The 271,406-nt window shown below is 44.5% G+C and overlaps 5 protein-coding genes across 9 annotated transcripts; all 5 read left to right on the forward strand.

Annotated features, from left to right (window-relative positions):
• Positions 1-25,426: 25,426 nt before the first annotated feature.
• Positions 25,427-113,234, forward strand: dph6 (diphthamine biosynthesis 6). Of its 5 annotated transcripts, none has more exons than XM_056296032.1 (15): positions 25,427-25,558; positions 26,058-26,149; positions 27,185-27,369; positions 48,132-48,205; positions 49,455-49,573; positions 65,443-65,504; positions 66,214-66,308; positions 66,451-66,559; positions 69,688-69,838; positions 70,754-70,879; positions 73,711-73,840; positions 74,030-74,204; positions 93,744-93,989; positions 102,027-102,420; positions 111,973-113,234. In XM_056296032.1, exons 1-15 carry the CDS (start codon positions 25,536-25,538, stop codon positions 112,089-112,091), a joined length of 2,100 nt encoding a protein of 699 aa, XP_056152007.1. In that variant the 5' UTR covers positions 25,427-25,535; the 3' UTR covers positions 112,092-113,234. The 5 variants fall into 5 exon arrangements, with proteins under 5 accessions (XP_056152007.1, XP_056152008.1, XP_056152009.1 ...); XM_056296033.1 differs by having other exon boundaries at positions 66,451-66,544; XM_056296034.1 differs by lacking the exons at positions 25,427-25,558; positions 26,058-26,149 and adding an exon at positions 26,239-26,257.
• Positions 113,235-127,841: 14,607 nt separating this feature from the next.
• On the forward strand, positions 127,842-131,910 carry LOC130126030 (zinc finger protein 770-like). Its single transcript, XM_056295404.1, has 2 exons — positions 127,842-127,975; positions 128,268-131,910. The coding sequence occupies exon 2, from the start codon at positions 128,324-128,326 to the stop codon at positions 131,831-131,833; it is 3,510 nt and encodes a 1,169-aa protein (XP_056151379.1). The 5' UTR covers positions 127,842-127,975; positions 128,268-128,323; the 3' UTR covers positions 131,834-131,910.
• Positions 131,911-132,914: 1,004 nt separating this feature from the next.
• aqr (aquarius intron-binding spliceosomal factor) lies at positions 132,915-240,952 on the forward strand. Its single transcript, XM_056295785.1, has 36 exons — positions 132,915-132,938; positions 133,440-133,545; positions 133,801-133,857; positions 134,099-134,139; positions 134,265-134,300; positions 135,026-135,146; positions 135,287-135,427; positions 135,876-135,944; positions 136,122-136,222; positions 136,367-136,443; positions 137,394-137,458; positions 140,401-140,517; positions 140,635-140,748; positions 141,375-141,478; positions 144,830-144,932; positions 151,604-151,724; positions 152,687-152,828; positions 157,345-157,523; positions 158,637-158,804; positions 166,142-166,311; positions 169,944-170,185; positions 170,468-170,617; positions 171,452-171,521; positions 174,638-174,748; positions 175,502-175,611; positions 187,416-187,551; positions 189,968-190,177; positions 196,682-196,819; positions 196,958-197,029; positions 201,988-202,175; positions 209,685-209,856; positions 218,247-218,417; positions 228,991-229,076; positions 233,773-233,947; positions 235,297-235,407; positions 240,400-240,952. The coding sequence occupies exons 2-36, from the start codon at positions 133,471-133,473 to the stop codon at positions 240,688-240,690; spliced, it is 4,434 nt and encodes a 1,477-aa protein (XP_056151760.1). The 5' UTR covers positions 132,915-132,938; positions 133,440-133,470; the 3' UTR covers positions 240,691-240,952.
• Positions 240,953-256,740: 15,788 nt separating this feature from the next.
• On the forward strand, positions 256,741-258,993 carry LOC130126235 (actin, alpha cardiac muscle 1). Its single transcript, XM_056295655.1, has 6 exons — positions 256,741-256,877; positions 257,026-257,350; positions 257,644-257,805; positions 257,950-258,141; positions 258,488-258,669; positions 258,817-258,993. Exons 1-6 carry the CDS (start codon positions 256,749-256,751, stop codon positions 258,958-258,960), a joined length of 1,134 nt encoding a protein of 377 aa, XP_056151630.1. The 5' UTR covers positions 256,741-256,748; the 3' UTR covers positions 258,961-258,993.
• Positions 258,994-260,891: 1,898 nt separating this feature from the next.
• Positions 260,892-262,599, forward strand: LOC130126737 (gap junction delta-2 protein). Its single transcript, XM_056296354.1, has 2 exons — positions 260,892-260,962; positions 261,756-262,599. Exons 1-2 carry the CDS (start codon positions 260,892-260,894, stop codon positions 262,597-262,599), a joined length of 915 nt encoding a protein of 304 aa, XP_056152329.1.
• Positions 262,600-271,406: the final 8,807 nt, after the last annotated feature.

A 271,406-nucleotide genomic window follows, 5' to 3' on the forward strand; every position in this document is an offset into this window, starting at 1 on the left:
TCTGTTGTTTGTAGTTGAGCAACAAGCCATAATGCGTTTGCAACTCATCACTTGCCGACTAATAGTCCAATTTAAGCTTTCTCAAAGTCCCTTTGACATACAGAGAATAGCTTATCACAGAAACCATCACACTAAAAACCACTTAAGGTCCCCCTACAGAGTCTAAGTGTACTTACAGCTTGGACCCCAACGCATCGTGTATTTTTACCATCAGGCTTTTTCATGAGGGAGAATTCAGAGGCCTGTCAAGCCAAAGAGAGGGTCGAACATGGTCATTTATGAGGAGGGACCACTGCACAAAAAGGCACGGGGAACCATTTTGGGAGCTGTCAGAGGGTTTTGTGGCTCTAAAAGGCTGTGGTGATGTGTCCTGACACGTGGGGTCTTGTGTGATGCTTTTAAGAGCTCTGTGTGGCACTCTCCCACATCACACTGCCGAGCAAGACAAAAACAGGTCTGTCACTCGCAAACATGCCCTTGCGTCTTAAAGAGAGTTTTTTCAGCTGCTTTTATGCAGCAGAGGTCCTGAGGTGACCTGATGATATTGATGCTCTGCAACCTATCGCTGGACGTAGTATATGCTGCACTGCCTTATGGGCGGACTTTTTTTTAATTTTATATATGGCATGAGGAAAAAAACAAACTGTATATTTTCACCATGTCTACCTGTATTGCTAATTCTTCACTTGAAAGGTGGCGTAGCGGTCTGTTCTGTTGCCTACCAACACAGGGATCGCCAGTTCGAATCCCCATGTTACCTCCGGCTTGGTCGGGTGTCCCTACAGACACAATTGGCCGTGTCTGCGGGTGGGAAGCCGGATGTGGGTATGTGTCCTGGTCGCTGCACTAGCGCCTCCTCTGGTCAGCCGGGGCGCCTGTTTGGAGTGGGGAGGGAGGGGGAACTGGGGGGTATAGCGTGGTCCTCCCACACACTATGGCCCCCTGGTGAAACTCCTCACTGTCAGGTGAAAAGAAGCGGCTGGTGACTCCACATGTATCGGAGGAGGCATGTGGTAGTCTGCAGCCCTCCCCGGCTCGGGGGGGGGGGGGTGGAGCAGTGATCAGGACAGCTCGGAAGAGTGGGGTAATTGGCCGGATACAACTGGGGAGAAAAAGGGGGAAGGAAATCCAAAAAGAAAATGGTTTGGTTTGTTTCATCGTCCTTGCTTGCAAAAAATGTGAGTATTGTTACAGTGAAAACCTGATAGAATAAAGATCATTTGGATGTTCCCTCAGTTATTCACTTTCCCTCTTCTTTCACTCTTTCATCTTTTTGACTTCCTGTGCTGCAGTAAGCCCACCTTTAGCTTCGTCCACCATCTCCTTGTTCAATCCGTCCTCAACTGAATGTACCCATTGCCTCACAGGAAGGTCACGGGGGGAAAACAAACAAGGCAGAAAGGACAGAGTGGGTACAATCCTCCATTACAACCCCCATCCCCGTCCAACTTCCTTCCTTTCTAGATTTCTCCTTCCCTCCATCCCTCGCTACTTTATTTGCTACCCTATTAACAACTGTTACTGCAGCTTTAATTACGCCCCTGTGATCTCTGAGAGTGGCGGGCACATGTCATCTTCCTCCCAGGGGAGCCTGGGTAATTACCAGCATCCATCCAAGGGCCGCTGCTCCTGTTCCTCGGTCGCCGTGGCGATAATCACACTGCCACCGCCAACATCTGTTCCCTGGGCGAGGAGTCCAAGTGGCCTGAGCCTGTCACACCATGCCTCCCTGTGTCAGGGTTGACCCTTGATCCAACCCAGAGCTCTGCGGGGCTAATTTGTTTACTCTCACAGGCGGCGGGGTTGTGTGTGAAGAAAACTTATATCCCACCAGAATGAGGACGTGTGTTTTAGCCATTTATGGAGAAGCCATGCATACAGCAAATGCTGTATGCATGGCTTCTCCAGCCCATCGATCTCCTTCTTATCTCTTTGTTCTTTCTGACTCCTACACATACAGGCCTTTGGTCGCAGCTCATTACAGTCAACATGTGGTGGTACTGCATGAGAACTCGGGTCATTATGTTCAAATTAATTTCAGAGTGTGCATCCACCTGCTCCCAAACAGCTAAATTTATGTATTTATTACTTACAAACGAACCTCATTTGCAGTGTGGGAATTTTATTAATTTTGCTGAATGATCAGTCCCAATGGATAACGACCCATCCCAAGACTTTTAATTGTTCCACCCAACCCATGTAATATCATATCTATCATAGCCGAAATAACATGGGTGACTACTCTGCTGAAAACTAAACTAGTTTTGCAATGACACGAATGGGATTTTCTTTTTTGTTTCACTTTTAAAGGACAGTAAATATTGGGTTAATGCAGACACTTGGGCCCTCCGTCAGAGCTTGCTTGTCCTTCATGTGCCTGCAGTCAAACCCAGTGACAGCAGCATCTACTGGAAAGACTTTAAAAGGTTTGCAAAGGAAATTGAGACCCTAAGACTCCAAATTCAAATTAAAACAGGACCAGAGGACGGAAAAAAAGTCTTAAGATGAAATCTTTGCTCTCCATTCGGCACTCTCGTGGTCTTTTCTGCCGTTCACAATACAGCTGCAGCAAAGGGCCACAATCAGTGTTGTCAGTCAGATAGAGAATCATAGTTCCTGTCCTTAGGGAAAAAAATAACTTCAGACAGGATTAAATAAGACCAAACTTGGGTTTTAACCCAGTTTAATCTACTAAAACAAGTATGGCCTCCCTCTTTTTTTTTTCATATTCGAGCAATCATATAGAAAATCACGTAAATGTTCTGTCTAAACGAAATTCGAAGTCGCGCTCCAGTGACTGTTTCATCTCTGCCTTCAACCGAGCAGGCTAGATACAGGAGGATGACTTGAAGCAAATTTCTCTCTGATGGAGAGTCCTCGCCCCGAGCCAGGCCCCTTCATCCCACAGAGACGTTACAGCGGAGAAGGAGCTTTGTCTCCTTCCATCCAGTTCCTCTTATGACCCTCTCCCACGTGCAGCTCTCTGCAAGCCCGGGCCAAGTTTTCATGGGAATAGAAAGGCACGACGACAGAGCGGGAGTCCGAATTAAGGAGCAATCAGTGTACAAATCCTCGGAGACTGCAAAGCCCCCTCTCCCCGCCACCGCCAGCCCCTCTCTCAATGATGAGACCCAAGTTCTGCCCCGCCAGCAAACTTTTCCATAATGAGAATGCTCATACATCTCTGACCACAGTGAGGAAGAGGGGGAGAGGGGTGTGTGTGTGGGGGGGGGGTGGATTAAGTGGGGTAGCGCAGATGAAGGGATAGTAGCTCCTCTAAATAAAGACATACTCCGCATTTGCTGGTGGATGAGGTGGCGGAGTATAAAGAAGTACGGAGGCTTAAATAATGAAAAGCTTTCTGATCAAAGGACTGGAAAAGCGATGTATTTAAGCGGGTCAGAATCTTTAAAGCTGTTTTATTTATGCGCTTTTTAAGGGAAAGTCATAGTCAATATTTGGCAGCTGTGACATTAACGAGCAACGTATTAGGAGGGGGGGGCGATTCATAAATATGCATAGAGATATTAGGGGAGTGTTAACGGTAAGCACCTGTCTACTTAACCGTGACAGGAACTCTGTGAGTGACTTACAGAGACCCCCCCCACCAACACACACACACACACACACACACCTCCAATCCCTCCCTCTCCAAGCCACGTGTCCTTCTTTACTCTTTACTTAAACGACGCCTCTCCTCGCCGGTGACAGTGCCGCTGACAACCCGCACTCACGGAAAAAAAGAACATGTTTTCAGAGATGTCAACCACAATGCTGAAAGCTCAAGGTTGAGGTCGCTCGCTCGCTCTCTCGCTCCCTGGCATGCGCGCCAGCCTGCCTTGCCTGTCTCCTCTTCCTTTTGCACTCTGTGAATATTGGCTATTCACACCGTGGTATTAATGATGAATTTTTTCTTTTCTTTTTTTCTCTCCGTCTCGATGCAGAATAGCATACCACATCTGTCAAGTCGTCTCCTAAATCCAAACTGTCTAAAGTCAAAGGGTTATGCATATCTCTCTCTCTCTCTCTCTCTCTCTCTCTCTCTGCTCTCTCTCTCTCTCTCTCTCTCTCTCTCTCTCTCTCTCTCTCTCTCTCTCTCTCTCTCTCTCTCTCTCTCTCTCTCTCTCTCTCTCTCTCTCTCTCTTTTTAATTTTGTCAGACGGAGCTGAGAAGCTGTCAAGGGTATTACTTTGACAGAGAATGTTTTCTGCAGTTGGCATGTGCATAATTATAATGAAAGTTTTATCAGAGAGCGTTAATCATTATCCTTTGTCCTCTCTGATGTGAAATATATAGGCTGTTGGATGTTATTTCTCCCCGTGCGTGAAAATGCAGTACAACAGTTCATTATTGCAGCATGAAGAATGGTAATTGTGCATGCTTCCATAGTAACACAAACTCTGCTATTACATGTGAAGGGATGTGATCGTCATCCAAAAAGGGGTTACGGATGGTCATCTTTGATTACAGATGAGTGTCCAAGAAAAGCGAAGTCTTGAAAAAAATCAATACATTTTGCATTGTATGAACAGAATATTGTGTTGCATGAGCTATCGTCACAGTACATTATACAGTAAGTCTCATTCAAATTCACTTTATTGTTTTTTTGAGGGTTTTTTTTGGATTTTCTTTTTCCACCTTTTTTCTCCCCAATTGTATCCGGCCAATTACCCCATCCCGGTTGCTGCTCCACCCCTCTGCTGAACTGGGGAGGGCTGTAGACTACCACATGCCTCTTCCGATACATGTGGAGTCGCCAGCCGCTTCTTTTCACCAGACAGTGAGGAGTTTCACCAGGGGGACATAGTGTTTGGGAGGATCACGCTATACCCCCCCCCCCCCAGTTCCCGAACAGATGCCCTGGCCGACCAGAGGAGGCACTAGTGCGGCGACCAGGACACACACCCACATCCGGCTTCCCACCCGCAGACACGGCCAATTGTGTCTGTAGGACACCCGACCAAGTCTGAGGTAACACAGGGATTCGAACCAGTGACCCCTGCGTTGGTAGGCAACGGAATAGACGCCATGCTACCTGGATGCCCCCCAGTCACTTTATTGTTAATACAAACTTGAACTCTCAGTCACATTCCCATTCAGTTTACATCGATATCTCACCTAACTCATGTCCAAACTGTGTATATGAATGAACCTGGCGATTCAATAAATCTGATCGCCCTTCAAACTTTCGATCGCGTACCTCTCCAGCATAACAACCACACTGTGACTGAAACACATATTAGGAGTCACGGGCCCAGTGTAGTAATGGCTGAATGGACATGCACACTGCACACTATGATGTCAACTCAGCTGTGTGTACCGGTGCCTCAAAGTCGAGTGGAGTATCTCTGTCCTCCTTTTGAAGCGAATGAAGAGGGTAAAAAAGAGGAGGAGGAGGACAGAGCGAAAGAGAGAGAGAGAGAGAGAGAGAGAGAGAGAGAGAGAGAGAGAGAGAGAGAGAGAGAGAGAGAGAGAGAGAGAGAGAGAGAGAGAGAGAGAGAGACATCTGTGATGACTCAACAGCCGTGTCGAGGAATACTGAATGTCTGGTGCATCTTTTCCTGTCACACCCCAGGAATCCAGCCCAGACAGATGCAGCACCAAACGTGCTGTGTTTACTTCTATGTTCCTTCACTCCTTTCTCCATTTATCCTCCATCCAGGGGACAGACCCCCCTCCTGCGTAAGTCAAGCAGTGTGGTGTGGTTGATCTGTATGGGATGCGGGAAGAGGAGCAGGTGGTTTGGGGAGACTGAGGGATTTGGTGGGTCAGAACCCAACAAGCTTTGCTGGGAGGTCGGCCGCCCCCCCCATCTCCCCATCTCTTCCTCGCCTACCTTTCAGACTGTCTGACCTTCTCTCTCTCTCTCTCTCTCTCTCTCTCTCTCTCTCTCTCTCTCTCTCTCTCTCTCTCTCTCTCTCTCTCCTCTCTCTCTCTCTCTCTCTCTCTCTCTCTCTCTCTTCTCCTTGTGTCTTTCCCCCTCAACACCAGGTGGTGTGTTGCCTGCCCCCACCTGCTCACTTGATAAGCCATACCTCTCCTGGGCAATCGCCACATGTCATGAAGAGTAGTTACCAACACAAGGTGGAGATGCGTGGAGGACACGGGCGGACCGTGGTAAACAGCATTTAAAATGGCACCCACTTTCCTTGCAGTCCACCTCCACTCCCTCCCCCTGTACCTTTAAAATGACTTTGAGGGTGCAAATGAAAATGCAAAAAAAGAAAATAGTTGGCAACATGTTAAATTTGTTTACACAATCCCTTTGTGCTATTATGCTATTTTGTTTTGTTTTATTAATTTGGATTTTGGATTTTAAGCCTGAAATGTTACTGCAACCAAGCCACTGGTTCACTTTCTGCAGCGCTGTCAGCCTCAACGTTATTGGGGTTGTGTTTGCAGTGATTCTTTCTTTCCTCTCTCCCATCCACTGTGTTTGTTATTTCCTGTGCTCTTAAAGACAGAGAGAGGGAGAGAGAGAGAAGAGAGAGAGAGAGAGAGAGAGAGAGAGAGAGAGAGAGAGAGAGAGAGAGAGAGAGAGAGAGAGAGAGAGAGAGAGAGAGAGAGAGAGAGAGAGAGAGAGAGAGAGAGAGAGAGAGAGAGAGAGAGAGAGAGAGAGAGAGAGAGAGAGAGAGAGAGAGAGAGAGAGAGTGAGTGAGTGAGTGAGTGAGTGAGGCGGGGCCTCTCGGAGCCATGTGGGAGTACTGCTGTTGCAGGGCCCTCAGAGCCAACCCTCACAGTACTTCTGGCTAACCTTCATGTTGGATCAATAATTCTCTGCAGAGGCTCCAACTTTGGAGTTTGTTTGTTCATTCTTCCTTACAGTGCACCTTACATCACCGCTTAGATGATGAAATTGATCAAGCTTGATGCTTTTATCCCCTTTATAAACTGGATGGTTTCAGAGGTAGGACGGCAACAGTGTGTGTTGCTCCTGAGCATGTGTTTAGTGGGAATAGAATAGAATAGAATAGAAGTTTTAAAAAAAATCCAGCCAGATTAATAGCTCTGATTTATATCTTAATGTCACATCAAACAGTATGCAAATAAATGAAAGTTCATTTATTGCTTTATATAAAATCATGTATGAGCTCTGTGTCACTATGTACCCGGTAGTTGAAATTAATTATATGCAAAATTAGGGAGGTTTTCCCTTCACAAGCAATCACTTGATACCCCACGCAAATGCCTTTCAGCCCAGAAGATGAATGAACCCCAGCTGCTCCGGCAGAGGTCAATGGTTTCCCTTCCCATGTCAGTGGAGAAGTAAACACCAGACACAGGCGGCCATTTCAGCGTCACGTCTGGAACCATGAACTCTGCTGTGAAGCTCGAGATCCCTATCTCTGAGAAAAGAGAGAGCAACCACCCTCCACCCCCACACCACCCTGTCCTCCGTCCCCTTACCTTCATTACGCATTTTTTGTTTATGCTTGGGCGCAACTGTGGCTGCTCCTGATGGTTTGAGGTCAGGCGTGACTGGCCACGGGTTACTCTAAATAAATACACAGGGACTAGCCAGGAAGGAGCGGGTAGGCTGCGCTTGCCGCCGAATCACCCTTGATTAATCAGCTAGCAGATTCAGGGTGACTTTTTTGTGTACTCTCCCAACCACCACCGACCCCCCCCCCTCAATCCACCCCTGCAGCTCCTTCGGAGGCGGTGGAGTCGGGCCGGCACAGACAGGGCAGAGCAGGCAGCCAAGCCAATGGAGCGTTGCTGCACAGTCCTGCTTTTGCAACAAACATTCACAGTCAATAAAAAGCTCACACACACACACACACACACACACACACACACACACATTAGAATGCAAAATCCATGCACAGACTTCTGGATATAGTAAGTACACAGCTACTTACTCACATTTACTCACACATGCACACACATAAGCACAAACACATACACATACACATACATTACACACATGTACTCTTTATCCTCAAGACCACAATGGAGATATAGTACATAGCCTGTGGTCACATACTGTGGAACAAAGTGCATAAAAAAAAGCATTATATGACTGCTGAATGGTCATATGTGACAGAATGTGAAAACCAAAATACTTCAAAAACAATTCTAACGTTTTACATAAACTGATCAGATCAGTATAGAAGTTGTGTCCATATGTAGCAGACAACACTCTTGACTTATCAGCTCTCATCGTCTCATCCCGCCATAAACCTCCTCACACTGACTGCACATGGCAACATCCCACACCCACCAAGGCCAAGCCAACCATCATGGACCCCCAACCCCCACCCCACCCCCAACCTAGCTGCCATCATTAGGGGTGATGGTGTTCTCTCACCTGTCAGCTCCACTCTGCCATGGATCAGTAGAGCCTCAGACCCGACCATGCCAGCACCTATCACTGACCCTGGACCCTCCCCTGCTCTGCCTGTTTCCTTATTCTTGCCCTTAACCCCAAACCGCAGCTCCTTTCCCTCCGCCCTGGCCCCTAAGCTCAGCTGTTGTCCAGCATCCAGCTCAAAGCCCATCCATGCTCAAGCGCCACAGCCAAAGACCCCAGCCCCAACTAGACCAGACCTAGCCCCCGGCCCTTAGCCCCCCAGCCCCCAAGCCTCAGTTGCCTCCCCCCCCCAGCATGGATGGACCTATCCTCGGGCAAGGTGTGGCCCCATGTGGCATGCCCTGTCCAGAATAGGGGTTATCAGCTGTGATCGCTACAATAGACTTCAACCTGAACCTACTGCCCTGAGGGACGGCGATATAGAAGAAGAGAGAGAGAGAGAGAGAGGAGAGAGAGAGAGAGAGAGAGAGAGAGAGAGAGAGAGAGAGAGAGAGAGAGAGAGAGAGAGAGAGAGAGAGAGAGAGAGAGAAGAGATGAGAGAGAAGAGAGAGAGAGAGTAGAGAGAGAGAGAGAGAGAGAGAGAGAGAGAGAGAGAGAGAGAGAGAGAGAGAGAGTGGCGTGAGTAAAGAAGGGGGTTGATGAGTGAGTGGAGGAAAAGGATAGAGAAAAAGAGAGGAAGTTGGTGGGGATAGGGATGGAGGTTTGCCCGGAGGCAAGGATGAGGCAATGAGTACCCCTCAAAACATGCAGGCAGTTGGAGACCACCACAGGCACTTCTACAGAGGGGAAGCACGGCGGCTTTCAGGTGTGTGTCAAACATTAAGCAGCTCGCCTTCTGTTGTACTGTAGTTCCTCTCCACAGTGATGTGCTTCAGCTGCCCCTTCAGATATCCTCTGAAACACTCAAACCAAACAGACCGAAGGCTTTTTCAACATTTATTTGATACTTTAAGCTCCTTTTTCACCTTTCTTTCTTTCTTTCTTTTCTTCTTTCTTTCTTATTAATCGTGATTGTACGATTGCAACGCATTTCAAGCTTGCATATCCAGCACTTTAGATAAGTCTGAATCGATTTCGGCTCATACGATATCCTTCCCCGTCCAACAGATTTCATATCTGTTGCTGGACGCAGACTGTAACACCGAACCATATGCCGCCAATTGCGCAAATTACCCTGGATACAGATTATCAGCACTAAAAAACCTGAGTCCGAGTTTGAAGCGTCATTAATCTCCAGCCGTTCTGTTTTGCAACAAGATTGCTTGGCACTCACGGAGCGTTGGTTTGTGTTTTGATTTTTTGTTTTTTGGTGCTCTCAGACATTGTAATCAGGGCCCCATAATCACACTTCAGAGGCGGAATGAGCCCTGGGTCCACGCCAGCAGGCTCTAATGTGGTGCGCCGCGGGCCGCAAGCCTACAGACACACAGGACTGGCAGATGGAGGCTGCATTAAACATGGACAATCACAGAACACAATCAGTGAACAATGCATTTGGCATGGGGAGGGCATATTGCATGAAGGGAGAGAGTGAGACGAACGGGGGCAAACTTAACGGTTTGTGATAATTATATTTCAATAAAGGCAATTGAATGGTCTGTAATGGTCACTGAAAACGTGGGTAATATGAATATTATGAGTTTAAAAACATTGCTTCTCTCTAATGGAACTCCCTCTCTCTCTCTCTCTCTCTCTCTCTCTCTCTCTCTCTCTCTCTCTCTCTCTCTCTCTCTCTCTCTCTCTCACTCACTCTCTCTCTCTCTCTCTCTCTCTCTCTCTCTCTCTCTCTCTCTCTCTCTCTCTCTCTCTCTCACACACACACACACACACACACACACACACACACACACACATACACACACACACAGCGTTAGTATCATTCTGTACTCCCCCCACTACGCTCTACGCTGTCTTTGGGTGGAGTACCTTTTCCTCTCTATTGTCTTTGATTAGATATTTCAGAATGAGGGGCCTTTATATCAGCTATTTCTGTTGTTGTTTTGATATGTGCAGGGTAGGGTGATGGAGGGTCTGTCTCAGTATCGCAACTGTTTCAAACAGAAGTCAGAGATAAGTTTTTGTTTTGACCTGAGCCCCGCCCATCCCTGCGTTGGAGCAGCAGATGGCGGGGCTTCACCACACCTGGACAGGCAATGGTGATAGTTCCAGACAAGCTGTCAATCAAAGAACAATGAATAGTCTCACTGTCTGAATGTTGTCATCATGCTAGATTTCACGTATTGGGTGCACAAGTATGCACACAAAAAAGCCTTAAAGGTATTTACAAATACTTTTTTTTTTGCCCATGTCTGCTCAGTAGCACACATCCCAAAAGATAACCCAGAGAGGGCTCTCAGCCCCAACCCTTCCCTTCTTTGGTTTATATTGCAACACTGGATGGAAAGACAAGGGGTTCGATTATGCAACATCTCTTTTTGACAACTTGCAGTCTCTTTTTTTACAAATGCATTCTTGCACGTCAGTGTGGTCAGTGCATCTTTCCTTAAAGCTCCCCTCTTTTTTCATTTTCCCTCCACCAACTGTCAAACAGAACATCTCTTCCATCCCCACTCTCTCTCTCTCTCTCTCTCGCTCTCTCTCTCTCTCTCTCTCTCTCTCTCTCTCTCTCTCTCTCTCTCTCTCTCTCTCTCTCTCTCCTTTGACTCTCTTCTTTCTCTCTCATGCAGTCATATATCCTTTCTCTCTGTTACAGGTTCTTCCTGGATTCTGGAACATGACTACAAGTGTTTCCTGCCTCACTTCCTGAGTGGAGAGATGAACAGAGGTGCGGTCGGATACACACAGAGAAAGAGAGGGAGCCGGGTGCGGGGGGGGGCAGAGAGTGAGAGAGAGAGAGAGACTTTTAGGTACTTGATAGACTGTGCCATCAGCAGGGCCATATCTCACTATGACTCATTTATTACATCTGCCTGTGTTAGTGGTATCAAAAGACAAGGTTGCTCACAGTGAACAAACAGAGAGGACATGTCAGTCACAGGAACAGCACAGAGCATGCCCACACAAACAGGAGAGGCTGTAATGAGGCAATGGTGAAGTGACACCTGAGTAAAGCTGACATTGTGTTTGTGAGTGACTCCTCTCCCGCATCAGGCCATCAGCACTTTCTAATCAGACTTTCAATTTCAAAAATAGCACCTCCGTACGCTGTAAATCTCTCCGCAGAGAGCTCCTGACTTTTGTGTTTCCCTTTCTCTAATTGTCCTGTGTCTCCGGCTCGTAAATCTCTCAGGGAAGAGCCATTAGCTAAAATGGCTGGCAGGGACTTTGCCATGGGGACACGGCTGGCTACACACAGTAAGAGGATGTCCACGGACTGATTCGAGACCCCGGTGTTTTCAGTCCAGTTGCAAGGGTCAGATGACAGAACGTCTGGTTTGGCAGCTCAACGCTTTCATGTCAGCTACCAGCCAGCCAGTATTAGGGATTTCTGTGGTTAGCTTGGTTCCTTCCCTGTCCTCACTATACGCGAAATTATCACATAATATCTTCCCTGCATGGTATTATACTTTGTACTTGCAAGGTAGCATCTGCATATCACAGTGCAATTTATCTATTTGCTCAATTAGTCTGTTGGATGTCTTTCTTTATTTTCAGCAAAGCGCAATGAAATGGCTGCCTCAATACGACAAACAGAAAAACAATGACATCAGACAAAGTCCAGCTAATTCAGGCCTGCAGAACCTTGTCGCCCAAGTCTCAGTATGACCACAGGTCTCAATTTCACCTTGTTACTGAAGCTAAGAGTTGTGTGTTCCATTTGTTAAGGGGCTTAACCTAGGTTGACGTCTCGCTCTGGGAAAGAAAAAGAAAAAAAACATGGAAAACACTTCTCACAATCGAATATCCTGTCTTAAGCGTTTCAGGGGATTTGAGTATAGGAATCAGCCAGTGCAGCCATAAACTGAGTTCCTGTTACAAGAGCGGGGGTTTACTGATGAACATGGAGAGGGATGTGTGCAGGGACGGGCATCACGTTACACACAGATTGGCAACATGCAAGACATGCATTTCTGCTCATGTCACGTATGATGAACATTGGTCTCTTAATTGTTTCGATTAGATTTTGTGGTACTCTTCAGCATGTCATTCTGAAATGAAAATAAGATCTAATCTGAAGAATTCAGTTACCTCCCTGACTCCGAGTTTCCCCTTCCTTTTTTACAGACGGGAATAACTCCCTCTCTGAAATTAGACTGTAATATCGTCTTTTAAATGGTACTCATCTCAAAGGAAAATGCTTTCTGTGCAGGCTAAAACTCTGCAGTACAAGTGTGGCGATTTATGGCTAATCTATATAAACGTACGTTATCATTACTATGAATCATCTGAGAGCCCAGAAACAGAGGTGTAAATGACCTTAACGTTTCATTAAATCTAATTAAATTGAGTGACATAAAAAGTCATCATTTCTGTCTCTCTCTCTTTTCTTTTTTTTTTACGAGTGCAGATGAGACGTAAGCCATGCTGGATCTTTTCAGTCTTAAATACATACTGCGTACAGTGTTACAGAGTTAATGGGACAGATAATTGACAGTGAACCATGGGAGGTTAATAATAGATGCTTAATTGACTCCTATCACTTTGTTACACTGAGCATCAATGCCTGAAAATCTCATTCATGCAAAAGCCAGCAACTGTTCAAGCTTTGTAAAAGGGGAGCCATTATGCATATGACGAATTCAAAATATTTATTTGTATGGGCAACAGTTGAAATATGGAAGCACGATTTTTTTAAACTCTTTTCTGGTAACTTTACTTTTTGTTCTTGCATTATTTTGTTCAATCCAATTGCACGTGCACCGGACAGACTGGCGTTTATCAAGGCCAACAGTTTTGTTTTTGTTTTTCCCACTGCCATGTAAATTTGTCCATCAGCATCCAGGAAGAGGAGTTTATTTTTCTGACGCTGCAAGGCGGAATGTGGCAGATCCGATCCCACCGTATGAACGGAGAATATGTCATGTCAGCCACTGTCCCAGGCCCTCTAGGTCTCTCCCAGGTCCCTGGAAGACCTCTGTTGTTTATACATATCTGTTTCACCTTTTTCCTCCTAAACAATCAGCGAGCACGCTAACCGGAAACCCGCCCTGCCAGTGATCCACACGCGTTGCAGCCAGTGAAGCCAGCCAACGGGCGGACATGACGCAATCGCTACTGTGCCAGCGCACGAAAATGGACGCACATAGACGTAAACACCCCCCTCACTCACTCCGTCATGTGTATTCCCCCTTCTGTTCAAAATGAGGAGAATCTGGAGAAAAAGGACACGCTGCGTGACCTGCGACGTAATGAGTTCAGATGACAGAACCGCGGCGAGGAAGCGCTCCTCTCCGGTCACACGGTGCGGACTGAAACAACAGTCTGACGCTGTGGCCGCGCTCCCTCCGTCCCACGTTAACCCCCGCGGGTCCTCTGCGCGGCAGGCTCGCCTCCGCCTGCTTAGAATGGATGTAAATAGTGCGCGTCGGAACGCGGGGCTGGCAGTGTGCCATACATCACTCAGACGACTTAAACTGGTGCGAGCGGAGTGATGGATGAACTTTGCCAGAGATACGTGGCTGGCTGGAGAAGGGAAGGTGTTGGAAGGTTGGAGATATTCATCATCACAATTATTGAAAGTGTTTTTTCGCTGACATCATCGTCCGGAGCCATATATCAGCGAGGAGCAGCGTGCTTATGACTTAGTGACACGGGCTGAGTAGAGGACGTTGAGCAGTAAAAATTAGCAGGTTACACCGGGTGAAAAATGAAGCCGTCAGACGGCCATAAACAGCCAAAATTTGTCATTCCAAAGTATCCATCTCAGGAAGAGAGCTTTTTTGGATGTTTTTTGTTTCTATGGCCATTGTCCCTGCTGTGAAATACACATTGTAAAAGATTTATGCCTTTCGTGTTTTACTTTCAGTCCACTGTGGAATCGTAGCTGCTTTGGAAACAAGTGGGCTCTTGAAAGCTGATTCAAAAACTGAAGAGTATTTCATATCCTCAGGAAACAAAAGAAGCACATGCATAAATTGTTAATGTCAGAGATTCACACGCAAGTAATCTAAAAATGCTGGCTGAGAGTGCGTGTGTGTGTGTGTGTGTGTGTGTGTGTGTGTGTGTCCACATGTATGTCTGTGTGTGTATGTGTGTGTATATGTTTTAGTGTGTGTGTGTGTGTGTGTGTGTGTGCATTTGTGTCTGTTCATTTTAGTATTTGCGTCTGTGCCTCCTGCACGGTCGCCTGTCTGAGCGCCCCTTTGTCCGACAGCAGGAAGCTGCAGATACCAGGCTCTTGAATCCACGCCCTCGCGGCTTGCAGGCCCTTCCTCAAGCAGGACGAAAGACAGGAAAACGTGATCAGTCCATAGCACATACAACACAGCCTCATACGGCCTTTCGGTCCGTCGGACACATTCACACCCACACGCAACATACTGGTGGGAAAGAAAATACCTACATCAAATGTGCACCAACAAAGAGATGCAGATACTAGACACATATTGCATGCTGTTATCCCAGCAGCATTCTCTGGTTTACCCTGTCCCTCTTTTATGTTCGATACCTCGTTCACCCTCTTAATGCCTCTCGTCTTTTATCGTTTTCTCCAGCTGTGTTTCCTAGGAAAGGTCCTTTAACCAAAATGCCGAGCATGTAATGAAAGATACAAAGGTGATATGTGTGGGAACCTTGTTAATTTTTTATGGACTTTAAACATTGGGGTTTGATCCTCTGCATCATAAAGCAATATGCCGTAGTGCGCACATTATCCCTCTCCTTTCTCAGGGCCTTGCCCTTTGACTGCGATCTCAGGAATTACATATTTCTTTTTATGGAATTCTGCGGCTCGGGTGTACGGGGGTACAGTATCGTCACATGTTTTGCACGGACCTGTGAGGCGCTTCTTCTCTGTTTAACTTTAAGATGCCATAAACACGCTGGGAGCCCTCCCTCTTGGGAAGCTCTCGGGAACATCAGAGAAGTCCTGGGGTCTCTTGCGTCTATCCTGCTGCTGTGTCGGCTCCTTTGGGCAGCTGCCCATTTGGCTGGGAGTGTGCTGCCCTGACCCTGAACCCTGGATATGAGGGGTTAGCCAAGGGCCAGCGCCGAGGCTTAGATGGGTGTGGTAGCGGAGGTCAGGATGGGGGAGGAGGGAGAGAAGTGGCTAATAAACACAACAGAGGAAGGGCCATCAGGATGTGTCTTTTATAGCTGGTTGGTACTTGAAGGCATCAAGTCCCACTCTTGGAGATGACTGGGAGGCAGACCAGCCGGCAGATGAATCCTGTGAGGGTGGAAATGATGGGGGTCATGGCTTTTATATAAGGTCAGAAGGAGGTTAGGGGACGGTCAGGGACTCAGTGATACCTCCCTCCCCAGTCTGGAGCATCGGGGGACCACAAACTGATACATAAACTCTTGTTGCAAGCATACTTATGGCCCCAAAAGGTACCCTGCACCCCAAAACATCTATATAATCCTATACAAACATTACATCTGCATGCTTGTATTATCACCGTCACCTTTCGGATGAACCTGTTCTGTCAAGCACTCTAGAAACCTATACAACCCCCACACCCTCAGACACCGTCTCACTCCTTGTATCATTTTCATTACAACCCTCCTGCTGCGACCTGAACTTGTTGCCCCGCCTGAACTGAGGTGACAGCTCACTAAATCACTGCCTTTTAGTGGTGCTGCCCCGCTTTTTTTTATACACTTTAATCACCGAACTCCAGCAGCCGCGAATATTGGGCCGAGTGTATGGAATTTTCCCCATAAAACCGAAGACAGAGGCCACTGATGTGCTTCCCATGGCAGAATCACCGGGAGAAATTCATCTCGTTCTTGCTGAGGCAGGGGTAAGGAATTGACGGGGGCGGGCGGGGGGTGAGGGCCTCTCTCTTATGGGTGACAATCAATTGCTTAGAATCAACAGGTTTTAGGCCGTAAACCTGAGGTCATCCGCTATCGAGTCGACAGTTTCTCATCTGGCAGTGCTGCTATTACTGCCGGTGGGAGGCCTTGGCTTTTGTTTGTTATTTATGGTTAGTCACAGATTTGGAAATGGTTCTGAATGATCGAAGGCTATCTTTCACGCAGAAGCTGTTAGGGGTCCAAAGTTGTTAACCCCCACTGTGATCGTTGCATTTGAGACATGTAACAAAAGAAAATGGAGATAGATAGATAGATAGATAGATAGATAGATAGATAGATAGATAGATAGATAGATAGATAGATAGATAGATAGATAGATAGATAGATAGATAGATAGATAGATAGATCTGGTGAGAAGGAAACACCTTTTAAAAAAAAATTTTTTCAGGGTGTCCGGGTAGCGTAGTACTCTATTCCATTGCCTACCAACATAGGGATCGCCAGTTCGAGTCCCAGTGTTACTTCCAGCTTGGTCGGGCATCCCTACAGACACAATTGACCGTGTCTTTGGGTGGGAAGTTGGATGTGGGTATGTATCCTGGTCGCCACACTAGCGCCTCCTCTGGTTGGTCGGGGGCGCCTGTTCGGGGGGGAGGGGGACTGGGGGGAATAGAGTGATGCTACGTCCCCCTGGCAAAACTCCTCACTGTCAGGTGAAAAGAAGCAGCTGATGACTCCACATGTATCGAAGGAGGCATGTGGTAGTCTGCAGCCCTCCCTGGATCGGCAGAGGGGGTGGAGCAGCGACCAGGATGGCTCGGAAGAGTGGGGTAATTGGCCGGATACAATTGGGAAGAAAAAGGGGGAAAATTCCAAAGAAAAAAAAACTTTTTTTCCCTAAATCATCATTTGTATTTTGACCCCATCCAGGGTGTCTCCCCGCCTGCTGCCCAGTGACCGCTGGGATAGGCTCCAGCACCCCCGCAACCCCAGTTGGGATAAGTGGTTTGGATAACGGATGGAATGGAACCTTTCTGATGTAGAATTTGTCGTTTTTCCTCAACATGCACAAGGGCAGAATAGAAAACTTCTTTTTTTTTTTTAACTAACATAACTACCTGCACCGGCCCAGTCCCCTATGTTTTTACCTCTCTCTTTTCTTGATTCTCTTCTTTACCTCTGCTTGTCATCTATGCCAGCTTACGCTTTCTGCATCCCTCCCTCTCTCCTTTCATTTCATCTTCCTCCGTCTCTGCCCCTGCATTAATCCTGCTCCTCCCTGAGGAAGCCCACTTTGTGCAGCAGTGAGGGTATTTAGAGCCTGTGTTGACATTGGACAGCCTGCTAGACAAATATCCCTGACTCAGAACCACAAGACAAATGGCAGGCCCCGGCCTCACTGTGTTCTGGCAGCGACTTACTCAGGCGGGCTAAGCTGTGGCCAGCTCCTCAGCCCAGGTGACGTCTTACTGCAAGAAAGGCCCAGACTGTTGCTCGGAGGGAAGGTAGGAAGAGGAGGAAACTGTGGAGGGAGGGGTAAGGAACAGGGGATGGGGGTGGTCGAATGAATGAAGAGGGAGGGGGGGGAAGAAACTGATGCGTGGATTAATGTTAGAAAAATAATGATAGATTGGGAGAGTTTAGAGAGGACGGGGTGAGGATGATATGTGGAAAGGTTTGGTTTTCAAAACTGCAATTTAGAAGAAAAAAAAGAAGAATTAACCGTGTCTTAGCGAGGCCATATACTATTGCACACGACTGCAATATATAATGCCCTGTCTTCACAATGTTACGCATCTCTGCAGGAATTATGACTTCATCTCTGGAAAGACGAAAGCCAAAAAAAAGAAGAGAAAAAAATGACTTCTCTCATCTCAAGATGAAAGGATATGGTTTGTGAGGTAAAATATTTTCTTAGATATTATGTGGCGATCTTTGGAAAATAAACTGGAACGTAAAGATGCATTAGTCACAACTCACTTGGTCTGGTTGCAGTAAAAGGCCACCCCGAAACCTCCGCAAGTCCCTCCACTTCAATAAAATGAAAGCTATATGCAAATGGTTGGGATGGGGGAGGTAACTTTTTTGGGGGTACCCCGGCAGGTGGTGGCTTTGATTAACAATGTTTTCGAGGTACACACACACACATGTGACAAGCTGTTCCTACACACTCCACACACACACACACAGACACACACACACACACACACACACACACACAGACATGTAGGGATGGAGCCCGCAGACGGCGCACCGCACCACACACAGTCCTCAGTGATATGGGGCCTGATCCGGCAACCGCCAAGTTGACTTGGCATTGGTCAGGCTGGAGTGATCCAAGAAAAGCGGAGCAGACCCACGAGAGGGCTGGGGCTTTTGTGTTTGTGGAGTGTCACACTTCATCACGAGGGAAACCCATAACAGGCCCAGGAAGAGCTTTGAAGCTATGGGAGGGGTGTGTGGGAATCGCCTCTGTGGCTACCTCTGATGTCAACTCCAATATTCTGATTGCAAGCTATTTCCTGGATTAGGGCTGTGTTTGTCGGGTGCAAGGAATACCGTCCGAGGATTGTATATCAGAGAAGCAGACATGCTAATTACAGCATCCCACCAGTGCAATTTACAGATTAACAAAAACTGATGAAAAATCTCTTCATTTCACCACCACCGTCTGCTGTAACACTTACTCAAACAAAAGGAAGATCAGAGGTTATCCTCGTATAGTTCGCTAGTGCCATTTACAATATTTATTTGCCAGATGCTGTCAGCAACTGGTAAATAATAACATTTATCTCTACAGGATGCACAGCAATTCATCCGTAAGACAAAGATGGTGCAGAAAAGAAAATTGTCACTCCATTTCCTATTGTCATGAAAGACTGTGGGGAAAAAAAACATTCCCAATTTTGTAACATCAGAGTGTCATCGTAAAGCCCTTTATTTTTCTATTTCCGCTTTTAACATTTAACTTCTAGTAATTATAGATCGCTTGACTAAGTTTCAACAGTGTGTGTGTTAGATTATTGCTTTTAGCTGTGTACTGTAAAACCATTTGTGATCTGCAGAGCCATAAAACACCAAACAGCCACCTGATCCTGCAGTATACGGAAATACCGCATGCATCATCAGGTGTTAACATCTGTTATGTAAGAGTAGGTTTAACATGCAAAAGCAATTTTTTGCAATTTTCTCATCACATTTTAATTCAGGAACATAAAGATTATATTCACACATATATTTCACATACATGCTTGTCAGTCATACACAAACACACACACAGACACACACACATATATATATATATATATATATATATATATATATATATATATATATATACATATGCGTCACACACTCGTCAGCTGCCAGTGTGATAAAAACATATCTATATATATATATATATGCGCATGGTGAAGGCAGGATGTCTGAGGTGTCTGATTACACAGAGGAGAGCGTCTCTGTAAAACATTTCGCTCTCGTATATAGAACTGTGTTTGGCAACTGGGTCAGGTGAGCATAGTCATGTAATGTCTGCAGTTTGCTTTGGCTGCTTTATAATTAGTGAAATGGTGGCATACTCTAATGGACCACATCCTTTTGGCTGGAGCTCACAGGGCCTAACCGCCGAAGCCATAATTTCATTCTAGGATGCTGGAAGCAGGGCAGGACGATTTCAAAATCAAGGAAAAATATTCAGGAAATCACATTTGTACTTGGCTGGTTGGGATGGTTGGCTGGTTTGTATGTTGGAACGTTTCCATTGCTTGTAGTTTGGACGGGTCAGAAACTCACTCAAAACTTTGTGATGTTTCATAAGATTAGTAATGTCAATCCCGATAACATTTCTGCAATACATGCAAAAGCTTCCTTGAGGCTCCCACTGCACTATACATATGTATACCTCACAATCACTAATGACTGGATGGGCGGTTGGGTGAACAGCATCTGTGTGGTAGCAGAAGTTTCAGAGCTAAATTCTTGCAGCCCTGAATCAGCGCTGCTCATTTCTAAACAGGTCTCAAATAATCCAGGGGCCTTTTCCAAGCCGAGTTGTTCGTTGATTTTGCAGACAAAATAATATGCAACGACAGCATTTTTTGAGAGCTTTCAGAGCAAGTGAATAACAAGGGCTCATAAAAGAAAACAATTTTCATCAATCTCTCCACTTACGCAGTTTAGACGCTGAATGGAATGAAGGTAGAGAGCCTGATTGCCTTTGGGGGAAATCAGAAAAAAATAAATAAATAAAGCTCCATCACTGTTTGCAGACGGAGGCTGTTGTTAAGGATTGTGCCATGATCAAACACAATTTGGATCAAACTCTGACTTTATTTCACATTTTCTCACATTTCCAATCAAGGGCCCATTAGCATGAGACATTAATGAGCCAACTAATCCATTTGGGCCTCTCATGATAACAGTTAATTGTCTGTAAAAATGTGTACAGATCCCCGTTTGGGTTGTTTACTAACTGATTTGGATGTGGTTAGGCCCTAAAGAGGTGTCATTATGTTGATAGCTCTTTGGAAAATGAGCCCCTGATGGAGGCAACACCGGAGTGGAGCTGAGTTAAGAATACACTGGACTGCTTTCAGCCAGCGCTCACTCCAGCTCAAATTCATCACTATGTTGCATTAACAGTCGACTCGTTATCAACCCTCTATGAACCTCATCTATAATTAGCATACATTCTCTGTACTGCTAAATCCAATGGTGGAAGAAATCAATCACTTTGGGGAAATTCAGGTATTCTAATAGGTTTGATTTCCAGAGTTTAGCCAGGTCCCTGGAATAACTTTGTCCATGAGGATCAACAGCAGTTTGGTGCTGAATCTTACATGGCTTCTGCTTCACATTTGCAGCTCGGTGGGGAATTAAAGTCCGAACTGAGTTCTGCATAAGTCACAATTGGAATTTGAACTGGTTTGAGTTTTAGCAGAGACTTGGTTTTTGGGAAAGTAACTAATGACCCCTTATATGAGAGGAAATGGTCATTACAATGACAAAGTATGGTGTTCATATTCTACTTTTTACTTTTCCCTCATACAGTCTTTTTTTATGTGATGTGTGCATTGGACCTTCTGCTTTTAACTGGTACTACAAAGATCAGTATCATGTAGTGGCCCAGACCACTTATATACAGTATTTCTTTCAGGGAAAACAGACCTTGAAAGACTTTCCAATTGATTCATCCTGGATGGTTGACTCAGGTCATGTGTCAAAGTCACATTTGATGCATCGATACTACCAGCACCGCCAGTGCAAAATAAAACTCAAGCCGAGATTGCACATCATGACTACACAAAGCCAGTCTTTCAGCCACTGTCGATAAAGCCACTATGGAAACTGCCACGAGGCAATATCATTTTTTTGGGCTCCTTGAGCAAGATTTGTTAAAGGTACAATCTGTAAAGGCCATGGTTATGTGCAGTACTGACAACAAGACATGTCTTTCCATCAGGTCTACACTGTGGATTAGTTTGAGAAATGGAGAAAACTGAAAACCTAAATAGGAAGCGAAGGTGATGCAGAGTTGACTAATCTCCTCATTCGCAAGTAATAGAGTGAACAACGTTTACCAAGAAGTGGGGCTGACTGCTGTTGTGAGCATTTTTGCAGATTGAGCCTTTAAATTCTACAAAATTTGGATAAATAATCCTATATAAGCATAGGTGGATGCTAGAGTTGGTTTACCAAGTAGTGCCTTTATGACATGAAAATTATCTGTGAAATCTAAAAAGATGGGAGTAGAAATCAGAACTAAGTATTCTCTTAATAGGAAGAAAGAATAGGAAGAAAACCATGCTGACTTGTGTAAAAGCTGGAGACAAACTCAGGGTGACACAAATACAGCAGATGAACTGGAACTGGTGCGTCCAAAAAGGCCTTGTGACTTTTCCAGAATGTCGAAACCACAGAGACAAAGTTTTTTGTTTGTTTTTTAGATTTTGTTTTCATTTTTTCAAACCACACTGTAGCCAGCTTTTTTTTATTATTTTTTTTTATTTAACAAATATTCTGAGGCTTTTGCTATTTTCTTCCTCCTTTGGGACTGAGCTGGTCACCGCAAACCAAGTCATCAGTTAAAAAATATGCTGTTGCTTTGGACAGGACTCACCAGGCTTAGGGACTATTTCTTTTTCTTTCTTTTTTTGTGGATTTTTCCCCCCTTTTCCTTCCCTGTTGTACCTGGCCAATTACCCCACTCTTCCAAGCTGTCCCGGTCACTGCTCCACCCCCTTTGCCAATCCAGGGAGGGCTGCAGACTACCACATGCCTCCTCCGATACACATGGAGTCACCAGCCACTTCTTTTCACCTGACAGTGAGGAGTTTTGCCAGGGGGACATAGTGCGTGGGAGGATCACACTTGTCCTTCCAGTTTGTCCTCCCCCCTGAACAGGTACCCCAACTGACCAGATGAGGCACTAGTGCGGCGACCAGGACCCCAACCCACATCAGGCTTCCCACCTGCAGACACTGCCAGTTGTGTCTGTAGGGACGCCCGACCAAGCCGGCGGTAACACGGGGATTCAAACCGGAGATCCCCGTGCTGGTAGGCAATAGAATAGACCACTACCGTACCCAGATGCCAGGCTTAGGGACTATTTTGATGCAAAACAGATACATTTTTCTTTATTAATGGGTTGAATCTAAATGATCCAGAAGACGATCAGGGGTTCTGGTGATATGTTGAATTAATGTCAACATTTTAGAAAAATTATATCCCACCTCAGGCTATGATATTGCTGCTTGCACTGTGATCATTGCTCAAGTACCATGGCCTGTCTTGGCTTAATGTTTAAATGACCAAATAATACAGCGCCCTGTTGCATTCGCAGTGCCTGTTGCAATACTTTTTGGAATATGAAATATATTGACTTCAGGGGGAGAAATCTATTTGAGAGTGTTGGTTTAGATTAGGTGGCATGGTGGCACAGTGGTTAGCGCGTTTGCCTCACAGCAAGAAGGACTTGAGTTCGAAGCCCGGGGTTGTCCAACCTTGAGGGTCATCCTCTGTGTGGAGTTTGCATGTTCTCCCCGTGTCAGCATGGGTTTCCTCCGTGTGCTCTGGTTTCCTCCCACAGTCCAAAGACATGTAGGTCAGGTGAATCGGCCATACTAAATTGTCCATAGGTGTGAATGTGTTGGTCCTGTGATGGCTTGGCGGTCTGTCCAGGGTATCTCCCTACCTGCCGCCCAATGACTGCTGGGCTAGGCTTCAGCATCCCGCAACCCCAATTGGGATAAGTGGCTTGGATAATGGATGGATGGATGGATGGAAATTATATTTTACTGTTACTTTTCCTTATGAATGTCATCTTTGGTATGAAAAAGTTCACCTTGAATTTCCAATATGTATCGCAAGTGCTGATGGAGATCTATTGATCCACAATTTGTAATCTGATAATTGGGCATTTTTTTTAGTGGAACCGTAGGATAATTCATTGTAAATTAATGAATGATTTTCCACTAATCAGATCTGTTCCCTATTGAATGGCAATTTAACATGAATCTTCTCACCTTAACAAGGAAATTTCACTCAATGCTCATCCTACTCATCTCATTTTCCAAAAAGGAGGACTGTAAAGGATCTGTACATGTTTGTCATGTTATCTAAAGAAAACGTGGAGAGGTGTTTGTATTCTGGCCACTCCACGTGCAACCTTGGCTGGCCTGTCCTGACACTCAATTTATTGTTGTGTGATTTGAGGCCTTAGTTTTTCATTATACCCAAAGTTTTTGTGTCCTTGTGCAACAAAATTTAGTTTGTGTATCTGTGTAAATCACCTGTCATACAGTATGCACATAGTCCTTTAAGAAAAGGCCAAGGGTGTCATTTCATTCCCGCTGCCTTGCTCTCATATTTATGCGTCTCATATTCACGTCATTGCCTGTGTCTCGGTTGTGCTATCCATCAACACTTTTTATCCCCATCACACCAACATTAAGGACATAAAATGCTATTTTACGTCAGCAAAATGCTGCTACAAATAAAACACCAACACACCTCTTTATTTGTCTGGATAATAAACAACATAAATTAAAACTCATAAGTGAAGTAATTTGCATTGGCTTAAACCTATGAGCTAGGTTTTTAATGAATGTTAGTAGAGGCAATGAAGCTGTTTCATGAGGCATTACCAACAAAATTTGAAAATATAGATGATATATTTAAAAGTTACAAATCTGAAGGATAAACAGTCTCAGAGTTAAGCGTCCTATTCTTTCCAAGACAAGGCAGTTTCTCAGGTAAACATGTCAAGAAAAGGCAAACATTTGAAATCTAAATCATCAGTTCTGTCAGATACACATATTTCCACCAATAGTTCCTGTATAAGATTAACTTTTGTGCACTCAGTGTATTATTCAGCCATCATTTCATAAAATGCCAAATTAGTGAAATGCAATAAATGGCAAAAACTGTCTGTGTTACTGTATTTGTTGAGTAATATGTATCGCACTTGGTGATGCAATTTTGTACATGCTCAGAAACAAACAATTGCTTCCACCGGGTCTATCCCATTCTGCTAAGCCACAACCACCGCATGAACTGTGCTCATCTTCAGGTTCAAGTTTTTACCCCCCATTTTCAAAAAGAAATAAAAAATAGAAAGAAAAACAAAAAAGAAAGAAACATTGTGCAAAGCATCAGATTGAAGAGATGTCTTTCTCAATTTCGTACACTCACACAAAACCGGTTGCCTTTGGCCTGCTTAGGGGCATAAGGTGAGGGAAGCTCACAAAGGCAATGCAATTATTCTGCTCTGGCACAACAACAGAGAGCAAAAAGAGCATCAAAGGCTTTCCTCTGAGCAATATGGGGTTCCCTCAGAGGAAAGGCACTAGCTGTGTGTGCGAATACCAGAGCTTGGACTGTTGGTCTTTCTCTAAAGTAACACTGAGCAAAATATTTTTTGCGTGTGTCTTGCCCACTATCATTATTAGCATAATTATCAATACATATACATGTACAATAAACATTTCATGAGAGCCTTTTGCATGACTTGTGAATATGCCTTGTTACTACTCGGAGTGTACTCATCCACTGACAGGCATGCTCGCGTGTCTGGGTGAATGCGAGAGAAACGGGGAGAAAAAAAGAGATTGGCATGGAGATATTTTCTTTCAGGCATATAAAAAGGCACCTTGTCATTCCTAAGGGTCCTTTCTCAACCCGGAAGTGTAGTCCCAGCGTGTTTTTTGTGTGTGTACACGCTGTGTGGCTGATTGATGCTTTACATGGTTACTTACCCTTATGACTTGTTGTCATATTGTCACGAATTATCGTAATATTAGGGACTATACATTTATTGTCGTTCGACTGTTGTAAAACGAAAATGAACGTTGTCGCGCTAATAAGGTAACCCTTTTGCTATATTGCTGTTCTACACTGGTTCACTGTGATGTGTGTCACTGATGTGCTTGCTAACTTAATTTTCCAAAACACGCGTGGACTTCTGTACGTCTGTGGTTGACGAGCTGTTTATAAATGTATATCCCAATCGTTCGCCCGTAATATTATGCCAAAACAGGATATATAGCCGGTTGTTGAAGCCATAAAGACCGGCTGCTGGAGTATTGGACTATAGTAAACAAGGAGACTGCAGTTGTGGGATGTAATTGGCATGCTAGACTAGAATAGATTACGCCCACGCATATTCTGTAAAGCACAGGCGAGTCAGACTAGCTACAAATAAATGACTTTTTTATTTTATTGATAGAAAATTTGCCGTACGCAGTACAACGTACCCAAGTATGTTAATTGTGCACTCATGAAAATGTGGAGGCCCACAATTTAATGATTCAGAATCACGGTGTCATGACTAAACTGTTTACCTCTGTTTCACGCTGTGTTTCAGTGGAGGCAAAGACAGCTGCTTCAACATGATGCAGTGTGTTGCTGCGGGGCATAGGATCGTCGCACTGGCCAACCTGCGCCCTGCAAACACAGGTGAGATGGGCTGCTGATGTAATGATCTACTAAGACAAGTAAGGCTATATGGGCTAGCCAGCTGCACTGCTGACTGGTGGACCGAGGAATTTTTGCGGATGCACAACGGTAAACAAAGTATTCGTAAAGTCTGAATAAGTCTGTTGGGGATGAAAACCCCTACTTAGAATAAACTGCTTCATATGCTGAAATATACAGTATTCATGTTGTTGGTTTGGGCTCTGTGCTTCTTACACCACTTTATGCATCTTTTATACAAGCCCTGAAATTAATGAATTTTTAAACAACAACCCTACCATAAATGCCTGATTAATGAAAATTATCGTTATACAGTTTTTCTACAGTTTTCAGTGTGAGTTAACAGCACTGTTAATTCACATCAGTGATGTTTTTTGAGGCTGCGGTGTTTGTCCTGTTAGCAGCTATCCTCTGTATCTGAATCAGAGAGGTTAAACCTGTGCCAAGCCTTACATTTTATTCTGATGCACTTTTGCTTGTCTTTGACATTTTCACGACACTTGAGAATAATGTCCCTGTCAAATCAAGTGATCTTGCAGGTTTTATGATCAATATCTGCAATTCAGGCATTTATCAGGCCTTTATCTTCATTTGAGAACCATCAGTCAACCACGTTGGCCTCATCAGTAGCCTCGTTTACTTTAAGAAAATATAGAAGCACACTGATTTTCAACTCTTTTAAAGTAAACACATTATGCTAATTGACATTCAACCAAAAGTGACTTGCCTTTGTAGCTGCTTTTGCAATTGTGATTTTGTTTTGTATATTTTGTTTTGTATTTGTGTTTTGTATAAAGTTAATAATAAGACATTTCTGTAACCCCTGCCTCCCGTTAGAAAAAAGCAGTCTCCTCTGTGGTTAAACAGCTTGTGTTGTGTATTCTAATATTCAATATCAGCAACACAATTCCAGCAGTTATGCACAATCCATATATAAATTGATTTTATTCACATTTGGTGCCCACACCAGTATTCTCTTGGATACTTGACTTAAAGTCCTTCTCTTGCTATCCTCAGATGAGTTGGACAGCTACATGTACCAGACAGTGGGTCATCAGGCCATAGAGCTGTATGCTGATGCCATGGGGCTACCACTATACAGACGCACCATCCAGGGTTCCAGCTTGGACATCAGTGGAGACTACAGTCTGACAGAGGGAGATGAGGTGGAGGACCTCTATCATCTACTTCAGCTAGTCAAGGTATGCCTCCATATTACTCACCAAAAGTGAGCATTTATGATTTTTAATTACAAGTGCATTACACTTTTTTTTATGTCGTGCCTCTGAAATTTTTCATTAATAACAATGTGGTATTTTATTAATCCTCTTGAGGGAAATTTGATTGTTGCTTGCCACCATCCACAGAAGGGCTAGAACACGGGGTCATATTCAGAGTAGTACTCTTGGAGCTTGAAGGGTATCAGTGTCTTGTTCAAGAGCACTTTAGGAAAGGGTATGCTTACCAACTGTGGAGCATAAATGCAGGTCCTCTGGTTGAATGACTGCCTCGCAATTGAAAAACTTCCCCGCCTCATTGTTCTTAATAATTTTCAGTTTTACATGAGTTATTTCTGAGGAAAATTATAAATAAATTATATGTAAACTGCAGCATCATAACAGTATTGGCAAAGGTGTAATCTTTGGTTGAATTTTTCTGCATGATTAATGCTATTTGCACGAGGGGGTAATTTTAATATTAGACCACCTTACTGAGCCATTGGTAAACTTCAATAATAGTAGGATTATTCGACTATTATCTCAAACATTAATGGAACACGGTGTCAATTAATTATTTTTTTGAGGTGTTTAGTAATAAACAGATTGTGTTAAAAATGCTGTAATATGTAAAGCCAGATATCACAATGTTGTCTTTGTGAATACAATGGTGTTCTTCTTTGCCACCACTGTCATATATATATTTGCCTGACTGCTTTTTACAGAACAAGCTCTCCACTAAAGTTCTCATCTTGTCTAAGGCTACACGACACATGTCGCATGTCACAGTGTTACACTGTTTTACAGGCCACTCTCCAAGGATTCAGAATCACTTAGCAGCCCATCAGCAGTGTCTCAATGAGACTCTGCTTGTCTGGCTTCATCTTTCCCTGTTGTACACTAACTATACTGAGCACCTACTGTAAAGTGTAGCTGAGTTGCACGGGAGATTACAAGACCATGTTATTGCTTTTAGTCTGTCGTCTTGAGTCTGTCTATAAAGTATGTCTTATTCTTACTTTGAAAGAGGAATATGTTCTCTTTTTGTTCTGATCTGGGGGAAAAAAGTGTGGCTTTATTTTATCAGCTAATCAAAGTTTTATGTTAAAAGTTGGGGTCAGGCGCTCTTGGCTTCAACTACTGGGTTCGCAGGAAATGTTCCATTCTTTTTCTTTTTTTTTTATCTCACATGACAGAAGATCAGATGCAAAAATTAATCACCAAATGAATATTTCATCAAATATCCCTTTTGCCAGGACGTTCAGAAAATATTCATTTGATGCCAAATTATGCATGAGATTCGCAGCGGTACAGCGCGGTGCAAAGAGAGTACCTGACGGGTTTCATAGGGTTGCATGTGTGTTTAACACACTGCTGGCACGGCCAACCTGACTGCCTGCAGCCACAAGGATGCTACCTGGACATGCATTTCAAGAGCAACAACAGCTCTCCCTGCTGTCAGTGCAAACAGACGCTGGGGTGTTGGTTTGATCCAACACATCCCCCCCACCCCACCCCACCATCCATCCTCACAAAAGCTCCCATGTTAGCTGGCAGCATCAAATTTTAAGACTTTGTTATGCGATGGTGTATAGGAGTTTGTTGTTGAAGTGGGAGTTTGCTTGACATGGTGTAAATAGGAAAGCGGGGAAAGCATTGGTTTTCCCTGTAGGACTGCGCGGAGACATGTTCATCCAGAGCCGGGGGCTGCTCCAGGGGCCCCTGCATGTCCGCACACACACACGGACTGAGTGGCAAGGGCCAGTCAGCCTGCCTCAGGGCATTTCACGCCCTCTCCCTCACTCTCTTTGTCAACTTCTGTGTAAATCTCCAGCTCTGCACATCATACCTGTGCACACACTTTACATGAGAAAGCGCTTGCTCGTGTGAGTCGGTTATACAGTAAGGGTTTTGCTTTCTCAAGAAGCCTTGGCACGCAAAACACACATGAGGCACAAGCATTCACTACCCTGCCTCACATCTTCTGGTACAATAATGCGATACACCCTCTCTCTCTCTCTCTCTCTCTCTCTCTCTCTCTCTCTCTCTCTCTCTCTCGCTCCCTCCGTCTGTGGTCATAGCTGGCGCTGATTGCAAAGAGTTCCTAATTTCCCATTTCCAGGGCACCTCTGGTCTGACCTCTCCCGTCAGAAGGGCCATAGGGCAGGGCAGTCGAAGTCCCATGGGCCCTTCAGGAGCTAGCAGACCTCCACTGCTCTCTGTGTTTACCCCTTTCACCGTCATCAACAGACTTGCGCCATAAACAATTGGCTTCCCCTCTTTCTCGCTCTCTCTCTCTTGCTGAGTGAAGCTGAGTTTTTGAATATAACATAGACATGTACATAGTTTACGCTTCATTATTTTGTCTGACAAATAGATCTTCTCTGTACTTTGGTCTTTTTTGAGTGAACTCCCCTGGGTCATTCTCAGTCACCACCTTTAGAAACTTGCACTGTTCTTTCCAACAATCTCAAATCTCTTGGTCAGTCATGGGGTTCAGTTTGAACCCCTTTATGTTCAAGACAAGGCTTCAGATTTGATTGCAAATTTCTCTTGAATAAAATTGTACTGTTCTGAATTTACCCAAAAGGTTGAATGTTGAATTGATTGAGTTGAAGCAAATAGAGGAAGAAGAGTGCAAACAAAAAAATCTCCTCTTCTAATAAATGAGCTGTTAAATCACCCTTACTGGAAAAGAACAGTTTTAGCATGAAGAATAATTATAATGTGTTCTGTTTGGAAAGTGTGATATTTTGAAGTATTCTTTCTAGCAGTTTTAATTAATTAGAAGTTACAAGATTTTATTTGGCAGATGACACTTGAACACAGATGAAAGATTTTTTTTTCTTCGCAGCTTTAGAGTTGATGAGTTTAAGTAGATAGTTTTCCCTCCACCTCCTCTGCAAGTAAACCAGACTCCTATCATGAGTCAACAGTGCCATCTATGGATCATTCCCCGACCCTGGCAAAGCAGCTCACATCATATGAGTCTCTATTGAGGATGTTTGGAGCCATTCACAGGAGAGTCAGTGGAAGGGATCACTTTCTTCCCCAACAATTGTCAATAGAAAAAATATATCCCAATTATGATAGGGAAAAAAATGAGCCCTCTTTCCAAAAGCAGCCGTGATAATGGCAAAATGACAATGTGGCCCTATCCCTGGCCCCTTGCTCTCATCACTGGCTGTATATGGCAGTGTTTCTTTGAAGTGTGTAACCTGATAGACACGCGAGCCAAAACTTACCCCCGACCATCCTGCCCGGTGCCGATCTTTGAACCTGCCCTTTGAGGGGCAACGGCGGGGATGGGAGGGGGAGATCATGCACTTTTGGAAATCTATGGTTTTAAATGGTATCTTTATAGAATTAGTGGATGCCTCGTGTTCTTTACCAAGCTTCGATATCAAATAGGAAGATGAAGCATAAAACATACAGAAATGAGTCTGTGTGATGCAATGACAAAACTAAAAAAAAGATGTTTATTATCTATCAGGACGTCTTGTTTTAATTTGCACTTAGCAATCAAAACACATTAAGCTTGATAAACGTAAAAGTTTAAAAAGCTGAAATTTTCAGTTTGATGGCCTTCATCCACTGTATGTCTTGTTATTCTATTCTGTTGATGAGTTGGTTCAACGCACTGTATTTTCCCTCAAAGTGTGCAGGTTTCTTTGGACTGGGATGGAAGCTTTCCCCTGTCCTGTACATCAGTTGTGTCTCCGTGCGTGTGTGTGTGTGTGTGTGTGTGTGTGTGTGTGTGTGTGGTTGGTCTGCTCTCTGCTGTGATCTGCTGTGATGTGTGATACAGATCAGCAGTGTCAGTCACCTCTGGCTGTAACGCCAGTCCCCCTGCAGGCCCACAAACCCCTCATATTAGTCATCTCACATCCCTCAAGTCCTTCATCCCCCTTTCTGTGCTCTGTGACCCGACACAGTGGCTCTTTATGCCCGGTGACCCTGCTTGTGTGTCTGTCTGAGTGCACATGTGTGTGCATGTGTGGCATGTGTATGTTTGGGCGTGTACGCGCGTGTCTGTTGAAGGTCAGGTCGAAGAGGGCCTCTGTTACATGATAACAGGTCTATCTCTTTCCTCCTTACACAGAGTGCTACAAGTATAGTCACCTCCTGCCTCCCTTTTCCTGCCTCTCTCCTTTCCTGGCTTGCCTCCTTTCACCACCCTGCAGTAGGAAAGATCTCTGTCTCTCTCTGTCTGTCTGTCTCTGTCTCTCTCTCTATCTGTTTGTCTGTCTCTGTCTTTCTGTCTGTCTGTCTCTCTACCTGTCGGTCTGTCTCGCTCTCTCTGTCTGTCTCTCTATCTGTTTGTCTGTCTCTGTCTGTCTCGTTCCGTCTGTCTGTCTGTCTGTCTGTCTGTCTGTCTGTCTGTCTGTCTGTCTGTCTCGTTCTGTCTGTCTGTCTGTCTCTCTCTATCTCTCGCTGTCTGTCTCTGTCTCTGTCTTTCTGTCTCTCTGTCTGTCTGTCTGTCTGTCTCGCTCTTTCTCTGTCTTTCTGTCTGTCTCTCTGTCTGTCTCTGTCTCTGTTTGTCTGTCTGTAAATTGTCCACCCCAACTGCAAACTACTCAGCGTTGTATGTGTAGCACACTATCTGTACTATACCTACGTAATACCTATATATCATATATCTTGCGAACATGTCCCTTAACACATCCCTTTTTTAAAGATGGTGTCACACACAGTGTTTCAGAATATTAGTTAACCTTGCCTTGAAATTTGTCCTATGCATGCATACATATATACATACATATACATATACATACATACATATATATATATATACACATACATACATACATACATACACACACACACACACACATACACACACACGCATATACGTATATGTATGTGTATATATATATATATGTGTGTATATATGTATGTGTGTATAATGTGGAAGGAACACTTGTGAGTAAGGGATGGATGTAAGGAGAACTATATCTTTTAATCGTGAGGATAGGTCATGCATAAAAGAAAGTGACATGATTGCAGAAACCCTGCAACCTCTGAGCTGATGAATGAAGACAAAGACATTTAAGCTCATTAGAAGGATAAGGAACAATAGATGATATCCACACACACACACACACACACACACACACACACGCTCATTTTTGTGGACTCTAATTATCAACGAAGTGACATCTCTGTCTTGTTGCGAATGGGCTTTGAGAGTGATGGAAATGTTGCATTCAAATCACATTCCCTCTTCTGCGAATCATCAGACTTTGCAGAAAAGTAGTGGGTTTTTTTTCTTGTTTTGTTTTTTTCCCAAGTTCATTATTTTGATAACTGCGACCATGCGTCAGTGGACACCCTCAGCCCCCCCCCCCCCCTCTTTTTATCAAGCCATTTTTCCCCCTTTTTTGTCTCCATGGAGATGTCAGGGAAAAGTACTGGAGAGCTGCACTCAGTCCTTCGGCCTTTGTAGATGAAACATTCCCTTTCCGTTGGTGCGTGTTAAAACACCTCGTTTTAGTGAGATAATCCCTTTTTTAAACACACATTCTCTCCCCACGCTTCCCTGCCTCCCTCTGCTTTTTAACACACACACACACACACACACACACACACACACACACACACACACACACACACACACCTCCTCTTATCCTCAGCCTCTCTCACTGCCCCACTATTGACATCAGCAGACGAGAATGGGGTCCTCAGAGATCAGAGGTCTACCTCAGAGAGGTAGACTGTCCCCAAGTCCAAACATTGTTTTTTCTCTCTCTCTCTCTCTCTCTCTCTCTCTCTCTCTCTCTCTCTCTCTCTCTCTCTCTCTCTCTCTCTCTCTCTCTCTCTCTCTCTCTCTCTCTCTCTCTCTCTCTCTCTCTCTCTCTCTCTCTCTCTCTCCCCTCCTCCCAATATCTTCGCCTGTGTTATGTTGTCGTCACACTTTCATCTGGAACCTGCTGAAGCCCAGGTGCCCGGATGGAGGTGTATCCTGCTGTGAGGGGAAAGGGAAGCGAGGGAGAGGAGAACAGGGAGCCGAGGAGCCGAGATGAGGAGACCAGGCTAGTAGGCTGGCAGGCAGGAGAAGGAGGAGTACGGTTGAACTAGAACCACAGTGGTATTGATTAGGGAGCTGAGGTGTTGGAAGACAAGTCGCTGAGCGGGGGTGTTTGGGAACAGGGGGAGCAGTGAAATCAAACACACAGCCCTGCTCTGATTACCAGCATGGTGCCGCATTAGACGTATGTTTGGGGGGCTGAAAAGGAAAATGGATTTCTTTAAAAAGCTGCTTAATACATAAATCATGACCTCTGGGGTCACAGCGAGGGTTTGCTATTGGATCAATAACCGGTCTAAGCTTCTCGTAGCTGGCTTATGGTGCAAAAAGACCTCTAAATGATATTGTAAAAAGTAGGTTATAGGTAGTATACAAAACAATAGACGGTTCTGCCGAAATTGCTGTGAGGCAGCGTCATTACATTTTCAGCCCAGGTTTACGCTACTTGCAGATTATGGGCTGTTCCTGCAGGTTGAATCCTATGAGTTTGCATGGATTTCTCCAAACAGCTGCCTTTCAGTGTGTATGTTTAGTTGTCTCCTGTCTGTGTGATAGCCATTGTTATCTTTTCCTTTGGTCTGAGACGGCTTGTATTTATGTTGGTCGACATAGTGGCAGTGGGGTTGAGATTGTGAGCTTGTTTTGCACATGAGGAAGGATAGCATTAGTGCTGAGATAATGGCGCTCTGTATTGTTCTCTGGCTGTGTGGAAGTGGCAGGACAGGATCTATTAGATGCAGGCCCATTTCCCTCCAACTGACGCTAACAGTACCCACAAACATTAGATAAAGAGCCTAGCCTCAAGCCTTTGTAATTTGTTTGTATTTTTCTGCTTAATGTACTTTGCTCAATCTTGTTTAGCGATGATGGAAGCAGATAGCCTTATCTCGCCTTGCCAAGGGCATGAGCCACTAACACTGCTTGGTTGAACATTGTTTCAGTGAAGAAAGTGTGTGTGTGTGTGTGTGTCTGTGTTTTTTTTTTATGCCAGACGAATTGTACATCTAGCCGAAAGTTATTTGCATATAATTAGTTTGAGCTGCTGGCTGAAATGTCCTTGATGTAAATGCAGCATTTGCCTTCATAGAAGGTAGATAGATGGTTTATTTTATCAATATCTATATCTCAACAAGTTTGATTTTTGTATATAATTTTCGAGATCAGTTTTTGACTGAACAAAGTTCATTCGATGTGAAATGGACTCCTGGTATCCCACTGACACACAGCGCCCCGAGTTTCTGTCAGCACTTGCCCTGTCATTCAGAAAGCATTTAAAAGTTCATAATTGGTCTCAGAACAGCAGATTTTGGTCCTAAATGGTCTGTTGTTACATCTTCGCTGTCACTTTTGCTGAAAATAATCTTTGTTTTTCCCTCAGCTCACTCCCTCCATTTTTCTGAAAGGAAAATCCTTTAAAAGGCATTTGGCTTCTAGCCTAATTTTCTTTCTCTTTAGTTTAGTGCTGGGTAGTATATTGATATTACATGGATATCGTGATTTAAGACTAGATATCTTCTGGGATTTTGGATATTGTAATATTGTGATATGGTGCAAGTGTTATCTTTTAATGGTTTAAAAGGCTGCATTACAGTAAAGGGATTAACATTTTCTGAACTTGTTAGACTGTTTTAGCTGTTTGACTATTTACTTCTACCTGCTTGGTCATCATATCCACCTTACTAATGACTATTTATCAAAAATATCTTGTATCGGGGGGGGGGGGGGCGTCTGGGTAGCGTGGCGGTCTGTTCCATTGCTTACCAACATGGGGATCACCAGTTCAAATCCCTGTGTTACCTCCGGCTTGGTTGGGCGTCCCTACAGACACAATTGGCCGTGTCTGCGGGTGGGAAGCCGGATGTGGGTACATGTCCTGGTCGCTGCACTAGCACCCCCTCTGGTCGGTCGGGGCGCCTGTCTGGGGGGGGCGGGGTACTGGGGGCAATAGCGTGATCCTCCTACGTGATACATCCCCCTGGCAAAACTTCTCACTGTCAGGTGAAATGAAGCGGCTGGCGACTCCACACGTATTGGAGGAGGCATGTGGTAGTCTGCAGCCCTCCCCGGATTGGCAGAGGGGGTGGAGCAACGACCCAGATGGTTCAGAGAGCGGGGTAATTGGCCGGACACAATTTGGGAGAAAAGGGGGGGAAATCCAGGGGGGGATCTCTTGTATGTAAATATCTGATGAAAGCATCACTAGTCATCCCTACAATATCGTGATAATATCGATATCAAGGTATTGGATCAAAGATATCGTGATATTTGATTTTCGCCATATCATCCAGTCCTACTTCTGTTTCAGCTTTAGTTAGTCGCCAGCAGAAAGTGTAAATGATAATGTAGCCAAGTTAAAAATGGATGGGTATGTGATGAAAAAAGAAACCATTTGAACCCCTAGTGCACAGCCATATCATGTAGATTCAAGAACCGTCTTGGCTCTCTTGGTCCAGTACACCCAGAGAACACCATGCTTTGGAAAATCTGGCCATTCCCAATACTTGTTGTTTGTCTCCACCAGACAATAAGGGGTATCTCTGAGTCTGTGAACTCCCTCCAGCCATCGACTGAAAAAAAAGAAGAGTGCTTTTATGTGTTGTTTTTTAAACCATCCTCTTCGAAAAATATTTGAGGAAGGCCCCATCGCCTCCCGCAGCTTAAGTCATAACCAGCCATAGAAAAACACTGGAGTCTGGAGAGTGTGTAAAACCAGCATTACCGCTGTATTTTCCTTCAGTCTCTCTTTGGGTGATGGGGAGGGGGGGGGGTGCTGTCTATTATGTCGGTTGGAGAATATAGGACAGGAGAGACGTGGGTCTGCAACCTGACCTCACCAGGAAAACATTTTCTCTTCGGGGAGGTGGTGGTGGTGGTGTACAGTTGTGTACGTTTGTGTATGGTGTGTGGCTCAGTGTGCGTGTGGGTATGCATCTGCGTGTGTGTGTGTGTGTGTGTGTGTGTGTGTGTGTGTGTGTGTGTGTGTGTGTGTGTGTGTGTGTGTGTGTGTGTGTGTGTGTGTGTGTGTGTGTGCCCCGTGTGGATTAAGTTGTTGTGGACTCTGAAAAGCAACACTTACATAGTTTACTCTCTCTGGTAGAGGACTTCCTGCCTGAGCACCTCAGATGCGTTTCCATGTTCCTGTGGAGGAGCCAGGTCCATGGCTTTGTTTTATGTCCAGCGAGAAACTACGTCTGTTGACATTCATTTCTGAAAACACCTTGCCTTTTTTTGAGGTGAGATGTGAAGCATAGCAAGTTTGGACAAAGTTCCTTCATTTCCTTTCATCTCCAAGTCTTTATGCAATAGGTCCTTTGGGACTACAGAAGTGAGTGATTGTAAGATTAATGTAGAAACAACCATAAAAATCTTACCTATTTTAAGAGCAAACAGTAAATGATCTCTTTTGCATGAATTGCCAGTATTCATGAACATGCAGTGATAGACCTCCATACGTCTTCCTGCTGCTCCCCAACATTTAGTTTTCCATGTGTGTCGATATGGAAAGCCTCCTTGTCCTTGGCCAGCTGAAATCGGGGCTTTGTGCTAGCTTTGGCCCGGGCCCTCTCCCTCCCTGTCTGACGACGGGGCCTGTGTTTACGTAACCATATATAACTGGGAGGAAACCCATGAAACGTTAATCACTCTACTTTTTAGCCCTGATGAATTTCTACGTTTTCCAGCTGTGCAGCATGGCATATTTATGCTCAGGCCCTATCGCTGAAAACAGCTCTGTCATTGTAAATGAATCACCGTGCATAACCAAAGCTTTTGTGTGTGTGTGTGTGTGTGTGTGTGTGTGTGTGTGTGTGTGTGTGTGTGTGTGTGTGTGTGTGTGTGTGTGTGTGTGTGTGTGTGTGTGTGTGTGTGTGTGTGTTTAAACTTCAGGCTAGGGAGAGAGAATAAAAATGAGCTGAAAGAGTCCCAAAAAAGCTCTCTTCCCCATCCGCAGTAAAAGCATCTCCGTGGATAGATACCGAAACTTCCATCTCTTTCTTCTCTCTCCATCCGGAGGTGGGCCAAGATCAGTCTGGGTTTGCTCATCACTCTTCATGTTTCTGAGAGCTGATAGGTGTCGCTCACTCATCATGCTGATGAGGCAGCGGCTAGTGTCATATCCTGTGCGATCTGGCCGCACCCGCATGCTAGTCCCCCCAGAGAGATTGTACGTTCCTCTTACTTCTTCCTTTTTCTCTCCTTACTTTTGAATCCCTCTGACGTGCATCATTTCAGGAACCGGTCTGGGCATTTAGGTTTATGGGCAGGTGGGTCTGTGAACAAGTTTTTTTCTGTCTTTTGTTTTTCTCTCTCTCCTCCACTCTGAAGAGTTGAGGAGTGACACATGGTGAGTCATCTTGCCAGCCTGTCCACAAAGGAAAAGCCAGTCTGTCAACAGCTGCTTCAGACAGACAGCCTCGCCAGTTTACTAAAGGGAATGTTTCTGAAAAACCTCCAAGAACAGGTTTTTGTGGTCGGTATTTGCTTGATAGGTATTCACTGTGCACATTTGCAGTGTTAGGTTAGGTCCTCGTCTGTCAGTAAGAATTAGGTCTGACTAGCTTTTTTCTTTCTTTTTTTTAATACTTTTTTCCTCCTTTTTCTCAATTGTATGCGGCCAATTACCCTACTCTTCTGAGCCGTCCCGGTCACTTCTCCACCCCCTCTGCTGACCTGGGGAGGGCTGCAGACTACCACATGCCTCTTCTGATACATTTGGAGTCACAGGCTGTTTCATTTCACCTGACAGTGAAGTTTCACCAGGGAGACGTAGCGCGTGGGAGGATCACGCTATTCCCCCCCAGTTCCCCCTCCCCCCCGAACAGGCACCCCCGACCGACCAGAGGAGGCGCTAGTGCAGTGACCAGGACACATTCCCACACCCGGCTTCCCACCCGCAGACACGACCAGTTGCGTCTGTAGGGGCGCCTGACCAAACCGGAGATAACACAGGGATTCAAACTGGTGATCCCCATGTTGGTAGGCAACGGAATAGACCGCTACGCCACCCAGATGCCCAGGTCTACCTTTCTTGAGGGAATGATAGTAGCAGGACCCAATGAGATTTGATTCCTTTTTTTTTTCTCCAAGATTCCATTTTATTTTTTCCACATTTTTGGCTTTCTTTTTTCTTTTTCTTTTTCTTATTTGGACTTTTGGGCTTTTATCCATTTTTGCTGTGAGAAAGTTTGTGTAATTAACTATGTCATTCATTCCCCCCCCAAGACTGTCCCTGGCAGCACGGTCAATTAGTCACTCACCCCCCCACCCACCCCCACCCCCACTACCTTGATCATTGGGGGCTCCATAGTCTAAGACAACCGTTTCATAAATGCGATCATGTGCCGCTTTCCTGGAGCCACTACTTCTAACCTGCTGGAGAAACTTCCTTGATTCGTTTCCAACAGTTTTGAGAGTAATAGTCCACGTCAGCTCATATGACACTGCCCGTCAGCAGTCCCCGCTGACAAAAGGTGATTTTTTTATCAGTCTTTTTAATCTCCTCAACAGTTGTGGCAAAACCGCTTTTATTTCTGGCCCAATTCCCACACTGGGCCGTGTTGTGGGGCGTTTGAGTAGAATTCTCAGTCTTCATACCTGGCTCCAGGCCGTGAGTATAGCGCACAACATTGGTTTTATTCACAACTTTGACTTGTTCTGGGAGCACTCCTCTCTGTATAGAGAGGCAGCATGGCTCAGGAGGTAGAGCGGGTCATCTAGTAATCGGAAGGTCACTGGTTCAATCCTCGGCTCCTGCACAGAGCATGTCAAAGTGTCCTTGAGCAAGACACTGAGCCTGTAACTGCTCCTGATGAGCAGGTTGGCACCTTGCATGGCAGCCCCCACCATCAGTGTATGAATGTGTGTGTGAATGTGAGGCATACACTGTAAAGAGCTTTGAGTCGTCGGTAGACTAGAAAAGCACTATATAAATGCAGTCCATTTAGAAGAGACGGTCTTCACCTGAACATTCTAGGTAGTCCATGCTTGCTTCTAATTTGCAGCACGCTGTTCTGTCCTCCACACATGATTGACTGTTTACATCACACACGTGCCTTCCTGAACCCTCTTCTTCCCCTTTGCCTTCAGCAATGACTGTCGCATCCTTTTCTCACACCGGCTCCCCCTTGCAGTTTGGTCACACTGCTTGCTGTTCGACCTCTTCCCATTCCTGACCATATTACCAACAGACATCATTACCGTCACCACAACAAACGACATGTGAATTAGTCCAGTTTCCATCCCCTTCCTCAGTCCTCACAACCTATGACAAAATAACATCAACTGAAATTGGTTTTGTTTAACGCTCGTTCACATAATTCCAAAAGCATCATTCTGAAGGAATTTATAACTGACAGTAACCTTGATTTCCTCTGCCTCACTGAAACCTGGTATAAATCGCTGAACTACTTCTGATTAAACCAAAGCACACCCACAGGATTCACATACATTTATAGACCTTGTCTTGAGGGGCAGGGTGGTGTTGTTGCTGCTGTTAACAGGAAGAACATTAAAACAACCACCATTTCCATTCCTGCCACTCATTCTTTCAAACACCTTGCCTTCAAATTCTCTGGACCCACCCCCCCTTTTTCTTTTTTTGTGTGGAATTTTCCCCTTTTATCTCCCCAATTGTATCTGGCCAATTACCCCACTCTTCCGAGCCATCCGGGTTTCTGCTCCACCCCCTCTGCCCATCCCAGGAGGGTTGCAGACTACCACATGCTTCATCCAATACATGCGGAGTCGCCAGCCACTTCTTTTCACCAGCGAGTGAGGAGTTTCACCAGGGGGCTGTAGCATGTGGGAGGATCACGCTATCCCCTCGCCCCTGAACAGGCGCCCAGACCAACCAGAGGAGGTGCTAGTGCAACGACCAGGACACATACCCACATCCGGCTTCACACCCGCAGACATGGCTAATCGTGTCTGTAGGGACGCCTGACCAAGCCGGAGGTAACACAGGGATTCGAACTGGCAATCGCCATGTTGGTAGAGGTCCCACTCCCTTGGTCACTGCTGTTATCTACCACCCCCCTCCCAAGCCAAACCCCTCCTTTCTCTCTGACTTTTCTGATTTTCTAACCCAGCTATGTGCCTTCTCACCATCCGTTTTCCTCCTGAGTGATTTTAATATCCACATTGATGACACTGACTAAATCTGCCTGAGAATCCCTGGAACTGCTACAATGCCTCAACTTCACGCAACATATCAACTTCACCACTCATAGCCGTGGTCACATCATGGATTTGGTCTGCTCCACTGATCTCACACTACATCAACTCTTCAGCCTCAACCTCAATATCTCTGACCACCTGGCATTCACCATGGACATTGACATCAAACACAAAAAAGTCAAACGCATAATATCCTTCAGAAAGCTCAAATCTATCTCCCCTGTCAGCTCTTATTTTGCCTCTCTTGCCAGTAAAATGTCTGCCTTCCCTCCCCCGCTGTCTTACAATCCCTCCGATCTTCTCAATTGTTATAGTGATACATCTTCCTGCTGTCTTGATCAGCCGGCCCCCATTAAAACCTAAATAGTCTCATTCACACACTCAGCTCCTTGGTGTACTCCTGAAACCATAAGCGCCAGCTCAAAAGACACCAAGAAAACAGGTTTAACAGTGCATCTCCAAGCCTACTCAGACTACCTTCAACAATAAGGAGACACTGTCATCACAGCCTGATCCACCTACTACTCATACCCCATACACTCTGGCTTCACTAACCCCAAGGCTGTCTTTTCCACAAAGAAAAGAAGAATGCCAGTTTATTTTTGTCATTGTACAGTTGTTTGGTTACAATGAAATTTTGTCTTCTGCATTCAACCCATCCTATTGTATAGGAGCAGTGTGCGGCTGCAGTACCTGGGGACCAACTCCAATTCTTCTTTCCATTGCCTTGGTCAGGGGTACAGGCAGGAGTGTTAACCCTAACATGCATGTCTTTTTAATGGTGGGAGGAAACCGGAGCACCTGGAGGAAACCCATGCAGACGTGGGGAGAACATACAACCTCCATACAGAAAGGACCTGGGATGGCCTGGGGTTCGAACTCGGGACCTTCTTGCTGTGAGGCAACAGTGCTAACCACTGGGCCACCATGCCACCCAATAAACAAACATCTCAAATCCAGTAGCAATACCTCCAGTTCATTCACAGTTAACAAGTAAAATTCTTTCCTTTCATTTTTCTAAACTAAAATTGACACCATCTACAGCAACCTGACCCCCCCCCCCCCTTACCACTCAGCCTCTGTCAAAGTTCTCCTCAGTGTCCCCAATGGAGCTGTCCAACCTGACGGTACGAATGAGAAGTTCCACTTGTTTTCTGGATCCCATGTTAAGGACTGTCTCCCAGCTATCTCTTCACTCATCACAGAAATCATTAATTCCTCCCTCAACTCTGGTTCAGTCCCCCATACACTTAAACTGGTTCCTGTCACCCCCATCCTCAAAAAATCTGGACTCAATCCTGATAACATGAGCAACATCTAGCCCATCACCAACCTCCCCTTTCTGTCAAAAATACTGGAACATGTTGTCACCTCCCAACTCAAAGCTCGCTTCATCTCCAACGACCTGTTTGAACCATTTCAATCTGGTTTCTGCTCTCAGCACAGCACAGAAAAAGCCCACCTTAAAGTCATCAATGACCTGCTCTTCTCTTCTGACTCTGGCCACCTCAGCATTCTCATCCTTCTCGACCTTACTGCAGCTTTCAACACCATCAACCACACCATTCTTCTCTCCTGCCTTGAATCCAGTACTGCACTCTCCTGGCTAAAGTCATATCTCACAAACAGACAGCAGTTCATCAGCATCAACAACTGCACCTCCTTCAGTGCTCCTTTATCCCAAGACATCTCTCAGGGTTTGGTGCTTGGTCCTCTCCTGTTCTTCTTTTACATGCTCTCCCTTGGTAACATCATACATCTTCTTGGTCTCCACTTCCATTGTTACGCCGATGACTTCCAGCTCTACATCTCCGCTAAATCCATTACCACTACAACATACTCCAGCCTGATCAACTGCCTCACTGAAATTACATCATGGATGCAAGCTAACTTCCTCAAACTAAATTGGAATAAATCTGACATGATCATCATCGGTCCCAAATCCCTTACCAAAACCACTCAAATTCTGCCTCACCATCGATAACTCCATTCTGTCTCCCTCCCCACACATCTGCAACCTCGACAGCAACCTCTGCTTTGAATACCATGTCAATCAAATCACCAGAACTGCCTTTCCCCACCTTTTTTTGTAACCCATACAATGAATCACATGTTTACTAATGTGTGCACGCTGTGATGCATGCACACACATGCACAAAGACACAGAAGCATGATGGATTCTTGAAAGCGAACGTAACAGATGGTCTATGGACAAATTAGCTAAGATTATTGAAAAATGTAAGTTTTCCAATAATTGAATTAAGTTTTTCAATAAGGGAAAAACTCAAGTTTTTCAATAATCCCCCCCAAATCTCTAAATTGCATGCACTTTTTTGTGTTTATATCTGAAATCCATTTTCATGCCCCCATTCTGTTTTTTCAATCATGAATTCCACACTACAGAAATCATAGGGGCCCAAATAGTAGCTACAGAATACGTCCCTTCTCTCATGACCAGCGTATCGCTCTGTGTCCTGTCCTTTTTTTACCGCTGCAGGAGTCACCTTGGAGTGTCTCTACTGTCTGTACAGGGAGAGAATGGTAATGAGGAGGCTGATTTAAAACAAATAACCAGCACCTCCACCTTCCATCACACCAAGTTCCCTGTCAGTTTGGGACGTTTGAGATGTCAAGACGCCCCAACATGCCCAGGGACTATTTCCACATTACATTAAACACAATTGCTTGACCCCGGCTGGCCTAGCCTTTGTACTACATCAACTTGTACTACTACATCAAGGTCCAACCACCCTTATGCTGTTTTTCCACCCGGTGGGGGAGCAGGGGGAGAACAATCCCATTAGGTTAGTGCAGGCTCAGAGCTGATCTAATGGAGGGAACATTAAAACCATGTCGTGTCCAGTCACTCACTCGATGAATCTTCAAAGAGAGAGATGAGGAGGAGGTGAAGGAGAGATGGAGAGGAGTGTGGGGGTGGTGGAGAGGAGGGGGTGGTGGAGCGATAAAGGGGGTGCAGAGGTTAGAAGTGGTGTTGATATGACAACGTAGACGTGGTGATGGAGAGCACGTGACAGTACCCTGTTGCCCTTGAGCAAACTGTCATTCAAAGCACTTTAATTAATTGCTCAGTCATGCCTTCCTCCCCGTCTTCCTGTCATCCTGCCTAGGCATGCTTTATACAGGATAGCAATAATGTGATAGAAAGGATGTCAACATCTTTGGACTAGACTAAAGCAGGATTTTTTTTCTTTTAATCTAAATATATGGTCTGTTATTTAAAATTGTCTATATCGGCCAGGGTCGATTTGCCATTAGTCAGAACAGGCTGGTGTAAGGATTTGAGAACTTTGCCATTTTTCAAAATAGAGCTTTGTGCTGTTAGGGTGTATAATTAAGACCTCATCGTGACAGCCATTGTGAGAGAGCTAATGAGGTTTCTGATGTATTCAGTGTGAATGTGGATATGAATATTGAATTTTTAATATTTTATGGCTTTCTAATTGCACTCATTGCTGTTAATGGCTCTGTCAGTTGAATATTACCCCGACTGAATGTGAGGCATACATAAGCGCCTTTATGCTTGGAGTTTATAAAATAGCTGCAATCTCAACCTAGACCAATTCTGTGCTTTACAATTTCCATGTGTGTATCTCCAGGGCAGATGTACACATCTTGGCTGAAGTCATGTCTGTGACAAGGAATGCATTTGAACTACACTCTTGAGTCTTCTATCAAGATGTATGTATAAATAATTACAGAGTATATCACACAAGCTACCTTGAAATAGAGTTTAATGGCCATATCGTTTCTTTGTGGAGCATGTCTGCTGGCCTTAATCTTCCCCACCGTTGACATCTTAATAACTCAGCCCTCTCCATCCATTTCCACGGGAGACGTCCGGATGTGGGGGGAAGGATTAGTTTAATGAATTTGACAATTAGTAACAGAAGCTAATGACTGCATGGGGCTAAGTACCCTGATGGACATGGCTGGGGGACTGAGGGCTTCCATTGCTCTGGGCCATAGATCCTCATTAATAGCTTTCCCGCCTCCTGGAGAGAAGTTGTGAAGCCAGGGCAGGCCTTTGTTTAGTCTGCCTCTGACGTGGCTCCATGGAGATCCCACTGTTGCCATATGCCAAGCCAGAATAAGTCGTGCTCTGGGTGCTAGTTAACCCGCGGGGGAGGTCGCAGGTCCCGGGTCAGGCGACGCCTCCTCAGATCAACCTTGCTCATTAAAAGTAGATACGAGAAAGCTGACTTGGGATCAGGGGTGGGAGGAGCTCTTTGCTCAAATTCTGTGCCAATACTCATGAAGAAAGAGAAATGGTTTTGCGAGTCAGAGGAGTTCCAGTGACCTCTGCCTTGATTTATTTTATCGTCACCGTAGTTTCTTACCCAGATCCCTCTTCTAATGCTGTCAAAACACCATTTGTCACAATGGCTCTCATAAAGATTTTATCGAACATTATATTGTGGTTCATGAGCTGCCTTGTAGCTTTTTCAAGTATTCCCACTATAAAACATTTTGATAAATTTTTTAACCAGCATAAAATCAAAGTTTGTATTTTTTACGGCATCATGAATACACATGGAACTCTCCCGCAATATCCACTGCTGGATAGATTTATGCATTTACGCTCCTCCTCCTCGATCACCGCTCCTACCTTTCCCACAGTGGATGAGAAAGTATGTCTAGAATGTAGACAGTTGCATTTTCTAAGTTTGTACAGAGCTGCAGCAGTTGCCTTCTCATTTTTGCTGGTCTCCTGATGATCGCTATAATGGTGACAAAAACAAAACCCCATCCAAAAATAACTTTTTCCAAAGCTTTCAGTAAATGTTTCTGTTTGCCCAAATGATCTAGGGCCTAGAGTCTCCACTGAAAACTAAGGGCATGTGAGAAAGTTGTCTCCTGTTATCTTAAGTGGAGGATGGGCCTCAGTGGTACAGTTTGTGTGATGATTAAATCTGTGGTGAAGAGGAGCGTGAGCCAGTGAAAAGAGAAACTACTTCACCGCTGAGTTAAACCTTTAAAGTCGAGAGAGAGAGAGAGAGAGAGAGAGAGAGAGAGAGAGAGAGAGAGATGGCGTGAGAGAGAAAGAAAGAGGCAAGAGACATAGGTAAGGGGTGGACAGGTCAGTGTTAAAGGGTGAGGTGGGGTGCATCAACACCAATTTGGTCCCTTGGCTCTAGACTTGGAGAGGCTGGTCTCATCTCCTCTCTCTCTCTCTCTCTCTCTCTCTCTCTCTCTCTCTCTCTCTCTCTCTCTCTCTCTCTCTCTGAGACTAGCCTCACTGAGTTTGCAGCCAAGGGACCAAATTGGTGTTGATTCAACCCACCCCACCTCACCCTTTAATACTAACTTGTTCACTCCTTACTTATGTCTCTTGCCTCTCTTTCTTTCTCTCTCACTCTGTCTCACTCTCTCTCACTCCATCTCACTCTCTCTCACTCTTAATTTGCTGTTTAAGGCAGTGACAGCTGTATTTAGGGAAAAGGCTGCAATTGCATGAGAATAGAGCGCTGGCCCCGAGGCTTACCTAGAGTTAAATGACAGTGCCTACAGCCCTTGTAGCTCTGTGCTGAGCTGAAATGTTATCATTCTGGTTTAATTACTGTCACTAGACACTGGAGTTGACTACAGTGTCTATTCTAGTTTAGGACACACTGGAGGCATATGAGAGCATAAGTACTAAATTTCAAGGTCCAAAGTTCCCTTCCCTTGGTATTTAACTTCAGGTCAAAGACTTCCATTCTTAATTTGTCTTTTTTTCCGCAATGTGCATAGCTTTTTGTTCCAGGTCTCCTATCCTGCCTCATTTCTTGGTGTCTTTGCCACAGATACACACACACCCACACAAACACACAGACCCACACCTCACCCGAACAGAAGCAAACCTACACATATACACACTGAGATACAGACACACACAGATATCCTTTATCTGATTAGCTCGCACGCCCACGAGGAACTGTGTATGTGTGTGTGTGTGTGTGTGTGTGTGTGTGTGTGTGTGTGTGTGTGTGTGTGTGTGTGTGTGTGTGTGTGTGTGTGTGTGTGTGTGTGAGGTGAGGTGCTACGCGTCAGGCCCCAGGCAGGGCATGGATTTCATTTAGTAAAGTATCAAAGGTTTACACGCTGTTCGCTTTAATCAGCATGTTTATCAGGCAGAGAAAAATTGCAGGAAGGGACCACAGGGAGAAGGGAGGCGGGTTATCTTAAGGACCAGTAGCTTGGGAAATTGATAATGGCTACAAGGTAATTTACTGGAGACTTGTGCATCCCTCCACTGCTTCCACCCTGGCCCCTCATTCTAATTACAGCCCATGTAATGTTCTAATGAAGCTGCAGGTATGTGTGTGTGTGGGTGTGTATGTACGTTTGTGTTTGTCGCACCACATCACGTCATTTTCGTGAGGGGAGATTGAATGCATCTCAGGGCTGTGTCTGTATCTCTCAAGTGTGTAGTTGTCCTACTGTTTTCTAAAATATGAATAGGATTATGATATGAAAAGCAATTAGATTAGCCCTCAGCAATAAAGATACATGCCACTCACAGATGCGATCCCCCTGTGGTGAGAGCCTCAAAGCCGAGTCTATAAAGGAGGAAGACTGTGGCCAAACAGACAAACTCACTGGACTGGACTGGACTGGACTGGACTGGACTGGACTGGACTATTTCAAAAAGGTCCAGGAACCATTTCGGCTTCTGGGTAGTGTGACAGTCTATTCTGTTGCCTACCAACACGGGGATCGTCAGTTCGAATCCCCATGTTACCTCTGGCTTGGTCGGGCATCCCTATTAGACATAATAGGCTGTGTCTGCAGGTGGGAAGCCAGATGTGGGTATGTGTCCTGGTTGCTACACTAGCACCTCCTCTGGTCAGTCGGGGCACCTGTTCAGGGGGGAGGTGGATCTGGGGGGGAATACCGTGATCCTCCCACACGCTACGTCCCCCTGGGGAAACTCCTCACTGTCAGGTGAAAAAAAGCGGCTGGTGACTCCACATATATCGGAGGAGGTATGTGGTGGTCTGCAGCCCTCCCCGGATTGACAGAGGAGGTGGAGCAGCGACCAGGACAGCTCGGGAGAGTGGGGTAATTGGCCAAGTACAACTGGGGAGAAAAAGGGAGAAAAAAAAAAAAAAAGGTCCAGGAACCAATACCTCTAGTGGAGGTGGCACTAGCGCCTCTAGTTACTCAAGAAATTAACCTTCTTCTTGCTTTTTCTCCTCATACACACACGCGAACAGGTACATCTTATAACCCTCTAAGCCTCCAAGGGATTTGGGCTTGACCACAAAGACCATGACACAACCAGATAGGAAACATCCCTTCTGCATGACTATCTGATGAAAGGAGAGACCAGTGAGGTTTATGGTGTCCATGTGTGTTTACATGCGATCGTGTGTTCATATTCACCTCAGATAGTGTTCTTTAATGTCTGGGGGAATATTTGGCCCCAAGGGGGGATGCCAACATTTCACTGTGACAATGCATTTTGTGCACATTTTATTAGTTGAAGCCAAACAATTTGTGTGATTTGGATTTTCCCTCTCCTTTCCACTCGTCCTCCCTACAGGAAAAGGAGGTTGTTGAGGCGGTGTCTGTTGGGGCCATTCTGTCCAATTACCAGAGAGTCCGTGTAGAAAATGTGTAAGTCAAAACAAACAACACTGTCATGTACACCCTGTTACTAAAATGTGCGCTAATTGTATCCGGCCAATTCCCCCACTCTTCCGAGCTGTCCCGGTCGCTGCTCCACCCGCTCTGCTGATATGGGGAGGGCTGCAGACTTCTACATGCCTCCTCCGATCCATGTGAAGTCACCAGTCGCTGCTTTTCACCTGACAGTGAGGAGTTTCACCAGGGGGACGTAGCGCATGGGAGGATCACACTATTCCCCCCAGTTCCCCTTCCCCTCTGAACAGACGCCCCGACTGACCAGAGGAGGCACTAGTGCAGCGACCAGGACACACACCCACATCCGGCTTCCCACCTGCAGACACGCCCAAATGTGTCTGAAGGGACACTCGACCAAGCCAAAGGCAACATGGGGATTCGAACTGGCGATCCCAGTATTGGTAGGCAACAGAATAGACCGCTACGCTACCCAGACACCCCGGATTATAGTTTTTTTTTGTGATGTGAAGTCATACTTTTATAAATAAGGGGTAAAACAAGGCGTGCTTACTATGATAAACACATGATCTTATCTGCAGCACAATCCTTTAATATCGTATCTCCTCTTTGTTTCTCATTCTTGTTATTTGCTTCAATCTTCCTCTTCTTCATTTTATATTTCTAGCTTTTTTCTTCTCCCCCTCTAGATGAACAATGATTGAACACTTCGCCACCAAAGCATATCTTGTCTTATATTTCCAGTAAAACCACAGAACCCTCTGCTTATGAGCAAATCCTGTTGTCAATCAACCATTGTTTCTCTTCACACTCACCAGGCATAGACACACGCACACACACACACACACACACACGCTCACACCTCAGGCATGTTTTCAAGCAGCAGATATTTACACCTAGAAGATCCTCCTCCAGTTACCTGCTCAGACTCGAGTGTGTCTGTTTGTACTTGTGTGTGCGTGGGTACATTCGTGTGCATGTGTGTGCATTCGACACTAGTTTTGGTGTGACAGACAAGCGCAGCTTAAGACGGTGCCATCTTAAGATAATTACTCCTTTTGGGTTTCCTCTCTCTCCCTTGACAAAAGCTGTGGCACCAGCCGCGGGTGGGAGCATGTGTTGTGGGACTATCAATGTGGCAGTCTGCCCACGAGAGAAGAAAGTGGCCAACATAGTTAACTTTGAAGTTGTACTGATCCTGACAAGTATTCGGTGAAAGCCCTGTTGTCTGTCTCGCTTTTCATTTTCCACCACTCATTTTTAGGTGTATGCGGCTGGGTTTACAGCCCCTGGCCTACCTGTGGCACCGTGACCAGGAGTCCCTGCTCTCCGAGATGATATCATCTGACCTCCACGCTATTCTCATCAAAGTGGCCGCCTTTGGTAAGTTCATGTCACGCTTCCTGTTGAGTCTGAGGCAGCAGGTGAGCAGTCAGACATCCCCTCCCTCTTTTCATTGTCCAGAAGTGTACATATAGGAGTGTATTCGGTGGAGATAATTTGGGTGAACGAGGGGCAGGAGGAGGGAAGTAAAAGTGGAGACGTAACCGGAGATGGGGAGGAGGAGGGATATAAATGCCCACAACATTAATCTATGGCTTAGCAGCGTTGTCAGAATCCGTGCCAGCCGCCGAGTCATTGAAGTGGAGAACAATCTAAAAAGATACGAAGCAAAGGGAGGCAGGGAGGTGACAGAGGAGCGGGGTTGTTTTCCACGGAGGGGGAGGCTCACAAGTAATTGCGGCGCACATTAATGAAACCTGTCAATAAGCGCGTTGCACGTCCCCATTGTGTCTCGAGGAGTGTTACGTTCTTTGCTTATGCATAGCTCAGAATACATGGTCCGTGAAGCGGAGATTAAAATCTCGTATATCTCATTTACCTTTTTCCAACGGCCCCGGCACTGAGGGAAGAGGTTAATGTGGTGTCATCTGCTCTCTCTGCCTACCTGCTTTGGAGCCTGAGGATAGGAAGATCAGATTACAAAATGAGAGGAGGAGAGAAAAAAAAGTTTTCCCTTCTTTTGGGTACAAAGTGTTGAGATTCCTATTTCCATCTGCTTGAATGTGAGGCCAGATGCCTTTTTTTTTGGCAGTGTCAGTGATAAATGGTAAATATGGCCACCATAGATCATCCTATAGACACTGTTTATTCTCTTTTAAGTGCTTGTTGTCGCCTTTGGTACCAATCAGTAGAAAAGATGTCCCAGAAAGACTGATGGTGACCCATCTAACTGAGCCGTGTGTTCAGGATTTCTAGCAGATCTCTCAACACCGCCCACATAGCCTCCTATGAAATTCATTCTATGAAACACGTATTCATTTTCCCACCGCATCCAGGATCAGTTTCTCTTTTTTTTTTTTGATGGTTTCATGCAGGGCCGGTCCTATGCTATTCTGAGCCGGAGAGCAACCATCGCTCACCGCCCCCCCCCCCAACAAAAAAAAACCACAGACATGCACGACCGTGCACAGCAATGAATTCAAAAAAGCTCTCATGCACCTCTACCTTCTGGTCTGTTGTAACATATCGCAAAACGAGAGAGAGCTGTTTGTGCGACACATCTGGTGTGCAGTCCATCATGATGCTGTAATATCCAGCTGTTTTGACCTTCTGTACATTTTTTTTCCAACACTGCCTCAGCTAGGAGTCCAATGAACTCATTTTGAATGTTTTTGCTGAGGTAGTGGGTAGTCTTGGAATGACTGAGATGTCGTGCTAATGGCGCATCATATTTGGCCAAAAATTCCACAAACTTAAGAAAATTGCTGTTGTTTTCTTGGGAAAGGCGATCAACACTTCCTCTAAATGCAAGGTTTTCTAATGCAAGAAACATGATGCAATCCAAAATTCTGCTAAGCACTTCATGCCACCGTTATCTCTCACTGAGAAGCTCTGCTTGCTGGTGGCTGTCAATCGTTGTACCTGTAGCCAAAGCGAATTCCAGAGTTTTCCACTTTGAAAAATTCTCAAGATGAGAACGATAATTCTCGTGTTCAGTCAGTCTCGTTGATAACTCGACCCAGTTTGAAAAACCAGTAGTGAAGATCCCTTTGTCAGTTCCAAACAACTTACAACAGAAACAGAAGACAGCATTGGCAGACTTTGAGTAGACTAACCATGGCCGAGGTACTTTTTTAGGGCACCGACTGTCCTGGTGTAATTAGCTGGTGTGAAACGACGGCCATCCGTTTTAGGGAAATCAAAATCGGTCACCTGCAGTGGTTTATTTCTGACTATGTCTGTTCTGATGTCATCATCATGCATTCTGTCTGGCCACTGTGCAGGATCAAATAAGTCAAACTCACACTCCCATCACTTTCATGACTTCCCTCTTCCTCGACAGATTCTCGGTGGTCGTTTGCATTCTCGATAGCGGTGGAGGTGCTAGCACAAGCGCCACGGTCGCTGTCCGCTCCGGTATCCTCTGCTGCTGAGTTAGCACATGTGGTGGATGTGCTAGCTTCATTGCTATCCACAGTATCCTCCAAGTGTTCTGCTGCCTGAACGCTAAGCCAAGCACCGTATACCTTCTTTGCATTTTCTGCCTCTTTTTTTGTATTTTCTACCTTACGTTTCTGCAATTTTCTTTTCTTACAACCAGATTTGTTTCCAGACATTTTTTTGGTTAGTAGAACTAAATTTCACGTCTTCACCATAGGCTTTACTAACTCATGGGGGAGGGGGATGACGACACAACTTTTGATGCATTTTTGAAAATAAATCGTTAACAGCCAATAGGGAAACTGCCAGGAGGAGCAACATACAGGGCCTCTTTGCACTGCTGAGACACACAATTAACAATCACCGCACTTACAGCAGAATCAGCGCAGAAAGTTTTTTTTTTTTCTGGGCCCCCCTCCAGACCTGGGCCCGGTGTGGTTGCTCCCGTTGCTTCCCCCGCAGAACCGGCCCTGGTTTCATGATTTTAGCATTTTATGTAATAAATGTCACAACATCTTGCAGATTGTCATACATTTTTCCTTAGGCAGAGAATGGGCAAACTGATTTTAGAGACTCCTTTGGTTCAACTGGTAAAGTCTTTTAAGATCCATCCATCCATTATCCAAGCTTCTTATCATACTCAGGGTCGCGGGGATGCTGGAGTCTATCCCAGCAGTCATTGGTCGGCAGGCGGGGAGGCATCCTGGACAGGCCACCAGGCCATTGCAGGGCCAACACACACACACACACACACACACACACACACACACACACACACACACACACATTCACACCTAGGGACAATTTAGTATGGCCCATTCACCTGACCTACATGTTTTTGGACTGTGGGAGGAAACTGGAGCACCCGGAGGAAACCCACGCAGACACGGGGAGAACATGCAAACTCCACACAGAGGACGACCTGGGACGACCCCCAAGGTTGGACTACCCCAGGGCTCAAACCCAGGACCTCCTTGCTGTGAGGTGACCGCGATAACCACTGCGCCACTGTGCCCCCCCCCCAAAAAATAATTAAGATAAGAAATGTTTTGTTTTCTGATTGAGATGTGTTTTTCTTTCAAATTTTGCCATGGCACTTTCTTTCCCGAACTGTATTTTGAACCCAGGAAGGACTGAACTTTGTCTTTAATGTTGCTGATCACACACTTCTCCCTCCCACCCTTTTCAAATAGAGGGAACTTGCCGCAGCTAGAGGAAAGGAGGTAATTATGCAAATAAGGGTATTTTTTAAGAGCGTAATCTTCATTTGCTGTCTGAGACAAAGGCACTTTGTGTCTGGGCTGCTGCCGCTGTTGTATCTGGTAAATGACCCCTGAGGACGGCTCTGTACAACCAGGGAGAACACCTCACCTCGAAAGCCTCAGTCCCCCTGTGACCCACCCAGCCACCTCCACCGATCTCTCAACCCGAGTTCCTACTATAAACACATTCTTCACGTTTTTTTTCGAAGATTATAATTAGAAAAGAGTGTGTGTGTGTCTCACCCTCCCACTGTAGGTGTTTGTGTGAGAGAAAGAAAGTAATAGGAAGAAAGAAAAAGAAGAGAGAGAGAGAGAGAGAGAGAGAGAGAGAGAGAGAGAGAGAGAGAGACATGGCGAAAGAGTGTGTTTGAGTGTGTGTTTTGGCTACAGGTAGAAAGGGAAGATCTTATCGGCCCTGACTCCTCACCTGTCCTGAGGCAGGGGTAATTAGAAAGGAGAGAATTGAATAGAGCTGCGAGAGCCCAAGGCGCTTTCGGCAGCGCTCGTATAATTGCAGCTTAGGTGGGAGCAGGTCTGAGCAGTGAGGTGTGCTGTTTAAGGGAGATTGGGTGACAGAGGGGCATCCTTGGGGCGTTTAGCATTCTTGTGTGTGGGTGTGTGTGTGTGTGTGTGTGCATGTGTGTGTGCGTGTGTGTGTGTGCGCGTGTGCATGTGAGATTTGACAGGATTTACCTGTGCAGACCTCAGGAGGAGATAAAAAAACAACTCTTGCAGGGCAAAGGTTAAAGTTGCTTATGAAGTGACAGCCAAAACACCTCATGATATCCTGTGGTGCATTTGCACTGTGTGACACAGATTTTGGTTGGCTCGAAACAGTAGGAGATAGTCAAAAAAACGCATATTCCTTCATTACCTACTTAGAAGACAGGTGGAAATTAGCGGTGAGCGGATCAAGAAAGAAATACTTCTTTTCTTTTTAAGGGAGGAGATATTCCGAGATGACAAATCCCTGTGGCGAAAAAGACAGATGTCCAAATGCAGGATGATCCTCGGAGTGAATCCTCTAGAAGGATTCATTTTCACGCTGATGGCAATGCTAAACAGCTAAAGAGAGAAAGGTGTATTTATGTCTTTGAAGATGCTCTGTGTTGTAAAATCTGCTAAACTTTCTCAGATGATCACATCAGGATGTCAAGATTTGCCTCTAATTGGCAAAAAAAAAAACACAATTTTTCGCTATTGAATTGTTTCCACTATTGTATTTGTTGTGAAATGATCTCTTCATTATACTTGGTCTTTTTCACAAGCCAAGTTAATTGGAAATTCTGAACGTTAGTATGAAACATTAATGTCATTAGTTAGTTAATTGATTGGTTGGTGTAGGTGTGTGTGGGGGCACAGGTTCAGTTTGCGCTGCAGCAGTTAATTGGTCCTCATCTGCAGAGTTAATTGGCACGTGTGAAAATGAGGTCTCTGTCTGAAACCTCTTGCAGCTGCATGATCTCATACCCTTCAAATGGACCTTCAATTTGCGTTACGAGAAAAACTTGGTCCATGAATTGCTTCGAGAACCAGACTAATTAAACACATTGAGAATAATGATATAATTTAACACACACTCAAAATTTTACATCTGATATATTGCTGTCAATTGATTAATCACATGAGAGGCTGTGATTAATCATGATTAATCACAACTCTAACTTTTACACATATTTATTACTCCTTTGTTAAAAGACCATGTGGTAATAAAGAGAAATAGAAAAATGTTTGCAGGAATCAGTCAAATAGACTTTACCAAATAACATCATTTCAGCTTATTTTCACCTGTGAATATAAACAGGCCTAAATGATCATGGCGATCCGTTTAGCCATTATATTTGTCAGTTTAGTTGATGTACTTTTGTTTCAGCTGCAACTCAGCAAGTGTAGTTTGGTGAACAATGCCTTCCCTGGTATCACTGATATATATATATATATAACTTTGTTAAAAGAAACACGCAACGGTAGGGAAAGTGCTCAACAAATAAGGAGCAATTAATCCAGTGAGTCAAGTAAATTCTTTACGAGACAGTACAAGCCTGTTTCATGCCATAAGCAATCAATAAGGTAGCTTTATTGACAGCTGATGATTGCTTATGGCATGAAACAGGCTTGTACTGTCTCATAAAGAATTTACTTGACTCACTGGACTGTATATACTTAAATATATCTACACAAACACACACACACACATACACAAACACACATAAATAAGTATAATGACCACGAATGACTAGACTCGCTAGCCCTTGGCTAACGGGTTGGACCATTTAGTTGACTGGTTAGTGCAGTCGCCCGTGGTGCGGGGAACCCAGGTTCGATTCCTGGCCGGGAACCGCCGCCGCATCTGGGAATCAAGACCGGATAGCTCACACCACGGGCGACTGTGCTAACTAGTCAACTAAAAGGTCCGACTCGTTAGCCAAGGGTTAGCGAGTCTAGTCTTCCGTGGTCATTTTATATACTATACACACACACACACACATATGTATATATATGTATATATGTATGTATGTGTATATATATATATGTGTGTGTGTGTGTGTGTGTGTATGTATGTGTGTGTGTATATATATATATGTATGTATGTATATTACTACTACTACTTTCGGCTGCTCCCGTTAGGGGTCGCCACAGCGGATCATCCGTTTCCATTTCTTCCTGTCTTCTGCGTCTTCCTCTTGTCACACCAGCCACCTGCATGTCTTCCCTCACCACATCCATAAACCTCCTCTTTGGCCTTCCTCTTATCCTCTTCCCTGGCAGCTCCATATTCAGCATCCTTCTCCCAATATACTCAGCATCTCTCCTCCACACATGTCCAAGCCATCTCAATCTTGCCTCTCTTGCTTTGTCTCCAAACCGTCCAACCTGAGCGGTCCCTCTAATATAATCGTTCCTAATCCTGTCCTTCTTCGTTACTCCCAGTGAAAATCTCAGCATCTTCAACTCTGCCACCTCCAGCTCCGCCTCCTGTCTTTTCGTCAGTGCCACTGTCTCCAAACCATATAACATAGCTGGTCTCACAACCATCTTGTAAACTTTCCCTTTAACTCTTGCTGATACCCTTCTGTCGCAAATTCACTCCTGACACACTTCTCCACCCACTCCAACCTGCCTGCACTCTCTTTTTCACCTCTCTACTGCACTCCCCGTTACTTTGGACAGTTGACCCCAAGTATTTAAACTCAAATGCCTTTGTCACCTCCACTCCTTGCATCCTGACCATTCCACTGTCCTCTCTCTCATTCACGCATAGGTATTCCGTCTTGCTCCTACTGACTTTCATTCCTCTTCTCTCCAGTGCATACCTCCACCTCTCCAGGCTCTCCTCAACCTGCACCCTACTCTCGCTACAGATCACAATGTCATCCGCGAACATCATCGTCCATGGAGACTCCTGCCTGATCTTGTCCGTCAACCTGTCCATCACCATTGCAAACAAGAAAGGGCTAAGAGCCGATCCTTGATGTAATCCCACCTCCACCTTGAACCCATCTGTCATTCCAACCGCACACCTCACCATCGTCACACTTCCCTCATACGTATCCTGCACCACTCCTACATACTTCTCTGCAACTCCTGACTTCCTCATACAATACCACACCTCCTCTCTCGGCACTCTGTCATAAGCTTTCTCTAAATCTACAAAGACACAATGCAACTCTTTCTGGCCTTCTCTATACTTCTCAATCAACATTCTCAAAGCAAACATCGCATCTGTGGTGCTCTTTCGTGGCATGAAACCATACTGCTGCTCGCTGATCGTCACCTCTCCTCTTAACCTAGCTTCTATTACTCTTTCCCAAATCTTCATGCTGTGGCTGATCAACTTTATACCTCTGTAGTTGTTACAGTTCTGCACATCGCCCTTGTTCTTGAAAATCGGTACCAGTATGCTTCTTCTCCACTCCTCAGGCATCCTCTCACTTTCCAGGATTGTGTTAAACAATCTAGTTAAAAACTCCACTGCCATCTCTCCTAAACATCTCCATGCCTCCACAGGTATGTCATCAGGACCAACTGTCTTTCCACTCTTCATCCTCTTCATAGCTGCCCTCACTTCCTCCTTGCTAATCCGCTGAACTTCCTGATTCACTATCCCTACATCATCCAACCTTCTCTCTCTCATTTTCTTCATTCATCAGCCCCTCAAAGTATTCCTTCCACCTTCTTAGCACACTCTCCTCGCTTGTCAGCACATTTCCATCTCTATCCTTGATCGCCCTAACTTGCTGCACATTCTTTGCAGCTTGGTCCCTCTGTCTAGCCAATCGGTACAAGTCCTTTTCTCCTTCCTTAGTGTCTAATCTGTCATACAACTCACCATACGCCTTTTCCTTTGCCTTTGCCACCTCTCTCATTGCTTTACGCTGCATCTCCTTGTACTCCTGTCTACTTTCTTCATCTCTGACTATCCCACTTCTTCTTTGCCAACCTTTTCCTCTGTATAATTTGCTGTACTTCCTCATTCCACCACCAAGTCTCCTTGTCTTCCTTCCTCTGTCCTGATGACACACCAAGTACCTTCCTAGCTGTCTCCCTCACTACTTCTGCAGTGGTTTTCCAGCCATCTGGCAACTCTTCACTACCACCCAGTGCCTGTCTTAACTCCTGCCTGAACTCCACACAACAGTCTTCCTTCTTCAACTTCCACCATTTGATCTTCGGCTGTGTCTTCACTCGCTTCCTCTTCTTGGTCTCCAAAGTCATCCTACAGACCACCATCTGATGCTGCCTAGCTACGTTCTCCCCTGTCACCACCTTGCAGTCTCCAATCCCTTTTAGATGGCGCCTTCTACATAAGATATAGTCCACCTGTGAGCACTTTCCTCCACTCTTGTATGTCACCCTGTGTTCCTCCCTCTTCTTGAAATATGTATTCACCACAGCCATTTCCATCCTTTTCGCAAAATCGACCACCATCTGTCCTTCCACATTTCTCTTCTTGACTCCATACCTTCCCATCACCTCTGTTCCCTTCACCAACATGTCCATTGAAGTCCGCTCCAATCACCACTCTCTCCTCCTTGGGTACCCTCTCCACCATGTCGTCCAACTCACTCCAGAATTCTTCTTTTTCATCCATCTCACACCCAACTTGCGGGGCATATGCGCTGATAACATTCAGCAATAAACCTTCAATTTCCAGCTTCATACTCATCACTCTGTCTGACACTCTCTTCACCTCCAGCACGCTCTTGACATATATATATATATATATATGTATGTATGTATGTATGTATGTATGTATGTATGTATGTATGTATGTATGTATGTATGTATATGTATATATGTATGTATGTATGTATATATATGTATGTATATGTATATGTGTGTGTATATATATATATATATATATATATATATACACTACCGTTCAAAAGTTTGGGATCACCCAAACAATTTCGTGTTTTCCATGAAAAGTCACACTTATTCACCACCATATGTTGTGAAATGAATAGAAAATAGAGTCAAGACATTGACAAGGTTAGAAATAATGATTTGTATTTGAAATAAGATTTTTTTTACATCAAACTTTGCTTTCGTCAAAGAATCCTCCATTTGCAGCAATTACAGCATTGCAGACCTTTGGCATTCTAGCTGTTAATTTGTTGAGGTAATCTGGAGAAATTGCACCCCACGCTTCCAGAAGCAGCTCCCACAAGTTGGATTGGTTGGATGGGCACTTCTTTGAGCAGATTGAGTTTCTGGAGCATCACATTTGTGGGGTCAATTAAACGCTCAAAATGGCCAGAAAAAGAGAACTTTCATCTGAAACTCGACAGTCTATTCTTGTTCTTAGAAATGAAGGCTATTCCATGCGAGAAATTGCTAAGAAATTGAAGATTTCCTACACCGGTGTGTACTACTCCCTTCAGAGGACAGCACAAACAGGCTCTAACAGGTACTATTTAATGAAGATGCCAGTTGGGGACCTGTGAGGCGTCTGTTTCTCAAACTAGAGACTCTAATGTACTTATCTTCTTGCTCAGTTGTGCAACGCAGCCTCCCACTTCTTTTTCTACTCTGGTTAGAGCCTGTTTGTGCTGTCCTCTGAAGGGAGTAGTACACACCGGTGTAGGAAATCTTCAATTTCTTAGCAATTTCTCGCATGGAATAGCCTTCATTTCTAAGAACAAGAATAGACTGTCGAGTTTCAGATGAAAGTTCTCTTTTTCTGGCCATTTTGAGCGTTTAATTGACCCCACAAATGTGATGCTCCAGAAACTCAATCTGCTCAAAGAAGTGCCCATCCAACCAATCCAACTTGTGGGAGCTGCTTCTGGAAGCGTGGGGTGCAATTTCTCCAGATTACCTCAACAAATTAACAGCTAGAATGCCAAAGGTCTGCAATGCTGTAATTGCTGCAAATGGAGGATTCTTTGACGAAAGCAAAGTTTGATGTAAAAAAAATCTTATTTCAAATACAAATCATTATTTCTAACCTTGTCAATGTCTTGACTCTATTTTCTATTCATTTCACAACATATGGTGGTGAATAAGTGTGACTTTTCATGGAAAACACAAAATTGTTTGGGTGATCCCAAACTTTTGAACGGTAGTGTATATATACACACACATATATATACACACACATACATATATATATGTGTGTGTATATATATGTGTGTGTGTATGTATGTATGTATGTATGTATGTATGTATGTATGTATGTATGTATGTATGTATGTATGTATGTATGTATGTATGTATGTATATACTTAGCACAAAAAGTAAGGAAATTTGTGTTCGGTAGATTATTTCTTTGTTGTAACAATGCTTCTGCCAATAAATCTTATACAGTTGGAAAGCCTGTTTATTTCCCTTTTAAATGGTGTCACATTTGTAAGGAACATGCATTTGTAGGATGAGCAGCAGAACTGAGTATGTGGGTTGCACCCATGAAAAATTTGCCAAATCTTCTCTGCCAATGCCAAACAGCTTATTTTGCTGTTGCTATTGACTCTTGTTTTGAGCCTCTGGTACCCCAGGGGCTGACAATCAGGTGTCTGATACAAGATTTATTGCCAAGAAGCATTGTTACAACAAAGAAATAATCTACCAAACACAAATTTCCTAACTTTTTGTGCTAAGTTTATATATATATAAATTGCCAATGTTGTTCAATCACATTGGCAACTGATGAATGTGTGACGCACAAAACAAGCTAGTACTGTAATGCATTAAAGTTTTATTTCCTACATCTGTCTTAATATATGTATGTGTATATATATATATATATATATATATATATGTGTGTGTGTGTGTGTGTGTGCGTATATATATATATATGTGTGTGTGTGTGTATATATATATGTGTGTGTGTGTATATGTATGTATGTATGTATGTATATATGTATATATGTATATATACATGTATTGGCATTTGGGATAGCAGTCTTTCTTTTCATACACACATTAATATTTTAGGCTTTCAAGTGAAACTGTTTTCCAAAAACACATTACTCTTGAAGTAAATCAGCACTAAGCTGCTGAATTAGCACGATTCCCAAGATCAGTATTATCTCAAGCACCCAATCACGGCCACAGAGAGTTATCGATGTAACAGCAAAAAAACAAAACAAAAAAAACAGCAAAATGTAACAAAGAAATGAAAGCCGTGAAGAAGAAAATGTTTTTCAACAGTTTGAACAATTCTCACCTTTAGCCATCTTAACAGAGATAAAATAGGCTATTAATGGCAAAATATGATTAGAGATTTGACTTTCTCTCACTGGCAGTAAAGTACAACCTAAGCAGCTTTCAGGAATTGACAGTAAATGTTTAACTTAGAGACCCGTTTGTGAACCTTTAGATAGTCCACGATTACCAAGACTGCCCCTTTTGCAGTGTTTTAACTGGAAGTGGTGAGGACGTTCTGTCCATCAAACCAACTTTTGATCAGCAGTTGGTAACCCAAAGCAAGGCAAAATGGATGGAGCGCTAACTCACAAGCTCGACATGTTGAGGTAACCAGAAACCCATACCTGCCTGTTCGTTTGACCCCTAACCCTGCCCCTCCTGCTGCCAACTCAATTACATCAGCATCTTTGAGCAGAACAGTTAGTGTGAGGGTCAAGATTCAGATGATTTGTCTTTGGGGGGGACCTCTAACCTGGCAAGAAAAGTTTTAATTTTCAATTTCAAAAACCAGTAGAAACTGATAGGACTCTAAAATACAAGCTGTATTTATTAAGTTGTACAATTTTGAAAGATTACTTCCAAGACCTGTACAAGTTACCATACATGCAATAGAGTTATAATTGCCTGCAATTTGTCGTTTTTGATTTGTTGCGTTGAGAAGAATTAATCTTTGATGTGTTTTCCTCATGTTTCATCCTGCCTATTATTCTTTTGGCAGACACTGAATTTCAGATAACACTCTCACAAATTTTACATAACCTTAATCTTAACATCTTTTGTTTGGCGCAGACCCCCCCCTCCACTCCTCCCCCCATTCCTCCTCCATTCTTTCTTTCTTCCTCTCCCACCGACAAAGATTATTAGGTGATAGCGAACAGCCATTGTCTCGGCGAAGTTCTTTGAGGATGTTGTTCAAAAAGGCTTCACGCGGCTCACCTTCCCCTGACGAGCTGCTGATTTTCACGCATTTAATAGCTAAAATGTTACACATCATGAATCCTATTTTCTCTGCCTTTACCGTCTGAAGGCGGAAGGATTAAAGCCGAGCTGTCAGTCGACACACCGGATCTTAAGACAGCCGTGGATGTCTGCGATACTCTGCTCAGCCCGGCTCAGACACTATCTAGAATCTCCCAGCGTCTAATTTCGCTTGAAGCTCAGCGTTCTAGTCGAGACCCTGAGCAAAATCACCGGCGGGTTCAATTAAATTGGTAACGCTGCTGTGGGCTTACATGGATCCACTTGTTAAAGGTGGGCCCGGGCCGATTGTGATTGTTAAAAAGAATTAGAGTTAGCCTTTGCTGTGGAAATAATTGCCATTGACTTCTTCAAAGGTAACGGAGAGAGCAACACATTCTATGGAGTTCAGAAAGGGGAGCGTCTTTTCATCTGAGAGTGTCAGGTTTTGTTTCAAGGATTGTGTTTCAAACGGCATTTTTTATGCGTGATTGATGGGTTTTCCATATTATCCTAATAGGGTTTACTTTTTGAGTACTTCTTCACACTCTTTCACGTGCTCCCTTCTCTCTCATGAGGTCTCGAATATGATGCACCTTTTAGCTGTAAGACGGCACACTTTTAACCCTCGCCTCACTCCTCAACATAAAACCAAATGGCTCTGAGATTTGTGGTAAACTTTTTTTCCCCCTAACTTTTTCTCCCCAGTTGTACTTGGCCAATTACCCCACTCTTCAGAGCCGTCCCGGTCGTTGCTCCACCCCCTGTGCTGATCCGGAGAGGGCTGCAGACTACCACATGCCTCCTCCAATACATGTGGAGTCGCCAGCTGCTTCTTTTCACCTGACAGTGAGGAGTTTCACCAGGGGGATGTAGCGCGTGGGAGGATCATGCTATTCCCCCCAGTCCCCCCTGCCCCCCGAACAGGTGCCCCGACCGACCAGAGGAGGCGCTAATGCAGCGACCAGGGCACATACCCACATCTGGCTTCCCATCCACAGACACGGCCAATTGTGTCTGGAGGGGGTGCCCGACCAAGCCGGCGGTAACACGGGGATTCAAACTGGTGATCCCCGTGTTGGTAGGCAACAGAACAGACCGCTACGCTATCCAGACTCCCTCGTGGTAAACTTTTTATGCCTTGCTGATTTTCAACCTCTGGAATGTCGTCCCTTTTTTTATTTATTTTTTTCAAGAACTGGACTCCCTAGTTTTAAAGTTCACTGAATTTAATTGCAGTTTTATAGGATAATACAGGATATAAAGGCCTTTTAAAGGAGAACAATTCCTCTCTTTCTCTCTGAGGGAAGCGCTACTCTCGCCAAAGTGTGGTCTTGCTGTCTCTGGCGGCAGACTAATGGCCGCTTCTAGTGGGCTTATTTGGGTTTAATGTGGCATAATGAGGTTAGGTAATTGGGTTTAGGTCAAGTTGTAAAACAGGTTGAGAGGAGACAGGGATGTGAATATAATGTAAATGAGTGGTGTTGGAATTGCTGAAGGCTTCCAGTGGCGACTGCTTGAAGACGCCTTAAAGAACGCATCGTGCCATATGTACCCATCGCACCTATCGTCACTTCTAAACCGATCACTTACCTTTACTCAGTCAGAGAGGTCAATTAAGGAACGCTGCTTGTGCAAAAAGTGGCCTTTGGAGAAACGCCGTCAAATAAACGCCATCTTTGCGTCACTTTATCACTCATTCATGTCACATGTGCATCCGTCCCCTCCCTCCCTTCCCTGTAAATATCAAATCATGTATCATATATTATTTAAGAGTAGGGAAGTTAATGAACATATTAAAAAAGCGACATCCCCTCAGCAATTTGAAGCCAATCATTAAAATTTGTTAAAAGGCATGACTAATTAAAGAGGATATTTAAATGGGATTGAATTTTAATGCTTTTTTCCCTCCTTCCTTATTACCTTGGTGGCAGGGTTAAGATGAGAGGATGTTGAGATTAGATATTCTCACACTAATTAAGACCACAGATCCCCAGGGAAGAGAATAAGGGCCTGCTCATTCTCTTCCTGCACTCTTCCCCAATTCTCATTCTCTCCATCTGTCCCTCCGTCCATCCCTCCCTCCATCCCTTCCTCCGCAGCGGCCCTCCGTTGCTTCCCCTGAGCGCTGGACCACGGGCGCCCGGAGGAGAGAGAGACACAGCTGGAATCAAGATGAAACCTGGCTGGGATGCGCAGCCGTTCCTTTGCTCCCTCGCCTCCTCTCCTTCCCTCTCCCCCTCCTGTCCATCATTCCCCCCGAGGGGCTGTCGATGACACGTTGACCTTTGAGGTTGTCAGGCCATGGAAAGAAAAGAGAAAGAGAGATTCTCACATTAAGATTAACTCTGTTCCTCTAATTAAACACATGAACGTGTGGGATGAGCAGAGACCATATGACGCGTCAGAATTGAAGGGCCAGAATCGGATTTTCACAGAAATTAACAAGATCAATTTGGCAGGGTTTTTTTTGTTTTGTTTTTTTTACTATTCTGACGGCATTCCCGTTACAACTTCATATTGCTCTTTATAGGTCATTAGTAACTTGTTAATGATTACGTCAATCAATTAATTGGCCCGCACAGTGAGCGGCAATGGAGAATGTGGGAGAATGGGGCAAGTCACCGCCAGTGGCCATCAAGATGTACTTTTTTTGTTCTAGTGACCTTGTCCTCTTGTGGTGAGATCACAGCCAGCCGTGGGCGTATTGCTCTCCATATCACGGCCGGGCTGCATGGCTCCGCGGTCTCATTAAACGTGTCTCCCTTCCATTCCCAGCCCAAAGATTTTTTATAGTTTTATTCTGCGTACACGGTGATTTGCAGATTTGCTAAGTGCTCTTGTTCCTTGTTTCGTAAATGAGAAGTAATGACAATACCTTGCAAACATGTGCCATGCTTTGGGTTAATGAATGCGTTTACAATAAGGGCTGTTAACGAGAATTCAGCCAAGTGTGCCGTCAGGACCGGGCGGAGGGAAGGAGAGGCAGGATTTAGTACCACAAAAGAAGTAAAACACATCGACACTAAACGCGCTAAGTAGAGTGTGTACGTGATTTAACGACACCCTTTTAGTCCGGCTAATATGTTCTTAATCCCTAAATAGGACTGATCAGAGTGCTGAGCTTTCTATAAAGCTGTGGTCTTGCTCAGTGCATGCTCGTAAAAGGCCAGAAGTACATGGACAGACTTTTTTTTTTGTGGAAGTGGTTTTTACGTCTCGGTCTTTCTGTTTTGGGAGTGAACGCTAGTGAGCTTGTATTTTTAGGCGTGTGGCACCACTGGCTAGGCATCCAGCGCTCTCCTCCCCTCCTTCCTTCTCCTCTCTCCCATGCCCGTGAGTCACTTCCATGCACCAGTTCAGTGAAAGAGGAGGGAGAAGGCAAATAAACAAGATCTCTTTCCAGAGTTTATGTTCTCAAAAGGGAGCTAGAACAAGAACTAAACCAGTTGCCCTCACCCCGAGAGGTCTGTGTAGATGGCCCGCAAAGTCAAACAAATAGATCCGGGGTTCAGGTTCACGTGTGTGTTTGTGCGTCTGCCCGTAAAGCCTCCATGACTGTCATCTCCAATCACCGTTAACTCTGTTTCTGATCAGCCCCCCCCCCCTTTCTGTGTGTGTCTGTAGGTGTGTATGCAGTGTGCATGTGGCTGTGTTTGTGCATCCGTTCTTGTTTTTCCGAATATTGTAAGGTCGTGAAAGCCTTGACCTTTGTACTTCTTATTCTTAGTTGCTTGTCGTGCTGAGGATCTTGGAGCTGAAGCTTGTTCTGCTTTCTGACTCTGGATAATAAGAGTGTCAGATTAATTTCTGAAATGTTAATGTAATATATTTTTGTGTTTTGTTTCTGTGTGTGTGTGTGTGTGTGTGTGTGTGTGTGTGTGTGTGTGTGTGTGTGTGTGTGTGTGTGTGTGTGTGTGTTACTTGCATGGTTGCTAGGCCTGTGTCCAGAGAAGCACTTAGGGAAGCCTCTTGCTGACATGGAGCCCTATTTGAAACAGGTCAGAGTAATACCTGCACACACACTGGATCGGCTGCGAGGTACTCTGTGGGCTTGTTAAATACTCTGGAATGACCCACTCACCTGTACTGCTCTCAGCAATGCATCTGGAATCAGTCAGTAACCATCCCCAGGTCTCGATAGTCTTGCAAGTCCTCATGTTAATCATTCAAATCCAAGTTCTTAATGAGTCTTAAATCCAGTTAAATATAACTTTTAAATCTTGAAATAAGATTCTACAAAATACAGTAAAATTTACACATCCCTGTGGGGAAATTGCCAAGTGTTGCAGTAGCAGAAATAAACACTGAAAAGAGCCGAAACTGTGATTAAAAACGCCAAGTTATGAGAAATAAAAAGAAAATGTTCTAGTAGTGGCTTGTTTCTTGTGAGCGTTCATCCTACTCATGCATGCCAACATTGAGAGGATATAAGAGTGTTTTTTGTCCCCTCTAATCTTCATTTCACTGGGGAAATTGTTGCTGTATTTCATTAGAACTTGCATTCAAAGGGTCTTAGAAAATTGAGTTTGACTTTCTTAAAAATGCAGACATCATTGTAATACAATTGCTTACTACTTATTGAATTTAAGAACTTAATCGCTTTGATAAGCTTTATTATGCAAATAATATGCAATTGACATTGTGAACACTGATTGAATTATATAATTTGTAATCAGTTTAATTAGCTGTTTTGTTTTTGGTTGCCAGCTCTCTCAGAAGTATGGAGTCCATGTTTGTGGGGAGGGAGGTGAATACGAAACCTTGACCCTTGATTGCCCTCTCTTCAAAAAGAAATTAGTCATGTAAGTGGAGTGTTAAAAATGGTCAGTTATATATCATACTTGAAGCAGAGTTTCTGTTTTATCAGTGTGAATGTGCATTAACTTTAGAAAGTCCTGTAGATTTGTCCAGAAGTTGCTGAAATTTTGATTCCTCTCCACATAGTGATGCAATGGAGACTGTGATTCACTCAGCAAACGCCTTTGCTCCAGTTGGCTACCTGCGCTTCACCAAGATGCACACAGAGAGCAAAGATGGCGTGAGTCAACCTTCTGTAAGATCCCAAGAGCTTAACTCGTTTCACAAATAACATCATCCATCCATTCATTATCCAAGCCGCTTATCCCAATCGGGGTCGTGGGATGCTGGAGCCTATCTCAGCAGTCATTGGGCGGCAGGCGGGGGAGACACCCTGGACAGGCCGCCAGTCCATCAGAGGGCCGACACACACACACACATTAACACCTAGGGACAATTTAGCATGGCCGATTCACCTGACCTACATGTCTTTGGACTGTGGGAGGAAACCGGAGCACCCGGAGGAAACCCATGCAGACACAGGGAGAACATGCAAACTCCACACAGAGGAGGACCCGGGACGACCCCCAAGGTTGGACAACCCCGGGGCTCGAACCCAGGACTTTCTTGCTGTGCGGCGACCGTGCTAACCACTGCGCCACCATGCCGCACCACAATGTAAATCACAGAAAAATACAAATGTTAATTTACCAGAAGGATGACAGATCAGCGTATTTCTCTGAAATAATATCAAGAAATAACCACAATCCTAAAGTTCTCTTTAGGGTAATTGATTGTTATTAATCGTCCCTCCACTTTTCTTAGAATATCAGGTCCCAAATCTGGCCAAGCTCTTGCATTCATTCCATCCCCCGAACCTTAGATAAAACAGACAATTTGGAGATTGGTCTGTCGTTACTTAAGGACAGGGGATCTAAATTAGGTTTCTTCAGCAATGGGTGAACAGTGGCTTGTTTAAAACTGTGAAAAAGAACCAGGAAGAATCGGCTGGGAGAGCTTGGTCTGCTTTGTCCGGTGGACCCAGGGACCAGGGCCCCTGCCTGGAGCTGCGCTTGAGGAGGAAACACTGAGGGTGGTCTGACAGGACGCGAAAGTGGGGTGGGCTAAGCTAACTGCTAGCCCATGCAGACTGGCGATTCCAACAGTCATCCTGGCTGGCATTCGTTCCCTTGGAGTTTTTTTTTTTTTTATTGGATATATGTGTTAGTTTGGATATGTGTTCTTGTAGTTTTTGGATGTTTTTGTCTTTGTGTTGCACTGCTATGGGCTGGGGGAAATGACAAATTAAGTGCTCCTGATTCCTGAATTTGCAGAATAACAGGGCTGATAGTTGAAAATACGTCCTTGAGCAGCTGAGTGGGAAGATGTCTAGGATGCAGGAGGAGGAGTTCATACTGGAGACTGTACTCTCTAACACTGAAATTGTAATTAGTTGAAACTGGGTAAAAGAGGCAGAATTAACAGGGGAATGGAACATCAATCGTGTTCAATATTGAATCAATGATTTTGCAACAAAAGTTACAGTAGCAGTGGGCTTGATTATTCTAAAACCACTTAGAGGTCAAAACAAATACAAGAAAAACATAGCCCTGTGGTCACTGATAACTTTGTCGAGGAGATGGGAAAAAAAAACTGCAGGGCAGGGGGTAAATCATCCTCTCTCTCGCACACTCTCGCTCTTGGTATCTCCCTCCATCCCTGACTCTCTCTCTCCTCTAGCCCCACATGGCCTACTTTGACATCTGCAATATTCACTGCTGCCTGAAACTAGGCCCAGCTTAATAAACATGTCTGCTCACATTAAGGCGCTTTGCATTCAGGTAGCTGGCTAAGCGGATGCAGGCAGGGGTAGGGGGAAGGCAGGAGGCATCGGGGTTTGGTCTATCAAAAAAAGAGTTGAGCTGCAGTCCATAGACAGGGAAGGGCGACACTTCCACATGTTTTACTTCCAATGCAAGGGCAGGCGCTTTTTAGTACGCTGAATTAATGTGAGAAAACCACTGTGATGAATTTATATATATATATATGCTTTATCTACTCTGGAATCACACTGGTGGTTAAAATTGTCTGTTTAAATAAAATTTCCACTGGTTGATGAGGGTTCCCGGCAACGTCACAGTGTTTGTTGCAGGGAGACTGTGTGTTTGTAGCGGTCACAATGTGGCGTGCCGCCCGCCTCTGGCCAGGCACGTCTGCAGGGCATCGACTGTGTGTATATATACACACATGTGTTTTTCTGCGTACACCGTGCAATTTTGAATGTGTGCATTTCTTTTTGCTTGTGTATGTGCCTTAGAGAATTGCTGTTTGCATGCCTATATATGTGTATCTGCATGCTACCCTATTGGGGGGCTGTTGGGGTGGGGGCAGGGGTTGTTATGGACAGAAAACACCCCCCCCCCAACACACGCACACACACAACCTTAGTGACCCTCTAGCCCCACTCCCTACAGCTATGGATTTTCTACTCCCCCAGACCAGCGCGTCCATCTCCCCCTCTCACGCACACCCCACAGCCCCCTGTAGCCCCCCCCAGGTTGCCGGGAGAAGAGCAGGGAGATCCGGGGTCTAGGAGTTGGAGGGGGAGGGAACCAGGGGAGAACCTGCCCTGGTGCAGCAGTCTGAAGCTCTTCTCATCAGGGTGACAGATCCGCGGTGACACCAGCACTAGAGGAAACCGCACCGGGCTCAGGGGGTGGGGACGGACCGCCATCATTTGCCCTCCGTTAACGCTAGTCAAGCTATTTTTCATGCTGGCCAGGAGAGAGGGGTTGAAGTATAATTAATTTGATTATCATATGGGCTAATGCAGTTGACAGCAGAATAGGGGGGGTGGATGGTTTTTCGGGGGGCAAGAGGAGGAGAGTTGAAGAAATATGAAATATGTATTTTAATGGCGTGACGCCTCAGCGGGAGTTGGCAGGTAATATGTATGCCTTAGAGAATGTTAATGATTTGTTATTTAAAGAAGCACCAGTGTAGGGGCAAAGTATAAATAAACAGATGAATAAAACACTACTCTGGTGTAATCCAAAACGCGTCTCACGCACCCCTTCATAGGTTGTGACTGACAGTCGGCGTGATTGAATCTACAGTATCAGAAAGCATAACTGCCATGTCTCCCTCCGCTAGCCAAATTCGCCAAATTCATGAATATGTTAGCACGTTGTTTCATATTCATTCACCTTGGAGTTATGTGTGTCTGGGCCTTTGTCATGGGAGACTGACACACACACAGCCTGCTTGGCGGGCTGTTGGAAAGCTGGGCTTATTATGCCGCGTTTTGTCTGCCTTTGCAAAAGGCTGCGAATTATCTGGTGTGCGGTTTGGCCTGATGTATTCCCCCCTGATGTTTTATTGCAGGACGCGGTGGCGAGAGCTTTGCCCCGTGGTAGTTGTCCTTGCCAGAACGCCATTGACAAGATGACTGAGGAGGTGGAATATGCTGATCAAGCCAAAGACAACCAGCAAGAATTTACATCAGCGTGTGACCTCAGTTGTCAGCGGGGCGCTGGTGAGGAGCGTGCATTGTGAGACATGTGGTGAGACCCACATGTGTCTGTTTGTATGCGTATTTATGTTTGTGCCTGCATTCTTTTGTGCATGTGTGTGTGTGTTTTGTGGGTGTGTTGGATGATATCTGTGTATTGTGTTTCCCAGATTCGTGGCAAGTGGTCAGTGTCACAGTGTTGACTTTTTTGAGTAATTGTTCGACAAGGGCTGTCATTTCACAACATATTTATGTGAGTCGGTCATGACAGTCTGAATCCATTTCCCCGCTGATAAATCCACCCCTGCATAAGTTACTTGTTGTATGTAACCTCTAGACACCTTTCTTAAGTCGATGAAAATTACAGTGTTGTGGGGGTCCGGGTGGCATGGCGATCTACTCCGTTTCCTGCCAACATGGGGCTCGCAGGTTCGAATCCCCGTATTACCTTCGGCTTGGTCGGGCGTCCCTACAGATGCAATTAGCCGTGTCTGCGGGTGGGAAGCTGGATGTGGGTATGTGTCCTGGGCGCTGCACTAGCACCTCCTCCGGCTGGTCGGGGCACCTGTTTGGGCGGGAGGGGGAACTGGGGGGAATAGCGTGATCCTCCCACACACTACGTCCCCCTGGCCAAACTCCTCGCTGTCAGGTGAAAAGAAGCGGCTCACGACTCCACGTGTATTGGAGGAGGCACGTGGTAGTCTGCAGCCCTCCCCGGATCGGCAGAAGGGGTGGAGCAGTGACCGGGACGGCTTGGAAGAGTGGGGGTAGTTGTACGGGTACAATTGGGGAGAAAAGGGGGGGGGGTCCAAAAAAGAAAATCAGTGTTTAGTTGCACTTCTAACAGTGCGCAGCATTAATTAGTGGCGCATTACAAACAACTGTTCTCCCAACTTACAACCCCAACTTTTCCTGTTGCTGATTTATTTTGTCGTGTAGGGTTTCCTCCATCCTGCTCCACCAGAAGTTCAAGGGGCTATCAGTGGATCTGTGGACTCAGTGGGCTTCAGAGAACAGACTGTGGGATCCAGGGCCAAACTGCAGCAGCTTTCATGCTCCTGCAAGGTAAGGAAGGTTGAGGTTGATGGAGTTTCAGACTTAAAACTAGAGAGTACACGCCTGCTTCACAGAAGAAACCAGCCTATCAGAACTCTGAAAACTCTTAAATATGTCTGAGCGCCCCCCCCCTCCAAAAAAAAAAACACACACACACAAAAAAACACAAGGAACTACTTGAAAATTCTTTTTTTTGCCTCTGTGAAATCACAGACACAGACGGCACACAGCAAGACACACACGAGCACGCTAACCCTAAATAATCCATGCTGTCTTCCATCAAATAGAAATTAGATCTCTTACATGATCAGAGGAAGATGATACAGGATCCCTTTATCCAGAGGTGTTTTAAGATACGCAGTAAAACAGAACAGATACTGGAGGCGTTGTTGCACCAACTACCTACCCCCCCAACACCGAAGAAAAGTAAAGAAAACAATGGAAGAAGAAATGATGGGGGAAACTTCTTTGTCCCCTGGGCGCAGCTCTTTTCTCCTTGTTGTGTTAGCAAAACGCACTTGAGGAGGTGCGGCGGAGCTTGGGAATTTTTTTTTTTTTTATTTAAAAATGAAAGTGCGTCTAAAGCTAGCAGGCACAGTCCTGTTTGTCAGAGTCCATCACCAGGACGGGACAGCGGGCGTGCCACCAAACAAGGACAGACACTTCAAATTAACACACACACACACACACACAGTGTAGTCATGTTGGGTGGGTTATTGTTTTTGCCCTCCAGAACTTTAAAAAGTGCACGCTTTAACAGAGTATTCCCGTCTTCTTTTCTCCCCCCTCCCTCACTTTTTTGATGGATAAAGAGAAGAGAAAGATGAAAAGCATATTTAATGTTTATCGTGGTGCTTGGCTGAACAGCCTTCACAGGGCAGAGACAATATTAAACAAGTTAATATTTAATGAACAACCTCTTTGTATGAGGGCGAAGTAGTCTGAAACGCTGGTGTCGGCAGAGGAAAAACAAACTTGAAGCGCTTTCATTTGATTGTAAGGACAAAGGCTTTACTTTGAGCCCGCGCCTTCCATATGCATGCAGAGTGCCGTGCGTGCACATGCTGTGTTGAAGTATATTGTACAAAAGTGGAAAAACGCCATTACCACTTGAAAGCAGGATCAACAGTAAACATATTTCAATATGCATTTGGTGCAGTAGGTACTGAAAGTCAGGGAAAAAAAGGCAGTTGCTGCTTCTTTTGTTTATGTTCACGTTTAGACTACAGTGTTTATGCTCTTCAGATGGCTTTTTACATAGGTTTCATTAGCTCAATGGGTATAGCAGGACGTTAACACCGCAATAGTTTTGGTTTGATTCGGACAGGGGCCACCCAGACAGAAAATGTATGCACTCGTGATACCATAATGCACTTTGTATAAAAGCATACAATTTGCATAGGTTATATTGCGGTAATTTTGGTCAGATGGGTTGGTGGTCGACCATGGGCAAAGGTTCAATTGGGAAGTTGGCGCATAATTTACCTAACTTTCCACATCCCATTATCATATTCCATGCACTTGTTCAGCCGCGTGCCCGCATACTCACAAAGAGGTGTGCACGTCAGTACCTTTTTTTGCTTATATGTATTTCCACTTTTTTGGGCGAAAGGAATTTTATTTCCTCGTGGGCTCCTTTCTGCTTATGTAAGCTAATGCATTTTTGCAGTATTTACAGTATTGTAGGTTTTGTGTTTTCTGTCATTAAGAAACAGACTTACTTCACATTCCCTTTCATCAGGAATCAGGAACACTTTCATCATTTCCCCCAGCCCACAGCAATGCAACACAAAGACAAAAACATTTCCAAAAACTACAAGAACTACAACAACACATCCAAACTAAAAAAAAAATCGCTGTCCAAGACAGGGGTGCCTAACCATGTGCCGTGGAGAGCCATGTGTATGCTCATTCCAGCCCGGCTCCACACCAGGTGATTTCACTGATTAGCAACCCCTCAACCAAAGAGGAAGAATGTATCAGTGAAATCACCTGGTGTGGAGTCGGGTTGGAATGAAAACCTGCATACACATGGCTCTCCACGGCACATGGTTAGCCACCGCTGGTCCAAGAGAACGAACGCCAGCCAGGATGACTGTCGGAACTGCCAGTCTGCATGGGCTAGCAGTTAGCTTAGCCTGCCCTCGGTGTTACCTCCTTGGGTGCAGTTCCGGGCAGGGCCGTGGTCTCTGGACCCACAGGACGCAGCAGACCAAGCTCTCCCAGCCAATCCAGCGCCAGCTCTCCCAGTCGTCAAACGAAGACACAAACTTAGACGCAGAGGTGGACAAAGACACTGCATGGACAGTACTGGATGAGGCCACTGCAAATGTCAATTCACGCCGCCATCTTCCCACACCGGAAGCAGAAATTCATCTCACCATGCAATCCAATTTGATTGTTCTATCAAACCTATTGGGATTCAGCTAATATTCTCTCGTCACACTGTGCGAAACTTTTCCAATCAACCTTGGGAGAAATTGCTGTATAGCATGAGAAAGGCGAGACTTGATAACAAGTTAAATATGATTTTAGGGACTACTCAAAAATGATAAATAAAAAAAAGTTATACTTATATAACCAAGCAATGGTTGCAGCATGTTATAGGGAGTTGCTGTTATCTGATAAATCTCATATCTTATTATTTCTGTTCCATCTATGTGACTGTAGACTTAATGTAGACACTTGTGATTATAAACTAGTGACCAAGCCTTTTTTTTAGCAAGTCACAAAAATATTGGTGGAAAAATTGTGGCAGACCCTAAAACCTTAAATCTGTGCTGATGTGGTAGTCCCTAGGTGTCAGGCTAACGTAACTTTCAATGTGTGCTCCTCTCCAGCTGAGTTGGACAGCAGAGGCTGGCAGAAAACACACATCGTCCTGGTCCACCTGTATGTAAGGAGCATGGATGACTTTGGCCCACTCAACACAGTATATAAGAAACACTTTGGCATCAACCCTCCTGCCAGGTAACATGAGAAATGAGCACACACACACACCACACACACAAACACCTTTAGATAACACTTTAATGTTGTAACAGTATAATTCCCTGAATTTTTTTGAAAGTTTTATTATTCGCTCTCCTTGTCAACATTCTTACCACCACATCCATACTCCCACCCATCTTCCTACATCTCAATCCATTTTCCCCCCAGGGTGTGTGTCCAGGCTGCTCTACCTGCTGGTCAGCTGATGCAGATGGACTGTCTGCTCCACAACTGGACCCAGCCTCAGGGGGATGGATCATTCCCCAAGAGAGAGGCCCTCCATGTCCAGAGCATGTCCCACTGGGCCCCAGCCAACATCGGGCCCTACAGCCAGGCCCTCAGGGTAAGGGGGAGTGGAGGCAGGATGGATGTCTGTTGTGTTTGGGTGCAACGCTAGCAGGTTAGGTTTTGTTTTGGCTACCCAGGATAGTGTGCTTTTTCAAACAAGACAAATCTTTGTGACTGAAAATAGGTTATGTGTGTGTGTGTGCTTGCATTTGGTTCTATGTTAATCATGCTTAGTTTTATCTGTTTAACACATTAACCAACTTGCAACCTCACCTTTATGTCACCGTCTTGGCTACTCAAATGCAGTTGATGGTAGAGGGTATCCCAAAAAGGTCCTTGATCCCTCTTATTTGGAGGGACACAAACCAGGGAAATGTTATTTCAATTTACTCTTTTGTGTCATTGTGTATGGGCGGCACGGTGGCGCAGTGGTTAGTGTGGTCGCCTCACAGCAAGAAGGTCCTGGGTTCGAACCCCGGGGTTGTCCAACCTTGGGGGTCATGTGGGTTTCCTCTGGGTGCTCCGGTTTCCTCCCACTGTCCAAAGACATGTAGGTCAGGTGAATCAACTAGTAAATTGTATGAATGTGTGTGTGTGTGTGTGTGTGTGTGTGTGTGTGTGTGTGTGTGTGTGTGTGTCGGCCCTGTGATGGACTGTCCAGGGTGTTTCCCCGCCTGCCACCCAATATCTGCTGGGATAGGGTCCAGCGTCTCCGCGACCCTACTTGGGATAAGCGGATTGGATAATGGAATGGGGAAGGGTGTCATTGTGTTCATAGCACCATGAAAAGACTGACTGTTTCAAAGTATGTGGTGTTAGATAGAGGAATACTAGATGATCAAGTGTTGATCCAATTAAAGATGAATAATGTGTCTAGCTCAGGGGTGGCTAACCATGTGCCATGGAGAGCCATGTGTAAGCAGGTTTTCATTCCAGCCTGACTCCACACCAGGTGATTTCACTGATTAGCAACCCTTCAACCAAAGAGGAAGAATGTATCAGTGAAATCACCTGGTGTGGAGTCAGGTTGGAATGAAAACCTGCATACACATGGCTCTCCATGGCACATGGTTAGCCACCGCTGGTCCAGCTGATGTAGCACCATTGCTGTGTTTCAGTTGGCTGTTATTTTGCCATTATATACACAACTATTGATGTACTGACAACACAGAAACTGTCAGTAAGTGAATGCACAATACTTGTTTATCTATATCCACCACGTGTGTTTGTTGGTTTCTGTGTCTGTCTTTATTTATGTTTGTATGTGTAATCCAGTGAGTCAAGTAAATTCTTTGAGACAGTACAAGCCTGTTTCATGCCATAAGAATTTACTTGACTCATTGGATTATTTTGCCCCTTATTTGTTGAGCACTTTCCCTACCGTTGAGTGTTTCTTTTAACTAAGTTGTTTGTATGTGTATGCGTTTGTGCCCGATTTGTACAACCGTCCGTTTGTCTGATAGTTTTTTCTCATCGGTGCTTTTGCGTGTAACTGTGAATCCGTATCTTCATTATAGTGGGCAGTATGCATCCATGATTGCACTTGTTTGTATTGCGCAAACGGTCAGACTCCTTTCATATTGTTTCAAACCCAGAAAGAATGTTGTATTCAAAGGGAAGGCGGAGGAAGTTTGGGCCGCGGTTGCATGGTTGGCTTGGTGCACTGTTTATACAGTGTGTATTTTTTGGGATTTCGCTTGTCAAGGTACTGTCAACAAGGCTAGTGTCCGTCTCCTCCACACTGTCCTTGATCCCCCAGCCAAATCCCCCAATGAGTGAGAACATGTGTGGATTAACCATTCATTGAGCGCTTGAAGGCATATCTCACCAGTGTGTCACTGAGGCTCGAGCGATCCTGTGCCGACAGTCAGGTCTGTCTCTGACTTGGCTGGCTTCCTTCATGGGGTCCCTCACTGATGTCAGCTGGGGGCACCAACCCATGACTCTTGAAAACACTGTAATCTCTTTTTATCTCTCCTAGTCATCGTTCATATTCAGAGCAATCAGAGTGAAACGATGACAGGAGTTTTGTTTGTTCATTCAGAGCTGTGCACGGCGCTCTCACTGACCCTACGTCATCACCCAGCATGTCTACTCCCTCCTGCTCCTCCTCCTTGCTACGATGACTTAATTAGATCAAAATTGTATTAACATCTCCTCAGTTCAGCCAGAGATTTTTACATATTGATACAATTACCCCCTTGCTGCGAGTATGCAGATGTGGTGCCCCCCCTCGCAACTCCATCTTAATGACATTTCTCATTGGCGGCTGTTTCTGTGTAACGCCATGGTAGCAGGGCCCTGACAACAACGTGATGGAAGGAAGCTGCCCTCTGAGACTAAATAACCTGCAGCTCTCTACCTTCCCAGTCTCTGGGAAAATAATTAGCAATTAAAAGTGGAATCTAACTATACATTGGGGCTGGTTGAGGGTCAGACGTCTCAGATAATGAATTTGTGATCTTAATTATTTCCTGCAGAATATCATCGGTCATATGCAGCAGAGTATTTCTGTATAAAGCCTTTTAAAGGGACAAAGACATATGACACAATGGATAAAATGGATACCGACTTCACTGAAGGCTTAAGGTTAATTGTTTATTATCTCACTTATTGTCTGATAGATACCCAGTTCCTGTGGAGTGTTTGGCTTTAGGCCACACAAACCATATTTATCTTCATCTGTACTGGATGTTAATTAGGCCAGTAGATTGACCGATGTCCTGCTCTATTGCAAGTAGTGCTCTTGCGAAAAATGTCCAGTGGTTTGAGAGGCAGCACATGGCTGCTGACAGGAAACGGCACTCCGGCCATACGGATTTGAATAGGGATCCACGACAAGGTCTGAAGCTGGCGGAGATGTGGAGAAACCATATTAGGGATTGGCACGTGATGGATACTGGACCTTCAAACTCCATCCATCCATTCATCTATCTGCCTGGCTTGTCATGTCTTTCTATCTGTCAACATGGCCTGGCAAGCTGACAGATTCAGATCTGACTTGATTTAGAGAATTAGTTAACCTTTCTGATGTCATGGCTGGAGGCTTCTTGCTGCACAATATGTAGATGTATGATACAGCATTAGTTTACATGGAATCCGCTGCAAGCTATAAAGACAAAAACAACTGTATATCCTTAACATATAGTTGGTGTATGTACTATATCATTTGGGTCCCATCCATGATAAGCTCATGCTTGGAGGTCGTATTTAACATAATTGCTCTGATATTGTTTTCTTGAGGGTAGCTGATGTTATTATGGTTAGGGTTCTGCAGTAAGATCAAAAAATCTTCCAACCAATTTGCTATTTCGATATTTATCACCAAATTAATGCAAGTTCTGCTGTCTTGTGTTTTGTTTGAATTTACATAATTTAATTAGGTACTTCCAGAAATGCCAGCGTTTTATCGCATCAATCACTTGATGAATAAAGCTTACTCCCTGACAGCTAGAATTTAAAAAAACAAATCAAAACAAATTCTCCCATTACAACAACAGCCAAGTGACTGTGTGCTCTTAAAAGAAAAATAAAGATATTACTCCACTTACTCCGAGCTGTTGCTTTTAAAGAGTCAGCTTTCAAAGCCACTCTTGCATTAACATAATAGCAGAAAAGTGAAGACCTAGTTTTTATCCAGTGATGCTCCACATTTTTGTTCAGAAATCCATTTGTACTCATAACAGATGATTAAGCATGTGAGTTGCCAGACGGAGGAAATTGACCCATCGTTTACCAAAGTCATCGTTAACAGCTGGAGTCCTAAAATGCTTTTTTCCCTTTTTTGTCCATGCCTACTCGATTTTATGCTGATTGTCTCATCACATTCCCCTTGGAGCAGCATTTAAAGAACCAAACACAATGGCCAAACTCACATCTGAATAGGAACATTATCAGTTGAATGGCTGTTAAACATCTCCTCTCTCCTGTTAAGGTAAGTGGCTCACCCCTGGGATATTTGCTTTGAATTTACACTCACTGATCAGATTCTGATGGCCGTGTTTAGGGAGCTGGTAGTGCTAGCCTCAGGTTGCCGGTGAACACTAACTCCTCGACTTACTCCCTTAATTGTGAGTGACAGTCAATATTATGGAAGCCTCTTGTGCACAAGCCTACAATAGGATTTGCATTGGATTTTGAAAATTGTCAAAGTGGACCGTGAGGCACTGAGAGGAAAGTGGATCTGACGTTGCCAATTAACATCAGGAGGAGGCGTGGACTGTTTGGGGAGTCAAAATTTGAATATTCTTCGTATAGGAACCTAAATGCCTTAAAACAATGAGCTAAGCGATGTCTGACCCCTATTAAGGTGAGTTCAGAGGTCAGGTTGGGCCTTCAAGAAGTTTGGCCACCCATGTAGGACCAAAGGAAGGATACAGCACTCAATAACAAAGGAATATAGGAAGCAGTTTCCTTTGCTTGTTTAAGGCACCAAGTAGATGTGGTCTGTACAATTTTGAGAATAATCCATGCTTATATTAAAATCACTTAAGCCGCTATTTTTCTATGTATGGTTAAGAGTAAGGATTGTGACAGCTAAACATGAGCAACTTTAGCAGTTAGCCTTGTTTCCAGTAATTGTCAAGCGAATTTTAAGCGAATTTTTTTAAATGTCGAGGGAAAAAAAGAAGAAAAAAGAATTAGCTGCGTTTCCGTCTGCTGGTTTGGAGCGAATAAACTAGGCTACGCAAAGCGTAGTTTCGTTAGAAGGTGGCAGTACAGGCTACGTTACGCATGGCTGTAATAGCGTAGAAGTAGAGGTTGCGAACCTGAAACAAAACCAGTTGCCTTGGCCTTCGACGAAGGAAAATGGAGAGAGGTCTTCAGGAATTTGTTTCATTTGGGAAAATCGTTCTTTCGTGTCCCCTGTTATTGGCCATGTTTCATGCTGTCCGGAGACGAAGAAGCGAAAACATACGTACGTACGATGTGGGAATATCCGGGAAGACGCCGACAGCAGACGCAGCCTGGATCAGTCGCGCGAGTTAAATGTTCGCTACGTCAGAATTTATTCGGCAAAGTCGTTTCCGTATCCCATTTAGCGCGATAACGCTTTCGAAAAAGGCCAAAACCACAAATGTGCACAAAAGGTCTTTGCCATTCCCACAACCCTGTTCTAATGCGACATTTCAAAATGCGCATAAAAATACGTTATGGAAAATGTAGCTAAGTGCTTTTTGTTTATGGCTAGCTAGCTACCACCACCCCCTCTCCCACCCCCAGATGTTTTACACTGTAAAAAGAGCTCACATGCGCTCAGTCAGACTGCCCATGAACCCTTATTTGTACCCCACCTCCCCAAAACTTCTCCGGTCAATACACCACCAGAGGAGACTACCATTACCTCAATCAGCACATAAAAGTAATTAGCTAAAAAGCTGTGTGTGCGCGTCTGCGTTTGGGGAGGTATTCGTGCGGTACGTACAGATTAATTAGGGCGTTTAACTTCACTCCTAATACAACAAAATTAATCCCATTAAAAAAAACAAAAAACAAACGAGGTATCAACTGAGGAGGTGCCCGTCAGCCTTTGACGCCCCATTCGCCATAATCTATTAAAGCCTTGCTTTTATCTCACCTCGCCCCTGTCACACTTTATGGATTTTTTCATAAACACGGCCCATACTTCATAAATGTCTCAATTTTCTAGTCTATTAACATTACTTCAAAAGCGCTTGATAAAAGAGGAGGGCATGCGTGAAATAATGCACCAATAATATGAAACGCTGGAGGCTAGAACAGTAGGGGTGGCTCTCTAGCGTGCACACTCACAATGCAAGGGATGTTATCAGCTCTAATAAAAGAACAAATGAACACTTCCAACCGAGGGGGGTGGGGGTGCGTGCGTGTGTGTGTATGTGTGTGGGGGGGGTGGAGGAGTAACAGTTGTCGAGTAATTGAGTCAATGAAAAATGAGATCTTGAAGGCTAAGCGGCTTGATCAGTCATGAGATTGAGTGCTGCTTGGATCTGCGATATCGTTCGGCTCACATTGGGGTTGATTACCAGGTGCCATGGAGGGTTTAGACATGGGTCTGCATTTTGGCGTTCAGCTTGTTTTTCACTCAAGGCCCAAGCAGAATAGGTAAGCTGTTTGGGTCGTTATCTGAATACCTGCATTGTGTGCCATGGAAGGATTCCTTTGTTTGGTGATTCAGAAAGTCCTGGCAGCTTCACCTCACTTCAGAGTCTTTCCTTTCTGAGTGCTGATTCAGTTCCTAACTCTGTCTGTACATCACCTGTGTGTGTGTGTGTGTGTGTGTGTGTGTGTGTGTGTGTGTGTGTGTGTGTGTGTGTGTGTGTGTGTGTCAGTAGGCTTTGCTAACCCTACCTGAAAACTTGGGTCAACTGCCATCACTTGAAATGGACAGGCACACTACTCACTGATCAAACCCAGTAAGACCCTGGCTGAATGTCATGTCGGCTGTATGCCCTGAGGCTCAGTCTTAAGCAGACACATACACACACACATACACACACACACACCTGTGTACTCGTTGTGTCTTGGCCTTAGTTGTGTGACAGGATATACAGGCTCAGTCACCAAACTAAGTCACAGATGACTCATTATTCACACACATGACAGTCAAGGGCAGCATTCAAATCAGGTTGCACTGACATGCAAATACACAAACACGCAAGCAGACTCAGGCAAGTAGAGCTACGTGGGCACGTGCGCTCACCAAAATATAAATAGATAAATAAAATTGCTCCCAAACCTACAAGATGCTCTTATAGTTTCTTCTGTGAAGATTGTAAATGCATTTGTTGTAAGCTAAAATGGGAATGAATCTGCACACATGTATACGTACACACACATCCTGTGGAGTAAGTTTCCCTTGAACATTGGGGGGGACACATTTAGTGGGGGTCAGGGGGTCCTCCCCCTGGAAATTTTGAGCATCACACATTTAATTTCCTGCATACTGGTGAATTTGTATGTACCAATTTGCTCTTTTTCTACATCAATTTATTGTGGAAATGTAGATGCATTTGAATTAATACAATACCCTTGGCACAAATTGGTTTGTAGATGTACCTATTATGTTATCTTATGTGCCCGAAATTATCACTTCAAGTTCATTTTAGCTAACATAAACGTCTAGGGGCTACTGTTAGCAAGCGCTAGCTAGCTAGCTAGCTAGTTTGTGAGGGGGTCTGAACTGATAAACCCCAAACACAAGTTATAAACTAGATAAGGCTATAATTCATCCGGAAATACGTAAGAAAATCTAACTCAGAAACCCCAAAGGTAAGAAAGGGTGGTGTACTGGGCTAGACAAGCAAGCTGGCTAGCTACGTTACTTACACTTGCTTACATGATCATTCATGCTCCGGTCTCCTGGTTGTCAGGAGCAACTGCAAGACAGCAACGAGGTCGGCAATCCCAGTGGCAAGGTTAAAATGGTATGGTCCAAGCATAGGGGTGTATGAAATCATTGGAAAATACGTATGAATGACATTTTAAGTAGTTCGACTGACTGTGTTGTTATTTTACCTTTTTTGGCGAGGGAGTTAACATTATCATTCATGATATATTTTTTTGGGGGGGGACAAATTCACCTCTTCTAAATATTGAGGGGGACATGTCCCCCCTGACCCCCCCCATAAGTTACACCCATGCACACATACATGTACATATATACATACATATATGAGGGGCCGTATGAGCATAATTCATTCTGGCCCTCTCACACACACACATTCTCCTTTCGTATACATATATTTTCACTCTCACATACATACGTTCTCCTTTCACATACTTTATTTTCACTCTCACACACATACATTGTCCTTTCACTGTCACACACACACATTCTCATTTCACATATATTTATACTTGCATATGTATGTGTGTGTGTGTGTGTGTATATATATATATATATATATATATATATATATATATATACACACACACACATATATATGTCCACAGGATGTTGCAATGAAATCTTCAATCTAGAAAAGAGGCAGCTGTCTGTCTTGGGAGAGAGATCCCTCCTCTGTTGCTCTCCCTGAGGTTTCTTCCTATTTTTTCTCACTGTTAAAGGGTTTTTTTAGGGAGTTTTTCCTTATCCGATGAGAGGGTCTAAGGACAGGTTGTTTTTTTGCTGTTAAGCCCACTGAGGCAAATTTGTAATTTGTGATATTGGGCTATGCAAATAAAATTGATTTGATTTGATTTGATGAGTGCATTGAGCACGAAACAAGCTTGTTCTGCCATTTAACAACTTTGAGCTATTAAAAAAAAAAAATATATATATATATATATATATATATATATATATATATATATATATACACACACACACACTTCACTAAAAATGCTCCTCAGCCCAAGATGTATATCTGTGTTGACACATGGTCGCAGCTCTAGAGTTGCAACTGCTGAGCGGGGGTTGGGCACTTTTGCATCTACATGTCAGTGTTGTGTGTTTGTTTCGTATATGTGCTGGCTCAAATATAGACCAATTATGATTTGATGAGGGGGCAGTTATATAGGTAGGAGGTTGTAGAAAGCAGCATACACGCACCACCACACACGGTCCTTTTCCCTCCCATCCTTTATGTTCCCTCTCTCCCTTCCTTCCCTTCCTCCCCATACTGTGACCTCTTCCCCTCTACTCTGTGAAGGCTGACCTGCCATTTTCAGGAAGCATGAAGCGTGTTTGCGGCATGATCCTCCACCAATGCACCACGTGGGCACAGGCTGGTATTGGCTTGTAGCGGGCGAGGACACTGGAAGGACTGGACCTGTCAGAGTAGATCGTCTGTCAGGGCGCATCAGCCCTCAGACAGGCCACGTGCGCCATGCCTCCTCCTTGGCTGCTGCAACACTCCTCCTCATTAATCGGCCGGGCCCTGACAACTGATCCTAATTGCCTCTGAACAACTCTTCATGTATTATTGGTGCCTGACTGCATTGGTTCATGTCAACAAGCCAGAGGAAGGAGGGACCGGACGACCACTGCTGCCATTCTCTCTCACACATATGCACATGTGCACAAACACACACACACCCAGGGTGGGCATGTACCGGTGCAGTGATCCTTAACCACTTGGGTAGCCACAAGAGAATAGAGTTGTGGTCTCTGGTGTCCCTTGAGCGTAGTGGATGGACAGTCTTGACCCTCTTCTTCAACCTCAGACTCCCACTCAACACCATGCCAAAGCCTTGTTTTCTTTTTCTTTATCGCTTTGTATAAATTTTATACAAGTAGTCTCGAATTATTTAATTGGTTCAATGAAGAAATGTGCTTTAGGAAATCCAACTGAAAACAGATATAAAAAAGGACAGTTGACATGACACGGTAATTGGTAAACTTGGCTTTCTTTTTGAAAGACTCTCATGTGGCATGTGTGTGTGTGTGTGTGTTTACTCCTCGCTCTGTCACTGTTGATAAGCGGTGGAGGGGGTTAGTATAAACGGACCAGGGACATCAAGAAGGCATCTGAAAAATGTCATGTAAAGATTCCACTAACACAGATCTCTGCCAAGATACTTGTCTTGTTACAATTGCAATCACAAACACCCTCCACTAAAATGAGGCAATTATCTCTCGTCCTCTCTGTGAATTATTGCCCATACCTGAGTATTTGCACACACACGCACACACACACACACCCTGTTCGACTGTGAGAAGGGTAGTGGAGGGTTTGGCTTTTTATTTGCGAAATGAAATAACTGAATATCTAATGCATAGATGAAAAGCATAGCATGTCCTGTCCACTCCCATCACTGTCTAAGAAAGGGGAGACGTATGACCATCCCATTACTATGGTAACTAGCCACTATATTCAGTGCTGCCCGGGTGTGTATCTTCCCTCTGCAGTGACGAGAGGGCAAGGCTGACAGGGCCTACACACCAGCACACACACACATGCGCACGCGTACCTGTGTGTGTGTGTGTGTGTGTGTGTGTGCTGGCGTGTAGGTCCTGTCAGCCTTGCCCTCACACACACACACACACTCACAAAAGAACACAGAGAGGGAGTGTCTGGAAAATGCTCCTTGTGCGATACACACATGGGTGGCAAATACAGACAAGACACACAATCAATATAAGTGTAAGATTGGTCAGGGCCCACACATCCTGGTGTGGTGACACAGGGAGGGGGGGAAAAATATATATATATGTATATTTATTTATATATAAGAGGGAAACTAATATAGAACAGCGTTGGGGACTTGGAAGACAGACATGAGATAATGATTGTCTTGTAGCATTATGATACCGAGACTTGGACACCGCACAAAAATGCGCACATGTACATGAAAAAGAAATAGCACAGTTTGCACTCTTTGTTTTTTGCTTCAAGATGTCAGAAGCGTAACAATAGTCAAGAGATTATTGTGTTAAAATGATCCCGGATTGCAACGTGTATTAATAGGCTGTTTTGTTTGCACACTGAATACATTAGCCTGCAGAAAACTGATGAGTGTGCCACACACAAGACGCAGGGTTCATTAACGCCACTTGTCAGCAGGCTAGACTGAACGGCTGCTCCGTACAGTACAAGGCAGCGCCTCTCGCTACTGTACAGCGCTGCCTTGTCTTTTAAGGGACGGCTGTTGTGGCTGATTTTTGTGATTATTATGCGGCTTTATAATTCTATAACTCTCGCACATTAAAAGTGGCAGACTGTGCCTCCGGTGAGAAATGATTATTATGTCCTCACACCGTGATAGGTTGGCGATGCTGTTTTATCTTCATTTATTAAGGTTTTTTTTTAAGAAGCAATAAAACTGATGGCTCAGAGAAGGGTTAGCATTTATGTCCCATTTACTTTTAGCCACTCACTTTGTCATGAATTTAACATGGAGCGATTCTTCTGAGTAGTAACTTTTAACCTGGGTCATTTATTTTTCAAGCACCTTTGTCACCTAAGCACGCTTGGCCGTGGTAAAAGTGCTGGGGATGAATTATAGACAGCGTGCTGTTTTTCCACGGACATATCGGCATGTTCACTTTTAATAGAGATTCATTATTGATATGATGGAGTTATCGTGTAAGGGGGGATGTCGGACCGGGTGAATCTGTCTAATGTGATAAACTTTGGACGTTCAGGGCAAGCGGGTAATATTTTTTGAATGCACAGTATTTGCAATATCTCAGAATTAATATTGATTAATGAGTATTAATGTTTTTCATATGTCAGAAGAGATTTAGAGCAGCTCTGTTTATTTTAAATTTGATTGCCGAGGATATCACTCTGTCCGATCTGAACCAATGGTAGCAAAATTGTGTCATCAAAGAAATAAAAGAGGAAAAAAATATGTTTTTGTGATTCCAGTCTGTACAGCAGTAGACTTTAGTTGCATCATATTCATCCAGTATTGATAGTCGAAGTCATTACTGAGCAACACCAAAGTAAACGTAAGGCAAAAACCCACAATCCCGCAACAATTTGTCAGATCTTTTTTCTCTCCCCCAACTTTCATATTCTTTCTATTCATTTCGGAAATTTGCGGCTTATTCCTGAGAACATTTTCATTTTGGGGAGAAAAAAAAAAAGATATCCAAGGAGACTACGCGTCTAATCTAGCCTGGTCTGAGAACCGCAGCCTTGGTACGTACAGCAGTGGTAATGCTTTTCATGCAGTCATACTGCCATCTACTGAGCGGGAATGGAACTGCCATCTTTTTTTCCCCCATTTCCTACATTGCCCCTCTTTTTCTCTCTCTTCCTGTTGGTCTTTTATTCGTCTTTTCCTGAACTGTAACATTGTGAGCTGCAGATTATCCGCCGTCCAGTGAAGACAATGGAATATTATTCTGTGTGTGTGTGTGTGTGTGTGTGTGTGTGTGTGTGTGTGTGTGTGTGTGTGTGTGTGTGTGTGTGTGTGTGTGTGTGTGTGTGTTTGTGTGTGTATGTGAACTGACAGTTTTGGATGAGGATGCAGAGGGACTTTGCTCTTTACCAGCTGCTTTACCAAAGTGACAGGTTGATGTGTCTTTCAGATTCTGGCCCAGACAAAATGGACATTCCACACACACACACACACACATATACACACACACGCACATGCTCAATATGATCAACCACCCCCACTCTTGAATGGTTATACTGCAGGAAGTTTTTTTCTGGTTTTGTGTTTGTTTGTTTTTTGAGGTTTTTTTTTTTTTGTATGCTTTATTCTTCTTTTCTGCCACCTTTACCGGCTTGGACCTTTTGACATAATTCTGTTTTGCCCAGGTTGGTGCTCCTGTGACCAATCGACTAGACTGGTAAATGTAGGGAGCCGGTAGAGGTTTTATCAACTACCAAGGAGGGAAAAACAGAGATATGAAAAGACAAGAGACGAGGTGGTCACCGCTGGAAAGGGAGAAGAAAACTGGGGTTGAGGGTTGCAGTTTCAGCATCATTCAATCAGACAACATGCCCCTCAGCCGAAACGGCGAGACCCTCCCCGATTCTCTCGAATTAGGGAGATTAGCAGAAAGCGCGTAATGCAGGATGATGGAATTTGTCATAATTTGCATTGTCCTGGAAAGATCTGGTTTGATAGAGCGACGCATGGAGGGGCTTGTCATGTCCCACGGGCAGGTCATGGAGGAAGCTTGGCAGAAATGATTTTTGCGATATGTGCATCAGTCGTAAAAGCCTCACAACCAATTTGTCAAAAGATGTGAGGTCGGGACAGTTGAAGGCAGCAGGGCATTTTGCCCCAAACGCAATGAACAAAACCATGCCCCGCCATCGCTCCCTATCCATTGGCGGTGTTTAAGTCCGGGGCTCTGGTGTTTGGTGTTGTGCAGTGCTCTGCATGCACCTTTATTACATTTGTTGTTAGGACGTCTTTGACATTTTAGTTGCCAAGATTTTATTTACTTTGTTTATTATTATTATCATTATAAAATGCTGTAGACATACAATACCAAATTAATCCCCTTTAAAAAAAAATGTGTGTGTGCATATGTTGTGTGTGTGTTTGTGTGTGTGTGTGTGTGTGTATATATATTTATATGTATATATATATATATATATATATATATATAAAACTTTGTTAAAAGAATCACTCAACAGTGGGAAAAGTGCTCAACAAATAAGGAGCAAAAGAGGCTTGTACTGTCTCATACAGAATTTACTTGAATCACTGGATTATATATAATATCTTTTTTTTTTCCAAAACCATCAATGGTGTTGCTATAAGTGCTCAACTAATGAGGAGCGGAATATCAATACAGATGCAGGAAAATACTGCTGTTTATTAAAACTTTTTTTCCTGCATCTATGTTGATATATATATGTATATATATGAACTTAGCACAAAAAGTAAGGAAATTTGTGTTTGGTAGATTATTTCTTTGTTGTAACAATGCTTCTTGGCAATAAATCTTATATCAGGCACCTGATTGTCAGCACCTGGGGTACCAGAAGCTCAAAACAAGAGTCAATAGCAACAGCAAAATAAACTGTTTGGCATTGGCAGAGAAGATCTGGCAAACTTTTCATGGGCGCAACCCACATACTCAGCTCTGCTGCTCATCCCACAAATGCATGTTCCTTACAAATGTGGCCCCATTTAAAAGGGAAATAAACAGGCTTTCCAATGGTATAAGATTTATTGGCAAGAAGCATTGTTACAACAAAGAAATAATCTACCACACACAAATTCCCTTACTTGTTGTGCCAAGTATATACACACACACACACACACACACACACACATATATATATATATATATATATATGACTTGCTCCTTATTTGTTGAGCACTTTTCCTACCGTTGAGTGTTTCTTTTAACAAAGGTGTGTGTGTGTGTGTGTATATATATATATATATATATATATATATATATATATACACCCTTGTTAAAAGATTTTTATTTTATATATATATATATATGTGTGTGTGTGTGTGTGGCGTGTGTGGCGTGTGTGTATGTATTTTTTAAAGGTGAATTGATTTGGTATTTGTAATGCATCCTATGAGAAAATGCATCGGCATTTGGACATATCCAGCAATAAGGCTTCCCTGACCTTGGTAATATTGCTGAGCTACAGACAATAACAGGCATAAAGTTGACCAGAGCCGACGTGACAGTGTTACTCTTCCACACGGCTCGCTGTCTGTGGCGTGGGCATGTTGAGGGCAGACAGCCACGCAGAATGGAAAACACATTACAAGCAGAGAGAGGCGGTGGGGGGTTGGGCCAGCGCCACTGTCCTTTGCAGAGACTGACCACACGCCGTCCCAAAATGGCTCATAATAAATGCACTATTTTATCCATTCTCCTCGTTTTTTTGTTTTTGTTTTTTTCCTTCTTTTTTCAGGGCGATAACCTTGTACTTTGAACATATGCTAGCGGTTCTTTGTTTTTGTCTGATTATGCCGTTTTCGACCTGGGAGAATACACGAGTAGTCTATACTTGCCTCCCTTTGTGCACTTCATACAGCTATTTATGTCGCCGTTTAAGTTACACTGATTTTGTGTGACAGTTGAGCATACAAGGGTTAGGCTCAAGCTGGAGCACAAACAGGAAAAAAATAGACATAGCAGAAGAAGAAAAAAAGGTAAATAACCAGCAACCCCCCCCACCCCCACCCCACCCCCTTCGTGGAGTTTTAAATGAGAAGCCTAACATGGGGGTAGATGCTGTGGAAGGGGAGAAAGGTTATGGTTCTCTTGAACGGTTTGTATTTGTAGAAATGAGGTGTCAGTAGAGGCAATATTTCCTCGGGGCACAGCACAACATGAGCCCTTCTCTTATCATTTCCCGCACCCAGACGTGATCTGCTTTGAATGCACTAATGCTGAAAGAGCCCCACAGACTCGAAGCCAGTTCAAGATGGAATCACGGCACACAGACCTGACAAACTGCCATCCACTACGTAAGGATTAAACAGTCACTGCATATCAACCCCCCACCCTCCCAAAAAGCAGAAATAATACGTGCGCTTACATACATGCAACAAAACTTCCAGCACAGTTTTTGATCCTCCATATTTGAGATATGTGCCAACCTTTAGATATGCAAGGGAAGTTGGGGGAAAAAAATTGGAAATTTTGCTTCGTGGAGAAAAAAAAATCATGTAAGGGATTAAAAGTGAGCTCAAATTGGTTAGGTTTAAAATGATAAATTATGATTTACATATCAAAACAAGTTTGATGTGATACGGAAAGCGTGATGAAGATGCAGTCTAAACTTCCAGCACCGTTTTTGATCCTCCATATTTGAAGTATGTGCCATCCTTTAGATATGCCAGAGAAGTTGGGGGGGGAAAAAAATCTGAAATTTTGCAATTTTGCTTCATGGAAAAAAACAATCACAAGGGATTAAAAGTGAGCTGAAAGCATCGCTCTGATGCGATGAAGGTGCAGTCGTTTAATAACACGTGCTGTCTGCAGTGTGCATTATAATAGCACCTCTTAATATATACGGTCATCCACAGTCACACTGGTTACAACAGTGAACAGATTTTGAGACATTTCAAATGAAGCACATCACAAACGTGTGTCGCGTTGTGCTTCATTAAGTCGCCCAGTGTTTATTCCTTTAACTTGGTCGCGTGTGTCCTTGCATTAAAGGAAAAGTTACACCGTATTAATCTAGCCCGTTTTACACATTTTGTATCATCATTTTCCCAGCTAAATTATGCATGAGGTCTCAATGGGGGGAAATGTGACCATTAGCATATCTGATAGTAGTGGTGGAGGCAGTTTTCCACCTCTCTCTGTCCTTGGAACCAGGCAGGAAGACCTGACTGTTCGTCGATAGCAGGTCATTTTACCCAGGCTGGCCCCAGCTCATCCATACCGTCGCAGATCTCGGCTAATGACACCCAGACACGTCCTCGGGAACACGGGGACCCAAAGGGCTCCGGCACCGTTGTGAATAGAGCCCGGCCCTGTCTGGTCATGCCTCGCAGCTCTTTGACAAAAACGGCAATTAGAAACGCCTCACACACCCCAGCCTGTTACAAGACACCGCTAGGGCTTAAAAGTGGACACAGCCAGGCGCTCCCTGAGTGCATTTACATATATGTTACTGTCTGGAGAGAGAGAGGGAGAGAGCGAGAGAGAGAGAGAGAGGGAGAGCGAGAGAGAGAGAATGTCTTTGAGGCTGGGTGACCTTTTGACACGTCACTGAGTTTATGAAAAATTATGGTGTTTAAGCCATGAAATAAAGGTCGATAAAGCGTGAAGCCAAAACACAGCTTTAATTAATGCTACGCGGAGTGGGGCGTGCAGCGATCACCATAGTCGTCGAGCTGATAGGAAGTTGGTTTGGATTAGAGGAACCTTTGGGAAAATAAGGTCACAGATGAAGCTTGTGTCAAAGTCAATTGGTACTGCAGAACTCTGATCCAGGATGTTTCTCTCTTTTCTTTTTTTTTTTTTTGATTTCCCCCCCCCCTTTTTTTTCTTCCCAATTGTCAATTGTACCTGTCCAATTACCCCATTCTTCCGAGCTGTACCGGTCGCTGCTCCACCCACTCTGCCGATCCGGGGAGGGCTGTAGACTACCACATGCCTCCTCCGATACATGTGGAGTCGCCGGCCGCTTTTCACCTGACAGTGAGGAGTTTCGCCAGGAGGACGTAGCGCGTGGGAGGATCACACCATTCCCCCCAGTTCCCCTTCACCCCGAGCAGGCGCCCCGACCGACCAGAGGAGGCGCTAGTGCAGCGATCAGGACACATACCCACATCCGGCTTCCCACCTGCAGACACGGCCAGTTGTGTCTGTAGGGATGCCCAACCAAGCTGGAGGTAACACGGGAATTTGAACCGGCGATCCCTGTGTTGGTAGGCAACAGAATAGACTCCTACGCTACCCGGATGCCCCAGGGATGTATTTCTAAATCAGCCACCGAAAAGTACTAGATAATATGCGGGATACCGTTTAAGCGCAGATTAACTTTAATCCTTCTAGCAATTCTCAGATATAATTTAAGGCAGCGGAAAAGAAATAAACAAGTCAACAAGAACATGTCTTAGCATTGATATACCATGAATATTTTAATACAGTGTGTCCTGTCTTCTCTCTGTGGGCCGTTTAGACCGCTACGGCCAACATTTGAAAAATACTTAGCTTGTTATGGAAAGTTTAATGTCATATGCAATTGTTTGACCCTTATGAATATTAAAGGATCCCATCTCTGCCCTATTAAAAATGCATGTGGCATTGTGGTTGTTGATCACGTTTAGAACACCCATGCAAATTGGACTGTCTTCGCTGTCAAGGCCTAAGATGAATAATGTAGTTGTGTTGTATATTCAGGGACACACCATTGACAGTCAATTAACAAGTTTGATTGGTGTGCGGACTCATTCTTTTGAACCGTTAATTTTATGTAAATAATATTCGCTCTCCCTACTCTGCGGCCTCTCCCCCCCATCCTTGTGCAGGTTCACCACAAAAAGATCTCTCCCCACCTCCACCTCCACCACCACCCCAGACTCCTATCCCACCTCCCACTAAGAGTAACCAGAGTGGGATCCTTAATTATTGATCGTCACACACCTGCTTGGTAGAAGCTAGGGGAGTCTTTAACAGTCAAGGGACCTTTGTGCTTTCCCCCTTTTGATATTCAAATCAACAAATGCCGGTCCTCCTTTTTGAATTCGAAATGGAGAAGGGTCTTTTTCACGGGGGACCGACTTGTTAAGAGATCCTGGCCACCCATCCAATCTGATGGAGCCCCTCTCTGTTGGAGTAGATATGATGGCATTTGATGGCTCATAAATGGAATGCCAATGACAATTTGTTGTTGACATGCGACGAGCTGGCTTTTATGTCAGCCAGACGGAGCTGTATGGCAAGCGCCCCGGCAGATTGTGCTTGCAGGTAAATGATCCGGGGATTGATCCAACCATTTGAAAAAGAAGGAGCCCCCACCACCACGTCTCATCCCCCCAACCTGCCGCCTTCACTTTCTCTCCCTCCTTCCCTTCTTCCTCTTTATCCTCCCCCTTCTCGTCTCACGCACTGTCCCGGTAATTTGGAGCCGCAGAGGCAGAATCTTGAAGATTCATCAAAGTTGACAAGGGAAGCCAGGAGCTGGGGATCATGGAAAAACCATCTGATTATGGAAATGGCCGTGACCATGTCCCCCCTCTAGCAAAGTAGTTGTGCAGCATCTTGTTCTGTTAGTATCCCATAAAAGACAGCTTTGCTACATTTCAGGAAGGAGAATATTTTTTTTCTCTTCTTCTTCTTCTTCTTTGGACAAACATGCATACCTCTGTTAACATGGGCTTTAGTTTGACAGTTACCCAGACTTCCTTCCAAGTTAGAAGAGATGTTTTTGAAGTAAAGAGGAGGGGGAGTTTGGGTTGGGGGGGTGCTAAGTCTTTAGCAATACCTCTGGTCCATTTTAACCCTGGTAATCTGACTGAAACACGATACCCGTGGATGTGCCTTTGCTAATCGGCTAAGGACCTTGTCTCGGGCCATGTATCAATTGATTTAGGTTCCCTTGATCCTCCCTGGAGGTCTGCAACCACTCAGACTTCAGGGTCCCTGCATAAGCCACCAATTAACACATGTCACCCGCAGCTGTTTGCATTGACCAGGCTAGCATCCACTATGAAGGCTTCTCAACCTCAAACGCAGGTGACCTCACAGGGTCTCCCAAGGCCTGACCTCCATAATGCCACCGTTCATCCCTACTCATCTCTTCTGCATTAAACAGATAGATTTTTTTTCCCCACTTCCATCATTTAGTTTAGGAAGTTTGGTTCTAGCGTAGGCATTTGTAGAGTTAATTGTCATGTGGCTAATTTCACTCGTGGATGACTGAACCACTGCTGGCATTTTACTCTGGCACACTACACCTGCTTATTTTAGTGGTGTTAAATTAGCATTGTCGGTGAGAACACACCACAGAAATGTTAAAGAGAGATGGAACCTGCTAATTGATGCACCGCTATCCAAACATACACTGTTAATTGATGTTAATTTGATTATTGCACCTCATAGATTAGTATTTTGTACTTTTTGCCAGCTCATTTTGGAATTTGATCACTTATTACTTCCACCTACTTTAATACTGTAATGACAACCCTGTTTGTCATGCCCTTAGTGAAAACAAACGTCTCTATTAAAACAAAAGTCTCTATTCTCGAGTTTGGAATTCACCCATTGATATTTTAAGTACCCAGAAACATATAACAATACAGACCAGAAAGTGCTATTTATTTTTCAAATTGTTTTTCATTTTTAATGGGTTTTTTTTTTTTTTTTTTGTCCTAGCCCAACATGGTGTGTCTGTGTTCGGGTAGGGGTGAGGGGAGTTGCAGACAGTTTTGAAATGAAATAAATTAGTTAATATTGAACTACACCGCGTTCTCACTGGCCATTTGTTCATTGGTGGGATGATTGCATTTATCATGTTGGACATCACTGTCAAGCTCCTGCAGTGTTGCCCCAATGGTAACCAATTCTGTGGGAGGCTGTAATTCAGTTTCAAGCGATGGATTGATTTGGAGGAGGATATTTACTTATTTCTGTGTGTGTGTGTGTCTGTGTGTGTGTGTGTGTCTTAGCGCGAACATGAAGCATGAAGTTATCTCCAACCCTTGCCTCTTTGCTCTTACCAAAACAAGGTTGATATTTATGCTTCACAATTCTTCTCTTCTCCAGGTGGATGAGTCGGTGTTCTGTGCAGGACAAATTGCTTTGGTTCCCTGTACCATGCAGTTGGTGAAGGCTGGCACCAGGAGCCAGGCCCACATGTCCATCAGCCATGTGAAGAAGGTCCTGGAAGCTGTGATCAGCGGCCTGACGTTGGCTCACGTTCTCCAGGCCCATTGCTACATCACCAAACGCCAAGACATCCCTATTGTCAGGGCAGCCTGGGAGGCCATGCTCAGGCCTGCACAAGAAAAGGTCAGCAACTGCAGAGCTGATATCTCTGGATTTTGAAAATATTTTTCAACCAAGTTACTTTTGGCTTTTTTCCCCTTTTTTTCTCCCCAATTGTACTTGGCCAATTACGCCACTCTTCCGAGCCATCCCGGTCGCTGCTCCACCCCCTCTGCCAATCCGGGGAGGGCTGCGGACTACCACATGCCTCCTCTGATACATGTGGAGTTGCCAGCTACTTCTTTTCACCCGACAGTGAGGAGTGTCACCAGGGGGACATATTGCGTGGGAGGATCACGTTATTCCCCCCAGTTCCCCCTCCCCCCTGAACAGGCACCCCGACTGACCAGAGGAGGTGCTAGTGTAGTGACCAGGACACATACCCACATCCAGTTTCCCACCCGTAGACACAGCCAATTGTGTCTGTAGAGATGCCCGACCAAGCCAGAGGTAACACGGGGATTCAAACGGGTGATCCTCGTGTTGGTAGGCAACGGAATAGACCGCCATGCCACCCAGACGCCCCTAACTAAGTTATTTCTACCGCTGAAGCGGAAGAGATTGTGCCTGGCTGTTTTATTATACATTCGCAGGAAACGTTGATGACACGTAATCTGTGAAAAATTACAACCACATAGCTGTGAACAGGTATATAATTTATCTCACAACAATGTCAACTGTTGATGAAAAAGGAAGAGAAGAGGGCCTCGATAGGTATACAAGCTAGTCAGAAAAGCCTCTCAGAATTTCATGAGGGCTAAGCACAGTTTTAAAATGAGCTAAAGTTCCTCACCTCCTGCTCTGAGACGGCAGCCGCTGTGGCTGATATTTACCAGTGAGTACGCTCATGAAAAGTTGATGATGTGGGAAACGCTGGTGTCTTTGATAATATGGAGCCTGGCACAGAAGCAGATGTCTTCCTCAGAGCCTCCCTAATCCTTTGTCCCCACACACCATTTTGGAGCTCCAAAACCCTGTTCAACTCTCAGCAGCTTACCCTCCCACACACACACACACATACGCACACACTCACACACACACACACACAAAGCCCACCCCCCGACCCTTCTTTCCTGCCACCTCCCTCCATCCTTCCCTCCATTCATCTCCCTAGCCAATATCCTTGCTCCATACGGTTATTAGGGGCACGATGCTCCCCTGCCAGTCCTGCTCCTCCTGCAGTAATCTGTCTTGCCAGGGGAATATGGGCCATGAGAGAGAGGAGCCCACCTCCAGCATGTGGCACTGTACTGTGGTGAGAGATTTGGGAGTGTACAGTCGACTTCATGGCAACTGCACTTCCAAACTTCTCCGCCATACAGTCACACAGTTTGATTCTATATGTAGGATTTAATATCAGCGAACTATGCAATTATTCTTTTTTTTTTCTCCCTTTTTCTCCCAATCGTATCCGACGAATTACCCCACTCTTCTGAGCCATCCCAGTTGCTGCTCCACCCCCTTTGCTGATCAGCGGAGGGCTTCAGACTACCACATGCCTCCTCCAATACATGTGGAGTCGCCAGCCGCTTCTTTTCACCTGACAGTGAGGAGTTTCACCAGGGGGACGTAGCGCGTGGAAGGATCATGCTATCCCCCGCGTACCCCCTGCACCCTGAACAGGCGCCCCGACTGACTAGAGAAGGCGCTAGTGCAGCGACCAGGACACATACCCACATCTGGCTTCCCACCCACACAAACAGCCAATTGTGTCTGTAGGGACACCCGACCAAGCCGGATGTATCATGAGGATTCACACTGGCGATCCCCATGTTGGTAGGCAACGGAATAGACCGGTACGCTACCCAGACGCTCCCTATACAATCATTCTTGTGAAAAAACATTCCCGGATATTTATTGCTCAATATCAAAGGAAGAGAAAGGTTGCATCCTCTAAAACGTTGCTGTTTGGTAAGTTAATGGCTTCATGTGGTCAACTACTTCACAAACAATGATTTTGTCAAATAAGGGTTCACATTTTCCAAATGGTAAATATTTCACTTTGCAAAAAGCTCTCTCTAGAATAACTCCTGTTTTTGTTTTGTTTTTGTTTTTTGGCAATTGAAATGGGATTTATTTGTTGATATAATATTTAATTCAATGTCCCCCTGTTATAAATTACCATGGGATAAGGGTCAGGGGAAATTAGCATGAAGATTTGACCCTGTGAGCCGCCAGCAGAAGAAGAACCTACTGGGAGAGGAGTTCACTCAATGCAGCTCAGAGGTGGCACGAGATGGTCAACATTATTCATCTGTTGCACTTCAATGAGCCATGCTGCAGCAAATCAAAATATTCATTCCCTGGACCCCAAGTTGCCAGCAGGAGACTGCCAGGCAGTAAAGCTCCTCTGATTGACAGCTCTGGGTGTGTCCCCGTTGGGCTGTAAACAGGTGAGCTAACCTGGTGTCATCCTTCAAGAAGAGAGCGGGCTTTGGTGGTGGGTTACTAACCTGACCTCCAACTCTCTCTGTCTGTGAGGTTCAGCTATTGGGTCAGAGTCCCCAGCTTGTCTCTTTCCCATCCCTCTTTTTCTTTCCAGGCTCTCTCCCTCGCTCTTGAGAGCAGATGGAGAAAGGGGCAGTGGGGGCGAAATGGGGAGGGAGGGGATATGCTGGGGGTCTCTTATTTCATCTCAGGCCTGGTGAAACACTCTCTCCCCTGGGTGGGGATCACAAAAAGCGCCGGTGCTCATTTGAAGTAAGCGTAATGAGAATATTTAACTCGGGTCAAACGCAGATAACATAGCTCCCACAGAGAGGGGGAGTAAGTTAGACTCGCCACTCCATCTGGCTCATAAATCCCCAACAAAATGAATGATCTTGTGTTGCTGACTCCCCGACAGAATCCAAACCAAGTGATGCCTTCAGACTTACAGGGACAATTCTGAGTACGGTCAAATCTGATTTTTTTGGGGGGTCAATATGCTATGTTCAGAATGGTTAATGCAAACATTCAGTTTAACTTTCCACTGAATCATTAACCTATAGTTTACTGAGCCAAAAAAAAAACAAACCTTACTATTTTTTTATTAAAAAATAGTCATAATTTCAAATTATTCCTTTATACATGACCTCTTTGTGTGTTCTAAATGAAACCACAGGGTCCCAGCAGTTTTTTCATACAAGTTATACACTCTTCTTCTGCAAAACTGTGTGCAACCCCGGATGTTGTGCACATTTTGTGCGAGTTGCATTCTCAAATAAAATGATTTAAGACTTTCCACCTGGGTGTCCGGGTAGTGGGGCAGTCTGTTCCGTTGCCTACCAACATGGGGATCGCCAGTTCGAATCCTCGTGTTACCTCCGGCTTGGTCGGGCGTCCCTACAGACACAATTGGCCGTGTCTGCGGGTGGGAAGCCGGATGTGGGTATGTATCCAGGTCATTGCACTAGCGCCTCCTCTGGTCGGTGGGGGCGCCTGTTCAAGGGGGAGGGGAGAACTGGGGGAAATAGCGTGATTCTCCCACATGCTATGTCCCCCTGGTGAAACTCCTCACTGTCAGGTGAAAAGAAGAGGCTGGCAGACTACCACATGTATTGGAGGAAGCATGTGGTAGTCTGCAGCCCTCCCCAGATCAGCAGAGGGGGGTGGAGCACATATCGGGACGGCTCAGAAGACTGGGGTAATTGGACAGGTACAATTGGGGAGACAAAAAAAGGGGGGGGGGTCCAAAAGAAAAAAAAATTCCATCTGAGATCTACACAAAAACACTAAATATTATTTCTTCAAACTGATCATTTAATTCTTTGAAAAAACTGAACAGCAAAGAGTTCAAAGCTGCAGACTTAATATATAGGGTGTAGTTATGGGCTCTGGATATTTTCCTGTTCAAATTTGTCTTAGTTCTGCCTTTGTGTAAACAAAGCCGATATTCTGTCCCCGTGACAAAGAATTTAGAATGGATTTATAAATTTGTTGAAGTTTGAAAAGAAAAAGGTCACGCCTCCCACTTTTTCATATGAACATACATATAGGATGGATTTAACATACATATAGGATGGACTTACAGCGCTCTTCCGGGTAGAAGACCAATGAGGCGTATGTCTCTCTGATGGGAACACCAGTGCCTGCCATGTGTCCGTGAAGCCACGGGCCCATGTTGTTGTTTTGCGTTGACGATTTCTCTAATCAGGTGGATGAGGAAGCTTGCAGGGTTAATTGGGAGCATACTGGAGTCTCCGCAAGTGTGAAATCGTATCTATGGTGCACTGAACTGTGAGGTCAGTCTGTGTTTGTGTGACATGGTAACAGAAAGTGTGTTGTGTGTGTGTGTGTGTGGGGGGGGGGGCTGATGAGTAGGGAGGTGTTCGCGTGATAAGTCAATAATTGTTAAACAGCCTCCGCTCTCTCTAGAAGTGACAGGTCTTGAAAATATGTCAACAGCTATTGTTTGTTTGCCAGTGATTTTCTTGTTATCGAGCAGGCTTTAACACGTTAGATTTATGATTTTGCAGTCCACTGGAAAAGAAAGGAAAATGTTCATGTCATACATGGTGTGGCATTTTGGCTATATGGGTAAGACTGAAACTACAAGTAATTAGTACTTGGATTTTTTTTTCCACTGCATGCAGTGATAAGCCTTTGTTTGCACTGCACTGTACTGTTCTGCAGCTCAAACGTTTTACGTCCTACTACCACTTGACTCATTACATCGGTTCCTCTCATCCCTCCTGTAAGTCTCCTCATGACCTTAAAACTCCTGCCTGACCCATCCCCCTGTAGTGGAGCATGCAACAGACATGGCATTGTGTGTCTCTTTTGCACAAATGGTTTGGACTAGCCACAGAGCAGAATCTCAGAGAGCGAGCGAGAGACTGCAGAGAGAAAGAGAGAGAGACCGCGGAGAGAGAGCGAGGGGGAAAAAAAATGGGAAGGGATATTATTGGGACTGGCGGCACTCAGCACTGAGCCACAGAGCCACATGCTGAAGGCGTCCCGCTGGGCAGGAAATGTTGGGGAACTGGCTAAGCGGCTCGGCCCCATCAGCTCCCTGCTGTTCCCCGCCTTTACACCACTTCCTTATTACCGTGTTTACCGTTCAGCTTTCACGCCTCTCGGCCCTCAGACCAGCCGCACACTCCAGGAGCGTGGGGGGGCAAGAAAAAGGGAGCGAGGGAGGGAGGAAAGGATAGGAAAGAAAAACAAACATAAAGAGAAGCAGGTCACACCCTGTCGGTGCAGGGAGCTGAGCACAGCAGATCCAGACTTCATGGTTATACCTACCGGATGGAGGGAGCAGTAGGAGAGTAGCTGCACCCCCGGAGACTGGAGTAGAATGAAGTAATTAGATGGATTGCATTAAGTAACTGCTGAAGAGCTGGACAGGGCCCTCTATGCATGCACACAGACCAAAAGAGCGAGACATACACACACACACACACACACACACACACACACACACAAAGCTAAATGCACACCTACACTTAGGCTCACCCTCCAACCTCCCAACTTGCCACTCCAGCACTCAGCTCTCCCATACATCAAGATTTGTCACGTCTTTATTTTATTGCATTAACTTAATAAATGATTTCTGGTGGGGGAGGGATGTCAACCTGTCTGAGTGTTCTCCCTCTCGCTGTCCTGGCTGGGCACCACATGGAAGTGGAGCTCTGACCAGAGACAAGTCTAATACATACACATTTGCTTACACAGATACACACATAAAAGCAAACACATACACGACTGCACGCACGCTTTTAGCCCATTTAGCTCTAGCACTAAACAAATGGTGCCATTAATGCACCAGATTAATCAGATACAGGCATCCGGGTAGCATATTGGTCTTTTCTGTTGCCTGCCAACACAGGGATCCCGGTTCGAATCCCCGTGTTACCTCTGGCTTGATCGGGCGTCCCTACAGACACAATTGGCCGTGTCTGCGGGTGGGACGTGGGTATGTGTCCTGGTCGCTGCACTAGCGCCTCCTTTGGTCGGTCGGGGCGCCTGTTCGGGGGGGAGAGGGAACTAGGGGGAACAGTGTGATCCTCCCATGCGCTACGCCCCCCTGGTGAAACTCCTCACTGTCAAGTGAAAAGAAGCAGCTGGAGACTCCACATGTATCGGAGGAGGCATGTGGTAGTCTGCAGCCCTCCCCAGATCAGCAGAGGGGATGGAGCAGCGACCGGGACAGCTCGGAAGAGTGGGGTAATTGGCCGGATACAATTGGGGAAAAAAGGGGGGGGGGGGGTCCACAAAAAAAAATGGAGAAAAGAAATAGAGTCTGCCCTAACCATCTCAGACAAGTCTAAGGAATAATCACCAACTCTACAACAACTTTAAACCCCAACCAGCAGTCGGGATAGGGTCTCTGGCAGACTCCACACTTTGGGGTGGTTGGTTGGGTGTAATAATTCATCACCGAAGGCCTCCAGGGCGGCCTTTTGGCCTGACTGAGCAAGCGCCCGACCAACCTCACCCACCCTGTCACTTTTCTTTACACTTGCCACCCTCTGTTCGCCGGGCAATCACTATTGACAAGTGCAGGAGCTGTTCCCCTTAGGAGAATCCCCAGCCCGGCCCAGAAGTGCTAATTTAACATTTATTGAAGCAGAGGGTGTGTACGTGTGCTGTCACTCTGCACAACTTGCCAACAGGTCCGTGCTGACATGGCTGTTGTCCTCCACTCTTCTAGTTGTTCTTACTGATCACTTAAAGGCTCTCTGCAAAATTAGCAGAGCATAGAAATCTTAATCTCACCCCCACCACCCTTGTTTTTTTTCTCCAATGTTTCTCACTATCCAAGGCGAGAGCTTAGCTGTTGATAAACAATTTGGCCTTTGCTAAAGTTTAATCTGAAGGTAAGTGCCACCTGGGCGAAGCTGGCGGATTGGGTCACGACAGGTTCGTCCGTCCAAGGGACAAAGAGGCCGCCGTCTGCTCTTGTCAGTGATTGCCTCTTCTTTCTTTTTTTTTTTGTTAGTGAATTTCAAAATAAAGTGTATGTAACCTGTTATTATTCTGCACTTACGAAGTGGGGTGTAAGTGGATGAAAATTGATCCAGCAAATTGAAAAGGGGGTTAAGTGTTTTTGCCCTATCGACTCCAGCCGAAATGACGGTTGTATAAAACACTCATTTGTCTCCCATTAGCAGATGAAGCCACAGCCAAGTATTATTAGAGGGCCACATTGTAGAGCTGCTGCAAGACATTTTGTTACTGATAATGGCACACAGTCCAGAGGAGGGAGGAAAAAAAAAAAAAAGAAGCTAGATGAAATCAAGGCAGTTTTCCACTAAATGTGTTTGGTGAAATGGCGTGGGACTGTCACAACACGCCAAGAATGATCTTCTAAGAAAGGTGAAAAGCCATCTATGGTAGGGGCTGTCATGTTAGTAGATGTAGCTCAAACTGAAAAAGCATTTTGTGCATTTTGTTTATAGCCCAGTGTGTTCTTGTCAAATTGTATGCACCCTATTATTATCACGAGTCGCCATGCAATCTCATGGTAATTGATGTGCTGTCAGTCTTGCGAGAGAAAAAACCCATCTTGGTGGAATAGGTTACCATTTCTGTCATGTCCACTACAAAAATGTTTTATGTTAATGGAATTTTCTGGGTGGCATGGTGGTGCAGTGGATAACGCCATCACCTCACAGCAAGAAGGTCCTGGGTTCAAACCCTGGAGTTGTTCAACCTTGGGGGGGTCATCCCAGGTCATCCTCTGTGTGGAGTTTGCATGTTCTCCCCGTGTCTGCATGGGTTTCCTCCCGGTGCTCCGGTTTCCTCCCACAGTGCAAAGACACGTAGATCAGGTGAATAGGCCATACAAAATTGTCCCTAGGTGTGAATGTGTCGGCCCTGTGATGGACTGGCGGCTTGTCCAGGGTGTCTTCCCACCTGCCGCCCAATGACTGCTGGGATAGGCTCCAGCATCACGTGACCTGAATACAGATAAGTGGCTTGGATAATGGATGGATGGATGGATGGAATGGTTTTTATTATCAGAGAGCCCAGCAGGTATCACAGCAGGAAACCTATACATTTGATTGCAGTGTGCGCCACAACAGAGTGCACATTTTGCCAACCTGTTGATTTGAATACCATCTGTTCATGTTGCAGGACTTGGTTGTAGAGCCTGAATTCCAACAAGGTCCATTAGTGGTCTCTGTGGTACCTGCCTTACCCAGGGGAGCAGCTGTCGAGGTTCATGTCACTGCTGTCCAAGATGACCCCAGTGAAAGGACATCCTGTCGCACAACTACAAAGGTGGCTTTTGGGTTGATAGAATGCCTCGGCGTAGTTTCCAGTGATAACCAGAGTGCCACACTCTCTCTTTTCCTGGCCCACTCCGTACCGGGCTCTGGCCAGGAAGTCTTCAATGGGGAGGATGTTCTGCAAAAGGTGGGTGCTGCGTTCCACAATGCCATGAAGAAGATGGGTGCTGGGCTGTCGCCACTGTGTGCCAGAGTGTTCTACAAATATGCCGACCCACTGGCAGGGCAGATCATTACAGGTCAGTAAAACTCTGAAGACACTGTCCAAAGTTTTTGCTGTCAAACCTATGGTTTGTCCTATTAAAGCAAAGCTAACGTGCTTTTCAACCACATCTCTATACTTTTCTTGTAGGGATAGCGTTCCATTAGCAGCTATGATACTGAGCAGTCTTCTGTTTGTCTCTGAGTTTGCTGCTGAAATTGTGCATTGGCAGACAGACACTCCATGAATGTGAAAAATTCAGCCCTCCCTGGTTTGCCACTACCTGTGGTTGCCTACATTGAAATAGGATGTATCATTTATATAAGAACATGTGAATAACAAGGTTAAATACAGCTGTTGTACTAATTGCCATGTATAGACAGTGATTCACAAATTGCTGGTGGACACTCTCCTACACAATTTTGGTGGCATTTCAGAAATACACAGAAGACTGCTTAGTACTATGGCTGTGAGCAAATTGGACTGGGAACATAATTCGGCCTTGGCAGGGGGCATCCGGGTAGCATAGTGGTCTATTCCATTGCCTACCAACACGAGGATCACTGGATCACATCCCCGTGTTACCTCCGGCTTGGTCGGGCGTCCCTACAGACACAATTGGCCATGTCTGCGGGTGGGAAGCCAGATTTGGGTATGTGTCCTGGTTGCTTCACTAACGCCTCCTGTGGTCGGTCGGGGCGCCTGTTTGGGGGGGAAGGGGAACTGGGGGGAATAGCGTGATCCTCCCTCGTGCTACGTCCTCCTGGAGAAACTCCTCACTGTCAGGTGAAAAGAAGCAGCTGGCGACTCCACATGTATCGGAGGAAGCATGTGGTAGTCTGCACCCTTCCCAGATTGGCAGAGGGGGTGGAGCAGTGACCGGCACAGCTCGGAAAGAGTGGGGTAATTGGCTGGATACAACTGGGGAGAAAGGGGAGAAAAAAAATTCGGCCCTGGCAATTTTCATTTTGACCGGCCCCCTTTTTCCCCAACATACACACTTAGGAGTTGCATAAACCAATATCAGGCTATTTATAGCATATAGGCTAAGCAATAGGTATCAAGATGGCAACCTAACAACAGGTTTACTTACAGGATTTCATAAAATAATGTAGTAAATACATTGCTAAGAAATAGCCTAGAGGAAAAGTCAGCACACTTAGGATTTTATTCATTTGACAATGGGCAACCCGACTCTGCTGCACAGTCCGTAACTGAAAATAAAACAAATATGACATAATCATATGTCATGAATGTAGTCTATGACAAAATGCAATGCTGTCATCGTGAAACAAAATAGCCTAACTCAATTTTCACACTGGACAAAAGCTTTGCTTAATGTAGGCCCAGCCGAATGATGGTTCTGGAAATGTGTCTGAAATTAGACATTAATAAACGGCTCTCTATTTATATTAATTCATCCGACATTATGTTTGCAGCTGATCTGATGCTCACACATCAGGTTTAACAGTCAGGATTTCATGCTACCGACACTATTTTAACAGGTTCATTCACTGCTGTTGTCAGGCTGTGACAAGCAGCATGCCTGCACCCTATTGGAGCAGACCCAGAGTGATTTATCATCTGACCATAATAACACTCACCCTGACATCCTTTAAAAAACAGCACAGCACAGCGGCCTTAAGCAGTGAATAGAATAGAATAGAATAGCATGTCATATGCAGTGAGAAGATGACTCATCAGTGCACTCTTCTCTGCCATCCTGTCTATTATTCCATCAGCCTCGAGTTTTTGTTTTTTTCCTTTCTGACCTTTTTGCTTATTGGGACATTTATCTATTCCAGGCTAGCTTTATTTTCAGTTCAAACTTATAACTTTCCACTCGATTGCTCTTGATTTGATTATTTCCCGCTTGACCTCTGACATTACATGGATGGACGCATTCACTTGAAGGAGTGGGGGGAGGATGAGGGTACATGCGCCTGCCTTACAGTATAGGTAGCCTATTGACAATTGGGACCGTGTAACCCCCCAATCAGATGGGCTGTTCCAACATCAAGTGGGCCGGGGCCGGCAGGTCGGGATTTTGGTAACACTTTAGTATGGGGAACATAAAAAAACTTAATTACTAGTGAATTAGTAATGATCAAGATGTCACTTTAGTATGGGGAACATATAATAAGTAACAAAAACTTAATTTACAGTAATTTAACACTATTAACACTTGTAGTTTTGTGTTTTGTTATGTAAGAACAGACCATATTCATTAAGTGTTAGTAAGGGAGAATAACTCTTCTTGTGGTACTATCACCTTATAAAGTCCATACTAAGCAAAGCATATTGAGATGGTACTACTAATAAGCAATAATTCTGAGGTTATAAAGGGAAAACTCATAGTTAATGGCTTACTGGTTGTATAATAAGGCCATGCAGAATAAGGCATTAATGAGTATGTAATAATGACCAATTAAGAGCCAATATGTTGCTAATTTGCATGCTAATAAGCACCTAATTAATGGTGACTACGTTCCCCATACTAAAGTGTTACTCGAATTGTTTCCCCCACAAATTTTTCCCCCCACATTGCAGGCCTTGCAGCCCACCAGTGAGCTGGCCCACCTAGCATCTGCCAGAGTTGCCAGATGCCAGTCCAAGCTTCTTATGAAGTGTTGTGTCAATGTTTTTTTGTTTGTTTGTTTTTTTGGGGATTTCCCCCCCTTTTTCTCCCCAGTTGTATCCGGCCAATTACCCCACTCTTCTGAGCTGTCCCGGTCGCTGCTCCACCTCCTCTGCCAATCTAGGGAGGGCTGCAGACTACCACATGTCTCCTCCAATACATGTGGAGTCGCCAGCCGCTTCTTTTCACCTGACAGTGAGGAGTTTCGCCAGGGGGATGTAGCACATGGTAGGATCATGCTATTCCCCCCAGTTCCCCCTCCACCCTGAACAGGTGCCCTGACTGACCAGAGGAGGCGCTAGTGCAGCAACCAAGGACGCATACCCACATCTGGCTTCCCTCCCGCAGACACGGCCAATTGTGTCTGTAGAGATGCCCGACCAAGCCGAAGGTAACACGGGGATTTGAACCAGTGATCCCTGTGTTGGTAGGCAACGGAATAGACTGCTACGCTACCTGGACACACCTTTCCCCACAATTTTTTCCCCACATTGCTGGCCTTGCAGCCCACCAGTGGGCCGGCCCATCTAGCATTTGCCAGAGTTGCCAGATTGCCAGTCCAAGCCTGCTGTGGAGTGTTATGGCAATGTTAATTGTAATTGTTCCCCTTTAAGGATTTTTTTTCTAAATCAGCCTTATGTTTTGAAGTTTGCTTGCAGAGTGAACATAAAAACAGGGTGATATGAATAATCCGTGTAGTGAGATGTGCATTTTAAAGACATCTTGCTGCAAAACAGAGAAATGGAAAAACACAGGTGCCAAGCTAAGATGCATTCCCATGAAATAATACAACCTGCTGAACAACAGAAGCCATGCAGACTATGGCAGAACAACCCATCCATCCATCCATTATCCGAACCGTTTATTCTGCTCTCAGGGTCGCGGGATGCTGGAGCCCATCCCAGCAGTCATTGGGCAGCGAGACACCCTGGACAGGGCCCACACACACACACACACACACACACACATTCATACCAAGGGACAATTTAGTATGGCCAGTTCACCTGACCTACATGTCTTTGGACTGTGGGAGGAAACCGGAGCCCCCGGAGGAAACCAACGCAGACATGGGGAGAACATGCAAACTCTACACAGAGGACGACCCCCAAGGTTGGACTACCCCCAAGGTTGGACTACCCCGGGGCTCGAACCCAGGACCTTCTTGCTGTGAGGCGACCACACTAACCACTGCGCCACCGTGCCGCCCAGAACAACAACCAAGTTCATAAAATGAAATATTATCTTCTGCTGTTGTTGCGTTGGGAAACACTGTTCTCACTGGTGAACTACTGCAAACTCACCATATTTCTTATTAAGCATGGCAAAAACCTGGACTGTTTCCTCTCTTATCAAACACAGTCAGATGTGACATTAGCAGAGTAAACTCGGATGAGGAAGTCTTGGACGAGGATTCTCCAGAGAACCTCCGCATCTTCCTCTGTGTTTAATTATTGTGAAGCATTTGTTGTTTCTGCATTGTGTACAATAACACAGAGCAGCTGGCACAGTCTTTTGTCATCATTATACTTTTATATGCCACCGTCTTCCTCTCCCAGGAATCCAGGCCCTCATCATGGCAAATATGGGGTGGTATTTGTTTTATCTGGAGAGATGTCCTCTCTCTGAGGGAAAAGGGCGACTAGCCCATCTATCAAGCAGGCTCAGTTGTCAAGTCCTCACTGAAGCAATCAATTAACATTTTTGAATCTACGCCACACCACCCATCTTACTGTCATTTCTCACTTTGACGTAACTCGTCTTTACGAGGCGACAGGAAATTACAGTCGCCAGTGATGAATAGGAATAAGGATGGTCTATTTAGCATACTTGTGTTTGGATGCATGAAGTACAAACAGGGCTCTGTGTTTTGTCACCTAATTATATAATCATAATTCAGTCATGCCTCCGACTGTAGCTAGCGTCATCTGCAGGGAGGAGAGGGATGAGGAATGCTGAGTTCACATCAAGCAAGGATGAAATTATAGATGGGGGGAAATAATGAATTGCAAAAAAACCTGCCAGGCTTTATACCCTATCAGACGTAGGTGTACATTTATTTTTGTTTGATTTTAAGATACTTTATTGATCCCCGTAGGAAAATTACACTCTGCATTTAACCCATCCTAGCTGTGTAGCTAGTATGGGTTATGTATTGGAGCAGTGGGCAGCCGCCGTGCAGCACCCGGGGACCAACTCCCGTTTGTCTTGCCATGCCTTGGTCAGGGGCACAAACAGGAGTACTGCCCCTAACATGCATGTTTTTTTTTTGGTGGTGAGGGAAACCGGAGCACATGGAGAAAACCCACAGCAGACACGGGGAGAACAGGCAAACCCCACACAGAGGATGACCTGGGGTGACCAGCGCATGACAGTATGGCTGCACTTCACCACCAAGCCAACATGGTGTGCAGTAGAATATTGCGCGAACTATACCTGTTGAGAGCGCATGCGCTGCAAACATTTGAACACATTTGGAAGAAGAAGAAGCCACTACATTTATCAGCCAATGTGTTGCAATATTGCAGATAGGGCCACCATAAAGGGGGGAGGGGTAAAAAAGAGGGTATAAAGTCGACGGGATCATCTCACTAAAATATAGTCCCAAATGTGAATTCAACACGTAGACTAAAAATTCATTTATCGATGAATTATCGTTGATGTCTTGTAAACATTACAAGTATTCAGTTGTCAGCATGTTACTCCCTCATGCAGTAAACGTAAAGTTTCAGAAATAAAGGATTTTCTAATGACAGAATCTAAAAGCGAATACCTGATTTTATTTTTGGTTTGTAGGGACCATTAACTGTGGTTATGAGGTGTGTGGAAACTTAAACAAAAAATTTCCTAAGACAAAAAAAAAAAGCCACACATGTATTTCCAGTCTTAAAGGGATTATTATTACTATTATTATTATTATTATTATTATATACCGCACATACACTGCGCTGTTTCCCCATAGCTGGTTATTGACTCATCATTGAACTGGAATCTGTTACCTTCCCAAGCGTGCACAACCGAGCCCTGAGAGCTCACCCATGGGCTTTTTCATGGGTCACAGCCTATGCTCGCTGGGTGCCGATTCCCAAAAGTCAAAGGAGGAAAAGTAACACCTCTGGCGTTGGCCATCATTGCCACACGCCTGCCATTGTCAGAGAGCAAACAGAGTGCAACACTGCAGCAAAATGGGACTCCACCACCCCCTTCAGTCGCTCGTGTTAGGATTCACAGCTGATAGACATGGCATATGCTTCGAATGAAACCTTTAAACATCTTGTCTCGACGTGTTATTTACAGCAGAGAGATTTCTGCCGCTCCATGAACCTCACCCTATTCGGTGGCAGCTTAATGGCATATTCTAACTGTGGCCTGAAATCAAAATTAGAGCGAGGACAAAATAGCGAATTCTTTTTCTTTCTTTTTTTTTCTTTTTTTTTTCTTTTGATAGACTTTATTAATCCCCGTGGGGAAATTCAGCTCGGCATGTAACCCATCCTAGCTGTGTAGCTAGGAGCAGTGGGCAGCCGCCGTGCAGCACCTGGGGACCAACTCCAGTTCGTCTTGTCGTGCCTTGGTCAGGGGCACAGACAGGAGTATTAACCCTAACACACGTGTTTTTTTTTTATGGTGGGAGGAAACCGGAGCACCCGGAGAAAACCCACGCAGACACGGGGAGAACATGCAAACTCCACACAGAGGACGACCTGGGATGACCCCAAGGTTGGACAACCCCGGGGTTCGAACCCAGGACCTGTGAGACGACAGCGCTAACCACTGCACCACAGTGCCACCCAGTTTCTTATTTTTATCAAGGGAAAAGATTAAATGAGACTACAAGTAAAGTTTGACCTCTTTATTTGCTGACATACACCAAAAGACGACTGTGCGACTGTTGTACGCCGACCTTTCTGACGTGGAAGTGCAGTGGCTTTAAAAGCATAGCCTGTCAGGACAAGATGCCTTCCCTTCCTCTAGGACACCGTAGGAGCGCCACAACGCCCCGCCTCTCAGCTACATTGTTCATTCTCCTTGGCCTAAATGAGCAATTTTCATGAGCTAACACTCGCTAATTACCACCTCGTTTACCGGTTAATTTGAACCAGTTTGGAAGTCAGTGTAGCACAACTAAAAACCACTGGCTCTGGGCTTTGCCCACCGTTTAAAAGCCCCAGAAGCCCAGCAGGCTTCAGCGATTTCACACAAGAGCCCCCTTTTCTCTCCTTTTTACCATACCCTACGCTAACCCACCTTCTATTCACTCGGTAATAAAATATTTATATATTGATCAGTTAAAACAAAAATTGCCGTTGAAGTTTAGCATAAAAGGGTGTTGTGGGCATTAGTGATGGTTTGGTTTTGGAGAAATGGTGTGATTTAACAGCAGCCTTTTCAACTCCATGTGTGTTCGCCGTGAAGCAGAATAATGGCTGGTACTCTTGGGTAGATGGTTTAGTTCCATCTCATTGCTAATGTGATTGCTTTTAGAATGTGTGTAATGGCCTCTGTCCACTGGGCCTCTCTATAAGGCTCCCCATGTGGCCCAAAGGGGGGCTGAGGGACCAGACAATGTGGATTGACAAGGGACCAGAGGAAGAGGATTGTCCGTGTGTTGGGAAGGGAAGCACTGATATAATTTTAGGAGTTAAATCCCTAAAAGTCAGTGTTTCTTTTTTTTTTCTTTTTCTTTTTTTTTTTTTTTCTCCCCAATTGAATCCCGCCAATTACCCCACTCTTCCAAACTGTCCTGGTCGCTGCTCCATCCCCTTTGCCAATCCGGGGAGGGCTGCAGACTACCACATGCCTCCTCCGATACATGAGTCGCCAGCCGCTTCTTTTCACCTGACAGTGAGGAGTTTCACCAGGGGGGCGTAACGTGTGGGAGGATCACGCTATTCCCCCCAGTTCCCCCTCCCCCCCGAACAGGTGCCCTGATTGACCAAAGGAGGCGCTAGTGCAGCGACCAGGACACATACCCATATCCAGCTTCTCACCCACAGACACGGCCAATTGTGTCTGTAGGGACGCCCGACCAAGCCGGAGGTAACACGGGGATTCGAACCGGCGATCCCCATGTTGGTAGGCAACGGAATAGACCACCATGCCACCCAGGCACCAAAGTCAGTGTTTCTGTACTTTCTCTCTCTTTGGAAACAGACACACACACACACACACACACACACACACACACACACACACACACACACACACACACACACACACACACACACAAAACCACATGCCCGCTTGATAATGTCACAATTGCATGGTCACCTTCACCCCCTCGCGTCGCTGCTGTGTGTGTGCAGACGGCAACACTCAAAGAGAAAGATCACAGTTATGTTTTGTAGCTGTTAGCGCAGAGATGTAAAAAGTCCCGACATGAAACGGGCCTTGCATGTGAGGTGTCACGTAGCGTGTCTCTTCTCCGCTGATACAACCATCCCGTCTGTGATCTCCGTGGCTATGTTCAGTTGTCAGCTAGTCGTCTCCAGAGGGCCCCATTTCCTAGGGTGCACCACATGCTCAGATAACACGCGTACTTAGGCTTTTAATACCCCCCCCAAAAAAAGGGCCCTGTGTCCAGTGGGGGCATTTTAAGCTGTAGCGCACATTAGCTAATTAGGCTGTGTGAGCTCTTTGTATGGCTGCGTGGCATGCTGCGTCTGCTTCTAACCAAAGAGGATGAGGCTTATTAAACAGTGCCAAATAACTCTCATAACCTTTCTGTCCCGATTTCTCCTTTCTGCGGGTTCACACAGCTGTCATAAGGTAATGGTAATGCAGCACGAGCGGCTTTTATCATTTAAATCAACAGTATAGTTTGTTGGGTTTTTTTCCTCCGCCGAGACTTATGGGCAGAAAATAGATTTTGACATAAATTGTGGTAGACAGACAGAAGTGCAGATGGAAACAAGGGAGCGACAGTTTTGATAGTGACACGGTATCAAAAGCTGTGTAACTCTACCGTGGCCGTGTCAGGTCCCAGTGACCACACCCGAGTCACATTCAACACGCTGTTGAATCAGAGGAAACAAACCAGGACAGCCAGCCACGTGACAGGAACACTTGTGACCAATTAGAGTGTGCAGAGGAGGAGAGGAAAGGGGCGACATCCCAGCGGGCCACTGCTAAATGGACAGGCTGTCATCAAGACCTGGCCCTGAGATGCTCAATGAATTCTCACATGTGCACTTTCTGTCTGTCTGTCTGTCTGTCTGTAAGCCTGTCACACACACACACACACACACACACACACACACACACACACACACACACACAGGAATGCAGGCACATGCACACGCACACGCACGCGCACGCACACGCACACACACACACACACACACACACACACACACACACACACACACACACACACACACACACAGTCTCTCAGCTCCAGTCAAGCTGAGCAGCAGTCCCAACACAGCTTCCTAACATCCCAACATGATGGGGGTGAAGGATCCATTCCACAAGATCCCCTCAACAAGCTGCTCAGTTGTCCGAAAGGGCACGACAGGATTACTCCCTCTGTGTGTGTGTGTGTGTGTGTGTGTGTGTGTGTGTGTGTGTGTGTGTGTGTGTGTGTGTGTGTGTGTGTGTGTGTGTGTGTGTGTGTGTGTGTGTGTGTACATGGATCTGTGTGTTTGAGTTAGAGAAGGGTTTCAGTAACTTGAAGTTCAGCCCACACTGACCATATGTCTGCACGGTGGGGAGGGCTTTTTACCATGGGTGGGGTAGGGTGGGGGTGTCCAATCTGCCAAGTGTTTAAAAATGTCAATAATTTGTAAATAGTCTTATGTTCTCTGGCCGAAGGGTTAAGTGCAGCCTCTGTCATGCAAGGGCCCCAGTGGGGCCTGATGTCCCAGTCTAAGATACTCTAAGATAGATAACATATGTACAGCTTTTTAAGTTCTGATGAAGCTAACAGCCCATTTTGTCCCCCCCCCCCCCCAGGACTCGAGCAGTGCCTGAGAACATCTCCAGACCAGTTCGGTCCAGCATTGGCCCTGGTTCCTGTCCTGGACCTGCCTGACTCACAGATCCTTCACCTGTCCTGCTGGCTCAGTGCGTAGTAAAGCTGCCAGCGTCACCAAGCGCACTCCCATCCTCTACAGAGTTGGAATTCGGTGGGGCTTTACCATCGGGAAGACTCTTGACTGCCAAAGAACTGACACCCTAAAAGAGGACATGACTGAATGTGGAAAACAAACAGCCCATACTGCTTGTTTATGTAGACCGCTCATCACCGTGGCTCGGCGGAATCCACAGCTTATGCACGTCTCCAGCTTGTATCAATGATGTGTGGTTTTAAGTATGCGTTCATCCCCGCGCATAGCCAAACCCCCGGCAATGGTAATCCGCTGTGCCCTCCATCAGAGCAGCTGTTACCCTGTCTTAAGAGAGGGGTTCTGTGAAAGCACTAAAACCTAAGGCTACATACCAGAGGACCACGACCTATAGGGTTCTACAAAGGGAGACGCCGGCAGCGTCCCCTCACCATGAGGTGGTAAAAGTATATCCCTGCATATCCCGCTGTTTGGGATGGCTCCTCTCTTAGCACGCGAGCAAACGCCGCTCGTAAAGGCCTTGCACCACCACTGACAGCATCTGTGCAGATGTAAAAGCCTGCAGATTTACTCAGTGACTGGTTTGTGGCACCGGGTCATGTGAGTGGATGAGGTGACTGCGTGTCTCCCGCTCAAGCGCCACGGGACTGAGATGTGTTATTATTGTGTGATAAGCAATCAGGGCTGAGCACCTAAAAAAGATTAAAAACCACTTTGCGCTCCTTATTGATTCTAAGGCGGTCTTTTTTAATAAGAGCGTGACGCTACCAAATACCACATGCAGTTTGCAGGGCTGGTGTTTGTGTATGTGTTTATATGTCTACGTGTGTGTGTGTGTGTGCTGCATTTGATGCGGTGTGCTGCTGGGGGAACAAAACAACACCCATTGCTCCTGGAACTTTTTTCTCTTCAAAAATCATGAACTTTATTGACGATGTGAATTGGAAAACATCTTCACTCTGGCTATGCTCCTCATTGTATTTGTAATGGCGGGTGCACCGTGGGCTATTGATCTTTGTCCATCTAGATGTTGTTTTCATTGTTGTTATCAAAAATTGAACAATCGTGGCAACGAACGGTGCCTGAAGAGCTTCAATGAGGGTCAACAAACACAAACAAGTAATTATGTATGAGGGAGAGCAAACCTGTGCAGCAGAAATATATATATATATATATATATATATGTGTGTTAACGTTCACCAATTTAGTTTAAAGTGCCCCCACAGCTGGGGGATTTGCCTGCTACCCAAATCCTGAGTCCCCTCGTCTTAATTTCTAAATTACGCAATTGTCAAATTGGTCTTTCTCATGTACTTCTGAACCTAAATCATTTAGTTATGCACTCATAAATGCAGCAGGATGTAACATTTGCATGTATTTTTAGTGTTTAATTGAAGTAAACGCTTAACCTGATGGGGTAAAAGTATGCAGTATTCCTCAGAGTATTGGAGGGTAGCGCTGGAGACAAGCATGTGTACCAAGCAAAAGTTGAGCTGAAAAAGTGGATTTAAGAGCAGGTCTGTCCATTTAGGGAAATCGAAGACAAAAACGTCAGTGGACTGAACATGTATTTTGTGTTTGGTATAACCTTGTTAATAAAATTCTGCATTCTTGCTTGAAGGTTTCATTCTCTTTTGTGTTGATGTCTGGTGCTTTTTTCCTAAGTGAAACACCAGCCCAAGCATAAGAAGCATGCAATTCAGGGATGATACTACAAAGTCTGCGTCTGATCAAATACGCTGGAGTTCAGCCACTAAAATGCAGCACCAAACACCATGCAACAACCACTTGTCGATCGCCACAGTAATCTCCACATTACATCTTTCAGTGTTTTCAGAGAGCAAAGCTGAGTTCTGTCATTACACCCTCACCATAGCCAACATGAGGGCCTAGGGCGGATGCATTTCACCCCCCCCCCACCCCCCACTGTCTCCTCACAAAATGAGTAAAGACAGGGTGACATTTAGTTTTCTCATGTGCATTTTGTCAAATCCACATTTTCTACCATGCTGACCCACTACTGTCGTGCACACAAACTAGCCACTGTGGCTAACATCCGTTGTGGACAGCGTACCACCCTGCAGCCCCTGTCATCGTGGCCTGGCACATGGACTTTAACTGTGCTGCCTCCTTTAGGCCACCCAGGCTGACGGGTATGACTCGCCTCCCCCTTGGCAGTGGGCTACAATTGAGGGAACCCGTTTGAGAGGGAGTCTGGGTGTTCTAGACACCTCTTGACATTGTGGTCTTTTTTTTTCTTGTCTTCTTTTTTTTTGGTCTTGCCTCAGCGGCTGTGGTTTTGTTTGAGTTCATGTTTTCAGTTCTGGTTTTCATAACGTATTGTTGTCTGTCCTCGAAGTATTGTAAAAGGCTGTCATCATGGTCCCCTCACTGGAATAAGGAGGCTTGTTCTGATCTGCGGGACTTGTTACTGGCGCATGGTATTGAGTGGTGTCTGCTGCCCTCTTGTGGGTAATACTCATATCGTCTTCACCAACACCCTGCCGAGCAATTACCCCCCCCCCCCTTCCACTGAGGCACAATAATGTAGTGAACCACAATTTGATTAAACCAAATTGCTTGGAAAAAATGTCTCTTTTTTTGCAGGGTAACGTCATTACAATTCCCTCCTTAAATATATCAGTTGAATATAATCTTCAATAAACAAGGCTGGGATACCAATTGAACACAAATCAGAAAAATTGAATTCATTATAAAAAAAAAAAAATCTTAGGACCCAAAGAGGCAATTTATCAAATTTAAGTTTTCATGTGCATTCAACGGAATGCGCATTCTAATGTATTGCACGGAATATTTCAGGATATTATTTCTCTTGTGTCTTGTGTTGCATAAAACAAAGACGAAATTACTCATCTTTAATGACGTCATTCCTGGTCGGAGTGGAATAAATCAGGGTCGTGGACATCAAAGCCATGTGGATTCTGGTTTTCACTCCAACCACACAACACCGGTGGATTTCACTGAAAGCAATCAAAGAGTTTTCTATTTGTATTGTAACGTGCATGGATGAGAAGACACGCTGGCCGCTGGTTGGCGGGTCTGACCCTTTAGTCTAGCCGGTTAGCGATGTCTCCTGCGGTGCGGGCGATACGGGTTCGCTTCCCGGCCGCGGCAGTTCCTGTGATTGCGTTGTCCCCCGAATTCGCTACAGTATTATTTGTAAAGCTGTTTGAGTGGCTGTTGCAGCTAGAAAGGCGCTATATTAAATGCAACTTCACTGAGCGATTGATTGAAAGGGTCGACAATCAAAGACATGCACGTTAGGGCTGATACTCCTACCTGTGCCCCGGAGCAAGGCAACAGGAAGAAATAGCTGGAGTTGATCCCCGGGTGCTACACAGCTAGGATGGGAGTACTGTGACGTGGTCAAATAATGGACTTTTCAGCAAACCTTTCAGAGCTAACAGTCAAGCTTTTAATGACCGCAAGATAAGTAGTCATAACAGTTGCAAGCTCGTATTGGTCTCAGTTTGTCTCTCTCGTCGGCCGCAGAAGCGACCTTATCTATTTGCCTACTCTTTACACTCATGGTGAGAAATAGTATGTTGTTTAATACAACTTCTCTCATAACGTACCAATTACCTTCCACCACACCCCCGCTATCTGTAACCGATATGCCCGTTTTTAACATGTTCAATATCCCATAACATAACCAAAACATTGACACTTCAGCTGCATCGTGGGTAATATGAAAATGAATCCCCTGACTTCGAGCAGGAACAGTAAATTCGCCACAGTACGTCTCACATGACTAATAAAGAGTATTCTATTCTATAAAACGTTATTCGCCTGCGGCTGAAGGTGTGGTGATTATTTAAACATGATCGTGTAGTGGCCGGACGCCGCTTTATTATGCTTGATCCAATCTGTCCCGTTTGTGAATTTGGTTGTGTATAGTTGCTTGAGATGAAAACCTGCCTGCTTGTCTCTTGGTAATACTACTAGATAAGTTGGAGTAGAACTTGTTGCTATGGCAAGCCCCTTTAACATTTATTAGCTAGACGAGATATCTGCAATGACGTAATTACAGATATCTGCAACGTCATAACGCCTAGTCAAAACTCTTAAGTCAATGTATCTGTAATTCAGTTTTGACTAGTGTGGTAACTTCAGTTTAGAGAAAATAACCCCACGACAACTTCTCGTCTTTTGAATTAACTTTATCTAGGTCCAGCAACTCGACAACGTGCACCGTGAAGTTGGAGGGCGTAACACACACATACCGGAAACACAGCCGTTCTTTACAAAATAAAAGCTCAAGTTACAACACTTATCCCCCTTTAAATTCCATCATTCCCCAAATGTAAATGAACCTGCAAAAACAACAACAGTAATGTTTTCTTTTCTTTTTAGTTTTGTTTGTTTTTAGCTGATGTATATATACATCAAACGTATACTGGTGTCTCAGCATCAATTTACCCATATAACAACTGAAAAAAACATGGTTGATTTAGCATTCATTCTCCCAAAATTGTACATTTGAATATTCAGTCTGTCTGGAGGTTTGCGGGTGCGCTGGGACCTGTGCACTGCCCCCGAGGACCCAGCAGGTGCCACTGGTGAGGGAGTTTTAGGCGGATCTGATGGGGTCTGGGAGGGGTCTGTGTGTTAGTGTGAGAAAGTCTATCCTCTTCAGGGGACACCGACACCTCTACCTGATTCTCTCTCTCGGGCAAAGTCTCTGGCAGACACGCTCCCCCAGTAGGCTGTCCCACCACAGGACACTCCGTGGAACTGACTGTCTCTGAGCCTGTATCATGACGCAAGCGCTCATGGTCGTGATGTCTGCGGAACACACGTCCGTCAGTCAACTTAACAACATAGGAGACTGGACCACTCTGCCTGAGAATAACCGCAGGTAGCCATTGCTGTGTTGTTACTGCTGAAGTTCCTCACATAGACATGGTCATCTGGTTTTACTTTCATGTCTGGGTGCAGCAGGTCCAATCTTGTCTTGGGCCTACAACCCATCAGCATCTCTGCTGGAGTGTGTGCAGTTGTAGTCTGGGGCATGAGGTGGTATTTAAACAGGAAAAGTGAAAGATGAGTCCCCTGTCATCCACTTCAGCCCCTCATTCACTGTCTGAACAGCCCGTTAAACCAACCACCAAACCATTTGAGGCTGGGTGGAAAGGAGCCGTCTGTATGTGATGAATTCCATTCTGTTGCATGAACTCACTGAACGTTGTGCCATTATCAGTGACCAGAGTGTCCGGCAACCCGTGTATGGCAAACACTTGCCTGAGTCTGTCTATGGTTGTGTGGGCTGTGATGTTGCTCATGATGTGGGTTTCTATCCATTTTGAGTATGCATCCACCATTATTAGAAACAGCTGCCCCATAAACGGACCAGCATGTTCTGATTTGTCTGACACTGTGTACATGATTTTACCTTGCCCTCCAGGTCTTGATCCATTTTTGGCCACCAGACGTACGATATTGCAAGGCTTTTCATCCGCGACACACCTGGATGAGTCTCATGTATTTCCTCCACAACCTGTGAATGGCCAGGGGGAGGTACAATGACCCTTGCGCCCCAGAAAATGCAGCCATCCTGCAGGCTCAGTTCTGTCTTGCATTTAGCATAAGGTCTCGGCTCCTCTCATACCACAACACTGGGCCAAGCCTTGTAAAAGAAAAGTCTACTAGGGACAGGACAGGGTCCCTTTCTGTCCACTGCTTGACCTGGGCTACTTTCACAGGTGTTTCTGACAGCCTCTCCAATGAAAACACAGTCTCTGGAGGCACATATGTCGCAGCAGGACGTCTCAGGTAAAGGCAGCCAACTCAGCCCATCGGAGTTTGCATTGTCCTTCCCTGCTTTGTACACTATAGTGTACTGGTAGGCTGACAGTATGAGAACCAAATGCTGTATCCTGGCTGAGGCTAGTGGTGGGATGCATTTGGTCTCACTGAACAGGTTCATCAGTGGTTTATGGTCCATACAAATCATGAAGGCCCGGCCATAGAGGTACTGACGGAAACGCTTGACAGCAAAGACAATGGCCAGACCCTCTTTGTCTAGCTGTGAATATCCCCTCTCAGCTGCTATCAGGGTACGTGAAGCAAAGCCAATTCTTTGAACGGTCCTCCATCACATGTGAGAGAACTGCCCTGACTCCATAGGGTGAGGCGTCTCATGAAAGGGAGATCTCCTTGCTAGGGTCATAGTGAACGAGCAGCTTTGCTGAGTGGAGAAGTTCTTTCACTTCTTTGAAAGCTTCCTCCTGCTCTTCCTTCCACTGCCACTTAGTGTGACTGTGAAGCAGCTTGTACAGTGGAGCCAAGACCTTTGAGAGGTCTGGAAGAAACTTTCCATAATAATTCACCATGCCCAAAAATGGTCTGAGTTCAGTGATGCTCTTGGGGCTTGGAGCCTCCTTGATAGCTCGCACTTTGTCTTCCACCGGGCAGAGCCCTTCAGCTGTGATTTTGTGTCCCAGGTAGGTTACATTCTGTGCTAGGAAGACACATTTACTGGGTTTCAATCACAGCCCTGCATCTGCGAGCTTCTTCATCACCTGTTCCAAGTTAGCCAGATGCTCTGCCTCCATGGCTGTGACCAGAATATCATCTAGGTGCACTGCTACATGTGGAATCCCATGCAGCAACGAGTCCATTGTCCTCTGGAAAATGGCGCGGCTGGAGGCCACTCCAGAAACCAGTCGATTGTATTTGAACAGTCCTTTGTGAGTGTTGATTGTGACAAATTCTTTTGAATTCTCGTCGAGCAGCAGCTGTTGGTAAGCGTGGTTCATGTCCAGTTTTGTGAATAGCTTATCCCCTCCCAGGGTGGCAAACAGGTCCTCCACCCACGACAATGGGTACTCTTCCAGCTTAGAGACTTGATTCACCATAAGCTTATAGTCCCCACAAATCCTTGCCATTTTGTCCTCCTTCAAAACTGGAACAATGGGAGCTGCCCACCTTGAAAACTGGATGGGCTCGATGACACCCAGTTTCTGTAAATGCTCCAGCTCCTCCTCAACATTGCCTTTCATGGTATAGAGCACGGACCTGGGCTTGAAAAACCATGGTGTGGCCTCAGGGTCGACTTGAAGTTTCACTGTCACGCCCCTCATTGTGCCCAGCTCGTCCCTGAAAACGTCACTGTATCGCTGCAGAATGTCCTCTGTCATGTGTTCATACTTAATTTCATGTCAGTTGGGTCTGATTTTGCAAAGCCAGGCCCAAAAAGACTGGGCCTCCTGCCCTTAACTATCACCAGCCTGGCTCGTGCTTTCTGGCCCTCAGTTGCAATGTCCACATATAGCACCCCTAAATGCGGTATGGGCTGTCCTGAGCATGTCTTCAAGGGGTATGATGTTGTGCCTTCCTTAATACCAAAGAGCCCAAAAAACTCTGTTCTTGCCAGGAACTTACTGCTCTGCTCATCAAGGACCACGTAGGCTTTAACAGATCTCTCTCTCTCTGGCCTGCTGAGTAAACTCTGACGAGACAGATTTTGGCGCATGATCTTGACCTGACTGTAGTCCCACAGATGGCAGTGAATTTCGACATAACGGCTAGAGGGCCGCCTTCTCTTTGTTCCCTGCCTTGATCTCTTGTGGTTGCAGAGGCCCCAGTTATCCATGGAGCCGGCCCTGGATGTAGTGCAGTAGGGTGGCTGTCACTGTTGCACTCTCTGCAATGAAAAATTTTTCCAGTCTTTGGCTAGGTGACTGGATGATGCACAGCACCTAAAGGAAATATTATCTTTAAGACAGGCTTTCCTCTCATTCAAAACCACGGCATTTTCTTAGGGGGTGTGGCTTATTGTGGAGTGGGCATTGCTTACCTGGGTCAGCCACCTTTTTTTCTGAGGGGTTGTCATGGCTGTTGTCAGAGTCTAAGACCTCCGTCCTTTTGACAGAAACTGGCGTTTTCATGTTGTGTCTTAACAGATTCTCCATCTTTCCTGTACTCGAACCACCTGTGAGTGGAGCAAAACTTGGATCATTAAGTGTCTTGGTAACAAACAAAATTTGCAAAGGAGAATGGTGGGTAAGATGTTCGGTGATTTCCCTTGTAATGAAATGCTAGAGAGACCCACTTGTCGTGCAGGGAGTACTCCACATTACTTTTCCCCATGTAGTTTTCAGCTGCCTCACTGTCGTCCATTGCTAGGTGGCGCATTGGTGCTGATGTGGGTTCTAGTAGCTTTGAGTCTTGGTGAGCCTCAGGTACTGAATTCTCTATGTACTTATGCTCAGCATACTCACTCTTTAGGCTTGCACGATCTGGTTCTCCAAATTCGTTCTCAGCAGCTGCTTCTAGAACTTTGGCTTCAGCGATGGCAGCTGCAGCCGCGCTCTCTAGCCGCAGCGTGTGCAGATTGGCTTGTTGCTCAGCTTTCTTTCTAGCAGCCTCAGTTGCCGCCTTTTATTGTTCCTCTTTAATGCATGCTTGCGCCTTAATCATGTCTAATTCTCTTTGTGCAAATGATGCTTGCGCACGTGCGCACTCCGGCTGCAGTGGCACCGGCTGAGGAAAACTGACTGGTACGTGAGGTGCTGGAGCATTGTGGTCGTGTTTCAAACGTTTCTTCAGGACTATCCATTTCGTTGACCACAGCTGTAGTGGCAGGAGAATGCTGTGTGTTTCCACGAAGATCTACTTTTCTGTAGGTAACCCGTCAGGCTCTTTTCACTATTCTGCCCTTACTAGCGCGTAGACGTGATTGCTAGCTTGGCGGATAGCTAAACAGGTTCCTTCATAAACATCCAGGAGACAGCAGGTAAGTTTAGGATGTTTACTATAAGAAGCGCTGTGAAACTGCAATGCAGAAATAAAAAATACAAAATCACCATTTGTAATGAGTTTGATTCTTCCTTTTAGATCAACAAACACTGAGTCATTAATTGTTACACACAACACAAATACACCTGGGATTATCACTGATTAGCACTACAGCTAACTCACGATTAACTAATGCTAACTTAACATTAGAAATGCCATAGACAGGCAAACGCGGTTAGTTTTTACATTTTCCACACAAAATAACAACTGTTTCAAATAACCAGTACAAGGGGGTTTCACATAAAGGTACAGTATGTTCTTTAGAGTTTTGCAGAGAAAAGAGTGAACGAAAATAGGGAAAAAAACAGCTTTTCTTCAAGGCTTTTTCAGTGCAAAGGAAACTACAGCAAGTCTACATGGACAAACAGTGAGGCAACTCTCTTAAAGGAGCAGCACATAGGTCAGTGGCCTGATAACTGAGGAACTCATTTTGGTGATCAGACATGACCTGACCTCATCATGACCAACTGCTGAATTTCTTGGCAATGATGTCCATAATTTCCTTCTCAGTGGGAGAATCAAAGCTCTGGAGAGAAGGATAGCAACCTTTCAGGACCTCAGATGGGGACCCAGCAATATGACATATCCTCTCTGATAGAACTGAACCATCCATCCATCCATCCATCCATCAATTATCCAAACTGCTTATCCTGCTCTCAGGGTCGCAGGATGCTGGAGCTATTCCAGCAGTCACTGGATTGGGCAACAGCAGGGAGACACCCTGGACAGGCCCCCAGGCCATCACAGGCCCACACACACACACTTGCTGGTTGTCCATCATGTCTGATGATGACCATCTTCTCCTATTTGTGAGTCCTTTGGTGGTGAATAGTCCGATCCTGGATGCACAGTTGCAGACCGGGCATGTAAAAGTTGTGCTGGAGGGGGCAGGGGTAGCTTTGCGAGCATGCCTCTTCGCACGCTTTGCTACATGGTGTTGTGTGCACTGGTTTTCCATATGCTTCACTCCCTCTGAGACGTGAGAGTGCCAGTTGTGTGGCAGGAAGCAAGTTCCTCCAAATAAGAGGGGTTGATCTGGTATCGTTTCAGTGTGGTCTTCATTTGGTCTTTGAACCGCTTCTTCTGCCCACCAGCAGTGCGTTGACCAAGGCATAGTTGGCCGTAGAGGACTTTACATGGGAGTCATTTGCTGGGTATGCGAATAACATGCCCAAGTCACCTGAGTTGATGGTGGTTTAGGGTAGACTCCACGCTGCAGCTGCCTGCCCGCTCCAACACCTCTGTGTGTGGCACTCTGTCCTCCCAAGTAATGCCGAGGATCCTTTGGAGACATTTCACATGGAAGGCCTCCAGGCTTCTGAGATGGTGGCTGTAGATGGTCCATGGCTCACATCCATAGAGTAGTGTGGAGATGCACACTGCTCTGTAAACAAGCACTTTGGTGTGGAGATTGAGGTTTCTGTTCTGGAAAACCTTTCTCCTTAGACGACCAAAAAATGTTGAGGCTTGTTTGAGGCGTTGCTGAATCTCATCGTCCATTGTGCAGGTGTCAGATAGCATATTCCCCAGATATTTGAAGGCAGGAACAGTGGCCAGTTGTTGCCCTCCTTCTGTGAAGGTTGTTGGGTGGTTTGGGAGGCTGGCAGTCAACTGACAGATGACCTCTGTCTTTTGGGTGTTGATAATCAGTCCCATTCTCCTGTATGCAGTTACAACTGCCAACAGAGTGTTTTGTAGGGCTTCTGGTGTGTGACCTACCAGGGCACAATCGTCGGCATACTGTAGCTCAATAATGTTCTCAGAGGTCAACTTGGTGGTTGCCTGAAACCTCCTGATGTTGAATAGGTTTACATCTAGCCTGAAGTCAATGGTAACTCCAGCCTGCTTCTCCAACCTCCTTCGTAACAGTGTTGTAACAGAGACTAAGAAGATATTGAAAAGGACTGGGGCTACCACACAACCTTGTCTGACTCCAGTCTGCACACCAAAGGGCTCAGAACTGTGGTACCCCACTACTACTCAGGCCATCATTCCTGAGTGAAACTGTCCAAGAATGGTGAGAAACTTGGGTGGACATCCAAATTTCTTCAGGACTTGCCACAGCAGGGCCCGGTTAACTGTATCAAATGCCTGTGAGGGGTCTATGAATGCTATAGATAGATCCTTGTGCTGTTCTCGGCATTTCTCCTGGAGCTGGCATGTGACAAAGATCATGTCAACGGTCCCTCTATCCTTTCGGAAGCCGCATTGTGACTCTGGTATGTCCCTTTGGCTATTGCAAGTGTTCGTCTGCAGAGCATGATCTTGGCTAGAACCTTTCCGGCAATGGCCAGTAGTGCAATACCCCTACTGTTGGAGCAGATGGATTTGTCTCCTTTGTTTTTATAAATGGCCTGAATGTTGGCGTCTTTCCACTGTTGGGGGACACACTCGCGACTCCACACCTCAAGGATCTAGAGATACAGTGTCCTCATACAGAGATAGCCTCCTTCCTTGAGGATTTCAGCTGGAATATTATCAGTTCCAGGGGTTTTGTTGTTTTTCAGGGTCTTGACTGCAAGTAGGATTTCTTTAAAAGATGGTGGGAGGTCTATGTCTTGCAAGGTAGGCTGTTCAGGGAGCTCTGCCAGTACAGTTGAGTCCACTGGGGTGGGCTGGTTGAGCAGGGTGTTAAAATGCTGGGCCCACTGCTCCACTAACAGGGCCTGATCCTTGATGAGAGTTGTTCCATCAGCAGACCTAACAGGTGTCAGGGAGTAGTTTCTGGGGCCATAGATGGCCTTAACTGCATCATAGAAACCATGCATGTCGTTCCTGTCTGCATGAGCCTGGATTTCGTTGGCTTTCAAAATCCACCTCTCATTTTACAGATTCCGCAGAGTTGTTTGGGCCTCAGAGCGGAGATCTTGCCATTTTTTCTTGAGAGGTTGGGATGGTGGGTTGCTGAGGAAGGCTCTGTGTGCCTTATGCATGTTGTCCAGGAGGGTGGAGATCTTTCGGGCGTTGTTATCAAACCAGTCCTGATGTTTCTTGGTTTGAAGCCAATGGATTAGGCTGAATTGTCAAAGAGGGTGGTGCTCAGAGAGGTCCACTTTTCATCCATCCCAGACTCTGAGTTAATCAGCTGTTCAATGTCAACTAAGTTGTCGGCTAGAGAATGACGGAGGGTGTTTCGGGTGTCACTGTTGGATAGTCTGGCGCAGTGGAGTGGTTTCATTTTTGGCCCAGATTGGCGTCTCAAGGGTCAGACATGCACTCTGACTTTTGTCAGGATCATACGGTGGTCTGTCCAGCAGTCTGCTCCTCGCATAGCTCTTGTAAGGAGCATGTCTTTAAGATCAGCCCGCCTCATGATAGCATAATCAAGCAGGTGCCAGTGTTTGGATCTGGGATGCATCCAGGATGCCTTGTATTTATTCTTTTGTTGGAAAATGGTGTTTGTGATGATGAGGTCATGTTCTGAACACAGACTAAGAAGTCTTATGCCATTGGGGTTGACTTTTCCAATGCCGTGGGCGCCGATCACTCCATTCCAATTTTGCATGTTCTTCCCAACTCGGGCATTAAAATCACCAAGCAAAATGACTTTGTCGCTCCTTGGGATGTTGATGACTATATCATCGAGTGCCTGATAGAAGCAATCTTTCTCTTCATCATGGGATGGTAAAGTTGGAGCGTAGGCATTTATCAAGGTGATGAATCGGCATTTTGCGAGGGGTATGCGGAGAGTCATCAGCTGCTCATTAATGCCCACTGGTGTTTCTTCGAGTCTGAGTAAGAGACTGTTCTTCATTGCAAAACCAACTCCATGGATGTGTTGACCTCCTAGGGGGTATCCTTTCCAAAAGAATGTATAGCCCTCTCCTACTTCGTTGAGCAAGCCCTCTTCAAGGAGCCTGGTCTCACTGAGTGCCGCCACATCCACACAATAGTGCTTCAGCTCGCTGGCAATAAGTGCTGTTCTGCATTGAGGTCTGTCCATACCATGGCTGACGTCCAGGAGTGTTCTTATGTTCCATGCTGCAAATCTTAATAGTATAGTGTGTGTTTTTCGACCGCATAGTGGAAGGGCCTGGCAGGTGCGGTTTCCTGCCCAGGCGCAGTGTTGAGTGGGCAATTTTTTGGCCACTTTTACTAGGTCGTTCCCCGAATGGGGTGAGCAGTTCGGCCCCTAAATAGGGCTGCTCAGATGCACAGGGGTCTGCTGGAAACAGCTGCCACTCAATCCCAGCTGCTAATGACCATTGCCATGTGCCACTGTCGTGCAGAGTTCCAACTAAGAGCTCCCAGCTCATTCAGACCTGCTCCCGTCACTGGATACTCCATCGCCGCCAGACTTTGTGAGGTCGGGGACTCAAATAGCAGAAGAAGATACCTGAGCAGAGATGGTTTTTAAAGTTGCATGGGGGGTGCGCTTCTCCCAACGCCACATGACTTGGGAGATGGTTCCGATGGCAAGGGGGATCCCTAGACGACTAGCACCTCCACACAACTGCAGGGGGCTGCCGGAAATCCAGTTTTTCGGAAACCACCTCGAAGCATGCCGCCACAGCTTGCTTTTCTGTTGGGGTAAGCTCCCTTGGCCTTATGTTTTCCCAGACTCACCCACAAGGCAGACGCATCTTAGTAGTATAGTCTGTGTTTTTCGACCGCACATTGGTTGATAGGTGCAGGGCATGTCCACCAGGGTGGGCCTGCACACCATATCTCTGGGGCCCACTGCTGCTCCGAGAGTTGGACGACATGGTGGAGAGGGTACCCAAGGAGGAGAGAGTGGTGATTGGAGCAGACTTCAATGACATGTTGGTGAAGGGAACAGAGGTGATGAGGAGGTAATGGGAAGGTATGGAGTCAAGAAGAGAAATGTGGAAGGACAGATGGTGGTCGATTTTGCGAAAAGGATGGAAATGGCTGTGGTGAATACATATTTCAAGAAGAGGGAGGAACACAGGGTGATGTACAAGAGTGGAGGAAAGTGCACACAGGTGGACTATATCTTATGTAGAAGGCGCCATCTAAAAGGGATTGGAGACTGCAAGGTGGTGACAGGGGAGAACGTAGCTAGGCAGCATCGGATGGTGGTCTGTAGGATGACTTTTGAGACCAAGAAGAGGAAGCGAGTGAAGACACAGCCGAAGATCAAATGGTGGAAGTTGAAGAAGGAAGACTGTTGTGTGGACTTCAGGCAGGAGGTAAGACAGGCACTGGGTGGTAGTGAAGAGTTGCCAGATGGCTGGGCAAGCACTGCAGAAATAGTGAGGGAGACGGCTAGGAAGGTACTTGGTGTGTCATCAGGACAGAGGAAGGACAGAGGAAGGAAGACAAGGAGACTTGGTGGTGGAATGAGGAAGTACAGTAAATTAGTAAAAAAGATGTTTAGGAGAGATGGCAGTGGAGTTTTTAACTAGATTGTTTAACACAATCCTGGAAAGTGAGAGGATGCCTGAGGAGTGGAGAAGAAGCATACTGGTACCGATTTTCAAGAACAAGGGCGATGTGCAGAACTGTAACAACTACAGAGGTATGAAGTTGATCAACCACAGCATGAAGATTTGGGAAAGAGTAATAGAAGCTAGGTTAAGAGGAGAGGTGACGATCAGCGAGCAGCAGTATGGTTTCATGCCACGAAAGAGCACCACAGATGCGATGTTTGCTTTGAGAATGTTGATTGAGAAGTATAGAGAAGGCCAGAAAGAGTTGCATTGTGTCTTTGTAGATTTAGAGAAAGCTTATGACAGAGTGCCGAGAGAGGAGGTGTGGTATTGTATGAGGAAGTCAGGAGTTGCAGAGAAGTATGTAGGAGTGGTGCAGGATACGTATGAGGGAAGTGTGACAATGGTGAGGTGTGCGGTTGGAATGACAGATGGGTTCAAGGTGGAGGTGGGATTACATCAAGGATCGGCTCTTAGCCCTTTCTTGTTTGCAATGGTGATGGACAGGTTGACGGACAAGATCAGGCAGGAGTCTCCATGGACGATGATTTTCACGGATGACATTGTGATCTGTAGCGAGAGTAGGGTGCAGGTTGAGGAGAGCCTGGAGAGGTGGAGGTATGCACTGGAGAGAAGAGGAATGAAAGTCAGTAGGAGCAAGACGGAATACCTATGCGTGAATGAGAGAGAGGACAGTGGAATGGTCAGCCTCTCGCCCTTGACATCAAAGCGATCGCCCTTGACACCTGCTGACCCCCCTTCACCCCGATACACCAGCTGGCCATCAAAGCAGTCAGCCGCTCTCCCTTGACATCAAAGCGATCATCACCCTTAAAAAGCCTCCACTGTGGACCAGTCTTCGCTGGAACGTCGCCTTTCATGGACTTCTGCCTGCCTGCCTACCTGCCACTGAGCCAACTCCTGCTCTACCCCTGAGATCGTTTACTTCAATAAAGACTTGATTCTTCCCTTACCTGGTTGTCCAGTCTGCTTTTGGGTTCTTTCCTGATACGTGACACGGACAACATAATCCCAAAAGGATTTACACACCTGATTCTACTCATCAACCAATAGTCTTTGCTAAGGACCTTGATTTGTAGACTCAGGTGAGTAACTGCTTGGTTGGAACAAAGACGTGCACCCACACCAGCCCTTTCTGGATCATGTTGCTCATCCCTGCTGGGTGGTTAGGTACATACGTTATGTAGGAACTGGAAAGTTTTGTTTCCAGACGTTTTTTTTTTTTACTTTATTGGAAACATTTAGCTTTGTTCCAGGCGTTCTGGGTTTTTTTCCCCTCAAAACTTTATTGACAACTTTTACGTCTGGTTTCCAGACGGTCTGTTTTTTTCCCCCTCAAAACTTTATTGATAATTTTAAGTCTGGTTTCCAGACAGTCTTCCCCCCCCCCTCAAAACTTTATTGATAACTTTTAGGTCTGATTTTCAGACGGTCTGTTTTTTTCCCCTCTCAAAACTTTATTGATAACATCCAGGTCAGGTTTCCAGACGTTCTGTTTGAGAGACACACACGCTTGTTGACGTGACGGGCGAGTAAGTGACGCTAGCTTGAAGCCTAATGCTTTCTGTGATCAACATGATCCACACGGGAAACATTTAGTCACCACTTCTTCATTGGGATACACCAGTTTAAAAGAGATGCCGTTAAGCATATGTGGTAAGTATTTTGACATACGTAGCAGGAAATCAAGTGTATTTTTTGGTTGCATTATAGCCGTGCTAGGCTATTTGCTTTACTACAAATGCGAGTTGTCTTGGTTTGCTAATGGTCTGACGTTGTCATTCGAATATGTAACCGTAATACGTTTTGTTTCTTGGCGAAGATGTTGTGTTGTGATCGTGGACGTTAAGCATTAATGTTACATTACTTGCAGTGTTTTGGTATGTGATCGCCGTTCTCATTCTCAAACCAGGATTTATTCCAACTTCTTTTGTGTCCCTTGTCCTAGGTCAAATTCATCAGATTTTATAGACGGAAATCAGAATCAAGAAACTGAATAACAAAATGCACCAGTGTTCTGTTTGTCCAAAATACTTCCCATCTGCATCTAAACTTCAAAGACATTATCTGATCCATACTGGCCAGAAGCCCTTCTCCTGTGCAGTCTGTGGGAAATCCTTCAATCAATCTGAGCATTTAAAAACACACTCGCAGAAAGTTCATAACCTGAGATCTTCCACGGACAGTTTGAAGGAAAGCTTTTTTCCTAACGCCCAACAGTTTGTACGGTCAAATCATAATGAACCATTTCAGGAGAGTTACAGACACGAAAATAGTGCTTGCATTACAGCTACTTCTTTGTCCTCTCAGATGGAGCAGAAAAGGGATTTTTCACAGCTTGAAATTTGTCCTCTTTCTTCAGAGATTGAAGATCAGCACAAAAATATCCTATGTGTCAATGATGGCTCAACAGTTCAAAAAGGTGTCCCTACCAATGGATCCTTGTCTATTGATCTAATAAAACAAGATGAAGATGGTTCTTCGGCTCTAGATAAATTAGTGTACTCTGCTCACAATGGATACAAACGCAAACTCTGCCTTAACTCATTCAATTCAGCTATCCAGCGTCAGAGTCACTCACCAGTCCATAACAAAATGCAGCAGTTTAAGAGACTGAAAGATGGAAAAACTTGTTCTATAAGTGGCCATTTGAGGATGCACTCGCAGCCCCATGAACCAAGCTCTTACAAAGGCAACCTTGCCAATAACCACCAATGTCCCACATGTCTAAAAATATTCTCTTCACCTTCCAAACTGAAACGACATTTTCTCATTCACACAGGTCAGAAACCTTTCCCCTGTATGGTTTGTGGGAAAGCATTTAGGCAAGAAACGCACGTGAATTCCCATCTACGAGCAGCACACAAAATGTCATTATCCAAAATGGATTTTGAGCCAAACAAAATGCATGGTAAAAGTGAGAGGCGAAAACAGTTGTTCCACTGTGGCAATTTCTCTTCTGGTGGCAAGTCTCCGTTGTCAGTCCCACAACAGCCATCCCACCAAGACTCTCCAGCGAACTCGTCAGTGGAACTGGAGCTAAAGTGTAAAATAAGTGTAAGCGCTCCGCAAGACCTGTGCAAGCCTGAAATCGAATCAGAGTCAGCTGTTAAACCGGAGCAGTGTGTTCATGACAGTAATTTACATCAAGGGAGTAGTTGCTTAGAAACATTGAACAATTCCGTTGAACAAGTGGTGCCACATTGTGTCAACCATAAAGACTTGAAACCCTTTCATTGCACAATATGCAAACAGTCGTTTCACCTAGAAGTTAATTTAATACATCATCAGGACTACCACAAGAACCAAACAAGATTGCAAAGTTGTAACCCTGTGGATGACTCGAGAAATACCATGTCGCTGTCAGTGCATAGGAAATGTCACACAAATTCTGAAGCAACAGTAAATTCACCAGGACCCAATCAGGCAGCTCTTCTTGACCTGAACATGATTATTAAATCGGAGACAGAGCGGGATGGTCACAGTGATGGCGATGTTTCTCTCGGGCGAGTAACCCAGTTCACTTCATCACAGGAGCAACAGACTGTAAGCTGTCAAGCCGAAATTCAGCATCAGAGAATAAAGAAAGGATTATATCAGTGCCCTGCATGCTCTAAAGATTTTCCATCTATGTCAAAACTTCAGAGGCATGTGATGATTCACACTGGACAAAGGCCCTTCAGTTGCCAGACATGTGGAAAGCGATTCCGACAGAAAACACACTTGAGGGTTCATTTTCGTACACACTTGTGGTCTAAATATCAAAGACAGCAATTGTATATTGGCAGACCTCCATCTCACTCACATGGATCTAACAGAAGACTTCTAGCTGAAGTCCCTGTTGAGGAGACATTTATACAAAGTGGCACCTTTGGGAAAGATTCTGACCTTGATTTACTCTCACACAAACAGCTTGGCCAGACCACTTCTCAGATAAGTGTATGCTATAACAGCAATAGAGAAGCACAATCTGTGCCATCTATGATAAAGCAAATTGAGTCTATGCCTTCTAGTACTATTTCTAAAATTACTGTGAAAGAGATACAGAATTTTAAATCTGCACTAAAAAGAAGCAGTATGCAACACAAGTGTTTGCAGTGCTCCAAATGTTTTCCCTCCGCCTCCAAACTGCAAAGACATGAGATGGTACACACAGGGTTGAAACCATTTCAATGTTTTGTCTGCAAAAAGAAATTCAATCAAGCCCCTCATCTAAAAGTCCACGAGAGAACCCACTTGAAGTGGAGACCCTCTGCACCCATTCACCAACAAGAAAAGACTGGTAAAATGAAAGTGAGGAGTCATCAACGCTCTTACCCAAAGGTCAATGTCCATGTCCTGTCACTGAAAAAGTCTGTTACATTGGATACTGTACATGCAAGACTTGCACAGTCTTCGATGAATCATAAAAAAAGTGAGCAGCACCCTGCCAGGGTTGAAATACCTATTCCAAAAGTGAACAATTGTGTCAAGGCTATGACTGAAAACAAAGAAGCTTATGGTAAACGAAAAGGTCATATGTGCCGGATATGCCTCAAAAACTTTCCTTCTCCATCCAAGCTATCCAGACACTTGCTTACTCACTCTGGAGTAAGGCCGTATAAATGCAGTTTGTGTAGTAAAACCTTTACTCAACTTAGTCACTTAAAAGTCCATGAGCGCAGTCGTAGACACGGTGACAGAACAGTAGGACATATTGGAAAAGAAACAATAAGGGCCAGTCATTTCCAAAATAAATGTCTTAATATTAGTCCTGTATCTGAAAAATTTGCTTGTTTTATTGATTGTCATGAGGAGGAAATACAAGAACGGCCCCAGCCACATGATACCAGTTCTGGTCATGATTTGGTCACGGGTTGGGAGTTTGCCCTGTGTTCTGAGAAAAAGGATTCTGAATGGCCGATAGTGCCAGAGACAGACTGCATATTTTCCCCTGTTAATGCCAAGAGAATGAAAGATTGTAATCAGGCTGCAGAGCTTGATAGTCACTCATCGTTCCCATCTGAGCTCACCTCTGAGATTGAAAAGCTTGTGCAAAATCGAGAGGTGGTAGGTCCATCATTGCCACAGCAAGAAACAGAGGCCAACCTACCTAGAAGCATTGAAGTGGCATTTCAACCCAGTGAATGTATTTCCTACTCAGATAGTTCTAGCGTGCTCGGTGATAGATCTGTGAGCTCTTCAGTTGAGCAGCTACTCCAGGCAGATTTGCCAGATTATTATTGGTTTGAACCACCAAGTATCAATGAATGTGACAAAAGCAAAAGGGGTTTTGAGAAAGACCAAGATCTTAAATTTCATAAATGTAACACTAAATATCAATGTGAAATGGCTGGGTCAGCCAAGTATCAATGTGATTTTTGCTTCAAGAAGTTTGTATCACCCTCTAAACTTGTAAGGCATCTTGTTATCCACACAGGCCAGAGGCCATTCAGGTGTAACAGCTGTGGCAAAAGTTTCACACAATCAGCACACCTAAAATCACACCAGCGGACCCATAGTCAGGGGAAATGATAGGGTAGAACTTTGGTTCAGGGAATTAAATCAACTGTCAATGACAATGATACAAGGAAAATCACGAATGTCATGATGTGAACAATAAACAATAAATAATATGTAATATATTGGGAGTTTGATTTTGCAAATTGTCACTGAACATTTTTGCATGCACATGTTTATAACAAGATTCTTGAGCTTGTTCCAACTTTATTTTAGCAGATAATAAGGTAAATTGACTGCATTTATATAGTGATTCCCCCCCAAAGCACTTTACAATTAACTCCTCACATTTTACTCACGCACACTCACATCAATGGCGGTGTCAGACATGCAAAGTAACAACCAACCCATCGGGGGTTAGGTGTCTTGCTCAGGGACGCTTACAGAGAGGAGCCGAGGATTGAACCAGCAACCTTCACCAACCAGACGGCCTGTGCTACCTCCTGAGCCACTGGCGACCCAATTCATATTTGAGTTGATTACTGTTTATATATTTCACTTCGTGAATTGTGAAATTGCATTAACAATTTTCTAAAATGATATCCTGGTCAATGCAAAAGGAGCCCAAAGCATACAGAAATTTAGTTCATTTGGGGGTGGAAAAATATTAAACCTAGTCTACGCTCTTTAAACTGGACAAATTCAAATAAACTTTCTGAGTCATGGATTGAAATAGTCTCAAAATGTAGCCTGATTTAGATTTAAATGATTTGTTTTCCAGTTCAGAGACTCCAGGAGTGAACCGGGGTTTAATTAAACCTCAAAGGAAGGAGATCGAAGGTGATGCATGGATTTATTTGGGCTATATCAGTGAAGAGCAGAGAGCACCACCAACCAGAAAAATACTCATTGACAGAACTGCCCCATTACATGTTTGTGATGACTTTTTTTTAGAGCATTTAATCCCCCTATTCTGGATTAAGGCCTGCTCGTGGTTTAATTTAAACCCTGTAAAGGAAACAGTTCCTTAAGAAATAATAAACTAGGTATTTGCATACTTGTTCTGGGAACTAAGCATATGCATTTGTTCCCGGGGACGACAGTTAGGACGGACGCGTGCCGGAAGTGAGTCGCATTCAGCGCGTTTGGCTTGTGTACATGCGTCGCCAACTGGTAAACGGTATTAGCACAGATGCGATAACAAGAAAGTAAAGGTTTGCCTGTTCGTTTTTGATCAACTCATTTGTACATACTTAATACGTCCATACACTGTACCTGGATCAATAACATCTATCGTAACCAATGTTCACATCTGCATAACAGCTAGCCAGTTAAAGTTAGCATGGGCTTGTCAGTTAACCCAATATTCGTTAAATTATAGCTAACGTTATCGTTACTGTAAGGGTTAAAACGTGATCTGTATTATCTATGAACAATTTACTCTGGTACTCAGTACTGAACCGGTCATTAATGATGATCATGGTAGTAATGTACATAATTCAAGAGACTTTAACCATATCATCAAAGTTTAATCTTAACCAGTTTGCATATCCTTACTCTGATGCTTTATTGGCAAATTACTTCATCATATGTTTAGATTTCAGTGGCTAACAAAGTGGTTTTTGCTTGTAAACGACTATACAGAAAACATTGCTGCATCAGTGTATCACCCTCTGTATAGGACAGTGACCCTTGTAGCCGTTCCAGTCACCATGGAAAAAGAAACCCCCGCTAAAAAAGCTGCAGCCCCTTCTGTCTCTCAAATCAATGCAGAATACGTCACGCAGGTAATGATTGCTGTATTATGTATTTTGAGAGAGGATGAATAGTTCATATTGTTATTACGCTATAGCAAATACAAGTTTCAAATTGAATCCGACCTGCAGTCAGTTCTACTTTCCATGTATTAATGAATATGACAATGACAATCACTTCAGGGATCCAGGATCCATCTATACTTTGTCACTCGTTTTTGATGCGGCATAGTGAAATTGAATTGATTTTCAGTTTCACATTTTTATTTCCTTTTTGTGTTATTTTAGCTAGCAAATAGATATTGGGCTCCTCATGCTAAGAACAAACTTCCCTTTGATCCTAAGGTGAGTGTCTTTAATTAGTTCACCTCTGTAATACTGTCAGTCCACAGGCTGCTCATCATATTTTTGAAACAGTGGTAACCCTGCATTGATTGGTAAAGAAAAGAGAAACAGAAGTGCAATCCGTTTTGTCAAGGCCAGTTGAAATTTTGCCCCTTGTGATTAATTTGATTATATAAAAACATTTCCTTTCTACATCAGTTGCTGTAACCGTGTTTCCAATATTGATTTATTGTATTTTTAGGTGTTGGAGGATGTTTACGAGAGGGAAATTCTTAAGTCTAAGTGAGTAAATTTAGCATGTCTTATTTGAGACTGTAGTTTTACCCAGTTGTGATGTCTTAATATCCGATCGTATATCTATCCATATTCATGTCGAATATATTCCATTCTTTCTGATTTATGTTCAGATTTGCCATCAGAAAAATCATGCTGCTCGAGTTCAGGTAGGTAATTGAATTCGTTGCCTTTTATTTAGGGATGCACCGATTTATTGGCCGTATATCGGTATCGGCTGATATTGACCTTGTTGACTGCTGTTAGCCTATCGGCGAATAAGATTACATTCACCGATGGCAGTGGCCCATGTTTATCTGTTGTGTCGCATCAATTAATATATAATTTTGCGCTGGCTAAATGTTGTGTTGGTTATTTGTGGTCTGACTTGGACAACAGTAGCCTACCCAGGGGCAAGTTTGGAGAGGATCCAATAGGTTATACTAAAATACCACCCATAACAGTCACTGGCTCGACACAACTCTGGCATGACATAAGAGGGCAATGGGTGCCATGCACACATTTGGTTTGTTTTCTAATAAAAGTGATAGAAAACTTATATTGAAATGTCGGCCGTGTGGGAGTATTTTATTGTTTCAGAGAAAGATCAGCAACATGCAGTTCATAAGATACGTTCCAGTGACATTTCAACAGGAGGCACTACAAGAAAGAATTTTAAAGACTTTAAAACAGTTCAGTTATTTTTTTATAATGGAAGATTTCTTTGTTTCCCTGGCACAAAAGGGGGAAAAAATGCATCAGCTATAGCCAAATTGTTATTTTAAACATCGGTATCGGCCCAGAATTTCACAAGAGGTGCATCCCTACTTTTATTCAAAACCCCACTTCACAATCAAGTTGAATGCTAATTGAATGCTTTTTTTTTTTTTTAAAGCCAGTACCTTGAGAACTACCTGTGGGTGAACTACACTCCTGAGGTGTCCAGCAATGCCTACCTCATGTCAATTTGCTGCATTGTCAATGAAAAGTTCAGAGAGAATGTCCCTGCTTGGGAGGTAACAAACACTGTGCTTAATTTAGTGTGGGGATCCCATCCCTTTCCCTAACTTCAGACAAGACCAAAATTATGCTCATTGGCCAATCAAGAGTTGCCATACAAAACGATTCTGTTGTCTTTTTTTCTTTTCTATCTCAGGTATTCAAAAAGGAGCCAAACCATTTCCCATTCTTCTTCAAGTGTGTAATGGAGGCTGTACTTGCAGGAGAGAAGGTTGGCTTCACTCTGAAAGAGCAAACCGTCCTGCTAGTCTTCCTAGACCACTGCTTCAACAGTCTGGTATGATCTACTCTATGACAATCTACTGTCCTTACTCTCCTTAACACATTACTTGATCTCATATTATGTTTAGAATTTGTGTTATGCTGTTTATAATGGGATATTTTATGTCATTATACACTTGACAAAATGCAGTTTCCCTCCCTCTGAATGAAATTTGTGATAGTTGTAATTGCTCAGGTTATCCACAAGATAGCAGTATTAAACAAAGCTTTGTGCTTTGGGTCAGTGCCCACACGTCTGTCTCCTTTTACAGCCGCATTGAACCATGGGGAGTCACTGCGGATATCTCGCTCTGAAATCTGCTGTGATAGCTTGGTGCACTTTGATTACATTGTATAAAGCTCTCTAAATATTTTACTCACAAACTTTTATTGGGAGCTGGAGCATAATAAAAATCTGTCATAAACAATACTTTTTGACGCCCCCCCCCCATTCTTCCTCCTAGGAGGTGGATTTGATCAGAGACCAGGTGCAGCAGCTCATCTCTCTACCTATGTGGATGTGCCTCCTACCAGTAAGCCCTCAATCTATCACATTAAACTCTTAATTAAAAGGCGCCTAAGCAAATCACATTGCTTGATGACTCTATATTGCTTCTTTGCCGTACCATTTGGTCCTGAGATAAAGAAACAAAAACAAAAAAAAACACCTTCTATTAATTTGATTTCATGGTATCATGTCATGGTTTCAGTCCAGACTCCAGCTTGAGCTCAAGAAAGTTCCAAAGTTACAGAAATTCTGGAATCTAATTAAGAAGAAATTTGACAAGATGGATGCTGAGGAGGCCGGACAGTAAGGCTAGCATTCTACTGTTTTTTTTTTTTTTTTGTGTGTGTGTGTCTCACATCTACATATAATAAGACATTTTGAAAAGTGGTGTGTGTGTCCTACGAGTCTCTCTAAAAAAAGTATTTAGTCCATTTCTCTTCTCCTTAGGGCTAAAAAAGAGAGAAATTTCCTCTCAGCTCTCATTGAAAAGTTTCTTGGAGTTCTGATGTCCATTCCTCCATCAGGTAAATAGTTAACTTACTATTATTCCCCTTAGTTTAGGGAATTCCTCCGAAAAGCTGATTTTTACATCTACTCTCTTACCAAGAGTGGTCTTTCCACCTGCATAGATTGGGTAAAAATAGCGACGTTGAGCGAGGTAGCCTCTCCCTGTGACTCTGGTGACAAAACAGGTCACCTGATGGTGTGAGCTGTCTAGTGACCTTTCTCCAGAGCCATGTGTTGTAGAGGTGCCATGCGAGGCCACTTTGTCTGTGGCATTTATCAAGCTTGTTCAGTCTCGAGTGGCATGTCTCCTCGATGCAGGACATCACCAGTATGAGGGGCCCTTTTTTCCATCCCTCTCTTCCTCGCTCTTTTGATCCTAAAAGTTCATCCTTTCCTACCTGACCCAGGCAGCAGGCTGGAGGAGCATGTGCTCCAGCTGCCACCGATGCTGGCTGCTGTATCATAATGCAAGCCGACACCCACCCACCTTCCTGAACACACACGCACACACACGTGCATACTTTCACTTATGTTCATGTGTTTAAGTAGAATTTGGACCTGAAAAAACGAGATTACAGTCAGTCCCAACAGGATCCCTGTCACTTTTTTTGCCAGCTGCAAGTCTCAATTTAAATGCTCTTCAAGGGAAACAATCTCAATTTTCAACACTATCTATCTATCTATCTATCTAGTGTGTATTATAATCGTACTCAAGTGGCAAGAAGGGGTGGCAAGATTACTGCAACTGGCCTGGTCTCCGGAAAGTGGAAATTCAACCAGTCACATAAAAAGCACATTAACCTCACTGTAATAAGCACAGTGATACCTACTTTTAAATCTCCAACAAAATAATCGGGAATATATCTTAAATAGTCGGTATATCATCCAGTCATATTTGTGACTGGACATGTTCTATGAACTTTTACCTGAGTAGGATTGATTCATATTTGTCTTCCCTCTGCCCCAGGTGCTGTATCCATGGATAAGGTGCATTATTGTGAGAGGTTCATTGAACTCATGATTGACCTGGAGGTGAGATACAGCCCTTTCATTCACACCCTTGTCCAGTTTAAATTGTACTTAAGGTCAACAGTACCATCTCTTTGGTTGGAATACCTGACTCCCATTGATTCAGAGATGACAAAGATTTTATTTTATTTTTCAATTTCATTTATTTTTTTAGCCATCTAACCATTTTCATCCTACATTAGTTCTATTTAATTATGCTTATTCAAATGCAACAACCAGGATTCATACAGTCATGAAAAATTTGGAGAAGTTGATTAATTTTAGATTACAATTTCCAGGTCGTGGAAAAATTATGGAAAAATTCTACTTTTGAAAAAGTCATGGAAATCTGATTAAAGCAGCCACAACTCTGTTAAAGACTGGTTGACCATTTAAAAATAAAAAAGTAACAGTGGGTGGAGCCATTGCAGTGTGGTTTTAGAATTTCCTTTTAGAGTGTGTGTGTGTGTGTGTGTGTGTAGGTGCGCGCGTGTGTGCGTGCTGTCAACACTTTATCTCAGCTGGCTAATTTTCTTTAAGTTAGATAGCTATCTTGTTGACTGTATACTGGGCAACTTTTAGCAATCAGTGGCTTCAAGTGGAAGAAAATACACAAGTACAAAATATGGCTTGCCAAAGTTGTGAGAGTAGATTGGCTCATATACAATATTTCAAATGTAGACTTTACATCAAATATAGCTTTAAGACACATTTCCAGTGGCAGCTCGGAAAAACTTTCTTTTGGTCATGGAAATAGTCAAAAGTCATTGAAAAGTATTGGTGAAAAATCATATGAACTCCAAACAGTGAAAAATCATGCTGAATCTTTGCTTTCCATGTAAAAATCTGCAATTTTTTCAAGCAATATTCCAATAAATGTAAACTGATTAGTCATATAGAATATCACAAATTGTTCAGAGGAAGAGAGGCACCGCTCACAAATGAAGCCACAGCTTATAACCTTCACCACAATTTCAGACACTTATTTCCTTTGTGGTCCTGCAATCAGAAGACTAGATGGATGGATAACTGTCACCAGAATTAGGGAATTCTGCTGAAGGAAGTGGTATGGATAACTGACAATTTGTGCAAAGCTTGTTTACCATTTGTCTCCCACTTTGATAACAGATTCACGAGAGGTTGCAGACAAACTCCCAGTCTCAGCTCCACCCAAATGTATCTCTTTCTCTGCTGTCTGAGAAGCTATGCATTATCTGAAAGGGTAGTCTCTGACTGCAGTATGAGAGGTTATTTTCAGCCCAGATGGCCTCTGATAGCTAGTGTAAGGTGCAGTGTGCAATCTCTGCTATCTGTCTGTCTGTCTATGTGAAGACATGATGTTCCATAGTAATGATAGTTCCCTCTGCTGTCCATGCAGAGCTCCTGTTACCAGCAAGGGATCTGAATAGATTTCCTTTGGCTGTCTTTTGAAAGGCTGGCCTTGCTGTTCCAGGCAGTCACTAGCAGGCCTACCAGCCACCTGCCTCCTGAGACATCTCTGCTCTAGCGCTATCACTTTACAAAGCCCTGGCTGTCTGAAATCCATATATCCATCCTCTGCTGATGACCTGAGAATTAATGTTGGAAGAACATGATCCCGCATTTCTCGGTTGTTTTGTGCTGGCTGCCAGGGATATGAGATCAAAGATGGCTGCCGGGGATAAAGGTTACATTTTCTCTCCATGGTGAGGTGTCACTCGCTGCACCTGCTGCCTTTGAAGAGCAGCTTTGAATGAATGAGATGATAATAGACATTTTGCTTGGTGAATTTTTTCATGTCAATATTCCATTTTGTATTCTCTTTCATATTGCTGTCATTTCCCTTGCTCTTTGAGCACCAGTCAACCTCTTGCTGAAACATTCTGACCATCAAGATGTTCATTTCCTTTGTTTCATATTCCCACCAAAGGCACTCCCTTTGTCTAATTTTTGACAGGTTACCTCTGTTCTTGGGTAGATGTCATCTTACTGTGCTATAACTGGAATAGCAATCTGGACAATCAGCCTAGTTCAGCAGCTGTCTCCTTTTTCCTCATATTATTGTCAGTCTGTCTGTTATCTCCTGCCTTTTCTATGAAACGTTCCAAAACAGCTTCCACAAAAATATATCGGATCAGTAAGGTATATGGATGATCTCAGTCTGGGTGCTGGAAGTGGAGTTATTGGTGGGTTGATTGATCCTTTTGACCTCTGAGAAGATGTCGGTCCATACAGCAGGTATGTCTTTTTGTCTGTGGTCCACAGACAGGTTTCAGGGACCACAGGTTTCAGGGCAGTATCAGATACTGGAACTAGCTTGCTGACCAGGACAGAAAAGGAAGAATGTGATACAGGGTGGTACTTTTGATCCCTTGTCTATTCCCCTTTTTTCCCCCACATGCCGAACCTATATCACTCCTGCATACATCCATCCATCCATCCATTATCCAAGCCGCTTGTCCTAATTAGGGTCGTGGGATGCTGGAGCCTATCCCAGCAGGCGGGGAACACTCGTTTTCTGATTTTGATTCTGACAGGCTGCCAGTCCATATCAGGGCTGACACATTCACACCTAGGGACAATTTAGTATGGCCGATGCCTGCATACAATTGAGTAGAAATATCCCATGTTAAGCATCTATGTGACACGGTGGCCCAATTGTTAGCACTGTTGCCTCACAGCAAAGAAGGTCCTGGGTTCAAACCCCACGCCATCCCAGGTCCTTTCTATGTGGAGTTTACATGTTCTCTGCGTGGATTTCTTCCGGGTGCTCTGCTTTCCTCCCACTATCAAAAAGACATGCATGTTAGGGTTAATACTCCTGCCTGCGCCCCTGACCAAGGCAATGGAAAGAAGAACTGGAGTTGCTCTCCCGGTGCTGCAGCTGCCCACATCTCCTATACAACTGTATAATGACAAAATAAAGTGCCTTACTTTCTACATATTGTATTCAAGTGTTGTAAACACTGTATTGTGATTGTGCCTAGGCCCTGCTACCCACCAGGCGATGGTTCAACACAGTGCTAGATGATGCTCACTTAGTGGTCAGCTGCCACTTGTCTAATCTCACCCAGAGAGAGAAGGAGGGACATCTGTTCTGTCAGGTAGTGTGAAGATGTATGCAAACACATGCAAGCCTGATCACACGCAGACACGGTCCCAATTCCTCGACCACATTACGAAATGAGCTGTGTTGTTTGTTACCTTGTGTTGTCCCATAGTTGCTGGACATGCTGAAATTCTACACAGGCTTTGAGATAAATGACCAGACAGGCAACGCCCTGACAGAGAAAGAGATGACTAACCTGCACTATGACAGAATCACTTCACTACAGGTAAATGGGGACAGACCGACCAACGTGTTCACACACACATGCACAGTCACATCTCTATCAGTCTCATACTCTGTCCTGAGTGCTCCTCTTTTGTCTCAGCTGTTCATTCAGCATGCCCAAAGTTGTTTGCTCATTGTAAGTGGATCTGAACTCCTCTCGTATTAATACACACTCCATGCTTGGAAAGAGGCGTTGTGGGCAGACACAAACACAACACTCCTGGTACGCTGCCAGCTACCAGATGCCATTTCAGAGATGTGACATGAACTCCAATGATCCTTCGATCTTGACCTCATACCATCTCATGGAGCGTTCCCTTCAGTTATGAGTGCTCTTGCCCTCACCTTTATCTGGTGTGTTGGGTATCAGATACTAACAGTGTTCTCAAAATGATGGCAATAGCCTCACTTGGATGTTTGTTATAACTTAATTAGGCACATCAGAAATGTCTTCAGTAACTGTGAGTGGACATCCAGTCCATCTACATACCTTGCTGAAAAATGGGTTACCCTTATATTCCAATTAAAATTCATGGAAATATGTAATAAGGCAAGGAATGTGCTTGCATGTTTTCAGGGATACTTTCCTATTTGTGCTTTTTTTGCTTGTTGTTTCCCATCTTCCAGAGAGCCGCCTTTGCCCATTTCCCAGAGCTGCATGACTTTGCCCTGTCCAACGTAGCAGCAGTGGACACACGGGACTCCCTGACCAAACATTTTGGACATCTCAGGTAAAATATCCAAGATAGCAACAGCAGGAAAAGAACAAACAGTTTAAAGCATTCTAAGTCTCTGTATTTATCTTGGTACAGTGTTACATCATAAAATTAACATCACTGTTGCCGCCTCGCTTCTCTGCTAAATGGCAGCCAGTGAGCCCTTGGAACAGGCAGCTGGTACCGGCCTGAGAGAGAGGCATGCCTCATTAATTTAATCGATTTGCAGTGGCTTGAGAATAAACTCTTTGAACAGCTGTGTTTATCAAATCATATTAGCTTGCCAGAGAGCCTCCCTCCTTCTCTTTGATGGAAAGTCTGCGTATATCTATGTGTTTTCGCTTGTGTGTGGATGTAAAAGGGAATGAAAAAAGGCATTGATTTGTCTCTATTTTCTCATTATGCCGGAGTTCCTGACCTCTTTTTTTATATATGTGGTCCCTTAAATGAGTTCAGAAAATCACTGACCCCAACATTTTAGAAAAGATGAAAATTGCGCCTCGTGCATCTTGCCAACATCAGAATGACAGATTCGCTTTTCATGTGTTTAAGATGTCCTCCTCAGCCACAGTCTCCTAGGTGTGACTGTTAGATTCTCCTTTACATACTCCCTGCTTCCATTCCCATCACCTCTGTTTAACATCTGTTCTGGATTATGAGGTTTAAACCCTACACTAAATTGCTTTGTGTCAGGTGGAAGGGTATAAGCCAAGTTGAGCTGAGTCAGGTGCAGACTTAACTGAGTTGTTTTCATGTATTTCTGGAAGTGCCGCTTCTCCTCCCTGAATTAGTGCAATGAATATAGCAAGCGTCGCATTGTTCCCTGCGCCACAACTGTCACTGGAGAAGAGCTTCGGGGGGGGGTGTGTGGAAGATATGCCGATCAGATTTAACAAGGCACTTTTCATACAAACAACTTTGACTAATGCCAGTTCATTCCAGCTGCGCTACCTACCAGCTAAGCCCCCAGTCACCCGCCACTCCAAATTTATCCAGTAAGTCCCCCAAATACACAGACGCAGCATTATTGCATAGTCTGCCTACACAGGCACACACTCAAACACACTCTGCTTTCAGCTGAATAAAACATGTAGCATGTCATCTGAGGCCAAAGACTGATTAGGAAATGCGATCAGAGTGTACAACACTTGCGAAATATAAACCAAATGATTGGTTTGTGAGTTCTGTTCATTACTTCTGCAAAGTGATCCTAAATATGGCTATGATGATTTGACAGCACAATAGAATGTCAAACACACCAACAGGGATTTTGCTTAGGAATAGTCAGGGATATTTTGACTTTGACTGCCTGTAGTAATCCTGATCAGGTTGATTTATTGGAAATGTAATGACAGCCAGATGTTAGTACACTCCTGGGGCTAAATTTGACCATTAGGATTATATAAGTGCCCTATCAGGCTTATGGAGTGATGACAAAATTTTCCTTCCTTTTAGTACAGGAGCAGGAATGAGGATGTTTAAAGGGCCGTTCAAATTTTGCGTCTGAAAACACAGTAGCTTTACTGCTAGATTTGTTCTTGGACGGAAAGGGTGACGCAAGTCTTTTGGGAGCTGATTGGTTATTTCTTGTCACATGAACTGTGGCGCGCTTGTTGCATTTGAAAAAGTTGAGATTTTTCCATCTCGGTGTGCCGCGGACAAGCCCGAAAAAGCAAATGCACACCACGACAGTGTTGCTTTCGGTTTTGAGCATGCTCGTCACACGTCTCCATTTTAAAAAATGAATTTGTCCACACCAAAGACGCAACATGTAAACGACCGCCAAGACTCATAAAGAAAATCCAACTTCCTTTATGTTGGTTAGTGTATTGGCGCTCATTCAGAACTTCGCAGCAAGGGAGAGTCAAATTGGATACCCCCCCCCCCCCCAATTGTATCCAGCCAATTACCCCACTCTTCCGAGCTGTCCCGGTCGCTGCTCCACCCCCTCTGCCAATCCGGGGAGAGCTGCAGACTGCCACATGCCTCCTCCGATACATGTGGAGTCGCCAGCCGCTTCTTTTCACTTGACAGTGAAGAGTTTCACCAGGGGGATGTAGCGCATGAGAGGATCACGCTATTCCTCCCAGTTCCCCTTCCCCCTCGAACAGGCACCCTGACCGACCAAAGGAGGCGCTAGTGCAGACCAGGACACATACCCACATCCAGCTTCCCACCCGCAGACACAGCCAATTGTGTCTGTAGAGATGCCCGACCAAGCCGGAGTTAACACGGGGATTCAAATTGGCGATCTCCATGTTGGTAGGCAATGGAATAGACCGCTGTGCTACCCGGACGCCCTGATATGTCCATTTCTACATTGGTGGTTAAAAAGACAACTGAATTGGACGCTGAATTTGCAATGAAAAGTTTTACAAAAGCTCTGAGCAAATGTCAATTGAGGTCACCCTAACTGAAACAGCTCCTAGGTTGAAAAGCAAAGTCATTACAAACCGGTTTCTATTAAGGTATAACAGCCTTCTTGTCTTACCCTGCCCATGGCCCAGCTGTCAGCCATGAGCTGTTCCAGTCACTTCTCATCTCCTAAACTCAATGAGTTGTTGTGTTGTTGCTAAGGGAAGGAGTCAGCGTGACCATCCCCGAGCAGCCACTAGGCCACCAAACTGCAGCATTGGCACAACCTGCCAGCTAAGTGGTCAAACGTTGGCATCACGTGGAGCGAAACAAACATACACACAAAGATATAGTCAGGGATTGCCACGTGTGGCTGTCCAGGCCATGTCACAATGTGTCAGTCTGCATGTACAAGAGCCTGTGCGCGTGGCATTGTGTCAGCCTGATTAAGGTGGGTCTATATGCAGAGAACCACTCCCCAGCTGCACGACGGAGATGGGCTTTGATTTTCATAAGCCCGTCGCATCGATGCGACCCAAGCCCTGAACATTCACATGCTGACAGAGCAGCATCATGGTGTCAAAGCGAACAGCAGAACTGCCTCACACCGCAGAACCTTGTCACTGCAATGCTAACAAGCGCAATGAATTAGGAGTATTTCTGTCGCTTCATGTGAAAGATGGTCTCGCCGCCTATAAATCTTACTCGTGTTTTGGACAGGGAGCATTTCGCTTGTAATAGGCTGAACCTGACGACAGCATGTTATATTAAAACAGGGTGCACCACACTAATGGCTGTAAAATAAGCATACATTTTTTCCTTGTAATCTGACAAAGGATCAGATTTACCCTGTAGTTTAACACTGAAAATTTTTGTATACGATAAATAAATGCATTAATTTCCTTTGAAGACACAGTATCTGCTTGCTGTGAACAGAATTATGGTAAGGAACTGTTATATATTTCCCTCTTTCTCTCTCTCCTTACCTCTATGTATATCTCCTTTTTGTAGTCCCAACACACTCCACCAGGTGGCCTCGTATCTATGTCTGTTGCCAGAGCTGGCTGAGGAGCAGAACACTACACATGAGAAGGAGGTTCTCCTTGAGCTGCTGGTAAGTGCAGTTGTTGCTCCTATCAGAGTATCCATAAACACATCTCAGTCCTCCTATTCCTTTGACTGCAAACTGAGCAGATTGCTCTTTGAAAGAAACTGAAACACGCCACAATTATACTACTATCTTAGTTAACAGTGAATGCTCATGACCTTTGACCCTAGTGATTTTAGTTGATGTATTCTATTGAGAGTTTTCACACCACTTTAAGAGCATGAATAATCTTTGTTTGCAGCACAGCCGATGTCAGGGAATAATTATTTGTGGAACAGTTTTACCCAGTGAGCATTGTGGGTTTTGTGTTTCTCATTTTTAGATTGTTAATTTATGCCTTTGACCTTCGAATGCATGTACTATAACCTCATCGTTGTCATCCCTTTTGTATTTGCCTTTTAATCCAATTGCTGTTTATTGCAGAGAATGGTACTGATGAGAGAGAGAGAGAGAGAGAGAGAGAGAGAGAGAGAGAGAGAGAGAGAGAGAGCCTTATTTCAGAAAGACGAGTTGATTTGATTGTTCTTTTCTTTCCTTCCCATCCTCCCTTAACTCTCCTGTTTTATTTAACCCCCTCGAGGAATCTACTGAACCCTTGTCCTACTAGTGTCAAATGCACACTCACACACGGTATAGGCCACTTCATCAGAGTGGGTGTTGGCAGGCTGACCAGTGGTTATTCCTAATTACCCACTCAGACCCTCCCCAGGTCCTCTCTGAGAAGTGATGAAGAGGGGACTTTTCATAATTAGCTGAGTAGATTGCTGCTGGAGCCATATTCAGGGGACTCATTTGTGTGCGCCCTGGGTTGCCCCCGACAACCGAAATCTCCTCGGTGAAAATGTGTATTATGCATGTGCCAGGGCCTGGGAGGGGGGCCAGTGGAGCAGAGTGCCGTTGTGCAGGAGCAAAACAGGTCAGACACTGCGGGGGACACACTCATAATTAAGCGTACGGGGAACAAGCCCATCCTTTTCAGAAAAGGGGCTGCTGTTACACCAGTTTAGTCTGTTTACTTCCTCTGATGGAACAGATGAACTGGCTTTTATTCTACAACAGATGTCAATCTCTCTCACACAGTGAATAATTAATGTAAAGATAATTTTTGGTTGCACCGGCCGCTGGGCCAGCCCTACAAACGCGAATGTCTCTGACTGATTGAGTGATCTGTTTGACACGATTGGGCCACTGGATCAGGTGACCATCAACGTTGCTGAAGTTAATCGATTGGTCAGCCGAGCGATGAGAGGCATGAGGAAGAGCGCACAGTTAAAGCACCCCAGATAACAATCACCCCAGATAACAGTCACTGACAAAAACACTCACTGGCAATTTCACAAAAGGATTGCATGGCTTTTGTGGCTGCTAGACCTGCGCAAGTTTATTTGTTTATTTATCAGGATCCCCATTAGCTTTGCCCTAAAGCACCGCTAGTCTTACTGGGGTCCACATAAAAACAATACATTTAATACATACATTTAGAAACAAGACAGAGAAAAACAAAAACAAAACAAACAAAAATAGCAAAAACCTACATTAAACTTTACAGTACACATAAGTCATCATCCAACAGCAAAGAGACATACATAAATCATTCCAATGTACAAACTGTTGAAACCATCCAGGCTATAGAATTCAGATTTACCAAACCTGCGCAAATGAGACAAAAAGAAATCGTGTAATTCTCAAAGCACCTGCAAAGGGTGAAATGCACCCCAAACTGTACTGCCAAGCAAAAAACGTCTCAGTGCTCTGGTGCTATTTGCACATATTTAAATGAGGTAATATGTATACATTTGGTACAACTTGCCCCCCCCTTTTTTTTTCTTTCCCAAAACTTTGGGCTTCCAGACAAATAAAAAAAATTGGGCTTCCAGACAAATAAAAGATAACAGCAGTATACTGAGTTTCAAATGAGGCTTTAAGTAATTACAAAAGTGAAGATCAGAAAAGAAAGAGAACTGTATAAGAAAGTAAACAAAACAAAAAGGAAAAACAAGCAAAAATATACCACCTATGAGAACTAAGAAATTATGTAGGTACATGGCAATTTATGCACATACAGTTGCACATATATGTGGACTATGCAACAATAAAACACAGTGAATCATTTCAATAAATTAGGTAGGGATGTTGAAATTGGTCTGAGAGTTTGTTAGTCTGGGATGGTAGTAAAGGTTAGTTTATCAGCATAGGCAAAAAAAATGGGCCCCGTGTCCTCTTGAAACTAATGGATGATCCTCATAGGGTACACCTAATTTTTTCCATATTAACAAAGTAGAAGATATATCTCTAATCCAAGCGTGATGAGTAGGGGGAGCGGGGGATTTCCACTCGACAAGAATTAGTTCTTTATTTCTTTATACGATTTGGTATTGCAGGTGTGAGGGTGACACCGAATAAGGCAGTACTGATGGTTTGACAGAGACAGAAATAACCTGTTATGTAAAGAGGGGCATGTCCACAACATATGGCTATAGGTAGCTGGAGATTGACACCATCTATCACAGACAGGATCAACATCCTCATACATTCTTGGCAGTCTAACCTTAGTTAAGTGATAGCAAGCCATGCCACGCAGAGATGGAGGAGGAGTGAACCTGTTGCAAACACTCATCCCATACATCATCTTCATTTTCAAGATGTAAATCGTTCTGCCATAGTGTTTTAATAGTATGCAGTGAGATAGGATTTAATGAGTAGATAAGACTATACAAAATAGAGATTATGCTCTTCCTAGTAGGTAGAGGAGTTAAAAAGGGATTCACACTAGTAGCTACTGGTTAGGGATCGGTTTTGTTAAGATTTTAACATTACTGCTACTCTTACCAATCAATCCAGTACTTTAACGGTACTCTTATTTGTTCTTTTTGTTATTTTTTAAGAGAAGCAAACAAATTAAGAACAGAATTAACATTGCTTTATTTTCTCATGTCTGGACAGAGTATTACTTTTAATCGTCAACCCATGTTTGTATAATTTAGTTAGCTCCATGTGGGTTCTAGGTTGCTAGCATACATAACATACCTGAGGTTGATGGGGCAACGAGAGATGAACTACGAGCTAGGCTTCGAAAACTGCATTTCTCCACCTGTGTTTGATGGATGCTTTCACTTGATGTTTCAAAAGATTGCGTGTGTTTCTGCCCTTACTTGTTGCAACAAGCATCGTCAGCATCAACTCTAGTGAAGTATAACCAGACTTTTGGCCGTCTAGTCCTCTTTCCTGCATCATAGACAAATGTCTTAATCTTACTCCAAATTAGGAACAGAGTTGGTGACATAAAAGGTGCAAGATGTAAATAAATAGGAAATGTATTTTCGTAATTTCTCCAGTACTGATAGCAGAACTGTTAATGTCAGAGCTTATCAATACTACCGTCTTTAATAATTTAGCACTGGTGCCTGTTTAATACCGGCTTTCAGTACCCTGGTAAATTAGGAAAACTAGGGTAAGCATTTCTAACAAAACTATGCATGTACGTATCTGTAAGTACTTGGAAAAATTATGTTTAGGAAGATTAAACTTCTCTGAGAGTTGTTGGAAAGATGAGAATATGTCCTCAGCATGTAAGTCTTTCATTGTTTTGATGCCATAAGCATGCCATGAAGAAATTGTACCATCTATTAAAGAAAGGTGGAATAATGGATTTGCTGCCGGTGGAGCAGGGAAAGAGAGGGTCTAAAGGCCAAAGTATCACTTGAACCATTTCCATATCCTTAGCGTTGATTTGACTATTATGTTTTCTGAATAGGGAGAGACTGTGACGTTCATGGGAGCGTGAACAAGAGTAGACCAGGAGGCTGGACTAGAAGAGGAGGACTCCATTGTTATCCATGTTGGGGAGAGTGGGAGCCCTCCAAATGAAGCCAGAAATGAATTGCTCTCAAGTTAGGGGCCCAGCAGTAAAATGCAAAATTTAGACCCCCCCCCCAAAAAAAAATCTCTGGGGGGTCTAGCATTGCCAAATTTTAGATATTTTAGAATTTTTAGTAGCAACAGGCATGGTACAAGTCCATGAATACTGGGATGCCATCCAGCACTTTACCTCTGCCCCCATCCATAGGGTTAGTGGTTGTGTCAGGAAGGGCATCCAATGTAAAATTTTGCTCTATCAGTATGTGGATTGACAAGACCATACTGGACTGGTCAAGTCTCCATGCTGGATCGGTCGAGGCCCAGGTGAACAACAGCCGCCATTGGTGCTTTGCCCTCACAGGGTACCAATGAAAACCGTAAAATCCACTGTGGCACCCCCTAAGAAACAAGGAATAAGCCGAAAGAAGAAGAAGACCCCTGAGAGGTTTTGGCCTCTGAATCAAGGTCTTCTGAAGTCTTGAAATTTTCCCGTTCCAGATGAATTCAGATAATAATTTGTTAGTCTTACAAAAGAATGACTATGGGAGATAAATGGGTAGGTATTGGAACAAATAGAACAACTTTGGGATGGTATTCATTTTAACAGAATCGGTTCAGGCCGCTAGGGATAAATTTAACAAAGGCCAGCGTCCAAAATCATCCTGTGTCTTAGCAACCTATAGAGAATGTTAGACTTAAATTGGCCCTTTCTATGCAAATGAGCCTCATTACAGAAAAAAGTCAAATTCACAATCACCATCACTAATAGCCACATGCAGTTTGAGTGAAAATTATCAGCGTCTTCAGAGAGTTGGTGGTAACTGATGCCCAGACTTTCCAGTGATTATGGCAGCAGTGTGCTTGTGAGCGGATATTCTGCAGGAGAATATCACTTTTTGATTTAACCGAGACCGAAATCATTCACAGATACAGGTTGCCAGGTCTAAAAATTCTTGCTTATACTTGATAACATCAAGGATGACATTGAACCTGCCTACTGTGTTCTTGGCACAAAGCCACCGTTTAGTATACTTTGCCACATGGATAATTGCAATCAGATGCAAAACAAGGGCAAACTGCACTCAGTTGCAAAACTTCATAGATGTGTTTGCGCTGTAACAGCATTCACGCAATAGCTTTTGTGAATCAGACCTTGTGACGGGGCAGATAGTGGTTGCAAGTGATGCGCAGTTCATGGTGCTATCAGTGGCCACAATCCATTCTTTGTGAATTTGCCTGTCAATACAGAGCGAGTCTTGAAAAAATGAGAGAGCTCTGCAGATAGAAACAGATGAAAGAGGAGGGGGAGTTAGCAGATAATTAGAATAGTTATACTTACAATTAAGTTATCTTTTTTTGACCCCCCCCCCCTTTTTTTTCTTCCCCCAATTGTACTTGAGCAATTAACCCACTCTTCCAAGCTATCCCGGTCACGGTTCCACCCCCTCTACCGATCTGGGGAGGGCTGCAGACTACCACATGCCTCCTCTGATACATGTGGAGTCACCAGCCGCTTCTTTTCACCTGACAGTGAGGAGTTTTGCCAGGGGGACGTGGCACATGGGAGGATCACAATATTCCCCCCAGTTCCCCCCCGAACAGACACCCCGACCGACCAGAGGAGGCACTAGCGCAGCGACCAGGACACATACCCACATCCGGCTTCCCACCCGCAGACACGACCAATTGTGTCTGTAGAGACACCCGACCAAGCCGGAGGCAACACGGGGATTCAAACCGGCAATTCCCGTGTTGGTAGACAATGGAATAGACTGCCATGCCACCCAGACGCCCACAATGAAGTTCTCTTTCAAATCAAACATCCCAGAATATGAGTGGAAAGTATTGTTTTTGCAACTGCATTTATAACCTTTTTCTTTTTACTCAAATGTAGCTTAACCATGTCATGTGATATGCTACTTCAGTACACTTTAACGACAAATGTTACTGGGACCACTCCTGCATGACCCCAACAAGGAGGAATTTTGTTCTGAAAAAATGCCATCTTTTTTTAGCTTTAGAGGCCGATGTTGGTCTCTGTCGGGTTTTTAAAGAGCAGAATTATCGGACTTAAGAGCAGTCCTACATGACTCTAAAATCACCCAGGGTCCCATTCTAATGGGCAGGGGACATGGCTCCATAACAGGATTAGCCTAGCTTGTGGTTAGCGGACCAAATACAAGAGCAAAGAGGACTGTTGTAGAGCACTCTGTACTCAAAGCCAAACTCATACAAGCATGTAAACAAACTTGATGCAGGTATGTGGACAGCCAACAGATGTGCAAATATTTAGCCTACACTGTAGCTCACGCACATTATTCCTCCATGTTTAAACACACACACACACACACACACACACACACACACACACACACACACACACACACACACACACACACACACACACAGGTTAAATCAGGGACAACAGATGAGGCAGCCTGAGACGTTGTCTGATAGAGGGTTTAAGTTAAACCAGACGTTGGGTATGATGTAATAGAGCAGCCGAGTGACCTGATTCTTCGAAAAAAAATCCCCCCCCCTCCCTCAGTCTGTCTTCTAGCGTGGAGAGAGGATAAACATCCTTGAGACTGAGACAGAGGGACATTTATTCATTAAACTCTTTTTCTTCAACTCTCTCTCATTCTTCTCTGTCTATCTCTTTGTCTTTCTCTTTGTCTATCTCTATCTCTTTGTCTATCTCTTCCATTCTTTTGCACATACACACACACACACACACACACACACACACACACACACACACACACACACACACACACACACACACACACACACACACACACACACACACACACACACAGGTGTCCCGTCATGAGCGGAGAATCTCTCAGATTGAGCAACTTAACCAGATGCCCCTTTATCCAACGGAGAAGATTATCTGGGATGAGAACATCGTCCCGACAGAGTATTACTCAGGCGAAGGTACGTGTAGGCGTGCACGTGTTAGAGGTGTGTCTCTGTGTGCGTGTCAATACCTTTTACACAGGAACCCTCCCTCACCAACACCCCACAACTACACACCCACCCCAACCCCCGCCAATTGCTTTGTTATCGTTTTTCCCAAGGGCACTCAATTGGCACGGTGCTAGCACCCTTCTCATGGGGAATCCTCTTAAGCTGGCAGGGGCACCTTCACCCACTAAGATACCATCCATCATTCAAAGTAGACACCCCCTTAAGCGCATTACTCGTGTACGTTTGTAATAGACTTACAGACGCGAGAATGTACATATCACTAACAGGACTTTTAAGACTCTGACATCTGTGAGCTCAAAGCACTTTCTGTTGCCCCCCACCCCACCCCACCCCCCACCACCACCACCTTCTGTTGTTACTCTACAACAGAATAATTCATACTGCTGTACTGCTTTGTTTGCCTCTTTACCATGTTAACTGCGATCAACAAAAACAAACTCTCAGACCTCAACAGCAAAGCCATCACACGCAAGGCACTTATTATAGTACTCAACCCCAGGCACCCCCTCAACCCACTCTTCACTTTATTCCCATCTGGGCATAGGTACAGGTCCATTACCTGGTGAAGGGCCTTCTTTCTTTTGTCCCCTCTCCCATAGAAGCCCTAAAAGAAAATGCCCCTCTGAAATTCTTTGCATCTGTGTATCTATGTCCTCCTTAATGTCATGTACAATATATGGTTATAGTATTTGTACTTGTATATAGTACTTATGTACCCATGTGTGAGTGTATGTATGTGTGTAAATATTGTATGGAGGTAAACTTGTATTTTGATGTACAGAGTGTGTTAATATACAGACTGTGGCAACAAATTTCCTCAACAAGGAAGACGGATGATTAAAAGCATAATAAAGAATCCATCCATCTTTATATCTCTATCTGTCCTCCATGTTCATTCCTCTGTTCAGGTTGTCTGGCCTTGCCCAAGCTGAACCTCCAGTTTCTGACCCTCCATGACTACCTGCTGAGAAATTTTAACTTATTCCGTCTGGAGTCAACTTATGAGATCAGACAGGACATAGAGGATGTGGTATCACGAATGAAACCATGGTAAGACACTGTTTTTTTGTTTGGGGGGGGTATATAAAGCCTGTCAAATCATGAGATCTGATGTAATTTTCCTGTAAGAATTTAATCACGATGATTGTTCACCGTGATGTGAAAAAGAAAACGTTTTCCTTTTCAATTGTGCTATATTGGCACAAAACTATCTTTACCTAGTTTCAACCCATTCTTAATTGAATGTAAACCTCATGTGATAAACAACTGATAAGAAATGTTGCTTTTTCATTATTCATTCATACAAAAACAAACAGAAGCATAATGTGAAATGTTAAGTTGACATCATTGACTACTTTGCAGAACCCCTTTAGTAGCAACAGCCTAAAGTAATAATTGTCTTTATGGGTTATTAGTTGCTTGCATCGATGCAGGAAAATTCTGGTTCATTCCTCCTCCAAAATAGAATCACTTCAACTTATTCTTGTTTCCATTATCCTTACACAGAATCGACTTTCAGCTAGGCGTTAGCTGTCAGACAGATGGTCTCATAACTTTGCTCTAGAATATGCTGACATAGAAGATATTAATGGGAGACTCAATGATTGTAAGGTGTTTCAGTATTGTGGTTGAAAAACAGCCCCAAATCATCACCCCTCTACCACCATGCTTGACTTTTGGTATTAAGCTCTTTTGTGCATTAAAGGTGCTATGTACGAGATTTCAAACAACTATTTGCTTTGTAAAGAGATGGTGGAGTAATGGTGCCCCGAGCAGAGAATGACGTCACACTGTGTGTGTTGTAATCCGAGATTCTCTGTTGTTTGTTTTGGAAGCCGGTCCAGCCACGTGTTCATGTAAGTGCATCATGTTAGTGCGTGTGAGATAGCTAGCATTAGCAGGATAGCTAGCAAGCTAATGTTACATGGCTTTAGGTCACTTGGCAGATTGTAGAAATAGCTCCTTACCAAGCTGGATACGTTACTAATGTTAATAAAATAACTCTATACTGTAAAAAGCAATATTGAAATAATATTGAAATAACAGCCATAGCAATATTGAAATAATAGCCAAGAACCCAAATGGAGGGGGGAAGAATGTGAAGGGAGGGGGAGGTTTGTTTTGGTTTGTCTGAAATGCTGGTGCTGAATATCATATATTGGACATTTAAGGCCAGATAATTGCACGTTGGTTTTATCCGTCCAGAGGATACTGTCTTAATGTCTCAAGGTCTATCCATGTGCGCCTAAAAAAAATCTGAGTATTGAGGTTTGTCTAAAACCACAGCTGTACATATACACATATCACAGTTTTCACCATGCTGTTGAGCAAGCCTGGGCAATTACTTTCCATGGAGGGCCACATTAGAATATATTTTTGCCATCGTGGGCCAAAATCATATTACAGGATTATACATCATGTGTAAGACTGTGTTGACAGATATAGATACTGTAAATCATGTCCAGATATGCTATTTACTTTTTAACATACATAGAAATAAATCACATCCCTGTTGGTAGGCATTTTCATTATTAAACATGCAATGAACTACACGGAGGGAAAAGTACACCGTGCATTCAGCACCATGGACAGAACCCTTGTTAACGGGTATGCACAAAAACACATGAGAGAGCTCAACATTACATTTAAACTACTCAGTCAGTGTGAGGAGTGAGATCGCTGATGGGCATTGACTAGATCAGTGAAGTCTGATGTAGTTTCTGATGTCGCTATGTGCAGGATTGCTGAGAGGTGAGAGTCAGTAAGAGATGGTCTGTGCTTTGACTTGCTATATTTCATCACTGAAAATGTCTGTTCACATACATAGGTTGACCCAAACAGTACAAACATCTTCTGAGTATGACTCCTAATCTTTGGAAAGTTTTGTTCATCAAGAGATGCATAGGACCTCGTTAGTGACATTGTTTTGAATAGCTCTCCAATCACTGCATCAGACTGAAGATCGATAAGCTCAAGTTGCAGGTCAGCAGGAGTGTTATCAACATTGAAGGTGAAAGGAGAGGAAACCAACAGCATGCTATTTTCCAACACTGTGAAATCCTCAAAATGATGAGAAAACTCACCGTTCAAAGCACCCAGCAGCAGCAATGTATACTTCTCCCGCTGGTCATCTGATAGGGAACAGACTAGTAGTGTTGGAAGGTGGGTGAGATTGTTGGCGAGTCAGGAGGCGTAATTTTCCCTTGAAGGCTTTGACAAGGCTGTACATCTGATGTGCAAAAAGGTCCTTCCCTTGAAGTTTAGAATTCAGGTCATCCATGAGGGCCATGATGGCCATGGCTTGGGAAAATCGGCCAACCATTCTTTATCTTGCAGTTGAGGGGAATCCACATATTTTCCTTTCATTTTGAAAAACTCAACGATCTCTGACTTCTGGTCCCACACCCTTTTAAGCACCTTCCCCAAACTCAGCCATCTCATGTTTGTGTGGTAGGGGAGACCTGCCTGACCCGACTGTCTCTTCCAACAGTGAGACAAACTGGATGTGCTTTAAAGATTTTGCTCTTATGAAGTTTACCACTTTAGTGACTGTATCCACAACATGGCTCATTTTCAGAACACATTTACAGAGCACCTCCTGAATGCAATGCAGGAAAATAATTTTCTGAACTGGGTTCAGCTCAGCTACTTGATCTTGAATCCTTTTCAAAAGGCCAAAGTTTTTTCCTGTTAAGGTTGGGTAACCATCAGTGGTCACACTGGATAACTTTTCAAAACTCGGTCCCAGCTTTGCCACATACTTATTAAGTCTTTCCCTGTGGTTGTGCTCTTCATTGACTGTACTGAAGCAAGCTCCTCTGTAATTTCAAAGTCTGGGGTTATGCCTCGTAAGAATATCAACAACTGCGCCATATCTCATACTCTCATCTAGGGCTAAGGAGAAATAGGTGAAATCCTTTCACTTGACTTTCAGTTGTCATTTCATATTCTCTGCGATGTCCTCAACACGCCGTGTCAATGTACATCTTGACAGGGAAACATTTTCAAACAGCCCTTTCTTGTCAGGGCAAAGTATTGCTGCAGAGTCAAACATTCTTTAATGAATTCACCCTCAGTGACTGGCTTGCTGTGTTTAGCAATTCTGAGAGACAGTACATAGCTAGATCTCACAATTCCTTCATTTGCTGAATTTAGTTTTATGAAAAGTCCTTGCTGCTTTTGCAACAGAGAAAGAAACTCCTTCAATGCATTTGCCCTCTGCTGAAGAAATATTCCTATGTTTCTCTGCTTGCATGGTCTGGAAGTGTCGGGACAAGTTATAGTCTTTCAAGACACTGATGCTCTCGTTACATACTAAGCACACAGCTTTATTTTGATGTCCACTCTTTCTGGAACACCGTGCATTCATTGTCTACTTTCCTTTTCTTTAAAATCTTTGAAAAACGTTGCACAATTTCTCGCTAGCTACTATTTGTAACTGTGACGTGTGTCACCCTGTCAGTTACTGTCTGTCCTCATGTGGTTATTTATACGTGCCTTCAAAATAAATGTCCCACAATAAATGCCTCTGCCCAGGACTGCTGTAGAGCATGCCACAAAACCTCTAGTGAGCACACCGATATGCTCTGCTGTCCCAGAGCCTCGTCACTCTATACCCAAAGACTGTGACTCTACGATGAGGAACTTGAACCTGTGCATTTGAGGACATAGGGGCATAATGGATGCCGTGTCAAGTATGAAACCATGATTGGAGCTTGCTCAGTCTCTATGTAACTGTTGATCCAGGGCTCGGTGGTTGATATTCTCCTCCAAGGAGCACATTTACCCTTAGATTTTAAAAATTTAGAAGCATGGGGAATAAGTTAGCAGAATCATCTGTTGAATTATATCAAAATATTCACTCGTCCTCTGAAACTTACATTTCATGTACTGCTTACTGAATTTTTTAGGATGCAGTTGGTTATTTTTAGGAGCATATGCTTCTGATGTGCCTCAATGTAGAACCCTGTGTTCTAGTCCAGCATAGATCCAGCAGAAATCATGCAAGTAGGTTTGGCTTTCTGTGGACCTATGGAGCCCTCCCATGGAAATGCACTGCAGTGTTTTTTGCCCAATGTCGTTACCAAACCAGATCTATTGTTTCTGTATACTAGATTGATCCAGTGCAAAATGCAGAATGCTTGATGAGTATTGGCCAAATATTTAAGTGGCTCCTTGCTTTACGCACAAAGATCATTCTGCAGTTTGGGGTTAAGTGTTCAAATGCTCTATGAGTGCAGACATTGAGGAAGAGGGGACCTTTTTTTATTTTTCTTAATCCACCCAAATTTTTGTCCACTTAATCTACCCATATTTGCCGCCTGGTCTGGACATTTAAATCGGTGACCTTGACATGTCGGTCTCAAATCACTCAAGTAGCCAACATGCATGTGCACCCAATTCCACCAGGGCATGCAAACTACTTTTTTTTAATCCATTAGCTACAGCTATCAATACACCTTCAACTTGACTGACTGCAGTACAGTTTTCTGGAGCTTTTATTTCTTGTGTTTGATGTTCATTTTTTCTTTCTCTGACTGTTGATTGTGTGTGTCCTTCCACACAGGCAATCAGAATATGGGGGAGTGGTTTTTGGTGGCTGGGCCCGAATGGCTCAGACCATCACTTCCTTCTCCATAGTAGAGGTGGCCAAGCCCAACATAGGAGAAAACTGGCCCGCCCGTGTCCGTGCTGATGTCACTATCAACCTTAATGTACGAGACCACATTAAACACGAATGGGAAGGTATGTGATTATGTGTTTAGGTCTCTCTGACTTCATCTCACTTTTTTTTCGCTGTGTGTAGTTTTTATCAGTCATCCTAAACAGAATATCCTTACCTGACATACAAAATTGATATCAGCTCACAAAACCATATGCAGCAAAACAAAATTTACAATCAGAGCATTCTTCAAGAAGAGCTCTCCCTCCATACCGCCTCCCCACACATCACACCTCTAACAGGCATCAAAATAAGTCGTTTATGTCCTTTCGATAAATCTTCACTGACCACTATCCAATCTTGCCTGGCCTTGACTGGTGACCTATCCTAGCTGCACGTCTGCGTGTAGACATGCTATTCCTGGGTCACCTCCATCACCTGCTCTCTGTGCTTTATTTTTTTATTTTCTCATTATTTCTCTCTCCGTCTGCCTTTAGGCAGGGGTGTTATTGTTCCTCTAGTTGTCCCCTTCAGACATTGATTCACAGGGAACAGAGGAAGCAACCTGAAGCCTTGGGGAGTCTGACTGCTTTGGTTATCTAAAAGATGATATGGGTTGTGCTCACATGTCGGCATGTGCCAGCAGCAGAAAGCAAAAGTGAAAACATGAAACAAAGATTTTAAGTGGGATGTATTGCGCAAGTAATGTGGAGTTTTCACTGGATTAAGAAAATATTGACGTATGAACTATTGATGAATCAAAGATGAATCGATATATACCAGAAAAATCTTCAGTGACTCGAACAGTATTGTTCAGTGTCATTAGTGTAATGCAATCCAAGTTTTTGAGCCTCAAAATCTTATCTCCACTCACTTTTTTTTAAACATTTGGTTATTTATTCCGTTTTACATTTATTTATTTATTTACTTTTCCTTCTCGGGGTTTTTTTTTTTTTGGAGTATATTTTGGAGTGCAGTGTAGGTGTGGAGGTATGATTTCATTTCCTCCTCAGCATCCCTCCACATTGTATAATTAGAGCCTCATGTTTTAAAGATAAGCCAGATGCTGACAGGGCAGTTTTTCTCTCGGTGTCTCACTTTCAAATCTGCCTCTCTCTCTTTCTCTGACCCTGTCCCTAACATACTTCCTCCCCATTGCTCTCTTTAAACCCCCCTACCCCTCTCTTTCTCTCTAGGGCTGAGGAAACATGACGTTTGCTTTCTGATCACAGTACGCCCCAACCTGCCCTATGGCACACGCTTCGACCGGCGCCAGCCCTTCCTGGAGCAGACTGGCCTGGTGTATGTGAGAGGCTGCGAGGTGCAGGGCATGCTAGATGACAAGGGACGCGTCATTGAGGAAGGTATGCTCGCTCACTCGTGCTCTCACATGTGCGTGCACATGAGCCATCTCGCACAATCGTTGCACATACACGCCGATGCCGAGCATATCTGCACATTCATACCCGTGATCTTTGACACCATTCTTCCCATCAGACCATGACCCATACTTTTTCCCTGATCCTCTAGAGCAGGGGTCGGGAACCTTTTTGACAGGGAGAGCCATAAAAGCCAAATATTTCTAAATATATTTCATTGAGAGCCATATAGTATTTTTAACGTATAATAAATTAAATATGTCTTACTTTTAATGCGACTTCTGGTGCTGCATGGTTTTGCTGATGGCCTTGTAGTCTGGTTCATACGTGGTGAGGTTGAGCTTCATGCAGGCGTTGAGGCTTCCATCAGTTAAACGTGATCGTAGGTTGGTCTTAATGTTCCTCATATGCAAGAAAGACTGTTCACATGCATATGTAGAGCCAAACATGGTCAATACGGCAATACTCACACGCTGCATTGTGTGGTATGTCACAGGAAGCTCGTTCCAAGTTTTAAGAATCAGCTGGTCTTCAGGTTGAAGATTTTTAATTTCTGTCCACTTGTGTTCCCTCGCCAGCTCTGCTCGCTGTCGCGCAAGACTTTCCAACTCTCCATTAAGTGACTTGAACTTACTCATCCACATGTCTGATGCCTTCAGGTCAGCAACTTCCAGCTCCAAGTCTCCGATAGAGACCCCGGGGATGCATGTCAGGTCGATTTTGTCCACTGCACACTCATGTGGATGAGTGATGAACTTGAAAAGACCAGTGCGCGCACGAAATTCTCCAAAACGTGCTTTGAATGACTGCAGGAGATTGAACGTAAAGCCAGCTAGCTGCTGGAGATCCAGATGTTGAGTGGAGTCACTTGCTAAGCATGCATCTCTAAATTGTTGCAGTCTTTCAAAGTGCAGAAGACGACCTGTTTCAATGTCCCTGAGAAAGACTTCCAGCTTGCTTTCAAATGCAAACACTGCTTGTTGAAGGGATGAGATTGTATTTCCAATACCTTGCATTTTCACATTGAGCTGGTTCAGATGGCCAGTTATGTCCACGAGATAGTGAAACTGCAGGAGCCAGTCAGTGTTGTCTAGCTCAGGATGCTTGACGCCTTTCATTTCAAGAAAAGTCCGGATTTCACTCAGGCAAGCTGCAAAACGGCTGAGCACCTTCCCCCTTGACAACCAACGCACGTTGCTGTGTAAAAGCAGACCGGGATAATGATTCCCAACTTCTTCTAACAGAGCTTTAAACTGGCGATCATTTAAAGCTCGGGCAACAATAAAGTTGACCACTCGAATGACCAGAGACATCACCTCGCCAAGCTCCTGGCCACACGTCTGAGCGCAAAGCGCCTCCTGGTGCAGGATGCAATGAAAACTTAGGATGGCTCTCTTTTCATGTTCACGGAGAAGCGCTACAAATCCTTTGTTCTTCCCCAACATACAGGGTGCACCATCAGTACAGACAGAAATAAGTTTATCCATCGGTAGTTTTTTTTCTTTAGCAAACTCCATGAAAGACATGAATAAATCCTCTCCTCTTGTTGTCCCTTTCATTGGCAAAACAGCCAAGCTTTCCTCACGCAGTGTGTCACCTGCAGCATACCTGGCAATGATACTGCACTGAGATAGATGGCTAACGTCTGTTGACTCATCTAACGCGAGAGAAAAGTATGTCCCGGCGTTTATGTCCTTAATTTGTGTTTCCTCGACTTGATTTGCCATCATGATGCTACGATCGTGCACAGTTCTTGCTGACAGGGGCATGTCTTTTATTCGTTTGATTATCTTGTCTTTATTTGGGAAGTCATCAAACAGTTCATTGGCCACATCAAGCATGAATGTTTTGGCATACTCGCCATCTGTGAATGACTTTCCATTCCTTACTATTGCCAAAGCCCCCGCAAAGCTAGCGGAATTCCCGTCACCTTGCTTGGTCCACACACGTAGTTGCTTTTGACTCGTCTGCACTCTCCGCTGTAGCTCCTCGCATGCCCTTTTCCTGCTGTCCCCCGCTGGAGATTTCCATGCAAATGAAGCATGGTGCGTATCGAAGTGCCGCTTTATATTTGACCGTTTCATCGATGCAATTTTATCATTGCATATTAGACATACCGCAGATCCTGCTCTCTCCACAAATGCAAATTCCTCTGTCCACGCAGCCTGGAATGCACGGTAATCATCGTCTTTTTTTCTTTTCGCCATCTTTTCCGTTACAAGGGTTGAAGCGGATAAACTAGTTGGCTATCTGATAAAATTGATTTCTTCACCTTTACAATGACCCGGACATGCTCGCGAGCCATTGGTTCCCGACCCGACCCACGGGTGACCCGTGACCCGTGACCCGTGAAATTTATCTTCAAAACTAATTTCTGTTTACTTTAAAATGACACAGTATTATTAAGAAATATCACAAGTATTTTAAAATCAGTTCCAAACTGATTTTTTTGAAAAAAAAATAATTTTCAACTCAAAATTGTCTGGGAGCCATATGCCGTCACCGGAAGAGCCATATATGGCTCGCGAGCCATAGGTTCCCGACCGCTGCTCTAGAGGAAGTCAGATTAGGGTTGTCATGGTGACAGTCATGGTCCAACCTGACCTATCCACATTAACATTCCATTAAACTGAGGTCGGTTGTGACACCTGAGTGCGCTATACCTCATCCCCTGGTTTATCTACATTTAGCACTAGGGCGGGATTTGCTGCATTTATGTCTGTGCTCCTACAATGAGACAGCAGATGTGTTTTTCCAGCATAATACGGTAGTAATGTGATGTGTAGGTTACAAAAGGGGTGAGGCGATATGAAAATTTTATGTCATGATTATTTGGCCAAAATAATTTTTATTCATGATATTATCCTGATAAACATCAAAATATGCTTAAAACTCTTAAAATGGCACTAAAACATACTGGAATCACTTTATCTTACATTTTGTTAAGAAACAAATATTTTTATTGCATCACAGATAGGACACACATACCTTCTGAGTGAAAAACAAACAAGGACAGATTCAGACTATGGCCAACACCCAGCCACTTCAGTCATGGTGACAGGCTTAGGATTTTGGAACAACTGGAAAGATGTGGGCTCCCCCTTGTGGCAATCTAACAAAAATGGAGGAAATCTCTGTCTGTATGTGTGTCTGTCCTTCCATTTTCTCAGTAACCGTTCATCTGATCGACTTCACACTTGGCGGGTGTATTGCTGAGGGCCCAATGAAGTGCAGTGTTGAGTGTGAAGTTGTTTGGGTGAGCAGTTCTCGAGAAAGCTGCAAGCATAAACGTTTTCAACGAAGTTAATCATAAAACCTCTCATAGCTGCCTCTGCTTCTTCGCTTCCCATGGTGTCAATGTGCGGAAACACAAACAGCGTTACTCTACCATTGCAACCCACATTTTGGTCAGAGGGGGGATTACACCTGTGGTCCTTCAAGTGTTGAGGGTGAAGTTGTTTGGATGAGTCGTTCTTGAGAAAGCTGCAAGCAGCAATACCGGAGGCCAAACAATCGGCCCGTTCCGAGCAGTTACGTTTTGAATGGGCACTGCAATAGTTAAAAATAAATCAGGAAATCAATGTAGGACTGTACATTAGCGAGCTAGACAGCTTTTTCAAGTCACTCATGAAGCTATTCACAATTATCCCCATTTATGATTGTCCCGATAATGGCAATTCACCATGATCAACTTTTCGTGAGTGTTTTTTATCACAATCTGTGATCAAATCCTATATCGTCCCATCCCTAGGTTATACTCAGCTCTCACTCTGAAACAAATTATGACAATTTAGCGACATGGGTTTCAACATAGCCTTTTATTTAATCTGCTGTCAGCTTGATACAGGTAACATATTTTCCATATCCAATAGAAACTAAAAATGTATAGTATAACCTTTTGACAACGATAGACTTGAGGCTGAAAAACCCCTTCAATGTTACCTTTTGAAACCCCCAGGGCTTCTTTGGATGATGTATTGAATATGTATGTACCCACAAAAATGCACAATAAAGTGACCCACTAATATTCCTAGGAAGGAACAAAAGCCCAAAGCTGTTTCACTGAATGGTCAGTTAATCTGAGTTAACCCAGAGCACTGTTACTCTAAGCCCCCCCCCCCCCCACATTGGAATATGTGTTCATGTACTGAAGCACCTGTCTCTTTTTTCACTCTCATCTGGATTAAATATGCAGAAAGCGAAGCTTTCTGAGTACACATCCGGCTAGGGAACATGCCACTACCAACTTGTTTAAATTGTCAGATCCTCACTGGGGATGATTGGCACACCGGTTCCCTGGCTGGCAGGTTGGTGTCACCGAAATCATCAGGCACTTGGAGAAAGTGTGAGGAGAGAGAGGAAAAGGTTTTAGAAACGACCAACCAGCAGATAAAGTATTAGATTCCAGTCTTCTCTTCATTTGAAGAAAAGTGTATCACACACATAGGGGATATCAATATTAAATTAAATTTTACTCAGTAAATTTTAGCTGAATAAATACGTCCTTTATTCTATCAAGTACGGAGTCAGTGTAATCCTTTAATAGCTGGGTCCTTATTGAAATGATACACTGGTCTACCTATACGGACTGATCACACAACCCAGCTGTCTTTCACCATTCTTCCATGGGGCTGAGCATCTTTCCCTCGAGGGCAAAATAGCTGGCAGAACAAGTTCACCGCAGCCAACCATCGGGATAAAATGTAATAGTTAGCTATAAACTACTGTCGATTTTTGGATGACTGACTGCATTCTGCTGATCATTTTAAGTGTTTTACTACAAGTATTAGCTCTTGAAAATACTAATGAAAAACTAAAATACATATTTACTAGTCAGAAGCCCTTGCTTATCAAACTTCTATCCAAGTAATTTTGTTTTGTTTATATACATAAGTACATAGGTCTTTACATTTGTATGTCATGGAAAGATAGGATGCATCATGGGGTTGGTGCTGCAGTCAGCAGGCCCTGGACTGGCACTGTGATGGTCTTTGGAAGGTATTATTCAGAGCAGTATCTGAAAAATTCACCGAAAGCAAAATAAACCAAAAGAGAAATCCCTGATCATTATAAAGAGCCAGATAATGAAAAAAATGTGTTATGTTGTACATTCTAAACGGGGGGATGCAGCACGTGGGAGGATCACGCTATTCTCCCCAGTTCCCCCTCCCCCCCAAACAGGCGCCCCGACCGACCAGAGGAGGCGCTAGTGAGGTAACACGGGGATTCGATCCGGCGATCCCCATGTTGGCAGGCAATGAAATAGACCGCTACACTACCCGGACACCCCCCTAGTCAATACCGCAATTTTGTCTTGATAAAATTCATCAAACTGAAACCAGATCCCAGTCTGTGCTAGTTGCTTGGAACTTTCTATACATGTCGATCAGCTGTGCCAGCTCTCGAAACTCCTCACTTATCAACTTCTTTGATTAACGTCGCATCAAACAACCACAGTCTTTCTTTTTCCCTAGCCATGAGTTTGAAATGCAAATGGCTCCTACTGAAAGATATCTTTTGTGTCAGCCTTTTTGGTTTGCTTCAGAAACATCTGGAGCTTTAACAAAAGTCTGGTCACTTCATGAAACGTTTTATCAAGCAGTTCTTTTTTAAAAAGTGAAACTGGTCTTTTTCCAGTTTGTAAAGGTAATGTTACTCCTCTTTGTTAAATCAGTACTGTTCACTACTCACTCATACTTCCAATCAGCCAGTAACTTGCGGCTTTGCACATTTGAGGTTGTGGGATGTATGCTGAAATAATATGATTTTATTTGTCACATATCAACGTCGGACAAGTCAGTCAGTGCAAAGGATTTAAGACTAATATGTAATTCACTCTCATAATTGGTTTACTGACCAAAAGTTGGCAGTTATAATTTGTTGTTGTTTTTTTCCCCCCTCATCCAATTTCATTTCATGCACTTCATGCACAGTCTGAAATCCTGCTACACTTGCCCTACTGCTAGCCCGTCAGTTGGTGCACACAGTTTAGAGGAAAAACATTGGTACTGAGGGTTTGGCATCCATTCTTCAGCTATCACCGCACTCATTTTAGAAAGGGGGATTTGAAGATGTGCACACATATACATGCACACGCGCACCAGAGGCCAACCGGATTGAGTTTCACCCCACTCTCTGCCCTGTGGCTCGGTACAGGAATCCTATTTAGATGTCTGTGAAAGCTGCCCTTGCTGCATCACACTGGCTTCCTATGGGAATAAGTCTAAAGCCCCTGGCCTGCCTGTCAGGCATCCCAGTGTAATTCCTGCTTCTGCTTGGGAGTCATCAGAATGTAAGGCCTGTTCCTGCTGAGGTGGGACATAGCATGTCCCAGCCAGGACACTGAGGGCTAAGCTCTTTTTATGTGGGCTGCTGTTGGGAAGATGAAAGAATGGGGCAGCGATATTAATTTAATATTCGGAATACTGCTCTACTTGGTGGGCTGGGTGTGTGCACACATGCTCACATATACACACACATTAGATATATATAGTTTCAGTTTAATGTAAACTGCCTTTTTATGTCTTTTTATGCCTAAATGAGATTGCACATCAATACTCTTTCATTGGTTTCATATTTAGGGAGCAGGCTTTTACAGGTTACCTTGAGAATTACTGAACACTTGACTATCAAGCTTATGTCAAAGTAACAGTTTTGGCCTACATTTGGCCACTGGTTTAAGTTGCATGGCACATAGCAGACACTATGTAAACATCCATCCATCCTTCCATCCATTATCCAAACTGCTTATCCTGCTCTCAGAGTCGCAGGGATGCTGGAGCCTATCCCAGCAGTCATTGGGTGGCAGGCGATGAGACGCCCTGGACAGGCCACCAGTCCATCACAGGAAATATGTCCTTTATAAAGTAGTTTTTGTCTGGTTATTTTGTACATGTATGCTTGTTTTTCTTTGGATAAGGATAATTTTGATCATTGAAAAGCAGCTGAGGTTACATAAAAGGATATGGTTAATAGTAAATACATAATTCAATACATTGTTGATCTATGTGAGGGAAATCATTGTTACTTTATGCTCCTCTACGGGGGGATCAGAGCATAAGCTGCAGTAACAGCCCTGTAGCTGACAGGGATTCAGTGTATTGCTCAAAGACACATCAATAAGGCTGTAATGGTCTGCTGATGTGTTTGACCTCCGTTTTTGTGCCAGTACTAATGACAACTTTTGCTAGTTTGAATAGAATAGGAACCCAGTAAGCCTCCGGTTGATTAGGTTTTCACATCGCTTTTACCATTGACTACACATAATTTGCCACAGTCATGCATAATTAATAATTAAAATGAGTTTTTCCCCCTTCAACCAGGTCCTGAACCGAAGCCGAAGCTGCGGGGAGACTCCAGAACATTCCGTGTATGGCTGGATCCTAACCAGTACCAGCAGGACATGACAAACAGCATCCAGAACAGCACAGAAGACCCCTACGAGACCTTCAACATCATCATGAGGCGCAAACCCAAGGAAAATAACTTCAAGGTGGACAGAATTTAACACACTCAAATCTGCCCTTCTGTACAACCTAGCAAAGCTGCACACTCCCCTCCTTCCTCTCTCTACTTCTCTCCATCTTTCCATTCCTCTCCCTTCCCTCTTTTTAAACTGCATCTCCCGGCCTTGAGCCCCTTGCCCTCCCAACATCATACGCAGTTGATCAATCACTCGTATTGGACTGCTTGGCTCTAGTAGTTGTGAGGTTGCGGGCAGGATGGCTCCAGGATTATCACCAGCTCAAGGCCCCCCCTCACACTGATCCCAAAAAGATCACGCTTTCCTGTGTGACCTTGTGACCCCCCCCCATATACACATACACACACACACAAAACACACTCATGTCCCCTCTAGAAATCAATTTTTCATGCAACCAGCTTGCAAGTCATGTGCATTGTTGTATTAAGTTGTACTTCTGAAGGGCTGGAAAAGCTGATTAAAGAACAGAAAATCCTTGAAGAGGTACTGCACACTTAAACATGTTTTTTGAGCTATACACCAAAAGATGACTGTACTGTGATGAAACTCATCAATGCTAGTATTAATATTGAAATTTCTTAGCAGATTTATAAAAATCGGCATTTCATGGGTTGAAAATGGCTCAACACGCCATCTACAGTTTTACATCAGCCCTGAACCTTGCAAGGCCAATGCTGACTAATGCTACGTTCAGACCAAAGGCGGCGAGAATTTTTTGGGCGGCGTGATTGCATGCAAAGTCAATGGGAGGAGGCGAATGGGCGGAATAATTCGCGGCGAAATTACGGGCGGCGTGAATTGGGCGAATCGAGCGATGAACGCGCCTTCGCGGGAGTTAAAAAATGTCCAACTCGGGCGAAGATTTCGCCAGGCGATAGCCAATCACCTTCAAGTAGGGTTAGAACCCGCCTTCATGTTGGGAAAGAATACACGCCCCCTACCCAGAATTCCGGTGAAATTCACCAAGTTGGGCATGTCTCCGGTTTATGCTATGAACCCAAACCGAACGCTGACGCCGGTTTCGGCGGCGCAAGTTGATATAAAGCAGAGCCACCGCAACTGATCTCTGTCGCTCATCCATGATGATCACAAGTAAACACAAACTGCTCGTGTGTGGTATTTGTTGTGTGCAGTCTAGCAAACTTGCTAGCAGCGTTGGTATAACTAGACTGCTTGTTGTGACGTCAACACAGCGAATTCGTGTTCTGTTCGAACACACCTGGCGGAGCTGGCGGCCAAACATGGGCGAACAAAGCGGCGCCAACTCTCTCGCCGCCTTTGGTCTGAACGTAGCATTAGAGTCACCGGTTGGGACTTATCTACGTCTAGAAATTTAAATAAAAAAGAATGTTATCATCCTCTAACCATGGGGCCCCCTTCCATCTGCATCGAGGCAGTCGGGGCATCTACGCGGGGTGGTGCCAGAAGGCGGGACGGTGCAGGGGAATTGATGTGGCGGTGACTCTGGACGCACACTGGGCCCTTCTTGCGGATCTCTGAACTGACACTGAATCAATTCAGTGTCGCTCTCTATTTTTCTTTGGCCAGGAAATGTCACTAAGCAACTCCTGCCTTACACATCCATGCACCCCTCCCTGCTGCTGCACCTCCCTCCTCAGCCCCTTGCCCACTATTAAGCATTTTTTAAATTTATGGATGGGGTGGAGTTAGGCTCAGACCTTGGGAGAAGTTACTCTTTAACGCATGGTCAGGTATCTAGACATTCCTGCATTTTCCTAGCCTGGGAACCAGAAGAATTTGCAAATGCTAATTAGTGTGGCTCGGCTCCTCTCGGTTCATTTTCGATTTCCAAGGGGTGTTATCAACAAGCGCACACCAGAATTTGTCTGGACGCAATTGGATAGACCTACAACCAATCAGAGCAAAGTTTACTCACTATGTTTAATCACTATGTAATGTTTAATCACTATGTAAAAGTTTAATCACTATGTGTGATATGTTGATTAAACTTTTACCAAATCCTGTCGGAACTATGGGAAACAATACCGTCGCAATAGCTGATTCAACAGACATATCACACCTCAGCGGCAGCCAACGACGCTCTGTACGTCAGCGTTATTTTTTTCCCCACCGACATTCCTGGAAGACCCGCCCCTACTCTTCGTCTAATTTGCTAAACCACCTTAATCTAACGCTAACCTTAACCAATCTAAGCAACAGAGGCAACGAGTGTAAGCCAATCAGAGACAGAGTTCCTGGAATGCAGGTGGGGAAAAAAAAGGCTGTACGTCATCATATCAAACCCGCCCCATATTAGATAAACAGCTGTGATTGGCCCGACCTGGGCCAGGTCAACTGGAAATCTGTCTGAACGGGAGGGTGGCTAAATGTATATGCCAGAGCAAATGTAAAATATAAGTTTGCAGATTTGTCTGGTTCCTAGGCTAGCATTTTCTTTTTTTTGGATTTTCCCCCCCCTTTTTCTCCCCAATTGTACCCAGCTAATTACCCCAGTCTTCCGAGACATCCTGGTCATTGCTCCACGCCCTCTGCCGATCCGGGGAGGGCTGCAGACTAACACATGCCTCCTCCGATACATGTGGCGTCACCAGCTGCTTCTTTTTCACCTGACAGTGGGGAGTTTCACCAGGGGGATGTAGTGCATGGGAGGATCATGCTATTACCCCCAGTTCCCCCTCCCCCCTGAACAGGCGCCCTGATCGACCAGAGGAGGCGCTAGTGCAGCAACCAGGACACATACCCACATCCGGCTTCCCACTCGCAGACACGGCAAATTGTGTCGATAGGGACGCCCAACCAAGCCAGAGGTAACACGGGGATTTGAACCGAAGGTCCCCTTGTTGGTAGGCAATGGAATAGACCGCTACGCTACCTGAACACCCCCCCCCACCACCCCTTAGACTAACATTTTCTAGTAATCATGTAAAAGTTACTGTCATTGATTCATAAAGCCTAGTTTTGTTCATTTCTGTCTTGTGTTTTCAAGATTCAAGATTCAAGAGTTTTATTTGTCACATACACAAGTACAAGTCCCGAGTGCAGTGAAATGAAGGGAAAAAAAAGCCTAGTTTTGTTCGGTTTCTCTCTTTGCTCATTTTCCTGAATGTTTATTGTGCACAAAACATTTGGATTTTTTTTGTCACTTCTTTTAATAGGGAACTTTTAATGATAGCCTCACAACATCTATTAATTCTGCTCACACACACATTTTAACCCAGTGGAATGAATGACAGGTGTTTTTGAAAGAAAATTACAAGTTTCTTGATGAATTTTGAGTGCAAAGTAACTAATAGGCATTCAAGAAACACTCTTCTCCATCTCTTCTCCACTCTTCTCCAGAGATAAGACAGATGAGTTTCCCAGTCAGGCATTTGAGATAGAAGGCAAATGACAGATGGCAGCTCATTATGCTATAAATGACAGGCACAAATGTCCCATTGCCCCATCATTCCACCATGCAGTTGTTATTCTAATCTTGCTAAATCTTCTCTTGTTTTGCTAGTTTAAACCTTTTTTAGCGATGCTATATGTAGTCTTTCAACAGTTCTTTTCCCTTGCATTATTTGAATGTATATTATTTTTCATAATGGAGTTTTTCACTAATACTAGGTGTTTGTTTGATACCTATTCAAGCATGTATTTGTATCCCTCCAAATCAGGCAGTATTGGAGACCATCCGAAACCTTATGAACACAGAATGTGTCGTCCCAGATTGGCTTCATGACATCATTCTTGGCTACGGTGACCCGGGGAGTGCCCATTACTCCAAAATGCCAAATCAGATCTCCACGCTGGACTTCAATGATACATTCTTGTCTCTGGACCACTTACGCTCTTGTTTCCCAGGTTACACAGTCAAGGTCACCGAGGAGAATCCCAAACTGCAAGTCCCCCCTTTCAGGTTAGGGTCAGAGGTCAAATGATACTGCAGAATAAGGTCTTAATGAGGGTGTCTTGTCTCAATGATGAATGATGCGATTACAAAAGAAAGGATCTGTATGGCCCAGAAATTTCCCAGTTCTTTCATAACCTTGCATTAGTTATGGTAATTTATGTTGTGCCTCCTTATAAACTTCCAGCACCGTAGAGAATGGCTGTAATTAATCACACCGTCATATTCTGTTTTTCTATGCTCTGAGTAAACCATATTTAATCACTGACCTTGGGCCTTTGTTTGTTACAGAATCAAATTCCCTGTCCAGAAAACAACAGACAAAGGGAGAAAGAGGAAAGCTGATGAGGATGAAGAAGATAAAGAGGAAGACCAAACTTTGATTGTTGAACCCCATGTCACTCTCAACCGTGGGCCATACCCTTACAACCAGCCCAAACGGTGAGGGTCAAAACCATGAATCAGTTTTCTATGTTTATAAGCTACCCACATTTACAAGTCAAGAAACTCTGTGATGTTTGGTTAAATTTAGCCCTCTGACTAGAATCAGGGCCCTGATCCCAAATAAAGCAGAGACAACAAGACACTATGTCAACTTTGTGCTTTAGGTCCAAGCGTGCCTCAAGGCTACAACTTGAACTTCTACTCAAATGTGCGCATGTGCACTTGTGCTTGTGCATGTACTATATGGGTGCTCCCGTAGCTTGAGGACCTTTTAGTGAACCATTTTATATGGCAATCCAGATGAAAAAAATGCATATCTTATGTTGTTTATTTTCTCTTAGTGCATATTTGAGCCCTGTTGTAACTTAGATGTTTCTGACGACGTACATTTCCTTGTCCATTTGTGCTCCCTTCTTTGGATTTGCTGGCCATTTTTTGTGTTTTTATGGCTGTTGGTATGTTCAAAGTTGGACATTTTTATGCAATGTAGTTGAATCCAGAAAGGCTGGTAGTGGTTGCATTCTTCCATATATCAAATCAAGACAAATTAATTGCCCTCTTTCATTAGCATTCATCTGGCAGTAATTCGCATTTTCATGTTGCACATTGATATTGAAATCTTGGGATTAACAATAGGTCCTGGGGGGGGGTTCCTTCACTGAACCATCTTTCATGATTGTTTCAAAAATAACATCACAACAAAGCTTGTTGTGTCGAGCATCTGTTTATTGATAACAGTTGTAGGAGCTCTCAAGGTTTCAATATTTCAGACTAATTACTTGGTATCCTATTATTTTAGCAATAATGTAAATGTTGTTTTATTTCTTGCAGGAACACAATTCAGTTTACTCCTACTCAGATAGAAGCCATACGAGCTGGGATGCAGCCGGGGCTTACTATGGTAAGGACATTTGATTGTGTTAGTACGTACACTCTGGGTATCTTATTGAGAATTCTAATAAAATGCTGTAGTAAACATTAATGTTGTCTAAAATTTTTAGGAAATGTGAAAATTTGTTGAAATGTTTTTGAGACAATTATTTTTTAACATCCAAATTATGTTGCCAGTAGATGAGGGTATATGAGGAACAGTTTTCAAACTAAAAAATATTCAAATTGGCCAACTCAAAGCTACAGGGCTGGAGATGATAATTTTTATTTAACTTACTGACAGCTTTGAACACTGTGGTAATTGCAGTGGTGTTTGAGGAATCTGAATCCCAGAGATCCATTTGAAATTAAACTGCTCACTATAATACTGCATCAGCGTGCTCACCACCAACCCCCCCATAAAACAGGATTTAAGCTATTGATTAAATGGTATGTGTTGGTGAATATCTTTTGAGCTTTGCAACATTTTTTTTTTTTTTTTTTTGGTGGGGGGATTTTCCCCCCTTTTTCTCCCCAATCATACCCGGCTAGTTACCCCACTCTTCCAAGCCATTCCGGTTGCTGTGCCACCCCTTTTGCTGATCCGGGGAGGGCTGTAGACTACCACATTCCTCCTCCGATACATGTGGGGTCACCAGCCGCTTCTTTTCACTTGACAATGAGGAGTTTCACCAGAGGGACATAGTGCGTGGGAGGATCACGCTATTCCCTCCAGTCCCCCCCCGAACCGACGCCCCGTCCAACCAGAGGAGGCGCTAGTGCAGAGACCAGAACACATACCCACATCCGGCTTCCCACCCGCAGACACGGCCAATTGTGTCTGTAGGGACACCTGACCAAGCCAGAGGTAACACGGGGATTCGAACTGGTGGTCCCCGTGTTGGTAGGCAACGGAATAGGCCGCCATGTCACCCGGATGCTCCTTAGAGCTTTGCGACAATGTTGTAAAGCTCTCTTCAAACCCACTGTTACCACTTTTTTCCACTTTAAACTCTCAAACATGCATGTTAAACATGTGAAACATGATACACGTATTATTTTTCCCAGGAATGTCTAGCCTGAAAGTAGTCATTCAAGTGAGCAACTACAAAAGCATTTTTGGCTTGGATATTCATGGATGAGCTATTGTCTTAAAAACGCCAACGGTACAAAGTATCAAAAAGGACATTTGTTTACCTATAGATGTTCAGAGTTGTAGTTTTGATCGCATGTCTGAGTTGTAGCTCGACAGACAGGAATATGCAGCCAAAAATAACATGTACTGGTCTTGGCTATTAAGTGGATGGTCATGGAGTTAGTCATGGAATTTGACAAGTTATTGTCTGAAGATGTGGAAATCGTGTTTTTCAATGAAAGATTGCACATATGATTAAATCCTCATCATCACTGAATGTAGAACATCGCACACTGAAAACTCTTTATACCCAACAATGCTTCTTATCAACTGACAGTGCTGGCCATTCGCCTTTTAAAAAAAAAATCCTCTCTGTGACTCCTGCATTTCCACAAGTTTCATATTTGTTAGGTCAGAATTATTCCACTGACTGCTGTCATTACAAGTGCATATTGTCCATGCATCTTACCCTAAAGATGAGGATTTGCAACCGCTTTTGTGCCAATCTGAGTGACATAAAGCAAAAGGACTCTCAGCAGTAAATATGCCGGCATACATTCACCCTTCACTCATGTAGATTTTAATGAACTGTAGTGACTTACTGCCCTGAAAGCCCCAGCTGTAAATTAAGTTGAACATTGCCCGTAAAATACATATACTAACACACACAAAAAAATATGAAGCCTGTAGATGGGTCCAAGCGCAATTACATTCACACATAACCGCATCCATGTCATTCCAGCCTCTTTGCTGTCCTGTCTATGCCATCGCACAAGCATACACGCACAGACGCCATCAGTTTTACAAAAGCGTCATTCTCGCTTGTTGATGGGTAGCTGGCAGTTGGCTCTGAGATGTTATTTATTGTGCAGCTAGCCGAGGTAAATTTGGCGGGTCGGCTATCAGCAGAGTCCTAAAACAACTCGCATGCTCGCCTTGTTTTGCTCCCCACCTCACCTCTCCAATACCCTTCCCTGGCATGTGTCATAGTCGTTAGCAGCCAAGTCAGACAAACACTCCCTGCCTGCCTGCCTGCCAGGCTCACCTTTCATCTGTGAAAACCAAGGAGGTGTTTATGTGTTGTGTTGTTCGGGGAAGTCTAATAATTGTAGTCACTATATTTAGCAGAAATTATTCACCTGAGATAACGTATACCATGACCAAATTGTCTCATAAATATTAATCAAGTAAATAAAATGTGTATATATCCTGTAGTTGAGTGAATATGAGGCTTATGATAGTGCGAACCTGTAAGCCAAGGAGATGGTGACATCCAGATAAAAAAAAAAAAACAATACGAAGGGTCTTGAATGGTCTTGCATTTTGTATTGTGTAACTTCCCTCCTTAACTCCCGAGCTCTCTCTGTCCCTACATGTTTGTCTATGGCGGCTCGATGGCCTAGTGGTTAGCACTGTTGCCTCACAGCAAGAAGGTCCTGGGTTCGAACCCCAGGCTGTCCCAGGTCCTTTCTGTGTGGAGTTTACATGTTCTCCCCATGTCTGCGTGGGTTTCCTCTGGGTGCTCCAGTTTCCTCCCACCATTAAAAAGACATGCATGTTAGGGTTAATACCCCGGTCTGTGCCCTTGAGCAAGGCAATGGAAAGAAGAACTGGAGTTGCTCCCCCGACGCTGCAGCTGCCCACTGCTGTTATACAATAGGATGGGTTAAATGCAGAGAGTGAATTTCATAGTATGTATGTACAAATGACATATTCTATTCTACTCTGTTCTATTCTATTCTATTCTGTTCTGTTCTGTTCTGTGTGCGGTTAGACTGACCTGGCATGCTAGGCGGCACCACAAGGCCCGTCTGAGGAGGACTAACGCTCAGCTAGCGCGTTCTGACAGGCGCAGGGCCTTGCTGTCACAACCACTTGGTTGTGTCTCTACCACAGCAGGGGCATTTGTCAGTGTGACCTAACTTCTTACCATGCTTTTTTTTTTTCTCTCCAATACTTTCCTGTTCCCATATGCTCTTCCTTGAATTTGGCCATTAACGCCCCCCCCCCAGGTTGTGGGTCCACCAGGCACAGGGAAAACGGATGTTGCTGTCCAAATTATCTCCAACCTTTATCACAACTTTCCTGAGCAGAGGACCCTTATTGTCACACACTCAAACCAGGTAAACAGACAGCACATTTCCACACACACACACACACACACACACACACACACACACACACACACACACACACACACACACACACACACACACTAAAATCAGATAAAGATGCATCTCTGTCCCCGTTATGGATCCTATATATATATATATATTTTTTTTTTTTTTTCCTAAGCTGCTGAATTTTTATTCTGAAACCTTAAGCCAGCATTCTGTTGGAGAAACCAGTAATAAAAAAATTAAAGTGAGGCTGTCTAGAGAATTCACAGCTCAAGCGTAGAATTGCCCATTAATCAGGCAAAAAAGTCGTATCCGAATCATGGAGGAAAAAATAAAATCTAAGCTCCCCTGTGCCCCACTCCTCCCCTGTCAGTATTTAATCATAAAGTAATCTGCTGGTGCTTTGCACTGACAACAGCCTGTCAGAGCAAGCCTTAGCTGAATGAAGCGTCTTTGAATATGATCATGAAAACTCTCATCCTCATGAAATAGTTTCCCCTTCCATTTGTAGTCATCATGTAGGAATAGAGGCATGCCTCAGAGCATGTAGCAATAAGTAATTGCTCAGCCCTGCCAAATTAGTTTTCAGCAACACCAATTTACATCTTAAATCAAAATCATATACAAGAGAGAAATTTAAAGAAACGTGAATCTATTCACAGACAGTTGCAGTTGGTCTAAAATATGCATACAAAGCAAAGAAATGGTTTTCCATATTCAAAACTTTTTCCTTGTTGCAATTGTGTATTCCACCAGGCTCTGAATCAACTGTTTGAGAAGATTATGGCCTTAGACATTGACGAGCGCCACCTCCTGCGTCTCGGCCACGGAGAGGAGGAGCTGGAAACTGAAAAGGACTTCAGCAGGTGAGGACAGCAGAGAGACAGGTGGCCCAGCACACACACACACACACACACACACACACACACACACACACACACACACACACACACACACACACACCAATATGCCCTTAAACAAACAAACAAATTCTCATATAACAATTGATGCAACAAACATGCTTGCATATGAACCTTATATACATATACTGTTTTAAGCGGGCGTTTAGCAAAGGCTTTTAGATTTGCACTATAAACAAAACACATAAAACAGACACAACAAACTGAAACAACAGTAGCCCAGCTGCCCACAAACATAATTAGTCTGAGCCAACATAGTGACAGGGCCACTCAATACTCCTATATGTCAGTCCATGTTCCAGTTTTGTCTTCATTAGGCATCACTGCGCTCCCAGTCCTCTTGAGCAGTGTAAGGCATCTCCTCCCCATAGCTCTTCACTCACCAGCCATTCCTCCCAGATTAACCCTCTCTGAATTGGCCTGAGCTGTGATAGCTGACCTTGTGCTCAGTCTTACCAGCCCACTTCAGTCTCATTTTGTTTCCTACAACAGGTGGCTGCCGTCAAGCCACCCCAACACTGGTTGTGCTGCTAACTCTCAAACAAGCCCCGCAGCTGAGGCGAGGATGAACAGGACATCACTCAATGGTCGAAAATTTCTTTATTTTAACCAAAATAAAAACATACATCATTCAAATACCCCTCAACTCAAAGCTAACACACAATATAACTCACTCACTCTCGCAATCACTCACCAGTCCGTCCTCTCGTCCAGTCATACTAAAGAATCCCCGCTCTGAAGCTGTATTAACTTCATTGATGTCACCCCCAGAACGTAAATCACCCAATCACAGCAGCTCCCCAACTGAGACCCCGGATGCATGCATTTCTCAACGATAGAATTTCGCAATAAAAGTCCTTATCAAGCACACAGAAATCACATACATCCGAACTGAAATAAATATCATTATTATTATCAATACTCAGTTTCACTTATGTAACTAACAATTCAAACAATGTTACAATTTAACTACATGTAAACGAAATAACTTTCACAAGTTTGCACTTAAACTAAACTAAAATCTCTGACTAAACACAACTCAAACCCCACCACCCCATAGAAAGTAACACACCGCCCACTTGGTCTCCTGGACTCTAGACCTAAGGAGACCACACTAATAATCACCGCTTTCTCTTTGGTGGTGTTTCTTCAATCAACTCTTCAATTTCTTCTTTAAGTCTTTAACGACCCCGGAGCCAGGTCCCCCCGAAGAGGCACGGCCAGCATCACAGGGTCGCTTGCTGCCAGCAGGGTGCTTATCCATGCTCCATACGGAACCAGAGGCACTCCTGTCTCTCCTGTGGTCTGGACCCTTCCATAGCACAACAGTAGTCCTGACGTCTCTTCTCTGACAACTACAAGCCTGTTCAATGTAGACTCAGGGAAAGCTACCCCCTCTTGGGCTGCCAAGCATAGATCCCAAAAGGCAGCTCTGACCTCCCCCATGTCGAGAACTGGCTTGCCCACCTTCTCTCTCGAGTGCTTAGCCTCCCACTCTGCTCTCTCCATGGCTCTCCCTCGAATCATCCGTCTCTTAACAGCACGGTGAACCCAACCGATCACCCCACAGAGCTTGGCCAAGCTACTGAACTTTTCAGGCTCAACCAGATCAATGATGGCCGCGCCCCAGAGCCTCTCCTTGCTTTCAATCTCAGCGGAGGTCGACTCTTCCTCCTTCACCGTGTGCACAGGAGCCTCGTCAGCCCCATCCACAGGCCCCTGGACAGGACTTACCGTCTTTTCCACTGGGATCGAGTGAGAGCCGCTGTGAATGCCCTCCGCTGGAGCTTACTCACAGCCTCTCTGGCGCTGGCCGCCACCTCCACTGCGGACTTAATGGGCCACTCTTCTACCGGCCTCACTAGGAACTCAGGACCCTTTTGCCAAATGGAGCCTTCACCCAGGTCTTCTGGAGGACCTCCTCGGGTGATAAGGTCGGCGACGTTCAGATCGCCTGGGATCCACCATCAGTCAGCTACAGGCCCAGCCTTCTGAAACTCCCCAACCCTGTTCGCGAAGAACGTCTGATACCCATAACTCTCCCTCTGGATAGCTCCCAGGATAGTCTGACTGTCTACGAAGTGGAACCATCTCTCCACCTCAAGTCGACCCTGCCTCTCCCAGAACCCTCTCAGCCTGGCAGCGAAGACGGCGCCGCAGATCTTTGCTTTGACCACGTTGCCCTTCTGGTCAAGGGGCGCCAGATTGGCCTTTGACTCAACAAGGCGGATGTCCACCCCTGTAGACGTCTCCCACCTCAGGTACAGAACAGCTCCGCAGGTGTTATCACTCCCGTCTGAAAACGTGATGCCCCACGGCCTCCCCCTCCATCCAGGAGGAGTAAGGCTCCTTTCGAAACTGATTTGACAAAGCCACACATACTCTTCAAAAAGCTTGATGGCATCTGCCCGGAGGTCTGCCGGAAGGGGACTGTCCCACGTGTCTTTCTTGGAGTCTCCTCCCCCAGCCTCCTGGAAGGCTCTCCTTACCAAGATGGCCCCTCTCTCTTTGGCCGAGGTAGCTAGATCAACAGGGTCGTATAGCCCTTCTACCTGGCTTAGGAGCTCCCGTCTGGTCAGAGGGTTTGGTGTTTTCTCCTTGATCTCCTTCTCCGAGAGGTCGACCCCCGTCCTCATCTTCTGCTTTCTTTTGGAGAAGTTGATTGAAACCATCAGGAAGAGTCTGTCGCTGTCCACATAGTATCCGACACCAAGAGCCTTGTTGTCTTCCTGCCCTAGCTGGTTGGGCAACACCAGGGTTCCGGACTCTGGACTTGGGCTTTTAACAGCTTGCCCGACCTGACTACCCTCGCACCTCCCACTTTGACCGGACCAAACTCACAGTTTGAGCGAGAAGCCTCCGGCCCAGAGTCTCCTCCACTCCTCTTGTGATCTTGTCCAGTTTCCCTGGGTCATTGTGGGACGTGAGGATGTCGTCCACATAGCTGTCCTCTTCAAGCACTCTTCTCTCGTCGCTCGTGTGAGAGAACCTGGGCAGTCTCGCGGTTTCCCTCATGGCCAACTGCGCTATGCATCCCGCTGGCCTGTCTCCAATATTGACCCGAGTGATAGCGAAGTCTTGATCTCTTCCTCGGGTGAGTCCCTCCAGAGGAACTGATGAAGGTGAACCTCTCTTTCGTTCAGCCACACAGAATTGTACATCTTCTTGATGTCTCCTATGACCGCATGCTCTCCTGTTCTGAACCTGAGCAGAACCGCCCGGATTGGGTTTAGCACATCCGGACCCTTCAGCAGGATGTTGTTCATGCTTGTCCCTCTGAACTCTTGGCTACTGTTCCAGACGAGCCGCACTGGCATGGTGACAGAGTGAGGGTTCGGTGCGATTAGGTGACTTACGTACCAAACTGGCCCTCTCCAACTTTTGATCGTGTCCTTCTTTAACTCGATGGCTGCTCCTCTTTCCACCATCTCGTGTACTTGGGGCTGCATAAGCAGCTCTCCAGAATGAGTCCTTCATGAGGCGCTTTTCGGTTCTCAGGAATGTCGCCTCTACCACTTTCCTGTTATTTGGAAGTGAAGCCGGGTCTTCAGTCCAGGGGTATCCCGCGTCCCAGTGCGGCGAGTCACTGTGGTCATCAGTAGCCACATAGGTCAGGCCTTCCTTGATCTTTTCTAGTTCCTTCTCTTCAGCTAGAGTCATTTCCTTCCCCCCTGGCTGGCATTTCCCGCACCGACATCCTCCACACTTCGGCTCACAGGCAGCTCCGATGCTGTCCCATTTCCACCACTCAAGAACTTCCTTGCTGGTTGTGGCCGTGTTCCTGATCTCCTCACCACTCTCTTGCTCCAGGCCCAGCGTTTCCTCTCTGGAGCTATTTGGCTCTCTGGAAATCTCTTCAACCTTGATCACTTTTGCTCTCATTGAGCGTACAAAATGTGTCTTTGAGTTGTGAATGGATACCTTCACCTCCTCGAACAGATCAGGGTGCGCTCCCCCCACAGTCTTGCCCAGTGGGCCGTCCCACAACACCAGGTCTCCCACTCTCTTCATCCACTGCAGAGCAAGCCTACCCTCTTGGTGGCTGATTAAGAGTTCGATTTTCTCTGGCCTGACCAGTTCCTCTGTCTTGACCTCCGGGAAAACTTCTTGAGCTGCTCTGGGCTAACGACATGGTCTGCTTGTGCGATCTCATCCAGTCCATAACAGACGATCTGGTGGGGAATCCACTCATTCTCTGAAGTCCACATTCTGACTTTGAGCAAGTACCTTTTTGTCTGGACTCTTACATTCATTCCACCAACTCCATGCACGACCAGCATTACCTTCTCTCCTTTCAGTCGGAGTCTGTTGGCGGCTTGGTGGGTAATGTAATTAGTATCGGATGCAAGGTCCGTCAGGGTCCCGATAGTTTGTCCTTCATTGGTTGTGACCTCCATGATCATCATAAGCACTGGATGCTCTGTCAAATCCCTTTCTTCAAGGAGACCATCACCCTTTGCGCTCGCTCTCATTGACACTGTCGTCTTGTTGGTAAATGCCCTTATTACCCTTTCCGCTACTTCAGGGGAGACATCAGCTAGGACCTTCTCTTGTTCTTTTGAGAGTCTTCCTGCCTTTGTGTCTCTCTTTCCCCCTTCTTGCTCTTCCCTCTTTTTCTCATCACTTTTATGCCCTCCTTCCACGAAGCACAAGAGGTAGTGGTGGTCTGAGCCGTCTCTTTTCTGGCAGCACTTCTTCTTGCAGAGGAACCTGTTACTACATTCTCCATCCGCACCACGGGATGCCAAGCATCTCCTGCAGGCGCCATTCCTTTCGACGACGTCTTTCTTTTCGGCTAGGCTGAGCCCTTTGAACTTCTTGCAGAAGAAGATCCTGCCTCCGTGTTTCTCATCTCCACACACGCTGCACTCCTCTTTTGCCAAATTCCTTCCTGTGGCCCTTGTGAATGCCCTCCTTTCCGGTTTGCTCGATTTCTCAGGCTCTTCTGAGACTCTTAACTGCTCCAGCCTTTCGAAGACCACTTATTGCTCCTTTAGGAACTTTAAGAGAGCATTAAAGCAACCATCAGCGGTGACACCGTTCTCGGGTTCGGTTTCGAATTTGAGCCAGTCCATCTTCACACTGTCAGGTAGTTTCCATTGCCAGCGGATTCTTTATGGCATTTATGGCATCGGTATTTCCAAGATCTGTCAGATCGGTCAGGGCCTTCTCCACAGCTTGAATCAGATCAATTGTCTCTCTTGGTTGGTTTCCTTTCACCGCTGGAAACTTCTCCAACTCCCTGATTATCTGAATCGCGATGGTAGTCTTGTTCTCAAAGCGGTTCTCCAGGACGCTGAACATTTCTCCTGCAGTATCGTAGCTCGAAAGTCTGAGGTCTTTGGCGATTTTTTCTTCCACACTGTCTAGGAGCTGGAATCTTTTCACTTCCGGTGACTCTGACGGATCTCCCTGCCGCTGCAGACTTTCCCAGTCTCTTCGCCATCGGTGGAAGTCTCTCATGCAACCGTTGAACGTCGGTAGTCTTGCTGGTTGGAGGCGCGCTCTCGGTTTGGCTACTGCTTGTGCGCCTCCCGCTCCCAGGCTTGGCATACTGGCGCTATGTGCTTCCTCCCATGCTTTCTGCTGAGCCTTAGCTAGCTCAGCACGCTCTTCTTCGGCAGCTTCTGCCATTCTTTGTTGAGCTTCAGCAGCCTTTTTCTTCGCCTCCGCAGCCCTCTCCTCAGACTCGGCGCTAACTTCGGCAGCCTTTAGCCTGGCCTCGGCGGCTCTCTTCTCAGTCTCGGTGATCTCATCGGCCTCCTTTTTCCTGGCCCTGCCGAATTCTGCCAACCACCTGATCCAGAGCTCGTTTCTCTTGTCCTCCAGCACCCGAAGCCGCTTACTCATGGTGCGCGTAACACCTTCAGGGATCCACTCTTCCCAGACAGCCAGCAGATTTTCTGCCTTGGCGATGAGACCTTCCAAGAGTGCATTTTGCTCCTTACCGTTGTTGTAGGTTACTCCTTTCAGGCTAACTCCTTCAGCGCTTTCATAGCTTCTTTCTGCCCGTCCAATGGCAGATATTAGCTCGGTCTCCGCATATCTCGACCAAAGGCTGGACTTGAATGCCTGTCTCACCTCTTCAACTTTGAGCTCACACTCTCTGGTTACTCTCTCTATGTCAGCTTTGAGCTGCCCATCCAGTGCCTCCGCGTCATCGTTCGCTTCAGCTAGCAAGCCAGCCTCATAGTCATCATTTGCTGAAAGAACCTTTTTTGCATCATCAGAAAATGATTTCCACTCACCTTTCAGCTCATCTCGAACCATGGTTGTTGCCATTCTAAGGATGTAGTTGGCTCTTTTTGTGAACGCCGTCTTCACTTTGGCCCTCTCTTTCTTTAGTGATTCCATTTTTATTGATTGACCTTGGATTCTAAGCCCTGAGCGTACCTGTACCTCCTTTTCTAACTCAAAGTCTTCCGCCTTCTCTAGCTGCCTACACTAGCTCAGAATCATCTGCCCTGACTAGCTCAGCCTGACTAGTCTTCAGCGGCATTACCGGGCTCACCAGGGGTCCCCCCAGGGATACCGCCCAAAATAGAAAACAACACAAATACATAAAGTGGGGAAGGTCTCACCTTCCCCCGCCGGCTTGCTACCCAGGTACGCTCAAAACTAAGCTAAAGCTTATGTCATTAATTTAGACGGCTGCTAAATGTGATCACTGGCATCAGCAGGTAGCTGCTTAGTTAGTCAGCTCCTATTCGACTGGCTGGGCTAGCTTTCCTTGCTAGCTCACGTCAGCTTTTGTTATGTTAATTACGTTAGCTTTTGATGCTAGCTCACGTTAGCGTTCCCTTGCTGCTAGCTGAGCCCTTACTTTAGTTAGCTACACGGACCTGAGCTAGTATGCTAGCTACAAACAAGTACGTTGTTGAAAGGGAAAGTTCACCACCTGCTTGCTGACCCTAGCGGCCTTATGTGCGGGTTTATTACATTTACACCAACAACATGGATACCACAACCATTTCCCGGACCCCACTGGTCCACTTCGGTCCTTTTCTCTTCCAGGCGACGGTTCAGCAACTCCTCTGCCGTCGTGGTGGTTCGTAACTGTGCTGCTAACTCTCAAACAAGCCCCGCAGCTGAGGCGAGGATGAACAGGACGTCACTCAATGGTCGAAAATTTCTTTATTTTAACCAAAATACAAACATACATCATTCAAATACCCCTCAACTCAAAGTTAACACACGATATAACTCACTCACTCTCGCAATCACTCACCAGTCCGTTCTCTCGTCCAGTCATACTAAAGAATCCCCGCTCTGAAGCTGTATTAACTTCATTGACGTCACCCCCAGAATGTAAATCACCCAATCACAGCAGCTCATTATTATTACCAATACTCAGTTTCACTTATGTAACTAACAATTCAAACAATGTTACAATTTAACTACATGTAAACGAAATAACTTTCACAAGTTTGTACTTAAACTAAACTAAAATCTCTGACTAAACACAACTCAAACCCCACCACCCCATAGAAAGTAACACACTGGTTAGTAAGGACATATCCGATGGTCATGGAAGTGCAAACACTGAGTACTCCAGCAACAGACAGAAATAAAGGTGCACTTTTGTAGCTAGCAATTAAGATGCAGCTTCTTCAGATTCGCAAGTTACGAATTGAGAAGTCCTATTTGAAAATGTAACACATTTTGTAACTGAATGAGTATATAAATTCAAATCAGTAGATTTACCTGCCCAAAATAACACCTATGACTTTCAAATCAACTTTTATGCTTTAACAAAATAACTTTTAGACATGCAACTGACCTGTTTTGGTAAATTACACTATATGTCATGGATGGGCCGTTGGATTTGACATGCAACATGTGAGGAAACCCTTAGTATGGTCTTGAGAGTAGTACCTATGGCCTCACATTGTCTTCTGTTTTTTGGCTAGTAATGATGGGTATGGGAAGAAATGGTTTTAAATCCTCAGAACTTGATTCTGTTGTCCTACACACTAATGTGCACATACACAGAAAAGCACCATGTGATGCTGTTGTGCAACGCCCATCTGTTGTTATGACTGCCAGCTTATTATGGTTGGCGTTACAGTTCTTTTGGGGCAGCCCTAGAAGTTCCCAGCTCCCTCACCCATGACTTTGTGTATCTTCCACTTGGTGTGTGTGTGTATGTGAGACGCTTGGAGGGACAGTGACTCAGTTCTCAGTCCCTGCTGCTGAGACACGGATGGGAAGAGAGAGGGGCAAGATTGCACACTTTAGCCACTTAATGCAAACCTGAGAAGGAGAGTGAACATCCGCAGATACCTAAAACACTCAGTCACTTGGCTGCTTTTATATTTCACTCCACTCTCTGTTTCAGATGAATCAGCCGAAAGCTTTTTTCTTCTTCTTCTTCTTCTGCTGTAGCTAGCCAGTCTCTCCTCATATCAAAGAATTTGAATAAAAATAGCTTAACCTTGTTAAATATTAATTTAGTTTTTATGCTGCTTCTATTTTAAGTACCTTCAAGCCTACATTCTTAATTACCACCCTAACCATCTGTGGCACTGAGCAAATTGCACCCTATAGCTCTCAACCATGCTTGGAAGGGGGGTGGGGCTGGCTGTGCATGTCGTTCAGCTCTGCTATCCTGTGTACGAGTGTATGACGAGTATGAGTAGTAGGATATAGGAGATGAGGACTGTGTATGACAGCAGTCTGTTAAGCCCTTGAATTATGTAGTGACAGACAGACATAAAGGGAAGAAGAATCGTAGCTAGAAGCCTTGAGTAAGTTACCGCTCGCCTGGCTGCCTCCTAACAACATACAGACTCCACACTTCTTCCACCCCACTGACACCAGCGAGCGTAGAGAAGCTGGGGGTTTTAATTAACACTGTATACGGGATGAAATATAGAGGGCTGCACTCCTCCCAGTGCTTAACAAAGAGAAGGCTACAGTGCCATTAATTAGCAATACTTCCCAGCTTTTCACACTGTATATTCTGCTATTTTAATAAGCCTCAGGGTGTTAAACGAAATGTGTAAGGCACACAGAGCAAAGCTTTTCAAAAATCGAGACGTCAGTGTGAAGCTGAAAAATATGGGCAAAATATATCCGGGTCCATCATTTTACCTCTTTGTTTGTCCAATGCAGACCTTGTGGTATACCTTGTCTGTGTTTTTTTGTCACGGAAAAAAAAAAAACTAAGTGCATTGCTGCTTTTGTCATCCTGGAAAAACAGAAAAACAAGGTCACACTTTTCATTATGTTGTACCCCGGAGAAGCAGGCAGGACAGTGTGGTTGTGTTTGAGTCATCTGCTGACCCAACATTTTTGCTGAGGGTCTACAAATGGAGCTTATCTCAAGTATTACAGTGCGACTCCACCTACCGACTTAGTGATGTATGTATGTGACACGTATTGTAATCACGACAAATCACCTTAGTGTTTTAGCTGCACATTAGAATGCAAGATGGAGTAATATTTATAGATGTTCTAGAATGTAGCCATAGATCATAGTAAGGTGATGCCATATCACTTGTAGCCGCATGCTGATGTTTTCATGAGATAAAACCACTTTTCATTCATTTATCTATATGAGGAGCGGGCAATCTAGCCAAAATGTGTTATCACAGTATATGTACTTTTTTTTTTTGTGGATTTTTTTCCCTCTTTTTCTCCCCAATTGTATCCGGCCAATTACCCGACTCTTCCGAGCCATCCTGGTTGTTGCACCACCCCCTCTGCCGATCCGGGAAGGGCTGCAGACTACTACATGCCTCCTCCAATACATGTGGAGTTGCCAGTCGCTTCTTTTCACCTGACAGTTGAGAGTTTTGCCAGGGGGAAGTAGCGCGTGGGAGGATCACGCTATTCCCCCCAGTTCCCCCTCCCCCCCGAACAGGTGCCCCGACAGACTAGAGGAGGCGCTAGCGCAGCGACCAGGACACATACCCACATCTGGCTTCCTACCCACAGACACGGCCAGTTGTGTCTGTGGAGATGCCCGACCAAGCCGGAGGTAACTCGGGAATTTGAACTGGCGATCCCCATATTGGACAGTACATGTACTTTTATATCACAGTAATGGTATAAGTCACGATATAGTAAGTTTTCTAGAAATTCAGTTGGCTTTAGGTGATAGTAGATTAGTTGCTTGTATATCCACCAATAACAACAACTGTTGTGCGACACAGTTTGCAGAGCAAATTTCTCTGTTCAATGATGGATTCTCTAAACTCAAACCAAGTCCATGTGGAAGTGGCACCCCATCTCTTCTCTATTATCTTGTGTTGTTTTGGGGGGCATCCTGCACTGCATTTACAACTTTGCTCTCATCCATGTCTATCTCATATGGAAATCGCATAAAGCAGTTCTACCAAAATCACGTAAAGTCAATATTGCCATTAAGCAGTCCTCCCCACTGATTTGCAACCTATCAGCAGACATACTAAAGGAAAAAGCCAACGTGGTGGAAAAAGTAGAGCCAAATCTCTACCGGTGGACAAATATGTATACATGGATGGATAGATATGTAGATAGGTAGACAAATAGACAGACAGATTGATTGATTGATTGATTGATTATGTGAACTGAGAAACACCACCTTGAGTGAACTCAATATTATCATGTAGGACAATTTGGCATTCATCATGTGATTGTGTAGTTTAAATGACACCCACCCACCTCCTGCCCCCCTGTGAGTCAATGCATCACACACAGAAAGGCTGCAGGTTCTCCAGTAGTGTAGGAGAATTTCCCAAATTATGAATCTCAAAAATGTTTTACATCTTTCTTTTTTTTCCCCCCTGCTTTTTCTCCCCAATTGCACTTGGCCAACTACCCACTCATCCGAGCCCTCCTGGTCACTGCACCACTCCCTATGCCGATCCAGGGAGGGCTGCAGACTACCGCATGCCTCCTCCGATACATGTGGAGTCGCCAGCCGCTTCTTTTCACCTGACAGTGAGGAGCTTTGCCAGGGGGACGTAGCGCGTGGGAGGATTACGCTATTTCCACCAGTTCCCCCTCCCCCACCAAACAGGCACCCCGTCTGACCAGAGGAGGTGCTAGTGCAGCGACCAGGACACATACCCAAATCTGGCTTCCCACCCGCACACATGGCCAATTGTATCTGTAGGGAGGCCCGACCAAGCCGGGGGTAACACGGGGATTCGAACTATTAACAGGCAACGGATTAGACCGCCATGCCACCCGGACGCTGCGCCATCTCTTTTAAATGGTGTAATTTCATAAAGTGCTGAAATAAGGAGAATATAGCCTTTATGATGAAAATACCACTTCTTCAGATGTTCTAAATATGATGTGTTCTCAAGGTGTGCTGCCTTTCAAAAAAAAAAAAAATCAACCTCGTCATCCCAACTTGCATTCTGGTCCTCTTGTGTTTAAGATGTGCTGTTACTTTTCAGGTTTATTTATTGATTATTTAGGGCATTTATTTACTCAGTTGCAAACTTGATCACTAAAGTTATTGAAAACAGCATGAAAGGTTCTTTGGAAATCTTTCATTTAGCCTGCTGAATCTGCAGACACCTTGCTATAAGGCTTTCCATCAACACACTGCTCCAACAATGATGCTGTACATGCAGGGATCGCCTCCAGAGTGTTGTTTCTGCTCCTATGTACAGCAGGGTGAACCTAGGACTTGACTCTTATCCTTATTCCTTTGACTATATCCTGCAACCAGATAGTGACACATGACAGTCTGTAACTGTACCATGTATGATCGTTCACAGTGCAAGCTATGCCATACTGTCTGTGTTCTCCAGGTATGGCAGAGTAAACTATGTCCTAGCCAGGAGGCTGGAGCTGCTTAGAGAGGTGGGGAGACTACAGGAGAGCTTGGATGTCCCTGGAGATGTCTCCTACACATGCGAGACTGCAGGACACTTCCACCTCTACCAGGTAAGCTGGGGACAGTGGGAGAGAGTGGGATGGATACAGGGAGAGAGTGGGATGGATACAGCGAAAAAGAGATGGGGGAGATGGTATGATGCCCGTACTATACAGACTGCCATTCTTCTTGTTTCATTTTTTTGCATCACTCGACATTGCTGTTGGATCTTAAATAGTTGTCCCTTGGGTGGTTTTCCATCACACAAAAACATAAAGTATTGATCAAATAGAATCTGCAGTTTAACTGCAGTCAGATAATAATAATAATTATTATTATAATAATAATAACAATAATAATAAACTGTTTGTATAGATGATTATGTTTTCTAAATTATAAAAATCCCTCTTTACCCTTCAGCTGCATCTGTATTTTGTGTTTTGAAGGGACCAGTGAAATTTTCAATTCCTCGACTGCTCAGCCAGGACCATCAGCATCCTGCGATGTGAAACACATTAATAGTCCTGAAATTTGAAAGTGTTCGGACAGAGCTAACAAGCTATAAATTCAGAGGACTTCAGGAATTCAGGGGATATTTGGCAAATCGTGTCATAATGGATTTGTATACAGACTATCAAGTTCCCCTAACATAGATCCATGCCACTCACATCCAAACATTACTGAGGTTTCCTTTCCCAGGGGCTCACTTCTCATTTTGCAGAGGCAGCAAATACTGTGATATTATCCCTCCATTTATTCCTGTCACCTAATTATCACTGTGCTCTCGGGCTCCAGGAAAACATTGCTGCAGACAATTACTTACTTGTTTTCCCCATACATCATTAGAATGTACCCTCGAATAGACTGTCTGTAGTGAAGAAGAGCCATCTTCAGTGTTGCTGAACAGAAACTCTCTGAATCAGATTGTTAAATGGTCTAGTAGGCTGATTGGTGAGTCACAGCTTAACCCAGTATCCCTGTACACCAGACAATTACAGCGGATAACAAGCTCCATTTTAAATGACGACTCTCCCACCCTTTGCACAGTGAATTTCACCTTCTTCCTTCTGGACGGAGGCTTAAAGTCCCAAGGTGTAGTTCAAACAAAGCGGTATAAAAATAACTTTGTTCCAGTAGCCATCACTGTGATGAACAAGTTGTAGCAACATTGCACTTTTATAATGTTTGTCTATTGTCTGCATTGTTTGTCAAATGTATGTCAAGATGGATGCCTTGTCTTACTGCAAACCAATTCTACCTTCGGGTACAAATAAAGTAACCTGACCTGGGGCTTATATAAAAAGCCCACGGGTTTTAAACGAAAATGAGAGGCTGTCACTGCGGCAGTCCATCAGTATGGTGAGACTGGTGGAAAACACAGACAGTAGAAAGATGGTTTAAGTATGGTGCTGATCTAAGCTCCACTCAAAAATCATAAAATTATTTTATTGCCATGAGCATTACATGCGCTAGGAATTTAGCTTGGCATTGTTGGTACAGTTGCAAGTGCAAGAAAAATACTGTCTTAATAGAATGCAATAAGTACACACACATATACATACATTAATATAGAAGAGATTTAGAAAAAAATATAAGCAGTAAAAAAATAACAAAGTACAATTTTATATACAGAATCACAATATTTACGTGTGTGTGTGTGTGTGTGTGTGTGTGTGTGTGTGTGTGTGTGTGTGTGGGAGAGTGGCTGTCAGTGGGGGGCAGGGGGCCTGTTGATTAGTCCGGGGGGGATTAAATAGTGGCTAAGCTTCCTTTTTGTGTAGTCCATAGCAAATAGTTTTCAGATGCTGTGGTCAGATCTAGCCAAGATCTAGTGTCAGATTGTTGTCCAGTGCATTTCATTGTAACTCATATGTACCGAGCCAAAGATTCATCCTTATACGCATGCACTCGTTTTCCATTAATTTGATACTGCCTATAGAATATCAATGCACAGATGATTGAGATTGGTTTCGTTTTTATTTTAGCTACACAAATTGACTTGAACATGTAGACTCTTAGTTTACAAAGTGTAGACATATGTGTCCATAAATAAATGGATAACTCTTAGTTTAAACAAATAACTAACTCTTAGTTTAAATAAATGACTCTTAGTTTACAAATTGTAGGCATACGTGTCCATAAATCCTGTCAATGATTTTTGTGATTGGTAGGACTATACTGGGATAAATAATCTCTGGCTGTTAACCGTGCTTGTCCATTCAGGCAGATGGTAATATTTTGCAACACCAGCTAAGCTGAGGTCCCTTGCAGGCATATTTGTGTTTTCTTTTAAGGTGTTGTTTACAGTGGTATTTACAGAGTGAAGCTACCCTGCAGTATAAGTTGAAGCTGTTTGATGTGAAACAAAAATGCCTGTGTGTTTGCGTGCATGTGTGCACATTTAGAATGTCAATATGGAAGGCCTGCGAGTTGTTAACATCCACGGGTTGGGGGCGCTGGCATATCTTCTTTGTGTCCATGCCGCAGGTGATGTCTCGCTGGGAGGAGTACATGAGCAAGGTCAGACCCAAGCAGGGCAAGCAGGTGGAGGTGGAGGCTGTTGCCATACATTTCCCATTCCACAAGTACTTCTCCAATGCCCCTCAGCCCATATTCAAGGGCCGCTCATATGATGAGGACGTGGACATTGCAGAGGGCTGCTACCGCCACATCAAGAAGATTTTCACCCAGCTGGAGGTAAGCAGGTTGCCTTCACACACACACACACACACACACACACACTTATACACTCAGGTCAACTCAATTTTATTTGTATAGCCTAAGATCACAAATTACAAATTTGCTTCAGTGGGTTTTACAGCAACACAACATCCTTAGACCCTCTCATCGGATAAGGAACAACTCTCTAAAAAAAAAACTTTAACAGGGAGAGCGACAGAGGAGGTCTCTCTCTCCCAAGATGGACGATATTCAATGGATGTTGTGTTTACACAATTTACACAATACAACATTGAAAGAGGATAACAGAATTATAATGGACTTATAAAATTTATGAAGGATATGATGCGCAGGATGCCAAACAGTGTCCAGACGCCACCGGAACAGCCCAGGATCCAAGCCACGTGACCAGCATCACCATGTAAAAAAAAAAATGTATATATTTTAGGGCTGGGCAAGTTAACGCATTATTATCGCGTTAACGTCGAAAATTATTTTATCGCGGATTAACGCAGTTTTTTTTTTATTATTATTATTTTGAAAGTCTGTTGCTCACTGGCTCTGAATACACATACAGACAAACCATGGGTCACAGGAGAGGTGGGATGTTGATCAGTATTGGCTTGGGGTGGGCCAATGAGAGCATTTGGGGGGGGCCTAAGACTGCTGCAGTGCTCACATGAACCGGAACAGAAAAGAATTGGCGTGGAGAGAAAAAAATGGAGAAAGGTAACGAACTATTACATGGACATGTTCATTTTAAATCAATTCCAGATGGTGGAGTTGATAGAGCGAAAGTTATTTGTAACTACTGTAATGTTGAATTTTCCTATCACCGGAGTACTTCGAGTCTGAATTATCACCTAAATGCAAAACAGACCGTTGATGCCAGCAAATCACCCACCAAAGGGAGGCTTCGGCAGACTACGTTAGATACGTTTGGGAGAAGTATAGATAAAAAGAAGCAAGACAAGCTAACCGATGCCACAGCGAAGTGGATAGCTACAAACTGCAGGCCGGTTAGTATTGTGGAAGATGTCGGTCTGAGGAATATTCTTAGGATCGCAACGAATGATGGCATGTATGAGTCTCCTTCAAGACGCACCATCATGAGAAGAATACACGAGTTGTACGAAAGGGAGAGGACTACAAAAGCGACGGCGTTACAACGTGCACCAATTGTTGCTCTCACTGGAGACTATTGGACATCGCTGGGTAGCCATAATTACCTCGGAGTTACAGTGCATTATATTGATTAACAGTGGGAGCTGCATTCACATACTCTGACTGTAATGAAAATAGAAGACAGACATTTTGCTGAAACGTGTGCGGGACATTTTATTCATGTTGCACAGCAGTGGAACATTTCAAATAAAGTCAGCACACTTAGCACAGATAGTGCAAGAAATATGATCGCTGCTGCGAGACATCTGCCTTTTGAACACATTCCCTGCGTCGCGCGCAGTCTCCAGCGTTCTGTCACAGTATCTCTGCAGAACAGTGTGTTTGACAATGTCCTGGCCAAATGTAGAAAAGTTGTGGGCCACTTTAAACACAGTCCAGCAAGTGCTGCAGAATTAGAACAACAACAAATTGAACATGGACAAAAGAAGGAGTCGCTTATACAAGACATTCCAACCAGATGGAATTCGACTCTGGACATGATAAAAAGCGTCCACAGAAACGAACAGCCACTGAGGGATGTCCTCACCACACACAACACCAAGATCGCCATGCCAACTACAGCTGAAATGGACAAACTACAGAGGTTGGAAACGCTACTGGAGCCCTGCAGGTATATTTCACATTATATATTTCTCACTGTCCTGTCTGAGTGTGTGCGAGAGAGAAATAGTGTCTGTATGTGTGTGTGTAAATATAGCATGAATATGTAGAGTACATTTTAGTAAGTGAATGCAATACATTTGGACTGAAATGGGTTTGATTTTTTTTTTTTTTTTTTGCAGGTATGTGACTGAACTTCTGGGAGGAGAAAAGTATGTTTCATGCTCTGTGGTTCTACCTGCTTTTTGCCATCTCTCTCAGGTGATGGAGAGCTCAAATGATGACCCTGCCTACGTGGTCAAATTCAAGTCTACATTCAGAACAGACATGGAGACACGCAAGGAAAATGCCAACATTGCATATCTGAAGATTGCTACTGCATTGGACCCGAGATTCAAGGACCTCAAGTGTATACCCAGAGCTGGGAGGGGTGAGGGGTGGGCCTCAGTCACCAACTTACTCAAGGTTGTTGCAGAGAAACCTGTGAAAGCAACAACATCTGAGCCACCAAAGAAAAAGTTAGCCCTATTGGCTGCTTCATCAGAGTCTGATTCTGAACAGGAGGAAGACTCAGTTGAGAACTGTGTGCGTCAATACAGAGCGGAGCCCACCATCAGTACAGAGGCCTGTCTATTAGAGTGGTGGTCCAGACATGCAGGCTCACACAGCAGGCTGGCCTCCATTGCACAGAAGTACTTGGCCACACCTGCAACATCCGTACCCTGTGAAAGGTTGTTTTCTCTTGCTGGTCATATTGTACAGAAGTAGAGAGTTTCTTTATCATCTGAAAATGTAAATGACATTGTGTGTCTTAGCAACTGGCTTGGTGAAGAGGAGTAAGAAAATGTAAATTCGGAGGAATGGATAAATGCAGTTGTGGCAGACTGGGGGGAGGGAGTGGGTGAGGCGTGGGCTGGGTCCAGGTGAGAGTCGAGTCAGCGGACTGATTCTCCCCTGGGCCCAGGTTCATATAGCACCTTATTTGTTAATGTTTGGAAATCAAATGTTATTGCACTCTTGTTCATATAGCAGTACTTTTAAAATAAAAGTGTGCAATACACTACTTTTGAATTCATTATTGATTTTTGCGCATAACTATGCGATTAATCGCAGAAAATATGCGATTAATCACGATCACAAAATTTTAGCCGTTGCCCAGCACTAATATATATATGGATTTATAGTTATAGATTATATATACGGGTACCCTTTTTTTTTTTTTTTTTTTTTTTACAATTCAGTTATATATTAGAATTTGGAATATTCATTGCTAGCCCTAACACACACGGACCCACAGAGCCCGCTCTCAGTGACAATGGAGAAGAGAGAACTAAGCATTCAAAAGTCTGGTTATCCTTCACTAGGGTCAATGTTGACAATGCTCGTTGCCACAAGTGCAAAAAGTCGTTTTGCAAGTAAGGGCGGAAACACAAGCAATCTTTCGAAACATCAAGCGAAAGTGCATCAAATACAGGCGGAAATATGCAGTTTTCGACGCCTAGCTTGTAGTTAATCTCTCATTGCCCCATCCACCTCAGGTATATTATGTATGCTAGCAGCCTAGAGCCCACACGGAGTTAACTATAAATCATACAGCGTCTGGGTAGCATCATGGTCTATTCCGTTGCTAACATGGGGATTGCCGGTTCGAATCCCCGTGTTACCTCCGGCTTAGTCGGGCATCCCTACAGACACAATTGGCTGTGTCTGCGAGTGGGAAGCCGGATGTGGGTATGCGTCCTGGTCGCTGCACTAGCGCCTTCTCTGGTCGGTTGGGGCACCTGTTCGGAGGGAGGGGGAACTGGGGGGAATAGCGTGATCCTCCCATGCGCTATGTCCCCCTGGCGAAACTCCTCACTGTCAGGTGAAAAGAAGCGGCTGGCGACTCCACATGTATCAGAGGAGGCATGTGGTAGTCTGCAGCCCTCTCCGGCTCGGCAGAGGGGGTGGAGCAGCGACTGGGCCAGCTTGGAAAATAGGGTAATTGGCCAAGTACAATTGAGGAGAAAGGGGGGGGGGACTAAATTATACAAACATGGGTTAATGATTAAAAGTAATACTCTGTCCAGACATGAGAAAATAAAGCAATGTTAGTTTTGTTCTTAATTTGTTTTTGTTTTTTTCCTCTTAAAAAACTAACAAAAATAACCGATAAGAGTACTGTTCAAGTACCGGAGCGATAAGCAGTTTCGATAAGAGTAGTGGTACCATTAAAATCTTAATGATACTCACCTCTTGACTAGAGTTTGTACATTAACACACATAGTGAGATAGGGAGAGAAGCTGCATCAGCAGTTATTAGTGTCACTCAGAGACCATTAGCCCATCACAGACCATTAGCCAGCTGTGTTTCCAGGTGTAGTTTGTTCCCTCCGCAACATGTGACTCTGCGCGCAGCCCCCCCCCCCCCCCCCCCATTGCACCACCTTCCCGTTCCCAGCAAAGTGACAGGTTGACTCAGATCGGCACTGATTGGCTAGACACTGCCTGTCTCCCTCTGGATGTTGGATGTTGCAATGCACAAGTAACCCTTTTGCCATGTTTGCATCTCTCAGGCTTCCAGTCAACAGCTGTCTCTTTTTGCTTCACTCATCACACTGAATTATTCTGTGAGAAAGTTGTGCTCATGCTCTTTGTTTTTCAGACAAAATATGTGGAGCTTTAATTTGCCAGAAGGATAAGCTATAGCTAATAGCAAGACAGATTAATAAGGGTCGTTACCTTTCATCACTTTCGCACCCATTCTGTCTCTCTCTCTCTCTCTCTCTCTCTCTCTCTCTCTCGCTCTTCGCACCCATTCTGTCATTCTGTCTCTCTCTCTCTCTCTCTCTCTCTCTCTCTCTCTCTCTCTCTCTCTCTCTCTCTCTCTCTCTCTCTCTCTCTCTCTCGCCCTTTCTGATGCTTATACACACATACACACACTTGAAGTTGTATTATCATCTCTCCCTGGACCAGCCAATATTTCTATAGAGATAACAATAACATTGCAGATTCATGGGGATGGCATGAAGGCCTCCAAAAAGCAATAAAGAAGTTATTGGCTTAAGGTAATATCCCAACACGTGTGTTGACCTTGATTTATCTGGCCTGCCCCTGCATCACTGGCCCAGACACAACACCTCCCCCAGCTCCCTTGGCCTCAACCCAAGCTGCAGTAAAGTCAAAACACTTATTACAAGACTTTTCTATCTTTGGGACATGAGGCGGACTGAGCAAAATGGCACTGGATTTTCCTGTTTGTCAATATTTTTTTAAGCTAAAGGTAGTTTTGAGCTGGAGCTGCGATTTTTCATGAGGACAAACTGACAGATGAATAGACAGGGACACAGTGTTCATCCTCTCTACCCCTACAGAAAGCCCCCATATCAAATTTCCTTTTCAGCAGTGCCACTCTTACCACAGGTTTGACTGTTGTTGTTTTATACCTCTCGGTTTGTCTCCTTCCTTTCCTTCACTCCGAGCGAGTCGGTGAATCCCCACCGGCTTGATTTCACCCTTCAACCGCTCTGGAGCCATGGGGGTTAAATTTAGACCTCATCAATACTGCATGTTTTGATCGGTTTAATATTAATGTTAAAATAGTAACACATCAAATATTTATGTCCTGGTCCCCTCAGAGACTCCTTCCTCCCCAACCCTTCCCTCTCTCTTCCCTGCCCCCTACTCACCCAGTATGGCAACCTGAAAATAGAGCAGGCTGTTTACCCATACTGCCCCTTTCCTCTTCCAACCCCCCGCTGCGAAGCTTTCATAATGCCATGCCATTGGAGCTCTGGAGTCAACTGACTCCTTTCTGGGGTAAAAAACTATGGCTAATCCCACACCACCATATAAGCCATGAAAGAGTATCTGCTCTGAAGTGCTCCTCAAGCTGCTATTGAGCAGTAAATCTACACCCATTGCCTGCTCCCCACGGCATCCCTGACAGATAAGGGGGAGGTTGGAGAAGATTTTGTTGTCCAATAAGAGCAGAAAGCAGAGGGTCTGAGTAATGATTAGAGGAGGTGGAGGCTGTAAAATCTACACTGGTTTCCTAAAAGGGTAGGGTGGTTTGCTTGCCATTATGGTGTTGTCTTTCACAACTGCCTTTTAGTTTGGAGTTTTGGTCTGTCTCTAAGGCTTAAATCAGATGCAGCAATTTTGGGAATTAGTGATAATTGTAATTTGAATGCAAGGTGTCAGTTTAAGGCAATTGTACATGTAATCAAAAGGCAGTGTTAAGGGCTATTCAGCAGCCAGACATCCCTGCTTTACTCTAGCCTCTAGACTTGGTATTATTTTCCTTCACCTTACATGATCATGTTATCCATCATCTTCTACAGAATGGCAAATATAATTATCTGCAAATTGTTTTAGGGACAGCCTTTTCAAACTCCATTAAAGACTTTCTCAAAGTTCCATTCTGCAGGGAATGAGAGCAAAGCCCACGAACACTAGCAATATATGCAAACAAATGACATGGTATAACGCCTAACAATTCTCACCAAATGTTTTAGGGATGTAATTGCATTTTGATTTGTTTTTTTTTGGTTTGTGTCCGCTTGTTTAAGGTGGAGTCAGGTATTTAAACACATAATTCTAATGATTTACTAGACACTCTGCTGACTCAGTTCCTCTATTTTTCTTTTGTTTATGTTGTATATCACATCCCTCCGTTTTGTTTTGTACTCTTGATATTTATTTTAGTAGCTTTTGACTGAACCCATATTATATCCTTCACTCTGTGTTCCCTGACAGGAGTTCAGGGCCTTTGAGCTGCTGAGGAGTGGACTGGACCGCTCCAAGTACCTGCTGGTGAAGGAGGCCAAAATCATTGCTATGACCTGCACTCACGCCGCACTCAAACGCCACGACTTGGTGGAGCTGGGATTCAAGGTGCCCCCCCAAGTGATATCTTACAATTTAGCTCAGCTCAGCTCAGCTCAGCTTAGCTCAGTTTGCAGATGAGCTCTCAGTCATTCAGTAGTTGCTTTCTTTTGAATTGTTGTTTGTTTGGGTTCTTTTTTCCATCAGTATGACAACATCCTAATGGAAGAAGCCGCACAAATTCTGGAGATTGAGACCTTCATCCCTCTGCTGTTACAGGTAAACATTGCCTTAGAATTGACTTGGGTTACCAACATGGGGATGGCCGGTTCGAATCCCTGTGTTACTTCCGGCTTGGTCAGGTGTCCCTACAGACACAATTGGCTGTGTCTACGGGTGGGAAGCCAGATGTAGGTATGTGTCCTGGTTGCTACACAAGCGCCTCCTCTGGTCGGTCGGGGCACCTGTTCGGGGGAGAGGGGAGAATGGGGGGATAGTGTGATCCTCCCATTCTGTCAGGTGAAAAGAAGCGGCTGGCGACTCCAAATGTACCGGAGGAGGCATGTGGTAGTCTGCAGCCCTCCCCGGCTTGGCAGAGGGGGTGGAGCAGTGACCAGGATGGCTCGGAAGACTGGGGTAATTGGCCGGATACAATTGGGGAGAAAAAGGGGAAAAACATTTTTTGTTTAAACAGATAGTTTAATACTAAATACTAACGTTGCTAATGCTAACACTATCCCAAATCACTAGTGACCTAATACTTGACCTAAGGCTCAATTAGAAAGCGCTGCACTGTCAATTTTAAGCAATATGTGCCACTTCAGGCACTTGTTTACAAGTTGCTAATCAGTGATGTAACCTTTTTAAGTGGAGAAACATAGATAAATGACACAGCTATACAGTATTGTAAAGCAGAACTACCCAGCCAGGCATTGATGTGTTGGTTATGTTTTATTCTGAATAAAATGTTTTTTTATTTTTAGATAACTTAGAGAATTTGCAGGAAGATTGTTTTCTAGGCTATTTCTAGGAGGATTGTTAGCGTCTGTGTAAAAATCAATGAATATTTATCTTAATTTCAGATGCTGAACAGACACCAGAAACATTGTAATTACAAAGTTTCACAACTTTGCAGTCTGTGGAGGAATGCCTCTTTTGGCACCATTTTTGTCAACCCATGCAGGTTGAAATGCCTGTTGGCTTCAAAACCGAGGGAAATGTTGATCCCCCGGCTAAACCTTATCTAGGTTTTGACATTTACTCCTTCTACACTAAACTATAATCCTAATGTTTTTACTGAATCAGATCGACTTTGATGTGGAAGGGCCCATGCCTCAAATTCCTAGGAAATTAGTCCCGAGTATAGAACCACAATCTTCCGAGGGATTGGCACAGCAATTTTCTAAGATTGTGTCAAAGTGTAAGAGCCCCACATTCACAAATTGGATGTGTTGTGTTTTACACATAGTGTTAAATACCCAGCTGATGAAAATTCATGTTCTTATTTCAGATAAGTGTACAAATCTTAAGGTGACGGCTTTGTATTCTACCAGCCAAATATTCTCCCTGTCTAGATGCACAGTAATTGGAGTGTGGAGCAGCTGATGTAACAACAATGGCAAACAAAAAATACATACAATGTACAAAAATATGACAAGACATCAGAATAATTTAGTCCAGCCGCGTTTTTTTTTAAGCTCATAATGAATACATGGTCATTGGAAGATGATCCGATGACAAGGTCCAACATAATTCAAATTCAGGGATTTGCTGGGTGTATGTGAAAGAGGGTTGTCTTGGAACAAGCCGGAATGAACTCCGTGTGAAAGAGACTACAGTATGTCTTAACCTCACTATGATCACATCCTCTGCTTTACCTGACTCTGTTAAGTCCACAGTGACAGGCTGTATTGAGAGTAATGGGGCATGTCTTTGGTGCTCAAGGCTAATTGTCCACGATAGTGCTAACGTCTGTTTAGAGCCAAGACCATTAAACGCATCAGCCCAAGCAGTGACCTCATCAGAGCACCCTTCTCTTCCATCTCTTCTCTAAGTGAGCCTCATCTCAGAGTCATTCACCGACTATGTCATAACAATAGTACGCATTCCTCCTCTTCCACTACCATGTCCTTTTCCTCCCATTGAAGCCTTATCTTTGATTGAATCAGGACTCTACTTATGAGAGCTGGAAAATCAGGTTTGTCTTGAGTCAAGCTCCAATTAATCATTGTCTAATTAGCAGCAGCATTTAGCAGTCATGATGGAAGCACTCCGCGCGTCCTTTCTAAGGCAAGGATTTTATGCCCAGCGAAAGATGCTACATTACATGCTCAATATAACAATGTCATACAGATCAGACTTAATGATGGCAATAAAGAGAGTTCATGTAATGTAGTGCTATTATTTGATTAATGTCTCCCATAATTTGTATATTTACTGACAAGAAAAAAAAACAAAACATTAGCTTGCGGTTTCAGCTCCTTATTATTTCCACCAGGCGGTAGCCTGGAGGGGATTTTGCATTATTTGTGTGTGTGTGTGTGTGTGTGTGTGTGTTGGTGCGTGCGCGCGTGCATGCGTGTGCATGTTTGTACGTGTGTGTGTGTCCACAGCTAATCTCGTAAACTACTGGACCCATCAGCCTAAATTTTTTTTTGTGCAGTTATGTCTATGATGACGAACCTCTCGTGATTGTGATGATTAAAAACCTTCGAAAAACGTTTGTTCTCACTATTGCTGCTCGCTCTCTTCATTTACTCTCTAGCTCGCTTGACCAACGCTGCTTTCCGTTGCTGCCTGCTCTGAGTTAACCGTCCACATGCGTGACTCACATCTACGGTTGAGTCAGATTGGGCAGTGGTAGTGTCAAAACCAAAACATTATGTATTTGGGTATGAGTCTTGAAAGTAAACGAGAAGTCGATCATATTTTGCAAGCCAGCAAATCATTCACTGCTGATCTCAGCACAGGAGAACTGGAGGAACACTGGATGAACCAAAAATGATTTGCCTTATTCACCTTGCCACCACGCGGAAGTGCCGTAGTCTCCAATGTTAAAACTGCTATAAAAATATAATTTCAAGAGTAGGATTAATCAGTCACAGCTGGAAATCATCTCAGTAGCTACAATAAAACATTTCCCATGGCTGAGCTGTGTTTTATTACCGTTTATGAACTAGAGCAGGGGTGGGCATCGTGATCCAGAAAGGGCTGGTGTGGGTGCAGGTCTTTGTTCCAACCAAGTATTTACACACCTGATTCTATTCGTCAACCAATAGTCTTTGCTAAGTACCTTGATTTGTAGACTCAGGTGTGTAACTGCTTGGTTCGAACAAAGACCTGTACCCATACCAGCCCTTTCTGGATCATGTTGCCCATCCCTGAACTAGAGGATTGCACTCAGTAGAGTGCAGATCTCCACCAGGTATATGTATCTCCCCTTCTGCGTACATGCACACACGGACAGAAAAACAAGTGTTTTTTCTGCCATTATAAGACTTTTGTGCAGCACTCGTCGAGTGAATAGGAAATTTGGGGGTGGGGGGGGGGGTTGATATGCAGCGTTCAAGCTAAAAACTCTACCCAATAAAAACGTTTTGCCTGACAGTCTGTGAAGCCTCATTGATGGACCCTCGCACGAAAGCGACCAAGTCTAAAATGAAATGATAGTGATCAGGCTGTCATCATTTCAAAGCCCTTATTAAAAGATAGCAAATGTGTTTAACCGTCGTGTTTTTCATGATAAAAAATGAATGAAGGTGAATAGCTGCTCAGCTTATTGACTTTGATTCTAAAGCAATAAAACAATGGTAAGAAAACTTAAAATGTGTTTAACTCTACTGAGTGCACTCCTCTAGTTAAGCCTAATATAGCTGCTGCACTATATACATGCCTTCTCTCTGAGTTGTGGCAGATATGCCATGAGTTCACAGCCCAATTAACACAATGAAAGGACAGAATTTGTGAAACTAAAGCTGGCGATGTGAAAAGCAGATGTTATGTGAAGTGGCGGTTAGAAGGGGAGGATTGTTTGAAATGCAAGGCAGACGGAATGCTTTCATGGTCGACTAAGATGGTCGTGATGAAAAACAAAGAGGAGAGTTGGGTGAAAAGATCAAGTAAGAAGATGGCAAGGAGATGTTGAGGCTTTAATGTAGATACAAAATTCAGAAGCCTTAGTTCAGGCAGCCAGCACAAGTTGCTGTTCCTCTTTTCAGTTGTGTGAAAATCTGAGGTTAGGCTAGTGGTTGGAGAGCAGTCAAGTTGACCTAGCTGTTAGAGAAACCTGTGATGGTGAGCTTCTATATCAAGTATCAGGACCATGGTTCTGCAGATCACCCTGCATTCTGACCTCCTAAAAGGTGGTGTGGGGTCAAAGAAAAATATATTTTCCCAATGGAGTAGTATTAACCTTATTATCCATAACCCATCATAATATGGTAGCTATAAAAACAATGATCATATTTTGATAATGGCGGCACAGTGGTTAGCGCGGTGGCCTCACAGCAAGCAGGTTCTTGGTTCAAGCCCCGGGGTAGTCCAACCTTGGGGATCGTCCTGGGCTGTCCTCTGTGTGGAGTTTGCATGTTCTATCCATGTCTGCATGGGTGTCCTCCGGGTGCGCTGATCCAGACATGTAGGTCAGGTGAATCGGCCATACTAAATTGTCCCTAGGTATGAATGTGTGTGTGTGTGTGTGTGTGTGTGTGTGTGTGCCCTGTGTGATGGCCTGGTGGCCTGTCCAGGGTGTCTCTCTGCCTGCTGCCCAATGACTGCTGGGATAGGCTCCAGCGACCCTGAGAGCAGGGTAAGCGGTTTGGATAATGGATGGATATTTTGATAATTATATGTCATCAACCAAGAAATATGATCAAAAACAAAAATGTGTGATATGTTGAGTGTGGTCCTTGTCCCTACTTAACTGGGGGCAGTTGTGAATCATCAGGTTCTTGAGAATTTGGGACATATTCTTCAGATTGTAACGTCCAACCAAACCTGGACTGTTGTCTCACACTTACCTGAAACATATCTGGGGCAAACTTAACAGTTCACATAGCTGTTATATGGATCAGACCCAAGAACATTCCTTAACAGGACTGTTTCTAACCTCTCGGCACCTCTGCCACCCCTAATCAAATGACAGTGTATTGCTATACATATATGTGGATTCAGGTCTTTATTCTGAACTTTACACATCTCCCTTTCCTCTCCCTCCTCCTCTGTTTCCCTCTCTGTAGAATCCAGAGGATGGCTACAGCAGGCTGAAGCGCTGGATTATGATTGGAGACCACCACCAGCTGCCCCCTGTCATTAAGAACATGGCCTTCCAGAAGTACTCCAACATGGAGCAGTCCCTCTTCACACGTTTTGTGCGCCTCGGAGTGCCCACCGTTGATCTCGACGCACAGGGTCGTGCTCGTGCTAGGTGAGTCATTCTGGTAAAACATAAGAAGAGGGTCTTTCTGGACTGATTGAGATTATATTGACTTTATTTAAAATGCAGCACTCGAGATCAATATCACAATCTCTAGTACTAAAGTACTCCAGGAAGCTAATCCTATATGCATTCATCTTATCCTTTGAGCGCAACATTCTGTCCTAATTTGCTCCAACATGGAAAGACAGCAAAAGGCTCCTGTTACATATATTTTTTCACTCGTAAGTTTGTGTAATGAAATGGCCTACCCTATTTTGCCCTGCTGGATCTTATATGTTATCATGTCAGTGAACATGCAGTTTCATCGTCATCAAATAAACTTAATAAAAACAATGAGTTTTCGAATCACAGATTTTGGTCCAAAGTAGTAGAATGGCCGTCATATTCAGAAACGAACACAATATCCATATCTTTTTACTGATTAATGGACCTACTCCTGCTAGTGTTATCCCCGAATGTTTAATTTGAATGTCTCACTAATGCACACGAAATTCCACTCCTTACTCCATAAGAACAAAGCCACGTATTCCTGAGCTTATTCTGTAATGGCTATCTTTTCTGCAGGGTCTTTGTAAGAGGTACTTATTTGCTAACTGAACATAGATATGCGTAGGTCTTTGTGTAGTTCTTGGCCATTGAAATATTGACTCAGGTATTCTTTGCCTTTGGTGTTCTATGCTATGTACAGTGACATGGTCTTCAATTAAGTAGTTATAGGATTCCTTTTATTTATTACAACAGCTTGTCATCCATTACAAAAGACAACAGGGCTGCAACAGGGCTGTTGTGGTGTGCATGTTTCCTGCTGACTTAACGATTATTTCAACTATGACCCCACCTTTCTTGAGCCACCACTGGCATTGCATCTTCACCTGAATATCACTTATAATTTTCATCAGAATTCACCGTGGATCCTGCTGGAGCTTTGATTTTGATTAGGTTCCTTCTGGTCTTCCATTCATTGTCCCTCAAAATCCGGGCAGACTATTGACCACAGCATGCTAGCTAACCCAGCCATTTTGACGAGCATCAAACTACAAAAACAATCTCACCATCAGGTTATTTAACATCTGCTTGCTAACTATCAAGGGACTTGTACTTTATGATCTACTGAATGATCGTACGTTTGATTTCTTGTGCTTGACTGAGACATGGCAGCAACCCAATGACTTTTCACAGCTTAATCAAGCTATTCCTCTTGGGTTTGTCACAAAGGATTTCACATCATGCATGGACAGAATTGGATTACAGCAATATATTGCTTTTCCTACGCACTCCAAAGGACACAACCTTGATCTGATTTGCTGCTCTGGTGTCTTCTTCTTTTTCTTCTTTCGGCTTGTACCCTGTTTCCCATGGGTCACCACAGTGGATTTGATAGTTTCCATCGGTACCCTGATGGCACAGCACCGATGACAGTCATTAACCCAGGCCTTTGAATGATCCGCTATGGCCTTGTCAATCCACATAATGATTTGGCAAAATTTTATGTCGAATGCCTTTCCTGACACAACCACTAACCATATGGACAGGGGCACAGGTAAAGCGCTGGATGCTATCCCAGTATTCATGGACTTGCGCCCATGCTTGTTGCCATGCCTGTCGATTTGCTGCTCTGGTGTAACGCCTCTTAATTGTAATGCATCTGATTTGCCCATTTCCGACCACAAGTTTGTGTCGTTCAATGTTAACATTAACCAAAAAAAATGTCTTACGTTTCATCTCATTCCATAATATTAAGATTATTGATATATCTGCTCTTTCTAGTGGAATTGATAATTGATAACCTCCCCAGCAAAGACAATTTATCCACCCCAGACAAACTGGTCTCTCATTACAGTGATGGACTTTATAGTCTTTTAAACGGTCTTGCGCCTTTAAAAAACCAGTCTGTTTCCTTTACATTTACCCAATCTGCCCCTTGTTTTATACCTGAATTACACCAGCTTAAAGCAAAAGGCCATCATCTGAAACACCTTTATGCAAAAACTGGCCTAGTTGGTCATAAATCCATGTATGGCAACCACATAACTTCATTATAAGGAAGCTCTTTCCACAGCTAAATCATCCTATTATGCAAATTTAATTAGATCAGATGAAGGGAACACAAGAGCCCTGTTTTCCATGGTAAACAATATTTTATGGCCACCAGACACTCTTGCACCTCACTTATATTCAATTGCTCAATGTAACACCTTCATGATCATTTTTAATGCCAAAATTTAATATATTCACCAGCAATTTACCTCTTCGAACAATACCACATACAGTTCACCTTATTCACCCTTCTATGTTCCCCTCTTGACTTCATTTCTTAAATTTATTTCTGATTTTTCCCTTTTTCTCCCAATTTAGTGGCCAATCACTCACTATCCTAATTCAAACACCCACCCTCATACTGTATGTGTTCGCCAACTGCGTCTCTCTCTGGCTGGCAGTCTCAAAGGAGACGCCTTGCCACTTTTGTGACAAGGCAAATCCAGGCTGAACCACTGCTTTTTCCGACACACACAGAGACGCATTCATGCAGCGAACACAAGCCGACTCCGCTCCCCTCCCGAAGACATCGAGTCCGGCCATAGTCGGATCTGATGAGACCGGGGCGCGAACCTTGGTCCCCAGTGGGCAACTGCATCGACACAAAGACAATGCTTAGACCGCTACACCACAGCGGACCCACCCCTTCTTGTCTTCAATATCTAGTTTTAAACTCCCAACTGTTGCTGAAATATGTTCTCATTCATAAATTCAAATCATCTACCTGCCAGTTAGACCCCCTTCCTACTCATTTAATAAAAGCCTGTCTACCTTCTCTGCCCTCTTTAATAACTGATATCATACATTCCTCCCTTCTGGTCTTGTTCACTCATCTCTCAAAACAACTAGAATAATTCCAATACTCAAGAAACCGGGTGTAGACTCCAACAATTTGAATAATTTTTGCCCAATTTCAAATTTACCATTTCTCTCTGAAATACTTGAAAGAACAATTGCAGTTCAGGTACTCGCTCACTTGACTGACAACAATCTGAACAATTTCAGTCTGGTTTTTGCCCCTTTCACAGTACAGTGACAGCCTCGGTGAAAATCACTAATGATCTGTTGATGGCAGCTGACTCAGGGCTCTAAACCATACTTGTCCTTCTTGATCTGAGTGCAGCCTTTGATACCATCTCACATAACTTTGTCCTAGAGATTAGCTTGGAATCGTTGGCACCTCTCTTGCCTGTTTTAGATCATATCTCTCTGGCCGCACTCAGTTTGTCCAACTTAAACTTTTGAGATCATAATCCTTTCCTGTTATTACTGATGTTCCCCAGGACCCTGTTTTGGGCCCCCTCCTATTTATTATTTACCTTTTACCTCTTTTCAGGAAATTCGGCATTCAATTTCACAGCTATGTGGACGACACCCAGCTCTATCTATCCACCAAGCCTACTTCCTCTCTTCCGCCCACTTCCCTTCCCGACTGCTTGCTAAAAATTAAATCTTGGTTCTCATAAAACCTCCTCAAACTTAGTAGTGATAAAACTGAGGTTCTCCTCGTAGGTGCTAAATCTAATTTGACTAAACCTGATAGTTTTTCTCTTGTCTATTGACAGTCTATGGTTCCTCCTTCCCCTCAGGTTGAGTCTGGCTATCATCTTGGACAGCACATTATCATTTGAAGTGTGCATCAACAATGTTACTCGGTCTAAATATTTCCACCTACGCATTAATCATCTTCACTCATCGCTTACAGCTAACAGCACCACCATTCTCATTGACATCCTGATTACATCCCTTATTGACTACTGCAATTCTATCCTCTTTGGCCTTCCTCTTAAGTGTCTTCATAAACTTCAACTGGTCCAGAATTCAGCTGCCCATATCATTACGAGAACTCCTTCCATAGATCATATCACTCCTATTCTTCAGCACCTGCATTGGCTCCCTGTTAGATACCGTATCAAGTTCAAGATTCTGCACCTGAATAACCTGGCACCTTCATATCTTTCCGAACTCCTTCATATCCGCACACCGTCCTGTACTCTCAGATCTTCTTCTGCCATCCAACTCACTACACCATCTGCCTACTTGACTACCATGGGGTCTAGAGCCTTCAGCCATTCTGCCCACTGCCTCTGAAACTCTCTCCCACAAGACATTTGCATTATGTTCTCTCTTTCCACCTTCAAATCCCATCTCAAAACACACCTTTACAAACTGGCATAGTCAGTCTGATTCCAAATTTAATGGTTACCCCCACATTGAGCTTTGCACAGATGATGATTTTATACCTATCTGTTGTATTAACTTATTGTATACCCCTGTTTTGTTTGATTTTATGGTGTCTGATACTATGCTGCTTGTTTTAACTGTGTTTTGTAAGGTGTCCTTGATTCTACTGACTACTACTACTACTACTTTCGGCTGCTCCCGTTAGGGGTCGCCACAGCGGATCATCCGTTTCCATTTCTTCCTGTCTTCTGCGTCTTCCTCTGTCACACCAGCCACCTGCATGTCTTCCCTCACCACATCCATAAACCTCCTCTTTGGCCTTCCTCTTCTCCTCTTCCCTGGCAGCTCCATATTCAGCATCCTTCTCCCAATATACTCACCATCTCTCCTCCACACATGTCCAAGCCATCTCAATCTTGCCTCTCTTGCTTTGTCTCCAAACCGTCCAACCTGAGCGGTCCCTCTAATATAATCGTTCCTAATCCTGTCCTTCTTCGTTACTCCCAGTGAAAATCTTAGCATCTTCAACTCTGCCACCTCCAGCTCCGCCTCCTGTCTTTTCGTCAGTGCCAATGTCTCCAAACCATATAACATAGCTGGTCTCACAACCATCTTGTAAACTTTCCCTTTAACTCTTGCTGGTACCCTTCTGTCGCAAATCACTCCTGACACACTTCTCCACCCACTCCAACCTGCCTGCACTCTCTTTTTCACCTCTCTACTGCACTCCCCGTTACTTTGGACAGTTGACCCCAAGTATTTAAACTCAGATGTCTTTGTCACCTCCACTCCTTGCATCCTGACCATTCCACTGTCCTCTCTCTCATTCACGCATAGGTATTCCGTCTTGCTCCTACTGACTTTCATTCCTCTTCTCTCTAGTGCATACCTCCACCTCTCCAGGCTCTCCTCAACCTGCACCCTACTCTCACTACAGATCACAATGTCATCCGCGAACATCATCGTCCATGGAGACTCCTGCCTGATCTTGTCCGTCAACCTGTCCATCACCATTGCAAACAAGAAAGGGCTAAGAGCCGATCCTTGATGTAATCCCACCTCCACCTTGAACCCATCCGTCATTCCAACCGCACACCTCACCATTGTCACACTTCCCTCATACGTATCCTGCACCACTCCTACATACTTCTCTGCAACTCCTGACTTCCTCATACAATACCACACCTCCTCTCTCGGTACTCTGTCATAAGCTTTCTCTAAATCTACAAAGACACAGTGCAACTCTTTCTGGCCTTCTCTATACTTCTCAATCAACATTCTCAAAGCAAACATCGCATCTGTGGTGCTCTTTCGTGGCATGAAACCATACTGCTGCTCGCTGATCGTCACCTCTCCTCTTAACCTAGCTTCTATTACTCTTTCCCAAATCTTCATGCTGTGGCTGATCAACTTTATACCTCTGTAGTTGTTACAGTTCTGCACATCGCCCTTGTTCTTGAAAATCGGTACCAGTATGCTTCTTCTCCACTCCTCAGGCATCCTCTCACTTTCCAGGATTGTGTTAAACAATCTAGTTAGAAACTCCACTGCCATCTCTCCTAAACATCTCCATGCCTCCACAGGTATGTCATCAGGACCAACTGCCTTTCCATTCTTCATCCTCTTCATAGCTGCCCTCACTTCCTCCTTGCTAATCCGCTGAAAGAACCTTGAGTCCTTGATTCTACTGAAAGGCACCCATATATAAAATGCATTATTATTATTATTATTATTTCTTTAATGTAAGTGGTTTGTTGACGTCTATCTTTTTCTTGCCCAGCTCATGATATAATTTTTTTGGCATCTTCTTTGAAGATCTTGTTTTGCCAAAAGAACTTGTTCCTGTTGTCGAATCTCCTGAGTCTCTGTGCCTTTGCTTGAATCTGTTGTTTCAGCATCTATTTGACTATTGGTATATCATTCTTCTGTTTGATGTTGAGCTTTCATTCCAGTTGTTTCCTTTTTCTCTCTTTGATGTTGGGAGTTTTTCTCGACTTCACTCAGGAGTGATAGTTGTCTCTGCTGTTTCCTAATCTCCTCAATTTTCTCCTTCCAAACTGGTTGTTTTCTCTTCCGTTTCTGTTGTTGTCTTGGTCTTTTCCTACTGTGTTTGCTATGGCTGAAATGGCCGCATATATGAGCTGATTGATTTCTGTTAGGTTCAACGGTCTTGTCATCTCGCCCTTGATATTTTGGATGGCTTCGTTGGCGAGTCTGATGGCTTCTTTGGAGTGGTGGTCTTTCTTGATTTTTGGGATCATTAGTCGTTCTTCGATAGGAATTTTTTTCAGGGTTTCCCATCTCTGCCGGATGCTTACTGTCATCTCTGCTTCTTTCTCATTGTATTCTTCCTGGACTGCCTCTGCTTGGTGTTGTACTTCTGGAGGGTCCATAATGGTGGTTTCTGCCTGTTCTTCTTCCTCTTCACCAGTTGCTGCTGTCTCGTCTGGTTTGTTGATGTTTACTTCCTTGATGTTCATGTTGGGGATGCTCTCTCTGATCTTTTTTCGTATGTTCTCGAGTTCCAGGTCTGTTAGTCTTTGGTTTTTAATGATGTCATGTCTGACATTGGAGAGTTTGTTGGCATCCAGATTCAATCTGTCCGTGGGGTGTTTTCTCGCCAGATGTTGTAGGCAGTTTTGTACGTTGACATTACTGTCCGGTTTAGTGAAGCAGTGTAGAATGCTTCCATGACATCTTTATACTCTTCCCTAGAAAATGTCTGTCTTGTTCTTTTTGTTGGGTTTTTAGTTGTTGTACATAGAAGGCCACTGTGAGGAGTGTCCTCGGTGTGGTGTTCCTCTAGTACTTGGTGGGTAGAGTTTGTTCCAGTAGCAGACTTCGATCCCAGCCTGACCCGCGTGACGACCGATGCAGTATGTTGATTTAGTTGGTCATTATTATTATTATTATTATTTCAAAGGTGTTTTCAAACTTTAGGACTAGGCAACACAGTCGCAGAGAATTGTCAATGAATGAGGAAAGCCAACAACCTCTTCTCATGAAAAAAGTGGTGGCACTGGTTATTAGTGGTATCAGTGTCAAGGGTAGCAAATCAGTGTAAAAAAAAAAAAAGGTACCACAGTGAAAAGTGTCACATGCAATATTTGTCTTGTGTCTTTGCTAGTGAAACATCTCATTCATTCAGTAGATAAATTAGATATGACCCTCTTGATCATAGCTTTTCCTCTGACTGTATTGATATGAGGATAGTGCATACCCTGTTCAAAATGACATCAGTGTGACATTATTTTTCTCCATTTCCCTTTCTTCCAGCTTGTGTAACCTTTATAACTGGCGCTACAAACAGCTGGGGAACCTGCCTCATGTACAGATGCTGCCCCAGTTCCAGGTCCCCAACCCAGGCCTGACGTTTGACTTCCAGCTGATCAATGTGGAGGACTTCAATGGAGTAGGAGAATCTGAGCCAAATCCTTATTTCTACCAGGTTAATAGTGCGCGCACACACACACACACACACACACACACACACACACACACACACACACACACACACACACACACACACACACACACACACGTACAAACACCTGTGCGCACGCGCGCACAAATACAGCTGAACCTTTGCTTTTACCATGTCCAAAGTACACACACACACACACACACACACACACACACACACATGCACACACACCTATTGCACAAAAGCACATTCACATAGACTGTTCAGAAGCAGAAATAGTTCATGTTGATCCATGTAAATTTCCAATACAGGTTTTTAAACGAAATTCATGCACTCTTACACAGGCTGACACCGTCATGCACTCAGTTCCATCAGAGAACCTTATCCCTCTTTACTCCCCATTCATACAATCTTAAACTCTAATGGTTTAGTGACCAGTTCATATGATATATTTATTACCCTGTATTGTATCCCACTAACACTGGCTTCCCAACAGACCTCCAGTCTGAAGGGTTCGTCCTTCAGACTGGGAGTCATATTGTCTTTCATGCATTACTGAGTCACCCAAGAAAATGTCTGGCAGTCTGCATGTGTGCTGTCACTGTTCTGAACTGTAGTGTTTGGTACTGTATCAAGTATCACAGTTTCCGTTGAGAGAAATGTATTCCTCAGCAAAAAAGTAATTCAACTGAACAAGATAATTCAATGTATGAAATATTTGAAATATAGATATTAAATGGAAATACTTGGAAGGAATGGAATTACATGGCAATGGAAGACTTTTTGACACTAAAGCTATCAAAACCTCTTGCAACATCAAAACACTCCCAACACAAGACATTCATCCTAACAGGTCAGAGCTCACAGCCTGCCTGAAGTCACATAACACCGTGACTTTACAGAAAATGTTTGGCAAAATATTGATTGGCAAATTACACAGTCTGACATTTCATGCAATATGGAAAATAAGTCATTTAACACAATAGAGTGAGACCCAAGTTTGAGCTGTCTGTCCACTGGAATTAGTACAGTACTGCAATGCATCAATACAGCTGCACTGCTTGATACTGTGCATGCGTATGTCCCTGAAGGATCTCATTGTTCTTAAATGCAGACCATGTGCGTCTCTCGAGGTACCAGATCACATGATATTCTCTCCATTTGCCCGTGGCCATTTTCGGGCTCCTCAAGGGAATTGCTCAAATGCTCGGGCCCAACATGCACACGTGCACACACACAACACAATCTTTCCTAGGAATCGTCGGGATTAAATTGGGCACTAGAGAAGCGGTCATGTCCAGTGCGTGATGAATGCCTGTCACAGCTGTACAAACACTGCGCTGCTACCTTTCACATGTATATGCTTAATACACCCACACAACTACACATGCACACACACATGCACATAATCAGAACAGCCCAAGGCTCTTCATTGAGCACCAGCAACAGGAGATGGCCAGCAGCAATCTGTCCCTGCCTCTTCGGCTCATTTACCAAAGCACATTTTATCTTGAGTCTTGCTCTGCCATGGTGCATTGTAATTGCCTGTCCAGGATTGCAAATGGCTCATGAAAGGGAAAATGTTTCTCTTAAACCACATTTTTATAGTTAGAAAATGACTTTCTTCAGCTGCAAGGGTTGTTACACTCTTCAAAGCGTTCTGCACAGTAAACAGTTTACTATATTATGAATTACATACAGGAACAATTGGCTTTGTGGGTATATATATATATATATATACATATATATATATATATACACTACCGTTCAAAAGTTTGGGATCACCCAAACAATTTTGTGTTTTCCATGAAAAGTCACACTTATTCACCACCATATGTTGTGAAATGAATAGAAAATAGAGTCAAGACATTGACAAGGTTAGAAATAATGATTTGTATTTGAAATAAGATTTTTTTTACATCAAACTTTGCTTTCGTCAAAGAATCCTCCATTTGCAGCAATTACAGCATTGCAGACCTTTGGCATTCTAGCTGTTAATTTGTTGAGGTAATCTGGAGAAATTGCACCCCACGCTTCCAGAAGCAGCTCCCACAAGTTGGATTGGTTGGATGGGCACTTCTTTGAGCAGATTGAGTTTCTGGAGCATCACATTTGTGGGGTCAATTAAACGCTCAAAATGGCCAGAAAAAGAGAACTTTCATCTGAAACTCGACAGTCTATTCTTGTTCTTAGAAATGAAGCTATTCCATGCGAGAAATTGCTAAGAAATTGAAGATTTCCTACACCGGTGTGTACTACTCCCTTCAGAGGACAGCACAAACAGGCTCTAACCAGAGTAGAAAAAGAAGTGGGAGGCCGCGTTGCACAACTGAGCAAGAAGATAAGTACATTAGAGTCTCTAGTTTGAGAAACAGACGCCTCACAGGTCCCCAACTGGCATCTTCATTAAATAGTACCTGTTAGAGCCTGTTTGTGCTGTCCTCTGAAGGGAGTAGTACACACCGGTGTAGGAAATCTTCAATTTCTTAGCAATTTCTCGCATGGAATAGCCTTCATTTCTAAGAACAAGAATAGACTGTCGAGTTTCAGATGAAAGTTCTCTTTTTCTGGCCATTTTGAGCGTTTAATTGACCCCACAAATGTGATGCTCCAGAAACTCAATCTGCTCAAAGAAGTGCCCATCCAACCAATCCAACTTGTGGGAGCTGCTTCTGGAAGCGTGGGGTGCAATTTCTCCAGATTACCTCAACAAATTAACAGCTAGAATGCCAAAGGTCTGCAATGCTGTAATTGCTGCAAATGGAGGATTCTTTGACGAAAGCAAAGTTTGATGTAAAAAAAATCTTATTTCAAATACAAATCATTATTTCTAACCTTGTCAATGTCTTGACTCTATTTTCTATTCATTTCACAACATATGGTGGTGAATAAGTGTGACTTTTCATGGAAAACACAAAATTGTTTGGGTGATCCCAAACTTTTGAACGGTAGTGTATATATAGCGGGGGTTTTTTTCAGAAACCGTCAATGATCTTGATAAAAGTGCTCAACAAATGAGGAGCGGAATACACACATATATATATATATATACACACACACACACACACACACACACACACACACACACACACACTGATCGGACAAAACATCAAAACCACTGACAGATAAGTGAATAACATTGATTATCTCGTTACAATGGCACCTGTAGAGGGGTGGGATATATTAGGCAGCAAGGGAACAGTGAATTCTTCAAGTTGATGTGTTGGAAGGAGGAAAAATGGACAAGCATAAGGATCTGAGTGACTTTGACAGGGGCCAAATTGTGATGGCTTAGACGACTGGTTCAGAGCATCTCCAAAACGGCAGGTCTTGTGGGGTGTTCCCAGTATGCAGTGGTCATTACCTACCAAAAGTGGTCCAAAGAAGGATAACTGGTGAACCAGCGACAGGGTCATGGGCACCCAAGGCTCATTGGTGCATGTGGGTAGTAAAGACTAGCCTGTCTGGTCCGATCCCATGGAAGAGCTACTTCAGCTCAAATTGCTGAAAAAGTTAACGCTGGCTATGATAGACAAGTGTCAGAACACAGAGTGCAGACCGGTCAGAGTGCCCATGATGACCCCTGTCCACCACCAAAACCGCCTACAATGGGCATATCAGAACTGGACCATGGATGCAATGGCATAAGGTGGCCTGGTCTGATGATTCACATTTTACATCATGTGGACGGCCGGGTGCAGGTGCGTATGCGTCGTTTACCTGGGGAAGAGATGGCACCAGGTTGCACTATGGGAAGAAGGCAAGCCGGCAGAGGCAGTGTGATGTCTTGACAATGTTCTGCTGGGAAACCTTGGGTACTGGCATTCATGTGGCTCTTACTTTCACATACCACCAATTACAGACCAATTACAGCCCTTCATGGCAACGGTATTCCCTGATGGCAGTGGCCTCTTTCAGCAGGATAATGCGCCCTGTCACACTGCAAAAATTGTTCAGGAATGGTTTGAGGAACATAACAAAGTGTTTGAGGTGTTCCCTTGGCCTCCAAATTCCCTAGATCTCAATCTGATCAAGTACCTTTGGGATGTGCTGGAAAAAAAGTCCGATTCATGGAGGCCCCACCTTGTAACTTACAGAACTTAAAGAATCTGCTGCTAATATATATGGCTTACATTGGCAGCTGATGAGTGTGTGACGCACAAAACAAGCTTGTACTGAAATGTATTAAAAAAAAATCCCTACATATATAGTATATATCAATGCAGATGCAGGAAAAAACGTATTAATACATAGCAGTACAAGCCTGTTTCGTGCGTCGCGCATTCGTCAGCTGCTAAACATTAGCAGCCGATGAGTGTGCGACGCACGAAACTATATATATATATATATATATATATACACTACCGTTCAAAAGTTTGGGATCACCCAAACAATTTTGTGTTTTCCATGAAAAGTCACACTTATTCACCACCATATGTTGTGAAATGAATAGAAAATAGAGTCAAGACATTGACAAGGTTAGAAATAATGATTTGTATTTGAAATAAGATTTTTTTTACATCAAACTTTGCTTTCGTCAAAGAATCCTCCATTTGCAGCAATTACAGCATTGCAGACCTTTGGCATTCTAGCTGTTAATTTGTTGAGGTAATCTGGAGAAATTGCACCCCACGCTTCCAGAAGCAGCTCCCACAAGTTGGATTGGTTGGATGGGCACTTCTTTGAGCAGATTGAGTTTCTGGAGCATCACATTTGTGGGGTCAATTAAACGCTCAAAATGGCCAGAAAAAGAGAACTTTCATCTGAAACTCGACAGTCTATTCTTGTTCTTAGAAATGAAGGCTATTCCATGCGAGAAATTGCTAAGAAATTGAAGATTTCCTACACCGGTGTGTACTACTCCCTTCAGAGGACAGCACAAACAGGCTCTAACCAGAGTAGAAAAAGAAGTGGGAGGCCGCGTTGCACAACTGAGCAAGAAGATAAGTACATTAGAGTCTCTAGTTTGAGAAACAGACGCCTCACAGGTCCCCAACTGGCATCTTCATTAAATAGTACCTGTTAGAGCCTGTTTGTGCTGTCCTCTGAAGGGAGTAGTACACACCGGTGTAGGAAATCTTCAATTTCTTAGCAATTTCTCGCATGGAATAGCCTTCATTTCTAAGAACAAGAATAGACTGTCGAGTTTCAGATGAAAGTTCTCTTTTTCTGGCCATTTTGAGCGTTTAATTGACCCCACAAATGTGATGCTCCAGAAACTCAATCTGCTCAAAGAAGTGCCCATCCAACCAATCCAACTTGTGGGAGCTGCTTCTGGAAGCGTGGGGTGCAATTTCTCCAGATTACCTCAACAAATTAACAGCTAGAATGCCAAAGGTCTGCAATGCTGTAATTGCTGCAAATGGAGGATTCTTTGACGAAAGCAAAGTTTGATGTAAAAAAAATCTTATTTCAAATACAAATCATTATTTCTAACCTTGTCAATGTCTTGACTCTATTTTCTATTCATTTCACAACATATGGTGGTGAATAAGTGTGACTTTTCATGGAAAACACAAAATTGTTTGGGTGATCCCAAACTTTTGAACGGTAGTGTATATATATACATATATATACATATATATAAATATATATAGTGTGTGTGTGTGTGTGTGCATTATATGAGTCTCTTTTCTCTCTCTGTCTCTTTCTCTCTCTCACTTTCTTAGTATCTATCTCGCTCTTACTCCCCCCCCCCCCCCCCTTTCCAGATCTCATGTGGCCTGGGGCTGTTTAGCTCAAACTCCACATTGGGCTGGGCCTGACCTCAGTTGTTATGGTGACCAAGTTTTCTGGAACGTCAGGGCATTAGATCACGTTTATGTTAAACACAGACACAAGACAGGCGGAATTGGAGGTGCCAACCAGATGTCAGCTCACATGATGCTCCTTACATCTACATGGGGCACGAGCGCTGGTGTGCGCTTCTCATGAGCTTCCTTGGCTAAACAGCGGCTGCACCAGCAATGCTCTCATGTTCTAAGACACAGAACAGAGGATCCAGCCTTCCCTTTCAGTCAACCGCAGCTATCAAAAGCAGTTCTGAGGCGAACATTTACTCAGCAACATTAATTCTTATAATTGGTTTGTGCTTGTATATGTTCCCAGTCATACAGTTAAAATCTGAAAAACGCTTATGTGAAGCTCATCCAAAGGAATTGAATCGAGTGCAACTGGACTTGGTATATATCCATGAAAACATTTCGCCTCTCATCCAAGAGGCTTCATCAGTTCGTGCCTTTCTGACTAGATCACTAACGGCATCGGTCACTAACAGCTCCAACGACTCATGACCACTGAATGGAACACTAATGAAGTCGAAACTAACACCCCCAATGACCGTCGGTGCTTAACATTGGATCAAAAAGAGCCATGCACATCAATAGCTCTGATAACGACGGGCATGGCTTAACATCGGAACACAAAAGAGCCACGCATATCAATACCTCTTATAATGACGGGCATTGCTAAACATCGGAACACAAAGAGCCATGGACATCACTAGCTCTGATAACGACTCCAAAGAGGATAAATATCTGAGTTTCATCACCAGCCAGTCAGACTAGCTTGGTCTAGTCAGAAAGGCACGAACTGATAAAGCCTCTTGGATGAGAGGCGAAACATCATCACGGATACATACTGAGTCCAGTTTCACTCGATTCAATTCCTTTGGATAACCATGACCTGGATGAATGAGAACATTCACGGACTTATGGGTAGCTCATTTCAACACCACTGTCACATCGGCTTAGTGCTTTACAAAACACATCGAATAGGTGATGTTGATTTGTGAATTAAGCAAAAAATAAAGCAGGAGTACAGGTAATGCTTAAAAATGAGTGAGAAAAGCAGAACCATGGCATGGCAGTGGTAATGGCATGAATTTGATCCATTTCTCTGAGACCAGGTAATGAAGGGCAGGGGGAACAAAGCCTGTCGTGGGTTTTGATGTGTTGACTCTGATGCGGCTGGCTCAGGAACTGTGGCTGAAGCTCCATGAATTATTCCAACAGACCAGATGAGAGGCTGCAGTTTAGACCTAATTGAAATTGGGTGAATAATGCATGTTGTTTGCTTTCTTTCTTCTTTTTTTTATAATTATTTCTGTTGGGTCACTTTTACAGGGCAGATCACTCTGATGAAACCCTGGTGCTAGAGAGGGGTTGTTACAGGGGAGAAGAGGTTGATGTGATGAGTGAGCTTGCATGGGGCTCAAGGACTTTTCATTTTATCAATTTTTGGGGGGAAAGTACATGAAAAATGCATAGTGCTGCTCAGTTTGTTTTTTTTTTCCTTCAATTTTAGTCACATTTGAAGGGCAGAAAAAATGTTGTATTCCCAGGGGATAAGAGAGTCGGGGTAGAGGAGAAGTTGACAAATGGATGCTTTTGCCCATTTAGGATTATGCCTTTTAATCATATTTAATAAATGAATCCTGCCATAAAGTTGCAGCACAATTAAAAATAAGAACATTAGATTTTAAAGTGTTTTCTTTTTCACAATTACTGACTGCTTCTCTAACAATAATTTTTGTATACAATATAAGTGATAAACAACACTTAGTTGAAATACTTAACCATTTTAAATGTAAATGGGACAATGGCTGTAACAACAGCAACAGTGCTGGGGGACAGAATGATGAAGGTTGATTTTATTTATTTATTTATTTATTTATTTTGTCTTTGTATTTTGATTCAGTTATGTTTTAGACAAGATTTTTCACCTCTTGAACATTCTCATGTATTCTCATTTTTAAGCCACATGACAAATATTAAAGTCAGGGCAAAAATATGCCTTTCATCCTCTTCGCTTTTTATGTAGAAAACCTAGGACAGGATGCTTTGTCCTTGCAGCTTGCTGGCTAGTGCTATTGTTAAGCTTTATGTAAGGCAATTAATTCCAACCCAAATCAGATTGCTAATTGTGCATGAATGAGTTGGCTTTTATCTGGTGAAAAAGTCAAGCACTTGTCAGGCAAGAGAGAGGGTTGGAGCGGGAGAGGTGAAAGTGAACAGGGGAGGTTGTCAGGCAGGATGGATAACCATAGGTGCGAAGTCATAGGTGACCGAAGTGACCTGCATGTTTGGGCGACGCATCCCAGCTCAGTAACGTCTGATTCTCCAAACCAAGCTGCGTTGTTCAAACACAATAGGAGCAGGTGACGAGTCACTCATGCAAGTTCAGATGCAGATCTGTGAGCTTGAAACACACCCAAAGATGTTTCATGTAAATGCAAGGCAATTGCCACAAGGGCTACCAAACTCCATCTCAACGCACATCTACCAGCAGTCATTAAATTTTGGTCCTCTGTCAAAACTTGATGAAAGGGCTATAGCTTTAATACCGTCTGGTGCACAATGGATCCCAAAATGATAATGATCAAATCTTTCTCCCATTTCCTTCTTCCCGTGTAGAACCTGGCAGAAGCGGAGTATTCTGTGGCACTGTACATGTACATGCGTGTACTGGGCTATCCTGCTGATCGCATCAGCATCCTCACCACCTACAACGGACAGAAGCATTTGATCAGAGACGTCATCAACCAGCGCTGTGCTGGCAACCCTTTCTTTGGCCAGCCTAATAAGGTAAATACAAACTAGTGTATACTTAAGTCAGCCCCAACAAAACACAGGCTGACATCATAGCTCAACTTAGAGAAAGTTAGCTTTGATTAAAAAAAGGGAAATTTTGGATGTGCATTAAAGCATGGGGGGATGCACATTGTGGTCATGAGGGTTTTAGCCAGAAAGTCCACCCATGATAATCTACCACACAGGGTAAAATAATGTTACCATGAAATCAAAAACTCATTGAGTCAGTATTATTGCAAACAAATTATTATCTTCCCTTGTTATATTTTTATGCCTAGCATCTGTAATCTGCACAAATTGTCCAAACTTTTAGTGTTTGCTAGCTGAGGATTGTCACGTAAGATGATACATATTCAAGCACAGGATGAGACAATGACAGTAACACAAGAGAATGGGAGAAACCTAAGTGTTAACATCTAGTAAGCATTTTGTTTTTGTTTTTTAACTTAGTTTTTATTTTAATTTCAACAACTTACGTAACCAAATTCACAATTTTGCTTGCTGTGTTTTTCCATTTTTTTCAGCTGTACTTACTTGGTTTACAGATAATTTAGCAAAAGGAAGTAAAAAATAAAAATAAAAAAGGAAAACATAAAAAACCCCACTTCAGATTGAAGTGTTAGTTGTAACGGCAGTATAAGTTAAAGACATGAATGATTAAAAAATGGAAAGGAGGGGTCGGGGTCAGGGAGAGGAGGGGAGTTGTGTACGAATGTGTGTAGTGGTATGCATGCATGTATATGCATAAACAGATGAGGTGAATTGAAAAGATCCAGAATATATACAAGGGTTTAGAATGCTTCACTGTCTCAATATAGCCATGGCCGGGCTCCACCTTTTAATAAATACATTTTTCTGAAGTCTCAAAGAGTATGTTATTTGTTCCATCTGATATATTTCCCATACTTTCTCAGTCTATATGTTTGGGGGGGGGGGTCAGGTTTTAACCACTTAATTGTGATGCATTTAATTGCAACTGTTAGTAATATTTGTAAAAGATATTTTTAGCTCTTCCATCAATCCCTTCCGGCATTAATCCCAGTAATGCCATCTTTGGATCTTTTGTGACGTTTTGGTGGAATATTTCTTTAAGTGCCGCAAACACCTCTCCCCAAAATGTTGTTAATTTAAGGCATGGTCCAAAATATGTGGGTGTGGTTGCCAATTTGTGTTCCATAGTTTCTCCAGCATTTATTTGAGTGTGTTGGGCCCATTTTAGCCACTATTTCTATTTGATGTCTGAAAGAATCTCATAATTACCTTCCACTTGAATTCCCTCCTTGTATTTGAATTGGTTACTAGATTTGCTTCAGTGCATATTTCTTCCCACATGTCCTGTTGTATATCTGTATTCATTTCAGTTTCCCATCTTCCTTTCATCTGCTGTGTATTATTCATGTTCAAGCCTAAAAACATTTTGTAAACATGACATTTGACTTTATTATCCCTGATCCCTGTTTGTAATTTTATGATGAACTCTTCAGTTGGAGTGGGCACCAATACTCTATCCCACTCTTTATGTTTTGTTAAAAAGTCCCTCAGTTGTAAATATCTCAAAAAGTCTGTGTTAGAAAGTGTAAATTCCTCTCTCAGCTGTTCAAATTCTTTAAGGATGCCATCCTTATTAAGTTGTTGTAGATTAGTGAGTCCATGTTCTGACTATTTTCGAAAACCTGCATCTATATGGGAGGGTACAAATCCTTTATAAACCCAATACTAGGTAGTACAGAAATGACTTTAGGCAATCCAAATGACAGTTTTATTTTCCTCCAGATTTTTAGTTTAACTCTAGTCCATTCACCCATTTGAGTTTCTTTTAAGGAGACATCTAGGAAAGGCAAGGTCTGTAGGTGCTTCACACACAAGCTTTTTTCTATGTTAAGCCAGCGACTACATGTAAGATCCTGAATCCATATTGTTAAAGGTTTTAAGTGTGCAGCCCAAAAATAATATCTTAGATTCGGAAGTTTCAGCTCTCCATGTGGTTTAGATAGGTGTAATGTTTTTAGTCTAATTCTTGGTCACTTTCCTTGCCATATACATTTTGAAATTATCCTGTCTAATATATCAAATATGGATTTAGGAATCAGTAGGTATCATCTGAAATGGATAGAAAAGCTTAGGTAGCACAATCATGCATGTACTCTCAGTACAGCCCAACAGAGACAGGGGAAGTGTTGACCACCGGTCCAAAATCCTTACTGATATTTTGAATTATGTTTTTGTAATTTGCATCATATAACTTTCCTAGCAATGGGGGGATTTGAATGCCAAGATATTCAATGCCATCTTTAGGCCATTTAAACCCAAACTGGAGTTTGACTGTTTGAGGAATTCTACCCCTTATATCAATTGCCATTATTTTGTCCACATTTACTTTATAACCCGAGAAGTACCCATATGTGGAAATAAGGTCCTTTAAGTGTGGGATTGTTGTTGTAGGTTTGGCTATATATAAAGGTATGTCATCTGCAGATAAGGATAATTTGTGTTCTTCATTTATTGTCGGTCCCTTTATGTTATTGTCATCTCTAATAAGCTGTGCTAGTGGTTCAATACTAATATCGAACAGTAGGGTTGATAGAGAGCATCCTTATCTGCAGCCGCGTTCTAGGGCAAATCGGTCTGATAGGACCCCATTCACTTTAACGGCAGCTTGTGGATTAGAATATAGTGTTTGTGTCCACTTCATAAAATTAGGGTTAAATTGGAATCGTTTCAGTGTTTGAAGCAAGTATTGCCAGGATACTTGATCAAATGCCTTCTGGGCATTGAAGGATAATATCATTGCTCCCTCCTTCTTGACTTTTGGATGAGTCATTAAATTTAATAGTCTTCTGCTATTGTCCCTATAATACCTTCCTGTGATAAACCCGGTCTGATCACGATGAATAATTTCTGTGATAATTTTATTGACGCATCTCGATAGAATAGCTGTTAGTATACTATGTAGGTCTCCATTCACTCCTGGTCTTCCTTGGAGCATCTTCCTGATGTCCGTGAAAGCCACTCTGGCTTTAGCGACATTGGCTGTGTAGTCCGGAAATATGGCGATTTGATTGCCGTAGTAGTTGAGTTGGCCACCTGGTCATGGGCCTCCCTCAGGATGTCCATGGCGTCCCTGTCATTGTGTAATTTTGCAATGATCTGTGTCAGACTTCGGTGTGAGCGCTCAATCTGTATATCTTTTCCATCTGGAACACCTCCTTAAGAAGTTTGGAAACTGTCGCAGGAGAGCTTGATCCTGGTTGCTCAGTGACCCCCATAATCCGAATGTTACTTCTCCTCATCCTCCCCTCCATGTCCTCACATTTTTCTTTTAAGTCTTCGACCTACTTCTTGAGGTTTGTTACAGTGATTTGTACCAATACTGCATCATCTGACCATGTTGACAGTCCTTCCTCAATGGCTTTTACATTAGCTTTAACCTGATCTATTTCTGCACGGATTGTGGTTGTAGTGTTAGTAATTTCAGTTTTCACTGCCTTTATTTAATTTTTCAGACCTTCGAAATCATCCACTACAGCCCTCTTCAGCTTTTCTCTTATTACAGAGGATATGTCTTTTCTTAATCAGGAGAGGATATCAGCTTTGATTGATTCTATGTCCATGGTCGGACTTACCGCGGGTGTGGGTGAGGCTTCATCAGGGTTACATGAACTCTTCACCAGTGGATTGTTGGGCCTTGCATTGAATAGACCGCCGTATTTATATTTTCGAAGATTGGTGGACGCCATCCGCGTTGGCATCTGATTAGGATGCCACCTGGGTGCCTTCGTTTGGAGGTTTACTGGGCACGGCCAACTGGGAGGAGACCCCAGGGTAGACCCAGAAGTCGCCGGAGGGACTACATGTCCAATCTGGCCTGGGAACGCCTTGGGATCCCCCAGGAGGAGCTGGAGGGCGTTGCTGGGGAGAGGGACGTCTGGAGTGCCCTACTTAGCTTGCTGCCACCGCGACCTGACCCCGGAGAAGCGGCTGAAGATGAATGAATGAATGAGATTGGACGCCATCCGCATTGGTTTTACTGATTTTCAGCTATACTTTGGTTTATTAATCTTAGATTTAAGTGTTTTGATTATTATTTATAATGACAATGTTGTTAAAATATGGAATTAGCAAGTATTCTGCGGGAGCCCTGAAAAATAGGTCTTGCCCCATTTGCCGCAAGCAACATTATGTTTTTGAGATTGATTTATATGGTTTCTATTTAGTACCCTATGCCTATGAACACTGACTAACAAGTTAAAATACAACTGTGAGACAGTCTTTACCGCACCTGAATAATAACAACTTTATTATTATTTATAAGCACTTACAGTTCACAATCACTCCTCTTAGCATACTGTACAAACATAACACACTTCTCTCTCTCTCCCTCATAACACCTCCTGAGTCACACATTTGCTCTTCTGTCAGGAAGGTATTTCAACTCCCAGCAGAGCTGTTTTCACATTATACAGTGTATAGCATTCAGACAGACTAGTGTAGTGAGCACGTACACAACACATTCACAAACACACACTCTTTACACCTCCACATGTCAGCTGCAGTTTACCACCCAACCTTCTGTATCTCCACGTCAGCTGCACATTACCACCCAACCTTCTATATTCTCCTGTTGCACCAAAAACAAATTCACAGCTCACAATTCTCACAAGCCTTGAGCTGCTGCTAACCTCCATCACATACATAAATACACACACCATCATCATCGGCGGTCACTAGGGGTCGAGTATGACCGTACTCCCTCTGGGTTCTCAGGTGGGCGTAGAGGCCGATTCTGAAGCCGCATAATGGGAGGATGCCTGTACGTGACAGCTTTTTACATGGAGTGGCCGATGCGCCTGCAGCCACCACACAGTCCTTGGCAGGGGGTGGTCAGAGTCTAATGGCATGGAGAACCACGAGGATTGGGGACGACCCTCTGTTGCAACCTTCATCCTGCTGTTGTGACGTGGAGACGTCTTCCACCAGTTCCACCATTGAGGTCTTTGTTGAATCGCGCTTCGTCTGGAACCTCCCCCTTGACCTGTCCGCCTTGGGTGACCCTACCTGGAGCCAAGCTCAGGACGGCATAGCTCTTGACATCATTGGTACACACAAGCTTCTCCACCATGGCAAGGTGGCGATCCAGGAGAAGAAATACACATACACACACACACACACACACACACAACCTCTCTCCCGGGAATGCTGTGTAGCACATATAGTATCACTATTTCCATCAAGTCCATACCTTTTGACTTAAAAAAGCTCCCAAATCTCTCCTTATTTATGTGATAAATCCTAGTCCATGTGTTTTATCACCAAGATGATCGAGTGGCACGGTGGCCCAGTGGTTAGCACTGACGCCTCACAGCATGAAGGTCCTGGGTTCGAACCCTGGGGTTGTCCAACCTTGGGGGGGGGGCGTCATCCCAGGTCGTCCTCTGGGGGGAGAGGTTCATCCCAGGTCGTCCTGTGTGTGGAGTTTGCATGTTCTCCCTGTGTCTGCAGTGGGTTTTCTAGGGGTGTTTCGGTTTCCCCCACCATCAAAAGAAACATGCATGTTAGGGTTTATACTCCTGTCTGTGCCCCTGACCATGGGAAAAGAATTGGAGTTGGTCCCTGGGCGCAGCATAAAGGTGGCACCCCACTGCTCCTAGCTACACTGATCACTGCTAGGATGGGTTAATTTGCAGTAACTGAATTTCCCTAAAGGGATTAATAAAGGGAACTTAATTAATTTCAGGAAAGTCTAAAATCAAAACTTTTATCCTCAAGCCAGTAAAGCTGTCCCTGACTTTTTTTTACAATCTCCAAATGCCCATTTCAGCTGGTAGATATTTGTGTGACAAAGTAGAGGACAACCTCGGTTTCCCACCATGGTTTCTGGGTGTCCTGCCTCATGAAATCAAGAGATTGTTAGGACCACTGCAGCAGGTCATAAGACTGACATGGATGTTGGCAGTTTTGTGCCATCTGTTTCTTAACTAACTGAATTCTGCCACTGCTGATTAACATACCAGTCTGCTGTATTCCTCTGTGAATATAATACAGAGGGGTGTGTGTGTGTTTGTATGTGTGTGCGTAAGCATGTGTATATGCGTTTTTGAGAGAGAGACAGAAAGAGAAGGACTTGGAGAGATTAAGTGTGTGTGTGGGTGTAAACGCAATGTTCTGTTCATCCCTTAAGGATACTGTTGGGCTGTCTTCATCCAGCCCCCTTTCCCCCCCATCTACCCCGCCTTTGTTCTCTTCTTTGCCTACCCTACCTTTTACACCGTTGGTTAAGTCAGCAGCCTGACCGCACAATTCATGTCCCTTCTTCCCTTCTGTTTGCGCTGATAAATTATTTTACCTGTTTCCCTTTCTTTTTTCTCAACCACTATTCTCTCTGTCTCTGTCTCTGTCTCTTTCCCTGTCTCTGTCTCTGTCTCTCTCGCTCTCTGTCCCTCTGTCCGTCTGTCTCTGTCTCTGTCTTTCTCTCTGTCTCTCTTTCTCTTTCTTTGTTTACATCATCTCTGTCATTAGGAAGTTCCAGTGTTGACTTGTCCAAAATCACGGGCTGTTACATTTGCTGTGATAAATGATTGTCAGGGACGGAGAGAGAGAGCAAGAGGATGATTGAGCGAGAAAAGGGAGGGCAAGTGAGGAAAAAGGGAGAGTGGGGGAAGTGAGGGCTCATAAAGGAAAATGCTGAGCAGCTGAAAGGTCATGGCATTGGTTGCTGGGTCCACAGTGTGTCTGACAGCATGTCACATCGGCTAAACCAGGCAAATGTCAGCAGCCGGCCCACTGCACTTCGCGGCCACTGTAATTAAACAGAGAGTGGTGGGTGTTGGGGGGTGGGGATTTCTTCTTAGCACCAGCCACAGTCCAATTCCCAAACTTATCAACCTAACCTTGGCTGACTACTCAATCTAGTGTACAACAGTTTGCATAGGCGTGCAAGGTTTTACATGCTGTTGGCATACTGCTCCTATGCATCTTTAATGCTGGTTTTTTTTCTGTTTAGCGTGGGAATTTTTTAAAGCAACGCTTGTTGAGTTTCATTTCTGTGTCGTTGTTGATTTAAACATAGTGGTCCTTGCAGGTCATTAACAAGGCTGAGGCAATCATTCTCTAAATACAGAATTACAGGGTGTCTGGGTGGCATGGCGGTCTATTCCATTGCCTACCAACACAGGGATCGCTGGTTCGAATCCCTGTGTTGCCCCCGGCTTGGTCGGGCATCCCTACAGACACAATTGGCCATGTCTGTGGGTGGGAAGCTGGATGTGGGTATGTGTCCTGGTCGCTGCACTAGCGCCTCCTCTAGTCGGTCGGTGCGCGCCTGTTCGGGGGGGGGGGGGACTAGGGGGAATAGCATGATCCTCCCACGTGCTACGTCCCCCCAGTGAAACTCTTCACTGTCAGTTGAAAAGAAGCGGCTGGTGACTCCACATATATCAGAGGAGGCATGTGGTAGTCTGCAGCCCGTCTCGGATCAGCAGAGGGGATGGAGCAGTGACCGAGACGGCTTGGAAGAGTGGGGTAATTGGCCAAGACCAGTTGGGGAGAAAAAGGGGGAAACATCCAAAAATAAATAAATACAGAATTACATTTTGCCAAACTGGATTTAAAGTGGTTTCCTCCTGTTCCCTTAGGCCACTGTCAGCCCAGTTCCTATGGAAGGGTGAGTGGTGAATTACTGAGGAAATAATATACTTTATCAGCCAGTGTGATAAAGTTAATCAGTCTACCAGGTTGGAATACACCAAAACAGAGTTGAGGAGAGGTTGAAAGATGGGGGAGTGAAGGGGAGCGGACAGTATTCAAGAAAAAGCACTTGCTCACCTTTCACACACACCCAGGGATGGGTGTCATTAAGATTTTAACAGTCCTGCTACTCTTACCAATTCTGCTTATTGATCCGGTACTTTAACAATACCCTTATTGGTTCTTTTTGTTATCTTTTTTAAGAGAAAAAACGAAACAAATTAAGAACAGAATTAACATTGCTTTATTTCTCATGTCTGGACTCAGAGCATTACTTTTAGTCATCAACCCATGTTTGTATAATTTAACGTATTGACCCGAATATAAGACAACCCTGATTATAAGATGACCCCCCCTTTTTTTTTCAAGACTTGTTTTTGGAAAAAGGCTTTTTGAAGACCAATTTTTGTTTTTATGAACAAAATCATTTTATTTGAAAATAATGATAGGTTAAATAGACTAGGTTAAAACCTAGTATACGACTGGACCATGACTACGTTTAAAAAGTGGCTTTTTTGACATCAGTTCTGTGAACAGCTGCTGTACTGGGCAGCGATTTTCAAACCCTGATTATTCATAGTACAGTTAAATAGTGCGAATCTTTCTTTTATATGAAATAATTACCTGGCTACAATCATTGCTGCCACGGTCACTGGAAAGTCTGGGCGTGACACCCCTTATAAATGTGCTTTGGTTACCACCAACTCTGAAGACACTAATAATTTTCACTCTGTGTTTGGCTATTAGTGCTGGTGTTTGTGAATTGGACCTTTTTTGCAATGAGGTATTTGAGTAGTATCCACGAGTAGTATCCAATATATTACGCTCGTTAGCGTGCGTACTGCTGCACTGGGTCACGGCCGATAGGGAAACCCCCACTTCCATGTTTACCAACAACGTTGTTGGTCAGCCGACCAATCATGTAACTTCAGTGACGTTGTTGGTCGCCACTAGCTGGAACTGTCGTTGGTCACCTGATCCAGCAGCCCAATCCTGTCAAACGGATCACTCAGTCAGTCACTCTTATAGTGCTGGCCCCACTGTCTGGTCCAGACAAAAACAGGCTCGCTTCAGTCAGGAGGGGAACTCGTTTTACAGATATTTGCCACTATCTGTTGTTGTGAATGTATATTGACACTTAAAAGGCTAGACCCCAAATATAAGATGACCCCACTTTTTCAGTTGTATATCCAGGAAAAAGAAAAAACACATCTTATATTCTGACCAATACGGTCTGGACTGCACTGGAGAGAAGAGGAATGAAAGTCAATAGGAGCAATACAGAATACATATGCATGAGTGAAGACCGCAGAATGGTGAGGATCCAAGGAGTAGAGGTGGCAAAGGTGGATACGTTTAAATGCTTTACAATTTCAATTTCGTTTGGTAGATGCTTTCATCCAAAGCAGCGTAGATCTTAGAGGTAGTTGGCTTGTATAGGGGGAATATACCCTGAGTATGATAATCGGTTTGGATAATGAATGAATGGATGGAAACCCAGAGTGAAACTTTGTTTTTGTTTTTTGTTTTTTTAACAAATATATCTACTAGCAAGTGTAGGCAGATCATCTGCTAATGCTCTCATATGCCTATCCCATAAAACTCACTATATGTTTGCAGATTAGCTTGAACTTAGTGAGCCACTTAGAGAATGGACTTGTTTGAGGCCATTTTCTTTTCTCCTGGGTTTCTGGTTTCTTGAGATTTTCTCCACAGAGTTATAACCTGCACCATCTTGTCAACTAACTGATTAAGTGGCTCTACAACACTGATCTTTATGAGCTCACTGCCATTTCTGTCCAGGCTTACCTGAAATCAAATGGTGTAAAAATTACCCTTTAAGAGGTTTATTCCACAATTGGGACTCTGTACTTGCACTCCACATAAAAGGTGTATACCTTGTTTAGGCCAAGTTCACTATAGAATAGAGACGTAATGCTCTTGGGTTACTGCATAGCTTTTTTGGTTAACAGTGGTAGTTGCAAGACAGAGGTTGTAAGTTTGATTCCCCCTGTGACCTTATTGCATGAATGTGCTTGCTTCACCATTCCTAACAGCCTATGTACAGATGATGACATATTCATACCCTTATAAACTAAGGACAGAGCTGTACCATAAAGTAGTGCTGGTACATCTGTTCTGTTTTTACTGGGTTACATCTCATCAGCTTGCTCAGCTCTACATCAGCTCAAAAATACAACTGTAGTACATTGCTGCCATTATGTAAGGACGGACAACATTGAGGAACTCTCACTACAGCGCTTTTCTCCATCAGTGGGGGCTGCAGGAATAAGTATGCTTCTCAGCAGGACAGGATTACCAAGGAATAAAAGCAAATTGGCTGACACGAGTTTCCTTTCTGCTCGGGGAAAATCCTTAAGTGAGTCGCTTCCACTCCGCTCTGCAGCTCCCCAAAATAGTCTGTGATCCAGTGAGGCAGCATGGCCCCCGGCAACACGGGCCCTCAGTTCCAAGGGCCCAGGTAAGCGGCCAGTAGAGGTAAATGCCCTCTAAGCTGCATTACTCCCCACTGGCTGCCCATGTGGCCCACAGCGATAAGAGCAATAACAACATGCACCCACCGCAACTGCTACCTATGGCTCCCACCCCCATCAAAAAAAATATATAATGCTCTCATACTCCTGAACATTTTCACTAAATCCCTCTGACTACCCATCACACAAAAAAGGCACACACTTGTTTACTCTGCAGAACATACCGCCTAGTGTAGTTTAGTGATAGTGTGTCCTGAGTGCGCATTTAAGCAAGTGCGTGTGCGTTCATGCATGTGTGTTGAATAATGGATGTGTCTGTGTCTTCGAAGGTGACGACAGTGGACAGGTTCCAGGGTCAGCAAAATGACTACATCATCCTCTCGCTGGTCCGCACGAAAGCGGTGGGACACCTGAGGTAAGTGCCTCAGCATACACCAAACAGAAACACTTAGCGCTCCAGAAATACACACAACTTGCAGGAGCTGCAGTCCCCAAACATACGTGTCTCATAGGGGCCACAGCTAAGATACACTTGCCCCAGGGAAACAACACAAAAAAAAAGTACAGGCATTTAGCTCTCTAGAGAGATTGCTTCCAAAGGCTGTTCTCCTTTTACTATCAGTTTAACAGTGAAGTTTGCCAAAAAGTTACAGCTCTTCACTCTTTTAAGTCTGTTCAAGCTTAGTTTCAGACAAGAGAGATAAAGGCAGCTTTTGGGAGGACTGTAAAAGCAATGCATGCCTTTGGACTGACATTTTTCTTTTCTTTTTTTTTTTGTCTTGTTTAAGAGAAACTATTGTGTCATGATGATTGGGGTGAGAATACCCAACAAAGCGCTATGCTCTGATCGAAGGCACACAATAGAACAAACTCTTAGAGGCTTTTATAGGCCTGTTGGTTCACCACACTGCAGCAGCAGGTTTGATGTCCTTTCATCCTGTGTCCCATTACTCGCTCCTCCTCCTCAGCTTGCTTCTCTTCCCTTCCTCTTCTCTTGCCTTAGTCTCTTCCTCTCTCCTTATCTTGTCTCCCCTCTTCCCAGTCTCCCTCCTCTTCCTTCAGAAAATTGCCACATAGTGAAGTGGCCTTTTAAAGTTATTCTCTACATAATATGTTTGTATTGGTCCTGGAACATTCAGGTCAAACAGCCACACTGCTTAAGCTGTCCATGCAGATCACCTGACTCTTATGTGCAGTGGCTGCTGGTGGGAACCTTGCCTAAACTGCCTTCTCATCAACCATTTTCCATGGTTTTTTTGGGGTTTTTTGGGGGGGGGGTTGATTTTCCCTGAACAATCGCTATTGACTGACATGTCCAACCACTATGACGTCATTTTCAGTTGACGTAAACTGTGTTAGTTCGAAGAATGTCAGTTGATTTTGATAAACTGTGCCATTTATGCAAAGACAGTTTGTTGGTTCAGGGGATACTCACAAATTCAAGAATTCTATTAAGCCTAAATGCCAAAGTAAAACTGTTGCTCAAATGGTTCCGAGATATCGGAGCAAATTCCCCAAATTGACTGGGTGTCTATTCTGGAAAGATTTGCACCAAATGTTATTTGTCGGGGTTGGAAGAAGCTGTAGTTATTTTAAAGCCATGGCAAGCAGACAAATAAACACAAGAGAATGATCTAGATATAAACGAGAAAGGGAAAAGAGGCTGCTAGCTCTCCAAGTTAAGTCCCACAAAGACACTGATTGGCTGGGTTGTTCCTCCAACCTGTAACAAGTCGATGAGGAGGGCATCTCCAGACCTCCGAATCACTTGACAGAATTTGAAAAGTGGGAAGTGAAGTGTGCCAGGTTAGAATTTGCCCCTGGCAGAGCTGTACCACCATCACACACACTCAGCCTGACATTAGAGAAATCTGCAAATCGAGCCTTAGCCTAGTTAATGAGCTACCTGTTTTGCAGCCTGGCTGTCATGCACCCCCTTCTTTGGGGGTTTATGTTGCTGAAATCTAGTCGAGAAATCACATTTTCCTCTTCTTGCAGATAAGGCTGTGAATTGAAGGTGTTGGGTGTGAGAAGTGCCGTGAACAATGGAAAATTGTAGTTTATCTTGTTGGCATCCCCAACCTGTCCTATATTCCAGTATCATTTCCTTGGTCTTGTCTTCCACCCCACCTAACTCTCATCTTACTCAGTCAACACCACCTGTGATGTTTCTTTCAAAAACATCTTTAATGTGCGCTAGGGTTCCAATTGTTAAGTTTGTTGTTAACTTTTGTTGGTGCCTATAATACAGTTAAGACGGTAGCCTGTTTTGTTAGTCACTTCTACTGCAGTCTTTACGGTAACCCTCCTGTTAGGAGGAAGGCACGCTGCTAGTGAAAGGCACTTGTTGAAATGTTCGGTAGGCTGTGGCCACTTGCTGGTGAGAGCGCAAAGAAAACTCAGTTAAATAAGTACAGTTGTCTTATTTGAAACTAACACCAATCATTCACTGAAATCATATAATAGTACCAGAGCCACCCCTCCCCTTGTAGCAAGAAAAATACTTTTTATATCAGAGATTAATAATAATAATAATAATAAAAATAATAATGGACTACATTTATATAGCGCTTTATCTAGACACCCTAATCACTTCACAGAGAAGGGGGGAAACTCACTTCAACCAACAACAATGTGTAGCACCCAGCTGGGTGATGCATGGCAGCCATTTTTCACCAGAATGCTCACCACACATCAGCTTGAGGTGGAGAGGGAGGAATCATTGAGTGAATTACATGGGAGGATGATTAGGTGGCTAGATGGAGAGAGCCAGTTTGGGAATTTTGCCAGGATACCGGGGAACCCCCTACTCTTTGTGATAAGTGCCATGGGATCTTTAATGACCACAGTGAGCCAAGGACCTCAGTTTAATGTCTCATCCGAAGGACAGCATCTCCTACAGCACAGTGTCCCCATCACTGCACTGGGGCATAGAGATTTTTTTTAAATGGTTTACATTTTACACATTTTATTTAAGTCCAAGGCATTTGACTAAAAACAAAATAATGAAACGACCATGGGATTCTCTTCTGTTTGTAATCAGATACACCTGTTTATATTAGGTTACTCAATTTTATCTGATCTTCAAATTCATTCATTCATTCATGTCTTGTCCTAATGCTCCTCAATGGTGAATGGTTGTGAAATCAGTGATTCATGGGAAATGCCCATGTTGCCTCGTGTGCTTTGCCCCTCACCAGGATCACTCTGGCATACTGCTGAGTCCTACCTCACACCCCTCTTCCCTCTGCCCCCTCCCGCCTCTCTCCCCATGGCAACCTGCTGCCGTGACAGCCACAGGAGACGCGGCTGACCATATGACAAGCTCACCTTCGGTTTGACAGGGGAAAGCATTCCTGCTGATACACACAGAGTCACTCTAGCACAAGCCAAAGCACACTGTTGACAGGGATGCATGTACACAGATCCAGACACACTCTGACATGCACACACACACTCTCGCATGTGGACAGACACACACACACACATACACACACGCATACAGTGTCCATCCGCTTTGCCCTGTCATGTCACGGAATCACCCAGGTGGGCGTATCTCAACAGAGCCATGTCTGCAGGCTATTCTGCTTCACGATTGGTTCATCTCTCTTCTAGCTCGGTGCTCATTGGTTGTCCACTGTTGTGGTTTGTCTCCGTGGAGATGTTGTACTTTGGTGTTCCTTTTCCATACAGTGTATCTTCTTTAGCTTGACATTTTTTTTATGTTTACACAGCCATGCATTATAGGCTAGACACATGTCAACTCACTTTTAAAACCTACACATTATTCTCAATAACCCCCCACACACACACACACACACATATTCATGCACAAGCCATACATATTCCAAGGATTAATCTTCTTAATCTCATGCTCAGTCTATGTCCTCTCTGCATTCAACATTTTTGGCTGGTGTGTGTGTGTGCATGTGTGTGTGTGTGTGTGTGTGTGTGTGCATTTGCATATAGGTGTGTGTTCTTGAAAGCTTGCGTGCAAGCTTGACTGTAAGCCAATTTATTTTCACATCAAGCCAAAAATTGTTATGAATCTTGCTTGAACAAGCCAAACACTTCTTCTCCCTTAAATCCTTCACCACATTCCATGTTCAAAGGATCTTTGTCAGTCACACAGCTTTTGTCTTGTAGATTTACTGGCCCAGTAGACTGTGAAATGTTGTGCAGTGATATATTACATATGTATAGCTCTAAAAACCTACAATATTTGTTTTATTCCATTTCAGTATGTATGAAGGATATCTCTTCCCATTTTATTGAATGGGAGCCGCTGTGTGCAAAGCTATTTTTGCGGCTCCTGGAATCTAAGCTAGTTTTTCCTTCTCTCACATGGTTACCCAAAATAGCCTTAATCATGATAGAGTACAATATGCAGGAGAAATATACTACATAATTGCACAGTTGTGCTAGGTGAAATTAGTTTTTATCGCACAACACCCTGTAGCTCCACTTGGGGTTTACAAGGGGTTAAAATTATAATTCAGAACTAACAGTTTTACCTATCAAACAGTTTAAATGAGACATAAAGGGCCATAGTGGCATTCTTGTGTCATGGGAGTAGGCTCGCAGCACTGTAAACTATGTTTTATTAAACAGTTTGCCTATAGCAGCCACTCACACGGGATTCCTCCTCGCTGCGGGATATGATTCCTCTGCTGCTAATCCCTTAATTCTAGTGGATGGCAAGAAAATGTAACCTATCTGCCCTCTCCTGCGCTCCGCCACCTCTGCCTCTCTTTGTCAGGCTTGTTTATCCCATCTTCCTCTGCCTTTCTCTCCTCTGTCTCCCTCTCCGGTTTTGTATTTCTCCCCCTCACCTTTTGCTGCTTATCCCTCTCTAAACCCCTCTCCACCCACAGTCTGCCTTTTCCCTTCCTCTCCAATCTTTTTCACCCGCGCCTTCCACTCTGATCCCCTCACTTCAATTTTCCTTCTTCCCCCTCCATGTTTGATTTTTTTTTCTCTTCCTCTGATCTTGTGCCTTCCACCCACAAACAGACTTCTTGTCCCCCCCCCTTTTTTTTTTTCCTGTCAACCTAATTCTCAACTTGTCTTGCCCTCTCTCTCTCTTTGTCTCACTCTCTTTCTTTCCATAGGGATGTAAGACGTCTGGTGGTAGCCATGTCCAGAGCCAGACTGGGTCTCTACATCTTTGCCCGGGTGTCTCTTTTCCAGAACTGTTTTGAGTTGACTCCTGCCTTCAACCAACTCACTGCCAGACCACTGCAGCTGCACATCAGACCACACGAGTACTACAGCCAGGAACAGCCTGTGAGTAGGCACACATACACCGACACGTAGACAGAAGTGCAGTGAAGTTTCTCAAAGCACAACTGTTCCAGTCCAATAGATTTGACTTGTTCTCAGGGACTCGGACCTAGACCAATTTTGCGAGCAAGAACACACCATATTTTCCACATATGTGTGCCTATTTCCTAATACTGTAATGGTCCTATCCAACTCTCAACACCCAACCCCTATCTCCCAACTCCTCTCTGACACAGCCCAATGTCTCTGTCTAACCCTTTCTCTATATTCTGAATGGAATCATCCTCCACCCCACCCCAGGTCTTACTGTGGCTTTACCCTAAGGCTCTAGTCTCTTAACAGCATTCTGCAGGGGTTGTCTGCTAGATGCGGAAAACACAGGCCAGGCTATAATTAACCCCTGAAGGTCAGAAGGCAAAGACACTCCAAAATTCCACCAGGCTAGAGCGAGATGGCCACTGTCTGGTCACTGTTCATGTCTCACTGACTGGCGTGTTTGGAAACAGGATTGTCTGAAATACCCCTAGCCTCTGACACTTCCGCTGACACCAGAGTGTTTGTTCCCATGGGGGACAGCTCTTTTGGGCATACACATGTGGCCCCTGCTTAGCCAATTTATCCGGAGCAAAAACAGTCCCTGTTGCATGCACCCAAATGCAGATTCAAAGTCAGACCTCTTTCAATCAGTCTGAAACCTCACCGTTGCAAGCCCTTTTTTACAGTGCCAATCTAAAGAACTTTATAATGGTAAAAGATAACAGTTCTGTATTAATACTTTACACACATAGTTGGTTACAGTATTGGACAGGCAGTAAAACATAATGTCGCCTTAATACAGAAGCACTTTAAGGCACTCTCTCTATGATAGCTTCATTCCAATAAAACCACAGGGTTTACTTTTACAGCACTGTGGTCTGCATTGTACTTATTGCTACACACTACCCAATGGGCTGCTGCAGCTTCGGCAATTTAACTCCATTTAGGAGGCAACAGACAGTGGAATAAATACTCTCTCTGCCTCCCTCCTCAGTTTTGCTTGTGTGGCTCTGTCTGCATACTTGATTTTCATATTACAAACCTTGCATCCTCAATTCCTTTTGATGGTGCATGACCATTGATAATTGGAGACAGGCAGTGGGAGATTTACTTTTGATTTAATAAGCAGTCAGTGAGCAAACAATTTGTAATTTCCACGTACGTTTCTTCTTTGGATCAATAGCTAACAAGGATGATACTTTTGAAATTTGTGCAAGCCAGGTAGATGTTCTTCCTAATTATCCCACCCTCTAACCGCCCTCTGACACATCTCGAACCATCTTTAATTTCCTTTATTTATTTTTACTCTCAAACAGAGAGAAGCTTGTGACCAGCCAGATAAGGTGATCAAGAACATGCCAGAGATGGCCAACCTGGTATACAATATTTACATGCACATGATGCAGACTACTCAGCAGTACAGACAGGTAAGATCCATCATTAGCCATCAGTATACGTACACTCACCGGCCACTTTATTAGGCACACCTGTCCAACTGCTCGTTAACGCAAATTTCTAATCAGCCAATCACATGGCAGCAACTCAATGCATTTAGGCATGTAGACATGGTCAAGACGATCTGCTGCAGTTCAAACCGAGCATCAGAATGGGGAAGAAAGGTGATTTAAGTGACTTTGAACATGGCATGGTTGTTGGTGCCAGACGGGCTGGTCTGAGTATTTCAGAAACTGCTGATCTACTGGGATTTTCACGCACAACCATCTCTAGGGTTTACAGAGAATGGTCCGAAAAAGAGAAAATATCCAGTGAGCAGCAATTCTGTGGGCGAAAATGCCTTGTTGATGCCAGAGGTCAGAGGAGAATGGCCAGACTGGTTCGAGCTGATAGAAAGGCAACAGTAACTCAAATAACCACTCATGACAACCGAGGTATGCAGAAGAGCATCTCTGAACGCACAACACGTCGAACCTTGAGGCAGATGGGCTACAGCAGCAGAAGACCACACTGGGTGCCACTCCTGTCAGCTAAGAACAGGAAACTGAGGCTACAATTCGCACAGGCTCACCAAAATTGGACAATAGAAGATTGGAAAAACGTTGCCTGGTCTGATGAGTCTCGATTTCTGCTGCGACATTCGGATGGTAGGGTCAGAATTTGGCGTCAACAACATGAAAGCATGGATCCATCCTGCCTTGTATCAACGGTTCAGGCTGGTGGTGGTGGTGTAATGGTGTGGGGGATATTTTCTTGGCACACTTTGGGCCCCTTAGTACCAATTGAGCATCGTGTCAACGCCACAGTCTACCTGAGTATTGTTGCTGACCATGTCCATCCCTTTATGACCACAGTGTTCCCATCTTCTGATGGCTACTAACGCGCCATGTCATAAAGCTCGAATCATCTCAGACTGGTTTCTTGAACATGACAATGAGTTCACTGTACTCAAATGGCCTCCACAGTCACCAGATCTCAATCCAATAGAGCACCTTTGGGATGTGGTGGACCGGGAGATTCGCATCATGGATGTGCAGCCGACAAATCTGCAGCAACTGCGTGACGCTATCATGTCAATATGGACCAAACTCTCTGAGGAATGTTTCCAGTACCTTGTTGAATCTATGCCACGAAGGATTAAGGCAGTTCTGAAGGCAAAAGGGGGTCCAACCTGGTAATAGCAAGGTGTACCTAATAAAGTGGCCAGTGAGTGTATATCCTACAGGTATCATACTGCACTGTATCAGCTATTTTTTTTAATCTGTTGAACTGTACTGATGATTCAAAGCAGCTAGCCGCAGAAACTTCAACTGTCGCACTGCGCTTGGCAGTGAATATTAAAACTGCTTAATCAAAGGAAGGTATTCTACTATCATACACCAGAGTCAGTTTAAAACTGACACTTGAGGTCCTTTTTGTTTGACTATACACTGATGCCCACATGCACATATGCACGCACACACACACCCACACCTTATAAACCCACACTTTTGACGCCAATTCTCCCCAAGTCCCCTTACAATAGGCCATAGAGCAGGCAGCTTTCGAAGCAGTCTGTGTCTCATTTTTTGACCTTTAAACTTGAATGCAACACAGGAAATAGGTCAGATGTAAGGGAATTCTTTTAGTTCGTCTACTAGGTCATAAGCCTAGTGTACATTTTATGTGGAACTTGCCTGATATCAGACAGAATTATCAACTCGTTACACTCCATTTTCATCTTCAGTCTGATATTGCCTTCACCCTAACCAACTGATTTCTGTGGGGGAGGGGGATTTGATTTTCACTAACCAATCACTAGAGACCAACATATCCACCTTAATCTAATGTCTTTTCGACGCACGAGTAGACAACCTCTTTGCTTTAACTTATCATTATGAAGTAAATGTTGATAGTACAGTGTAGTGGCTATAGAATAATGACACCATCAGTGTTTAGATTGGGTCCCTATAGGCCCCGCTTTCACTATGCAATTTTGTCTGCCAGCGGGTATGATCTCACAGGAAAATAACGGCTCAATTTGCGGAACAAAGGAAGCGCATCAACCATTGCACAACCAAAATAGGGAGAGAATAGTGCTTTTGCTTTCCCCGGTAGCTGTCCTCCGTAGTGGAAATAGTGGATGGTGAAACAACTGAAGTGACAACACAGAAAGTTGAATCAGTTCACCTGGGCACAACGTTTATTGAGAAAACGTTTCATCACTCATCTAAGTGACCTCTTCAGTCTCAACTGACTGCGGGTATCCTCACCCTTATAAACAGCACAATGGCATAACGACCAAAACCAATGATCAGTTTCATATGCAAATTGCCGTGACCATTAACTAGATCTACAATGGCCATGTGTACTATTCACAGAGGACTGGGGAATGTTTGCAATCACAACATTGTAAAATGGCGACAGATGTACTCTTAGCCCCCCCCCCCCCTTGATTTAGGGATGGTCATTCCCTCTTCACATAGATGGCCTCTTTGATTCCCCTTTCAAACCATCATTCCTTGCCATCAAGGACGTGCACACCCTCATCCTTGAAAGCGTGACCACTACAGCGTCCGGGTGGTGTGGCTGTCTATTCCGTTGCCTACCAACATGGGTATCGGCGGTTTGAATCCGTGTTTTACCTCTGGCTTGGTCGGGCATCCCTACAGACACAATTGGCTGTGTCTGCAGGTGGGAAGCCAGGTGTGGGTATGTGTCCTGGTTGCTGCACTAGCGCCTCCTCTGGTCGGTCAGGGTGCCTGTTCAGGGGGGGAAGGGGAATTGGGGGGAATAGCATGATCCCCCAATGCGCTACGTCCCCCTGGTGAAACTCCTCACTGTCAGGTAAAACTAAGCAGCGCAGCTGACGATCCACATGTATCGGAGAAGTCATGTGGTAGTCTGCAGCCCTCCCTGGATTGGCAGAGGGGGTAGAGCAGAGATCGGGATGGCTCGGAAGAGTGGGGTAATTGGCCAGATACAACTGGGGAGAAAAAAAAAAAAGGGGGGGGGGTTTAGAAAAAAAGAGAGTGGCCACTGGCCTGTAGATGGGTGTAGACTGTGGAGTTCTGGCCTGACGCGTTAGCTCTTCTGCGTTGTGCCATCCTCTTCACCCGAGTCTGTTTGGTTTTCCCAATGTACAAGTCACCGCAGTCCTCCTGGCACTGGCACTTGCTCTGTTTGTGCCAGCTGATTCAACTTTCTGTGATTTCCTTACCTGGATTGTTGAGCATACATAAAAACAACTGAAGTGACAGTGGGAACTCTACCTGGCAAGAGGAAAAAGAACCCCGTTGACGGAGGAGGCAAAGAAGGTGGAGCAGGAGATTGATAGAAACAGAGGTAAAACAAGAGTAAATGTCAGATGGGCATTCACCCGATGCAGTGAACTCCAATGTTGTATTTAACTCTTGTTTCCTTGTCGAGATCTGTTTCTCCCTCGCTAGACGAAAATGTTCACATGGAAACAGGTTAGCTATCGGTTGTCTATCAGGTTAGCTATCGGTTAAGGTAAGCATTAGGTTAGGCTTAGGGTTAGGTTGAGGTTAGGTTAAGGTTAATCAAGCATCCCAGTGTTGTATTGAACTCTGGCAAGGGGGAAACAGATCTCAACGGGGAACAGAGTTCGATACAACACCCGGGACTTGAGAGGGTTCCAAACCGACATTCAGTCGGCATTCTTTCTACAGTATCAGTAAGTAACACAGCCTGCCTACTCATTAATACTACCGGATGTTTTTCTCTGCCTTAGTCATAGCACTGAGATCAGGGTTTCTGGTTCAAATTGGGATTCTTTGGTTGCTTCTTGCTTTGGACAGTAGCCAGGCTGCTAATAAATGGAAAGCGATCCATCCCTCCTCCCCCCTTTTTCTCCCTAATTGTACTTGGCCAATTACCCCACTCTTCTGAGCCCTCTTAGTCGCTGCTCCACCCCCTCTGCCGATCCGGGGAGGGCTGCAGACTACCACATGCCTCCTCCAATACATGTGGAGTCGCCAGCCACTTCTTTTCACCTGACAGTGAGGAGTTTCACCAGGGGGACGTAGCACATGGGACAATCACTCTATTCCCCCCAGTTCCCCCGCCTCCCTGAATAGGCGTCCCAACTGACCAGAGGAGGCACTAGTGCAGCGACCAGGACACATACCCACATCCGGCTTCCCATCCACAGACACGGCCAATTGTGTCTGTAGGGACGCCCGACTAAGCCGGAGGTAACACGGGGATTCGAACAGGCGATTCTCATGGATCTGTTTGTTTTTGCAACAGCGGCGCAAACAGTTGGAAATGCTAGGAGGGGAAAGTTGAGAAGTTGTCTGCAGCCGCTTTAAGTCGATGCTGATGCCAACATACTGGTTTTGCTGGGATTTTAAGAGTGGAGTGGAGCGAAGTAAAAACAAGCTACGATGCAGGGCGATATTGAGAAGACATGTTGTCTAATGCTTGACAACAGCTTGATAATGGTATTAGTCCCCCCGCAGCGCTCATTAGATAATTGCTTTTTCAACCGAGAAACCACTGTTTCATGTCGTGATGCCAGACCAGAAGAATCAGTCAACTCGGTGGAGTGGGTGGATTCAAAGGTCTGGACCCAGGCAAATGTGAAGCTTCAGCTCCAACATATCTCCAAAGGGTCATATATGAAATCTGTTACTAACTAAAGAGACAGAATTATAGCACGACAAATGTTAGGGAAAGGGAAATGTCAGAGGAAGGGGAAGGAGGATTAATGAATGCATATTGGAAAACAACATTTCTTTGTACTATGAGGTCATCTGAACCATATTGTCTTCAGTACAGCATATTTACCAACAGGATTTACCGAGGATATATTTTGCGTGAGGTGGATGAACATACAATTAGAATTAAAAGTGGAATATATATATTTACTTTTTTGTTTCTCGTTTGTTTGTTTGTTTTTGTTTTTTTGTTTTTTTTTGTTTGTTTTTTTTTTGTTTTGCTTTCTGTCCTTTACTGTACAGCAACAGCAGAAGCTGGCTCTACCCCCAAAACAGACCAACACAGAGGCTGTAGTCCAGGATGCAACGATGAGCTCTGGGGAGCAGAAGGAGGATGAGAAGAAGAAGGGGGGGGAGGAGGAGGAAACCCCCATGGAACAGGAAACCCAAGATGGCAAGCCAAACTCTGAGCCAGAATGCAGAGCAGAGAAGGAAGAAAACCAGGAGAGGGAGGAACATGCCAAGATGCCAGAGCATCCCGGCAGAGACAGCGACAGTGATGGGGAGGACAGTGGGGCAGAGCAGGAGCCATAGAGCACGCCCTCTTTTTGCTCATCGAGGACCACTTTCTTATTAAATGGTTTTAATTATGGGGAACATATTAAACTGGACTGTCTCTAAGAGGTAGAGATGTGTGTAGTTTCAATGAATCTATGAAGATGTCTTTTGTTTTCTACTAAAGCTATGAAGATGAAAATTCTCATGGGTGTCATTTGAGTCAACGTTTTTAACTTTTTTGTAATCAATTGTACTTTTCATTAAAAAAGGAAACACCATCCAACGCTGATATAATACTTAATATTTATGTACGGCAGCTTGTAATACCCTCTTTATAAGGGTATCATCTCTTTTTCTTTGTCTTTCTCTCACTCACACACACACACACACACACACACACACAAACACACAACAAATACAATGCAGTCATCATGTTTTAAGCCTTGTTAAAATCTCCCTGTCATGATACTTCATTCATCCTCTTCCCTCCCCCTCTTTAAGCACAACTGGAATCTGGCAATCTGATTGGCTCAGCCTATAGCAGCTGGACAAGCTGCTACTAAGCTGCATTTGTAGGTCACTCACCCAGCCCTAGGGCCACCATACTTGGGAGGATTTGAACCTGCACTCTATGGATGTACACAGCCGCTCAACCAGCACTCTTAAATCCTTTGCCATTCATAAGTTTTGCTTTGGTACTTGTAACCTAATAGAATCGTTGATATTTTTGCTCTCAGGGTGTTGGAATTCATGTTTAACTGTTAAATACAGTAATGGCTTGCAGGTTCATGATTTCAGTCATACTTTTGTATTCAGTTGCAGCACAGTTTGACCAGTCACATCATAATGACATTTTCACTGCAAACTGTAACTTGTGGTTGTTCCAACTTTGGCCTTGCGTGGGTAGTTTCTGCCTTGCTCCTCTGAGCATTAAGAGGCAGAGAAGTCCATGACCTATGGAGCGACGTGGCTCAGGAGGTAGAGCGGGTCGTCTAATAATTGGTAGATCACTGGTCCGATCGCTGGCTCCTCCAGAGAGCGTGTCAAAGTGTCCTTGAGCAAGACACTTAACCCCGAACTGCTCCTGAGGAGCAGGTTGGCGCCTGGCATGGCAGCCTCCACCATCAGTGTATGAATGTGGGTGGGTGTGTGTGAATGGGTGAATGTGAGGCATACATTGTAAAGTGCATTGAGTGCTCGGTAGACTAGAAAAGTGCAATATAAATACAGTCCATTTACCATTTACTCCATTATTCTAGACAGCTGCACATGTGGTAATCATCGTACACCAGAGGTTAGCTTGTTGCATCATACTTCAGGCAGCCTCGCCCACCACCTTGCTCTGAGACCACAGTTCAGCTACAGACTTGATCCAGCCTGGACCAGTCAAAAGACTTGATGCTCTTCTGCTGGTGCTGGAAAGCCATCTGTTGGTGGATATACAGGCATGTATTTGGTACATTAAGAGAATCTGAAGCTTCATCGTTCCCTGTATACATGTAAAAACAAATCTTTGGGTGGTTGTACTGTTTGGGGAGGTCCATATGAGTACTTCTGAGTAACACTTCCTTCGTTGCCAGTGGTAAAGGATAAAGCAAGAGGTTAAAGAACAAATATTAGGGTGTTCCGAGTAGCGTAGCAGTCTATTCCATTGCCTACCAACCAGATCGCCAGTTCGAATCCCTGTTACCTCTGGTTTGGTCGGGCGTCCCTACAGACGCAATTGGCGGTTTCTGCGGGTGGGAAGCCAAATGTGGGTATGTGTCCTGGTCGCTGCACTAGCGCCTCCTCTGGTCGATCGGGACACCTCTTCAGGGGGAGGGGGAACTAGGAGGAATAGCGTGATCCTCCCACGCGCTACGTCCCCCTGGCGAAACTCCTCACTGTCAGGTGAAAAGAAGCGGCTGGCAGCTCCACGTGTATTGGAGGAAGCATGTGGTAGTCCGCAGCCCTCCCCCGGATCAGCAGAGGGGGTGGAGCAGCGACCGGAATGGCTCGGAAGAGTGGGGTAATTGACCAGGTACAACTGGGGAGAGAAAGGGGGGGGGGATCCAAAAAAAAATAAAGAACAAATATTGTTCCAGTTAGATGAGTGCAATGTTAAACTGCTCCCACAAATTATCAACAGCTTACAAATTTGGTTGACAGCCCAGTAGATTAAGTGACTGATGTTGTACAAAGCAGAAATATCTCATAACTCAAAACATTGGCTGTATTGGCCGTTTTACAGCACGTTGCATGTAAGCACAACACTGACATGCAATAAACTGGGTTGTCCATCAAAGTGCAGAAACTCATGACAAGGCTTCTGGAGTCACATGAATGTCCACATTGTGTAATATCCTCCCTCTCTCAAGCCTCCCAATTGCTGGATATCTGTTTTCTATCAGCTGGCATCCTCAGCATTCGGGTTCCTTGTGGTAACTTATTGTAGTAAATTAGAGCTAACTAGTGGGAAGTGGCCACTGCTCACAAGGACAATTGCCAGAAGCCCTGAGCAGGAAAAGAATCGAAGGAAAATATCCACAACCAGGGAGGAAAACACCACTCTCGCTTTCACCACAACTCTGCACTGCTGAAGGTGAACATGTCTTTTATACTCACCCGACAGGTATTCTTTAGGCTATTGGCTAAAGCTCCCTACTCTAACCACTGTTACAGGTCTTACGTGTTAGAAACTAATGGCATGCGGTGAAGCTGTTGGATGTGCCTTAATGCTCATAGGCAGTTTACAATTGTTCACTGTAATTACGTTTTCTGTATGCTGTTTTTGGAGTACTCATACAAGCATTTCAATTGACTAATGTGCTTAGTTAGAATTGGCTTATTTAGTTTGAATAAGTGTTTCTTTACTCTGATGCAGAGGTGACAAAAACAGGTCCAGAAAGTGTAAGTCTGAACCATGCATTTCCTCCAACCGTGTACTCCGATATATTCTCTGCACCATTGCACTTTTCTTATTTCACCTGTATATAGTCAATCCTTGTGTTTATATCTGAAGATTGTTGTGGTGTAGTGTTGTTATTCTATGTTAAGTACACTGAGAGAGCCACGAAACCAGAGTCAAATTCCATGTACGTGCAAACCTACGTGGCCAATAAATCTGATTCTAAATCAGACTATTTCATTCCCCTACCTAGCTGAAGAGCGGTGTTGATTAGAGTCAACTGGTTTAGTACATGGGTGGAGCAAATACCTCATCAGGACTTTTTACTTTCTGGACCTGGTTTTGCCACTTCTGCTCTGATGTGTTATTGAATTTCTTCAGCGCTCTCTTTCTTGAAATATCTCTAAAGTTAATATAGATGATAGGGAAAGGCTGCATTTGCTGGCTTTGTCATTTAGTCGTGCTCTCTGAACAGCTGTGCCTGTATGGTCTTTTTGTAAATTATCATTCACTGTAAGGAATGTTCCCCAAAAGCACGGGATTCACTCGGGTTTTGTGTGACGTGTGTCCACGACCCTATATGGTAATTATGTCACAACAGGAAATACACCGCTGAAGCAATAGGGGAGCGTTGTGAGACAGAAGCCATCTGACCGCTGTCTCTTTAAGCTTTAACAGGCTTAGGAAATCAATCTAACAGCACACTGGACTTTTACACTTGTAACACTGTCAGGTCTACCATCTAAATTTTCAGGGTAAGGATGCAGTAAAAATATATTCACAAATTACTGGCTTTCTTGGGAAAGAAAAGTTTATTGAAGCAAATGTGGACTGCAGAATGTTGGCACTTATACAAACTTTCTCAAAGCTTTGCATAAATTATCGGGTCAATGACAATTACACATTGTATCACATACCAATTAGCGGTGTCTCATAGATAATACAACGTGCAACTGTGAAGCCTGGAATAGTAGCACATTATACCATCAGCCGTCGTTATTAACGCTGACAGCTAAATAATGCTTATTACTGAAGTTATGCATGATCTCTGTTGATCTGCTGTTAGTGAGTGAGTAATGTGCCCGGGCCAGTCTTCAACAGGGTGTAAGTTGGCGGCCAGTTGACCTCAACGGCCAGACAGGCATGGTGGTTATTGCATGACGCTGCCAGCTTATCATGCTTTGTCAAGGCCACCGCTAAATCCTGACAAGTACATCCAGATCATCAACAGGGCACGTTCCAATCTGATAATCTCCCGTCATCACTGAAGAGGCGTGGTCCACCGTTGAGACTCTCCCCCTGATAATATCACAGTGACAGATACGCTGCTATGCTGGAACTCCTCAAAGATGAAAGCGCTCTCCTCAGCTAGGCTTTCGTTCCCCCCCCCCCCTTTCTCTCCCCAATTGAATTTGGCCAATTACCCCACTCTTCTGAGCCATCCCGGTCACTGCTCCACCCCCTCTGCCGATCCGGGGAAGGCTGCAGACAACCACATTCCTCCTCCGATACATGAGGAGTCACCAGCTGCTTCTTTTCACTTGACAGTGAGGAGTTTCACCAGGGGGACGTAGTGCGTGGGAGGATCACGCTATTCCCGTCAGTCCCCCCCCCCCCCGAACAGGCACCCCGATCGACCAGAGGAGGCATTAGTGCAGTGTCCAGGACACATACCCACATCCGGCTTCCCACCCTCAGACATGGCCAATTGTGTCTGTAGGGATGCCCGACCAAACCAGAGGCAGCACGGGGATTCAAACGGTGATCCCCATGTTGGTAGGCAATGGAATAGACCACCACGCCACCCGGATGCCCTTATAGCTAGACTTTCTCTTAAGCTGGATTTTTTTGATTCCACCACTGCAAATGTAAAAACAGTTTGTGGCAGTATTTGGTTATTCAAAGTGTGCTGATATATCTCTCCTCATAACTTCTCAATTCAGCCATTTTATGTTCTTGTTAGAACCACTGTAACATGCTAAGTCCACTCACTTTCTTTCCTTACCCCCAGACTAGGATGGCCAGTTGTGGGTCATGTTTCTGGAGCATCATCTGGCTGGTGGTTCTTCTGTGCCTGGGCTGGCCCCTCAGCATCACCCTTGGCGGTCTCTATGGTCTGGTCACCCCCCTCACCACCTGCATCGGCCTGGACCGACTCTCCGACCTGCTCCTGGAGGGGGCCAACCTGGGCCGAACTTGTGCCCTGAACATGAGGCACGGAAAACCCTTATGTTGAGATTTGGCTCGAGCTGGCCTGGATGAAGCCTGGACACCGAACAGATGATACTGGGAACCAGACCAAAATTCTTACTCCCCTATTTGAGGAGAACTGTTTATTCCCTGTGTTATGTCAATATGTCCTGAAGTGACTAGCACTTTGGTGCAAAGATTTTAAGCAATTTCTCATTTTTAACAAAACCAAGTGGTCCAGAAGGTCTGGGAAACAAAATTCCTCTAGCTCTGTGCACATGCTAATTAACTATGGATTTCATATTTGTGTGTTTGTCTGGAGTGACGAAGGCCTCTTGTTCATGGTCTGTGTTTGCTGGGTAATTCGTGATGACACTGCACAGGGCAGATAAGAGTGGAAATAGCAATTTAACAATGGAAATGCTTAGACTTGTAAATGACTGTATGGAAACCTATAATACGATTAAAACTGCTTTGAACTTGTCCTCTGTGTTTGCTGTTTGAATTGTATACAGAATTTAGAGGGAAATGGGTGTCAACAGGTTTTACATTGGAGCTGAATAGATATCAAGAGATGAGTTCGGGTCTCATTTAAAGAAAATCCAAAGGCTCAGTTTCACTGTGTTCTTCAGTGTGACTCTACGGAGGAGAACTGGAAATACCCGGTAGAAAATTTGATCAAATCCCTCCTTACATTTACATGCACAGTGGATGTCAAACACCCACATTGCTTTTGCTCCGTCCCTCTCTAAATCTCTTTCCCTCTGTTAAGAGACTTACGGTTTAATCACCATCCACAAAACTTTGACTTTGACCTTAGCTGGAGGTCTGCTGTATTGTACCACAGAGAATCTCAGAGGCAGATTTGGTTGTGTTTAATTCCATCACTTTAAGGCTAGTTTCCACCGCGGTGACTCAACCTTATGCGCTCTGAGCTATCATGACAAATGACGACGGGAACGCTTGTACAAGAGCAAACTTTTAAGAGGAACAGCATGACAAATTACCATTTTTGTGCATGCTATATATTCATATTGTGACCTTAAGTCTCCTTCCGCTTACACTGAATTGCGTGGCATGGTTAAAAATAATGGAGACACACACCAAATAAACAGTGTGAAGCCTTCAGGGTTGTCTCAGTGGCAGTGATCTTCTGTTAATTCCAAATGAACGGAGGGACTCTGATTCAACATTAACTGGTTTTCAACCATGTCCTTCAGTCGATTGTAAACCTGGGGAAAAATAAAGTTATAGTTATAATTCGAAAGTGCAGCGGAGACTGGTACACCTGGCAGTGGTTTTCTCAAGGCTGTGAAATGCTTCTGCATAGATATACATAAACGTCTCTGCAAAGCATCCCAGAGAAGGGCTTTGTGGATGGCCACGACTCACAAAGAGTCACAGGGACACACCTCCATAATCCCAGCAGTGCTTTGACCGTGTCTGCGGGGCTACAAGCGGGTGATGATCAGACATGACTACAATCATCTAATGCAACAAGGAAAATACCCTACTCTGAAGGCCTCAAATAAGACAAGGATCATTTGATTTTTGATTTGATATACTTTATTGATCCCCGTGGGGAAATTCATGCTCTGCATTTAACCCATCCTAGCTGTGTAGCTAGGAGCAGCGGGCAGCCGCCGTGCAGCACCCGGGGACCAACTCCAGGTCTTCCTTCCATTGCCTTGGTCAGGGGCAAAGACAGGAGTATTAACCCTAACATGCTTGCCTTTTTGAAATGGGGAAAACCGGAGCATCCGGACAAAACCCACCGCAGACACAGGGAGAACATGCAAACTCCACACAGTGGACGACCTGGGACGACCCCCAATGTTGGACAACCCTGGGGTTCAAACCCAGGACTTTCTTCTTGCTGTGAGGCGACAGTGCTAACCACTGGGCCACCATGCTGCCCAATCATCATCACGGAGGAACAAAGCTGATGAAGCCTGCAGGTGAATTATTCCGTTCTCCAGTGTATTTTTATTTTATTTTTTTTGCTGCTGTATAGATACGTTAATCATATTTAACTACAAAATACATTGGAATCTGTTCAGAGTACTTTTATAATATTAGCTACTGAATACTTATGTCTTATGTTCCCAGCAAACTTCGGCCTTCATCAACTTGAGATGCAGAAAGCCGATAAGCCCACCTGAAGTGCAATGCAATGCCACTTTAAAAAAAAAACCCAAAAAACTCTCTTTGCACTTGTGAAATAGGTGAAAGGAGGCAACACATAAAGCCAAATTCTGTTTGAAAGGAGATTTCAAAGATGTCTGGGAGGCTGTAAGGCAAGGAAGGAGACTGACTCCAGCTTCCATGAGGAAAAAAGACTGACAATGAGCTTTGGTATGCAGCGAGACGGTTTGCCCAAGACAGTAATTAAATACTGGTGATGTTGCTCATGTGATTCTGATGTCTGAAGTTCCCCCATTTGGTAAAGCACAGTCTGAGCTACAGCACCCATCCCACAAGGTTTTCAAAATCATGGGTCACAGAAAACATTTATTTTTGTACTTTCTGAATCCATGAAAACAATGCAATGATTTAATTGCATTCAAAAATATCAAAAACTGTTTAATGTTGACATGCCTTGTCTGTTTTTTTTTTTTATCATAAGTGGGACATGACTGGAGACTAAAAAGGGGTGGGACATGGCTGGAGACAAAAAAGGGGTGGGACATGACTGGAGACAAAAAGGGGAATACTGCATTGATGAACGACATAGGGAGGATTGTTAATGACGCTTTTTGACAGGTAATGAGAATGCATTGCTCATGTTACCGCAGAAAGAAAACAAAGAAGAAGAAAAGACATATTTGATGGGTCCGAGACCTGCTAAAACTGTCTCCACAGGGGACGTCCAGGTGGTGTGGTGGTCTATTTGTTGCCTACCAACACAGGGATCTCCGGTTTGAATCCCCATATTACCTCTGGCTTGGTCGGGCGTCCCTACATATGCAATTGGCTGTGTCTGCGGGTGGGAAGCCGGATGTGGGTATGTGTCCTGGTCGCTGCACTAGCGCCTCCTCTAGTCGGTCGGGATGCCTGTTCGGGGGGAGGGGTAACTGGGGGGAATAGCATGATCCCCCCATGCGCTACGTCCATCTGGCAAAACTCCTCACTGTCAGGTGAAAAGAAGCGGCTGGTGACGCCACATGTATTGGAGGAGGCATGTGGTAGTCTGCAGCCCTCCCTGGATCAGCAGAGGGGGTGGAGCAGCAACCGGGATGGCTCGGAAGAGTGGGGTGCTTGGCCAAATATAATTGGGAGGGAAAAAAAGGGGGGGGGGGTCTCCACAAATGTATCATGGCGTGAAAAAGTTTGGAAGCCCCTGCCACAAGGGGATCCAGTGTGTTGCTCAAAAGCACTTCAGCAGAGCAGATGTATGTCTACATTGGGACTCGAACTCAGAGCCTCAGAACAGTCTCCATACTCACTGCACCGCCGATGGTGTAAAAGTAACATGCTGCTTATAGAGATGGAAAACAAAATATGTGGCATTTCTCTGAAAATAGGGCAACAGCAGGTTATTAAGCTGAGCTCTGCTGTCCCCCCCACCCCCACCCCCGAGGCGAGGTTCCTGGGTACCTTGAGCCTTTGTGTCTAAAACTCAGAACCTTTCCTATCTGTTTTGACTGACACAATGCATTGTCAGCAGTTTCCCAAATAGCTCAGGAATCTCTATGAGGACTTAGTGAAAAGCTGCCTACCAACCAATCTGGGTATAGCAGTGCATTTTGTAGCTTATTCAAATTCAAATTTATGAATAATTCATTTTCAATCTAAATCACTATTCAACCTCGTTTTCTGTCTTACCGTTGACTGATACACACATTGACAAAATCTCAGTCTTGCTTTTCTAATCTCAGAGAGGTTCCTTTAGAAAAAAATTTTTTTCCAAACCCCAAATGTGTAGTGCAATATTTATGTGTCATATGAAACCTAGTTAGATTTTTTTTGTCTTGCCCAATTCTGCTCTCAAAAGGCCTAAAGGTAGAAACAATTTGCCAATTTCAACTCTGTTCTCTTTTTCCTCCCAAAAGTCCTGCCAGAGGATGCAATGAGCTTGACTCGAGTAGGCCAGGCCTGCAAGCTGAGAGAGAGAGAGAGGGATGGAGTGAGAGAGAGAGCGAGCGAGCGAGGGGTGGTGGTGAATTTTTCATTTAGTTTTGAGATTGGATATGGAAACAGCCTGCTCCTACAGGCTGAAAGGAGACCTGGGAGGCTCAGGGAGAGGATATGTAGGGCTCCTCATCTAATTAACCACATACTGCTTTGCAATTTCCCCCTCATATACAAACACACACAGCAACACAAATACATTATGGTAGGGACACTGTTGTATGGCTAACCAAGGGGATGTAAAAGTCAATGTGAACCGCCCCTCAAAGAGAGTCGCTCTCATGAATAGTGTTCATACAGTGAAAAGCTTGGTGTTAAATATTCTGTGTGTGTGTGTGTGTGTGTGTGTGTGTGTGTGTGTGTGTGTGTGTGTGTGTGTGTTCCTTCCCAAAGGACCTTTAACTTGGCATTTCCTTGCTCCGATCAAGCAGGATATGGGCAAGCCATCCCCCCTCCTCCTCTCCCCCACCTGCTCTCCTCCTCCTCTTCCTCCTCTGGCCTGGACATCAGACTTACTGGGCATGCACAGTTCATTCCTTGTATACTGCTCAAAAAAATAAAGGGAACACCTAAAAACACAATATAGACCTCGATGAATGAAATATTTCAGCTGAAAATCTTTATTTATTAGACAGAGGAATGTGTTTAGAGCAAAATAACCTAAGAATGATCAATGGAAATCAAAATCATTAGCCCATTAAGGTCTGGATACAGAATCATACTCAAAATCAAAGTGGAAAATGAGAACATAGGCTGATCCAACTTCTGTGGAAATTCTTCAAGACGATTCAAAATGAGGCTCAGTAGTGTGTGTGGCCTCCACGTGCCTGTATGCACTCCCTACAACGTCTGGGCATGCTCCTGATGAGACGACGGATGGTCTCCTGAGGGATCTCCTCCCAGACCTGAATCAGGGCATCGGTCAACTCCTGGACAGTCTGTGGTGCGACATCGCGTTGGCGGATGGTACGAGACATGATGTCCCAGAGGTGCTCGATTGGATTCAGGTCTGGGGAACGTGCAGGCAGGGCCATAGCATCAATGCCCTCGACATACAGGAACTGCTGACACACTCTGGCCACATGAGGACGAGCATTGTCATGCATGAGCAGGAACCCAGGGCCCACTGCACCAGCATATGGTCTGACAATGGGTCTGAGGATCTCATCCCGGTACCTAATGGCAGTCATGGTACCTCTGGCTAGCATGTAGAGGTCTGTGCGGCCCTCCAAGGATATGCCTCCCCAGATCATCACTGACCCACCGCCAAACCGGTCATGCTGGAGGATGTTGCGGGCAGCAGAACGTTCTCCACAGCGTCTCCAGACTCTCTCACGTCTGTCACATGTGTTCAGTGTGAACCTGCTCTCATCTGTGAAGAGCACAGGGCACCAATGGCGAATCTGCCAACCAAGATGTTCTCTGGCAAAGGTCAATCGGGCTGCACGGTGTTGGGCTGTGAGCACAGGCCCCAATTGTGGACGTCGGGCCCTCATACCATCCTCATGCATTCTGTTTCTCACTGTTTGAGCAGAAACCTGCACATTAGTGGCCTGTTGAAGGTCGTTTTGTTGGGCTCCGGCAGTGCTCCTCCTGTTCCTCCTTGCACAAAGGACCAGATAGCGGTCCTGCTGTGGGGTTGTTGTCCTCCTGCGGCCCCCTCCACGTCTCCTGGTGTACTGGCCTGTCTCCTGGTACCTCCTCCATGCTCTGGACACTGTGCTGGGAGACACATCAAATCTTCTTGCCACAGCACGCATTGATGTGCCATCCTGGATGAGCTGCACTACCTGAGCAACTTCTGTAGGTTGCAGATACCGCCTCATGCCACCTCTAGTGGTGAGGGCACTAGCAAAATGAAAAACTAACCAAAGATCGGCCAGAAAAGATGAGGACAGGCAAATGGTCTGTGGCCACCACCTGCAAATCCATTCCTTTTATAGGGGTTGTCTTGCAAATTGTCTAATTTCCACCAGGTGGAAATTAGACAATTTACCAACAGGTGAAATTGATTCACAAATCAGTGTTGCTTCCTAACTGGACAGGTTGATATCTCAAAAGTGTGATTGACTTGGAGCTACATTGCATTGCTTATGTGTTCCCTTTATTTTTTTGAGCAGTGTATATTAGTCCATGCAGACCATTAAGTCACTCAGCAGTGCAGTGTGTGCAGTTATTGGCTGTCTGTCATACTACAGGAAAGTACAGGTGATAATTTAGAATGATATTTTGCTGTTTACTCAGATGTGATGATGGTATTTTGACAGGCGCTAACCCTTTGTTATGCACTTTAGTATAGATATGTAGGTATCACTTCTATAACTATATGCGTTCAAATCAGTTCTTTCCTCTTAACAAATAATGTTTTATTTTCTAAATGTGTAATTTACGAAAATATTCAACCATCAGTTTCCCGAACTTGCGACCTGAGCGACTCCATTGTGCCAAAAGTATCTCTATATTACAAAATACAAGTACAGAGTATTTTCTGTGTGCCTTATTGGTACAGACAGCTATGCAAACACATCACAAAAAAAAAGAAAGAAAAATTAAATTCAGAAGCATGCATTTTTTTTTTTGTGCAGTGTACGTGTTAGTTAGATCCTGTCAGGATCATCAGCGATGGCGTTGTAACAAGATTCTGCAGTATCACTTCAGAGCTCCTAACTATATGCACCCCATGGGTATTTGCAGCGACTTAAATATAAGCCTGCTGCTTGCCACTCACTATTCAGCATATGAGCCAGACAATGCACACACACATCTCACCGAGCAGACTGGTTCATGTCTACGTTCTTTTAAGTCAAGTCAATTTCTGTTTGTATATCCCAATAACACAAATTACACATTTGCCTTAGTTGGCCTAACAGCAACACAACATCCTGTCCTTAGACCCTCGCATCGGATAAGGAACAACTCCCCCCCAAAAAAACCCTTTAACAGGGAGAAAAAACAGGGAGAAACCTCAGGGAGAGCAACAGAGGAGGGAGCTCTCTCTCTCAACATGGACAGCGTGCAATGAATGTTGTGTTTACACAATCTACACAATGCAACACTGAAAGAGGATAACAGAATTATAATGGAATTATAAGATATATGAAGAATATGATGAGGAGGATGCCAAGCGGTGTCCAGGTGGCGACCACAGTCGCCATGGAGACCTGGCATGAGGACGATGTTGTGCCCTTTAAATGAACCCTGCAGCTCACCACACACAGGCTCCATGTTGCAAAGGACGTTGGGCCTCATTCATCAATCGCTCGTACGTACGCACAGATTTGTTCTTACACACCCATGGAATTTTTTTTAGCTCTCCAGTTTGTCTGACAGGAAGAAGCAAAGCCTGATGGGTATTTGTAATTCCTTCCCCCCTAACATCTGTTGTCTACCTCTTGTAATGAGCAACCACCCAGGCTTGCAAAGACATCAGTGTTAGCCATCCATCCATCCATCCATCCATCCATCCATCCATCCATTATCCAAGCCGCTTATCCCAACTAGGGTCGCGGGATGCTGGAGCCTATCCCAGCAGTCATTGGGCGGCAGGCGGGGAGACACCCTGGACAAGCTGCCAGGCCATCACAGGGCCCACACACACACACACACACACACACACACACACACACACACACACACACACACACACACACACACACACACACACACACACACCTAGGGACAATTTAGTATGGCCGATTCACCTGACCTACATGTCTTTGGACTGTGGGAGGAAACCGGAGCACCCAGAGGAAACCCACGCAGACACGGGGAGAACATGCAAACTCCACACACAGGACGACCTGGGATGACCCCCAACGTTGGACTACCCCAGGGTTCAAACCCAGGACCTTCTTGCTGTGAGGCAACCGTGCTAACCACCGTGCCACCCCAGTGTTAGCCAATAGGTGTCTAAATTCAGGGTTACCCAGGTTCTACATTGGCCTCTGAGACAAACTTCGGGGCTAAAAAAAATCCCACGGGTGCAGAAGAACAAACATGTATATATACGAACGATTGATGAAAGCGGCCCAGTGTGATTTCAGACAATTTGTGTTGAGCTGGTTTTGATGAACTTTTCTGGGATTTTCCGATGCTATGTGAGGATCATTGATTTATGTACAAAAGCCCTGTCTGCACCAAGCAAACAGCTTTCCCTCAGGGGTCGTTGGTTTTCAACCCTGTTTACGATGTGAAATTCCATTGAAAATCAATTTTGTTTGTTTTGTTTTTCTGGTTTTCTTTTCTTTTTTCTTCTTTTTTTGTTGCATTTGACAGTTCTGCCCTCATTATTTCGTCTCTACTGCTGAATAATGCATGTGACTTCTGTGGAGGTTATGGGATTAGGAGGCAAAGTATTCCAGTCATTTATCCTTTTTCATTAAAGACTACGGAAAACCACGTCTATTGTGTGAAATAAAACTCAGTACTGGATCAAATGACTGGCTAATTTAGATTCTTTTTATTTTATTTTATTTATTTATTTGTTTGTTTGTTTATTTTGCAGTGCATTAGCATCCCCAGGCATACAAGTTATACTGGAGCAGTTTCTGCATGTGTTTACTAGGCGCTGCCGTGAGCCTAGCACCCACACGGCTGTAAATAACTTCTTGTTTTGAGGTTGTGGACCTCTCTTGAGATAAAACATTGGACAGTCTGGTGACCCTGTGTCATATATCCGAAGCCCTTGGACCGACACGCCATTCCTATCTATGTTGATATCAGCCAAAACACACACGGGAAGAAGGATGTCGCCTAATTCAATGACTTCATGATGTTATTGCGGCGCAAACCCAAACAGAGGATGCATAATAACATGTTGAGTATTATTTGAGCGCTGGAGCGAGAGGCTGCGGAAAGCAGGCCATGGCCTGCTAGTCATGACATAAGACCAAAACAAAGAGTCCCGGGGTGAAGGGTCATGGCTCGGGGTCGGCTGACAGCAGGGTATGATTCATGGCTTGCCGTGCCCTTTTTGTCTTGTCCTCCTTGTGGTGGGACCATCGACTGCCCCCAGCCAATGTTATTTAACAGCCCGCAGAGCTTGCTCTTTCTCTGCTTCATGTCAACTGGCAATGTCATCTCTAATGTCTTGTTCCTCCCTCGTTTGGTAGAGGAAAAAAGAAAGAATATGGCACGTGTCACAACAACAGATAAGCTGTTTGTTTTTCCATTGTTTCGCAAAGGTCATGCATACATTGGCTTTTGTTTATCTGCAAGGGTCTCTTGCGTAAATCGACACATTAACGAGTCATATGCTAAGTGTTGGGCTGCCTATTTTCTGATCTATTTTCAAATTTTGCACACAGGACATTTATGGATGGGATATCTGTTTTACATCCAACTGTTCCTGTTAAAGGGCAATGAAACTAAAATGTATATAAATGCAAATCAAGGCAGAACGATAGAAATGCCAGTTTTGAAAGATGCATCAGGGTCCTGCAGAAACGTCATTTTGCAGGTTGAGCCTCATCAATAAGCCACGTGCGCTAAAGCAACCCACTGCATCATTGTGGAAAGCTCGTTGATTTTATGCAAACGAGTCGATGCGAATATCCCATAATTAGCCACACTACGGAATAATGCACACAACGTGGTGACGTGAAATGAAACTTCTGTGGCCTTCTTTGTATGGTGCAGCTTCTCCCTCCGACGAACAAAACCGGGATGGGGAATAAGAGTGGAGCAGCTGCTGTGGCCAGCTGTGTGGCACAAGTGGTCTTTCCGTGTGGCACTCCTCTCCAGTCTGAAGAGATAGACCGGACTGAGCAGAGACGAGAGACAGCTGACTTGTTTGTGAGTGGTTTGCAGAAATAATACAAAAAAGAGCAGACGAAATAGCTTTTAATGCTGCTGCAGCTGCAAAAAAGAAAATAAAAAAAAGAAAAGTTGATTCTGTCATTCAGCGGAGTTTGTTCCCGGTAGGATGGGCTGTATGGAGGCTGACTACAGCTCTTTAGACTCACAGGGTCGCGGGGGGGGGGGGGGGGGGGGTAAGCCAGGAGATCTCAGCGTCCACATCTACAAGTGATTTCACTGATTGTTTACCTCAGTCGTGCCCTCCAAACAAATGTCTGGCCTCGTTTGGGGATGAAGGAGCAGCCAAATGTTTGTTTGACACCCCCCCAACCCCACCCCCTCACATCCCCTCTCCTCCCTACATGGGCCGCGGCCATCTGTGCCAGCGCGGGAGTTCCCTCTCCCCGCCACTCCATTAATGGACTCGACGGTGTCAATGGCGCGAGGAGCGACCAAATATGGAGAAGGGGGCGCATTTTGCCCCCCTCTTACCTTGTCCCCCCCTATAAAAAGGGCGAGTCCTGACTGTCCCGCACCCCTGGTTCACACACACACACACACACACACACAAACACACACACACACACACACACACACACACACACTTAACACCCAGCGCCCGGTGCTGATCTGGTGAGTAGAGGCTGACCAAGGAAGAACTGGATCGATGCATTTTAACACGACTGACAAGGAGCCCACCGCAATGCCGCCATCCATTTCCACTAACCACGCGCCATTTCATAACCGGAAACTCGCTCGCCCTCTTCGAGCGCGTACGAACTATCTTTGGTGTTTCTTGTCTAACGCAGTTTGTTTGCCGTGGTGTAACTCTGAATGCCTCGGGATGCTGGGGATCCTAAACTAAGCCAGACCAGGTCGAGTCCCAGAAAATCTAACATCATCCTCATCGCAACATCTCATTTAGGCTATGCATGAAACACCAAACCACACACACAATCATCAACGAAATAACAAACACCGCAGATCATCCGCCGTTTGCGGTTCTCTGGCACTTGACTGGTCTCTATTCCGGCTCTGTTTCTCTGTCCGTGCCTATGTTCATGCATGTGCGCGTTTCAGAGCTGACGCCATGTGCGACGACGAAGAGACCACCGCCCTGGTGTGCGATAACGGCTCCGGGCTGGTCAAGGCTGGATTCGCCGGAGATGACGCACCGCGGGCCGTCTTCCCTTCCATCGTGGGTCGCCCCCGTCACCAGGTAAGTTTGACTTCGCGATTACACTCCTAAAAGTGAACCAGTTCAATTTTTTTCTTCTTCTATTCTTGAAATAGGGCCAGTTCCTCTCAACTGGTGAGCGCTGGTAGTTTTGGCTGTGATTTAGAGATGGTCTTGTGTGTGTCATCAGGGCGTCATGGTTGGCATGGGCCAGAAAGACTCATACGTGGGCGACGAGGCCCAGAGCAAGAGGGGCATCCTGACGCTGAAGTATCCCATCGAGCACGGCATCATCACCAACTGGGATGACATGGAGAAGATCTGGCACCACACCTTCTACAACGAGTTGCGTGTGGCCCCTGAGGAGCACCCCACCCTGTTGACGGAGGCCCCTCTCAACCCGAAGGCCAACAGAGAGAAGATGACCCAGATTATGTTCGAGACTTTTAACGTACCCGCCATGTATGTCGCCATTCAGGCCGTGCTGTCCTTGTACGCTTCTGGGCGTACCACAGGTAAGTGTGTGTGTGGGGGGGTGGGGGGTCGTATGTGTGTGTGTGTGTGTGTGTGTGTGTGTGTGTGTGTGAGTGGGTGAGTGAGTGACCGAGTGAGTGAGTGGGTGAATGAGTGACCAAGTGAGCGAGTGAGTGAGTGAGTGAGAGACAGACAGACAGACACACCGACAGACAGAGCGTACGGGCATCACTTTTGGTCACGGATGCGAGTTTGTGTTTGACAGAGAACGATGTGTGTCGGGGGAATGGGTGAACAGTTGGTAGCAGGTTAACATGGCTGTCTCCACCTTCAGGTATTGTGCTGGACTCTGGTGACGGTGTGACCCATAACGTGCCCATCTATGAGGGTTACGCTCTGCCCCACGCCATCATGCGTCTGGACTTGGCCGGCCGCGACCTCACAGACTACCTCATGAAGATTCTGACTGAGCGTGGATACTCTTTCGTCACAACTGGTACCACATGCAACCCAAACCAAGCGAGACACAAAACAACAAATTAGTTTTTTTTTACGCAGACACACGTTTGAATTTATTTTGCCCACACTGTCTACACACAATGGCAGACATAATAACGACAAACCAATCTGATCCCGGCAGCTGAGCGTGAGATCGTGCGTGACATAAAGGAGAAGCTCTGCTACGTGGCTCTGGACTTTGAGAATGAGATGGCCACCGCCGCGTCCTCCTCTTCCCTGGAAAAGAGCTACGAGTTGCCCGACGGCCAGGTCATCACCATCGGCAATGAGCGTTTCCGCTGCCCCGAGACCCTCTTCCAGCCTTCATTCATCGGTGCGTAAAGACGAGCACGGTCCAAGAAATGTTTGGTTGATTTTGCAGAGCAATCTCAGCACTACAGAAACTGCTGCCCAGCTGACATCATAAGCATGCGTGAGAGGCAGTCAGTTATTCAAACGGGCGGCTTGCTTGCATGGTTTAAACGGCTGCAGCGTTGCGAGGTTGACGGTTTGCTCCGCATGGCGCAGCTGTTGGTGGGGAGCTGTCCATTTCAGCACCTGTTCAGGCTCTCCGCAAGCGCGGCCCACCTGTTCTATCGGCTAACGAAGACGTGAGCTGCGCTCCCTGGTGTGTTGATGAAGCAGACTGAAGCCTCGCTTTGTAATCTTTCTTTTGACAGGCATGGAGTCCGCTGGCATTCACGAAACCACGTATAACAGCATCATGAAATGCGACATTGACATCCGTAAGGATCTGTATGCCAACAACGTGCTGTCCGGTGGTACCACCATGTACCCTGGTATCGCTGACCGCATGCAGAAGGAGATCACCGCCCTGGCCCCCAGCACCATGAAGATCAAGGTAAACTGGACCCCCATGCCACTTCATTTTACTGGTCCATTTGTGTTGTGTTTCAACCGTGGCTGATTTGTTTAACAACTCGGGTGCGCTTGTCCACCCAAAACGCGTGTGCTCTGAAATAAACAAACCTCCTTCCTTCCTGTTCAGATCATCGCCCCCCCAGAGAGGAAGTACTCCGTTTGGATTGGCGGCTCCATCCTCGCCTCTCTGTCCACCTTCCAGCAGATGTGGATCAGTAAGCAGGAGTACGACGAGGCAGGGCCCTCCATCGTCCATAGGAAGTGCTTCTAATCGCCACACTGCCCCTCCACCCCCCAACACCACCACCCTCACCAACCCAAACTTTTTGGCTCACGGCTGCACGAGCAGCAATTCATGTTCTCAGTGTTTATTTACGCTCACGCGCAATTTATATGTGGATATGTATAGCTTTATAAATAAACGAGACCCGGGATTTGCAACTGTGCCCCTGTGTCTTTCTTAAGGTCAGAATAGGATTCATGTGGTGGTTATAACCGTTCAGACTGCTTTAAGCTTGAGGCGACGATTGATGGAATTACAAACATCTCTCTCGCTCTCTCTCTCTTTCCCCCAAGGGAGCGAGCCCTCTGACATCTATCACGTGACGGTTTGGTAAAGGTTAAAAAAGATTGGAATTAGAAAAGATTAGGTCTACAGTGAGAGGAGAGGCTAAGCCACCGTATGAGAAATTACCCTCGCATACTTTCATTGAGTGAAACTACCGAGGCGTGTCACGTGAGCAGTAATCCCGGTCCCCCAGCACGGGTAGACGCCATATACTACACGACATAGTATACTCACCAACTATTGTCGAAGTCAGTAGTAATTTGCAAATGAGCATGTATTATGTATACAACACGATCTGTATTTACTTTTTATATTTCATTCCTCCGGTGACATTTCGTTTCGTTTTTTGTTTTTTTTTTTGCAGCATGCATTCTGATCTCACCCCCCCCCCTAAGAGTAGTCTTATTACAAATCCAATAACTTGCGGTAATAACTTGCACAAGGATGTAGTGCACGTGCACAAACTGCGGCATTTCAAGTGGCTCATATCTCCGGGCAACACACGGGGCGGAGTCAGGCATCTTTTGCTGCTATTTTTAAACCCCCAGGAAGACATGGAGCTAGACAGGCAGACAGGCAGGCAGGTAGGCAGCCTTGTAAAACCATCAGCAACTCGGGTGGTTATTCTATTCAGCCACAGCATCGTCTTGGTGGACACAACAGCCTATAGCTGCACCAGTCCACCAGCGTAGTCTGCCACGTGTGGAGAAAAACCACTAGACAACCGGGTCGAGACGAGTACGCTGTCACCTTTTGTGAACTCATAGAATCACGCTGAAAAGCAACAAGTTAAAAAAAACAAAAATACAAAACAGTGATCATATCCCAATTTCGTTGGAATGAAATACCAGTACGCCACCTTGACCCTTGAGCTCTGCACGGGCGTCTCCACGAGCCTGCCTCCCCGTATCTAGCCATGGATCTACGGCATAACCCCCCCCCCCGGGCGCGCGTAACCGGGGCCCAGCAGCTCCAGAGCCGGCTCCACTCGGTCACTGTGCCATCTATTAAATAAGCGGGCACAAACACCGTCGTGGAGCACCGAGGTTATCCACCCAATCGTTTCATCACAGATTAATGTTACGCCAGCCCGGAGGGCTCTTATGTGTGCCGAATATTGAAAACGAGAGACCCTGGCTGCGCTCCGCCGACCCGTCTACGCGTGACGCGGGGTGGGGGGGGGGTGGAGGGGCGGTGGAAGAGACTACTTAAAGGCGGATTAACGCTGGCAAGACATTAAATCCAACCTCCCTCTATCTACCCAGACGCAGCTCGAAGCCCACCGACCTGATCTGGAGATCGAAAATAGGAGGGGTTACAGTAATCAGCCCCCTTCCCATTCCCATGACAAGGAAAAGTGTGGCCACCTCGTATGAGCGCTGGGCAGACGCGGCACAACGCTCCCTCGCACCCGAGCGGACGGCACAGAGACGCGGACAGAGACGGGGACGGCAGCGGCACCTCGCCATCCATGTTTTGGCCAGATAAGATCGGACTTTGTGGATATTGACGGCGGCATAAGGGAGAAGGGAGACGGAGAGGAACCGGGCGAGGAATAAAGCGCATTTTCGGAGGGATTTGAACCGCACAAAAAAAAAAGCCGTTGCGTCCTCGTCTTCTCCGGATGATCAGAAATGGGGGAATGGACTATACTAGAGAGGCTCCTGGAGGCTGCTGTCCAGCAGCACTCTACTATGATAGGAAGGTAAGATCAGCAACAGCAAAAAAAAGACCCAAAAACCAACAAGTGAAGAAATGCAGCAGCCTCCAGGATCCTCTTTAGCATGGTCCCCAGTCCCCCGTTTCTGTGTTGTGGATTTTTCCCTCCCTCTTGTTTCACAGGTTTTTGTCCTCCAAGAACGAGACAGCAAAGTAATTCACCTTAACTAGCAGCTGTCTTCACAACCTGGGACGGTGCTGCAAAACTAAATCACCCTAAACTGAAATTCATGTATCATTCATTTATCCGCCCATCTATCCATCCATCCATCCGTCCATCCATCCATCCATCCATCTAGTCATCCATCCATCTAGTCATTGTTGTTGGGGTGGCTTGAGTGGCCGTCGTGCACTTATACGGGGGAACAGAGCTGGCGTTATCTTACCCTCCATTTACACATGCACTCAGTCAGATGCTGCCTAGGCAACACAGGTAGCATACCTACCGGTGCATTTGAGAAAACTCATCAACGTCACAAGAAGACACACTTTTTACACATACATGAACACAGTATGTACATAACAAAACAAAAAAAACACAAAAAAACCCCCAAACACATCGTCATAAATCGGCGCTCAAGTAAAAGTAAGGAGCGTCGGGGGTTCAGCCCTGGACAGCTCCCCCCAAAACACGCCAGCTTGAGGCTCCATTAAGCGCATAAGCCACGAAGGCAGCGCATCCACTTGACTCACATCAATATCCGCGAGACATATATCTGCACGCATATTTTTCACGTTGTTTGCTTGTTTGTTTGTTTGTTTGTTTGCTTGCTTTTTAGGATCCTACTAACAGTGGTGGTCATCTTCCGGATTCTTATCGTAGCAATAGTTGGAGAGACTGTCTATGATGACGAGCAAACCATGTTTGTTTGTAACACCTTACAGCCGGGCTGCAACCAGGCATGCTACGATAAGGCATTCCCCATTTCACACATTAGGTACTGGGTTTTTCAAATCATCATGGTTTGCACCCCGAGTCTTTGCTTTATCACATACTCGGTGCACCAGTCGGCCAAGCAGAAGGAGCGCCGCTACTCGACGGTCTACTTGACGCTGGACAAGGATCAAGACTCGATGAAGCGGGACGAGAGCAAAAAGATTAAGAACACCATCGTGAACGGAGTTCTCCAGAACACGGAGAACTCCACCAAGGAGGCCGAGCCGGACTGCTTGGAAGTCAAGGAGATTCCCAACTCGGCCATGAGAACTACTAAGTCCAAAATGAGGCGGCAGGAGGGCATCTCGAGGTTTTACATCATCCAAGTGGTCTTCAGGAACGCGCTGGAGATAGGCTTCCTGGTGGGCCAGTACTTCCTGTACGGGTTCAACGTGCCGTCGGTGTACGAGTGCGACCGCTACCCCTGCATTAAAGACGTCGAGTGCTACGTGTCGAGGCCCACGGAGAAGACGGTGTTTCTGGTCTTCATGTTCGCGGTCAGCGGCTTTTGCGTGGTCCTCAATCTGGCAGAACTCAACCACCTCGGCTGGAGGAAAATCAAAACGGCCGTGCGGGGCGTGCAGGCTCGGCGGAAGTCCATTTACGAGATCAGAAACAAGGACTTGCCAAGGATGAGTGTGCCCAATTTCGGCCGCACTCAATCCAGTGACTCTGCTTATGTGTAACACATGCTATAATAGAAAGTCAGAAATGACATATACGGTACAGTGTACAAAAAAAAGAGAGAGGAGGAAGAAAAAAATCAGAATAACCGTAATGGACATGATGGACAGCTATGCGCACGCGTAATTCGTGTTATGACTTCAAGAGTGGGCAGATTTTGTTGATTTCTTTGTCTGTTAAGGACACGACGGCAAGCGTGAATCACACGTTTGGCTTACTTATTTATTATTGCACTGATGCAACTTTTTAAGTAACGTTTGTACTCTGTGAAGCGCTAAAACGGAGACCATGTCGACGTGTTCCCACATTCACTCTCTGCAGGCTGCTCCGCTGTACTCGGGGAGAGAGAGAGAGAGCGAGAGAGAGAGCGAGAGAGAGAGAGAGAGAGAGAGAGAGAGAGAGAGAGAGAGAGAGAGAGAGAGAGAGAGAGAGAGAGAGAGAGAGAGAGTAAAGGCATATTGCACTAAGAGGTGAACACACTTGAGAGCCAAACCTAATCCAATATGTGCTATTGACGGTGTTATTGGAATATTTCCTCCCCCCCCCAACCCCCACCACCACTTTTTTTTTTGGACACCAACCCAATTCAGGGGACACCATACACAGTGGACGAGGGAAAACGACACCATCCAGATTTATAGTTTCAGAAAAGCATCAGCGTCATTCATGTGTTGTTTTTCTTTTCTTTTCTTTTCGTTGTTGTTGTTGTTGCCTGTGTTGCACCACTGACCTTAAAACATGTGTAACCATTCCGTCGCTTTATCGCTGACTTGCAAAACAGAAAACAGTGTCTGGTGGATTTGCTGCAAACGCTGACGTCTGTGACCTCTTTCGTTTCTAACACACCAAAGCGCCCACTGCTTTCATTTGTCAGACCTGTTTTACTATTGCTTTTTTTGTGTAATCAAGTGCCATACTTGTATATAAACATAATATATATGTATACATATAAATATATAAATATATATATATATAATATTCATCATGAAAGCTGATTCCCTGCTTGGATTATGCTAAGAAGAAGAAAAAGAAAAAATGCCACCGATCTTTTCTTTCTTTTTTTTGATTTAAATGTATATTTGTTGTGGTTTAAATGAAAGAAAAAAAATGATATAGACTTTTCTCTATCTATCTTATTTTGCAAGCGACTGGAAAAAGAAATGACGTGCTAGTCTTTTTTTTTCTTTTTTTTCTATATAAACACGAGAAGATAAAATGTTTCTCCACAAAGCAGACCTGATCAAAACTATCAAACAGCACAAATTGACATTTTTAAAGAACGGGCAACGCGAATCTGCTCTGGTGCTACGGTTTTTTCATAGAGTGGTTTTAAATGTAACCAGAAGAGACCAGAAAAAAACAAAACATCCTTTTTTCTGTCTAAAATAAAAGTGGGATTCATGTACACCAGAAACGTGTGAGGTGCAATGTTTTCTCACATCTCACTTCTCTGCTGCTGATGAAGTTCATCATATATATGAGTTTTGGCTTGGTGCAGTGTGCAGTGAAGATGAAGGCCACACCCTCTCCCTCTTCGTCTCCCACCACAGGACACTGCTTACAATCCAGCTCTCTGCTTGTGTGTGACTGCATTTAAACAGTGAACTTGCCTCCATACAAGTCATGTCAATACTTTATGGTCCATAATAGCACGTGTGGTCCGAAGGGACCCCCTCCTATGATATGCTGATATGCATCACGACAAACTCTGCCCTTGGCCTCGGTGAGCCGTGCACTCGCCTGGTCTCAGTGGTAACTTAAAACACGTTGACTTTGGCCGGTGAGAGAAAACACCCCCGTACACGTCAGCATTGCAAAAGAGCTGATGGCAACTCTGAATACTTTGAGAGTTGCCCCCCTTTCTGGTGCTCTGATGCTCGTTGCTTCTTTCTTCCCTCATTTGAGGTGAGATGCTAGAGAGCAATCCCGGACCGAAGGGAAGGTTATGAAGGTCACCGCCGAGGAAAAAACAAAGGAGAAGGGGTGAAAAAAGGAGAAAGTGCTGATCTGTATGTATGCATGCCTGGACTGGGGAACAGAGGAAGAGGTAGAGGAAGGAAAAGAGAGGTGTTTGAGGCCGACCACTGCAGGTGATCTGCGGCTGTTCGGCTGCACGATGCTTCCTTCGTGTCAGGATGACTCGGCAAAGCCCGGAGAAATCGAAGAGCAGCATCCCCGGCACATCAGTCATCTCCAACTCAGCAGGGATTTGAGACTCTCGCCTTAATTTGGCAACTTCCAACAAAAAACAACAACAGCAACAAAACTTAGTCTGATGCATTGCAGTGCTTTTCTCTCTTCTTCTCTGTCTCGCTCGCTTTTCTCCTTCCTCTCACCTGTCTCCGTCCTTCTTATACAATCGCTCCTCGGTGTAATTTCACATCTCACTCCCTCTTCTTCTCTCAATCGCTTTAATTCCGCACCAGGTAGATTCCTGTACACAACAAATAAATGTACACCTCAGATGTCCTGTAGTGGGGGGGGGGGTATCAAGGTTACACATCATCTGTATGGAGATGAAAAAATTAGGCAAAGGACACAAGTGATAAGCTTCAAAGTGTCCTTCTGTACATCTACTGTAACTTGTTGGTGCACAAAGGCCTCAGTTCACTCTGATGCTTTGCGATGCTTTCCCTGCAAGATCTAACCTGGTTTCGCGTCTCCTTTCAAATGCCAAAATTATTGGGTTATGTATGAATGCAATTATGCATGCTGTGGTGCATTTACATCATGTGAGCGTTAGATAAGTCCACTAAACCTGTGTCCTTTGTGGTTGATATAGTAGCTGGATTACGAGACAGAAGTAGAGCTTTTAGTCGGTGGCATGACGAATGCAGGCGACACTTCCCTTGGTTCAGGTTCACACGTCTAAAATAATGCAGACCCACACAGAGGAAGACGAAAGAGAGGTTAGATAGACTGCAGGATATCCACATGTATCTGCTGCCCCCCCCCCCAGACAGCAGCAGCAGCAGCAGCAGCAGCAGCAGCAGAACAAAGCAAGGCTAAACAGGGCTATTTTCAGTTAACAAGGCCCTTGCTGCAGGAACACCACCAATTTCGTGTGATTACAGGTGAAGGCCGGGGTTTGTAAAGACCTGCGTTTACCTCTAATCTCAGTCATTTGTGTTGAAAAGCTCATCAAGAGAGATGCCCTTATATTAGAGGAGGGATCCTCCTTGTGTACTCTGGCAGATGGTCGGCAGTTTTCTGGTCAACATGAACAACTTTGATATAATCCTATTGTTCATGTTTGAGGAACATTTCTGCCATTAAAACAAATCTTTATATACTGCACAGACATGCCCTGGATCTATTAACAATAGTCCATTAAGAATATATATATATATATATATATATATATATATATATACACTACCGTTCAAAAGTTTGGGATCACCCAAACAATTTCGTGTTTTCCATGAAAAGTCACACTTATTCACCACCATATGTTGTGAAATGAATAGAAAATAGAGTCAAGACATTGACAAGGTTAGAAATAATGATTTGTATTTGAAATAAGATTTTTTTTACATCAAACTTTGCTTTCGTCAAAGAATCCTCCATTTGCAGCAATTACAGCATTGCAGACCTTTGGCATTCTAGCTGTTAATTTGTTGAGGTAATCTGGAGAAATTGCACCCCACGCTTCCAGAAGCAGCTCCCACAAGTTGGATTGGTTGGATGGGCACTTCTTTGAGCAGATTGAGTTTCTGGAGCATCACATTTGTGGGGTCAATTAAACGCTCAAAATGGCCAGAAAAAGAGAACTTTCATCTGAAACTCGACAGTCTATTCTTGTTCTTAGAAATGAAGGCTATTCCATGCGAGAAATTGCTAAGAAATTGAAGATTTCCTACACCGGTGTGTACTACTCCCTTCAGAGGACAGCACAAACAGGCTCTAACAGGTACTATTTAATGAAGATGCCAGTTGGGGACCTGTGAGGCGTCTGTTTCTCAAACTAGAGACTCTAATGTACTTATCTTCTTGCTCAGTTGTGCAACGCGGCCTCCCACTTCTTTTTCTACTCTGGTTAGAGCCTGTTTGTGCTGTCCTCTGAAGGGAGTAGTACACACCGGTGTAGGAAATCTTCAATTTCTTAGCAATTTCTCGCATGAAATAGCCTTCATTTCTAAGAACAAGAATAGACTGTCGAGTTTCAGATGAAAGTTCTCTTTTTCTGGCCATTTTGAGCGTTTAATTGACCCCACAAATGTGATGCTCCAGAAACTCAATCTGCTCAAAGAAGTGCCCATCCAACCATCCAACTTGTGGGAGCTGCTTCTGGAAGCGTGGGGTGCAATTTCTCCAGATTACCTCAACAAATTAACAGCTAGAATGCCAAAGGTCTGCAATGCTGTAATTGCTGCAAATGGAGGATTCTTTGACGAAAGCAAAGTTTGATGTAAAAAAAATCTTATTTCAAATACAAATCATTATTTCTAACCTTGTCAATGTCTTGACTCTATTTTCTATTCATTTCACAACATATGGTGGTGAATAAGTGTGACTTTTCATGGAAAACACAAAATTGTTTGGGTGATCCCAAACTTTTGAACGGTAGTGTATATATGCTGATGTAGAGTATGTGTGCATTTTTTTATAAATAAAACAACTGTATTTTGAATTTAAAGATTTGCTTCAAGTGCAACACTTTAATAACGGAAGATAATGAAACTCGACCAGACCTCATTTTGCTACAACTTACAATCCGTAACACATCAGAAAAAGGGCACTGCATCCCACACTCCATTAAAGACAGATAGACTGCACATGCATGAAGCTATTGAGCGCTGTTATGAGACGAGACGTGTTCAAACCATTATTTAAATGCACTTAATTAAATGGCATGAGGTCACGTGCACGGCTCGCGACCTGCCTTTAATAGATGCATCAATGCCATAATCAAGCGACACTTACAGTGCTGAATAAAGCCTCATATATCAAGACGTGTATTAGGTTGGGGTTGCCATTTACTCATACCCTTAGAGTCTATTTGGAAGAGCCAGGGAAGACAGAGGTTTTCCTCTGTGTGACATCATCTGTGCACATCATCTCAGGCCTGGATGTCTGACATAGGGCTGGTGAGGGGGGAGATGGAGACGTTTATGCACCATGAAATATCATGTTTGCAGTAATGAAGTGTTATTGCCATGATGTAATGTGATGTCATCCAATACCTCTTCCATACACTTCATACACTGTGTGTATCAGATCTTTGGGGTTTAATGAGAGGGATGGCTCTGAGGATGAGATGAGGATAAATTCATCATGCATCATTGGTGGGTGGGGGGGTGGGGGGGTCTAACATAACAATGAAATTGAAAAAAAAGTATGTCCGCTATATGCCATTTGTGCTGCACTGGAGGACAGTTCTTATTAATTCCAGATATGATGTGGACTGATCAGTGGATCTCTAACCTGTATTTACTCTCCACCATGGCAACCATACATCATACTGACATCTCTATCAGATGAAGAAGAGTAGGAAAGGATATTTGAAAAGAGTCCGCAATCATCAGTCATACAAATGCTTATTCTAAGAGAACTCTTATTCTAAGAGATCAGAAGAAAACAGTCTTGTATTTGTCCAACAGTCTCATAATGTCCTTTACAAATTAATATTTTTCCATTTTCCTCCCATTTCTATTTCTGCAAACTAGATTTCCTCATGTTCACTTAATCTTATTTTCTCTAGTTAATTTATATTTTCAATGCAATTTATAATTTTTTGCAGAAATATGGTTTAACACGTTCAGCAGAGCACTAGCAAAAGAGTGCAGAGGAGAAGAAATGCCTATAGATGACAGCTCTTTTCCAAAAGCAATCTCTGTCTCGCCTTCCTTTCCAGTAACATGTGAGAGAAGGATGAAGGAGTCGTCACCTGAGAGTGAACCCCACAATTCTGCTACCCCAACAAGCGTGCCCTCTCGATTTCTCCTCCTTTGACCATCTGAAAGGGGAAGAGCAGCTCTGAGGGCACTCTACTTTAACTCTGTCTATATATTGCACACACTGATGTATGAGAAAGCGAGAGTGACCGGAGGAAAACAGTAAACGCGGGTCTTTTTTGATCCACTCAGCCAGAAGCAATTAAATTAGCCTGGTTACTGCAGCACATATGCATGACACGGCATGGTATAGAGAGATATGGCAGACGTTGAAACAAAACACACTCAACGTTTGCTTGCACGTGGAGGAGGATGCAGTAATGCATTTGCACAGTATGACCGAGTTTCTAACTTGCAGTCTGCCCTGGGAGCGGTGGTGTCCTCCCTGCTTGGGCTGAAGAGTAGTTATCTCTCTCTTCAGCCACACCGGCATCTCCTTGGAGCCGAGTTCTGTCCCACACTGAGGCAGCTCAAATGAGGCCTTAACACCCCTCTTTTCCTACTTTGATCCGGGTTCAGGGTGTATATATGTCCACTAACCATTCACCCATAATGAGAATCGTGCAGTGCAGGGACAAAGTGCACGTGACGGTGCCAGTAGAGTGGGATACGGGTGACTGGGTAGCTTCTGGTGAGGCAGCAGAGGTGAAGATAAGCAGTGACAAACTACGTGACAGCCCCACGGCAGATTAATTTCTGATCCATTTTCTAATGTGACCCCTGGATTAGGAACATTAGTGGATTATGCACAGCTTTGTCGACCCAAGGTCCACAGTGGGACAACCAGATAGGCAGCACCTGTGTGAGGACAAACAGCACCTGAACCTGAAGCTCACACAATCCTTTTTTTTATTTAATTAATTTAGTTCATTTTTTTCAATTCATTTAAGACAGTGACTGTGACCCACTTTATTTTTAGGCAAGTCAGAATAAAATTATTAGAACTTAAAGAAGCAAACCCCGTTAAGATTTTACTCATTTATTCTTGGAGATGCTTGTAATCCCATAAATTCCTCTTACCACGTGTGTGTGTGTGGTGTGTGTGTGTGTGTGTTTCCTCTTCATTGTGAGCCTGCGGATGTGAACGGTGACCTATAGAATGCCAAGGCATAATGCCATGCTGCACCAACTTCACCCAGTGAGGTAGTTTGTCATTGATGCAAAGCAGACAGGGGCAGGCCACACTGCGGTAAAAGCAGCCACTTCCTCTTGGTGCCATCTTTGATTTTCCTCCGGACCTTACTTCCCTTCCGTTCCCAAATGGCTTGTACTACAGACACCCCTCGCTGCATATCCCATCGACCCTGAAATAAATGTTTAAGTTCTGCACCATTGAGCAGCCAATAAAAATCAGTGAGTGGTGGGCAAGACTTAATCAAATGCAGAGGTGTTTCACCTCCGGTGGGACTTGTACTGGTATTGGAGACACAGAGATACAAGGCTCCCCGTGCAAAGCGCAACGGAAGTGGTTTTGCTAGTTTCAGACTGACGCGGTTGTCATTTTCCCGCCCAGCGCCCACATGGTGTAAATAGCACACCCATCTGTGTGCCCATGGGCGTGTTGGTCTTAAAATGGGGGTGTGGTCAGGGCGCCATTGTCGCGCCATTGACCAACGGAAACCTGGACGGAAGTCAATGGCGCGGTATTTTACTGTTATTTTAAGAGCGCATTATTCAGATAGGAAGACGCGCCTCCTTAGGTGGGTGCACGACGCGCATACACGCCGCCTGTTACACACACGGGGTCGCGCGGCAGCGCACAAACGTGCAAAAGATTACAATTAAAGACGTTACGATGTGGAGGATTATCGTTGTGTACATCACGATATTTAAAAATAAATACATGTCAAAAACGGTTATGAAATTTATCAGAATAGGCTTTTACATCATTATACCGATTTCGTCATCATACCGGCCCTTCTGGTGCTGCCAGGAGACGAGGACGCGCTACCTCACCGCTGCCTCCTCCCAACGCCCGCTTCACCTCAGGGGGCTTTGGTGGATCCCTGCTGCTCCCGTAGATGGTCTGCTCGCACGAGCAGATCCGTTCCCTCAGCAGAAAGCCGGTCGCTTCTCCAACTTGCCATTTAAATAGTAGTACGCCAAGGTGCAAGCGCACCTGGCTTTTAAAGCTGACGTTACGCCCAAAACAAACCCACGCTACGATACATTAAGATACTAAATGCAATCCCTTGGCGCCTTTCGCCTGATTTGGCGCCCAGATTATGCGCCGTTTAACGAGCAGAAGTGGATTTGGACACGCCCTAAATGCACTTGCGCCATGCGCTTTAGCACATGCGCTGTAAATGGTTTAAACAGGGCCCACGGAATGGACGCTGAAAGGTAAAGTTGGCAACGGGGGAGAATTTAAGAAATATTCATACACGTACAACTGCACAAATTCAAACACGTGAACCAGACTACAGAATGTGTTATAGCGGCTCGCGTGGACTCAGAGGAGAAAGAAGGTGCACATCTTGGATGATTGTGTTAGCAGAGAAAATCCAAACAAGGTCGCCCTTATAGTTTTCCAACTGAACGAAATCCACCGGTTTTCACAGTAAACAGGGATTCAAAGAGCAGGTAAACAAACAAACCACACAGAGGGGGGGGGAAGAGAGAGAGAGAGAGAAGAGATGAGAGAGAGAGAGAGAGAGAGAGAGAGAGAGAGAGAGAGAGAGAGAGAGAGAGAGAGAGAGAGAGACTGAGACTATGAATACAAACTGAATTCAGCTCTTCCATCAGACTCCCAGGAGAACATATGATTATGTGGACTAGATTCACGAGCTCTGCTGCCGCTTGGTCTACTCATCATCTGGTCTAATTCACCGTGGTTTACCTCTGGACTCTGTTTGAACCAGATAGATTGCTGTCAGCTTAGTCTCAGTGGATTTTCTCTCTCTGTGCTACTGCGC

Source organism: Lampris incognitus, chromosome 16 (assembly GCF_029633865.1).
Source record: "Lampris incognitus isolate fLamInc1 chromosome 16, fLamInc1.hap2, whole genome shotgun sequence".
Taxonomy (NCBI): domain Eukaryota; kingdom Metazoa; phylum Chordata; class Actinopteri; order Lampriformes; family Lampridae; genus Lampris; species Lampris incognitus.

What these genes read in the sequence shown, in the direction of transcription:
- LOC130126737 (XM_056296354.1), top strand. Translation starts at nt 260,892, where the DNA reads ATGGGGGAATGGACTATACTAGAGAGGCTCCTGGAGGCTGCTGTCCAG. An exon ending in CACTCTACTATGATAGGAAG is followed by an intron (nt 260,963 to 261,755) that starts GTAAGATCAGCA and finishes CTTGCTTTTTAG; the next exon opens with GATCCTACTAACAGTGGTGG.
- LOC130126030 (XM_056295404.1), top strand. Translation starts at nt 128,324, where the DNA reads ATGCACCAGTGTTCTGTTTGTCCAAAATACTTCCCATCTGCATCTAAA.
- dph6 (XM_056296032.1), top strand. Translation starts at nt 25,536, where the DNA reads ATGAACGTTGTCGCGCTAATAAG. An exon ending in ATGGCGTGAGTCAACCTTCT is followed by an intron (nt 66,560 to 69,687) that starts GTAAGATCCCAA and finishes GTTTTATTGCAG; the next exon opens with GACGCGGTGGCGAGAGCTTT. An exon ending in CAGTTGTCAGCGGGGCGCTG is followed by an intron (nt 69,839 to 70,753) that starts GTGAGGAGCGTG and finishes TTTGTCGTGTAG; the next exon opens with GGTTTCCTCCATCCTGCTCC.
- aqr (XM_056295785.1), top strand. Translation starts at nt 133,471, where the DNA reads ATGGAAAAAGAAACCCCCGCTAAAAAAGCTGCAGCCCCTTCTGTCTCT. An exon ending in AGAGTATTACTCAGGCGAAG is followed by an intron (nt 151,725 to 152,686) that starts GTACGTGTAGGC and finishes TCCTCTGTTCAG; the next exon opens with GTTGTCTGGCCTTGCCCAAG. An exon ending in AAAGCGGTGGGACACCTGAG is followed by an intron (nt 229,077 to 233,772) that starts GTAAGTGCCTCA and finishes TTCTTTCCATAG; the next exon opens with GGATGTAAGACGTCTGGTGG.
- LOC130126235 (XM_056295655.1), top strand. Translation starts at nt 256,749, where the DNA reads ATGTGCGACGACGAAGAGACCACCGCCCTGGTGTGCGATAACGGCTCC. An exon ending in TGGGTCGCCCCCGTCACCAG is followed by an intron (nt 256,878 to 257,025) that starts GTAAGTTTGACT and finishes GTGTGTCATCAG; the next exon opens with GGCGTCATGGTTGGCATGGG. An exon ending in ATACTCTTTCGTCACAACTG is followed by an intron (nt 257,806 to 257,949) that starts GTACCACATGCA and finishes TGATCCCGGCAG; the next exon opens with CTGAGCGTGAGATCGTGCGT.